Source organism: Callorhinchus milii, unplaced genomic scaffold (assembly GCF_018977255.1).
Source record: "Callorhinchus milii isolate IMCB2004 unplaced genomic scaffold, IMCB_Cmil_1.0 Scaffold15, whole genome shotgun sequence".
NCBI classification, from domain to species: domain Eukaryota; kingdom Metazoa; phylum Chordata; class Chondrichthyes; order Chimaeriformes; family Callorhinchidae; genus Callorhinchus; species Callorhinchus milii.
The window spans coordinates 14,237,642-14,525,999 of record NW_024704756.1 but is presented as its reverse complement, the minus strand read 5'-3'; the positions used below and the strand labels follow the sequence as shown (position 1 = coordinate 14,525,999).

The 288,358-nt window shown below is 43.0% G+C and overlaps 3 protein-coding genes and 1 long non-coding RNA gene across 7 annotated transcripts; 2 read left to right on the top strand and 2 right to left on the bottom strand.

Moving 5' to 3' along the window:
- Positions 1 to 129,423: 129,423 nt before the first annotated feature.
- On the bottom strand, positions 129,424 to 153,212 carry smarca1 (SWI/SNF related, matrix associated, actin dependent regulator of chromatin, subfamily a, member 1). Its single transcript, XM_042340615.1, has 24 exons — positions 153,045 to 153,212; positions 150,219 to 150,305; positions 149,945 to 150,111; positions 149,595 to 149,695; positions 148,702 to 148,802; positions 147,630 to 147,809; positions 147,035 to 147,190; positions 146,395 to 146,526; positions 145,759 to 145,827; positions 144,928 to 145,037; positions 144,067 to 144,293; positions 143,351 to 143,472; positions 142,628 to 142,780; positions 140,587 to 140,719; positions 139,187 to 139,335; positions 138,645 to 138,761; positions 137,779 to 137,889; positions 136,833 to 136,946; positions 136,187 to 136,309; positions 135,966 to 136,098; positions 135,412 to 135,530; positions 133,597 to 133,809; positions 131,142 to 131,252; positions 129,424 to 130,168 (listed from the first exon to the last, which is right to left on the bottom strand). The coding sequence occupies exons 1-24, from the start codon at positions 153,135 to 153,137 to the stop codon at positions 130,097 to 130,099; spliced, it is 3,093 nt and encodes a 1,030-aa protein (XP_042196549.1). The 5' UTR covers positions 153,138 to 153,212; the 3' UTR covers positions 129,424 to 130,096.
- A 4,457-nt stretch (positions 153,213 to 157,669) lies between these two features.
- Positions 157,670 to 208,913, top strand: gab3 (GRB2 associated binding protein 3). 2 transcript variants are annotated; one of them, XM_007893516.2, is made up of 10 exons: positions 157,670 to 158,098; positions 190,949 to 191,249; positions 202,114 to 202,342; positions 202,940 to 203,406; positions 204,756 to 204,841; positions 205,166 to 205,430; positions 205,777 to 205,867; positions 206,650 to 206,752; positions 207,147 to 207,260; positions 207,939 to 208,913. In XM_007893516.2, exons 1-10 carry the CDS (start codon positions 158,027 to 158,029, stop codon positions 208,077 to 208,079), a joined length of 1,869 nt encoding a protein of 622 aa, XP_007891707.1. In that variant the 5' UTR covers positions 157,670 to 158,026; the 3' UTR covers positions 208,080 to 208,913. The 2 variants fall into 2 exon arrangements, with proteins under 2 accessions (XP_007891707.1, XP_007891705.1); XM_007893514.2 differs by having other exon boundaries at positions 206,647 to 206,752.
- A 16,154-nt stretch (positions 208,914 to 225,067) lies between these two features.
- arhgef9a (Cdc42 guanine nucleotide exchange factor (GEF) 9a) lies at positions 225,068 to 265,915 on the bottom strand. 3 transcript variants are annotated; one of them, XM_042340877.1, is made up of 11 exons: positions 265,746 to 265,780; positions 265,574 to 265,632; positions 257,974 to 258,153; positions 249,710 to 249,901; positions 248,958 to 249,137; positions 245,869 to 246,101; positions 243,314 to 243,443; positions 242,429 to 242,560; positions 234,354 to 234,597; positions 230,735 to 230,803; positions 225,068 to 226,634 (listed from the first exon to the last, which is right to left on the bottom strand). In XM_042340877.1, the coding sequence occupies exons 3-11, from the start codon at positions 258,097 to 258,099 to the stop codon at positions 226,453 to 226,455; spliced, it is 1,488 nt and encodes a 495-aa protein (XP_042196811.1). In that variant the 5' UTR covers positions 258,100 to 258,153; positions 265,574 to 265,632; positions 265,746 to 265,780; the 3' UTR covers positions 225,068 to 226,452. The 3 variants fall into 3 exon arrangements, with proteins under 3 accessions (XP_042196811.1, XP_042196810.1, XP_042196812.1); XM_042340876.1 differs by lacking the exon at positions 265,574 to 265,632 and having other exon boundaries at positions 265,746 to 265,915; XM_042340878.1 differs by lacking the exons at positions 225,068 to 226,634; positions 230,735 to 230,803; positions 234,354 to 234,597; positions 265,574 to 265,632 and adding an exon at positions 242,231 to 242,312 and having other exon boundaries at positions 265,746 to 265,915.
- On the top strand, positions 247,183 to 248,443 carry LOC103178661. Its single transcript, XR_487882.1, has 3 exons — positions 247,183 to 247,227; positions 247,644 to 247,968; positions 248,353 to 248,443. It is a non-coding gene; the product is annotated as an uncharacterized LOC103178661 (long non-coding RNA).
- Positions 265,916 to 288,358: the final 22,443 nt, after the last annotated feature.

Here is a 288,358-nt window from a genome sequence, read left to right as displayed (position 1 = left end):
ATTATTATCAATGGGTAAACAATTCACCCCACTTGGCTCTTGATACGCCAGATCGCTAATGGGTAACACACCCCAAACTCCACAACCGGCAGAAAGGTTACCAGTGGCAGATTTTGATTAAATTCCAGCAGACCCAAACATTGCGTGTAATCCACCGAAAGTGGTGACCTGTGACCCAGAAGTTGGCCATTTTGTTTTGGCCCAGGAAGCCAGCTCGTCAGCGCAGGAAGTCAAGTATGACACAGCCCACGGCAGAGCCATGCGCTAAGTGAGACGGTGCTTTATCACAGCTCTGTCAGTCGGGCGGTTCTCCTGTAATGCGCTGAATCAAATGCAAGGCTTAATTTATACCCTACCGAAAAGATCGTCTCAGAGCACACCCTCCCGCTGGCGGTTTTATTATTGGTACGAAAGGATTTGGTCGATTTAGCAGCGCGATTGCAAGAGTCTACTTCAACGCTCAAACTTTAAGCTGAGTATTCGCTGAAGCGGGGGAAGTGGCTGAGGTTGATCAGCCTGTGAGGCTGAATCCACTGGAACTGGTGATAAAGGACAGGAAAAAAAGAGCCTCTGAATAGAAATACTTAAAATACAAAATATATGTGAGCTCAGTGGCACGCATCACACTCACTCGTAGAATTACCTTCTCATTAGTGAAAGATGAACTCAAGGAGAGGGAAACAAAGCTCACGGAACTGTGACGTCCTTGAAAACTGTACGAGCTGTAGGGACTCAGATCCTGAGCTGAGAAGAGCATTTAGTTCACGCTGACTGGCTGGCTGGCTCTGGTTGACTGGCTGGATGTATGTTCCGTTTGCGTCTGCAGTACGGCAGTGCTATTTTAATTCAGATCTCCTGTCTACAGGGTAAAATTTCACTGAGAGACTATTACACAGCTCCCGGCCGGCTGGACAGCCGAGGCTCAGTTTAGTGCCCATCCATGGGTCAAACCCACTCTGGGCCAAACGCACCATTTCCCCTCTCGTCGCCCGAGAAAGAGGAGCGAGACATAGCGCAGTTTACATGGTGTCTCAGCCCAGCGACTGCACCGCGCCAGTGATTACAGATCTGCTTTCTTACCGTTTCCTGAAGCCGGGGTTCGGATTTCTAACAGAAAATGGCTTCCCTTACTGCGTGGCTACACGTCATCGACAACATTCGCAACACTCCTGTGAGCCAGCAATGGGAATCGCACAGGTTGGGGTTATTGAAAACATCGCAATTAGCTGCCGTGATGGGCTGAAATGCAATGCTGGTGACTGGCCTTTGACAGCCAGTGACAAGGTAAATTAATTTTAAAAAATAGGACTTAGGAAGCAGGTTTGCAAGATCACTTCAGCCCATACGATCTCATCCTTCCAGAACTCCCACCCTGCCCACCATCCTCCCAGCTCAGCCTCGACCTGTGTTTTTAATGAGATCATCGTTCTATGACCAGTAGTTGTGCTATAATTGCTTTGAAGCAATGCAACAAAAGCCCATATGCACTTTTGCAGCTCTCAGTGATCTAACTATACGCAGTGTGCCTTAAAATACCTTTGTTTTTCCATCTCTCGTCATCTACGCAATATCTGCAAGGGTCTGGCTCCTGATTCGATCAGATGACCCAAGATATTTAATAATAATAATAATCCTTGCATTTGATATAGCGCCTTATCACGTCTTCGAGACGTCTCAAAGCACTTCACAGATTATAATGTAAATTGAATTGATTGTTTATTTGTGGGCGAAACACGGCAGCCAATTGTGCACAGCAGCGTCCCACAAGCAGTCGTGGATTGAAGTGACCAATTTTATTGTTGTTTTTTTTTCTCTTGAGCGTTTACTACCAGGGGTGTGGAGTAACGAAACTTGGCCAAGGTTTCGCCCCCTTACCTGGGAATCGAACCCAGATCTCTCGCTTGCGAGGCGAGTGCTCTCACCACTGAGCTACAAGACTCCTGTAATTGGCTGCCCTCCACCCCTCCTGATTCCGACCCCCGGCTCGCGTCCAAATCCCTGATGGTCCAGCGCCTTGGGACATCTTCCCGACGTGAAAGGCGTTAGCTATACAAATTTAATTTGTCGTTGTGTAAAATAAAACTGTTTATGAACAGAGCACTCTTAAAATCCCGGAGAGTATATAAGGGAGAGGTTGGCGAGAGCCAAGGCTTTGTGCCAAAGTGTGCGTTGGGGAAATAGAAACTTTACGGATCCAACTAATCCATCAAAGCTACTGGACCGAATAAAATGGGGAAGTGTGAGTTCACAGCACGAGTTCAACATTCTGCTACATTTTTCTGTTCAACCGATTCTCAGTCGCAAATGCAGATTGCAATACAATTATTTTAATTTGAAGGGGTCCACCGCTGTGGCGAGGAGATATTTTCCAAGTTATCCAAGCGATTCGGGTTCAAACCAGCACGTAGAACGCGAGGAGCAATGTCCTAAAATGTTCTTATTGAAACAATATCCCTCACATTACCAGGCTTTTTATTCCGCAGCCTTCGAGTGGTTTGACACTTGAAAATAATAACTGATACTTGAAAATAATGGCAGGATTTGTTACAATAACCTAGCGTTCGGCACTACAGTTGACAGCTCCAGTTGATTACAATGTATTTAATAAATCAAGGACCTTATTAACAGATTCGGAGTACAAAACTCACAGCGCACAGTTCAGAGAGGTTTGTTTCGCTTTTTGCCCCCAAGTCTGCTGCTTCGCCAAGCTTCAATCGATCACTCGCTTCGCAGCTGTTCACGGGACGTTGCTGTGGACAAATTGGCTGCTGCGTTCACCTACAAAATACACAGTCCCTACGCTTTGCAGGAAATCCCGTGCAGCGCTTTGAGACGTCTAGGTCACGTGATAAAATTGGATATCAAATGCACAGATTGTTATTATTGACCTGCTCCCCTAACGCTTATTGGGGAGAGTGTCCGATACCTCGCACTTTTGTGCATCTCAAAGTACATCCTCGTGTTAATTCGGGAGCTACGATATCCTCTGGAGCTCTTTGCCACCCAAACCGCATCTCAAGATCAAATTATACGTTGCCCTGCTCTTCCACGATGATGTCTGCACATTTTGCATCACTGCAGGGCTATTTTCTTACCCGGAATCAAAATCCACAATTAAATGTGCGCCTTTTAATTAACGTGTTCACTGGCAGTAATTACCAGTGCATCAAATTGTGCCAAATCGCCAAGAGGAGGAACTATTGTTTTAGCCAGTGCCCCAATTCCCTCTCCTCAGCATCACACCCAACATGACTGCATCTCCACTGACTGGTTCTCTCAATTCCTGCTCTCAACGTGGGCATTGACTTGAGCCAGCGCCAAGCACAGGCTGCTTGCTTTCCTCCTTGCCCAATCTCCTCCCAACTCCTCAGCCATCCCGCCCCCAAGCAAAAACCCCATTCCCTACACCTTCCCTCCGAGTTGGGATACATGAGATCCGTTTCATACCGCACTGGAAACAAACAGGACAAAAATGTGCCTGCTCATAATATTAATAATCCTTGCATTTGATATAGCAATATTATGATATTGCATCGATGAGACGTTTCAAAGCGCTTCGCAGAACATACTGTAAAGTGAATTGACTGAGTATTTTGAGGGGGAGAAACTTCAAAACTGGAGGCGTCTTCAGTTCCAGGTGCTCTGTGTATTGAAAGTGGTTTAGTGACGATTTGTCCACTTGTGGGTGAGTCCAAAATGAGGAGATGTTAAATATAAGATAACCCGCCGTAGACCTGAAAGGGAGTTTAGCGCCTTGGGACGTTCTCCCGACGTGAAAGGCACCATAGAAACATAATTTTGTGGTTGTTGCTGGAGGAGGAAGGACTTTACCGGAGAATGTGGAAGTCAGAAGCTGTTTGTCTCACAACAGACTGTCAGTGTTTTTTTTAAATTGAGTAACAATACTTAAGTAAAGTTTCAAGATCCTCGAAACATTTAAACAGTGTTATTGATTACAAATGTGGACAAACGGCTTCAAAAGACAAGACGTGAAAAGGCAGAATAAATTTGGAACCGTCTGTAGCATCCTGAAAGTTGCACTGCATATTATAAAATTGTTACTTTGAGTGATGGATCTATATGTGAAGGAATATTGATTGGAATCACTGACAAACGACTTCGACAGAGCAGCACAAAAGAGCAGCAGGAAACGTGAAATGAAAGCTTTACTGCTGGGACCTATTTCCCTCGGAGTCAAAGACGGGAATTTCTGAAAGGAGGGCTCACAGCACGAGGAAAGTGACTGATGCGGGGAAGAACAGAGTCCCTCCGACTCGCTCCCCCTCCCTCCCCTTCTTCAAGGCCCGACTCAAGATGTACTGTCCGCGCTGAGGGGAAAAGATGGCCAAAAGTAAATTTCAACATGAGTTTTGGAGGCCTTTTGGTCAGGCAAAAGCACAAATAGAAAAGTTAATAAAGAAGAAAATGCACGATTTAAGCACATCGTTTTATAAAACTTATTTAGCAGACCTGAGGCTAATAGAATCATTGATTGAATCATTGAATTATACAGCACAGAAGGAGGCCATTCGGCCCATCGAGGGAATATTTTTTTTCTACGTCCAAATACAAAAATACAAAATTACATTTGTGAAGCGCATTTCACGTCGGGAGGACGTTCTCAGGCGCTGTATGTATCTTCGAAATGGAACAACAACAACAACAAACTTGTATTTATATAAGCATCCTTCGCTATTCAGAGATAGCATCTCTGAACTTCAGGGACTTCAGGGAATGAAGTAATTATGTTTCAGTGAACAGGCGGCTTGCTTTTTAAGAGAAAAATTACAAGGTATTCCTCATGAATATTGATGAATACCAGAAATGTGTTCCTTTCAAATATTGCTGTCAGCTACACAATCGCAATGTCACAGGACTCTGAAAAGCGCATAAATGTGCAAAATGTGTAGCACCAGAGGTTCTTGTAATGTGTAATTTGTGTAATAACATTCTATCGGAATAAACACAGGGCAAATTCGCCTTTGTTGAAGGAGATAGTTATAATCCAGTCAGATGAGCTCGGCTTGTAATTAAAATGGTTTCAATTAAAAGGACAGGCTTTAGTAAATGGGATGTGAAGTTTTTATTTACTTGTTTATAGAAAGAGGATGAGTAGTAAAGCCAACGGGTTCAATGTCTGACACAATTTTTCAATAAACAGTACTTTGAATGGACCCGACAGTTGAAGCGCCTTACGAAGATCTTACTACTGCAGTGATTAACAAGGTTCATTGTAAAAATCATTGCTAGGCTTGATCCATCTGCCACTAGTTTTTGCCAGTTGTAAGCGGACCAGAGCAGATGCAGCTTTCGACCACAATTCCTATCCTGAAGCAGCTCCAGAATAATATTGAGGTTCATAGATATTTATATATGTGTATGGTGCCCTGTAGTGTAGTGGTTAGCATGCTCGCCTCGCAAGAGAGAGGACCTGGATTTGATTCCCGGATGGGCCGAAACCTTGGGCAAGTTCGTTTACTTCACACGCCTTTGTTTATCCAGCAGTAAGTAGGAACGTGGTTGTTAGTCGATTGGCAGATGGCTTTCCGGGGGTAATAATCCCTCAAAAAAAAATGGATCACTCAATCCACGACTGTTTGTGGGAGACTGCTGCGTGCAATTGGCTGCTGCTGCTACAGGTGGAGTCCTGTAGCTCAGTGGTTAGAGCACTCGCTTTGCAAGTGAGAGACCTGAGTTCAATTCCAGGCAGAGGGCGAAACCTCGGGCAAGTTTCCTTACTCCACACAGAGCCTAATAATAATCCCTCCAAAACCCCCAAAAAATTAATAAAAATTGGTCATTTTCAATCTTCGACTGTTTGTGGGACATTGCTGTGCGCAATTGGCTGCCGCGTTCGCCCACAAATATACAGTCAATTCACTTTACAGTGTGTTCTGTGAAGCGCTTTGGGACGTCCTCCCGACGTGAAAAGCGCTATATCAAATGCAAGGATTATTACTATTATTATTATGTGCTCAAAATACGCAAGTAATTCACTTTACAATACAATCTGTGAAGCCCTTTGAGACTTCTCAACCATATGATAAAGGTGCTGTATCAAATGCAAAGATTATTACTGTTATATAGTTCTTAAAAATTCTATTCTTCAAATTCATACTGAGTTACAATCAGCATTACAACCAAAGCAACTTACATGATTTGTTTTCATGTTTATGGCCTGGGGTGGGGTGGGGTGGGGGGGGGGGGGGGGGGGGGGCGGGGAGCGTGAATGATATGCATTCAACACAATAAGTATTTTGTCTGCATTAAACATTCCTAATGCAACTGCAATGTAGATTTGTTACAACCCGTTAGTCATTTAAATACTGCGGGATAAATTTAGCAGACAGCTATATTTGTAACACTTTGGTGTAAAAACACATCTCTTTCAATTTTCTCCCCTCTGCTCTCAAAGGCAAATAACCTTTGAGAGCAGAGTAGGGGTATACACTTCACTCTTCAGTACCTGATCCAAGTAACAGCTGCTCATGTGTGGGACTAGACAGTGAGGCAGGTGCAACTGGCTGGACAATGCGTGAACGTCATCATAGATGCGTCCATTTCAGTCCAAAACAGACACCTGGTCCACAGTTTCCAGATTCACTGAATAATGATCAGATTGTACTCTAGTTGAATGTTCTTCTTCTCCGGACCAAGGAGATCAAGACAAATGATGGTGCACGGTAACAGGCCATTCAACCCAACTGGTCCATGCAAGTGTTTATACTCGACACCCATTGCTCCTAAACCCCGTCGATTCCCTTCTCCCTCATGCAAGTTTCCTTTCAAGTGCGTTGATGCTTTTTGCTTCAACCACAGCTTCCAGCAGTGAGTTCCACATTGCCTGTATGAAACACTCCTAAACTCCCTCGTAATTTTAGAGTTGGAATTCAACCAACTCCTTTTCAGGATGTACAAGATCTCATCTTTCCAGAATGCCCACCTTGTTGTCGTTCTCCCACCACCACCATCGCAGCATTAGGCTGTTTTTTTTTTAAATGAGTCCAGTGTCCTGGACTCAACCACCCTTCCTGGCATCCCTGTTCCAGTCGTTAATTACCCTCTGGATAAAGAAACATTTCCTGGTGTCTGACCTGACCTGTGACCTCTTGTCCTGCTTTTGCGGTGCAAAATGTAAGCCATCAGAGAATCCATTTCTCTGCAATTCAATAATGGTAATTGTCATCCCTGAAAAGATGGGTAGAAAAACAGAACTGTGATTTAGCTAAAACGTGTTCGCTCCCTGTACAGAGGACAAAAGTTCCTCTTTAACTTTGGAAATGTATTCCGGTGTAGATGAATATTATTAAAGCAAGCTGATGGGAAATGTCATACACGTAATGCCAGCCTAGGAACTGAACTGACACAAAGACAAATGACAAGTCCAAAATATAATGACACTGTCGTGAAAGGAAGGGTAAATGTAACCTCTCTTAATTAATGCATTTATAAAGAGCTGACTGTATAATTTGCATTGACATTAATTTGTCAGTCTTTGGTCTATTTTCTCCCTGTTAATAGTGCCCCAGGGCTTCCATCTAATACAATGTGTCCAACCAACGAAAAAAAAGGAAAATGTCACATTTGGATGGGATTCACATTATGCTGTTCATTGCTCGTATCTCCTCACCCCCCATCTCCAAATAATAATAAGGTTTGGAACGTTCCACACAAGCTAACAATATCCATTTATCTTAATGACTTACGATAGCAATGAAAATGGAAGTCGTTTGCCAACAATGTAAATGTCAAACTTCCACCCCTCCTCCCTCTTCACTCTATTTAAGAACAGAAAACGAGGGCTAATTTTAGATCATAATAATCCTTGCATTTGATGTTGCGCCTTATCACGTCGTTGAGACGTCTCAAAGCGCTTCGCAGGATATATTGTGAAGTGAACTGACTGTGTATTTTGCGGGCGAAACGTGGCAGCCAATTGTGCTGTGAACTCAGGTCAAAACCTTTGCTTCAGTAAAAGTGCCCGTGAGTCACATTTCGTGACAAAGACCTTCTTGTAGAAATGCAAATAGCTGGAGTCACGCAGCTGTTTGCCATGACGCGTCTTGGTCATGGTGCACATGTCAAAGTGATAATGTGTCTAACAGTGGTGTGTTGCGTAAGAGGGGTAATGTGTCTGTAACACAGCACAGAAACAGAATGGACGCTGGTGACATTTTCGGTGTGACAGCACGATTCATCATTTCTCAGACAACCAGCTTGCGCTACACAAATCCCCCCCCCCTTCCCCCACACACAACGTGTACGTGTTTTATTTTAACACAGTAAAAAAAATCTAAATATGCTTCGCTGTGCTGGCAAAGTGTGAAAAAGGCAATTATTGCGAAAGCTAAAAAGGTGTGCCGAATCTTGGAGGGGAAAATAGCTTCGACACTGGGAAAGACTACACAAACACTGCACAGTTTAACGCTCAGTCTAAGACACCTCTGCCGGTTTGCCCTCTAAATAGCTGATCCAGCAAGACGGGAAGGTCCCAGTTTCGATTTCTGGTTTGTGCTGAATTAGCTAAATATCAGGTGAGGAGTGGCATGGCGGGCAGTGAAACTGCCTGTCGTGTCTCAAACTATAAAGAAAGGCAATTTAGTGAGGCATCTCACTCGCTATTACTATCCAGAGCCCTCCGTGGTGAGTGCATGTGTTTGGGTCCCGGATGAGGAATGTTATTGCACTCCATTGCCCTTCAAGACACAAAGCCTCTTGCAGGAAAGGAAGGGGAGGAGGGGGAGGAAGATAAAGATGTTTTTCTTTTTGCAAAACTGCAGAACTGCTTCTAAAACTGGATCAAGTGTTTGACAATGACACTCAGCCTGTCACAGGCAGACCTTAGCATGTAATACATGCAAAACACACAGCGGTAACATTTTAAATTCTCTAGAGAATAGGTTCCTGCACAGACAAGGTTGTCACTCGCTTTATTTTTAAATAACAAAAATATGCTTAGCCCTGGAAACACTTAAAATCTTGGGAGCGGAAGCATTGTAGTTTAGCTCATTTGGGTAAAATGTAAAAGCACCACAGGTCGATTTTACATATGAATCTCCGCGCCCCATCACCCTCTCCCCCCCCTTCACTCTCCCGCCCCCCCTTCACTCTCCCCACCCCCCTCACTCTCCCCGCCCCCACTCCCATTCCTACCGACCCACTCACCCACCCACTTTGCTAACTCAGGGATCCAGCAGACTGCTCAGTCTTGAAGCATCTGCAAAATTCACGACTGGCGCCCGTGTGTGTGTGAGAACAACGGTGCCATTATCTGAGGGGTCTGTGACACTAAGGCAATTCTGCCTATTTGTACTGGAGGAACACCTGCACAAGCTTGGGTTCCTGTGCTCTTCAATGTCACTCAAACTGACTGTCATTTGTACTCATCCACATTAGCGGCATGACAGATTCCAAAGGCATCTCTATAATCACCAGGCTAATAAATGGCATGGCACAGTCAGGTGTTGATAAGCCAGATGTGCACCATTTCATTACGCTGGAAATTCTCCCGCAAATAATTTTCTATCCCTGTTCCGCACACCACATGCGCCAACCAACCTCTGTGCGATACTTTTCTATCAATCGGCCTTTTCCATTGATTCTTTCAGCTGGGACAAATCAGCGACATCAGCCCTGCATTAAGCCCAGACAACGTCCAACAGATGTCTTCAATGCAGCGCCTTTGACAGAACGCTTAACATATTTTTTAGCGCCTGTTTTTAATCAAAGGGTGAATCAAAAAGCTGGAAAAGTATGCTAAAGTAACACAAGGCATCTGAGGTGCATCTTCCCTTTGTGTTTTAGGTGGCTGGCCATTGATGTGCGTTCAAAATTTGAGAGCATAAGCATAAGATAGTCAGTCATCAAGCTTCTTCCCGCAGAGGGTAGTGAGAATATGGAACTCGCTACCAGAAACTTTGGTTGAAGCAAAAAGCATCAATGTATTTAAGAGGAAACTTGCTGCACGCATGATGGAGGACGGAATAGGAGAGGCGTGGGCTCGTGCGGAGGATGAACACCAACACGGACTAGTTGGGCTGAATGGCTTGTTTTCGTGTGAAATCAATCCATGCAAGATTGTCCCCACACTGGGGGGGAAAAAAAAGTGCTCTCGCAATACCTGGACCCAAACCATAATGGTGCGCCCTATCGCAGGGCATCTTATAACAGGACGTCCCTCCCTCTACGTTGTTATCTTCCCACAAGCTTTGCCCAAATCGCTCCCCACGTCTCAAATTACTGCGCAAAGTACCATCAATGTAATTCTCTGGGATTAAACACAAAGAATGCAGCACAAGAACAATTTTCGTCAAAAAATCCCCAACAACTGCCTCTCCCAATCACATGTATTGGGTTTCCGTGCATTGCTGCTCCCTGATTTTATACACACACTGAATAACGTGCAGAACCCAGTGGATTTATCGGTGGTGAGTATTGTATTACATTTGTTAAATTTAATTTCTTATCCGATAAAAGTGACCTCTCAAAAAGGTTAAAAAAAAGGCATTAAAAAGCAGCTGAACGAGTGAATGTGACCATCACTGGATCCCATTCAAACTAATCCATGGCTGGAAAACGCGGTCTCATTTCAATGTTAAGTCAGTTCTACATTGACAAGCCACTGCCGAACCTAGCTGGGGCTTAGCGGAACATTATTTGAACACGATCATGTTCAATAAAATCTGGATTGTGGTTTTAAATCAACTTGACAAGCGGGGTCGTGGAAGGCACTGGTGGAAGAATCCAAACCTAGGGGGCGCCACTCAGAAATTGAACTGTCAAGTCTATTTACACCTGCAATCCAGATATTTTATTGGACTACATTGTGTTCAAATAATGTTCCGGTCAATCCCACCTACTTTTGACAGCTAGGAGCGTTGGATGTGGGAACAGGAAATAGCAATCTCCACACATACTTTCAGCCACTATGCTCCCCAAACTTTGGAATTAGGTAAGCAGGGTGCATCCCTCTTGGAAGAGACAGTTTGCAGTCTATTCCACAGTGGAGTACTGTAGCTTAGTGGTTTGAGCACTTGCGGACCTGGGTTTGATTCCCGGGAAGAGCAAAACGTTGAGCAAGTTTTCCTTACTCCACACGCTTCTGTTCACCCAGCAGGAAGGAGGAACCCGGTTGTTAGTCAATTGGCGGATCACTTTTCCGGGGTAATCATCCCTTCAAAAAAAATAATAATAAAAATAATAATAATGATTTGGTTACTCAATCCATGACTGTTTGTGGGACCCTGCTGTGCGCAATTGGCTGCCGCGTTTCATCCACAAAATATGCAGTCAATTAACTTTACAGTATATTCTGTGAAGCGCTTTGAAATGTCTCGAAGAATGATAAGGTGCTATATCAAATGCAAGCTTATTATTATTATTATTCCAAATACAAGAATTTCCAACGTTTATGTGGAATGCATGGAACTCATTTGGATACTCTTAAGCACGGTGATGGATTTCTGCGTGTATCAAATACCCGGCCGATCGCATTAAATAACAAGAAGGAAATAAATGAAGTTCTGCAATTAAGATTACAGTCCAGCACATGTCGTGATATTAAAGCTTTTTCAGGAGGAGTACAAGGGAAAAAGTAACAGAAAGATTGGTCTCCCTCGGCTCTCTTGTTCCGCTGTCTCTGAAGTACATAACAATCTGTTTTAAGTATCAAACATCCTTTCCAAAGCACATTTCTCCACCTCGTTTCCCCCAACACAGCTGTATGACAGCTGCTGTTTTTCCACTGCACCCTCACTGGGGGCGAGTTTATCCACCAGTTAGAAACGAGGACTTGTGCTGGAATGTCTCTGGAGAACAAAACTGAAGAATGGCATGAAAGTTTGATGCCTGCAATGTGCCGCTTGCCTTGTTACAGTACTGACAGCAGAATTAAATGATGGCAATCGTCTATCACGGAGACTGGTGGGTTGGGTAACTAATTGGCCTTTTTTTTGTGCTGTCAGAATCCTCTCAAGCAATTTTCTTCAATTATAACTGCAAATCAACGCAGTGTCTTGCCTTCCAAAAAAATATATAACACCTCATTCGGGCAGCTTCACAACAGTACATTTCCTCAGGGCATATAATTACAACACGAAACAGCTAGCTTTCCAATACTACTACTACTAATAATAATCACTATCATCACTGCTCACACAAGTTTGAATCCACCAAATTAATACTAATCGTAAAATTATGTGCATTTGGCACTTCCTGAGCTGCGGTGCCGTCATTGCTGATATTTTGTAATTGAATAAGCCTGCATGATTATTCAACGTTGCTTGATTAACTAAATTACCTGTAGTGGGATGGGATTAAGTTACTCGACTCCGCTGAACTCGAGGCGGATTTAGATTCAAATTGAAATCGTCACAGCGCAGTTGGGCAGGATTCGTGCAATGTTTCGCTCGCCGGTGTGCGATTCTGTGACCAAGTCTGCAATTAGAGGAGAAAAGGAGGAACACAAAGATTCAGCTGATTGCCTCTGCTTCCAGGACAATGCAACAAACAAGCCTCTCTCCCCTTCCCAATCACTGCGGCCCAGACGTTGCCAGGAGTCGAGGATTAACAATTGGATCCTGCTGTTTTATGCGTTTTAAGCTACGTTTCAAAGAAAATGAACCAGCCTTCCACCCTGCAACAGGTTTAAATTGTCAACTTCACCAGAGCTAGTATTATTTTTTATTATTATTAGGCCGAGCTGCAGCAAGAAATAAACCATCGAAGGACAATCTGCAAGAAGGTGGTATATTGTTTATTATGAGAACATAAGTATTTGCGAGGGCGAAAGAAGACCCAGGTCCATCTAGTTCGCCTTCTGTTATCTTGGCAGTCGCTTGACACGTCGCATCCCAAACTGTATACTGTATTCTGAGATATTATTTTCTGGCAGAAATCTATTCTGATTTGTTCTGGAAACAAATGAGATTTTCTGCTGCCACCGTCTCCCTCGGGGAGCCTGTTCCATAAGTTTACGACACGCTCGCTGAAGTAGTGTTTCCGCGGATTCGTTCTGAACTTACCCGCTTGTATCAGCAATGCTGATTCTTGACTGACACTGGAAGTCAAGAGCCGAGAACATCTCCAATTTCACATTTGAGAAGCCCTAGGCTTGTAGCTCTTGTATTGCTCCACACTTCACTCTGTGAAACCCACAATCCCGAGGCCATGGGACTCCAGACGCCATAGTAACAATCCTATCCTGATGCCTTCGTCGAAATTGAGCTCTGTAGATTTGAATGTGGTGCAGTCCTTCAAGCCTCAACCTGTTATAGTTGCCTGCACTTTTACAGAATCGATGGAAGCGTTCTAAGATGCAAACGTTTACCACTGGGTGAGTTTTGCAAAATCCAAAACAAATTAGAAGGAAGGGAAGAGGTAAAGGAGAGACGTTTTGCTACATTACACAGCACCGGGTGGAAAATTCAAAGCGTGGCTCCTCTCTGTGGAACGAGTGCATTGTCTCCAAGCTAAAATGTGTAGGGTTCAGAGACAGAGAGAGAGAGAAACAGCATGAATAATAATAATGCTTGCATATGATAGTGTGCCTCCAAGGCTTTACTGCAAAGTGCATTGCATTTGTCAGTGAACTGTATTGGCAGACAACTTGTGCACATCAACATGCCCATAAATAACCATGAAGCAAATGACCAATTTATTTGGGGGATTATTGGCCAGGACACCAAGGGAAACTCCATTCTGTTTTCGAATAGTGCCATGGGATTTTTAATGCCCACCTGAACAGGCAGATGGGACCTCGGTTTAGCTTCTCGCCCAAAGGATGGCACCTCCGACAATGCAGAGCTCTCACCAGCACTGGATTGGAGTACCAGCCTTTGTTGTGAGTTTAAAAGAACTCATTGAAGGTTGAAAGAGATGACCGATAGCATGAGGCAGGTTAAGAGGGGGATGGAGTTATTAAATGGAATGAAAGCAGTAAGTGGCACGAATTGAGGCAATAAAACAACAATCGATATTTGTTCCCGTTAATATTCTTAAAGAAAAAAGTTGTCTGTGTAACTTTTTTTTCTAGCAAACAATCTTTATTTCATTAAATTCTAAGCTTATTTCTGGTCAGAAGTGGGGCCATAGTTATAGAATAATAATAATCATAGAATCATAGAATATTACAGCACAGAAGGAGGCCATCGTGACTGTGCGGGTGTTTGGAAGAGCTACTCAGTCCCACTCCCCGCTCTTTCCCCCTAGGCTTCCAAGTTTTTTCTTTTCAAGTAACCTCTTCCAATTCCCTTTTGAAAGTTGTTATTGAATCTGTTTCCACCAGCCTTTCAGGTAGTGCATTCCAGATTATATCAAATCCTTACATTTGATGCAGTGCCTTGCCATAGTTTCACATTTGAACACCCCTCTCTTTTCAAGTCAGAGATTCTCAAGGTGACATGTACTTGCATATGGATAGTACTTCTCTCGAGGGTGACACCAAAAAAGAGACTGAGAGCACCTGCATCCATCATTCAGAACCATTAGATATGGCAGTTTCTCCTCAAAAGAGTCTCAAAATAGACCAAGCTATGAACAACAGCACAATACACATTGCTGCCAGCTGCACAATCCATTCCTGAGCAATATTTCCATCACCCATCCCCACTACCCATCTGTTGTCTCGAAAGAATCCTTATAAAGTCTGTGATCTAATAAGGAACCAGCTTGATGGGCCAAATGCACGTTGAAATCCTGGTCAGTTTCTTTGCAGGTTACACACACAACCCACACACAAGTACGTGACCACATGAAATTAGCAGTCAGCGGGTTAAATGCAACTAACATTCAATTCACCAGACCCGTCATTCCTGATTCTTTGTGCCAATTTGCTTTATCGGTTCATTTGCAAAGAAAATGGGTTTCAAAGCATAGGGCTTCCTGCTGAGGGAGAGAACAGCCATTGATTGCTATCTGGGGAGTAAGTGGGAGCGTTTCTCATCAGGGCCATGTTGACATCATGCTCCTGCTGGTGGAAATTACGTGGCAATTTTAGAGTTTTATCCCTTTGGTTCCCTCCCTTCCTCGCCTTTTTCATTGACATCGCAAAGGAAACACTTGTATGTTTAGTCACTGATGTGTGCATATGTGGTGGTGATATATTTGTGTGTGTGGAGTGGGGGGGGGGGAGGAATCTGCATTTATTACAATCTCCCAATTAAAGGAGCCACTGTCTACTTGGAGCAGTTTTGACGAATGTTTGTTGACTGGAGCAAGGAAAGGAGCAGAGTTGCAAAGATGTGTCAGAAGCCATCGATCTGACACATTTCATTTCAACCTGTGAAGTGCCCGAGAAGAGTCGGTGAATTATTTACCACGACCGATTGTTCTGCTGCATGTTTTAAGTGTTTTAGGTTTAATTTCAGATTTGTGACACCCTTGGTTTTCCTTTTTCTAAATAAAGTCTCAAACTAGATCGGACTTAAACATAATAATAATCCTTGCATTTGACACAGAGCCTTATCTCATCGTTCAACATCATTAGACTACGTGATTCCAAATCCCCACATGGAGCTTCTGACTCAGAGACAAGAGTGCTACCACTGAGCCAGGTTGACACACAAATCACATGTTATCTTGACCCCTCAAAGTCCTTGACTTTGGTTCAAGGCTTTGGGACACGACACGTCAAGCGACTGCCAGGATGGTGGAAGGCGAACTAGATGGATCTTGGTCTTCTTTCGCCTAACAAATTCATATATTCTTAAGGAGCACACTCCAGCATATTGCCCTACTGTTATTCTGAATGAGCTGACCCAGGCAGTGATCAGCGGCAAACTGAGCTATTGTTTGGTTTTCTTACCCAATTCCCGAGCCCGAGGGGTCTAAACATGCTCAATTTCCAAGAAAGGTCAGTGAACAGCAGGGGGAAACTCATCTGATTTCACCCCCTGATGAGCCTAAGGGCACTAAAGCTAATGAGAGCATCTCTATCCCAATCTCAGGTCATATCACATTTGTCAAAAACTGGAGCTTAACCCTGGGACTTTCAGGGTATGTATATCTTAGCGTTCTGAGACTCTGCCTGGCATGGAGGGCGCTATATAAGTGCATGTTGTTGTTGTCTCTATACACATATGCACACACATCTCATACACACACACACCTCAGGTCATTCCAGGTGGGTGCTGTAGCAGCTGAATCATCGGAGGAGAGCCACGTTGGCATTTATGCTTTCAATACGTACTCTAGTTAACAATCGCAAGCAGATCTTCTGCTGATAGCAGCAGTCGCTTCAGAATCTCTGCAAAACAATCAATAGCCAATATCAATATGCATGGAAAACATTTGCGCCTGAAATTGTCTCTTACTGTCTGAATGGTTAATATCACGGAAGCCCTGGAGTCAATCTCCATATTTGAGCATACTTATATCAAGTGCCTGAAAGGGAATAGACTTACTCTGATTGAGGAATATTTGATCTCAGGCTGTTCTTCTGATGCCTTTTACAGATTTATGTGTTGTTTCTCAGCTATCTGAAATGGTGAAGAAATGAAAACACATTGCTGCGAATGTTATTTCAGCATTTCCAATTTCACTCCGGCAAAGAGAGAGATNAAAAAAAGACTCCTTGAAGCATATTCCTATAAAATCTTAACTATTTTTCCTCTGGATAGCTGAAGGCAAGACAAAAAAATGGGTCCCTCTCGTTCTAAAGTTTATCCGTGGCATTTGGAGTAATTTGTCAGATGCCGTGTCTTTCAGAGACACAGTGCTGACCCCAGGCTAAATCCTCATAAGAGCGCAGAAAGATTGACAGGGCTCAACTCGTGTTGTCTGCACTTCTCCGCTTTCTTCTGCTCAGGTCACGTCCCACTGCTCTTGCCCCATAGTAAATTGTAATTGTTTTTGTACTCAAGTATTATATCTCTCGAGGAAAGTAGGATTGATACTGTGGAAGGAAGAGACACAATGGGAGAGCGACAGGGGTACGTACAATTCTTTGGCTTTTTTTTGTTGCTTTCAAACTCGCAGTAAACTTTTGGATGCTATCAGACCGACACAGCGACTCCAGTAAAACAACTGGGAGCCACACGAAGGCATCGAGGCGGACAGATGAACTGGTTTCCTTGAGCAAGCCTCACCATGGTAACCATCACCCACAACCTCATGTTTAATTCCAACCAACATTATCTCTGAAATGGCTAAAAACTCAGCCGATCCTCTGCGTTACAAGCACTTAAACTGCAAAGTTTGAGAGTACGGTAATTAAAACGAAGTCAAATAATGCCTTAAGAAAAAACTAAAGCTTCAATTTGTCCACCGCAGTCACTTAAACCTTTGTTAACCCTGAAACCAATGTAATATTATTCTGTGACAAAATACATCTTTCTGCAATTATGACTCACAAACCTAATGGAGTTTCTGTCTATGTTCCATTGCGGACACTGGGCAGGTTTACAGAAGAGAGCTGTGTCACATTGAGGGAAAGAAGTGCAAGGCTTTTAGCATTTGGACACTGGGACTATTGAGTCTTCAATTCCAGTCTACTTAAAAAGACAGTGTTCTTCTCACATCAAAAAGAAAACACAGAAGGGTGCCTTTTATGCATAATTAAGAGCAGATTTTAACAGAGGCTTGCAAGAAATTCATCACTTCTGTCATAATTAGCTACAACTGAGAGAACTGATTCCTCAAAACAGAACAAATCTGAAACTCCAATCTGCACGCACCATCCCACAGGCCTGCACTAATCAGCGCCAGCCATCTATCACTAATCCCACCTGACAAGATGCATTAGTTCAGATCGCTTGAAACGAGGCAGGTGTGTGAAGCCCAAGTCACAAGCTTAGAATTACCATACCTGGTTTAAGATGCTGCAAGTGCAAGGCGGAAACGATCTGCGAGCTGAAAAGAACGTTGGCACATCACTTTTAATAATAGCACTAATGATAATAATCCTCGCATTTGATATGATATAGCTCCCTATCACATCGTTGAGACATTTCAAAGCGCTTCATGGAATATATTCTAAAGCAATCGTGTCCCAGTCGTGGATTGAGTGATCACATTTTTTTGAGAGAGATTATTACCCCCCCGGAAAGCGATCCGCCAATCAACTAATAACCCGGGTTCCTACTAACTGATAGGTAAATAGAGGCGTGTGGAGTAAGGAAACTTGCCGAAGGTTTCGTCCCGCCCAGGAATCGAATCCAGGTCCTCTCGCTTGCGAGACTAGCAAACTAACCACTGTGCTACGGAACTCCGACAGTACTTTTCAACAGTAAGCAGGGTTCATAGAACCGTAGAAATTTACAACACAGAACATTTGGCCCATCGTGTCTGTGCCGGCTATTTTAATGAACAATCCTTTCAATCCCACTTGTTTGCCTTTGCCCCATACCGCTCTAGTTTACTCCTTTTTTTTATATAAGGTATCTATAAAGTTCCCTTTGAAAGTGAATATGGATTCTGCCTCAACCACCCTTCCCGGCAAGACATTCCACATCTTTAGAGTCCTGTAGCTCAGTGGTTAGAGCACTCGTTTTGCAAGCGAGAGACCCAAGTTCAATTCCAGGCAGAGGGTGAAACCTTGGGCAAGTTTCCTTACTCCACACAGAGCCTAATAATAATCCCTCATAAAACCAAAAACAATAATAAATTGGTCATTTTCAATCTACGACTGTATGTGGGACATCACTGTGCGCAATTGGCTGCCCCGTTTGCCCACAAATATACAGTCAATTCACTTTACAGTGTGTTCTGTGAAGCACTTTGGGATGTCCTCCCGACATGAAAAGGGCTATATCAAATGCAAGGATTATTATTATTATTATTATTGCCTGCTTCACTTCATTTTCCCCAAATAAAAAAAACTCCTTTTGTTCATAGTTTAATTTATACACCACTGAATATATAGAAATTGCATTTTTTTTTTAAAAATGAGTAAAAAATCAATTTCGCAACACGGGTACCTGTTAAGATAAAAAATATTCTGTGCATTTGATGTAGCGCCTTTCACGGCGGGAGGACATCTCAAATCGCTTCACAGTCAATTCACTTTACAGTATATCCCTAACCCTAAGGCTCAACACTTGACAAGGCGTTATATCAAATTGAAGCATTATTATATTCATAGGATTGCCTTTAAAATATTGTCACTGTGTGTACTTAAGTGGGCGAAGACATGACCTCACAGTTTCCTACACAACCGGTCCCAACAAGCAGCACTGAGTGACAAAAGGTAACCTCGCACTCATCACTTGGACTATTAATTGAAACTGACCTCACATTATTACTTGCCTCGTCTACATTCAATCCAGCAGCTCAATGTTCCCAGGGGGAAAACAATGTGGGAATAGGAATGATTGCAGCTCACATTAATAACCTGTGTGTTAAATACAATAAGTGTCCTCATTTCTACCATACCTCAATGAGTGTTCAGGAGACTGGTAAGATCGTCTACCATCCCTGATGGTCGAGGCGATTGATAAAGCTCAGGATGGAGGTAGTTTGAAAGATGCCAGAAATGTGGGCCAATGGAAGCTGGGTGGATGATGGTGGAGCGGTGACAAACTATGACAAGAGATTGTCAGCTCATTGGAACCATTGGAGTATGGATGTGGTCTTTGGACAATGTAAACGTGCGCCCTCTGTCTCTACAGGACTTCCTCTGGCACAGTACAATACATTTTACATTTACACAGTGCCTTTCATGTCAGGACGACGTCTCAAAGCGCTTAACACTGGTGACCGGGCACTCGAGCTGAGGGTGGGAGTCAAAGGAAGGGGTGGGGGAGGGGAAAGATGACCAAAAGTGCATTCGAAGAGGCACATCTTTTGACGGAACATTTTTTTTCCCCGCCCAAGATGGAACTTAAGGGAGGGAGGGAGGGAGCCAGAAACACTCTAAACACAGGGACTGAGCTGGGGCACCTTCTCAGTCCCACTTTGAGGTGCAGAACAATAAAAATGCTTAATTAATCGCTCTTGGTGATTAGAATTCACAGTCTGTTCTCTCTATGAACGCCAGCTCAGCAGCTGGGGTTAAAACAACGCTACACATTAACACAAGCCAAATCACGGAGGCAGGAGCAGGTATAAGATTGGTCGGACTAACAGCAAGCCCCTTAATGAGCTTAATTGGCTGGTTTAGACTGACTGGAGCAAACATAGCAACAGAAATTTATAGACCTTTAGGGAGTAACAGTATTTGGATGCCACGGACCAAACAGTACTCCCAATTCTCACGACTCGTTTACACTGTGCTCCAAACAGCCTTCGAGTCGAGCTGAGAATGGTTGCCCCATTCTGTCTCTGCAGAAGTTCATTTGGGTGGTGCTTATACCAATTCGCTTTTTAAAATTTCGAAGCAAGTCTATGGCAGCCGTGGACTATAAACCCAACTGCGCTGTTGTGTGCGACTCTGAGGTTCCTCCCTTTGGGATTAATTTGCCATAATGCCCTCCAGCCATGTGCGAACAACTTCTCTCATTGGATTTTTGGATCAGTTTTGAGGCAGCAGATGCGCAACCATTGAGCACCATAGCCTCCTGTCTTTCTCACGACCCTTTCGGGTTCATTTTCCTCCTGCATTCCAGTGGCGTTCAGCGGTGTTTTTTCCGCTCCGTTTGCTCCTCTCACAATCCTGATCCGCGCACGACACCAACCCTCGGGAACTGAGGGAGCGTTTTGTTTAATTTTTTTTTAGCGCCAAAACTAAAATGCTTCTTTAGGTTTGTAAAACCTCTTTCGACTGAAATAAAACCCAGTTCAGAAGAACATAGGTGACTCAGTCTCCAAACCCAATTTTACATCGTTACCTCTTTGACTCTAAACAAGCGCGTGGAAGCAGTAAGTTTGATTAATGCCAGCGAATCCCCAAATTAGTTGTCCTACCTGCACATTTCACCAACAATGCTTGCTCTGCTCAATGGATCACCCAATGAATATCACACTTGGCTCCTTGTAGGAGAAGGCAGTGTTGTATTGCACCATTCTCAGTGACTCACCACTACTTCCACTGCAATCAGTTGAGAAGGTGTGTATAATCAGGAGTTGAACACATGTCCCATCAAATGCAAGGATTATTATTATTATTTTATTATTATTATTATTATTTTATTTTTTATTATTATTATTATTATTATTATTATTATTATTATTATTATTATTATTATTATTATTATTATTATTATTATTATCTGCTTGTTCAAGAGGATGTCCCTTAGCACTATTGGAAAACAGAAGGTTCTCCTGGTGTCCTGGACAACAATTCTCCAGATAAAATATTTGGGCGTTCCCTTCATCACCATTTGTGGTATACCACTGCGTATTAAACAGGATGTCAAGTTCACCTTAAAAATAAATCCTACAAAGCAATTTTGGATGCTTAGTTGACGTGATGAGGTGCTTTATCAAATGCAAGGATTATTATTATTATTTACTATTATTATGATGATTAGAAACACAACCTCAATGTTTCTCTCGTGTGGTTCATTCAGCAGCTCGGGAAATTTCCAAGGACAGATTTTTTAATCACCTGAAATGTTCCTGTTCAAAAAGAAAATAGTCTCCAACGTGGATCAGAAAGAATCAAAATCGGGGCGTCCACAATAAAACAATAGTGAAAGAAGTAATAAAAATAATCCTTGCATTTGATACAGCACCTTATCACGTATTTCGAGAAGTCTCAAAGTGCTTCACAGACTATACTGTAAAGTGAATTGACTGTGTATTTTTGGGGCGAAACGTACACGGACACAAACAAGTAAGGTGTTAATAAACTGGAAGGAACTGTGGGCAGCAGGAATTAAGCCATTATTTCGAGTTACCCATGTTGTAATCAATACAGCTGTATTTGCTAAAATAAGCCAATTCTGCAAAACAGTTGAAGAAAAAAAAAGTCAAAATTTAAATTAATTTCATTTTTGAGCTGTCGACGTGGAAACTTTGCTGGATTGATTTTCCAGCAAATGCCTTTTATTTATGTGTTGTTCACAGTCTAGCCTGTCAACCGTGACACAATTCACTGCACTTTAGAGACCTCAGCCAACTTTTGCTTTGAACTAAATACAAGTAACACAGTGCGGATTTATGTTTTCCACATTGTTTCAGAGTTCACAAGGGCAAAAGAATAAATTCAGTAAAAAGAGTCATCTTGTTATTAGTCTAAATGCAAGCATTCTTATCAGCGAAATCATCCACTATTCATTTAGGTATTTTCTATGGCAAAGTGTCCTCCAGGCTAATGAAAGACCCACACATAATTACTGTACGGTTTCTCAGTTCATATCGATTCGCATCCTAAAGCCACTGCCATGAATGATAAAATTCACTCGAAATTGTTGTCACAAGCTGTGCTGCGTTAAACATCAGTCCAAGTGAAAGGTACTCTTTGTTATTCCCGTTGTGCTACAGAACTCAATAAAATGATCTTTCATTACACCGTACGTTTTATTTCTTGTTGTAACCCTTTACGCTATCCCCCAGGTTCATGAATATGCTCTGTTAATGGCATTCAAGGCTGAATAACTGATATAAACAGACATTTTTCGCTTTTCTTATGACTGAATTGATGTAAATTATGCCAATTGTGCATTATCAGAGTCCTGTGTGCATTAAATCTAAGATTTCATCTCTTTGACGAGCTATTAGGAATGTACTCCAACTCAGGCGAGAAATTCTGGAGAGAAGTATGACTATGATGACAAGTCCAAGTTGTCAATTTCACTCACAAGCAAGAGGAATTCGAACCCTCCTTCCCATTGTGATTGTTGTGGAAAATTAAAACATGCACAATCAACCCAAAAGCCCTTCGACGAACGGCGAAACAAGAAGTCAATCCACCAATATCTGGGAGGTTTCATTTACACACCAAAGAACATCATGATAATTTGATGCATCACGTTGGTGAGAGGGCTTCACAGGATTTTACTGTAAAGTGCGGTGGCTGTGTATTTGCAGCCAAACACGGTGGTCGCACATATGCACACGGTAACATCCCTACAAACACCTATGAAGCGAATGACTAATTGTATCCGGGAGATTGCTGGCCAGGACACCGGGAGAAATTCCCTTCTCTTTGAGCAATTTGAGGGATCCTTTGCTTTCACCCGAAACAGGCAGATGGGACCTCGGTTTCACGTATCATCCGAATGACAGCACCATCAACAACTCAGACCCCTCTTCCTCCTCCTCTTCCAGCACTTGCACTGGAGTGTCTGCCCAGACCAGTAGCTCAAAGTCGGGGCTTGAACCCACAACCTTCTGACTCAAAGGCAATACTGAGACAGGCTGACACACCTCAAACAGCGGAGCACAATTCACCAGGTCCGAGTGTAGATTGAATGTGCTCAGAAAGGAAGAAAGAACTCAAGATTGTCTTAACACTTATCCCGAAAGCAATTGCCGACAAAGTGGAATGACTGCTTTCGTAGGAGAAAGTAACAGTCGTGTGCAAGGTTGCACAGAACAGGCGCAATTTGTCACAGAACATAGCCATTTGAAAAAGAATGCACGGTACACATTTTTACTCTTTCAAAATCACCAGGTCACGTCCAAAAGCCGCAACCACCCAATAACAAACCACCATTCCTGGGTTGCTCACTAAAAGCCGATAAGCACTCAATCATAAGCCCATTGTGGAGCACTTATGCTTAAAACAAAGTTGCGAGCAGTTCAGGGGATTGTGCGTTTTGTGCATGCGTGTGCGCGCGCGCGTGCGCTTTCAGAGGAGGTGAAAGATTGAGAAATCAGGATATATTGTTATTATCTGCAGAAAATTTCTCTCCAACCTGCAAACCGGGGCCATCGGTAATTCTCATTTTCTCAGAGTCCTCTGACAAAGGAGGTGAAAGCTTGAGAGCTTCACCCGTGCTTTACGGACTCCCTATATGCTCTGGATCCTTTTGCAGTGGGCAGTGAGAGAAGACCTTCACCCTATCAATCTCCTTTCTTCCCCCCTACCCCCCCATTCCCCCCACCAAAAAAATAAATCCAATCCCAGGTCTCGGCGGTGAACACTTTTTGAATTCACAGCAATGCTCAGTTATGCAGAGGAGATTCCTTACGGTCACATGTCGGACTTCTGCATCTGCCCTCAGTGTTGATTCTGGGATATTTATTGCAATCCACAAGCTCAACATCACGGCACAGACAAAGAAGGGCGTGGGGCCATACATATTTCATATTTGCTTTAGTGACTTTGAATATAAGTGTCTTTGGGAGAGTCAAGATCAGTGTATTGAGTGACTGCTTTAATACTTATACACCCCCCCTCACATACACATACACACACACACACACACGCACTTCCTGAGAAATAATTGTTAGCTTTCCTTCTCCATTGTTGTTGCTAGTTAATATAGATCTTCGGATACTTGTAATCTCCTGTGCTTTTGGCATTGATGGTTCGGGATTTATTTTAATTAACATTGGTCTGCCAAGAAAGGTAAAAGCAAAGGAAATGTATAATTATCCTTGTGTTTCATGCAACGCCTTTCACGTCTCAAAGCGCTTCACAGGAATTACAGTAGGGACTGTGTATTTTATAGGTGAACACAATCAATCTCTCTTGTGACGACGGCTGTTACACTTTTTGATCAGATATTCTAAACTCGCTGGCATGAAAATTTCAGGTTGATTCGAAGAGGTGAACCCAGGATTTCTCCCGCAATGCAACTCTGATGGTGCGTGTTTATAATCAGAGTCTCCCAGTCTTTGTTTCCAATCTCACCGTGGAAAGCCAGTAGTGGGCAGTTAAACGTCCCCATTGTATTATTGCTCTGAAACTCTCTCTTCTTTATATCCAGCATTCTCAATCCAACATTTATTGCACCACATTTCGCAACATCCAGTTTATAGCCCAATACGAGTTGCCATTAGGACTCTAATGTGAGCGCCAGTAGTGCAGTGAACAGCTTGATTGCTTTCAAAAACACAGGTTCCCACAGCGCTGCCATGACTGTCTTTAGCTGCATTTGCTGAAAAAGTCCTTAAAAATGTTATGGCAGGGTAAGGTTAGAGTACGGGTTTCAACTCTCGCACCTTTTGAACAGCAATCCGTTCAGACCTTCAAAATGACTCTGTCTCTTTCAACGGTGCCTCAAGAGTCAGTAAAATTCTAAATCCCCGTCTTAATCTAAGGGTTGACCCCCAACACCCCTCTGATCGATACGTACTTGGTTCTGCGTAAAGTTACACTGTTTAGATTAAAGAGCAAGACCCAAGGTTGTTGTTGGTACACAAACAAATTAAAAACTGCACTCCACGCTACAAGAATTGACATTAAAAACCTATTTCCCAGATCATTTTCTTACAACAAATCAGAGGCCATAATGCGTAGAGAATAGAAGTCGGTCAATAAATGAGAATTAACCAAGTTTTAACTGATGGAGTACTTTGAGCATCAGTCTTTTTTTTCTCAGCGTTTATAAATGATATGGCCAAGTGGCTGATTAAGCGTAAAATAGGGATCCTTGCATTTGATGCAGCATCTGATCACCTCATCGAGGCAGCTCGAAGCACTTCACAGGTTTTTCTCTCCCAATACAGATTGATTGTATAATTTGTAGCCGAACATAGTTGGTCAAACTTTAGAGACATCAAGAATGGCACATGAAGAGGCTATGTTTATAGGAGGGGATGCCTTCAAGGATCTGGAAGGGTTGGGTATTTAGGTAAATCACAAGATGACAAGAGAGGTTAGGAAGAAGAAGGCCCTTCTGACCATTCAATCTCAGCATTCCAGAATAACTCTCATTATCATCCTCCCATCACACCATCAAACTGTTGTTTTAAATGAGTCCCAACAACCTTGGCCTCAATCACCCTTCCTGGCAATCAGTTCCAGTTGTTAATTACCCTCTAGGTAAAGAAGTTATTAGTAATATTCGTATCTATGATTCCTAGCATGTCCTGAAATTGCCGTTTGAAAGTCTAAAACTACATCCTTTTGTTCTACTGTCAAAGAACATTAATGTTAGCGAATAAAAGTTTATGCGCTGTGGATCTGCTGATGTGGATGATGGGGGGGTGAGAGGGGTGGAATCTTCAATAAATGTTTTGACAGATCATTGAATCCAGCTCAACATTTACTGTTGAGGCAAATAGCGTTCAAGATGTGTAACAAGGAATCTTGAGTTCAAATGCAAAGGAGGTAACTGCGTACGGATGTCACACTTTAGGCCATACTTGAATACTATGTGAACAGACAGTTCATCTTTTGTTACTTTACAGAGAGAGTGGGAAATGTTCGGAACAGTTTGCCCAGGGTAAAGCGTGCAGAGAATGTGGGCACTTTCAAGAGCTAATTCCATATTTTTATGACAGCAAGAGAGATTGTAGAATAATGGATTCAGAATAGGGTATGATTATATTCTGAAAATGGGGCTCGGAAGACTGTCCGAAATGGTCTTTTTTAGGCTTGTAAATTCATGTGTTCACGTCAAAAAAATCACAAGATCACTTCCCTTCAGAAGATCACAAGATTAGATTGGATAAAGAAGGCCCTTCTGCCTATCTGATCTCATCCCTCCAGAACTCCCATTCTACTGCCCCTCATTACAGCACCAAGCTGCTTTTTAAATAAGTCCCAGTGTCCTGGTCTCATTCCTGGCAAATCTGTTTCGGTCATTAATTACCCAATGGCTAAAGAAAAGCTTTTTGTCCTGAAATTGCCCTAAATTGGTTTGAAAAACATAAACTATTTTGAAGTGTGGAATAACCACAAAAGCCAAGAATGATGGCATTTACTAATTCGATTACACAGGATTGGACTATGTAACAAATTGGTGCTCTAGCAACTTTCGGGAGCACATTTACAAGAAGGATTTACTCTCTCAGAGGTTAATATATTTAACAAATAACTTCCTACATGTTGAAGTGAAGATGTGCATCACACGTGACTGACACATGCGGAAACCCATCACCGTTCGTAAGAGAATCCCATGCACGCCACTTACACATGGAAATTCCTATGTCTGGAGTGCGCACTCTCTCCCTGGAAGGATGCACCCTGCTTACCTAATTCTGGAGAGGATTAGGCGCAAGTTGGGGAGAACGAAAGCTTGGGGACCCCAGAACGTGCATTGGGGCCACCACTGGAGATTGCGTAGCTAAAGCTGTGTAGCTTGAAGCAACACTAAATGAGATAAATGGCATTTTTTAATATCATAGCATCTTGTGTCACTTTATGAAATCATTTAGATGGGTGCCGTTGGAAGAAAGAACTCCTTGACCTCAATTTGAGCTGAATACTAACTCTAAAAGTATTTTTTTTCTCCGCTGCGGCATGCGCCAATCAATTCGCAAATTCATTATTGAACGTCAATCTGAATTATGGTAATAGGACTATGAATATTTACCCATTAATTGGGATAAATTAATGAAAGTTTTTTGACAAACAAGTTTCTCAGTTTATTAAGGACTGATTGGAATTGAATTTCCGCGCGATTAATTCTGCAAACAGAACCTGTCAAAATAACTCGCAGGGCTAGGAAAAAATCTTAAATCTAACAAAAGATGTTAATCAAAGGATGACATTAGCTTCTTGTCTCTCTTTGCTTTTCTCCACGGAATCAGAATTCCGTTTAATTTATTCAAAAGGTGAACCACCAATTTTAATTCCTGAGATTAACAAAGATAGTTTCTCCCAGTGTTCTGTCCTGGACAGCAATCCCCCAGATACAACAGGTATCTGAACAGGTAACACCCTTATGGCTGTCTGTGGGACATTACTCTGAGCAAATAGGCTGCTGCATTTGCTTATAAGATCCACAGTCACTACACTTTACAGGAAGTCCGATGAAGCCCTTTGAGACAATCAGACAACATGGTTAAGTGTCGGATCAAAAGCAAATGCAGAAAAAAGTTGCAACCTCCTCCTCAATTCCATTTTAAGATTCAAGATTCTGCGTGATTTTCCTTTCCCCAGTTTTTTCACATTGCCGCTCATTAAAGCTTTCACTCTCCTGTTAGACTGGGCTGGATTCAAACCTCGGCCACACAGCAAGTGCATTAACCCACCACGTCCCTCAGTCCTTCCAAAACACGAGAGCGGCAAACCGTTCGCTTCTGGGAGAGGAAAAGAAATTGCAGTAAAAGAGAGAAGTGATCTTGTTTTTCTCGTGAGAACTTACAAGATAAAACCAGTAACTTTAATACTGTGTCAGCCTCTAACCTGCTTTTCCCCTCCACATTGCTCCCTCTCTATCCATCTTTAAATCCACATTAAGAGCTACTTCTTCAACCACATCTATGGTCACCTCCCCCTTTCTTGGCCTCAAGCCTTGCTACTGTTCTTGAAATAACTGTAGTTGGCTTTGGTATTCTAGTCTGAATGTAACTCAGTCACTATTAGAAAATCCTCTTACAAATCACTACATATTCAACCAACCCCCCCCCACCCCACCTCATATAAAGCCGTAGATCTCTCCTCTATGGATGTCATCGGATGGTCAGGCAAACATTAAAATCTAAGCATTTTGCAATCGCTATTCCAAGGTTAATTCACGGCAAGCACAAGTCCTTGAAATATTGTCTGTGAACTTCAAATATTGAAGGTAGGCCCTATTTTTTAACAAGAGATCGAGGGAAATCTATTATTGCATTGCGGTTATTTAATAACTCTGTGGTATGACCATCAATAAAACCTGATCTAGATTATGTTAAAAACCATTCATTACAATCGTAAATTTAATCATCAAGCATTTCTCCTGGGTTTCTCCGTGAGCATTCTTTTCAACAACCCCTGGAGTCATCAAAGCACATCAACTAATGATGAGTTAACCTTACATTTAAAGTGGTGACTGCGTTAGGTCAAGTAAATTCATGCTCCTGTCAAAGAGTCCGCTTCTATTGTCGAGATGTACAAAGTTAGAGCAACCCAAGAGACAGCTCCACGCTGGCACAAGACTCCAACGCAGCCTGGCTCAATCAGTAGCATGCTCGCCTACGATTCAGAAGGTTGTGGGTTCAAGCCCCACGTCGGGACTTTGAACTCATACAGTCTACGTGGACACTCCGATGCAGAGCTGGGAGAGTGTGGCGTTGCCTGAGGCAGATGCGTTGTTAAGCCGAGGTTCCGTCCACCTGATGGGTTAAAGAACCCGTGGCACTGTTCAAAAAGAAAAGGGAATTTCTCTCTCCCTCCCAGCGTCCTGGCCAACAATCCCTCAAATAAAATTAGCCACGGCTGATTGCAGGACATTGCTGTGAGCAAATCGGCTGCTGCATTCGCCTACAAAATACAGTCACCACACTTTACAGTAAAATCCTTGAAATCTAATCTACCCCATTTTACCAACAGTCCCATTCCCTCATCCACCCCAACAAATCTCATCCAACAAAAATAATCTTTGACAAATTCACAGGTAGAACTAGGATTTGAGTATGGAAGAGTTCTTAAAGTCTCTAACCAGTGAGGCTACATAATTCTTCTTTAAGTATGGTTCTGCAGAGCTGAATACTTCTGGATTCTCTTTACCTCCATCGTAATAACAGAGCATTATTGTCGTCAATAGCAAACGTTAAAACTTGCCACATTTGTGTCCATGTGCCATAAATCTAAGGTGACATTGCTTTCTAATGCTGTGAAAATCATTGCCGCTATAAAGCTGTCAAAATAACAGTTCTTGTCCACTGGTTACCTTAAATAGACTGAGGCAGCTTCGACAAAAACAAGTCAGATTTTATGTACTGTGCAGTGGGAAAAAAAATCTTCTGTGAATGCTTTATTTACGCTCTCTGTTAGCCCCAGGCGAGCAAGGTGGTATTTTCTATTTTCCATTTCAGCATTAACAGACTTGTTTGTTCATTGTCCTTCCACAAACAAAGAGGATTGGTTGGGTAATAGAAGGTTCAGTCCGTCTGTCGTTGAGTTTATCCTCGATGTGTCCACCAAATCTAGGATTGCTTTTCAATTGCACCTTTAAAGGTTCTTCACTCGACAATTTTCCCTTCTTAGTCTTCCTCCACGATCCTTCTCATCTCTTGCCCGACTTGACGTTCTTCACGTGAACGTGTTGATTTGATCCACTTAGCACTGTGATTTCAAAATGATCAGTATTCAGTGTTTGTAAGCAAATTGTTCTGTCACGGGCAAAATTGCGGTGCCTCAGAAAATTACCAGAAGTTCTCATCCATTTTACATTGCTTTAAACAGATGTAAAACATGGGTTTCTTACATCGAAACTCACGCTCTCCGTCCTGTTTATCCCATTATTATTTTATCCAGAGCTTGAACTTCTTGATGATGAGTTTGAAAGAGCATTCACATTACCAGCATGGGTACCTGTCAGCACTCACCATAAAACATTGATTCCTGCCGAGTATCTGTTTTTTTACCTCTTGTTGACAGTACAGTGACATCTCGCATCATCATTAACTGCTATTACAAGCGACTTGTCAAGAAAGCCTGAACGACTTTCATGAATACAACTCTATACAAATGTTCAATTTTACAGCAAGATTAAACAGCTCGCTGCAGAGGTATATTTCCATATTAAAGTAAAATGTGTCACTTGCAATACTTTGAAACATGGTATAGATGTGTCATTAAAATCCTTCAAGGCTCTCATGACAAATTAAATGCTACGTATCAATAATCATAGTGCCTAGACTATTCATATATATCCAACTATGAGCTCATCTTTTTCCTGTAACAAGTGAAAAGAAATGATTTCCCCTTAGAATTTGTATAATAAAAGTTCTTTGATTAGTAATAACCCAGACAGTGATGTGACAGATATTACACAGTAAACCTAATATACTGATCATCCTCGAGGATTCTAACTTAAAAGCAACTTGCTAATCCACTCTAGTTCGGTCGAGTGCACTCAAATTGTCCAATCCAATGCAGGGTGATTGACCTCTTAAAAAAAAACCATTAGAAATTGCAGCACATTAGACTCTGTGAAAACTTTACATGTATGAGACCGGTAAGTGGTGTGAAACAAACAGTGCAGAATAGATTCTATTAAGATATGTTGTTCCCCAGGCAGAACACACTGCCTTTAGAGGTAAACATGAGGTGAAATTAATTCAAGTTTTGGCCCCTTAAAGAAACCTTACGCTTAACTCGTACGTAGCCCTGCTCTTGAATTCCATAGACTTCATTTTGAGCTCCATCCAGCTCGGAAAATGGAAAATGTTGCCATTGGCAATGTGGATCAGATTCTACATGAAGTGAGCTGTTAATACATTTCAGAGTAAGTGGATTGTGACTTGTTCCATTCTGTTTCACTCAATTGTTTTCCAGTACTAGTTAGGACTTACAGCATTTATACACAGGAAGCACGTTTGATGCTCACTGTAACTAAACTCTGAGAGACTGGTTTGTAGATAATGGAGATGACTGCTTCTTCTACTCCTGCATAACATTGCAGGCTGATTTGTGTTCTCTGAGGAGGTGCAGTTGTTTGATACAATTTCACAGCGTACTGCTCAACTGACAAGCAAGTACAGAGCGCTGAAAAATTGGAAAGGGGAAAAAAAAACGTTCACAAGACAAAAGAACAAACGAGAGATAACACTGGGGAGTTTGGCTCAAAACTTGAAAAATGTACTTTTCGGAATGAGGGAATTAGAGAGGTGAACTTTGGAGAATTGCTACCTGACGCTTTCACTGTCTCATCAAACCATGAGGTTATCAGTCTCGCTCGATTGGTAGCCCACTCGCTTCTGGGTTGGAAGCCTGTACGCTCCAGCCTTATTTTGGGACTTTGAGCTCAGGCTCTCGGCTGATGCTCCAATGCAGTGCTGGGGGAAGAACTGCATTGTTGGAGGTGCCGTCCTTCGGATGAGATGTGAAACAGAATTTTTCCACAGTTCTACGCCACCTTAGATTTTAAGTCAAAATGGTCTGCTCGGCTAACAATGAGATGGAGATTTGAGGTCATTCTGTTGTATCAAAGAAACGCACTTGCGACATGGCACGGAATATTTTCCCAAAGAGGCCATTAGTGGTGTCATGTTCGATTAGACCAACTTGAGCAGATTACCACTCATAACATTATCTATTTTACTGCAACAATATTAATATTACTTGGGTGTAAGGAGACCAGCGCTATTTTTAGACGGTCCCATTTGTATTTTTATGCCTTGTAATTCAATTACCCAAAGATTGGCGGTCGCCTTTGGTTAACGTGTAGAGAATTCATCAGTAATCCCATGCATTCTAATGACAAAAAGGCAAGAGGTTACCCCTAATACACCAACAGAGAACATTGCTTCTCTGCTCATACTATCTCATACAATGCGACCTCAGTCACAAATCCCATACGAGCAAATAACCTACGCTATGTTCTGTGAAATGCAGTATTATGCACCTCTAACATTGTACAGTCGCTGGCCGATTTCTCCATCAGCCACCACAGCATTCTGACCCAGAGTCAAGCTTACCAGTCCAAGCTAGCAGCAATTTGTTAAAGCTTCCCAGTTCATTTGATTCGCCATTTAAGCTGACGGCCCAAACAGCCCCACTTAATAATAATAATAATAATAATCCTTGCATTTGATATAGCGCTTTTCACGTCGAGAGGACGTCCCAAAGCGCTTCACAGAACACACTGTAAAGTGAATTGACTGTATATTTGTGGGCGAACGCGGCAGCCAATTGCGCACAGCAATGTCCCACAAACAGTCGTAGATTGAAAATGACCAATTTATTATTGTTTTTGGTTATTTATTATTAGGCGTGTGGAGTAAGGAAACTTGCCCAAGGTTTCGCCCTGCCTCGAATTGAACTCAGGTCTCTCACTTGCAAAGCGTTCCTGTAACCACTGAGCTACAGGACTCCACTCTTCTGTGGCAACGTGAGCGACTCCAAATTCACACAGGGTTAATAGTCTTGAGGGGGAGGGGAGGGGGGGAAAAGCGACACAACAATTTTTTAATTAAAAAATCGACAGGATTAACAAATGCACTTTAATAATCCCGCATTTAACCGCTTTTACTTCTACTACTCAAGGAGAACACCTAATTCGGATCTCTATTGATTCCCAATTTACACAGTGCCTTGGGACGTCCTCCCGACGTGAAAGGCGCTTTACGAATGTAATTTTGTGTTGTACGCCCTGAGAATGAACCCAACTTTGAAGGAAGGTCCATAAAGAAATAAGCAAAGGCAGCTTGGAATTTACAAAGGAAGAAAAGGTGAAGGGCGCTATGTAGATGCAAGCTGTTGTTGCTGCTGCTTTTGTTGTTGAAGTGACATTTTCGGTCTTATCCAAATCAAGAGAAGTACTATTCAGTCATCAAATACAAACATGGATGAAAACAAGTAACCGAGTTTCCAATGCGACACAAATATCTGGAGACCCGAGTTTCTCAGAGTCTTAGCCTCAATACTGAGGTGTTAAAATTTACAATCATGAAGAATTTTGGACAGTACTGTACTTAAATTCAGTTTTAAGTTGGAGGACATTTTTGAGCGGGTATCCCCTTATATTTCTTCCAGGCACTCGGAAATCCGTTGTTTTAAAATTCAGTCCTGTGCATTCACTTTCACACCTGGTTCAAACTCATTGAAGTTGCAGAGAAGTCCTCACACACTTATGAATTGGGAGGTCAAACAAGTTGGATCTTCTAACGCTTTTAATCTTACTTCACTTTGCAAGGCGAGTAAGCGGGTTAATGGTCTATAACTGGTTGGAACACGCTCTGGTGGACATGGGAAACTTTTGTGAGTTAAAGCAGCCTTTTTTTCCAATAGGCTCCAGAAAATGTCTGAAATAATTCAATCCAAAAACGTTACACAAAACTACCCATTACTCATGGCAGAGTTCACTGGTTATCATAGGAGTGAAGTGATAGTTTGGCTTTCACTGCAAAATGACGAAGATAAACTTTCAATCCTCTGATCCGCAAAATCTAAATTTCTAAGAAAATTTCTAAATCTAAGAAAGCTCCCAGGCTTGCTCATCTCAAAGGTATTAGTTGTTTGTCGTCTACCTACCCCTTCGATCGTGTCTATGGTCACCTCCCCTTCCCCTTGATGCGTTTGCCTATGTAATACAGTCACTGCACTTCACAGGGCTCTCTCCCTCTCTCCCTCCGCCTTGCCCCCTTTCTTCCACATTTTCAGATCGTGCCTAAAGACCTTTCTTTTCGATTGCGCTTATGGGCATCTAACCTTCCCCCAACTGCACCATTGTAAACCGCTTTGAGATGAGCCCCCCCCCCGCGCCCCCACCGTGTGAAAGGCGCTATATCTCTATCTATATGAATGCAGGGTGTTGTGAAAACAAAACTGAGAAGCACTTTAACCTGATAAGGCGCTATATCAAATGCAAGGATTATTATATTTTTTGATTAAATATGTTTACATATTATTGTTATTTTGACTGGTTGGATTTTGGGAGTTGTTTTGCAATGGGGGTGTGGAGCGGGGGCGGTGTGTATTTTCTGAGGCTGGGTGGAGAGGGAATTATTGATGATGTAGAAAGGACCTACTTGTGAAGGTTGCCTGGTGGGTAGAGCAAACTCGCACCGCGAAACAAAAATGCACAATCATCTGTCTTATTACACTTCCATCATTCACCTTAATGAGAGCCATCAGCTCTTCTGAAAGGAGAAATATAGAAGGGTCTCTAACTCTTTGGTTGCACTAACCCATTTCTATGTTAAAGATTGCAAAAAAAAATAAAAGCTCCACAGCTAGCTCTGCGGTGCGACCCATCAATTTTAATTTGAGGGAAACGGTAAAATTTTACATTCCGTGATTTCCTTTGGAAAACGGCACTCAGGCTCTCAGTTTCGCCTTGGTTATTTTAAGGTGTTTCAATTGCATTGGACTTAAAGTAAAATGGCTGGCTGTCAATGATTTATTTCTTTTTTTTTTGCTTTTAATCTTACTCCGGGGAAACTCTGCGGTTTCACAAATGTGAACGCTCAGGGCATCGTAATTCTGCCTCTGCAGAAATGACCCAGATACTTGCCTGCTCTCTCCCTGTGAATCATGAGCATCTTAACAAAGCTAATATCAATTGCTCTCCCAAATTCTCCCTTGGCATTTATCACAGATGATGCTCCTACTTCTCCTTTCCTCTCCTTACACACATACCAATTAATCTTCCCCCAACCCAGACGAGGATTCATGATACGCTGGAAGTCTCCAGATCCCCAAATGTCAGAACTTGGCTCAATATGGTTTGAAGATGGCATTTATCGTAAAAAAAATGCCTTCCCTGTAAAATAAAAGATCTACAGTCCAGGTTTAAGGTAATCCAACATCTGGTGTTTTGGCACACTGGCACTCTGGATATCACAGTTCTTTCGGTAATTGATAACCCTATCATCTTAATGAAGAGGGAAATCCAGCATGAAAACCTTGGGAAGGAACCCACCAACTTAAACACCAGAACTCAATCCAGGATCATTGGTGGTTTAGAAATCTTGGTTGTACGTGACACGAAAGGTGGAGAAGGTTTGACCAACAGCCTTAACGCTTAAAAAGCCACGGCCTTATTTGAATCTTTCGGGTTTGGAAGAGACTTTATTCCAACATTGGCTGCCCCGTTTCGCCCACAAAATACACAGTTGCTCCACTTTACAGTATATCCTGTGAAGCGCTTTGAGAGGTCCCCCAATGATGGGATAAGGCGCTATATCAAATGCAAGGATGATTATTATTATTGTATTATTAGCGTAAGCAAAACAGCACCACAGGTGCAAAGGAATATGTCTACCAGTCTGCAACTCTATTGCACTTTGTCAATGCAAAGCCAATTTACTTACACACAGTCTATATATATATATATATATGTGTGTGTGTATGTGTACAGGCCTGGAGCTGTGTACATCACAGCGGCAAAATATATTGGCCGCTTTTAACGTATGCCGCAAAAAAGCCACATAAAGCATCCAGTGTGTTATTCAGGTAACTCCACACCAAATGTAGGTGGGCAAGGGGCATGTCTCACTCCAATAAATGTGTGGCTCCTTTAAATCCCAGCACGTTGGGGTTTTTTTTTGACTTGTCGCCGGCTTTCAAACGGGACAGATTGCCCTTTTGTCAACAGCAATATTTAGTCTAGCCTCAGTGAGTCAGCAGTTGCCTGCACATTGTTTAACACATACATCACTGCAAAAGTCCTGACTATTTCTGATAAGAGCAAGGGAAGGGAGAAGCTGAGTTGCCAAGGAGACTGCATTCGAGAAAGAGAGAGAGAGAGAGATAGTGATAGAGAGAGAGAACAGTAAAGCGTGATGTGGAGGAGGTACACAATAAGGGAATTCAAATGCTCTCACTGGCATGTGGATGGGTTTTGGTAGGGCTGCTCATGCAAGGCGGTAGGGGTTGGGGAGGGGACAGGGAAGGTGTTTAAACGAGGGTGACTTGCTGATGCTTTGTTAACGCAACAGAAATGAAAAATATGACTTCTAAGGTTGCGATCCATGTTGTGTATGAAAAAAAAGCACCCAAGGTCACAAGCCGTATAATTAGAGATGGGACTACCGTACAGAAAGCCTAGGCCAGAGAAAGTCCAGACTTGTGACAAGTTAAAACCCCGAACTCAATGCCCCCTGGATTCTACCAGTCTGGTCTCTCTCTCTACAACAACAACAAGATTACATTTATAGAGCGCCTTTCAAGTCGGGAGGACGTCCCAAGGCGCTGGACAGTTGGGTCAGGACCCGAGCAGGGGGGAAATGGTCAGGGTGAGGGGAGGGAAGGGAGGGAGCGAGGAGAGGGTAGAGAGAGAGATAGAGAGAGAGATGTGAGCTATTGCTCACCGCACAACATACTTCTAGAGCTTGCAGTCATGCAAATATCTCTCTAGCTGTTGTTCCTCTCTTGCTTCAGGATGACGGATAGATACCGGCCTCTCACACTGCGAGCAAAGCAGACCGTCACTCCAGCTCATACAATCCAAAGGGGCCTGGAGGGGCCTGAAGTACGGAAAACAAGAGAGGTGAGAGCAGGAGTCGATTTCGGCAAGTCCCATTCATTTCCAGAGCTGTTTCCAAAGCAGCTCTCAATTCCTCAAAGAGGTCAGAAGGGTTGGCATTGACTGCTGAAATCTCTGGAGAGGCTGGTTCTCAGTCAGAGCCAGACTGCAGAATGTCGCAGACAACCTCTCCTCCACTTCACCTCTCTGTAAATACAAATTTACTCCAAAAAATGTGATTCAAATCGTAAGACTGGGGGCTGGCGACCAGTCTCATCTGCTCTAGTCGAACATGTGAGCCATATCCTGGAATTGTGTACGAGAACGTACATCCAAGTTTATGTGCCAACCCAATAAATGGTCGTTTATTTCATTGCTGTCGGTTGGACATCGCTGTGCGCAAATTCCCTGACGAGTTCACCTCGCTTTGAGACGTCCTCCAAATAATAACAACAATAATAAGTGGCGAGTTGTTGTTATTGTCCTTAACGGTTTAATAATGAATTCAAACTGTTCATATTAAACAAGCTCTTGTCTTTTGCTGTGAAGCTCATCGAGCTGAAAATATTTTCCCCCATTACTTTATCAGGCATCCACAAGCTTATCATAGCTCGACTCAAACCACTTGCTCCAGATTGCCCTCTTCCTGATGTTCACAATACTGCTGCAGCATTTCTTTTTACCTTACCTTTTGATCAGAGTAATTTATACACGCTATTTAAAACAAGTGTATCCCAGTGTCCTGGCCAACAATCCTCATTAAAATTGGCCACTCTCTTCATAATAATAATAATCCTTGCATTTGATATAGCGCTTTTCACGTCGGGAGGACGTCCCGAAGCGCTTCACAGAACACACTGTAAAGTGAATTGACTGTATATTTGTGGGCGAACGCGGCAGCCAATTGCGCACAGCAATGTCCCACAAACAGTCGTAGATTGAAAATGACCAATTTAATTATTGTTTTTGGTTTTTGGAGGGATTATTATTATTCATGTCTGTTTATGGGACTTTGGCTGCCATGTTCATCCACCAAACACACACAGTCACTCCACAGTATAGCAACCCCGGTGTGAAAGGCACCGCAGTGATTATTGTTAGTAGTATATTTGTACACCAAGAAAGCAATTGTTAACAGTGCAGTGTAAATAATAATTTGAGAAAGCCTTGCTTTTCCTTGTAATAACAGTAGGTACATACAGAAAATAATAGCTTGGAGAAATTTCCAACATTATTTAACAGGTGAGCACATTGCCACAGTGCTTGCTTTCAGATATTGCATTAGTGGCCTAGGGAAACTGAGATTATTCGATTCGATTAGATAGCGGGAGAAAACAGCTTCCAGATTCCTCATCAAACAGAAGGGTTTTCTACGTGTTAATGGCTATTCTGCGCTGTTGGATAAAGAAAGTGGAACACCCACACGTCCGAGTTAGTTCATTCGGCTACAAGAACCCGAGAATCCTCTTCCAATAACAAAAGGTTGATTATCACCTTGGCTGTGCAATCGGTAGCTTATCTTAATAAGAGTCCTTGGCTAAGTATCTTGGGGAATGCTCCATGTACAGCTATTCTGCTCACACAGATATTGAATGCAGGCTTCGGAAAACAAATTCAGTCCCTGCTGAGGTGAGGATAGCAAGGTTTATTATTTCCCCGAGAAGGATAGCCTCTCACAAAGAACTAGGCCATTGATTAAGAGAGAGAGAGAGAGTGTTGAACAAATTCTACTTCTGCAAAGCACATTTATTGGTAATTATTATCACAATGTTACACAACCACTCAATTTAAATAATCCTATTCTCAGCCACTGGCAATAGCAATCCAACAGAAAGGGAGGAATTGGCGATAGCAAATATCAGCAAGTCCAGTCTTGCACATGAGCATTTTGTTCAGGCTTTTACTATCAACATCCAATAAAGATGGGAGGTATTAATTCATTGAATCAAGAAGGGTTCTCCCCCCACCCACCCCCACCGCTTTATATGGTAGGTTTCGGCCAGCCAGATGTCTGACACGCAGAAACCCATCAGCACGGTTAAGATAGCCAAACCAGGCTGAGTGTTCCACCTACACGTAGAAATGTTCCCGTGTCTGGAATGGAACGCGCACTTTCTTCCTGGAGGGATGCACCCTGCTTACTTATTGTCAATAACATAATAATAATCCTTGTATTCGATGTAGCAGCTTGTCACATCTTCGAGACGTCTCAAAGCGCTTCACAGAATATCCTGTTAAGTGAATTGACTGTATATTTTGTGGGTGAAATGCAGCAGACAATTGCATACAGCAGGTATACCACAAATGGTCATGGATTGAGTGATCAAATTATTATTATTATTTGAAGGGATTATTATCCCCGATAGTAAGTGCAGCTTTGGATTGTCGTAGTTTCTCAATTGATTTCTGCCCACATTCCCAATAGATGTTACTGTAAATTATAGATCAGCAATCCTAATATGAGGAAGTCAGTGTGGGGATAGACCTAAAATTTTGCAGTTTATTTGAAGACTTCAAGATAAAACTCAGGCAACAAGAAAGATCGCCTGAGGTTCTGCTGTACTTCAGGGCTTCACTGCTCTGAAGTTTGGGAACATTCGAATTATAAGGATTAGCAATCTTTACCATCTTCCGATCCAGTATCTGGTACTTGCACAAGTGACAAAGATTAGGGATGATAGAAGAAAATAAGTCAAATTCACTTGAAGGTTTTTATTTGATAAAGATAGACCATTAGATGGGAAATAAATCCCCTGAAAAAGATTTTCAAGCTTAGTACTTTGGCTCGTCAGCAAGTCTGGGAAAGATGGAGAGTTAATGGTAATATTTTTTATATATTAATAAAATATATAATCTTTGATGAATCACTGAACGTTCAATACTGTACCTTTCTTCTGAACAGAACACACAGACGTGTCATGTTACATCTGAATCAACTGAGCACAGTAAGACGTAGGAGAATGTATGATATAAATTTCACTAACAGATGGAGCTTCTCTGTTCCGGTTACAGCTTCAGACGAGGAATATGACATGACTAGACACTACCCCACATGAAGCCCGCTAGATAATTGCGAGTTGTTATTGATTAACATCTATGACGCCACTCGACCTACTTTCATCCAACATAATTCTGTGGGCAAACTTCAGTGAAAAGAAGCTAAGTGAAGCTTTGCAGTATGGAGCTGCGATTGTTACCAATTACCTAAGTTGCGAGACCCATCAGGATGTGTGATATCTCATCAGCACTTAAGAGTTCACAGAGGAGCATTTCTCCCAGGCCCACGCCAGCAATCCCTCAGTTGAAATCGGCTATTCACTTCATATCCGTTAGCAGGTCGTTGCAAACTGGCTTCCACGCTCGCCTACAGAGACGATGAGGAGGTGATCAGGCGTTTTATCATACGCAAGAATTATTATTAGATCCTGACAACAGGAAAGGGTCCGAGCCACTGCTGCCTGGAAGGAATGCATCGAATTCACCACAAAAGGAAAATCCCAGTAAAATAATGGTTGTATCTCAAAGGTTGCCTGTACAATAGTGGTTGATGAGTATCCAGTAGGTACCAATTTGCTCCCGTTTGCAGCAGGCGGTTTGTAAAAATTCTGCATCTCAGGGCTTTTCAAGAGAAACTGGTGCCTGGGCTAAACGAACAATTGGGTAATTAGATTACAAATTGGCTCGTGAATGTAATGTGCAAGGTAATGGCTTTCTGACTGGGAGGCAGTGAATAATGAAGGGCTACGAGGAGGTCTGCTTAAGATCCCCCCCCCCCCCCCACCCACCCTCACCCCCGCTGTTTCAATTCTCTGCAAGTGAAAAGCAGGAGGATTTGACTGATAACCTCCGATTTGACAATCAAACCAGGCTTTGTGACCATTCGAGTGACAGCGTTTGGAAGAGTGCGATGGGATTTTCCTCGGTGTGTATTCGTATTCCTCTCAAGAGCAGCGGCAAGCGGCCAGAGGCAAGGCATCTGAAGAGAGGAAGGAAACTATTGTAAGATCAGGAGGGGTGTCAGAGGCAAAACGCCCCTTGAACTGAAGGTGATTAGATCCGATTGTTTTTACGTCGACAAATACGCCTCTCCCTTCTCAGCAAAAGCTGCTGAGCGGTGATAAACTTGCATCAAACATTATCACGCTTTTATTCTGCCACTGGTTACCACTGAAGGCAACAGCAACATCATCAACAGCAGCAACTCGCACGTATGGAGCTCCCCTCGCTCAGGGTAGCGCTCGTGTGAGACACCTCTCCCATCATAAAACGCTTCGACTGCAAAGCGTTTTGAGACCCTCCTTTTGCGAGAGGGATGCTGCGTAAATGCAAGCTGTCGCTGTCACAGCACCGGAGATGTAAAACTTTGCTACACTGCTCTCTGCCCATTCGAAGAGTGGGAGTGGGCGGTGAGGGGATTAAGAAGCGTGCTTACTCTTAAATTGAAACTAAAATTGGTGGATGATTGCATGATCTCGAAGAGGTACCTCAATACACAGGTAGGTTCCAGGGTCAGGTTTAGGTCTTTCAGTGGGAAAGAAATCACAACAGTGCCAGAGAAACCAGCTTCTCTGCTGATTGCTCAACTCCTAGGACCAGATCTCCATTATCCAGCAATTGAACGAGAACTCTTCCACACACTTTCCCCACATTTGTTAGAGCGAGAAATGCTTCAAACCTGAGTCAATCTCCAGATCAACGAGAGACGAGGTAAAGGCTTTCCTGCGACGGGCAGGCCAGCAAGACGGGGAATTTGTTTGCAAAAACTTTTAAAACGAGGATTTATGTAATGTTGCTATTATTATTATTTTTTTAAAACAACTCATCTTAGTGGGGATGGCGGGGATTCGACGATAACAACAACAACAAAAGCAAATTACATTTGGATAGAGCCTTTCAACATCAGGAGGGATCAGGAGGGGTGGAGAACAGGGAGGATAGGGGTAGTAGGAGGGTGACCGAAGGCCCGGTCGAAGAGGAGGGTCTTGAGACGGGTCCAGGATTGTAAGAGTTAAAAGTTATCCATCCCTCCTCCTCTCTCCCCCCACTCAAAACTTTCATAACAAACCTCTTCAAACTTCTTTAAGTTCTCCTCAGTGCCTCGAATTGAGCAGAATTTCTATCTATCAATAAAGTGTTGGCTTGATGTCCTATCATAGAGACAGCCCAGGAAGGCTGGATTGAATGATTGCAACACAATGTATCTGACCCAGTGAAGGACAGGATGAATGAGCCAGGTCTGGCTCTGGGCCAAACAGAACAAGGGCAATCAATACGGAACGTGTGTGTTTGTAGGAGGTGGGAATGCTTTCCAAATATTAATATAAAAAGAAGAATTCCGCGCATTTGATGCAGCGCCTTTCACATCAGGAGGACGTCTTAAAGTGCCTCACAGGATTTTGCAGTAAATTGGAGTGGCTGTATTTTGTAGGTGAACACGGCAGCCAATTTGGGCACAGAGGCATCTCACAAACAACTGTGATGTATATTACCCTAACCCGGACCGAGGCACGTGATTTCCAAAGCGCACAGACCAAAGCACATCTTTTCTAGGACTAAAATTACTTTGGTCTCCAGGAGCGAAGCAATATAGCAACTAAAGGTACCTTAAGGCAGTAGAAAGCTTCCTTTCTTCAACCACATCTTCTCAGGTCCGCTCACCCAACGGATTTGCGCTGACCTGTGAAATACCATCTTCTTTTCTTTCTTAAGTCACGTCGGCAGAGACACGCTTGGGGATTAACACTTAGGTACAATACCTTCAGCTCCCACCGCCGCAATGAAAGAACTGCAAGAGATAACAGCAGGAAATAGCTCAGAGCCAGATTCCTGCCTTGGGTTCAAGAGGTGGAGAGTTGGAAATCGTGGCTTTGTCATAAATAAGTTAAACATCTGCACGCATGGAAATCTTACACTTTCTAACCCCATCTCCATAATCCCCGTATGCGGGAAACAGCTCTTATCAAAACAGTTGATGACCCCAAAGCCACTGTGAATCCTGACTTGGTAAATGCCAGCAAGGCCCCAATGTAAGCCCAGGAGTCAGGGAGTTGTGTTTTAGTCTATTGTTAGAAACTTGAATTCTGTTACATTTCTACAAAAACATAATTGCTTTGTGGCCCAATAATAGATGCAGAAAGTGCCCCGTGTGACGGGAGGACAGGAACACAATCTTATAGCCTTGGTGAGGCCCACATAACAGAATACCAAAAATGTTCCCTGCAGAAATATGTACTGAAATAAGTAAGCAAGCAGGTCAACACTGATACCGATATTAACCTCCGAGCTTTCGTGAATGGAAATGAATTCTCAAGGAGCAAGTGTGGGTTACATATCTATGTAATCCTCGGATCTATAGACTGATCCTTCCAAGTGTAGTTGCCCTCTGTGCATGGAATGAACTAAAAAGGATACATCAGCTAATTTAATGGATAGATTTCACAATATAATTATCCCACAAACACTGATTGCAGCCACATCTTTATGAATTACGCAGAAATCTTTTGTGTTGACTTTATGGTGACGGGTCAGACCAGTGTTGAGCTGTTTTTTGTGACGATTGCTAATGAGCGAAGAGCTAGTTTCAACTGTTTCATTAAGAATGAGCCACTATCTGGATGCCATGAGCTTGCTGTGGATCAACACATGTACCAATGCAATAGTGTATCTCTTGCTAAAAGCCTCCATTTACTGGAATAATTAAACAATTGGGAGTACCCCCACGAGTGTGAATTAATGGTTGAATTTATAGAGACTATTAAAATATTTAGCCCCGATTACATTCTGATATTAGGACGTTCGAAAGCATAGTTTCGAGTTTTGAAATGATTGAGTTTTGAATCAGAAGGATCCAAAATCTGGCCCAACAATTCATCGAATGCTCTTTAAGTCTTGAACAGAGCATGAATTTTTCCCTGTACTATGCAAAATAAAACGTTGACCTTGATTCGTTCAGATGTCACCTGGGATTACTGGAAAGACCTCAATCTTTAGCACCTCAGCCTATAGATCCTGGTTCTGTTCCCCCATCCCACAGCAAGATATCAATCACATTGTCAGCTCAGTGTAAACGGGAAAAAGTTTCGGAGCTCGGGAAACCAATGACCAATGTTCCCTTTATGTTGGATGAACCCAAGGTAACTGATATCAGAATCCTCCAGGAAAATTGGTCATTCACTTCATGGCTGTTTGTGGAACATTGGCTATGTGCAAATTGGCATTTGCCTATAAAATAGAGTCATTACACTTTACAGCCAAAGCCGACGTGAAAGGCGCAACATCAAACGAAAGTGTTATTATCTTCAAAGCAAATGGTAAAGTTAGGCTTTTTATTTTAACTTATCGGCTGCAAGACAATTTTTTTCTCCCCCCCCCCCCGTCTCCCCATTCAATTGCAATTAATGTATTAGAAAATAATTTGTTTGCAACTGTAATTATTTTATCACAAAATTAATCTTTCTGGATCAAACCTGATTAATCTCTGCGAATAATATTCATCGGTTGCTTAAGTCCATTCATGCAGCACAGAGCTTCAGTGCTCTCTCTGCGATACAACAACAACAACAACAACAAGATTCCATTTATTGAGCGCCTTTCACGTCGGGAGGACGTCCCAAGGCGCTGTACAGTTGGGTCAGGACCCGAGCAGGGGGGAAATGGTCAGGGTGAGGGAGGGAAGGGAGGGAGCGAGGAGGGGGTAGAGAGTCGAGAGGGGAGCTGAAGGCACGGTCAAAGAGAAAGATTACAAACACTGGGTGCAGAAACAAGGCAAGAAAAGCACTTTCTCTGTGAAATGCTGAACCAAACGTGATTTCGTTACTTTTAAGCTGAGTTCCACTTGCCTGATATTTTCCTTAATTTGAAATTGGTTTCTCCATCAGGAAAGCAGGGAAGGTCCTAACTGGGAACAAACTGCAGGGGTGTGGCGAAAAAGGCAATCAAAGTCCCGATTAACTTAACTCATTAAAAGCTGATTAATATTAAATTGGAAAATATTTTCAATGACTGTTCTGATCTCAGTTACCTTGGGTTCGTTTTCGCCAGAACAAAAGGGCAACTTTAGTTATCCCCTCCCGCTGGCAGATAATGCCTCAGGATGAACGATTACACTGGAATTTTTAAATCTGCCAGGAGTTTAAAAGGTCATTTACTACCTGTCACTGTCAATTTCCATCTGGGTCCAGCTGGGTTGTTCAATCAGTAATATTTTCCGATGATTCGAATACGCAGCTGTATAATTATTGTTACAAACATCGACACACTTCAATGTGCATCAATATATTCTGTATAATTACGGCAGGTTGGCAGTTCAAGTACCGGCTTCTTAATGATTGCGTTTATTTTCTGAGCACTCCAATTTGCCATCAGTGCAGGGCCACAGGATACCAGGCTGCACCTTGACACGATTATACGTGCTTCTGAGCAAGACTTGGAAGGTTTTTCTCTCCACTTTGCAAAGACATCTTGGGGAGAAAGTCTGAGTACTTTGAGAGTGAGCGACACCCTTTAAGTAGATAAGCAAAATGAAAATTTACTGAGCGTATTTCACAGAACATTCACTGGAACAGAAACCTCTCCTACGCTGCAACAGGTCAACCCCTCTGAAGTGACAGGAAGTATGATGCCAAGTTACAAACGTAACTATAAGTTCAAGCAACTCTTCAATTCTAAGGTACGCTCTGTTGTCTGTTTTCCAGCTGGCACCCCATCTCTCAGCGGATCGAATTCAAGATCCTCGTCCTCACATTCAACACTATCCACGGCGTTGCCCCCACCCCTACACCTGGGACCTCCTGTAACCCCATCTCCTGACTGCTTTTTCCATTCAGTGAACACAAGTCTTGCTTCACGTCCCCCTGCCTGACCGACATCACCATCGGCAGATGAGCTTTCCACCATTTTCTCCTCCTTCAAACACTCTCGAATTACGTAAATGTAAACTGTGTTGTTGTGTGTAATCGCTCCAGGACGCTACCCTGTGTGAAGGGTGCTACGTAAATGCAAGTTGTTGTTATTAATCGCTTTCCTAATCAGTCGAGCCAGTAAAGACATGCAACAGGAATTCTAGTTCCTAACCAGCTCCAAATTATCCTGGGGCAGCACCGATGTCAATCCGTACAATTTGCTCGGTGATATTTCTGCTCAGTGAAAAGGCCTCTTGAGAGTTTTCTCCTATTAAACCTTAATTGTTGTGTTGTTGAGTTTTAATCCTGTCCTCGTGAAATAACAGGTGCCTAATAAAGTCCACTTTTACATTCGGCTGCCCGCCCAAGCACTAAAGAGAGATTAAAACGTGAAAAAAAGAAAATAGATTGCAGCTGGACAGCCTTGAGTGAGAAAAATGGCTGCAGTTTTCTTAGGACTTGAATTAACCGACATCGTTCTGTACCCAGTAATCACTTCTGCACCTCGGATATTAACGGTGCAAAGTTTCTCATCGCCCTCCCTCCCATCGAAAGACTCAATTCCTGCCTCGTGCATGTGCCGAAGGCCAGGTTTTTTGGTTATTCAGTTAACCCTTCGAACATTGTTAGGTCCAGGAAAATTCCAGTCTCCCGGGCCGGCATTTAAAGCCCGCACACCGAAAAAAATATTAATATCAGGGGAATGTGTTCACCCGGGAAATATCCACACAGCCGATTCACTTCACAGTATAATCTGTGAAGGGCTTTGAGATGTCTCAATGACCCAACAGGGCACTATATCAATGTTTCGCCCACAAAATATACAGTATGTTCTGTGAAGCGCTTTGAGGCGCCTCGAAGACGTGATAAGGCGCTATTTCGACTGCAAGGATTATTACATCAAACGCAAGGACTATTCTAATAGAGCAACCGGAATAACTGCATGCCACGAAAATAAGAGGAGGGCTTTCGAGAAAAATATCAGCAAGCGCAACACCGCTCACTGAGGATTATTTATTCATTTATGGCAATTAGAATTCAAAATTAAAACCTTGATGAAAATTGACGGCTCCTTCCTTATTCAGCCGTTTATTTCAAATGAGCTCCCGATTCAAAACAATTTTGAATTTGATTTTTGCCCAAAATGCATTTCTTAAATAATGATCTCCGCCTTGGGGGAAATTTGCAAACATGAAGGTTTAATGACTCCGAGGAACACAGAGCAAAATGCAAGTCTCCTCCCCCACCCCTCCCCTCCACCTCCTGTCTTCCTCACAGCTAACTGCTGTGCACTGACACCGTTTAAAAGCCCAGGTCCGCATTGATTGTCACAAGGGTAGCAGTGCTATTGGAGCCTGTCACAAGAGATGAAGGAGTTGTTATCTAGAGACTTGGAGCCTGACAGGAATTTGTGGAAGATCTAATATCTTCCGCTATCTCTGGCATCAAAATCATCTCCACTCCAAATGACAGAGGCTCCCGCTCATGGCTGTGCCAAACAGCCTCTCATGCCTCGTGAAAGGAGATGGTTCACCTCCCTGAACTTTGAGAGGAATAAAGAAAGAGCTGTGGAAATAAAGAGCCATTTGCTAATGGCTCTCTTAAACTGACACCTTCATCTGATGTGTTGACAGAGGCTCTGGCCACTGGGGACAATAACTTCTATGCTCAAAATTCTACGAATCAAGGGCGTTGTGATGATTCGCTTAATACTTTTAAGTAGCTGCTGCCTGTTCTGACATGGGGTATAAAGAATGTTTAGAGCTGCAGTTGAGTCAAAAAGGCATCAATGATTTTGAGAGGAATCTTGATGGGGACATAAAGGAGTAGAGGGAAATGAGAGGGGTGGGGGTTTGTGTGAAATACAGACAACGGCATGCACTAGTTGGGCGAAATGGCTTGTTCCCATGCCGTGTCACTCCACGTAACTCCATGTAACATGGTAAATCATTACAGTGCACAGGTACAGCAAAACAAATCCAGCAGGTGACCAAACAGTTCATATTGTGTTCAGTAATTACAACGACGCTTAGATTGCGCCTTTCAAGGAAGACAGTGTTTCAGAACGTTTAACTGTCATGTTTTTATAATAATAATAAAAATAATAATCCTTGCATTTGCCTTATCACGTCGTCGCGATGTCTCAAAGCGCTTCACAGAATACACTGTAAAGTGAATTGATTGTATACTTTGCGGGCGAATTTTCTGGGAAAGGTTAACTTGACCCAAAGTGAGTGTGAAGAAATAATATAATAATAATAATCCTTGCATTTGATATAGCGCTTTTTCAAGTCTTCTCAATGTCTCAAAGCGCTTCGCAGAATAGACTGTAAAGTGAATTGACTGTATATTTGTGGGTGAAACGCGGCAGCCAATTGCGCACAGCAGCGTCCCACAAATAGTCATGGATCGAAAAGGACCAATTTATCACTGTTTTATTTTTTCGAGGGATTATTATTAGGCTCTGTGTGGAGTAAGGAAACTTGCCCAAGGTTTCGCCCTGACCTGCCTGGAATTGAACCCAGGTGTCTCGCTTGCAAGGCGAGTGCTCTAACCACTGAGCTACAGCACTCCACAAAATGGCCAATGTTAATCTCTCAGCTTCCTACAGCAATCTCCAACCTCCCTTCCACCCACTTCAGCTATTTATGACACTGAAACAACACCAACTTGTTATTCATGAAGCGACTTTCATGCAGGATAGTGTCACGGGGTGGGGGAGCATTGCAGGGCAGAAGTCAGGAGCGATTAAAAAAAAATAATGGCAAAAGTATATCCACGTTCATTTTGCTCACGCACAGGTAGATACTTTCTCTACCTGCTGTTACGACTGCCAAAGTAGACCCCATTTAAGCACCACACGAGAAAGTAGGAATGTCTTGGTCTTTAGGGGTGGCCATCTGTTGTATTAGACCTCGGCCCTCCTCGCCCCCATCCCTTTCTCCCTCCGTCCCCACCCCCTTCTCCCCACCCTCCCTGCTCTTCTCTCTCTCTCTCACACACACACACACACACACATACTTGAGCTAGGTCCCACACTTTGGGCAAGGATAGATCTAGACCTGATTCAATTAAGTCCCACGTAATGGAACCGACAGTGATTAGCGTTCCAAGTAGATGTAGAATTCAGTCGAATTAACATGCCGGTCTATGCCTGGTACACGAAACGAGACCTGTGTGACATAGTCACTAGTGAATTATACATCTGTTCCTCATGAATGAAAGAAACTAATTAATTGCTCCCTACTGTGCGTTTTGTGGAAAAATATTAAAGGAATTTTAATGCCTTAAAATTTGGAATCGTTTTTTCAGTGAAAATCCTAAAATACAAGCAGCGTTTTTAAGACCTTCTGCGATGCAATACCCAACTACCACATTGATAATCCCATATCTATTGCGTAACTGAGTGAACTGCGCTTTATTTAAACGTGCGGTTTGATTGCCACACTCTGTCGGTTATGGCAATCCGGTTCACAGCAAGTTTTCTTCTACCGTGGTTCGCTTTGAACCAGTTTAGATGTTGACGATGTCCAAGCTTACGTACAAACGTTCACTTACAGATAAACAGTCGCCGACCATTAGGGAACAACTCTGCGAAGCACTTTGAGATATTTCAACGTGATGAGAGACTGACAAACCCATTAATATAGCAAGTGCGAGGATGGTTTATTTGCCCATACAACGGGAAAGGCAGGCAGAAGCAAAACGGAAGTTTTGCCGCATGGGGCTTCCTGCAATCATTTTCTTATATAGGGCCCTTCACGCAGGGCTGCATTTCTCAAGGTGATATCGTCTCCGTTAGTTATCAAAGGGTGATGTGCTGAGGAACTGGAGCGAGCAAATTCCAAACTAAAATCTCTCACATTGTAAATTCATAATCCCTGTAGTACCATGCCCAGAAGAAACATCTTCTTCCTAACAGGAATTAAGGGAAATAAGGCAGTCCTCCAATATGCTGTTTCACTAAAATGATACTGACTAATTGGCGATAATACTGACAAGGATTCAAAGCTCCTTAACTTTCTAATTACCAGCAGGGGGGAGACTAAAGAGGGGATAATTAATGCATTAAAACTGGGACAGAAATGCTCACTTTGATCTTGTCTAAACAAATCTGTTACATTCGCCCAATTCTTTTAACCGGAGGATACGGACTATAATGAGAAACAAAATGCCGAACACCTTTTGATGTGCAATAAGAAAGAACCGCAACAGGTTAGAGTGGCTTGATGTAGCCACCGAGCCTCAGAGAAGAGCTTAAATGATGGGTGAGAGGTGGATAAATGTGTTAACATAGCAACAGCACCTGGCATATTGTTGCAGCACTTTTCAAGCAGGATAATGTCTCGAAGTGCTTTGCAGAAAGGCTGCTCGTCCACAAGCAAAGCGGGGGGTGGGGGTTGAGGATATTGCCCGATGGAAAATTCGATTCAATTGGAAAAATATCATTTTTAATTTTAAAACCCAATTGATTCAAATAATTAAATTTTTCAAATAACAATCTTTATTATTTATTCACAAGACCGGTTCGGGAAACGGGTTTTTGTTTGAAAGAAAAAAAACATCCTTTTTAAAGAAATGTCACTTCTTTGACACTTTCCCTTCATTTTCACCCTAAATTCTAAACGCACCATTATATTTTCACAGGCACGTGAGATTTTCCAAAAAAAAATAGTTCTTGGAGAAGGTAAAAGATCAGGGACTGCCCTGGAACTTTCATTGGGAGGACACGGATTGAGATCATTTTATTGCTCTTAAGGAGTTGTCACACGATCCAATCCTTCAATAACATAATAATCCTTGCATTTTTGAATACACCACCTAATCAGGTCTTCGAGACATTTCAAAGCATTTCACCGAATATACTGTAAAGTGAATCGACTGTATATTTTGTGGGCGAAACGCGACAGCCAATTGCGCACAGAAGCGTCCCGCAAACAGTCGAGGATTGAGTGAACCTATTTTGGTTTATTTTATAAACTCGAAACAGGCGGGTCAAGTTCTGAGCGCAAACGTAGCTGTGCCTCCCCAGACACTGGCCAGAGCCACTTGCGGGCGGGAGGGCACAAATTTCAGTCCCTTGCTCTAAATTGCTACCCTGGGAGTTAACGCATAAAGCGCCGAGCACTCTGCTTTCTCTTTCCTTTCGACAAAAAAGTATGCACAACAGGCTTATCAAATTCTTCCCACAAATTGAGATTACGCAGCGGGCAATTGCAGAACTGTATCCGGGAGTCCTGTGTCAGCTGCAAAGATCTGTAATTACATTTGTTCATGGTGACCTCCCTTTCATACATAAACCTCCATCTCGGAATGATTGGCTTTACTTGTTAAAAGTGCTCGAGCTCCTTCCTTTTTTTCTCCTACCAGAAATGTCAAGCTAACAGACCTATAATTCCTCAAATCAGACTTCTGACCTTTTGTGTATTTAATGAGTAGTGAAAACGTTCTCCTTCTTGAATCCTTTTTTTTTAATAATGTTTCCTCGCTTGTCCTTTCACCCTCTGAATTTTCAAGGATTCTAGTTTCTTCGAAATGCGATTTCCTTATTCAAAATAGCAAAAATAATAATCCTCGCGTTTGTTACGGGACCTCGTCAATTCGTCCAACGTCTCAAAGCACTTTGCAGGATTTACCGCACGCCGTAGTGACTGTGTATTTTGTAGGTGAATGCAGTAACCAATTTGCGCACAGCGATGTCCCCACGGATAAATTTCAAAGTCCGGAAGTGAAAGTGGCGCTACCTTCAGCCATTCATATTCCGAACAGTTTCCTTCCACGTTCAAAGGTGCGATTCCGTGGCAAGGTCACAGTTGCATGTTTAATGTAACAACAACTTGAAGATAGACTTCAAGACATGACCTGAACCTCACTCACCCTTCAGATGTCTTGCCTATCCTCAATTCACTGCACAGCGCACGTGTGTGTGTGTGTGTGTGTGTGTGTGAGTGCGTGCATGTTTGTGTATGCTACAGTAAAGTTGGGAAACCAAGGATTTTGTGGAATCCCTGAAATTTTCAGGATAATTGTGAACATCCTTGGTGTTTTCATTAGTCAAACCATTTGTCATCAAGTTAAACTGCAGATAGGTAAACAACATCAAGCACAGATCAATGTACCACAAACAGTTGTGGATAAATTGGTCACTTCAATCCACGACTGTTTGTGGGGACGCTGCTGTGCGCAATTGGCTGCCGTGTTTCGCCCACAAATATACAGTCAATTCACTTTACAGCATATTCTGTGAAGCGCTTTGAGACGTCTCGAAGACGTGATAAGGCGCTGTATCAAATGCAAGGATTATTATTATATCAACTGCCTTGTTAACTTTGCAGAGGGAAAAGCGACTGGGCCATGCATTGTGTTCTTACTACAGTGTCAGTGTACTGCTGTCGTGAATCCCCGTAGCTCTTGCGGATGATCATCAGTCATACGGCATTCGGGTGGAAAAACATTCCACAGATGCTTGATCTGTGGTATGAAAGAGCTTATTTGACGGTCAATTTGTACGTGTGGCTCTTCCATACGAGAGCTGTGAGTCATTGTTGTTTCTTGCATTGATCTGTCAAATGTCTTCAGTCGGGGTATCATTTCAACCGGAGACTCAGTAGCTGCCCCACTAATCATTCACTGGAGCGTGCAGTAGGATGTCACATTTCATCTGCATTGCAGTGGTGGAATCTTGTACTGATTCACCATTGCAGCATTCAGTCTGATGTACCTTATCCTCGCGTCTTTTTTGTTTAAGCATTTCGAAATTGGCTCGCTGGCAAAGCTCAATAGCTTTTTTCCCGATTCTCACCTTGAAATGCTCGGTGCTTTGCAGCTTGTAAGAATAAGACTGGACAGGTACACCACCTTCCCTTGTCCTCCTTTTAAGCGTAATCACCCGAGGCAATCTGTCACGTTGTTCAAAGTGCGATTGTCATCTCGCTCGCTGAGAAAGGTCAGAACACTGAGCCACAGGTTATTGGTGAGGTTTGATAGCATTAAACGAAACTCACTGGTGCTCAGTGACTGGGCAAAAGTGTCTCAGGCCGATCAGGGCGAATTGGCGATAATCATAGAATTATACAGCACAGAAGGAGGCTATTCGACGCATCGTGTCAATGCCGACTCTCTGAAAAGAGCTATCCAATTCAATCCCATTGCCCCACTCTCTCCCCATAGCCCCGCAAACTTGTCCTCCCCAAATAATTATCTACTTCTCTCTTAAAAGCAGTTATCGAATCGACTTCCGCCACCCTTTCATAACATCTAAGAAGATCTTGGACAATTTAACTGAGACTGAGAAATAAAGTAGGGGAGGAAAAGCCAGAACAAGCACCCAATACCACCTGGTTGACCGGGAAAGTTTTAACAGCTATTTCGCAAGTACAGAAAACAACCCAAAGACTAATAGGCTGCTAGGCTTTACTGCCAGAGATCTGGAATACACAAAGGAGGATGCTTTACACAACTACAGAAGTTGCGTAAAGCGCTGGTCAGATCTCATCTGGAACACTGTGTTCATTTTCAGTGTTAAATCTTAGGCAAAATCTTTGAATCTTTGAAGCTGTCTAACAGTGATTGACATGATTGAAACCTGGGATGAAGGCGTACAGTTAAGACGAGAGGTTATTTAAATATTGCCTCCTGCTGAGGAGGTCAAGGGGATTATATGATTGAAGTATGCAAAATGATGAAGGAAACTGACAAGGTGGTTGGAGGATGGCACCTCTCTCTGACTGAAGCATCTAAATCAAAGGGAAATGTACCTAAAATTAGGGTTCTCAGCAGGTTACAAATTAACAAGCCAGGGCAATTCTTCCCAAGTTATAGTGGTGACAATATGGAATGCATTGCTATTCAAAAAAAAGCAGGGAGTTTCTCCCAGTATCCTGACCAACAATCCATTGAATAAAATTGGCCATTCACTTCAAAGCTGATTCTGGGAGATTGCTGTAGTCAAACCAGCTGTTGTGTTCGCCTCTATATAAATGCACAGCGACTACAATTGCAGTACATCCTATGAAGGGCTTCGAGACATCCTCCTGACGTGAAAGGCGCTATACCAAATGAAAGGATTATTGTCATTAATGATAATTATTATTATTATTAGAGAATTCAGGCAAGCTGCCCACATAAACCAATTCTCACGTGGGACAAGTAAGTGCCAAAAGTGATCAAAACATGACCACAGTAATTTGTCAGGTGAGCTGTACTCAGTGCGTTTTTCCCCCTCCCTCTTTCCAAAGAGCAATGTGAAGGCCAGAAATGTATTTTAACCAGTCTTCTATCCTATTTTAGACACACTTGAGTAAAGCGTTTATTTGATCTCTGACTCTGATAGTGACAGGTCTATTGAATGTGAAGCACTTAAGTGGAAAAAAAAGTGACATTTCCCACCCATGTTCACTGTCAGTAGAGTTGCCCTTTAACCTGAAATACTGAGTTCATCTATTCTATGGAGCAGTATTTTGACATACAGCCAGCAGCGATAGATTCAGACCACAGGTTCAAATTTCAGCCCAGATGTTTCCAATGAACCAAATGTTCCTGCCCGCAGTTTAGAAATTGAACGTCCTTAGGTTCGGCCTGGAATCTCTCTTAGGTTCCCGCAGCAGAACCTCGTTACAACAACACGCTGCATTTCGCCCACAAAATACACAGTCGATTGACTTTACAGTATCTTCTGCGAAGCGCTTTGAGACGTCTAGAAGGCGTGATAAGGCACTGTATCAAATGCAAGGATTATTGTTATTATTGTTGTTGTTATTATTCATTATAACGCGAATTGTGCTCATTATGTGACTGAGGTGTTGATGGACCCCGACGCATTACTTACCCGTAAATCCAAAATGCGAGCAGAAAGACAGCCGGGCTGGCTTCAAAACTCCAGCCACTTTTGCGGTGCTAAACAAGGTCAATTTCGGAGTGCTCAGATGTCCATCGAGGTCAGTCATGCAGGAGATAACGTCTGTGGTGATCCCTGATGACCTGCAAGTGAGCCAGTTTTTTTAACACTGGTTGCGATCTTATGGACCTGCTCCCCCCCACACACACATACACATAACTATTTTATAAACAAGCCTCTACTGTACTAGTTCTTGCCTTTGCTGCTTAGCTGACAAGTTCCTTCAATAGTGAACTTCCAAAAAGGATTATTAATGATTTTAATACACAGTCTTACACCGTGCCATAAATATATTCGAGACATCACGTATCGCTCAGCTTCTTACCTCCCATTGCATATTACTGTCCAATGTCTTGATGCAAGTCTGATTTTGACCATGTCTAGTTTGTGCACGTCGAGCTTGATGGTTTACTGTGGGGGGTAATAAATGACTGCAGTTACTACTGTTAAAACCCATATATCCCACATTATGTTTGGAGCATTAAGAGCCCATAAACAGCCAGTCCTCCCCGCTCTTTATTAATTTCATTCTGCAACACAAGCAGATGAATTGCTGAAATGCAAGCCATAAGTTAGTGTGACATTTGCTGTGCAGGGATCAGGCAATCGTCTCGTTGCTCTGGGGAATTCTGATCAGATCATCAGTCAGAAGATTAGGCTGATTTGTGAATCATGGCTCAGTGACAGGCAGGCAGGCTACTGTGAGTGTTAGATGAGTGTTAATCTTCAACAGCCTAATGATTCAGAAATATCTCGCTGCATCGCGGTCTAACTCCCCGTCAGACACATCATCCCTGAACTTTATGAGACACTCGGTAAAAAGTTCCCCCCCCCCACCACCAATAAAAACGTCACCCAAGTACACGGGCTTGATATTGTGACAATTTCTAACGGGAATTATACAGTAGTAATAATAATTCTTACATTAATGTTCTTTTTATACCTGCGCCAATGGCGTTTCGCCTACAAAATACACAGTCAATTCACTTTACAATATATTCTGTGAAGCGCTTCGAAAACTTCTCAACGACGTGATAAGGTGCTCTGTCAAATGCAAGGATTATTATTATTATTAATGTTGGGGTTATTGGCTCCACACGGTGTCAAGCTACCTCTTCACTGCACACCAGCGCTTCTTGTGAAGTTGGGAACATACAGAGCGCTGCTCGGTCACAGAGGTAAGGAGGAACAAGGCCTGAAATCTTTTATTACGACTCATACAACAGTGATATAAACTTAGCTGAATGTTAGGGTGAGGAGAAGAAACACACACACACCTCCAGTGTATATATCAGAATGAAACAGCAAATGTATGCATTGGATTCAAGTACAGTCCCACGCTATGTAATTAAGATCTAGCCACCAAAGATAAAACAACTGCTGCATTTTTCTCTGTAAGATACTGACATATTTTACAAGCAGCCCCATGGGAATACTTTCAGATATTACACAAGCAGCAATTTCAAAACGTATTCAAGGAGAGACGGCAACACTCATCTTCAGGAAAGGGCAATTTCGAACGCTGAGCAGCAACGTATTAAGTAAAGTACCAATGTGGCCGGTTGGTTCTGTTAAGACTCCATTTAATTAACGCAGGCAGGACCCAATTGACACATTGCACTGGGGAGTAAATCTCACGGATTTTAATGTGGGTTTAAAAATAGCCAGCGTTAAACCGCACAAAGGAAGCGAGAAAATAATGCTCACAGCTTCATTCCAACCACGTGGGGATTTCGAATTCATATAGTCCAGGCTGATACTCCAATGCAGCGCTGGAACACAGTGTGTTGAATTGTTGCAGGTGCTGTCCTTCTGATGAGACGCTTTTGTCTGCCTCTTTAGGTGGCCATGAAAGGTTCTGTTGCACCGTTCGAAAGGGAATTTCCGCGCCAACAATCGCTGAAATAAAATTGGTCCCTCACTCCATGACTGTTTGTGGGACATCGCAATGCACCTCTCATTCCCTCTTCACGCGTGGTTTACACAACTCGCACAATTGCCCCCCAACCCCGATGTGCACACACTGTAATTTGCTCGTTTGAAAGGGCGTTTAGTTCCACGCGCTTAATCACGGAACAAATTGATCTCGACATTCCCAGCCCAAGGCAAGTATCTTTCATTGTAAGTCATCGTGCAGGTGAGCTCCCCATCTCTTGCTCTTAAGTGTCCACGCTTTCTATCTCTTCTAGGAAGCTTAAAGTCCTCGGGTCAGAGAATGAAGCATGCACTGTGTGTTACATAGCAGCAACATTAAAGCCAGGTTGCAGACAGGCATTCAAGTCCAAATTTAATTGAACCACCTTATTTGTAAAACAATGTTTTGTTGCAGCTCAACATCATTGAGATCTCGCTCCACTGTGTACCTGTGTTGTGGATTTGATTACCTTCGACCAGACTTTGAAGATCACACTATCAACGTTCGCCCCATCAGGAGCCCTGCTACAGATCATTAGTGGGAGATGATATAACCAACAGTTGCAAAGCCTTTAACTCCTGATGCAAGCTTTACACTACCTTTGCGGGTGACCTTTCCTTCCCTCGTCTTTCCAGCAGCAATAAAAAGGCCTCGGCAACACTATTGTGCAAACAGCTAGCGGTTTGCCACCCACACGCATGCACGCCCCTGGTTTCTGCCACATTTGGCCCCTTCGTTCAAAATTAATAACAGACAGAGCAGCTTTCTCAGCATGACTGCATATAATCTGGCGATACATTTCCGTAGTCGATCTAAAGAAGCATGTTAGAAAGGCACTTTGGTTGAGGTTGCAAGTTACTTCATCGTGGCAGTCACATTCATACAGTTCAGCAAACGGGTTCCCTGGCTGTGCGCTCAAACAGTACGCGCTTGGAATCAGAGAGGGTTTACAGCAATGGCCAGGAGACCATTGTCTGCAACAAACTTATCAAACAACACACAATCTCCCAGAGAATTTGCCCAGAAGTGGATCAAGCCTGGAGCAATGGAAATGGACCGGTCAACGTTGAGCAATAATAGAAAAGGCAAAATACTGCAGATGCTGGAAATCTGATATAAAAGCAGAAGTCGCTGGGAACACTCAGCAGGTCATTGAATGCCACTCAATGAGCTTTCGTCAAAGCGGTCGTAGCTCGGACGAAAGGCCATCGACAGAAACATTAACTCGCTTTCCTCTCTCCATAGATACTGCCTGACCTGCTGAGTGTTCCCAGCGACTTCTACTTTTATTATTGAGCGATATAGGTCGGATTGATACATGCCTCTATTCCCTTTCCCCTCATCTATGCATCAAGTTTCCTCTTAACTAGGTCAATTTTTTTTGCTTGCTGTGGATTTAGTGGCGTGCCTCACCATATTGATGAGTTGACCTCAAGGTTCGCACAATTTAAATCCTGGGACCTCTATTTATTCACCGCGAGGTTAAAAGGTGGCTCGTTACATTGAAGAAAGCCGTGTTATATCCGCTTCCGTTTCGAAGGATCCAACTGTTAGAACCAAACACTGTTTGCCGTTCTGCCCACGAGCAGCTCAGCGCACACACTAAACATCAAAATCAAAACGGACACTGATTTTAATGTTAAATTAGCCGGTTGTACAATCTACAAGTAATAAAAATAACAGCGTGTTTTAAGTTCCCAGTCTGAGAACATCCGACAGTGTGATTCACCTCCCGTGTAAATAAGCTCTAGGGGGTGTGAATAACAGTTACTGAAACTTCCTCCTCCAGGTAGTGTCAGGAACAGGTCTCCAGGGCAATTTGCATTGATTCAACCTAAATTTCTACTGCACTTTGATTGGCACCGAACATGTAGCTTAGACTAAAGAGTAGTTACAATACTGAACATGCACATTGCCAACAGCCACAAATAAATTTACTTTGCATTTGCCACAGCATCATTCACATCGGGAGGACCCCTCACAGCAAATTCATAGGAAATGCCGTAAAGTGCAACGCCTGTGTGTTTTGTAGATGAACCTAGCAGCCAATTTCCCCACAGCAATGTTCCACAAAATGGGTGATTCTTGCTCAGGTCACCGGGAGAAACTCCCTTCTGTTTTTCGAATAGAGTCTTTAACGTCCAACTGAACAGCCAGGGCCTCGTTTTAACGTCTCATCTGAAGGAACCCACCCCCGACAAAGCAGCACTCCCCCAGCACTGCCTTGTCGGATCAGCCGAGGCTGAGCTCAAAGTCCCGACATCAGGCTTCAACCCAGAACATTCTGACTCAGGAAGCGAGAGTGGTATCAACTGAGCCAGGCTGGCACTTTAAACCATCGGGAAATTAATTGATCTCAACAGAAAAGTCAGAGTACTCTGTGGTGAAGAAAAAAAAACACTCTCAGAGACTGGGTCCTGTTTAGGTTGAAAGGCCTTGCATTTATAAAGGTCAAAGTAAAGTATTAGGAAAGATTAGAAGAGATTAGAAAGTGTTTACAATGCATTACATTTTCTGCATACTTTATTCATCGTCATGAAGATTGGGAATAGTTGCAGTAATCTCGGGTGGGAAATAAGAGCATGATTTTGCCAGGTCACGTCTGCGGATTACCAAACCCTTACAAACACAGTATGCAGAACAGATTGACGGAACAAATTTGTCATCTCTCACCTTTTGCAGACTTTTGTATAGCTGATAATATCACCGTCAATCGCGAAGTGTAACCTTTAAAACTGATTAAGGTTGTGCTGCATTATTATGTTTTATCTTCCAAAGTGCAGCACAATAACAGATGGTGACTGCAGAAGGGATCAAAGTTTTGGCTCATTTGAAGTTTTTTTTTCTCTCTCTAGCTCTCTCACTGATACTTTTTTTTAATTCTGCAAATGCATGTTTTTTTTCCGTGGGTTTTTTTTTAACAGAACTTCTTGTTTTTTTGAACAGCTTCAGATTTGAGGGGAAAAAACACGTGTTCGTTACTTTGCTCGTCTCCTGAAGTTTCCCAACAGGTGAACTTTGCAAAAAAATATATATTTTTTACAATGTCGTACAGACAAATACGTCGAACTGCAAATCGCAACGATGTCCGGAAAGGATTGGGTAAATAAAGCCCAACAAATTCTGGTTGCAGAAACAATTGAATCACATCTGATGAAGAGATGATAAAATGTTTCAACAATGGTACAAAACTGCATGAAGTCTATTGCCTGCCAACACATTCTCACACCCGTTCGGTCCAGCGCCTTGGGACGTCCTTCCGACGTGAAAGGCGCTATACAAATGTAATCTTGTTGTTGTTGTTGTTGCATTATTATAGACTAGCTCTTGGGTTCCTGGCACAATTATGGAGGGCTGACAACAACTAACATAGCACCTTTCATGTGCGATAACTTTTCAACGTGCTTTGCAAAGAGAGTGTGCACCAGGGAACAGGATGGGAAGGAGGAGTGAGTTGACGCATGTTGAACAAAGGTGGTCAAAGAGATAAGATTTCAAGATGAGTTTTTGAGAGGTTGTGGGGTGAAGGACATTCGGAGACCGGAGCAGGAAAGGATGCCTGCCAGAGATATGTGCATGAGCTGGGAAAAGGATAGTGACCAAAGTTGTAGAAACTTTCATGGAACAGCTCAAAAGATAACCATTTCGACAACTGACTGCATCCCTGCAATGTTGCACAGTTTGTGCTTGTCCAACACCGTGCTCTAAATAGCTTCGGACTGCATTAAGTCCAAGAACGAAAGATTTGTTTTTGTCCAGCTCGCTAAACGACCCTACAGCGTTGTGACACGAGAGAGGTAAAGACTTTGCCAAAGGCTAGCGTTGATCATGCGACAATTACGGCAACCTGCCTCGAGAATTCCCCACTTTCCTGACACGTTTTGCCTCCCGTTTGGGCCCATTCAGAAAGGAGGCGATTATAAAGCGATGCTTCTAAATGAGAGAGAGAACGTCTCATAGAAAGAAAAAGGTGGACGGGCATAATTACAGTCAATCTTCCTCGACACTTATAGGTTTGGTCTTCACGGTGCTGAAAATAACACACCATTTGTCAGCTCGCTGGCCTAACTCCCTTTATATTGTGACAAATTAGGAGTGGGAAGAAATGTGTGGGATGAATGGTCTGTCTCTATTCGCAGCTGAATGAAAGGAGTTCATTGAAAATTATTCACCATTCCCAGTGTTCATTTGACAAGATTGCACCATATTAATGTTACCTCCTGATCTGGATGTTGAAGAAATGGGAACCCTCTATTTTCAGGCCCTGACCCTAAATTGTCGCATTTCTGGTCCATTATACTCAAGGAAGCTGATTCTATCTCGAATATTGCAGCACCTGACAGAGAAAGCATTATATCCACAGAGCACTCTGCGTCAGGCATGTCACTCAGCTAATGGAAATCTTCTAAAATTGATGGTCTTTTGCTGCACTCCCTCATTTTGGAAAGACATCAAGAATATTGAGCTGTCTGAGAGAGCTGTGAGGTATGGCTCAAACACTGAAAGTTTCCCACTTCTCCCCCCCTGTTGAGAAATATGTGAATGAATCATCAAACTCACCTGCAATCACCACAGCAATCGGTGTGAATCAGCTGATTATCACCTTTCAGGAATATCTTAGTACGAGCGAGCTCACGAGCAAATGTACCTTGCTAGTGTTTTCTTCCTGTGTTGGAGAGGTGTCAGCCTGGCTCAGTCGGTAGATCTCTCATCTCAAGAGTCAGGAGGTTGTGGGTTCAAGCTCCCACAAAGGGACCTTGAGTTCATAATCTGGGTTGATGCTCCAATGAGGTGCTGGAGACTTCATCCCTCAAATGAGACGTTAAGCTGGGGGTCGGGGTGGGTGAGTGCGGAGTGGGGGGGGAAGCAGAGAGATCGAAAGCACGGTCGAAGAGGAGGGTCTTGAAGATGGGTCTTGAAGGTGACAAGGGAGCTGGCGAGATGGAGGACTGCGGGATGGAGTTCCAGAGGGTGGGGTGCAGAGTGGCGGAAGGTCCGCCCGCCGATAGTGGGGCAAGCAAGGCGGGGAACATGAAGCAGGCCAGAGCCCGCTGAGCGGAGAGAGCGAGCAGGTTGATAGCGACTTTTTTTAGATTCCAGATCGGGAAAAGATTGATAGTGCCCAGTGTTCGTTTGCCCGTCTTCTGGAGCTTTCTGATCGATCGAAAGTCAAGAAATAATGATTGAGGTTTCTGGTAATGACCTTCCTCTTACTTGCAAGAAAGCCACAAGGACAAGTTTACAAGGACATTGAGAAACCCGTGTTCCTGTATTCTAACAAGTAACATGCTTTGCTGCAGGCGTGCTCAATGAAAAAACAATAAATAATAATATAGCTACATGCAAGTTCTACATAAATGTTCTTTAAAATAACTCACTTCTCCCCTCTTTAGATGTGGTCTCTCTACACAGAGCTCCTCCGACCTGAGCTATATTTTTTATTCCTATAATAATAATCTTTGCATTTGATACAGCGCCTTAGCACATTGTTGAAACGTCTCAAAGCGCTTCACAGAATATACTGTAAAGTGAATTGACTGTATATTTTGTGGGCGAAACACAGCAGCCAATTGCGCACAGCAGCGTCCCACAGTGTCATGGATCGAGTGAACAAATAGTTACAGCTATATTTTTTTTAATGAGAGTAAAGGGAGTAGGGAAATGCAGTGTACGATCACGAACCATATTTTTCTGCAAATTGATCCGAAATTTATTATAATAATCCTTGCATTTGATATAGCCCTTTACCAGCATCAAAACATCTTCAATGCAATTTTTTCCTGCAAAACCATGGCGACCAGGTATTCTGTGGGCGAACACGGCAGCCGATTTGCGCACAGCAATGTCCGACAAACAGTTATGAAGTGAATGGCCAATTTGACTGGTGGTTACGGTTAGCCAGGAACACCTGGAGAGAGAAGCTCCCTTCTCTTTCGAGTAGCATCGTGGGAGACCTTCAACATCCACCTTGAACCGACAGGCGGGACTTTGATGGATGTTTCATCTGTAGGATAGCACCTTCTAAAGCGCAGTCTTCCTCCAGCATTGCCCTGGAGTGTCAGCCTAGACTTATGACCTGTTAGCACGCTGCCCGAACCACTAAGCAGGAGGTAAAAAAAAAGAGAACGTTACTAATCAGTGTGTGTTTGTGTGCCTGCAGTTGCCATCTCCCCAGGCGCGATTGTTCCACAACAGGGGAGGTGGACATAAATTGACTTTGCAATTACTGGCTGCAACTTCCATAATAATAATAATAATAATAATTCTGCTGCATTTTCCGCTTTGCTGCGGCTGGATTTAAACCCATGTTGCCAGTTCTGAAGCAGACCGTTAATACACAATCCACCGCACTCTCAGTCGACTCCCAGGGTACGTTCAGCTGTATTTTAGAATTTATTTCATTCTAAAGAGCAGGTCCAGCATTCTCCAATCTTACATCAATCCCGCGTTAGATTACAGAGCGGGTTGAGAGGTAGATCACCTGTGGTGCTGCAGATAGGATTGCAATCCAATTCCTCCCAAAATGCCATCCTTATCAGTATATAAGTATATATTTTGTAAACTTATCACGCTATTGTACTCGTCTAATAAGCAGCTGAACGGGTAGTTTCCCCTGAAATGGAGCATTTAGCTTGACCGAAAGATGTGCTTCGAGACGTCTCAATGACATGATAAGGCATTATATCAAATGTAAGGATTATCACCATTATTATCTCCCTTTGAACCAGCTACTTGTTGGCTTGCTGTACATTTCCTTAAGCCCCAGCTGATTGCAACCTTTCGGATAAACCTTTAATGACAAGAATTTATTTTGCAGTCAGAGGCTGATAATGTTTTCTGCTGCGTCGTGCAGAGATATTTGGAAGAAATTGCGAGGATACTATACCCTGAGCCAGCACCATTGAAACCACCGACTTGGCATCAATAACATGAGGGTCGCAAATCACATCTACTGTCCTGAACGCTGGGACTCTGCAGGAATGTACGCACACTGGGAACTAATTTGCGGTATTTCTTATTTGGATTCCAGTTTAAGTGGGAATAGAAATAAGATAATTCCAAATTGGACAGCTGAATGCACCAGATACCAGGAAGTTTCTCATTACGCAGAGAATAATCAACGATTGGAACAGGTTTCCAGGAATAGTGGTACCGGCCATGACACTAGACTCATTTAAAAAGCAGCGTGATGAGGATTGAGTGGTCCACGGTGTCAAAGGCGGCGGAGAGATCGAGGAGGGCGAGGAGGCAGAGAGAGCCTTGGTCATACATGGTCAGGATGTCGTTTGTGACCTTGACCAGAGCAGTTTCCATGGTGTGGGCAGCACAGAAACCCGATTTGAGAGGTTCATGGAGGGAGTGAGAGGAGAGGAAAGAGCGAAGCTGGGAGGCAACTGCTCTCTCAAGGACAGACATTTTCCCATAGAATCATAATCAGGGGAATGATCAGCTTGTGTCAAACGCTGCCTTAAGTGCACGTGGCATTTTATCAAGAGGTAATAACAGACTGTTTGTGAAGTTGGTTATTAAAAATCAGTGAAATATTTCATTATTTCAAAAAAAAATTCAAAAGCCAACTGTCTCTTTCGATCTGATAAAAGCACTGACTCGGAATTAATTGCTGGGGCCCTATTTTTTCTCTCTTTTAGAAACAAATCTCCTTGCCTGAATCATTTTAATGAATAATAAATCCACGGTCTTCTATTTTCAAGATCGACTCTGTTTCAATATGTATCAGTGTATTAATGTTTTAGAAGCGTCTTACCTTACCTGGAGATGTGTGTGTGGGATGGGTTGGGGGGAGAGGGGGTGGGTGGTGTGTGTTGGGGTGGTGAGATCTTGGCTTTTAAAAGGGAACAACCATTTTTGGCTTCTGTATATCACTTTGTTTTTACCCAATGTACTTTCATTGGAATACGTCCGATTACTGAGCCATCAAAGCATTGGCTTCATAATTGTGAAATTACTGAAAACCTCTAACGAAACCACCAGAATCAGCTTCAAACCTACAGCCCTTGTGATGTAGATCAATGGCAAATGAGACTCAGCTCTCTAAGTCATATTTATTAGCCAAGTCATCCCAATTACACAGAGAAAATTACTTTGAGAAAGCCATTAATAGATATCTAAAGATCCCAATAAATTTCGGTTTTGGTGTTGGGTAAAGTCATTATTTTTTTTATTCGGAAATACGATTTCCTATTCGCAAATTAATTGGGTTGTAAATGTTGGTAAACGTAAGGCAGTTATTTTTGTTTGACCCCGCTTGGAAGATGTGTTTGAAATCAACTTTACAATATATTCTGTGAAGCGCTTTGAGATGTCTCAACGACAAGTGGGGAATCTATTTAGCGTTGCTTTCCTTTGGGTTCATTCCTAAGAGAGAAAGGAGAAAATTTGTAGAAATGAAACATGTTTATCGTTTGGCCATCACACCCAGGTCAGGGAGATCAATCAAGTCCTGCTACATTACTTTGACAACATCCATAATTCCCAGTCACAGAAGAGCACACTCTGGGACACTAAAGTGACTTGTTTTTTTTATTTCCCATGTGGCCTATCCTTACAGGTTTTCTTGGCACCATTATCAAATCAGTGTCAATTGTGTGAAATTAAAGGGCAGTTTCATGGAGTGGATCTCATCCACTGGGACTTGGACCGCAGACAACCCAAACTCCATTCACTTAAAAGAACCGAGACCTTGCCCCAGCCAACGAAAGCTGATCAAATCCACGTCAGAGCCATCTGAACCAAATTATTGTATAAATCAGTGTTGAAGCCACATTTGGTCGCTCTTCCTTCAAAGAGATGCTGACACATTGGAGATTGGTTCACAAGGGAAGCAAGAAGGCTAACTCTGGGATAAAGAACTGTAAATTAAGAGGAAATGATTAAAGCACTGAATTTGTATTTATTGGTGTAACGAAAATTGAGGAGCGACACGGTCCAAATCTTATAAAATGTTAAGCAAGGATGTATGTATACCCTGAATATAGACTGAGAGGCAAACTAGAGGACAGGGGTCTAAAATCAGCGAATGTCAAGTGAGATTAGAGACAAAGACAATTAGTTTTCCCATCGAACAGTTGACACACTTGGAAGTAACTCTCAGCAAAAACAATCGATAACGTGTTGGTTTAAGTCCTCCAAAAAGGAACTCAATAAATAATTTGGTGGGAAAAGATTGGAGAGGTTATATCAAAAGTTAATGGAATACCCCACGGGGCACGATTGTTAGTTCGCTCCTGGAGTCAAGGGAATGCAGAAAGTGAAGAGCAATAGGTTAGGATGTGGATAAATGTTCTGGAATTTTTTTTAATCTAAATTACGTTTGGGATCGTGAAGTACTTTTGCAGACGTCCACGATATGGGAATGTGGAAAGAACAGGTTTGATGGGTCAATTGGCCTTTTCTCATTTCATTGCGTCCCGTAACTGGGACACAATGCTCAGTAGAAATCAGAGGGTTTGGGTGGGGGGGGGGGGGGGGCGGTGGGTGTGGATGTGGATGAAAGGAAAAGAATGCTTTACCTCAGCTTGAATAACTATCGCCATCTCACATTCCTTTCCAGTTGCTTTTTATCTATATAAAAAAATAAAGTTCATGGCATTCTGCGTGAAACCTCTAAGACCAAATCATAATGGTCTTTAAGTGCTTTCTCTGCAGTACTTTCCTCCCCCATAAATGTCGCATTGTATTTTTATGGGATCAATCAAGGCGGATCTTACACCACAGAATTCACAGGAATCCCTGGGATTTGGTGTCTCAATCAGTCCACAGTCCGACCTTTCGCTGGAAGGGAACAGGAGACACCCTGTGGAGGTGTTTCCTGGTGAAGTTTAATGTTCTCTCAGGTTTTCCTGACTGAAAAGGTTTTTCTTTTGGTTTTAATCCAAATGCCATTTGAGTCACAGCACGCACTCCTCAAACACTAGGATGGGGTCGATAACACGTCAATTTCTATTGGGATTCCTCAATAAGGAATCCTAACACCCGCCCCTCCCCCCCCCCCCCACCACTACCACCCTGTGAAGAGCTCAAAAGATGTTCCCTTCCGTGAAGGCTGCTGTATAACAATAATACCAATAATAACCCTGAGTTTGATAAGCGCAGTGCCTTATCACGTCGATGAGACATCTCAAAGCGTTTAACAGAATGTACCGCAAAGTGTAGCGACTGTGTATTTTTGTGGGCCAAACGCGGCAGCTAATTGTGCACAGCGGTGTGTCCCACAAAGAGTCGTGAATTTTAGTGACCAAATTATTATTATTATTTTGTGGTAGGGGTGGGGGGGACGGATTATTATTATCTGCACAAACGCAAGACTGTTGTTGCTTTAGGTCACGCCACGGCGACCAACAATAACTCAGCTCTCGCGCGGCATCTACCAGGCGGCGAGACATTCTGCCTCCTTAAGAAATTCATCAGAAAACATGGCATAATAAGCGGCAATGTCCGTATTCATAAGCTGACGTGTGGGGGGGGGGGGTTCCGGGCACACAACTTCCATTGCGGATTCTAATTAAAACGGTCATAATATTCTGCGAGGGGTGATTAGCAATTTCATTACTCATGTGATTCATATTTCAATTATCAGAAACAGCAATTTACGTCTGGGATACTGGGCTTTTAATAGCAGGCTGCGGCATGCAGCTCCAGGACCCACTCAAAGATGTGTTTAAGATTCCAGGGGGAACCGCACACATACACTTTACCTTTCAGGGCAGTAATGCGCACGTACCAAAGACAGTCGCAACCCGGCAACCTTTCAACCGTTCACAGAACAACCATACGTTATGGCTTTGGTTAAGTGCACTGGCAACACAATGCTGCAGCTTTTAGCAAGTTTCATTAAGCGGTGAGTATTAGGGCCTCTAAGTGGGCTTTTTGCCCAATTAGATAATGCCTTTTGAGGTATTCTGGAGGGAGCACAAGGCTCGGTGGGCTGTCACATGGTGAGGTGGGGGGGACGCGGGGGAGGAGGGAAGTCATACGAAAAGGTTACATCTCAGTGATGGCTGTAGCCTTTATTAATGAGCTGTTTATTGATAGACTCAGTGAGAATGGAACTACAAAGGAACAAGCTAGAACGTCATGAAACAGTCAGACCAAGAACTGAAAGCGGTTGCATTTTAAGCAAAGAAATTGAGGTCTGTTTATTACCACCATCGGGAGGGAAGACAGTTGCATATGAAAAAGATGAAGGGTGAAACGTCTATTTATATTCAGCGATTTGACGTAATTCAATCCTTAAAGCTGAAAACATTACAGCAAAAGGTCACGCGGATAAACCGCGACTTGGGAATAAGATTCAAGGCAATGATACCATTTGTGTGCTTTCTACAAGTTTACAGTCACTACACTTTACAGAAATTTCTGTGAAAGTGCTTTGAGACATTTTTATCCTCCATCCCTAGCCCTACACTCACTCCATCTGGTCATTTTAGAAATTAGTAAGGAACGACAGCCATAGTTTCAATGACTTTGCTCTGTAATCACCTCACATCTATTGTCTGCGAATGGACAATAAAGTGCAGTGCTTGAGCAGGACAGGAGAATCCATTGTATAAGCACAAAAAAACAATCAGCACCTCTAATAGGGGATTTGTTATGAAGGACACAGGTAATCTGAATCTAAATTGATTCACTCTGTGTATGAGTTTTGTCAAATAAATCCAAGAGGCACGTTTCAAGTCAATACGGATTTCCAATTTGGTTTGGATCTCATCGCTAATGCCATTTATACGGCATAAAGTAGCTGTAATGCCGATCGTACCAGCAGCGAACCCGCGAGTCTCTCGTATTCAAGTGGCCTTTAATTGAAGTTATCAAATCATTCTTGTGCCGCAATTGCTAACTCAAACCTGTTTGAAAAACGGACCAAATTGGAGAAAAAGGGGAAGCTGCATGCACACGTCTCGCTTGTCTGTTAAGCGGTTTCAAAACTGGAAGCAACAATAAAATTACATTTGTGTAGCGCCTTTCACGTCGGGAGGACGTCCCGAGGCGTTGGTCAGTCAGTGTTTTGGACCCGAGCTGGGGGTCGGGATTGGGGAGGGAAGGAGGGTGATCGAAAGCACGGTCGAAGAGGAGGGTCTTGAGATGGGTCTTGAAGGAGGCGAGGGAGGGGGGGTGAGGCGGAGGGACTGCGGGGTGCAGTTCCAGATGGCGGGGGCAGAGTGGCTGAAGGGCCCGCCCGCCAATGGTGGGGAAGGGCGAGGCGGGGGACGTGAAACAATACACGATTCACAAAGAAGCTGAAGACTATTGATCCTTTTCACTTAAGATATGTGCGCGCACAGCCTCACGAGCAGGAGTTTTATTAAGGTATGTAACAACAACCGATCCATACAATTTGATACTGGCAGTTGCAGTCAACAACTGTTTCTGTGTGCTTGCATAATGCAGCCGATTAATCATTCTGATGTTCTACCTAATCCATTGACTAGTAGTGTCTTGCATTTTAACAGAGCTTTTATTGTCAAGGTCATTCATCATTCCCGCCGTGTTGAAAAGTAGCAGTCGACGTTCGAAGCAGTGCCAAGCACTGAGCATTGGGTGTTCCTTCCTAATCGCTATGCAGAAGCGACAAAGAGAAAATCAGATCACTTAATAGCAAATCTCATCTCGGATCAATAAGTTTCCAGAGAAGCTAATTGGCTGGAGAGCTGCAGTTCAAGCCGGTTGTTTTATCGTCTCAACCTAGCTTTTCAGGCATTCATTTACACCTTGGCTTTTACAATTGATACTAAAATTGTAACAAAACAGCCAGGCTTTGATGGCATAATTAGCATCAGCGTGATTTGTTTCTGTGATATTTTTTCCCAAACTAAGGCCAGGTCATTTCACAGCATGGATCTACTTGTAAAACAGCAGTATAAAAACACCCAGTGCAATTGCAATGTAAATCCTCCCTCCCTCCCTCCCTCTGCTGTTGCTGACACAGTGCCGCAATGTATCCTAAATAATAATAATAATCCTCGCGTTTGATATAGCGCGTTTCACGTCTTCTAGACGTCCCAAAGCGCTTCGCAGAATATACTGTAAAGTGAATTGACTGCATATTTGTGGGCGAACGCGGCGGCCAATTGCGCACAGCAATGTCCCACAAACAGTCGTAGATTGAAAATGACCAATTTATTATTGTTTTTGGTTTTGGAGGGATTATGGAGTAAGGAAACTTGCCCAAGGTTTCGCCCTCTGCCTGGAATTGAACTCAGGTCTCTCGCTTGCAAAGCGAGTGCTCTAACCTCTGAGCTTCTCAAACCTACTATCCCCCTACTTACCTGCCCGTACCCTCCGTTCCTCTGGCTCCGGTCTGCTCCCCCTCCAAGCTCCCTCCCTTCCCTCCCCTCACCCTGACCATTTCCCCAATGCTCGGGTCCCGAACCAACTGTCCAGTGCCTTGGGACGTCCTCCCGATGTGAAAGGCGCTCTATAAATGGAATCTTGTTGTTGTTGTACAGGACTCCAAATACAAGCACAAAGAAACATTGGACAGCATCAATGCCCAACTCCACACACGTGCCTAGACCATTTGACTGCTTCCAAATTGTGTGCACAGACAATGCAACTTCAGTCCATCACAAGCATTAATTTTCCAGTACTAGTGAATGGCACAAAACTTTCTGTGGTGTATTCACAATGAGTTTCTTCTTGTGTCCTGACCAACGATCCTCTAGATTCACTCCATGGCTGTTTGTAGGAACTTGCTGGTGCACATGGCTGCGTATTCGATAACGGTTAAAATGAAGGAAGCAAACTATAACTTTAAGAGGACGAATGGTACAGAAAGCCAATGCTTTCAGCCCCGAAAACCTGCATTCAATGTTGCCCAGGTAGATGGGCTATGTTGCAACCACTAATTCAAACACTGTCAGTGCAATCTAACCATTAGTGACATCTTTCCTAGCAAAAAGATGCTGGCTTCTACATTTTTACTATCTCTCTAGACTCCGCTCAACACTTGATTATCTGATTTTGGACCATTTTCCCCACCAATGTTTCCCCTCTGTGGTGTCCTCTCTCCTTTCCTCCCCGGCCAATAAGAGTCCAAATTCCTCTTTGCTTTTCTTGGGCTGGGGGTGGGGGGGGCTGCGCTCTCAAGACACAATGATTTCCGAGCTCGCTGGCTGGCACGCAGCCAAAATTCAGATATTCCTTCTCCATCCTTCACCTCTACAATCCTCCCTCAGATCATCCCTGTCACGTCGCTCTCTCCAAGGCCCAGAATGAATTTGTGCGATGAGACCCATGTTCTTTTCTCTGCATTGTAGCTGCCACTCCCTGCACAAACCCTGACCCTCATACTGAACACAGTTCCCTGCGCTCAGATGGGAGGACAGGAAATCGAGTTCCCAAGTTGCTCAATATTCCCTAACCATTATTGAAGTGTAAATGACTGGCTAATGCCACTAAAATTAACATCAATGTATTCCGCGCTGCTACACAGATTTTCTCGTGGCTTGCAAGCATAGGAGATTTCACCTTATTTCCTTCCTGTAGACATTAAGCAGCAGAAACACACTGATGCAACAGGCGGAATAAGTGGAAAGAGAAATCAGACAATCCGAATATCTCCTGCCGAAAGAAAACAAAACCGATTGAATCATTCATAAATATTTTTCATTAAGAAAGGGAAGGATAGGGCAATAAACAAAAACCTTGCTCATTACTGCAACGAGCCAAAGGGCTCAGCGCTGCTATTTGAAGTGTAAGCAGGGCAGCAATAATGCAGGGTTTTGTCTCCCTTCAAAAGACAGCGCACGTTAACCTTAATCACTGAACCTCGTTGAAACAACGGGATGATCCGTTAATCACCCTGTCAGTTTCAAGTCTTGGAACGTCCGAAAGTCGAATTAAGTGTGCTCCATTGGCTGCCGCGTTTCGCCCACAGAATACACGGTCAACCCGCTTTACAATGTATTCGGTGAAGCGCTTTGAGGCGTCTCAACGACGTGATAAGGCGTTATATCAAATGCAAGAAGTATTACTATTACCAAATCTACGTTCACTGAATTAATTAGACTATGACCGCCCGCTCACAAACAAACAGACAAACGCAAGTCAACTTTGAAGCTTCATGTCAGAAGAACACAGAACAGTTTGATAAGACATGCGCTGGTTTTAATTTTTCTCTCTTTTTAAAAAAGAACGAACCGGAGACAACACTAAAAAGTTTATCTCCGATCCATCTCTCTCGATCTCTCTCTCTCTCTCTCTGAGTATCAGTCGACAGGACAGAGGAAGATAATCTCATTAGAATGGCACATCATGTTAACAAATCCTTTTGTTTTGTTCTATATGTAAAAGATGTACTGTTGCCATCAACTGGGGCTGAATTGGAAGGAATCAATATCCCCCAGTGATTTCTTGCCTGTGTCCAGGCAAGTTGAGGTTGAACAGTTTCATTGAAAATAGAATTGCCAAGTGTTTCTGATGATATTCCAGCCACAATTTTGTTGGATTAAGCTCCTCTCTATGATCAATCTTTAATGCATCCACGGTAACAAGATTACATTTCATAAATATCAAAAGCTGTAAATGTCCTTTCCACTCCAAAGATCAAGCTGCCTAGATTTAGTGAAACTTGCTTCAGAACCAATATCTTTAACACTTTGTAGTAGAGATTCCACCTTAATCTAGATTTGCTTGAATTTCTCATCAAGAAGTCTGACGAATTCTTAAATATAATCTTCATTTCTGAAGCCAGTTTTTCTCGAGGTTCTTTTAAGAACGATAAAAAAAGAAGGCTTCAACATTCAGGCTGAACACAACAGTTTGGCAAATTTGAAATGCTAAGAAAATAGAGTAAATATTGCTGAAAGTACGTTGAAAGTTTTTATTTTTGTTCAATATTTTGTTTAAAAAACCACAATTTCCCCGATCTTTTCCCATCTCTCCTGAGGTATGGTTTCAGCACCTTGCCTACAAGATATTATTGACGTGCAAGTCTAGAATATAGGTAAAAGCTCCCTCATGAGCTGTGAAAGAGTGGGCGTACGTGCATACCAACCACAAATAGATGGTGTTTGTTTAATCTTTTAAAGTCTTGCAGCAAAGGTTGACCGAATAAATTTGACATTCTAGTATGAGCATTGAAGGCAAAACAAAAAAATACACCTGCAGTAAATAATGAACACTGCATACTTGTGGGAATTCTAGTCTTTGAAGCTACTGTATCTTAAAACACATTTCAATTGCTATGTTCGCCACTTTATTCCAGAGCCCAACATGCAACCTTCCTGTACTCTTTATACACCAGGAATCAAAACGCACCTCGTAATAATTTCAATGGGTCAACTATAAAGGCAATGCTCAAAATTGTACTTCTACAATAGCAAGCATCCCAGTGAAAGGAAGCCCATGGGTAGATAATGACAATCTAGATACCAACTGGTCCCAAAAGTACTTGCAAGTCATTGGAACTGTGCCCAAGTGCCTATTATTCATGTGTGAGCCACGAGTAATCCATGAGTACTGAAGGCTTATTGGGCATCACATTATCCTTGATGATAAAGTATTTTTTGTTAGGTAAGGGTATCAAGGGATATGGGGCAAGGGCGGGTAATTGGAGTTGAGGGGCAGATCAGCCTTGATCTTATAGAATAGCGGAACAGGCTCGAGGGGCTGAAGGACCTACTCCTGTTCCTATGATCATACAATTTGTATGGGGAGATTACTAGATAGCAGAGCCTTGGACTGGCTTTCCCAAGCCTCGCCTGAGAGCCCAGAGGAGACCCAATCATTCAGTGTTCGGTCATTCGGAAGTTGTGGAGATTGAAAGACAAATCACACGAGAACTGCGATCGATATCCTCAAAAAACACATTGGTCCAGAAGCTTGACTGTCTAGTATTTACAAGAGTGAATATTAATGATCAAAATGTATAGGCAAATATTGGTTAATCCCATTATTTGCTTTCTTTTTTCTTGAAATTGTACTCCCTCTAATTAATTGAGAACTTTCAGTATAACTCTTCCCTAAGCTTTATCTTTTTGGAATTGTCATGGCCAGACATACAGTAATTTACTCATTATCTCTGGTCCAATATCAATCAATGCATTCCCCTCTGTAACCGCAACAATCATATACTGTGCTGTAATGAAGTCATCCACTGCCAGGGGTGATAGCTTGACTGCTTTACTCTTATCTGGGTAGATAATGTGTTTCTTTTAGCTTAAACCTGACCCATGATATCAGCAAGAACCTGTTTCCAGAGCACGTGGCATCGTCTTAGTAAAAACAGATATTCTCTCTTGCTCAACTAGAAACTCGCACAGGCTGTTATTCACGATACTGGTGCGTGCACCAAGGAGTGGTATTATCAGGAGATCTCTTAGCTAAATTACTTGTCAAATTAAGCCTCTGGTAATTCCCAGGAAGCAACGTCTGCTGCAGGGTGAAGATTAATCTTAACAGCTAAGCAAACAATGTCCAACTTATCACCACACTTCACAGGCCGAGCAAAACAACCAATTTTACCCGTACACCACCACCAAAATACCTAAGCTTTATTTGGTAGTCAAACAAAGTTGTTTAAATGCAATGTTTCTATCTGCAGTTTTACTTACACTGCCTCACCTGTGTCTGCACTTTTATGAAGATTGTTTAAAGCATTCCAACTCCTTGTGTTTCATTCCCCCCCCCCTTTCAGGTCGATGCTAGTGGTAGCCATTAGATGTTCAATGGTGTTTTTTCTACATGGCCATCAGAGAAGAAAGACAGGCTTAGGGGTGGGGGTTTCTTAGGGAGGATCTGCAGAATGAATGGAAGAGACTAGCCTCCCTCTCTCTCAATCTCAGTTGACAAAATAACCATTTTATTTAAAACACGAAGGGAAGCACGAAAACAACTCTGTGCATCTCAATGCCTTCATTATATGCCCTTGGTCTTGAGATGTTAAGTTATTTGGAAATGTATTGCTTGTTGGCATCCCATCAGTCAATATCACATCTCTGCTGTTTAGTTGTGGTATCGCTTTTACCCTCAACAGAAAGGGAGAGAACTCTATATTGCTTTCTAGATGTTCATCTGCTGTGTATCAGCCCAAGGGTTTAATGAAGTACACGTGTCTGACAAGGAGATATCAGATGTACACCATGTAGGAAGGGAAGCTGATAGATATTCATACAATACCTGCTCGCTTCTCTTACCTCATTAACACTTTTGTCCCAAGGTCATAATCTGACAGTTAGTGATCTGCTTTTATGAAAGTGACAGATTTCATTACCCGCTGTGGTTAACGTAATTGTCTTCCCTTTTATTACATTCAAAAACCCACGGATTGAAATAATGAGAATCTTCAAACTGACAGTACAAACCTCAGATTGTATGAAGGCGAGTACTTGAAATGTGGAGGGGTGGGGGAGAAGAAATAATTGCATTTACTTGGTTATTCACTTCACAAATGTTTGTGGGACATTGCTCAGCATAAATTCGCTGCCATGTTCACCTACAAAATATACAGTCACTACACTTTGCAGTAATTCCTGTGAAGCACTTTGAGCTTCACAGTTAAACTCCTGACTTGAACGGAGCTACATCAAATGCAAGTTTCATTCATTTCTCATTATAATATCATATTTAAGACGTGCCTTAAAAATACAATCTAAAATTACTTCTACTTCCATTTTCTCCACTATCACACGTTTCTTCTCAACAGAAAATACTCTCAATAGGAACTGATCTGTCCTCAGTTAGTTGTAAATGCAACGTTGTCTGAGTTGAAGCTAGTTTGGCTTGGGCAATGTTTTATTCAGGCTTTCATCTGCTTTTGCTCTCTGTCTATTCTTTGGGATATCGCTGGATCTCGCTGTAACCTGGAACATTACAGCACTGAAACAATCCATTCGACCCAACTAGTTAGCCATTGCCAGTGTTTGTACTTCCCACAAGTCCCCATCTCTCATATTCTCCTGGCTTATACCCATCTATTGGCTCCCTCCTCATGCATTCGTAAAGTTTTCTGTTAACTGCATTGACGCCCACCAGAAGCATGTAGGCTAGAAATTTCAGAGACCGCAGTGAAGGTGGAGGAGGAAAATACGTCCGTTAGATGTGTTTAATTGTCAATCAAATATATTTACTTAAGTGACCATCTTTCCCTTCACTTATTCTGTTACACATACTTTTGGACTGAACATCGAGGAAACAGTGAATGTTACTGGATGTCTATAGCCACACCTGTCTGATGGCAGCTAATTTATTGCATCCACTAATCATTAGCAAAATCTATGTATAATATTTCACATGGACGTAAGGCTGGGGTAATAAATCAGCATGTGTGACCTTGCATCAGTCAAGCTGATGTATGACATTTCCTATAATGGCATAACAGATATTCTTTAACTCAAATGGGTGACAATCTGATTGTCTCCAACCTCCTATCCATCTCTAGGAGGACCTGGCCTTCTATGAGAGACATTTTCCTTGCAGTTAACCTCCTGCTTGGTTTTCTACCATTGCTCCCAGTTCAGTTTTAAGCGCAACTCATACTCAAAATACACAGTGACGACACTTTTAAGTAACTGCTTTGACCCACTCTGAGACATCCTCCCAACTTAAGAGGCACAATATCCAATGCAAGGATTATTCTATTCTATATCTGGGCACCAACAACTTTAAAGCATACAGTGATACTCAAAGTCAACTGGATTTTACAGCCAAACAAAGACCCCCTGATCCATTCTGAAGCCATGTTAGGAAATGAAAACCACAGTTGCCTCACCGTTATAAATAAAAATCCTTGCATTTGATACAGTACTTTATCACGTCTTCGAGACGTCTCAAAGCTCTTCACAGAATATACTGTAAAGTTAAATGACTGTACATTTTGTGGGCAATTGTATGTATTGTACTGTATTATCCAAATGAGATTTTATGACTGGAACTATGGTGCAGGTGGAATAGAAGGTAATCATCAAATATTACTGAAATGCAGAAAATCAGCTTCATGGCATCTTGCCCATTCTTATGAATTATTCCATTCACTTATTGCAGTAGCAAACATTATGCTATCTTTTTGGGGTGGGTAGGTATAGGATGAATTTTTACTCTTGCATTTGATATCCAGTTAATGGAATTGCTTGGATTTCAGAGCAGAAATTATTGCACCCCTAAATTATATTTTTGAAACCATTTCTTAATCATATCACTTCCTTGTCATCATTGCAAAGGTTCAACATTTCCGAGGTATTCCCAGAACAGGTGTGATGGGCTGAATGGCCTCCTCCTGCTCCTGTGTTCCAATCATTGTCGTTTGTGTCTTTCCTCTGCTTAGTTTTCAATAACTTTCTGGACATCTGAAACTTTGACAATTATGTATGATTTTTAACCGGGGTGGTCATTGTGCAGATTTAATGAATATAGCTTATGGCGTAGAGTAATTCAGTCTTATTTTGCCCAATCTCATTTTAAGTACCCTGTTATGTATTTCATCCATTTATCAAAGAATCACACTGAGTTGACCAGATTATAGTTTCCTCTTTCAAGCTTTCTCTTCATAATTCATTATGCCACTTTAGTTGCAGCAAATAATCATCAGTCATGTGGAATATTCTGCTGTTATTTTAACATTTAGTACATTTAGTAGCCTCAGGGGCTAAGTATTGCCTTTAAAGCGAAAGAAATATTACTCTCTAGCTGTTGTCCTTATTACTCAAAATAGACCCATGAAACACTCAACAATCCATATGACGAAGCTACGTTCTGTAAAATGAGTTTGAGATAAATGTTAATTCACAGTAATCTGATCTTCCAGCCCAGCTTCAGTGACAGTTCCCACTGCTAAATGGAACTGCATCTTTCTGCTGTCTGAGTTCTTAAGATGATTTGCAAAGAGCCGTACTAAATGCCCAGCTAGATTTCTCATTCATCGACGTCCGTCTCTCATCTCAGAAGATGAGAGATGTTTCCAAACAACATTTGACACTTGAAACGATGCAACACATTTTGTGAGTGTTAAGTTTTTCCCTGGTGCAATCCAGATCGCTAATTTGTGGGATATTGAACAGTGTACATGATCTGTGGTTAGCCAGAGAGTGAACACAGTGGAAAGGAATGGTCCCTATTGATTAGGCCAAGGTCATTCAGATAAAGAAAACTACAGCATTTGGTTTAATTAAGTTTCAATATATTAATATGTAGTTTCTTGTTTCTTAGTAACCATCCTGACATGTTGGATTATTGATCAATCTGGGTACGTGGCTTTCTGTCCACACATTTGAATACAATAGCATTTAAACAGATCTCTCCTAATGTAAAAACACAGACCGATACCTGGGTAGTAGAGATATTCCTATGGTGAATGGGCAGCAGAATGGAATTAAAAGATCTGTCAATTTTATATTTGGGACATCGTTGGCCAAGACAGCGGGAGAAACTGCCTTCTTTATTCAGATAGCCCCGTGGGATTTTTAACGTCCACCTGAACAGGCAGACGGGAACCTCGGTTTAAACATCTCGAGCGAAAGACGACACCTCCTACAATGCAGCGCTTCCCTAAGCCCCACAATGGAGAGTCAGCCTGAACTATAAGCTCAAAGCACTATTTTGGGGCTTGAACCCAGAACCTTCAGAGAAGAGAGTGCTGCCAGCTGACCCAGGCTTTCATTATGGAAGTCCATTGAAAGCAATACTTCCAGTTCTAACCCTTGAATTAAATAGCCTGGATCGACATAGGTATTGCACATAGACCATACGCCACTGCAATAACTTTCACTCTCATTCAGTATTCAAATCTATGGTTTCGATTTTCCTCTGTCTCATTGCTTTCAATGTAGCCTCACACCAGGTTCACTGCTCTGGTAGATACAGACAAGCCTTGAATAAGATCAGGTCCAATCTGCCAAAGGACATTTGCCCCAAAGCAACGCAATTCAATCAATGCAGGACATTAGAGAAGGGGACATATTTTACTGTGAAAGAGAACGTAATCACATGACCCACTTAACATCGGTGAGATTGATGGAAGAGTAAGAAATAAGTGCAATTTGTAATATAATTAAGCTCTTAAAAGCAGGCCAATGGAAAATTACCCCCTATAAATCAGAGGACAAATATTTAATGCTTCAGTGTGAGCCACAGAAAATCAATAAAGACACCAATTACACTGGAAGATGACCAGTTTCAATGTAAAGAGGGAAGAAAGGGAAATTTCTACATCATTCGGGTCCTTTGGGATTTATTTGTGCATAGCACCATGAATGAGGTAATGATTTTTGTTAGGTATATTGTCCTCACTAATCAGTTCTTTATATAAATTACTTTCAGGCCCTCTGTTTGGTTGCCAGGATGAGAGACAGTCCAATTTTAACATAAAGCTTGCTTGCCAAAAGCCACTATGAGCCAGTAATGCAAACCAACTTCAACTCTAATTACCCAAAGAAATTAATTTCAGTGTCCTGAAAGCTTGTGCAGTTAATGTCTGCTTTTAAAGATGATTTTATACGGTGCATCAGACAGCCCAACCAATAAGTTTACCATCTCTTTTGTGTTCAACCACATAACTCACGAAAACGTTGGTAAACAATGTACTGATAGGAATGGTTATATAAAGCGATACTAAATAATTATGCTGGAATGCATAGCTAATTTTCTCTCAACTCGTTGTTTTAGTGCAACATTATGCTCTGTGATTAAGCCAATTATGGGCAGGATGTCCATCACTTCTCCTGTCTGACTATCTCGCACATACTTGCTTTACTCCAGAGTCTTTGGAATTGAAAGACATTAGTGCCGTCAGAATTAGCAGCAATAGCGACGGTTATATAAAATCACTGGCGAGATTAAAAAGGTTCGGAACTAGTCCCAGCACGAGTTCTAAAACAATAACACGCACATTAACGTAGCTGGCTGTCTTGCACATGCATGTAGGAAGGAAACAGTGGACGTCCACTGCCAGTGGTCAAGCCTTCAGCCATTCTGCTCCAACTCTCATTTGCAGGGTCTCTCTGCCTTTACCCTTCTTTCCCAATCTGCAAAAATCTGCCTCAAGACCTCCCTCTTTGGCTACCTTCTCCCCCCCCCCCCACCGCTCACATCCATCCAGTGCTTCCAGTCAGTTGTGTGAAGTGGTTTGGGATGTCCTACTGAAGAGAAAGATGTTGCTTGATTGTAAATTGTGATTGGTACCTATCGTTTTGGACAGTGGCATCGATGGAATTGCTCACGTTGTCACTCCCTTTAAGAAGAGTGATAATGCCTCTTTTAGGAGCACTGACAAAGAATGAAGGCTTTTGTGGTTTTTTTCCCCCTCTCTCACAAGGTAGAATCCATGACTGAGCCCACCACGCTGCATACAAATTCAAATTGAGATTTATCTGTGAATTAAGGGTGCAATAGTAAATTCCTGGGAGCGGATTTTCTTTTTGTGTGCAAACTATACAAAGCTGCAATATACAATCAAATCTAACTCATAGTTATTGGTCATAATTCTGGATTAAAAATGCTTTTTTTATATTTTAACAAAAAGGTACTTGACTACCGCAAACACTTTGAGCCTTAAAATATATAGTACGTAACAATAATGGATCTAAATTTACTGGCACGCTTAATTTTTTTTAACCTTGTATATTTCACACCAGTCTGCACCAAATCTACCCTGGTGAAATATAATGCCATTGAAATCAATAAAGAGCATGCAGTGTACCCATGTCAGAATTCCTATCAGGTTTGTTGTTTCAGAAAGCAATCAGAATCAAATAAAAAAAAAATGCACATTCATTATGAAAAGTCTCGGATATTGGATTTTTTTTCTCTCTTTGCTATGAATACAAACCAATTCAATCTGCTCCATCTTGATGGCTGAATAAGCTTTTTGATGCTTGAATTTGACTGAGATTAGCTGAATCAGAAGCGTGTATATTACGGATCAGGTCTTGAGAGATGGATTTTCTCATTGATACAGAAAAGTAGTGAAATCCAATTTTGATCGTCGCTATGTATCATTGAGCCCGAGATCCTGTCAGCAGTACCATCATTACGTAACCTATGTAGATATGTCAAAAGGTTCAATTTGTTTGCACCACCCATAACATAATAGCCATGACACAGGGTCTCTGTTGACGGTTCCCACCAACAGAATTGTATATAATCACTTTCAGAGAAACCATTGCTTGTAGCTACTAAGTACTTGCAATGAGATATTATTATAACTTGCTCGCACACTCTACAGAAAATAGCAGGTTGAGGAAAACCAGATTCTAAGATCACCTTGCCCCGTTTGTGATGTATACGAACTCTGGCTTGCACGGCAGAAATTTCCAATACAATGATTGCTTCGCCTCCAAACAACAAGGCGGTAAGAAAAATAGAGTTGGGCAATCAGACCAAAAAAAAAAGCAATCGATACCTTGTGATGTGCAACTGGTTTGACATGAAACTATCGTGGTTTTGATCAGGATTACACTAAACTTGCGTTTATATAGCACCCGTCATGTGGGGCAGCGTCTCAGAACGTTTAAGACAACAAGAGGAAGCTTCAGCGCGTCACAAATTTTCACTGAATTCGTACACTGAATTCGGAGCATAGAATAAAAGGAACGAAAGCATATTTTTAACCCCCCCCCAAAAAATTAGGCTTGTCAAAGACACTACCCAGTGACAGTTTAATTTGGGCAAACCGTTTGACAACACTAGGAACTGGATAGAAGGGAAGAACATTCACTTTTTGCGCTGGGGAACTTTGTATTTAAGCGTAGAAATTACAAGTGAACAGGGAATTGTTTGTTGCATTAAAATTCTACTGTTGAATCAGGTCCCATCACTTCCTTTGTCAACCGCGGCAACGAAACAGACTGTGACATTTCAACACGTTGATACCTTAAAGGTGTTACCTTAAAGTGAGTAACCCAACAGTGACGAGCTTCATTGTATCCGAGTTGTTGTGCTGTAATTTATTGGCCGGGTTTGGAGGAGGAGGGGAATGAATTCCAATTTCAATGTTCTCCCCAAGGCAAAACTCTGATATAAATGCAACCAGCGTCATGAATTTTTAATTTGGTGCTGCCCATATGAGGCTGCAGTTCAGTTCTCTGACCCTAATTACATGCAGCGTTGATGGATGCCCCAGCACAAGAGACAATACCGTGGCAAAGTGAAGGGATTTGAAAAGATAGCTGCAGGTGGATGGAATAGTGCAGTGAAATAGCGCAGACAAAGCAGGACGGGAGATAAAAATAATCCTGGCCTTTCGCATCGGGAGAGCATCTCAAAGTGCTTCACAGGATTTTACTGTAGCGTGAAGCGACTCTGTATTTTGCAGGCAAACGGAATATCATTTAGATAAGTTCAGTTGTCGGAGCCTGTAAACTTTAAATTCTCTTGAGTTCGACGTCCGGAGAAGTGTGTGGGCAGGGAGGTATCCTTCCCAGTCCATCAGGGCACCAACAACAACGCCAAGTGCATTTATGTAGCGCTTTTCACATCGGGAAGATGTCCCACTGGACACAGAAGGGTTTGCACCCGAGTTGGGGGTTAGAATCAAGAGGGATGGAGGGTAAGGGAAGCAAGGCATTCAGACACATGTGGCATTTACAGCCCCAAAGGTTGTTCCACTGTGAACACTGTGCTCTGCCCAGCGAGATGAACAAATCAGGTGCAAACCCATCACAGTCAAAGGACTAGGACAATGCAGCACTCCCCAAGTATGGCACTGGAGCGTCAGCCCGAACTACTGAGATCAAAAGGCCCAACCTGGGGTTTGAACCCACAACCTGACTCGAAGGCGAAAGTGCATTCAACTGAGCCAGGTTCAGACTAAGAGTTACTGCTCCTCCTTCACCATCTGCTTTCTTCCATCACTTTACAGTATCACAACTTACTTGTGCAACATCCTGCAGGTACCACTAACAATTTCCTTCCAAGCTTGGGTTGCACAACCGGGAAACCCGGTGATTAAAACCATTTTAGAGAAGATGTTTGCACTTGTGGGGGAGACCAAAACCAGGGGCCATAAATATAAAATAGTCACCAGTAAATCAAATAGGGAAGTTAGAAGAAACTTCTTTACCCAGAGAGTGGTGGAAATGTGGAACTTGCTGCCACAAGGAGTAGTTGAGGCGAATAGCAAAGATGCATTTAAGGAGAAGTTAGATAAGTACATGAGGGAGAAAGGAATAGAAGGTTATGCTGATAGGCTTAGTTGAGGAAGGGCAGAAGGTGGCTCATGTGGAGCATAAATGCCAGTATAGCACAGTTGGGCCGAATGACCTGTTCCTGTGCAATATACTCTATGTAATTCTATGTAATTTTCTGCCCGTCCCTTCAGGGAACCCAAAAAAAAACTCACTGCAAAAGAAAAACGTGTTTCAATCAACTAAAATTCCTGTATCTGTTTTAAAAACATGATTGCATTTGGCAACGGTGGCGATTCAGTCCTAAGTAACGGTTTCTCAACTGGAGCACTAAATTGATATTGATTTATTGATACGAGAGACACGTTCTTCCATCAGTGCTCCTAACTGTACTAAACGGCACAAAGGCAGGTTTTCCTGACTCCTAACCTTCTCTCGACTGTGTGGAAGTCAAAACCTCTCTGATCTCTAGACTCTTTCTACCAGTCAACATCAATTGACTTGGCATCACCCAAGTTTTGCAAGGAAGGAAGGAAGGGCTGTTAAACGGTGTTAAAAGGCTGCAGTTAGAGATAAAAAAAAGCCTTGGTTGCAATTGATTTGTATTGAACAATAGATGAAAAGACTGAATCAGACCAAATGGAGACTTAAGTCTGTCAGGGATTTTTTTTAAAGTGAACTGTGGCAAAATCATGGGAACAATGACGTTTCATTAACTTGTGTGAAACTGTATGTAGTTACTGCTCCATACTTTTAGACAACTTACCAGACTGGGTTTTCCCTGCATTGCAGAGTTGCTGAGTCTTCAATAACTCTTTAAAAAACCTCCAGGGTGGTCGGCTCGGGAACCTTTTAAATGGTCGCATAACCTTGTCTAAGTTGGTGGTATCTCAGTAAAACTGCATTCATGTTACATTCTGCCCTTGTTCAACGTGAAAAAAAATGGCATCAAACCAGTGCAAACCACACACCAGAACTGACCAAAAACTGCTACAAAGCTTCAATGCTAACAAGTGGTTAACAACGTGATTATAAAAAAGGTTTGGTTATGCAGTTCGGTGAACCTGCAGAGTGTAAGATAGTCTTGAATGCACTCAAAAAATGCATTTGGGACAATGTAACACGAGACTTGGCGTTGCGGAATAACTGAGGCTTGTGTGAGAGAGGTATTGGTCAGATGTGAGACTTAACCATCAGTAGATGATGATGATAATAAATATAATCATTACGTTGCATCTCTCAGCTCCAATGTGACCATCATGTTGAAGAGGAGAGACGGGAAAGGTTTATTATCATATCTAGAGGAGGACAAGTGCAAAGGAATTGTATGCCAGTGCATTCTGTCATTTGTAGGTTAGTCATATGCCGCCATTGCTCAGTGCATCAGATAAGCAGATTTAGTTAATTAATGAGATACTCCCATTGATCCCAAGCATAAAACTGAGACTCCACTGACAGTTGAAGGATTGCTGCAAAAGTGTCCTCCTCCTGAAATAGGTGTGAGATTCAGATTTGAACTGACGGTGATTGAAGATGGATAATCAGGGCTTCAAAGTAGATAATCTCAGGTGGTTTCTGAATCTCTGGGCAGTTGTAGTTTGGATCTTTTCCAAGGGAGTGTGTTTGAATATCAGATTACATCACATGTTCTTCTGATGGATCAGTGGGCAAGTTCACTGTCCCAAGTTTTACTGAGTTAGCTAAAGATCTTTCTCCTCAGGGAGGAGAAATAATTCAGAGCTCCTACTGCTGTTTAGACTCACAAATGGAAAATAGCTTCTTGAGTGGGGTAACAGAGGCTTCCTGGGACTTGTAGCTCTAAGTCAATGCAAGCCAATCCATTCATAAGAAGGAACTTTCTTAATCCCATTGAAAATCTCACACACTTTAATATCTTCCATGATTCCAAATCAAACCCAAATTGAAAAACGTTTCACAGTTCTGCAACACCTTAAACACCTTAAGGCAGAATCAATCAACCTCCCGTGAATAGAATTGGCCTGTTTTAATAAGTACGGGCAGGATCACTTCTTCTGAAAGGAAATGTGACGTGGGAATTCTGTAGGTCATCTCCTTGGGGAAAATGATCAGCTTGCTGAACATCATTTGCAAATCAATAATGAATGAGTAATTAAAATTCAATGGACGGTTTCCGTCAATAAAGCTATTGGAAAATATGCAGTAGGACAGCTGGAGAATTAGTTAAGCAAATTTCAATGTGCTTTGCATTCTGCAGTGCGAAAAGGCCTATCTTTTTTTTTAAAACCTCTGAAAATCAATGTACATGGTTGCAACAGGTTTTCGGATTTAAAATTTATATCCATTGTAAAACGTTCAAACTCCTTCAAAAGGAAGATTTGTATGGCAAAAAAACACATGTTCAGAGGCACGTTTGGCTCCTTCCCTTTAGTTAGTTACATACTCTCAGACAAATAAATAAGATAAATTGTAAAAAAAAGAGTTCTGAATGCAAATTAACTTTTAACTGTTCCTTGAGACTGTGAACAAATAATTTGATTTCAGGTAGTTTGATTGTTTTTTTTTTAAAAAAGTAAGAGGGCCATCATTGTTCTTGTAAGTTATTAAAAACAGATGGCGATTGTGAATATATATTGCAATAATAATATAATTTATGTCTGCAAAATAAAACATTCCCATGAAAGTTTTGCTGCCTAATTGAGAGATGGGATCAGGTCATGATCAGAAAGAACTCAGCTCTTCCAGAATAAAGCAGCTGAAATTGTCCTCGTAAAACAGCAGCAAGCTCCTTTCAAAACTATTCAGAATGCAACCAAACTTTGCCAGAATAATTTGGTCATTTTTGGTTCCGCAAACTAGATGTGAATCGATACCCTGGTCTCATTGATACAAGCTTATCTTCTCTGGCTCTGAGTACTTGTGATGATGTTACGTGTTTTGAGATGCATGATGCGAAGTTGATTGGGACATCCTCCCGAAGTGAAAGGCGCTATATAAATGTAATGTTGTTGATGATGATTTGCAAGGAAGGTCTGTCTTTCAGTGTAAAGTGCTGCACTATACTATCATATAGCAAATGCAGCATTAATATCCATTTTAAAAGCATCAAAAATCGAGAGAAAAACACATCTGAGGTGGCTAGACTTGCTCCTTCCACAATGCCTTGTGATGTGGGAAGTAAAGCAGACAGCGGCAATCACCGATAAAAGTTACCAGCTACGTCTGCGTTTTTTTAAAGAAAAAGAGAGATCAGCTTATAGCAGTGCTTGGTGAGTTCGCATTTACATCAGGCTCTCTACTTATTGAAAAAGAATTACAAACAGACAAAATATTGCAGGCCATCTTCACCTTAGCATTATTCTTCCTGCTTCCCGGGCACTCAGTAAGTGATGTGCATTCACACCTCGCAGGCATGACCTAGCATTGTGATTCATTGCGGGGAGGGGTGGGGGAAACAAAGGGATAGCAAAGGCTGGCATTATGCATTCCATCAAACAAATGTGTTGTGTGGGGGAAGGAACATTGGAGATATTAAACCTTGACAGTAGAGAGCTTTAATACTGAAACCAAGTCACACAAGGAAGAAAAATGTTTGATTCTTCAGCACCAAATTTGATTTGGTGCAAAAAAATTCAATAAAATGATATTAAAGATAATTGTGGAATAGTCATACACAGGTTGGTATATTAAGAATGTGGCAACATCAAAGACTTTGTAGTAACGGATTGTCCACGCCAGGAGACTGAAGCATACAGGTTTAATCACAGAGGCAAGCAGATAGGAACAACCTTTCTTACACAGTGCATTTTTGACATGATGTATTATTGATCTCAAAGCCAATCTGACAACCATGCCAGTCAAAGAAAAAGTTTATTTGATGGCATTAAATAAACATGTTCCCAGAACGGTCTGGTCAATCTGTCTTTTACAGATTACACCTGCCAAAATGTCTATCAACCCGATCAATATATTAAATTCAAAGAACCTACAGATCAATACAGAGCGACTCACAGAGCTGGAGATGTGCAGAGCTCACAGTTCCCAGCTTCGCTGGTTGCTAAGATTAAAGTTTAGAACCAATCATTTGGCGTAAATAATATCAACTGAACTTTGTAAAAAAAAACTTTGCCACTGAATATTAATAGATTTTGTATTAATTTTCATCCTTTTTAACAAACCTGCCAAACATTCTGGCAATGGAAGGGGAAGCAGAGGAAGCCAAGCTAAATGTATGCTTGATAATTAAATATTGACTGGAAAAAGCATATTAGACAAGACTAACGTCACTTCACAGTGAGTGCTAGGCAATGATTCTATGTTCTGAGTAATCACTATTCTCCCGGTAGAGATTAACCTTGGTCCCTCCTCACAGATGGATGTTTAACAAGACAGCACGCTCTCATTGGGTCCAAATGCATTCCAATCGGAATTGTTGGCCTGTCAAACACACAGTCACTACACTTTAGAGTAAATCTTGTGAAGCGCCTTGAGACGATTCAATCACAGGAGAAGACGCAATATCAAAACGCAAAGATTAGCATTCATTATTGTGAACAGTTGGAATAATGTACAATCATTTTCCCCGAAATTCAGAAAGCAACTTCACCTCAACTTCGAAATGCTATCCTGCGTGAACGGCGCTATATAAATGCAAGTTGTTGCTGTTGTTGATCTGACTGTAGGAGACAGGGGAGTATAGTTTGATCTTCTACTGCGTACACATTTGTCTGTAGTCCCCTAATTGGTGGAGGCTCTCTGAGAATCGTAGCTCAGTTTCCAATTGCTTTCTCCAAATGCTCTGTACGATTGTTGCATTGACCTCCTCGGAACTATGCTCCCTGTGGAATGAAAAGGTCGGACAAATGGTATTCAAGCCCTTCGTCTGGATTTGATAAATCCTCATCCACTATGATGATCACAAAAGGGTCACAGCACTTCAGTTGAATGTAAATGCAGCTCTTTTGTTTTTTCTTGAACATCCTTAAATCTGCTCGCTCAGAAACAAATGTGCTGGAAGTGTCACGTGCAAGGAAGATGCAGCTTCAGTTTGCGCTGTTCATAGAAACCAACAGGGCTTCTTTTTCTCTTTAGAATACACAAGGTATGAATCAATATCTCAACAGCGGTTTTCTCGAACATTGCCCTCATTATTGCACCTACCGTGCAACAGAAAAGGTTGACAAACAAAACCTAAACACAGTGCTAGGATGCTTGGAGTCTCAACACACAGTGGCCTGCGACCGGCCTCATAAACGTAATCATGGCCTTTTACCCTTTGTGGAAACATCATTTGTTGATTTTTATCCCGCACACAAAGCAAGTCGTATCGATTTGATTCCAAATGCTTCTGCATTAAGCTATTGAAATAAATGTTCAAAAGGACTCTTTGTTTAAAAAAAAAGACAACTAATTCATTGTTTGGTTCCCGCCTCAGTCGTTCCTTTGACCTTTCCAAGTTATTTCTCTCATTTTCCAATTCATGTAATTTACACTGGCGGGCAGAACTGCGGATCAAATCAATAATAAACAGAACAAGCCCTGGAACTCCTCTCGGCATTTAGCGATGGTTTCAGGTTACGCAACTAAAAGCCAGTCGCCTTTTTATGACCGAGAAGGGTGAAATTAATGATTGCTGTACACCGTTTCCAATGGCCATCAGTGGCCATCAGTTTAGCCGCAGTGTTGATAGATTTGGAAGTTAGTTTAGCTCAAGGAAAAGAGGGCACTGTTAACAGATGCAAACTGATGTAACTGAACACTAAGACACCGCCGCAGTACCAAAGAGCAGAGTGATTTATGAATCGCACAACACTAAACATCTAAGTGCCCCAATGTAGCTGAGGTTACTGGATGGTTAATGTCTAAATTGAAGCCCAAGAGAAGAAGGCATTTATCATCAACAAAGCCACTATTAATTCGAGGTCACGGCTTTCAGCCTGAAGAATACCCTTTCAACGTTATAGCTGTTGATGAACGAGGTGCTGTGAGGAGGTATCCATTGTGACAGCTTAACACAGCAAGACAGCTTCATCATCTATGTTCTGTCCTTTTCCTCAACACCTGAAGGACCTTGAAGAAAAGTTGGGAGATTCACATATGGTTTCGCCCTTATGGGCCAGTTAGGCTAACCAGTCTCTGTGTTGATGCAGAGGAACACATCGATGCAGAAACCACAAGCTGAGGTATCGGGTCTGTGAGTGACCCTACGCGACGTGAGATCACACCCAGAACGCCCGCGACTTGCATCGACCTTGATATGATCAAACTCATGTGAACCAAACTTTAAGAGTTTCGCAAAAGTTCTCAGGTCGCGTGAGTTTACCTTCTAACAGCTAATGAGTCGTCAGCAAGGCGATCGGCTCCAAGAAACCGACTGACAATCAGACCTGAAGAGTGGAGGTCTCCAAGCGCATTCAGGTGTGCAAGCTCGGAGCTCTAACCAAGTACACGGTGGGACAGAGTCGAAGGGATAACATAGGACCTTCACACCTCTCTAAAGCAGATCGATTCGCTTACACATTTGTCAACGGCCATTGCAAATAATCTGAAATATCATGTAACATGGGATAGTCAGGAGAGTTGGACTAAGAAGTCCTGGGGACCAGGTCAGTGCAGAACCCTGGTTTGTCTGGTTAAACCAATGAAACTTTCATTTTGCCGATAGATTCAAATCATGGTCCTCCCAGGTCAGGGCACTTGCCTTGTGGTTACCCAGTTCCCCATGACAGCAATCAATAGGAATTTCTGCTACTCAGGTGTGCAGAGCATCTTCCAATGTGTCCACTCTTCAACGGTGAAGACAACTCTTTTTATCTGCCTGCAGCCGACTGACTGAATCCAGCCACATTACTATTCCCCCAAAAAGGAGAGCTTGGAGAGATAAAGCAGAGGCCGCGCTTATTTTTTAACATAAATACATGAGCGGGTAAGGTTACAAAAAAGAGTAACAAAGCTGATTCTGAACAGGTAGTTAGCAAAGCATTTAAAAGCATCCAGCCAGTCATTACAGAAAAGGCCATTACCATTTTCTATGGTTATTAAGCATAACGGAGACTTTGCAGCCTGCGGAAGTGACCTTCAGACTTTCATTTGCATGGCCATTATAAACTGCAGATTGCTGCGTCTATTACTGTGCTTTTTTTTTACACAGCGGAAAATACCGTACCATCGTGACAAAATCATGAACACCACCGGTGAAATACAAATGAATCGGGCACGGAAAACGATTTTAGTGCATTTGTGGAAGCAAAATTAGTTTCACATCCAAAACGGAAACAGCTTCTGGCAGCTTTCATTTTGGAAGCTAAGATTTGGCTGAATTTCACCGCTGACTTCCTTTGGCTCATCGCACTCGTCTGCAAATCCCTTCACTATCCGCCGGCACCTCTTTATCTTTCTACTTGCTCCCTACTCAACACCCGCTGCCTCTGCTCGCCTGGCTTCTGGCCTGCTCCTCGTCCCATGCTTTCAGCCACCGTGCTCCGAAGCTTTGGAAGTTTCCGTCGTGTGTAAACCCGGGGGTTGGAGTACAAGCAGCTCTTTCTGGCTGCAGCATTGCCGCAGGTTTCCCTGTTAACCAGGTAAGAAACGTGTGTGACATTTCTCGTTGGCCTACAGTTCATCTTTAAACGGTAGCAGCCAGACAAGAATCCAGACCCTGGACACCGAGTCTGGATCGATTTTCGCACTCTAATTAACAAACCCGACTGGAATCCAGCCCTCCTCCAGGGCATGAATTCAAGACTGGGTTCGTACATCTACTTCACAGGGACGAGCAACAGATAATTGAGGGCATCACAAGATGATAGAACTGTATAATTGAGCTAGAACGCAACTTCCCACTGAGTTAGCATTATTCCAACAAACATCCATCGATAGCAGATCACACAGTACCAGAGTGGGACTGTCAATGCAACAACATTCCCCCAATTTGTACACATACTCATTTTATTTGCTATCACAGCTGGACGAATTTAATGATCTTTCACAAGATACGACTGTTTTGTAGACAAAATCATTTTTTTTTATATACATGTATTAAGAAGGGAGCAAAATTGATGAAGCAAGCGGAGAAATTCAGTGTAGTAACTTATACAGTCTATTTTGTGAAGTGCTTTGAGACGTCTAGAAGACGTGAAAAGCACTATATCAAATGCAAGGATTATTAGTAGTAGTACAGTTGAATAAAAAGCAGCGTTAAATTCGGTGTTAACAGTGAAGAAACATGGAAACACAACTAAATCGTGACTTCTTGCAAGAAAAAGAATTCGAACCGCAGAAAAATCTCATTTCCAAACAAGGAACACATGAACGGGGTTTTGTGAAACAAGCCTTTGACAGATTCAGACTTGTTAGTGGAAGTATAAAATGCATCGCAAAGCAAATCTCATCAGTCACAAGAGATGACAAATTGCAATTTACGCTACGTGACTAATCCATAATCTCCGCGCAACTAATTATGTTTCTTTTCGGCCACACACTTGGAGCAACAGCAACTTTTTGAAACCAGAAGACATTACATCGTTCATCATTCAGAAAAACACATTAATCTTTACTAGATCTTTACTAAGATCCAGACTTGCAACATCGTGGAACTTTTCGAAAAAGAGAATCCAAAAGTGCAAGTCTCGTCATTTCCCTTCTTGTCTTTTATACATTTGGAGCAGGGTGCAAACTCCCTGGACTCCTGAGCCAAGTCTGATTAGTGATTTTCCACTGTCTCAGTCAGATGTCTCTCAGTTCCTCTGAGCATCTCTACAGCCAACCCACACAAGCAACATCAGAACCTCATGATCATGGAATCGGCAGAACTGAAGCTTCACGTAGGAATACTTAACACCATTGCCATCCATCTGTTTATCCCCAAGTCTACACCGATTGCATTGCATCAAAACACCGATGCAGCTTTGCAGAACTACTTCTGAATGGAGGCATTAAATCACGTTAGCTATACAGTATATGTCAGGCCCTTGAACTCACAGTCCAGGATGTTCTCCACCGCAGTGCTGTTGAGGAGCGATACATATCTGAGGTGCCGTTCTTTGGATGAGGCGTTAAAGCAAGGTCTTGTCTACCCGCTCGGGTGGACGTTAACGATCCTGTGGCACGATTAGAAAATAGAAGGGTGTTACTCGCAGTGTCCAGATCAACAATTCCCTGGATGTTGCTGTGAACAAACTGGCTGACGGGTTTGCCTGTAAATACAGTAAAATCCTGTGAAGTGCTTTGAGTTGCCTTGACGACATGAGGCACAATATCCAAAACAAGGATTATTATCATGTCCATTTCCTTCTGCCTAATTACACCTTAGCTGATACCTGAATATATTTCTGCTGGACTTTGAATGAGATTAACAGTTTCCATTGTATGGATTTATAGATTGTCTATCTATGGCTGATTACAAATTGAAGCTTGCTTTATCGGTATTTAATTGCTGCTTCATGCATCAATAGTTTTATTCTGAATTGGGATTCTTTCTCACCCAAAGTTTCCACTCTGAGATTTGCTTCTGTTCTTGTAATTCATGTTCAGTTTTATCACCATAGGGCTTCTGTGTGCTTTTTTTTTATCCAAAGCCAGTCAATTAATACTTCAGTGTATTAATTTGTATTCAAATATAATTAGAATACTGTAATAATATGTAAATTTGACTACATTTGCATAATTATGCTTATTAATTTTGGAGTGAAAAGTAATTGCCCTGGGGTGTAAAATTATTTTGCGAAATATAAAATCACGACTTTTTTCTGTAGTTAAAATTTGTAACCCTCACTATTCAGATCTGGTAGGCATTTCCAAAAGGTAAGAGACTTTGGGGGGTTGCTGGCATAATAAGGCCATCTGGTTAAAAGTTCAGCATTCTGTAGTTCACCGCGTGTAAAGTTTATGATGTACTTTTATTAGAAACCGTTAAGAGTTGTTTTATGCTTCATATCTGCTGTCCATTCTTACTGGTGGTTTTTCTACATATCTATCCTGACCTATTCACTCGGGGAAGTGTTTACAGATGTGGGAAACCCATCACTCAGGCATCAAAGGTTTTCTGCAGAGTAAGTGGTCAAACTATGGAAAGACATGCAAGACAGATACTGTGTGGATCATAGGCCTGGCTCAGTTGATAGACCATAGAGTCTGAAGGTTGTGGGTCCCAGCACTTTGCAGGATATACTGACAAAGACTGCAGTTTGTAGGTGAATGCGTCAGGCCATTTGTAACCCCCCACAACAGCCATGGAACGAGTGACCAGTTTTGTTTGGTGGAAAATTGGCCCAGGACACCTACTGCAGTCCACTTTACTGCCCGATAGGAAGGACAATCATAAGAAAGGGAGTGTCGGCTGTGTGAGGGAAGGAACCAGACAGCAGACGTCTAGAAAACGTGACAAGCGCTATATCAAATGCAAGGATTATTATTATTATTATTGTTACACACGTTTATTCATGGCTTTGCGGGTATCTTGTGTGAACTCCTAATCTTGCCCCCCTCCCTTACCTCCTTCAAGATCCGTCTCAAGACTCTCCTCTTCAACCGTGCCTTCAGTCACCCTCTTCCCCACCCCCCACCCGCCCTCCACCCTCCACAATCCCGACCCCAGCTCGGGTCCACAGCGCCTCGGGACATCCTCCCGATGTGAAAGATGCTATGCAGATGTAATTTTGTTTTTGTTGACCGCAATCATTATCTGCTTTTTTTTTGGCGGTTTCATAGCACCAAGCTGATTTAAAGCCCAGGCACTTCAGTAAATGTTTCTACTTCATTTTTTTTAATCTCCCAACCCAACGCACCCCCATCCAAACCATCCCCCTCATCCACACACATCACAGTGTTGAGCAAAACAAAAAGGATTAAAATTCCACCAAACAATAAGTAGATTTCGCCCACAAAATGTACAGTCAATTCACTTTACAGTATATCCTGTGAAGCGCTTTGAGACGTATCAAATACCCAGGATGATTATTATTATTATTATGATTATAGATTTCAATTATAAGGAATTGAATGGGAAGAAAGAATGTAATAAATGGAGAATAACATTCACTTCTTGAGTCACGGGATTCCATTTGTTTTGTTCGGTTTTTTTTTTAAACAGAGCGTTGCTGCTGACGGGAGGACACTGCAAGAAAGGAGCAATGAGAAAAATCAATCCCGAAATGATTTATTGTCACCTGGGAGGTCCGAACAAAGCACTACACATTCATCACCCGGACAGCACCTTAATAGAGACAAATATAAAGCCCTGTATTTGTCTAACCAACGTCGACTAAAAAACGTACCAATAAAAGGTCCTCAGCAAATGGAAGCTTTCTTAGAAACCAAAATTGCCCACTATAAAATGCTTCCACCAATGTCACCGTCACACATTAGTGACCTAAGATTCTGTGTTCGCGGCTATGCCTTTGAGGGAATCACACGAGCGCCACCCCATCTTTACCTCCTGAAACATTGCCGAACAGGACACCTGCTTATTTACTCCATCCAACCCTTGGGGGGTGGGCTTTCAGTCATTCTCCCCAACTTGCCCCATTCCCTCCCCACTTTCAAAGCCCACCTCAAAGACTCGTCCGTTTGGCTGCTCTTTCAATCATCTTTCCTTCACTAACCCTCCTCGCACCTCTTGCGCCCAGCTGTGTGCAGCATTTGAGATGTCCTCTCAACATGAGAAACGTTAATTGTCTTTTATAACATGGCGACAACAACCACAACGACTTGCATTGATATAGCACCCTTCATGCGGATTGTCTCTCCGAGTGCTTAACAGCGTGGCTTGATGCTGAGCTGGAAAGGATGGGGTGGGGAAGTGACCGAAAGCACGGTCAAAGAGGAACACTATTCAGTGTGATTTGAAGATGGGCAGAGAGAGCACAAGATGGAGAGATGGATGCAAGGAGTTCCAGAGATTCGGGGCAAACTAGCTGAAAAAGTATCCGCAACTGATGGACTATGATCATCCAGTATCCGTCCTACCAGAGCTGAGTTGCAGACTCACAAATTTCCCCGTGTGGAAGGACGACCTCAAGGTGAATGCGAGAATGGCAGTCACAGGCTCTTAGAGAACGAAGAATTAAAGGCCATTTCGCACCATCCAATATAGCAGTGACTCAGCCACAAGCCATTTATTTACGATGAACTCAAACACTGATGTCTTTCATAAACGTTTCTGCCTGCAGGTCATATTGGCTTAATTGAGTCGGCTTGGTTCTGTTGGCAGCACTCTCACCTCTGGGTCAGGGACACTTGAGCCCTGCACCAAGACTAGAGCTCATAATCCAGGCTGTTGCTCCGCGTGATCACAAGATTGGTTCAGATGAACACGGCCTTTTGGCCCATCTGATCTCATCCCTGTAGAACACTGATCTGTGCATTTGTAGGCGAACAGCATCCGCCCATCACAGCATCAATTTCTGCAAGTGCTTTGAGTAGTTTAACTATGTGAAAGGCGGTGTATAAATGGAAATTGTCGTCAAGCGATCTGGCCTAAATTCTGCTTTATTGCTCCGCCTAGCTGTCATAACTCCACAACCTTAACTCCATAACCCTTCTCTTATGAAGAGTTCCCAATTGTTATTCAATTTCATTTCTGGCCAACGTTCAACTCAGATCTGTCAGTGTTAACACTCAACTGTCAATATTTTATGATTTGCTAAAGCCCTGTATTTTATTGAGGTCTCCCATTATGATCACTGGATTTAAGAATATGTCTATATAGCTGGAATAGAATGGTTGGTGGATGAGTAAATCGACTTTGTAAGGCAATTTATACAGACGATTTTTCATCTGAGTGCACAGTGAGTGGGAAGAAGTCTTCAATGTGAATCTCTCGAATAATGGTTCCTTTATGTGCTAAACTATTGATGGCACCTTTCTCTAATTGCCATGCCAGTAAGTGTGGGGGGGGGGGGGGAAACGATGCGCAAGAAAGAAACAAGGTCAGGTTTAGTCGTTTCAGAAGAGAGAGACTGAACATTTGGTTTAAACGCAACAAATGGGGAAAAATTCCACTTAGGTCTAGATTTACTTTTTGCAGCAAATTGTTAAATTCAGTTTTAAAAAGCACTTACAGAAAAAACCAGCACCAAAGTTGAAGCTGGTTTGCTGTTACTTTAGGACTCAGACACACAGCTATATTATTACTGAGTTGCTTCTTAGCAATCATAGTTATACAATTTTAATGAATAACAAAAAGCCATACTTTAATTAGTATTTGTAGAACACAAAAATCTAATATTTCCTCCAAAACTTTTGGTGGATTCTTTGAAATTAAATATTGGATTGAAAAAAAAGTACTTAAAAGTTCTGGTAATGACAAGGCCTCTGAATGCATCATTGCGAAAGTTAAACAATTTAGGTCTGAACTTGATTACTTCCATTTGTCAGGTTACAACTTCAAGTGACGTATCTTGTTGTCTCACTTCTATCCAATTTGTACATTAAAGCAATGCCTCCCAGCAATAGCACTTGCTGTATATGGTATACGCTGTGACCAAAACTTGGCCAAGCATATGAGCTTCCATTCGCCATATCCGTGGATCACTAAGCAAAACAGAAAATTTACTCCTTTTATTTCCATTTTAATTTCTCGCAACAAAACTGCCTTCATTTACTCAGTCGCATCTGGAAATCTATTTGCATGTTAATTAGCATATATTGTATATGAATTAGATTGCGATATTTTTTGATGCGCTTCGCTGACTTTTGCATACGGCAAGCGACGTCTACTTAACTGGATGCCAAATTATGCTTTTTTTTAATATGAAAATAATTCAATCGCAGTCAATCCGGTAGGCAAGAGCTTGCACCTCAGGATAAGATCCTGCACACACGCGCACATATACGCTACACACTCGCATACAATCACCCACACACACACAATCAATCACAATCTCTGAGATAGAATGGGTTTAGAGTTTCAAAAGGCAATTTCAGGACATGCGTCAGGAAACATCTTTACCCAGAGGGTAATTAATGACTGGAACAGGTTACCAGGAACGATCGTTAAGGCCAGGTTGCTGGGACTCGTTTTAAAAAAAATAAAGCAGCTTGGGAGGAATGGTAAGGTGGGTGTTCTTGGAAGGATGAGATCAGAAGGGTCAGCCAAACAAATCTTGTGATATTATGCGCATTCCTAAGTTTTATTGATCACTCCTGAATCTTAGTACAGGGACACTCCTCATGCAGGCAGGGGGAGCTGTTGTAGACATTAACTTTACAAAACCTTGCTGCGTAAAAATAGTTCTCGTTTCATCCATTGGGACGTCAGCTGCTGGATGGTTTTCAGCTCGGAAAGATCAGAAACACTCATTTATTTATTTTTTCTGGGATTTGCCGTGCATTGGCGAGGAATCCTGAAAATGTTGAAATACAATGATCTGTTTCAACATCACAATGTAAGGGATAACTCTCCCCATCATTCAGAGAGTGTTGGCTGTTTGATGCCGGGAGCAGAGGCAATATGGCCCAATTTATTGCTTAATAAGTCAGAGGGAATTAAAAACACAGAGGGAGCAGCGAACATAACAATTCAGAAAGGTTTCCACAACGCAGTCTGTTTGGGAGTCTGCTTTTGCAGCGCTGTGCCGAAGAGTGCTGGTCAATAAGAGCTCTGGGACGTTACTCTGCGTGAGGCGGCCTCATATAAATGCAAGTTCCTGTTGCCGTCGTCGTAAGGGAAGAGCAGAGAAGAAGCACTGAGTTCGGATCAATGAGAAGATACGAGTCGAGTTGTTACGGTTCTGCGTTAAGGAACATCTCGAATTCCGTTCGTTGACGACAGCGTCCAGTTGAGACAGCGTTCCGGGGAGTGGCATTGAAACGCCGTGCGCCGTGACTGAACATTTGGCAACGGCAAATTTGCCGGGGCGTCCAGCCGTTTCACCGCAGTTTGGCACGCCGTTGCTTCGGAGTACGTCACAGTGCAGATGTGGTGAGCCACCAGCCACGGAGGGGAGCCCGGCCCTCTTACCGACCGCCACCCCCTACCCGTTTTCGAACCGGCACTCGTCAACCCCAATGCGAGTGATCACGGAGGATCCATTACGGTTCGTTACAACAGCGCGTGGCGATGATATCCGCGGGACTTGGTTTGCATTAATGCACTCAAAACGGCCACCCCAGGAACACTTGGCCAAGGGCACAATGAAGCGTCATTTGGATCTTCTCGAAAGTGGACTATTTCCAGCCAAGAGCCGCTGACGGCACATTAAAGATAACTGCGAAGCCCGCATCAACGCAATCTGCAAAATGTTGCAATTCACAAAATAACCCAATCCATTCGAACTAATGAAACTCTGCCACAATAGATTTGCATCAGAGATGATATGAATAAAAAGGCCATTTCCAGGGCCTTTATTGCTGTCAGACTATTACGGTTTACTGGAACAAAATGATTCCCGACTGCAAAAAAAAAAACGGCTGAGAAATACGAAATAGAGGGAGGGCGGGTTAAATGAAACGTCACTTGCAGAGTTCTGCCAGCACCTAGAATAGAAAAAAAAACGTGTCCTGGGAAAGCTATAAATCCTTCCAGGAATCTCGAACCGATCAGTCGCATAACGTTTCAGTCTCACGGTTTGTCCTGTAGAGAATATGGCACACTCTACAAGCTCTATACACCAAAGTGACTGTCCACACTGTCTCACGGTAAAGTGACAAGTTACCAAGCCTCAATGGTGCTGGTTATATCGATACCCAAGGCTTTCAACGACACGTACACATACCCCTGCCTCCCAGACTTTGTTACATTACATAGAACTGTGCAATGGAACAGTGACCGCACGGCTTGGCTCAGGTACACACAGTACAGTAACTGCATAGACCGCCTCAGCTACACACAGTGACTGCACAGTTGTGTTCTCATCTGCATACAATGACTGTACAGAGAGAGAGAGAGAAAAAAAATGATAATTCTACACATGCGGATAATCTCCAAACGTGAGAAAAAGTGTCGCGTTCCCATGGGCAGAATAGGTTATCATTGTAGGTGCGACTTGTCATCAGGACTCATCTGAAGTGAGGATGCTGAAAGCAGTACAGACACGCATTTTAAGACTCGTTACATGTAATAAAGCCGTATTGTATGTATAACACGGTTAGAGCAACCCAATGGCATTCGAGATAGCCTTACATCTGTCTTCTCCTGCACAAATCTTGACAGATCCCACGAGATGTTTACTCTTCGTGCGTGTGATTGATAATACACTTCGACAGACTGGGCTGACATCACCCCCTGGGGGTAAGTGGGGGTGGGGAGGGCAAAGAACACCAGAAGATTAAACAAAAGCAGAGAAACCCTGACCAAGAGAACAACAACGTGGAACCATACATCAAGACTGATTAAAAACTAATTGTTGATTACACCGCTACATCTCATTGCTAATCCAGGTCGTCCATTGGAGAAAGAAGTTCGGGTCAGGAGCATGGGTCTACGTTGAGTACATCAATTCACACCGGTTGTGTGAGTGGTTTGGAACATTAGTGAGACAGAGACTTTAGATAAGCTCAAGAAGCTGAATAGTGATAAATCTCCCAGAACAGACGAACTGTGCCCTTGGGTACTTAGAGAGACAAGGGAGGAGATTTGCAAGGCACAGCGAGGGTTATTTGGAGTGCGTCAGTGAACACTGGGGAGACTCTGACAGAGCGGAAACGAGTGAATGTTTTTTCCTGGATTCAAGAAGGATGAGAAATAACCTGGCAGCCACAGACCCATATGGCCTGACCTCAGCACTTGGAAAATTCTGATTAATTAAATCAATAATCGGAAGCAAAAAAAAAAATGATTATGAAGATAATCGCAGAAATGACAGGCTTCAAAAGAACTAGCGATTGGCTGCCCCAACCTCAAAGCCACTTTGGAGGCAACGCCACAGCAAATTTGATTGCGGGAAGTTGGTGAAATGCACCTCGACCTTGCAAAAGATTTCTGATAAAGTACCTCATGAACGACTCCTTTACAAACTCGCACCAAGCAAGCATTTCTCCACATTGTAGCGAGACGCACAGTCTGCCAATGATGTTTGTGTCAAATAATAATAATAATAATAACAACAGTATTTCTGATAGAGACTTATCAGGTCATTGAGACTTCTCAAAGCGCTTCACAGAATTTACTGTAACGTGAATTGACTGTATATTTTTGTGGGTGAAACGCGGCAGCCAGTTACGTACAGCAGTGCCCCTAATGCGCACAACTATGCCTAGTAACCTAGGGATATAGAAACTCTTGTCAAACTTCAAATAAATTCTCAGTGTGGGTTTTTCTGCTGCTTTCCTCCCCCTTCCCCCCTCTTATAGTTTTAAGCCTGAACTTTTAAAATAAGACTTTTACAAATCAATAAAAATGTCATATAATCATTTTGTTTCAGACATCTTGCGGAATAAAAATGCTCCCATCACCTTTAAATGAATACACTCACCAACATATTTGTTCTCAGCCCCTAATAGATTCTAATGCAATGAACTTTTCATTACCGTGGGATTTGGTCTGAATTACTGAGAGCTTTTATCAGAATTTGGCATTAAATATACATAACAATATTTTATGAATATTTCTTAATTTGATTCGACCCCAGTGCTTCAAGAGAACAGCAACAAAGATGAGAGAAATCATCTAAAAATAAATGCAAATAGAGATCTCAGGGATATTCAGAAGCACAGGGCAGGCCTACCAACGCATAGCTAATTTCCTTCCATTTGAAAAGCAAAACCGCAATTTGGCTATAGACAAAAACATATTTTAATCCATTTCTAATGGGTTAGCGGTTTATTAAATTGTCCTGTAAAATTTCCTCCCCAAGCTGGGAATGATGGAAAATCTATTTTATTTCTCAATATGGATTAAGAATACATTTTGAACTCGCATTGAACGCCGTGTAAAATAAGATTTTTTTTTATATAAACACACATGGTACTCAGGCTTGGCGCAAAATGTTCAGTTTACAGTCGTACAGTCGCTGACCTCATAGGGTCAGCCTGGCTTAGCCGGTAACACTCGCGCACTCAGAATTAAAAGGTTGTGGGTTCAAGCTCCACGACAGAGCAAAATTCGGGGTGCTCTGAAATACGACGTAAATGTAGACCCAGTTGCCCTCCAAGGGCAAAAAAAAATTCCTAAAAAAAGAGAAGCCAGTTGCACAGAGACTTTGTAGATTAATACATTCCCCCCTCCGCCAAATCATAATGAGGCAAAAGTGCCCTTCATCTGAAAATCCAAGACAGCCCCGATAAACTTTTTTTTCCCCCGCTCTCCAATGACAACCAAAGGATCCCAATTAAATAAAAGACTAGAATAGCAGAGTGCTCAGCCGGCCACTCATGTCAAACTTCCAGTTTTTATTTCTAACACCGCAATGAAACCGCTTTATAGCAAAATGGCATTTGTCACCTCCAAATGTAATTATAAAGTTCATTTTGCTATATAAAGGGCCACCTGAAAGACTAACTGCATTGAGACTTATTAAACTTTTCATTACACAGGCAGTTTCATTACAACAGAGTTCATTATAAAAGATTTTCAGAGCACAGTGACTCCGAATCTTAATGAACAGGATAGACAGGTTGCTAGTGAAGGGAATGAGAGTGAGTTTAAAAAAAACAGATCATTGAGGAAGGAAACTGAATAAGAATCTCCTCAACAGATAACAAGAAGCTGCTGCTCAAGTAGGCAAAGCCAGTTACTGAATTTTTCTCACAATTGCCTCAACATTGCGACTTCTTCATGTCTTCTACACAAGCGAGATAAGGTTCCTGTTTCAGTATCTTGTGATATCCATTAAGGAAATCCACCTCTTCCCTCTAGCTTCTCAACATAAACGAGATGTGTAACACATTAACCTATTTAAATGCTTTTGATTACGTGAATGGAACCACTCCACAAAGCAAAATAGAATGGATGGAAACCTCAGCTTCCAGCACTTTGGTAAATCTTCCAGGAATCTGTTGAATCCCATGAGTTTCCTGTATACCCAAAGGAGATTGACCAGGATGGTACCAGGAATGAGGCACTTCAGTTATCAGGAGATGTTAGAAAAGCGAGGATTATTGTCCTTGGAGCAGAGAAGGTTAAGAGGAGACTTAATAGAAGTTTTCAAAATTATGAGGAGATTCGATAGGGTGAACAAAGAGAAACTATTTCCACTTTTGGGTGGGTCGGTAACCCGAGGACACCGATTTAAAATAGTTGTTAAAAGAAACAGGGGAGGTGAGGAAGAATTTGTTCACACAGCGAGTTGTTCGGATCTGGAATGCATTGCCTGAAAGGGGAGATGGAAGCCGATTCGATGATAATTTAAGAGAGAAGTAGACAATTACTGGGGGTGGACAAGTTGCAGAGCTATGAGGAGAGAACGGGGGAATGGGATTGATTTGGACAGCTCTTTTCAAAGAGGCAGCACAGACACGATGGGCCAAATAGCCTCCTTCTGTGCTGTATAATTCTAGGATTCTAAACCCGTGACGGTAACACCAGAGTTTTTTTTTTTGACAATTGCGTCCCGTCTTCAATATGTAAGTGGGCATTTTTAATTTTAAGTGCGTGTGCCAAAATAACTTAAAACCTCCGAAGTTAAATCTCGGAGGATAGACATTAAGTATTGTTGGAATTGAGAAAAATGAAAGCAGTGACACAGATACCACTGTCACAATTAGGCTGATGAATGCAGATATCTGGAGGGCCTGTTTGCAAGTCAATTATGTAGATTATATTCCAGAATAAAAACAGATGGCAGTCCCATGCAACCGAGTCAATCAAGGTGAAACATCGATGCCGTCTTGTACAAAACTTTGTCCAATACGGTGAGAGACGGACGCAGCGCGCCTCACATTTGGCGGATTTGATTAGAACCCAAAGCGCAGAATTAATTTTTTTTTTTAAAAATGCTTTGCATTTACATTGCATTTGCAGTAAGCTCTGCCATTTTTCATTTTGAGGCTGAATATTGATTTTTCAATAAAGCCTCCTGGTTTTGATTAACATAAGCGATTTCAAAGAGAGCGTCTATTGTGTTGAATTCGATGCGAAACTGCCGGTTTGCCCACCTCCATCACCGCTCTGTTATTACCATTAATTGTTTGCATTGTGTTAAAGTGCAAGAGACAATAAAAAGCAGCTGTGATGAGCTGTAAAGCAATGCAATAATAAACTTCTTCCATCGCTGCTCGATGTGCTTTCACGGTAGGAGCGCAATAAAACGCCACGATCGCAGATGAGATCTTTGTTATTTCGTGGGCTCCATTGTCTGACAACGCTTTGTCTAAGGAGGCAAAAATAAAGTTTACCTAGAAAAGTGATGGTTTTGATTAATGTCACATTTGAGAGCCAATTAACACAGCTGAAAGCAAGACCATTTCCCTTTGTCTAATTGCTTTGCACCAACTAGGCACTAATATATTCATTAAGTTTAATTATAAATGAGAAGTGCAGTTTTTTTAATATAAGGGGTTTTCAGATAGAAAAAGAGTTCATTATCAGGTGGCACTTTGCTATCGATGCTAATGAGCTCAGAGCTGTGGGAGAAATGAGGAAATCTAGTTTGTTTTCGGACTTGTCAGTCAAATCTCCTTTATTTCTACTTCCACCCACCCCATAATTAAATTGAGATCCTGTTTTCATTACACATTTAAAACAACAAAATAGATTAGGAACCAAAAGCTGCAGATGATCTCTCTTTCTCGCTCGCTCAACCCCCTCTTAAGATGTACCTGTCCAAAGACTGACACAAGTATTATATGCACATCACAAAGGATAATTTCATGTGAGAGTCTTACACTATTTGCCCAGGCGAATAAAGGCCATTTATATAAATAATCCTTGCATTTGATACAACGCCTTATCACGTCTTTGAGACGTCTCAAAGCGCTTCACAGACCATTTACAGGGTCGCTGCAGCGCTCAGATGATTGCCTTGTAATAATAATAGTAATTGTTGCATTTGATATAGCACTTTTCACATCTTCTAGACGTCTCAAAGCGCTTCACAGAATATGCTGTAAAGTGAATTGACTGTATATTTGTGGGCGAAACGCAGCAGCCAATTGCACACAGCAATGTCCCGCAAACAGTCTTAGCGATCCTTACATTTGATAGCTCCTTTCATATCGGGAGGACATCTCAAAGTGCTTCACAGGCTATACCGTGAAGTGCAGCGACTGGATTCTGTAGGTGAACGCAGCAGCCAAGTTGCCCACAAGAGCATTGTCACAGCACAGCTTCAGTAATAGTGCCAGGAGGTAAATGAGGGCATAGCACCGAAGGAGGCAAATACTGCATAGGCAAAGACTCCAAAAAGGTGCACCAAATCATTTTGTAGCAGAAGTGTTCAGTCAAATTGGATATGTTTCTCCTCCACCCCGAGCTCCCTTCCCCAGACACCCAGAAAGCCAATAAATAAAGTTGCAACGCAGGTGGATTGCACAGCACCAATAATCAGTCTTACTTCCTTCTTCTCTGAACCTCTCCAATGGCTCAATGTCCTTCTCTGGAAGACAGGAAGCCTGCAATTCCAACCACTTCATTTACAGATGCTCCGAGACGCTACCCTGCACAAAGGGTGCTGTCCAAATGCAAGTTCTTGTTGCAGTTCCAAATGTGGCCTCCTCGCTCGTTATCTATACAAGTTTAGAATAGTTTTATAGACAAATGCACTCAATATTCCAAACTGGTGTTGGATTATCCTTCCCTCCTCCCCACCTCCCCATTAAATACACATTGAAGGAGAACTTCAACAAAGTCAGTAATCACAGATATCTTCCCTCCTCCACCTCTCTCAACGCGGACCTTCATTACATGCACAGACACTGCCATTTTTCTCAGTTCCCGTTACCTTGCATTTATCAACATTAAAATCCATCTGCCAATCCTTGGTCCATCTGCTCAATCGGTCCACATCTTTGGGCATGCTATTTATCCTCCTTATAAACATTCACACGCCTGCATAGTTTGGCTTCTGCATAAAATGTGTGTAGCCCTTTGCCTTCTTCCCAATTTTAAATGCCCTTTTAAAAATCTCTTGCTTTGGTCAACACATCTCAATTCTCTCACTACTCTGCGCTCCCATCAACATCGTAAAGCTCTTCGGGGTCACTCATTCTATGTGAAAAGCACTGTGTAAGTGAGAGATGTTTTATTGCAAGACCTACTTATTTCCAAGACATATATTGATACTGTGATCAACAGAGGGCCCAGATGTCAGTGGTTACTCCAGTAAATCCCGTGAAGCTCTTCAAGGCGCCCTCCCAATGTAGAGACGCTGTATCAAAATTAAGCATCATGCGATGCTTGAGGGTACGATTACTTATTGAAAATAAACCTTTGAGTACCACCAACATCGACACGCTTCAAAGCTACGGCTGCAAAGTACATTAATTCCGTTGAAGTAACCAGGGCTTGGTTTTCCCCTTCAGAAGCAAGCATTCTGCTTCTGACTTTGACCGCACTGCTTCACACTCACTGTAACCTGAAGGGCAATTCTTCAGCATTAATATTCAATGATCCATCTTCAAACAGGTCAGATACACTGATGCCAAAGAGGAGACTGTGGTCTTCGAAACTCAAGCAAAGTCCAATTTTTTTTTTTAAAAAAGTTAGATTTTAATTTGTGAGAAATACATTTACATGTGTGAAGAAGCTTTAGTTTATCGAACCTTTGAAATGTTTTAGTTTTTAAATCAACTTTGACATTCGAGTTACCTTTCCCCCCACGGGCTGGAATCTTACTACCCACATTGTCTCTCTATGTGATATATATTTATTTTTATGTTTCCTTTGTCCAATGGTTGGTTGCAAGCAACCCCATGTGAAAGGTGCATGGAGAGTCGCAGAGCAGTTCTTAGTGGGCTCACAGAACAATTCAGTGCTAAATTGTCAATCTCACTCAGAGAGAGAGGACAGAACAGCTGGAAATAGAAAATGTCACAACGAATCAATAAGAGAGTGTGCTCCGAGATTAGGGCTGATATACAATGTTTGGGTGAGAGTAAGCTTTACTCTGTGTTTTATCGGGCTGGGGGTGCCTGATGCTGCCGAAAATGGAAACTGGTTTCATTTCTGACCTCCAACAAACAGTCTCTCCTCTGGAGTTTGTGTGAAAAAATGTTTTTACAGGAAAAAATTTAAATCTTCACATTTAATACAGATCCTTTCATGTCCACAGGACGTCTTAAAGAGACGTCTTAAAGAGCTTCATACCGTAAACTGAAGAGACTGTACTTTGTGGGCAAACTAAGTGTACAAAAAGCACTTCAATCTGATCTGAGTGAAGGGAGTTCTTTTTTTATATTAAAAAAAAGCTTGAAGTGTCTATTGATACTGAAATAATTCATTCTGCGATTCATTGACATTACTGCATCTATTACATTCAGAACAAATACACCCTATGTATATTAGACTTAAACACCCTCTAAGATAAACCAAGTCTCAAAATAAACCACTGTCTATTTAAACATTGATTTAGTCTTTCATTCTGCTTACTCTGAGTTAAAGGACTACATTCAGGGTGCCCCATTGGCCAACATGCTGAAATTGTACTTTGATTTTCCACATTTATATTATAATAATGTTATATTATGTTATGTTATATTCCCATTTGGTTTTCTATAACCCGCCTCGCATTTCATACAACGCTTTGGCACATCTCACCGATGTGATAGATATACTGTGTTCGCATGTACTGTAAAGTGGATTGACTATTTTGTGGGCAAAACCCAGCAGCCAGTTGTACACAGCAATATTCCACAAACAGCCATGGAGTGAGTGGTCAATTATATCCATGTGTGTGTATGTGTGTGTATACACATATATATATTTAAACACACACACGTGCAAAAAAACAAATAGCATTTTCTCAAGTTACGCAACGTGACCAAATGTATAGAAGTTCAAAAGTGATGCAGGCCACTCGTATCTAATACTTTGTATCCTGTAAATTCAATGTCTAAGATATAAGAACCTTGATGGTTCTAATCCAAACCAACTAACACCTTCAGATTTATTTGAGAAGTTTAACATCACTGTATTGCCTGATGAATGCATTATTAATCTATCATTGCTAACAAGTCTGCAAACTTTTTCAGCATGGTTATAATGAGAAATTCACTGTCCATCAGTGACAAGTGTTAATAGTTGTTTTAAGAGTTCAATCACATTTCAGTTAATTACAGCCTTGAGTTGGTAATAATTCAGATTAAACAATTAAGGTTCTGGAATCCAATAGTCTAAACACATCAGAGACATTGCAGTCAGCGGAAAGTCAAACTTGGGCTGGATTTGAATCCAGTATCCAGAGGTGATCGGTACAAGCCAATGCCCACTCGTTTCCTGCAATGCTACGTTCTATTTCAATGCATAATGGACTCATTTCATTGGCAAATAATTATTTGGTTTGCCCGTGAAATACAGTCACTCCACTTTACATTATTAACCCGGGAAGCCCTTTGCGACGTCCCCCTGACGTGAAATGCCGTATACCAAATGTAATTTAAGGAATATATTTTAAACAAGGCTTGCAAAAAAAGAAACTGGCTGTAAACCAATGACTAGAGGAAATTTCAGAAAAATTAGACAGGAAACTGATAATTGTCTGCACAAACAATTATTTGCCTTCTGCATTTTGCCCTCAAATATACATTCAATTCAACTTACAGTATATTCTGTGAAGCACTTTGAAACGTCTAGAAGATGTGAAAAGCGCTATATCAAATACAAGGATTATTATTATCTGTGAGAAAAATAATTCTGTTTGATTGCTCTATGTAGGATTCAGTTTTGTCCTATTGCTGTAGTCAGCAGCAAAACAATTACATTATTTTTTCCAAAGGCTTGAGTTCCTATTTTACCTTCAGAAATTTATATTTGCCAGCGCCATAACTAAAAACTGATAATTAAAATGCACAACAATTTTAAAAAAAATATGCTGCCATTTTCTCAAACAGCTTTTTTTGCTAGACATTTATAAAATTCTCTGTGAGGAATCAAACACTTTTATGTTCTGTTGTCACAGGTTCTTGGGTTCCAATGACCTAATTTGATTTTCACTCAAGTGTTTTTTTTCCAAACTATTCAATCCGCATTTAAATGTCACCAAACAAACACACACACACACACACACACACACACATTCATCAATCTGACTCAAAAAGGTGCAATGTAAATGCTAGCAGGAAATTAAGTCACAAGCCTAAAAAAAATATATTTTGAAATCTCTGTGATCGGTAAACGTAACAAACGGTGTCTTGACAAATTCAATTAAAGCAATGTTATATCATTCCCAGCAGCATCATTGATAGAGGCAGAGAGTGATATTGAATTTGAATTATTCATCTGGTATATTGATTCTGCAATGAGCTTCTTTCTCCCTCACCAAGAGCGGCAACAACAATTATCAAAATAGTTTAGCAATAATAAACATAATGAAATATAATGAAACAATCTCGCAGAATGCAATTTAATACCCTTAAATTTTTTTTTTTAACATTCACTGTAGGCGGAAGACATTTGTATAATCAATACACATTTTTATTAAGGAGTATTTTACATCTCCCTATTATGGTTGATGTGCGTCAAATTACTTTTTTCCATATACATAAATGTTTTTATGCATTCAATGGGTAGAATGGGAATGGAATATGCATTATGAAAATCATATTTGAGCATTGAGCTCACAAGGCATGCTCTCTCCTGAGATGAGACATTTATCTAAGCTTTCTCTGTAATATTCCACCTATTCAGTTATGTATAATGTCTGCAAAGCCACAACTGCTTAATTTGTATTTAAATCTTAACGATGGAAAAGAAGCTTAGCAAAGCTTCCCCCCCCCCCCCCCCCCACCCCACCGCCCTTCCATTTCAACCCAGCCAAACACAAAAAAAAATTTAACATCAGAGGGAGGTGGGTGGTGGGGAGTGGGGGTGTGTGTGGGGAGAAAGGACAACTGAACGCAAGAGAAAATAGTCCAATTTCAAACAGAATAATTCAACACCTCATTACATTTTTTTAATGGCAATTCTAGACCAAAGTACGACCGCTTCATAAAGATGGTCCTTCACTTCTAGGTCAGACTTGCATCGAACCTACTGGGGCGAGGGACATAGAACGTATTAGTTATTTTCAACTCCGTGTTCTGTGCCTGTCCAAGTGCAGTAGTGCTGAAATTTGACATGGAAGCAGCCTGACTAAAGGATGCCAGCCAGACTGGCAATTTCTTCCTTCCCTTTAGAATTCTCTCTCCTTGTTTTGACCTTGCAAAAGATCATCAGTATGTGCCTGTAGTGTTCTGGGAATTATAATTAAACTATCGCAATTTATTAAAACCGCTTCCCATTTCTGGTGCATTTTAAAACAAAGCTTGCTCTTAAGATCACACAAAAGGTCTGGATAAAGAAGGCCCATTTGATCTTATCTTTCCAGATATCCAACCCTACTGCCCATAATTTTGACATTAATTAGACAATTTTAAACAGAAAACTTAGAGACATACAGGTGGCTTGTACCAAAATGTTAATTGCTCTTCTGAAGGTCGGTTTGAGGCACATTAATAATCCCTGCACTTGATATAACAGATTTCACGACAGGAGGATGTCTCAAAGTGCTTCACAGGATTTCATGCGAAGCGTAGTGACTGTGCATTTTGTGTATCGTGTCAGGTTTAAGTTGCATTCGTCTAAGATTCTTGTGGTTACATTTTTTTCCCCGCTCCCACGCTGGATTGTTTCACTTAACCTGCACAAGGAGAGTTCCAAATTTCTCATTGCACAACAGCATCAAACATCACCCTAATTACCACAAAACACTCATAGTAGAGGCTGACACGATGATGATAAGGCGCCATATCGAATGCGATGATTATTGTTATAGTAATGGCTTGGGACAACATTCAGTGGTATTTTGGAGACCTGTAGCTCAGTGGTTAGAGCACTCGCTTTGCAAGCGAGACACCTGGGTTCATTTCCAGGCAGAGGGCGAAACCTTGGGCAAGTTTCGTTACTCCACACAGAGCCTAATAATAATCCCTCCAAAACAATAATAAATTGGTTATTTTCGATCCACGACTGTTTGTGGGACGCTGCTGTGCGCAATTGGCTGCCGCATTTCGCCCACAAATATACAGTCAATTCACTTTACAGTCTATTCTGTGAAGCGCTTTGAGACGTCGAGAAGACATGATAAGGCGCTCTACAAATGCAAGGATTATTATTATTATTATCTCACTCAGTGTGTAATTATACCAATATTAAAAGGTGGACAACATAACTGATATTTTTTAAAACGTCGATTCGAGTGCATGAGGAGTGTTCCTTGGGAATACGTACAAATACACCCCTTGTAACACAGCAAGGTTTTCTTGCCACCGTGAGCTTTCATACTGTCAGGCAATTTGCCTCAGCCTCCCACTGCAAGCAATAATCAATTCACGTTCAAACCCAATCGAGACTGAAATTCGCCACATTCACTTGGAAATAAAAGGGATCATCTCCCCTGGAACGAAATTGAACCAAGGATTTGCGAGTGAGTAAACTGACCGTCCCTCCCATTTCTTAAGAAAAAAATGGCTTGAGCAATACCTTGATACAAATAGGTTCTTCTAGTTTCTCTCTCTATCCTCTCTGTGTTAAAGGTTTCATAGCTCGAGGGGAACATCCCAATCTATACTGCACAAATAGGTGGTGAAGTCATACACGTTGAAGCAATGCATTATGCATCAGACAGCTCAGACTAAAGACAGCAACTGTAAGCTTTAAGTTTGGCCAAGACAGATGTACTGTACTTTTTTTTCAAAAACCTATAAAAATGTTATGTGTAAAAATATTTACAATTTTTTTTACAACATAATAAATAAGTTATATAACGCATTTTAAATATATATTTTTTCACCCCCAAGGTTTTGGGTTCTGCCTCTCACACGGAGAGCAATTTGAAGGCAGAAATGGGTGAGGACTTGGCAATTTTAAGTCTCCTGGGACTCAACCAAATGTGTCCTGGTCCGATCTTATATCACCTAAGCTACACCGGCAGATTTCCACCATTGACATCTGAGACAATGGAAAATTAAATGCTTTTGGGAGCGTAGTCTTTGGGTTAGAGCTCGACAGAACATAGCAATACACTAACAGAAAATCAAGAGTCAGTAAGTCTCCAGCTCCCTCTTTACAATGTAACTGTCAAAAGTCCAACAGCTACACTTGTAAATAAACCCATGATTAAGGACAATGATTATTGTTTCTAAAGTCATTCACAAGTTCACTTCAAAGTCATCATCACCACCGAATTTTGCACTTATTGCCACTGACAGAACAGCAAGTGAAATAATGAGTGAGTTAATGGAATTTATTATCGGTTACTGGGAATTGTATCGGACTATGTCGTCTTAATCCATACGAGCAGCCTTGGATTCAGTGTAATGCAAAGGCTCCTTTCAATCATACTCTCCAGCCCTTAGTCAACAGGAGCAAGTTGGGTATTAATACCGGTCAGTTTGTACCTGGCCAAAGTAGGGGCAGGAAAATACATTTGCATTTGGGAAACACGGTTTATATTTGCAAAGATATAAGTTTCATAGACGGAACAGAAATGAAGCTGGGAGGCTTAGAAAGGATTTCATCCAAAACAATGCCATTTAGGCAGAAGATTTCTAAAGCACGACAGTTTGCCCAAATCTATGCTCGCTAATGCTGATCTATCGCTAATAAAGAACCAATTACTGCCATTTATCTTCTTAGCGGTTCTCACAGCTCGGCTATCCTCTATCAAATGCTTGGCTATCCTCTATCATCAGCGTTTCTGAATGTCGGCTGTCCTGCAGTTCAGCTGTTGCCAGACTTGGGAAAGTTGAAGGCATTTCTCTCTAGCTTTATAGGCATTATAAAATGCATATTAATCAAAATAGATTGTCAGCAATATTTCCGAACACTTACTTCTCCAGAACAATTGATTACTTGCAAAATACTGGCACGTACAAGTCGGCAGTTAGGTGCGGAAATAAATCTGAATTTGGGAGCAGGTTATCTGAAGTTTTTTTTAATATAAAATAAACGTTGCAAGATGTTCAGGTCTCCTTAAAATAGCTGAAGCTTAAATAGTCGTACGTTTGACGAAGAGAGAGTATGGAACAAGAAACCCCTTTCTCTCCCCAAATATGCCCTTCACCCTACCCACCAGGTGTCCTGAGGAACAGTTCTGCTCAGCTAAAACTTTTTCCCATTCCAACTCAGTGCTTGCAATGCTCATTGGTTTGGCAGGAGATGAATACTTCTGTCAAAGTAGGATTTTCACACCGCATGGACACCCAAAGTACATGATTGTCCAGCACCTGGCAACAATAGAGGGGCATCTAACGCAATGCCCATGTCCTCGCTCCTACCTCTGTCCACCCAGGTTAACTGTTCGAGGCGTTAAGTGGAATGTCACATTATGAGAACAGGGCATTTAACCCAACTGATCCATGTTAGTGTTTGCTCTCCACACGCGCCTCCACTTCTCATAATCCCCTCTATTCCCTTCTGCCTAAGGTATGCATTGAATTCCATCCTAAAAATACATGATCCTTTTTTGCTTCAACCACAGCTTCCATCGATAAGCTCCACGTTCTCACCACCCTCTGTGTAAAGAAGGTTCTCCTAAGACTCCCTTTTAGATCTGCTACCCACTGGCCTACATTTATGCCCCCTCCTTTGGGCTTGCTGTTTAATTACCTTTTGCGTCAAGAAATCAGATGGACCTCCCTGAAACACTCCTAGGTTTCCATTCATCGCTTGCATTTGGGGCTCTGCCTTAACTCAGTTCATATTAAGACCTCAATGTGAATTAAAAAAAACACAGAACAAGTTGCGAATGAAATGCCATCTGGTGGATTGGTTTCCTTGCCAGACAGTCCAATGAAATCGATGAGGCAGTCAGACACGGTTATTACGAGAGCGGTGAAAGCTATGCAGATGCCTGTCAAATATGAATAAACCAATAAATTAAAAATTACACACCTCTGTCTGGGAAAGGTTCAGCAATAAATCACCCCGTGCTGCCGTTGCAAAAAATAAAATAAATAAAATCAACCACATGCAACACGCCAAAAAAACACTTTTACACAGTCAGTACTCTACATCCAATTTAATACATTGTAATCCATACATTTTATGAACTGTTCATTGCTTGGCATTTATTTGTGGTTAACGTATTAGAGCCTTTTACTCATAGTAAAATGATGGCAAAACCTTTGTATTGATATTAATACAGCATGCATCAATAAAGAGGTTGGGTTTATTATTCAGTCCAACTCAATAGGGATTAAGTTTGCAATGAGAAATTCCAGGGCAGGGGAAAGATTTGCAGTCAACTGCTTCATTTGATGCGTACATAATGGCTTAGAGCAAATGTAATTACTAAAGTGAGAGGAAATGTAATATTATTGAGGTTTACAGAGTGTTGGAATCAAACCTCACACAGCCATCTCTAAACCCATGTGCATTCCTGGAATTGCACAGCTAACAGTTTTGGAAAATCCAGTTACATTTCAGCTCAAGATTTATCATTACGTTCCAAGGCAACCTCAGCGCTGAGCAATGGTGTGTTGAGTGTGCATATCATTGAGGGCAAAAGTTGCACCCTTGGGAACAGCTAAGCAAAGACATTAAGAGGCTGTTCGCTTGACTGTAAATATAAAAATCCTTGTTTCGATATAGCGCCCACACAATACAGTCAACCCACTTTACAGTATTTTCTGGTGAAGCGCTTTGAAACGTCTTAATGACGTCATAAGGCGTTATATCCAATGTAAGAATTGGTAAGTTTATTCCAATAATATATCCTTTTACTTTCTGTGATGGTGGGAAGAGGCCAGGTTATTGACAGCACGATGATGTAAGCCACGTGATTATATAAGCCAGAGTTTACTATCAGGAGTTCTCTGTATATTCTGTGGAATCAATAATATTTCATTTTGAACACAGTGTTCAGTTATGTGAGGCGGTTGCAGATGGATTATGAAAAAAGATTCTTTCAAAATTAGTCAGTTAATAAAGCCGGAATTCATACTTCACATTTCAAAGCAAAACAACAAAAAAAAATGTTTCTTTCTATAATGGGGATTTAACAACATTTGGAGTCGTCCATTAAAGTGCACTATTAACTTTCTGGTGGGTTATATCAAAACAATGTGCATCAGGAAGATTAAAGATTTAATAATACCACAGATTTATTTTATTTACTCCTACCTCGTGGAAAAAAAAAGTTAGCAATTTAATTCCAATATTGTTTCCCTCCCCCACCACCCCAGAGATAACTGTGGTTACCTCAGCAACTTGGAAGTTGGAGCAAGGAGGAAAGCAAGACCGGAATACAAACTCCTCGCTTAAGCATAGAGGGAAGCAGGTGAACTGGAGCTGATGTGGTGCTGAATTAAAGTCTCTCACTAGCAAAAGTATTAGTGTTGGCAATCAAATCCTTCTGTGGCAACTCTGGGATGCAAGGAAGAAAGGAACAGTAGAAAAATACCATTTCACCCCACATGACGATAATTTCGGAAGCATCAAGTCAATGGAGCAAGAGGACACAGGTTTAGATTTGACAAAAGGGCAGTTTCAAGATGGGAACGTTTTCTTTACCCGGAGCGTAAAGACTGGAACAGGCTGTTAGGAAGCTATTAATCCCACCAGGTAATCTTCTGTGGTGGTGTCACATCAGTACCTTCCAGACTCCCTAAAATAAGGTTCTTTTTCCCCCCACTCCCATAAAAAAAATTACCATTTCAAAATTACCATTTCGATGCTTCAATCGGAAAATGATCAGATTGGAGCAAATTAGAGAGAAAAAACAAACTGAATATTTTCGGAGGATGAGGCAAACGTTTGACAATCAAATATTGATGCGCAAAGTCTACGTTGGACTTTCAAGCAGAAGAAAAATTATAAGATTGTTCCATGCAGCACTAACTGCGTAAAAGAACAAGAACAACATTTGCATTCAATTTGCTTCATGCAGGGGGAGCATCCCAAAGCCGCCCACTTGCCACATCAAGCAAACTTTTATCTCACACAATCATTGTTGCGGCCTCACCAAATAAATAGGCTACTTTCCCCCGGTGTAGGAGAAGGCTGAACTACTTCTCTAAAATGGGCTGGTTCTAATATCAGGTTTTGCTCCTGGCATTATAGAGCGATGTGACTGGCTTGATTTTATACAATTTGATCCACAGCAAATTGAATTAAAGCCTTCCCCTCAGAAAAAAAGTCACCCAATTTCTGCTCATTCACATACAGAGAGTACTGGGTTTCTGCTCTTTAATGTTATTAACAGTAAAAACCTTGTCGCAAGTTCAACTCTTTAACATTAAAATTAATAATTATTTATATCCAAATGCTTCCAATTATTTATATCCCAGTCCCTTCGCCTCGCCCCCCTCCCTTGCCTCCTTCAAGGCCCCATCTCAAGACCCTCCTCTTCGACGACACCTTGGGTCACCCTCTTCCCCATCTAAATAGTTGTAGCTTTTTTTCAATAAATAATCCTGGTTTTGAAATGTTTAGCAATTTAAATAGTTTAAGATTACATGCCCGCTTGTCAATGACCAATCAGTTTGCTTCAAGGTTAGCATTTTCCACTGTGTTTCCTCTTGTCCAATTTTGCCTTTCAGCCTCCTTGCCTTTTTTTTTAATAGTGATGAAGGTTTTAAGTTAGAAATAACAGCTCATGACATAGAATGCTATAGCACTCAAATAGTTTATTCAACCTAGATTATTCTCCGCAACCATACCTTCCTATTCCCTTCTCCCTCCTTTAGATTGAAGACTTTGGACCTTTAAACAAGTGCCTGGACTTTGCTATCTTCAAAGTGTTAATAATTTTGCAGTTCCGGTGCAGAGAACAAGAGCGTGCCCAGGACGTGGAATCACAGTCACTTTGCTTCTTACTGAAATTCCTGGATGAAACAATCTGCATCATGTCCTATTTTCTGGGGCAGTCAGTTTTTGACAGGAACCTCATTACTAACCAAATTACTGTGTGGACAGGGAATAATCTCTTGCATCTCACATTGGGTGTGCATGAAACAAAAACAAACAACTAATTTGCCAAGCTCCGTTTTCAGCTGACTTAAACCATCAGTGGCAAAAACGCAGGGGATGGGAACTTAAAAATAACCTATATAACAACAAACCTGCAGGAAATACCGCTGCAATTGCTTTCACTTGACGTAAATTGAACCTGGCACCATCATTGGCCAGTATCAACTGCCCTTCCTGGGAAATGGCGTCAGGCACAGTGGGATTGAGTAACTGGGCTACAATTAAAATCAACCCAAGTCCATCATTACAATTTGATTAAAGTCACAGTGGAGCTGAATTCATATTTGGTATTAACCTCACTGCAATCATGACACGAACAGCAATGGTTCGAGTTCAGGAATATGTTCATTCAGCAGTATTTATGCAATCCACGGCAATATCCCTTAATCCCACTGAACTCAAAGGGAACTATTTAAATTCTGACTATAATATTTCACCTACAAAATAGTTACTGCACTTTACAGCATATTGTGTCAAGTGGTTTGAGGCATCCTCCCAATATGAAACGTACCATACCAAATGCAAGGATTATTTTTATATATTATTAATTATTTACATCCCAAAGTTTCCAAGTATTTATATCCCAGCCCCTTCGCCTTGTTCCCTCCTTCGCCTCCTTTAAGGAGCGTCTCAAGGCCCTCTGCTTCGACCGTGCCTTCGGTCACCCTCCTAACCCTGCCCTCCCTGACCTCTACCCCTCCTGATCCCAACCCCTAGCTCGGGTCATAATCCTCGACTGTCCAGTGTTTTGGGACATCCTTCCGACACGAAAGGCGCTTTACAAATGTAATTTGTGGTTGTCTCCGGCTATATTGAGGAACCAGAAGAGAACCAACCACATACACACATTTTCCACTGTATGCTTATCAGAACAGACCAGATGAAAGTTGTCTCGATCCCCATCCACATTACCGCACTGACGAGTTCACAGTTCCTCCCTTCAGCAAGACAAGCTCCAGCAGGGCGACGGCAAACATTGCTTTTTAATCACCCATTACTCAGACAGATATCTTGCCGTTCCTGCTACCATTTTGTGCTGACGGACAAAGGGAAACAGTGGCCCCAGGGTAGAAAGTGCGGTCGGTGGATATTTTAAAAACATACATATCAATAAAAATGCCATCGCACACAAATAAAAATCAGCAGTATGTTCATTACAACCCACAGGCAAAATAAACCACTGGACACATGCTTTCCTCATCGCGTTTTGCTTGCAAAATATACAGTCAATTCACTTTGTGAAGCGCTTTGAGACGTCTCGAAGATAAGGCGCAAGGATAAATGCAATAAATGCAAGGATTATTATTATTAGCGAAGTGACTTTGCATCCACCCGATAGTCAAACATTTGACAGACCAAAGTGAGGTCACATTACAATCCATTTTAACCAAAGTTAATAAGCAAACTGCTTTGAAGAGTCAGCGGGCAAGTAAAACCAAGGGAGAGAGGCTTTTTTTTAAGCCTGTCTGCTTTCCCCACTTGCATCTGAAGAGGATAGCTGTAAGGCTAATCCTAATTCACTGAAAATACGTGAGCTGAGGCGTTAGATCAAAAAACAATCTTCAGAAAATCCTTAGTGAAAGGTTTGGAGGACAAACCAGACTAACGTTGCTGCAATGCACCTGCTAATCAGAGAGAGAAATAAAAAAAAAAACAACTTGCATTTAAACAACACCCTTAAAGCGCTTAACAGTGGCGGAGCTTGACGGCAAGATGTCGATTGATTGACGGATAAAAAAAAATAACTCTGGAATTATTTCGCTCTATCCTTCGCCAGCCTGCAATCTGAAGACTGCCAAAGAGTGGGGGGGAGTAAGGTGAACGGATTGAGGCAGAGAATTCCAGAGCTTTGTCTGTCAATCAAATGGTCCATTGGCTGGAAACGTCTACCAGGTTTTCGCTCCCAAGGTTCTACACACAACCCAATTATATTTTCCCACAGCTATAGCTATGCTCTCGTCACAAAGGCAATTTTGAAGCGGCCATACATAAAGTTAAGACTCCAATTACGTAATTTTCGTGGATGAGAGCAAAATCATCTGGGGAAAAGGCCTATCTTCCACAGTAAATACTCTCGATGCTAATCAGGAAGAAAAGGCAATGTGCTTTTCAGATATATATTATGAAATCGATCATTTATTTTTAAAGATGCACATACGCATTAATATGCATTAAAGCATACAAACTGCATACAAAACTCAATAGCTGCACTGAAATCATCAGTAGATTTCTATCAGCCCTCGCTCTCTGTGCCGGGTATCAAGTAAGATAGGTGCTGAGTTTCACAACTCTCTGACAGGTGAGACAATATACCAGGAGCCACATGCAAAAGTCTGCAATGGTCTTGCACTGAGGTTGTGGCACTTTGTCTCCCTTGCCAAACTGCACCCAGGGTTGTGCAGGATGTACCAAATACACAGCCACTACACTCTATGACGATGCGATAAGACGTGGTTTCTATTGCAATGATAACTAATAATAATTATTATTATTACTACAACCTTTGCCTCTTCCGTGCTTTCAAACATGGAAACACTTAGAAAGCCCTAAAGAATCTGTATCTGCTCTCATTCTATGAATAAAATTTGCACAGTGTTCCATTGCTGATTTTTAATTAAAAAAAGTTAACGTCAAGCACATTGTAGATTGCCAAGTCTTATCATATTTTAATTGTGCATCCTCAAGTTTCTGCTACACAAGGGCTGATTTTCACTCTGATAAGTTGTCTCGCCATCGTTACTGCAGCCTTTTTTTTGTTTCATACTGTTCTGTGTGTAAGTAACCTCTTCCTGGTTCATATAGAGAATAAGTATCTACCGTTGTAAGGGCCTATTTATCAAGCTACTGCATTATCCTTTTCATTGTCACAAACATTATCCTATTTTGTGTTACGGAGCCTCAGGTGCTAATATGTGAAGTATTACCAGATTTTGATGAGAACATCATTTAAATCCTAAACCAACAGATGTGTACACAACCCGGGTACCACATAGATGTATCGAGGCTCGTAAGAGAGGATTAATGATCATTTCCGTCCAATGGTTCCCAGCAGCAAAAGGACAGATATGAATATAATAATACTCACGCTTGATATAGCACTCGATCACGTTGTTGATACGCCTCAAAGTGCTTCACAGGACACACTGTAAAGTGGATTGACTATGGATTTTGCGGGTGAAATATGCAGCAGAACCCAAACATGAGCTCAGACCCCCAAATTAGATCAACTCAGCAAAACTTGGTCATGTCGAAATGCGACTTGGATTTTACTGAAAAACTTTAAACAGTAGGTAGTCACAGCAGACGTGCGAAAGAATGCATTGGACAGCTTTTTCTAAAATAAAATTTGCATTAAACCATTTGCATCCTCGAGATTTTGTCTTAATAAAAGTGCAAATACAAATTTGGTTTTACATTTAGCTTGTCCAATTATTTTCCCACCTCCGGTAATACATATTCATTCTCCTGGTCTGGGACGTGGGTGGGGGGGGGGGAGGTTGGTTCCCAGGGTGCTTGTTGCCCCCCAATTAGCCCTTGCATGCGTCTTGGACGTGAGACAATCTTTCAGTGTTGAATATACCACTCCAGTTCATTCAGTAGGTTTGAGGTATGTAATTATATACACGAGAGGAATTTCATTCCAAAAGCAATTTGCTTAATAGATAATTGGGTTGAAAAACGCAACTTGCTTGCAAGAGGAGTTATCTTTACAATATAGTGCAAGGAAGAGCAATTATTTTCCAGATAAATACAACAACACATCCAACTTCCTTGACTGTAAATTTTTGGAGGGGCTGAATGAATCTCACAATTAGCAGCCAATTCATTTTGGGAACAGCTTTGACACTTTGGATAAACTATACGTTTTCCTCATATTTTCCCAAAGCAAGTCATAAATCAAGAGCTTTCAAAGGTTTTCCAGCTGCTTTGGTGATGCATCTGCTTCATTGTTTTACGTAAACTCATGACAGGATCTTTGGCCGCATTTTTAAATCACTAATGAATCTTCACCGTGCTACAATTCATCGAGGGAAGATTAAGTGCGTGCATATTTTCCTATAATGCCACAAAATTCCGATAATAATGGTATTTAAATGTAAATGACCATCTTAAATGTTAATTTCAGTTGCATCCAGGGAGGTGTCATTTGACATTTCAGAAAAGAAACTCACATTCCCCGTCCTGATAGTTTACAAATTAACATTATTCGAGCTTGTTAATAGGGTTGGGGAAGATAGCATATTCATCTGTTCCATTTCTCCCTAGAACGCACTTTGTATCAGGTCACCCAATGAGAAAGTTTAGCCATTTCTTACATCTAATAGATCCACCTGCTCTCTTGGAGTCTGGGATACCATCATTCTCACATCAGGGCATCAAAACCAGCAAGACATTGCAAATGCAGAGTTGAGTATCCTCAATTGGGACACAAGTCCAATATACACTGATGAATGCCAACCAACCAAATGTGACTGTCCTCCAAATGAGTCTTTTGCAGATCAGAGATTTTGACAAGCATAAAAGTCAAGCAGCTCTCAGGAAAAAGCCCAATTTCCACCTTATCTTACCTTGCCCTATCGGTCGAACCAGAATGTTCAACCATTTCCTTCCTTAGGTCTTCCCATGGGTACTTGCACACATTAAATAGAAGTTTTATGTTTTTTTAAAAAATCAAGTTTCTGGGGTGAACACTCTCCGTTGAAAATACTTTCCACTCCCGAGATGTTATTTTCCTTCAAGTAATTCCGCTGACTGAATTAGTTCTTTGAGAGACGTCTCTAGAGAGTGCCTAGAGAGGTAAACTGTAGTTGAGGAGCCAGGGGTTTGAATTTCCCCAGGGCAGAGTATAGACAAGTTATTGCCAATTGTGCCAGCTGCAAACCCACTGCCACATACAATTGAGTTTTCCTCTCTTGAGTGGTCTAATGTAGCTCATTACAGAGAAGATTTTTGTTACCCATTTAATCTTGGTTAACCTTTTCACTCACAAAAATATACAGTCAATTCACTTTACAGTACATACAGTGAAGCACTTTGAGACATCTCAAAGATGTGATAATACACAAACGCAAGATTATTATCATTATTATGTTGTTATTGCTCAAAAGTCAGTAATAACATTAGACGTGGGGCAACTTCAGCTTGTATTGTTTTTAAAAAAATTAACACCAAACATTTGTTCAAAATGTGAACTTTTTTACATTTTCTTCTCCGTTTGCCATTAGAGACAGTGACCAGCCATCCCCTGAAAATTTACTTGCGTTTGTAAAAGAAAAAGTCAACCTGGTTTCTGGTAAGTGGATAGAGGGCAATAGGAAAGATAGGAACAGTTAAAAAATCGCCAAGTTCTCAAAGGCTCTAATGTTGCACGAAAGCCATATTTAGTCTCATATAACCTTTTGGGTTATGGGTTTGAATGAGCAACTTAGGTGGAAAGCAAAAAAATATGTAAATGGGTGAATTGCTTTTCTCCCCTCTCCTACGTTCTTTTCAACCAACCTTTCAAATTCAAAATATGAACCACCTCAACAGGTCTGGAAAATAAAAATGTCAGGCTGTTTATGTCGGCGATCAAGCAGATAGCAACTCAAGTGTGGACGCGGTGAATTGTAAAATAGCACACAAAAAGTCATCAGATCGAGATGACTTTTATATATTTAAAGCGTACGTGGCCCCACATAATTTCAATTGATGAAACGTGAATAGCCATCCTTAAAGATGATTCGACAGAAGCCAGCTCTGGCAGAAGGAAGGTTGGGTCAGACAAGATATTAGAAAGGTCCTCAGAATGTTCTTATCTGAACTTGGCCCTAAAATGGTTGAAAACCAAAGTCAACACAGGTCCCAGATCCCAGACTGCCCACATTAAGCTACCATCACATATATGCAGCACTGAGCAAGAGCAGCCAAGAGCACCGTTAATGCTAAATAAAACATGAAGTGAATGCAGGATACAAGTTCAATTTTAAATCCAAAATCTGCTGCAGGACTATAAGTATTTTGTGTTTAAGCCCCAGACCCACAGCCTTGTGACACTTTGCCATTTCTATATTTAAAATAAAAAATGCAGCTTCTGAAAAACTCACTCAATTTGCAGGCACCTCCAGGATTCAGCCACAGTTCTGGATCTTCCGCGATTTTATAACTTTGAGTTCTGGGAGCTGAGGGAATAAAACTATCAGAGGTTTTCTCCAATTGGCTTTGCAAAAGTGCAGTGACTGTATTGGGCAGTAATTACAGATGGTGCCTGACACTTGAATGTTGTCCAATCTTTGATCGGATTCTTTGCTAAGTTGCTTGATGTGTGCGCAGCAAAGCTTTGGATGCAACTCACACCAATCACGCTCATCTTGCAAGGATTACTATATTATTATCTTCCCTGCAACCATGTTCACCCACCCGCCACCATTTTCCTTAACTTTGGTCAAATGACTTCACAAGAATGCCAAGCAACAAAGACATCCTTGCAACCCCTTGATCAATGGATTGCTCAATGAATCACTTGCTAAGCAGAAACAAGCCTTAGGTTTCCACCATGATTGAAACTGCTTCATGGTCAACAATGGCACTTAATCAATGGATAAAGATCAATGGATAAAGGGGCCTATTATTTCTTAATTATAAAAAGGAGCTGCATTAGTTAGCTGGTATCCCCCCACAGTTATATGCTCAAATACCTCATCATGGTTTTGATATTCTGATACGCAAACTTGTTTCAACATTGTTTTAGCAGCAGAGCCAGAGCTCATTAAAAATCCTTGCATTTGTTGATTGTCTCTGTCTTTGAAAGGTACATTTAAATTGGGTTCCATTCCATTAACTTCAGTACTCATTGCAATTCCTTTTTTTTAAAAAAATTTTTTCCCTCCAGCATCCTAAATATCTCCTTCTTATTGTTCGGCTATATTCAGAAACCTTCGTCTATTGTGTCACTTCCACAGAAACTGTATAGTTTAGTAAATAGCTACTATCCATCTCAGTCACAGCAGCCATCGCCTGCACTCTCTCTTTCTCTTATCCCTCAAATAAATGACAGGACTTGCATCTTATGTGACGTTCTTTTGTTCTAATTCCCCTATGCCTTCCATGGCAGAGCCACACATCTCCAAAGTTGAAACAAGCACAAAACAAAGCACGTGTCTACTTCGACTCGAACGCGCGAGAAATCATCAACATGGAATGTACCACTCTCTAAAATTGGTGCAGTAAAGATTTCTATTCTCTCCCTCGATGTGAACTTCTGGGAGTTACGTATAACCAGTTACTAACTAACTGGAGAGGGAGGAATACGATAGTTAAGAAAAGTAGCATCTAATGCTTTGGCAATGGTAAGTTTCTGTATAAATCATGTGCGGTCTGAAGTCACACACTGAAACCTGGTTTATCTGAAGTTGTTGAAACTGGTCCTGAATTACATTTACTTGGTGGAGTGAGAAGGGAATAGACTCAAGTTGTAATTGAACAATAGATGGGATCTCTTGTCAGCACCTCGCTCAGGCCATCGTGGCCTGCCTCTAAACAACATGGTCTCTTGGAGAGAAACATACAGATATAGAGATGTGCTGTAACATTAGTCGTTAAAAGCCACAACTTGGTGATTGAACATCAGTTAGTGAAAAAGCCACAGGGAATCCTACTTCCATATCAAGTCTCAGTGCAGAAAGTCACAAGCAAAGCTTTTTACACATCAAATTTGCTGAACCGTTTTCTGAATTCCAAGATTACTTACCCAGAGCTGCATTTAATTGCAGCAACTCAATAGACTGTGTCGAGATGTGGCTTAGGAAAATGCACCTCAGGAATCCAAACCGACCCTAATTGCATAGCAGCTCATGTTCTCCCACTTCAATCTCTTTCAGCTGTCTCATTCAAGGTAATGTTGGTCCATCAGGATTGAAAGCAAGCAATCTATTGTCACTTTCTGATATGTTTAACTCCTTACCCCCACTGCCCAGGACAAGCGACGATCAAATAACTGAAGGCATAAATGAACAGAACAAGTCAATAACTAGTGAGGAAGATTAATCGGTGAACCACCCACCTCAGTAAAAGGTGGCGAGTTTTTAAAGTGACTCAACACATTTGTGTCCAGGGAAGGGCGACTGGTATATCCTGGGCAACCAGTTTCCCGTCATGTGACATGCCAACCCCCACCCCATATTCCTTATGAAGGACAGCCGTCAAGAAATACCGCAATTTAGACCCCGTGTGGCCTGAAAAAAAAATCTGATAGATTGGGGATTCTTAAGGAATCTCAGTCCTCGCTTACCACACCTGAAAACTTAGCAGTTCTACAAAGTCTCCATCTGTCCAGTGTCAGACTATCACTGCGCTTGACAGGCAGTGGAGAAAACATCTCTCTAAGTGATTGCTGTAGGGTCCGGAGGGCCGAATGAGGGTAGCCTCGCGAATGCCAGGGTTCAGGGTCTGTGAAGATCAAAGAGATGTAGCTTGGTTGTCAGTTCTCTGCCAGATTATGACTTGAGCAGCATCGCGGATCTGCTGGCACTTACACCAGACTTCACAGGTTATGTCAGGGATATAAGAGCAGGTTCAATGTCGCTTCGATATTCTACATCAACCAAAGAGTGTGCACAGAATACCAGTGACAAGGGTTCACACATCACTTCCCCTGTCTGTACAGCTATCCCAGACAGTGTCACGGCCTGAAACCCTTTGCCTTGCGCACAGAGATTTACATGTACTGTCTACCATCACTCCCTGAACCGGGTTGATGGAGCATGTTGTCTATGGAAACTCCAGATTCATTCAACGATGACCCTGCTCAATTCCTCCAAGTCTCTCTGTGTTCCTAGCAGCCACTGCAGACACGTTCACAGACTTGTGCTGCCACTATCCCCTCTAGCTATAGCTATATAGAGCGTGGCTTAAAAATAGCATTGCTTATAAAATCGCTTCCAACTCTTATCCCCCTTCACAAAAACAAGTTGCTCGTTACTTCTTCCTATACCAGGGCACCCTTCAAGTCTCCCAAATCGGACTCTGTATATATTGCATTGTCTTCCAATTACTCTAACATTTTGAATGCCAGTCTACGCAGATTGGTTATGCCAATTATCCCATTTGATAGCTCAGAAATAACACGTGTCCAGCCTGAAGTGATATATGCTTTCCAATCATTGGGAGTTTAAGACAACAGTCTTTCTTCTTTAGCATTTACTTTTCGCCCACAAAATATACAGTTAATTCACTTTACAGTATATTCTGTGAAGCGCTTTGAGACGTCTCGAAAACGTGATAAGGTGCCGTATCAAATGCAAGGATTATTATTATTATTTATTAATTTGCAACCTATCTTCAGCAACAACAACAACACAAGATTCCATTTATTGAGCGCCTTTCACGTCGGGAGGACGTCCCAAGGCGCTGGAGGACGTCCCAAGGCAAACAAGAGAGCTCCCGGCTCAGATACTTGGAGCTCACACAGCACTAGCTGTGTATATACATATATATATATACACCCCACCCCCCCTCCCTGGCAGGGCCAAGTAGCACTTTGAACCTCCTTTCATTATGAGATCGACTTCTGTCACGAAATAGTCAACACTGCGGCAAATGCACACATGTGCACAGGAGCTTGACAAAGCTTTCAGCACCCATGTCAGTTGGGAGTGCTTCTCCTCCAATCATTATCCCATTGTGCTTTGAGACATCCTCACACCGTCAAAGGCATCATATAAATGTAAATTACATTGCCTTGTTTATTGTGTTTTTCTCCTCTGCCTCCCCCCGTCCTTTCTTTTGAACCATCACTAACAGAATCGTAACCGTCCACAGCACAGAAAGAGCTTTGCAGTCAAACATCTTTCGGGTGAGATGTTAAACTGAACTCTCATCTGTTGCCCGTTCAGGGTGGACGTTAAAGGAAAGGGAGTTTCTCCCAATCTCCTGGCTATAAATCACCTATAGTCAGTCAGAATTACTTTCTTTTGCGGGGTGGAGGGGGTGTTGGAGGGAGGAGATAGAGGTTTGCTAACTTGTTCCATCACTGTTAAAACTCTAGATTAGTTGGGACTGAAGAATGACGGAAAAGGTGAGGAGCGACTTGCCTGTGAGAGTATGAAAAAAGTGTAACACGTTCGATATTTGCAGCGCAGGTTTTTCGCGCTACAGTCCACCAGCAAACAGCAGAAATTCAGTGAAACCTTTTTGTCCAGTATTAGTGCTCCCTCTAGTGACTGCAGCAAACACTTACCATTCAAGCTTTAGTGAGAAATTCAAAGGTACTCAAAGCTAGCGAGACAGATAACGAACAAAGAGATCATTTTGCAGCAATACACAAACCAATCTTATGGGTGTTGAATATGAAGAGCACGCAAATCTTTGCATCTCCTACGTCAAGAAAAGTAACATTCAGCCTACATGCATGATAAAGCAATCAACATCCTAGCAAATTTATATATATATATAAATATAAATATATATATATATATATAGAAGCTACCTATCGTCTCTCATGCTCCAGGCATATGATGGAAGTTACAATTGTCATTTGGTAATGGATCCGCGTATCAATAAATGTCAGAATAATACAACGCACCACAGTATAATATAGAATATAAAAAGTTGTGAATGTCATTCTCTTCTGACGTCAACCACTTGTGGCAGGGGCTGGATTTACTGTCGCAGGACCTCAAGGGATAAATCGCGTTACTGATCATCGGAGCCTTGCAACTCATAGACTTTGCTATAATAATAATGATCCTTACGCTTGACAAGGGTCCGCTTCACATTGGGAGGGCATCTCAAAGCGCTTCACAGGATTTACTCTAAAGTGTAGTGACTGTGTGTTTTGTAGGCAGTGCGACCTCCTTGTTCTGTGAAAGATTATTGTCACCTCTTAAGCGGTAAGACCTAGCATACGTCACCTTTCACTAGAAGCCTGCACTGCCTAGTAAGTGCTCTAAATAGCTGGACAGAACATTCCAGCGCCTTGGGATGCCCTCCCGACGCGAAAGGCACTGCACATAATTGCAATTTGTTGTCGTTGTTGTTGCCCTGGACCTTAACAAGTGGCTGAGGGGCAGAATCAGCTCCACAGTCGGTGAAGCACAACAGTGAGCTTCGCTGCAGATACGGGCAAGCCAAGAAGTGTTTGACAAAAACACTTGATCTCAATAGACCTTCGGAAATAAACATCGGTATCCGCCATTCACAGGTTCAAGTTCTGTGACAACCTTCCAAAGCTGAAGAAATTGCCCAGAGACTAGATGCAAAATGAAGGGTTTACACACGCTCATATTTATTGCCTACAAGCTCGATAATGAAGGCACTTCAATTTAAACATAATCCTCTTGATAGATATTCTAACAAAAGGAGAGCTCTTTAAAGTTCTAGTAAATGGGGATCAAGTTTCCACATTGAAGGCTAAATTCCAGGCTTTCCGTTCCTATTAAAGCTTTTGTGAGACGCAGGCACACATTTCGACAGACAACATTTTGTCGCGAGGCTGCACTTTGATATTTCTAACTCCCCCAAGTTGGCACACGTTTTATCGTCACACCGAACGCGTGCGCGAAATCATTACAATAATCCTTGCATTTGACACGGTGGCTCAATTACATTGTCGAAACTTCTCGATGCAATTCACAGGACTTACTCCAAAGAGTAGTAATTGCGTACTTGTCGGCAAACATGGCAGCCAATTTGCACGCGGGAAGTTCCTACAAAACAGCCACAAACTGATTGTTGGCCAAGACACTGGAGGAAATTCCATTCTTTTTTTCCCCCCGACTGTGCCATGGAACCTCTAACATCCAATGGAACAGACCATTCTTTTTGCCAATTTGCCCTCTGCTCTCCCCAAGTCCGCATAATAATGTTAATAATAATAAACCTTGCATTTGATATAGCACCTTATCACATCGCTGAGACATCTCAAAGTGTCTCACAGAATATGGTGTAAAGTGTAGTGACTGTGTATTTTGTGGGCTAAAAGGGGCTGCCAATTGTGCACAGCAGTGTCCCACAAACAGTCGTGGATTGAATGACCAAATATTTGGGTGGGGGGGGGGGGGGTGGGGGAAGAGATTATTATTTATTACCCCCGGAAAGCGATCCGCCAATCGACTAACAACTTACAGTCAGAGTAGTGTCAGTTCAAACCGATGAGCTATTTCACACGCTGAGCCATATGTTGAGCATTTTCCGTTGGTTTCCTGATTTGTACGTTTCAGCTTAGAATGATGTGCCCTGTACGCTGCAACTTTAATATCATTTGCCTGTCACCCATCTTCTTTACGAGTATCATACACAATTGACTTTTATGAAATGTTCCGTGTGGCGTTATACGTGTCGCGAACACCCCGGGATCGAAGGACTGCATTAAATTTCCAACGTTGCCAGGATTCTCGCGACATATTGATGCCAATTGTGATTGATAAGCAGTTTTTTTTTCATAAAAAAAAATCCCGCAAGGAAAAAAAAACCCAGAATAACTCAACATCCCATTGATCGGCTCATAATTTATAAAAACTGAATTGTTTCGAAGCAACATCTCATAACCATTCACTCCCGTTGAGTGACATAAAGAATGTCAATAAATGCAAACTTCATCTTGGCGGATTCAAATCGCATTACCCTGCTGGAAACTACTTTTTGAGTTGTTTTTTTTTTGAGTTTATTAAGATATTTACATTTAGATTTAGCGTCTACGCGAAGGGAAGATTGGAGGGGGCGGGGGTGGGGGGTGAAAAACCGCAGCACTCCGCGAAAATGGTTGCTGCGCGGTCTGAGCATAGAAGACCTGTGTGACTTCCCACCTCCACCGGACGGTGACAAGTGTTCGACAGTATTCTAATGCACATTGCTACACTGAACCTCACCGGGTCTCTCACCCGATCATCTGTCTGGCAGTATTTGCCATCGCCTTCTTTTCATCGGGGCTCAGCGTCTGCTTCAACTTGGATCAATATCGATTCCTGAGCCAAGATGATTGCTTTGCAAGTTGACCTGACAAAAGCATTGGATCGAAGAGCAGCACTTTTTAACCGTAGCACATTTAACTACTGCAAATTGCCTTGCTCTTGCTCCAAGATGCCATCGGAGAAGTCTAAATACTGCACTCCTGAGCTGTTAGATGCAGTTTAGTTCCTTTTACCCTCTACCCACAGCATCGAGGTAGTCAGTGCTGAGTAAAGAGGTGACGTCTTCCCTAGAACACCTTGTCCTAGGATTAAATTCACCTCCGGTCCAAAAGGAGGTCTGCTCTTGACAAAGAATGATCACCCCGGAGCGAGTTTGACAGACATTGATTGTGCTGAGTGTTCTTGGTAGGCTGAAGCCTTTAGCTTTGAGTTAGGATTGACCTGCAAGTTAACTTTTTTTTTCCGCAAGGTGGCTTCCACCCAATTACCAAAGGAAACCTTTGAGCTTCCAGTCATGGAGGCAGTGCAGCCTTCCATTGCATAGATCAATTACTGTCTCATGGTTTTCTCCCTTCATCCCCTCTCAACTCCCACCCTCAGCGCCAGAGCTTTGGGACTTCCTCCCGACATGAAGGCTCCAATCTATGTGTGTATTGTATAACTGTATCGTAAATTTCTCACACCAAAGTACGGCGAGTGTCTTAAGAGTTGCTTATCACTTGGTTGTTGGCTATGTACGTAGAGATTCTGAAATAAACTTCAACAGCACTTTTGGCAAGTCAAGCTGCCAATCTTTTATAGACCTTCGGACATTTAAAATAACACGTACATTAATATAAACGCGTTTGCCTGCACCTCGCTCTCTGCAAGATGATAAATACGTACATGGCACAGTCCATAATGCAGCTCAAGGATTTATTTTGCTTCAAAGCAATCCGAGTAGTTCAGCTCCAAACTCAGCCAGTAAAGGCAAGTGAAGCAGGCAAGTAACAGAACTGTTTGTTATCTGGGGAAGAGTGGGTGGAGGGGGTGGGTTGGGTGGTGAGGTTGGTGAGGAGGGGGAGAGAGGGAGGCAATCTACAGATAAAATGGCTCAGGGATCTGCTAAAAACTTACTCATCCCGTTATACAGATTTTCAGCTTAATTACACCTCACATATAAAACTGGGTGGCTCCGTTTTTTTAAAAAAAAACGACCGACATGTAAATAAATGCATGCAGAGATAAAAACATCAATTACTGAAAACACAAGAGATATTACCGTACGAAATGTTGAAAGACAGTACACAAAACATCGGAATGGAACAGTCAAAGGAAACATTTCTTTCCAGCAACCTAGCACCTCCATCTTTAAAGTGTGACAATTCTTCTGCACGTATAAAAGTCTCAAAAGCTAAATCGTGGAAGGTTTATTATACTGCATCACACCAACTATTTTGTTAACTGATATACAAGTGGGAGAGAGGAGAGAGACTAAAAGGGTCGGGGGGGAGGGGGTGTGTTGTTGAGAAAGAGAGAAAGCAATTGAGAGAAATATAGTGTGAACAGCTGGAATCCCAGGCTGGGCTAGAGATTCAAGTCTTCATCTTTTTCCAGTCTTTTCGTCCAGATGTTTCTGGAGCTGCATCTGCTCTCCTCTTCTGTACCTAGTAAGTGACGAGCAAAATCAAGTTAAAGATGGAAATTGGTCAACCGTCTAAAAATATCCCCATAAAACAAAAAATTACTCGTGCAAACCAGAATTATTATTATTAATCTCAAGCCGAATTTTAACTTGCATCGTGTGAAAGATATTGATCTTGAATACACTGGCATTCTCAATGCAATATGAAATATTAATTGCAATGAATAAATATACCAGTGCTGAAATTTGCCAGTGCAGATGTATATCATTTTCAGTAACACTCCTCGTGTCTGCATCCCTTTAAGAAGTATTTAACTTTCTTAAAAAATGATGATCGATGTTAAAATCCACGGTTGTTTCTTGCGTATACATTTCCTTTTCAAACGGCGAAGGCTGATGATAAAGAACAGTGCCTTGGAGAGTTGCTGAGCCAGATGGCGTGTGGGTAGCGGAATTAACATCAGCAGCAAGTCATTAACACAAGGTGCTTCAGCTGAACAGCAGGAGTGCTTCCCCCTCACAGAGTTTGTTACTGCAAAAGGAGAGGCACACAGGCCTTGCTGCAGAGAGCAGGGCTCAAGGTGACTGTCAACAAAGTGCCTTTCAAACATTTGGGGCCCATTTCTCAAAACTAAAAGCTCAAGGGAGAGCGGACGGGGTAACTCTCCTGTAATGCCTTGAGACGGGGGCTATCCCATTAACATGCATCTTCAGAGTGCGTTGGTTTAACTCAGAACACCACATGTCTCGAAGCATAATTTGGAGTTCCATTTATATCCCACAGGAGTGTATTTAAAACAGCAGACAGTAATGTTCAATCTCATTTACTACCCTGAAAACAATGCCATTCTCATTAACTATCTTCAAACCAATCCAATCTCTTTCCTTTTACTTTTAATATGCACCCTCTTTATTCTTGTTTAATCATATCGTTCTCTCCCATCCCTCCCTCCCTCCCTCCATGTTCCTTCAGAGAAAGCTGAATTCTTAAATACCGTTCCAGCTTTAGGCCCTCGTCGCTTCTTCTCAGCTCGTTCCTTCTCCTCGATTTCTGAGTTCTCTTTCTCGATCAGCGATATCAAGGTGTTGCACCGCCTCTGGAGTTCCTGACGCAAAACAAAACGAGAAGTGAAGCTTCATTCATCAGTGACAGCATGCCAGACAGCAACTTCTGAAAGCAGACAAATTTGAAGGAGCGAGTCTGTTTGGCACGAGATAGTAATAACTCACAGGTCCCTACGATTGGCAAAAAGCAATGGAGTTGTCGCACCAATTGATTCTCCAATTACATCCGGTGTTTCCCATCACTGCACCAACCCAAGACTATTCCTTACGGCTAAACCTCTGCCAGCCAAACAGACCCCCAAATAAAATTGGTCACTCACTCACTTGGTCACTATTGCCAAAAGGATTTTTTTTCTAATTGACGCAAAGGAAGAGATTCTGTTGGCTGGTTGAACCACGAGACAATCCCATAAGAGTGAGGGATCTCTGCTGACCCATGTAGTTCTTCACCTTGTGAGATCTAAGCTGATTTTCCCACTTGGCTTCCCCCAGATACCGAGTTGCCAATTTCACCCAAGTCATTAGTCAGGTGCAGCCCAGAGTGGATATCCAGCCAACAGATGGCTTTCACCTCCACTGAACCTGAATGCCCTTCTCTCCCACAGCCAAAAACTGCCCAAAGTCACTCACTCAATTGAACAGATTTTCTAGAGATATTCGTGGCTACAAAGTGAAAGCAAGAATCGAAGGCAACATAAATTGCCAGAATCTGTTAAGATTTGACAAGTGTTTACATAACTTAATAGGAATTAAACCCAAATGAAACATAAAATAGAAAATCACAATGACAGATGTAGAAGATGAATAAACCAAATTTATCCAGGATCTTATGAAAGCTTTGAGATGATCAGAGATTGAGCTTCTGGCACCTAAAGTCGAACCTAGTACAGATTGAGATATTCTCTCTAAGGGCCCTTTGAAATCATAGAAACTAACAGCACAGAAGGTGGCTATTCAGCTCATCATATCTGTTCTGGCTCTTTTAAGCTGTGATCCTTTCAGTCCCATTTGCCTGTCCTTTCCTCATATCCCTGCAGTTTACTGTTTTTCAGAGAGAGAAATACAGTAAATCCCTGGTTTAGCAGGTGCCGGGTATCTGGAATGTGGACCTAGCCCAAAACAGATTTGTTTATTTATTTTTAATTCCACGAGCCAGGATTTGTCTACTCTTCCGCCATCACACTCTCTTAGCGCTCGCCCCGCCTCACCGAGCTTGCTGGCCTTCAGTGGAACTTGCGAGCAGAAAACAGCTCATATTTCGCCCACTAGTCACTTCAGTTTGCAGTATATTCTGTGAAGCACTTTTGAGCCACAGTAAGGCGTTTTATCAAATGCAAGGATTATTATTATTATTATCTGCTATCTTCTGCTCGCGGGATTCAAAGAATTACAATGCATTCCAGGTTTACCAGCAATGCACTCTAAGTAAAATAAACTGAGTATCTTAAGATCCGTAGAGTAAAACTACCTATTAAGTAGCATCAATCTGCAATCGCAATCAAGTTATGCCTAACCTCAAACAACTTGATGGACAATAGATGTCTGAAATATGCTTCAATATTCAGCATTAACATTTTGTAAACATGACAAGCATGGCAAATCAGTCCCATCGGATAAGTTGAATGTTGTCCTTATGTAACAAGTCTTAATCCAATAAATAGTCTGCTTTGATGGCCTGCAGTAAATTTGGCACAAATCTATAACTTATTCTACAGCTGCCATCCAATTTCATCAGGCTTCAAAACAAGTCAATATGTAAACAGATTAATAGGTTTCCCCAAAAGGAACGTGAAACTTCAATACAAGATTAATGTTGTGTTTAAAATCACATCAAGCATGTCAAAGCTACAGTTCTCAAATTGGCTACTTTGCAATTGTACCTAATGTTTGGTTTTACAATAACAATTTACATTCACAAGGCGCCTTTCCCGTCAGGAGGATGTCACAAAGTATTTGAAACAACTGACAGGGATTCCAAGCTGGTGTGGGGATTGGGGGAAGGGAGGGGAAAGGCGCTGAAGAAGGGAGGGGAAAGAAAGGTGGAAAGCCGCTGAGAAAGGGTGGCTGAAAGTACAGTCAAAGAGGTTCGTAAGAAGTGTTATGAAAGTTAAGAGGGAAGGGGCAAGACGGGGGGGGATGGGGGGGGCTTTGGGATGGTTGTTTTGCCCCTCAGTAGTGAGTTGGGGATTTTGGTTACCGTCAAGTCAGTTGAAGAGTCAGTCCTGAGGTAGCCACAAAGTGAGGTTCCATTATACACATATAATATAATACATATAAAAATTCAGCTAAAATCAAGTCTCCTCCACAAGAAAAGTTTGGTTCAAAAACGTTAAACCAGACGGCTCACTAATTCAGAAGCATTCTCATGATAAATCATTTGCGTACCATCGCGGTCCTGGATTTGATAAACCAGTCAAACCTAAACTGGGGTGCATTGCGGACGCACTGTCTCAGCTCCTCGTACACGTTTTCTTTATCGAAGCCCATTTTGTGCAGCATACAGATCAGAAAGCGATCCTCCTCTTCTGTGTAGTTCTTCCCCTTGTTAGTTCCATACTGGATTCGCAGCTGATGGAAGGGAGCTTTGTACCTCGCCATCTAAAGAGCAGTGAGAGAAGGGCACAGACAGGTAAGAGGGCTCAGAGAAGGTAAGAAACCACAGTTGGCGAATGAGCACAAGTCTGTTTGAGAGTCGGGTTGTCAGATTGCAAATAACAATCCAGAAATACTGTGAAATACTGAAAAGCATAACACGGAAAAAACACTGCAGATTGTTATTATTATGCTTGCTCTGTATCTACCACACTCTGGATGGGGCTTGAAACTGAGGCCCCGTCTGCCCTTTCAGGGTGGACATCAATGAACCCGTGGCAATATTCAGAAAAAGTGAGAGAGAAATAAAATCCTTCCCAGCTCGCTTCGCTTCATAGCTCTGTTTAGGACAATTTAACTACCACACTTGCTTATTGAACAGAGTCACCACACTTTAGATAGTCCAGTAATGCGCTTTGTGACGTTTTCACAACACGATAAGGTGACATATCAAAGATTATTATATTTTTAGCGCAAAGAGGGCAATTCTTTACAATTTTTAACTATTCAGACAATTAATTATTTCCAAAAATGGGCTGCATCCATTCGATTGGTGGTATTAAAAATGAAATATTCAGTTACCAAGACCTAACCGGGATGATAAAGAACCGCATTTTCTTTTACTCAAGATGTGTATTTTAATTAACAGAATTAAAACCAGTCGAGATAATCAGTCACTCAAATAAATTGCTTAATCCAAGGAGCAGGTCACCTGAGCTTATAAAGATCTGATAAACTGAAGCTTTTTTATGCATTGCAGTAAACCCTCTCTAAAAATCTTCCTTTGGGAACTATACAAAAATGATGCACAGCAATATTGCTGCATTAATGGAACAAAATTAATGAACATTCTTTTGAGGTCAGTGCATTAAATACAATATTCAATGATTGCTGAAGTGGGTCCAGAACAGCACTTAATCAGAAAAATAGTTGAGGAAAAATTACATTAAAACAAACAGTAAGAGAATGGAATGCGAGTAGATAGCTCTCATGGGGTGGAGGACAACCATCAGCAAAGACACAGCAAGCTTATAATTCCACTTCCTCGTCTTTATTCCCATCTCTCTTAATACCTGCACATCCCAGGGATCTAACTCCCCTTCAAACATTTCCGATTCCGCATCTAGAGCACCCTTTGGCAGCATGTGCCCTCTGCTCTTCGCAGCAAAAGGAAGACTTTTGAAGGCAAGAGACATGGCTGTGGGCAGTGAAGAGGAATAAAAGGAATTACAGTGAACTTCTGATAACTCAACCCTGGCTTAACTTGTAACTACCGCTTAAGTTACCATGCTGTCAACATCTCGGCCGCATATATTTAAGTATTTATGCACGTGCCTAACTCGCCACTCAGGATAACTCGTCACTGAGCCCTTTTCCCGCGGAGTGACGAGTTATCAGGAGATAACAAGTCGCTAACGTCATTTTGTTTTGGGCCAGCAACTAACAGGGACAATCTGTCTCATTCAGTTGATTAAACCAGCAGTTGCATTAACAATGCACACACACAGGTGTTGGTACAGTGGAACACTTACCCTACCAACACCTGTGTGTGTGCATTGTTAATGCTTATGAACTAAGCCAAACATTCTTAATCGAGGAATAAATCACCTTTGCGTCTAAAGCTTTCTTGATGCTAATCCGCCGTTGGATCCTGGACTCCCCGCGCTCAATCTGGGCCATGATCTTCTCGATGTCTTGCAGTTCATTGCAACGCTCCCAGAACACAGCTGCAACAAACAATTGGGTACAAATGCTCTCAGTACTACAACAACTCATCTTCACCCCTTTTCAACGGGGAAGGGTGGGGGGGGGGGGGGGGAGAGTAGAGAAAAGTTAAGAGAAGACTTTAGTTTTAATTTTAGTTTTAACTGTTCGTGGGACACTGCTGTACGCAATCGGCTGCCACATTTCACCCACAAAATACACAGTCACTTCACTTTACAGTATGTTCTGTGAAGCTCTTTGAGACGTCTCAAAGATGTGATAAGGCGTTTATCAAATGCAAGGATTATTATTACCATCATCTAGAAAGGGGGGGGGGGGGAATCTGTGAAATTATTAAAAGTTAACCTAAAAAGTTCAAAGATAACTTTTTTCAGCTCGAGTTTCACTAAGTATAATAACATGTACTGCGCCCCAAACAGAACAGAAACCAAGTTCACCCGAATACTCGATAACCTCTTCGGGGGACTTCCCCTCCACTTCCCGGGCAATGTTGTCAATGTCATCCCGACCGTATTTCTCGTTGGCTTTGATAAACTGGTTGAAGTCCCGTTTGTTCCAAGTCGTGAAGCCCTGGTAACGAACATTCAGGTAAGAAGTGTAGAAATCTTTTGAGGTGCTGAACAGATGAATAAAAATCGGCGTGCGTTTGAACGCTTACCTGTGTAAGAAGCTTCTCTTTCTCTTCACTCTCCTTCTGGTTCAGGGGCTGAGCGTCATCAATCTTCCTCTGCTCTTCCTTTTGCACCTGTGCCGAGTTATGCAATTCAGGATTCCTGGGGACCTGCAACCAAGAGAACAGAAAGCCACATGTGACTTTAATTGCGACTTCTTTCCATACTCCTCGTTACCACAGGAGACGGGCTGGGATTCGCTGATTTTTAAACGGTTGACAATATTTTAAGATAAAAAAAAGCTTTTGATGCACGCTTCATAATAATCCTAATGTTTGATATGGTACATATAACATCAAGGATGTCTCAAAGAGCTTTCTGTAAAGTATAGCGATTTTGTAGGCGAATGCAGTAGCCAATTTGCGTACAGCAACATCCCTCAAACAGTCATGAAGCGTATAAACAATTTTATCGAGGTGGAGGGGTGGCGGGCGGGGAGGGGGGGGGGCAATGTTGACTAGGGCACCAGGGGAAACCCTCTTCCCTTCTCGAAAAGTGCTGGACACAGGATTTTGAACGTCCATCTGAACAAGTCAAACAACCGCTAGCGAATCATACAGGGCAAAACACATCTATGCCTGAAGAAAAATCATGTGGACTTCAAGATCAAGGTTAACGGAGGCTGTACAATACCTTGTATCCTATACTTTTTCTGTACGAGAGAATTTCTTTCTCCAGCAATTCGAATAGCCGAGGTGGAAAGAACTGGAAATCTTGAATACTTGGCTGTTTCGGAGGGCGAGGCGCCTGGGGTAGAATAGAGGAAACAAATGCAAAATAAAAAAATCACAAAGTTAAGGAAAGTTCTTAGAATTTTCCCCTTATTTTTAAAGATTTTTTTTGCTCTGACGATCCCATGAACGAAGAAAAAAACAAAGATTTCCCCAGAATGATTCTCAAGGTTTTTCCATTGTTAAAGCGCCAGAGCGGATCTGATGGAAGCACATAAAATTCCAAATGGGAATGAAAAAGAATCAACCCAGAAAAAACACTTTGACACACCAAGGCAGCAGGAGACGAAGCGAAGAAATTTACGAGTGTAAAGAGCAATTTCAGCAGACAGCAGGAAATATTTCTTCACAGAGAGAGCAATTAAAGACTCGGACTCCTGGTTCGGGGTCAGACACCGCCATGCTACCCAGCATGAAGGATGCTACATAAATGCAAGTTGTTGTTGTTGTAAAGGGTTTCCAGGAAGGGTGGCAGAGGTCAGGACAGTGGACCCATTTGGGAAACAGCTTAACGCTGTTAATGGGCCGGAAGTGTGGAGAAGAGATCAAACAACTGAGGGCCTTCTTCGGCCAAACTTCTCCTCGCGACCTCGTGAAGCGTGGCGTAAATCTGAATTGAGTGCAGATTACGAGGGAGCTCGGATCAGGAGACCACCGTAGAGGAGTCAGACATTTCACACCAGCTTTCTCTCCACGGCGCTCGCTCTCAGCTTGGCCGGTTTAAATGCAGCATTTGAAGGCAGTTTAAACGATCAAGCGAAGTAATTTTAAATTCAGTGTACTAAATCTTTCCCCCGAGAAGGATTACCGAAATGCTTTTGTAAACAGGGTATTACACACTGCTTTACCTTGGGGGCTCTAGGCTCACTGACACGTAAAGCTTCTCGGAAATATGCATCAACTGCATAATTGGCTTTTCGTTCTCGTTTGGGTGGCTCGATCCACTCAGTCAGACCGATCTGTTTAAATGAAAAAAAGGTGGGGAAAAAGAAAACATATGTTTGCTTTAATATCGTGCATTTTAAATGCCACCACAGTCACCAGATTCGTCAATGATACTTGCTATACTTCACCGAATTCTGCACAGAGCAATTTGTTTTGAGACTTTTAATTCCTGCTGAAGTAATTACCTTTGAGACAGGAACGTATTGAGCAAAAACGGTTCAGGTTCTGATGTCGAGTGTACAAGAAAGCGTGCATAAATACACTTCAGAAACTTACGTCTTCTAGGCACACATTTTACTGTGTTTACCTGTGTTCTAGATCAGTTTTTCTCCAGAATCTCGTTAAACTAAGATTTAAATGATAGGGTTACCACCAAAGGGATCAATATGTTGTCCAACCTTTGAGGTGCAGCAATCTTATACTTAATATACTTACTGCAGCAATTTTACTGAAATACCCAAGCTGTTTATCCTGCAGAAGGAGACCATTCAACCCATCCTGCTTCCCTTTACCACTTCATTATTCGCCTATGTTTCCTCCTCTTTTCCACCTTGGTGGTGGCTCTAGGCTGAACTAGCAACTTCTGTAAAGCTACTTTCAGCCAGCATCAAATTATCCTTCGACAAGTTTGTGCATCAGAAACACCGCTACTCTCTGTAGCCGTGGTTCCCATTCCCCCACTGGCAGGACAAAGCCAAGGGAAGTCCGCGGAACATTTAAAGACTCTCAAAATGAGCGTCTCAAGTGCCCCCTTAAAAGAAGCCGTTACCTTCTGCTTTCCTCTATAATCTTCACCTTCAAAACTATATAAACTTTCCGTTTCCATGGTGAAGGATCGAAGGGAAGTTTCACCGAGCGTTTGCAAACGTTCTTTCATTTCGGCGGTCTGTAACAGAAACACGTTCAGACTCAGTACAAAATCCCTTGGGTCGAGCCATAGCACCTTTCATGATCTAAATCTTAGAGGAGCAGAGTCAGATGGTTTTAGATGAAAGAGAACAAAGAAAAGGCAAGGGGTAGGGGGAGAGCAGTTGCGGAAGAGTGCAATTCAGAGTTTGGGTCAGTCGTATTATGAAGCACGATCCATTGAGAATCTACGCACAGGGACACGAGAAATAATCAATAATAATAATGTGGGGGGAGGGGGGGGGAGAAGAGAGAAAGGTGCAGGGGATGGTGGGAGGCGCAACAGGTAAGGCGGACAGGGCTGAAGGTGACTGGAGCAACAGCCAAAGAGGTTATAATTGTAATTTATTAACAACAAAATATTAAGAGACCTCGGAGTAAGGTCCAACATGACTGAGGTTATACCTTCTTTTCGCCTCTCTCAAGAATAGTGGTAATGTCCTCGTCGGTCAGTTCACTGTCTTTGGTGGCAAAGACATGCGTGGCCCCGTGGCGAATCATTTGCAGCATCTCGTCCTTGCCTAGCTTGTTGGTTTGCTGGTCGATTAATCTCCCTGACAAAACCCCCAAAAAATAGAGACAGCCCATCCAGATCAAGCTTCAAAAAAACAGACTCGACGGTGCTCTATTTGGCATTCTCTCGGCGATTTTTCCACATTAAAATACTTTTAGAATGAAATAACGTGTAAGCTAACATGACTGTAAACGATAAAAGGCTTGCCGGAACAAGTGTGTGTTGGATGGTTGGGGGTGGGGGGGGGGGGGTGGAGCTTGGAAGTTCATACATCAAGACTTCATTGTAGCTCAAATTTAATTGCAGCGACAGAACCAAAAGCATTGCCCATGTCCTCGCTTGGCATGCAAAGCATTTTGTGGCCTGTAACTGTAGAGAAAGCAGAGCAGTGCCAGAGAACTTCCATATGGCACAAATGAGAAACCACCACAGCTACTAATTGCAAACTCGGAGCCTGGAGCACGATCTGAGCCGTAGAGGGGGAAAATTCCACCTGGGTCTAGATTTACGCAGTATTTCAAAGCGTCCAGAGTTTAGCAAAATTCTTAAAACACCGCCTCAATTTTGAAAGCAGTTTATTTTAAGAAACAAAGTCTTCAGAGTTAAGGCTGAACCCAACAATTTGCTAAATTCTGGCCGGACTCTCTCAAGTAATAATAATCCTTGCATTTGATATAGCGCTCTCCACGTCTTCTAGTCGTCTCAAAGCGCTTCACAGAATATACTCTAAAGTTGTATATTTGTGGGCGAAACGCAGCAGCCAATTGCACACAGCAGAGTCGCATAAACAGCGGGAATTGAAGTGACCAATTTATTATTGTTTTTTTTCTTGAGGGATTATTATCAGGCGTGTGGAGTAAGGAAACTTGCCCAAGGTTTCGCCCCCTGCCGGGAATCAAACCCAGGTCGCTCACTTGCAAGGCGTGAGCTCTAACCACTGAGCTACAGGACTCCACAATGCTACATAAATAGAACACATTTAAAATCACGGCAGCATTTCTCCCTCAAAGATTTAAGGGCGTAATGTATGCGAAATGCAAAGTGCGGTAAGGTATTTAATTATGTATAGCAACCAGTTGGCAGCCAATATGTATACAGTAGAAGGCTCAGTGCAGATTTTACTTTGTAACAAAATGTGTGGGTGATATGGTCTCCTTTTTTATTTAAAATCAACATCAAATTAACTTTACTATTGGATTTAAGAATCCATAAAAACTTCTATTGCTCCAAGTTAGTTTTCCGATACATTAATGGCTAATTTAGTAATATGTCCTAAAGGCTTTGTCCATACCTTGCTGAATGACAATGGAATCAAGTCTCAGCTTCATCTCAGCCCTCTCCACGATTCTCTCCTCCACTGTGTTATCGGTCAGGAGGCGAAACACTCGGACGGTTTTCGTCTGGCCAATGCGATGCGCTCGGTCCTGAAAGAATGCGTCATCATTTTCACATCGCGTCTTTCTTTTCCCATGGGAGATCTTATTTACGTACAAATCCCGCATCCTGCCCGAAGCTTTCGTCCACAGTCGCCAAGCTGAAAACAGTCTTTAGTCAACTTTTGGCTCAGTTGGTAGCACTCTTGCTCTCCCCCATTTCCAGCCCACATCAGATAGTTGTGGGTTCAAGCCCCCATGTTGGAACTTTGATCTCACAGGTCTAGGCTGAGTCTCCAAAAAATATACTATAACACCAATGGAGAGCCCTCCCGTAGTTGGAAGAATGCAGGGCAAACAAATTCCATGAAAAAAGGCAGGAAGAGACAAACTAAAATGAACATAAAATAACATGGGTAACCACGGTGCACCCCCACAAAAAGGGCTTAAAATAGGATAAAAGGTTTGTCAAATGGAAAAGAGGAACTTGATTGGTGCAGCGATTTAAACACTCACTAGTCTTGGGTTTGGATTCTGCTCGGAATAGTCCTTCTCAGCTATAAAGGCTCAAGTCAAATGCTAAGTCCCACCAGGGACGATTCTATAACACGATACTGCCTGTAAATCACAACTGGCAGTCCCACACAGCGCTCTGCAAGAGTCAATTTCAGAGGGCTTTAAGTCTGCCTCACCTGACTCAACGATGGCTCATTATCTTAACAAATGAAGTATTTAAAACCTTCAAAATACTTTTACTGGTTGGAAGTCATGGCAGGAACACTGTAAAGCCCCTTGGGAGTTGAATGCAGGCGAGTACTTAACAAGAACACAACTCATTTGCCCCGGTACAAATGGATCTTATTTATCAGAACACAGTAAAGTTCAACAGAACTTTTACTCCCACCTCAATTGCCAATTAAGTTTCTGCATTGGCCAATAAATATAGATTGTGTATGCATAAAGGAGATTGTTTAATCTTCACAATTTCTTTTGTTACACAGCCATCGCTTTCATGAGCTATGGTTCATAAAATTATCCCATTTCAGTTTCAAGCCAAAAATGCTCTTTAGTTTAATTGAATAAAGAGCATAAAACAGACTGCACTGAGATTTTATTTTGGTCTTATACATGCAGAACTCCATCACCATGCTTAAATATATCCGAACCAGACAGAATTCCATGAATATATGCCACCTCCAAATGGAAAGTTCCCCATGCCTGTCATGGAAAATATGGAGGGATGCACCCTGCTTGCCCCAATTCCGGAGTGTTAGAGGCAGGTTAGCAAACTTGGGGACTGTATTGTGTGACTGGGGTAACTACTGGAGTGTTACCAGCTAAAACCGCACAGCTTGCCCATTGAAAACGTTGTCTGGCAAGTTTCCTGCTAAAGCTGGCAACTGCCAAGGTCAATTTCCCCATTATGTGCTATTTAAAGGAACACTATCTTATTGGTGATAAGATATTTAGATCAAAGCAGGTCTAATTTGAAATGAAATAATAAAACAATAATCTTTGCATTTAATACAGCACTATATACCTTCTCAGAGCCCTTCGCAGGTGACTGCCATCTAGTGTGGTGACTTGGGTATACATTTGTAGGGAATATGGCCACAGTAAAATCCAACAAACAGCCAACTAATATCTCCGGAGGAGGTTTGGCCAGGACGAGTAATCTGGTTGCAAGATCAAGTAAACTACTGAAATGTGTTTTTTTTTAAATCGATAAAGGTCATTCCAAAGAGTCTACTTTCCTTATGGACTAAAAGGTTACCCTAGAAACATAGAAATTTACGGGACAAAAAGCCAATCAGCCCATCGTGTTTTGTCCTGGCTACTTCAAAGGACAATCCCTCCTGGCGTGTTTACCTGGCCTTTCCACAAACACAGATTTATAAATGCCAGGCCTGCCATGCTACTCCAAATTCAAACAGGGTTGGATGGTGCTGCTTTGCCTACCATAGCTTGCAAGTCAACTTGCGGGTTCCAATCTGAATCGTACAGAATGACCACGTCCGCAGTCGCCAGATTGATGCCCAGGCCACCGGCTCTCGTGCTCAACATGAAGATGAACTTGGAACTGTTCGGGGCATTAAAGGTATCGATTGCTCGCTGTGGAAACAAGACAAAAATGCAGTATTCGTTCAGTTAATGTTCTTCGTAATCAAACTTGCCTACCTGTTGCTATCCCTTTTACGCCTTGTGGTAATAATAACCCTTGTATTTGGTATAGGATCTTTCTCATCAAAAAGACATCTCAAAGCATTTCACAGGATTTTACTGTAAAGTACAGCAACTGCATATTTTGCACACAGAACCTCCCAAAAACAGATTTTTTTATCTGCATCCCGCCACCAACCACATTGAGCTCTAGAACATGAAATGCATATATATTGTATTTCTCAAACCTTGCAGTTTTAAAAGTAGGTCCAAAATCAATTCTAAATATACTTATATAAGAGCCTAACATATAAAGTACTGATATACTTATAAAATAGTACTGAATCAATATCATACACATTTACAGAATGAATGCATGTGTTGCACGCCTCGGAGAAGAGATGCAAACACAGAATGGGGTCATCCAGACAGGGGTTCCTGAAGAAAGAGAACAAGCTCATTCTGCCCCTGCATTGCTGGACAAACGGCAAATCCAAAGGAACAAGCTGCAGTTCAAATCACCTCTCTTTGTTCGTGTTGTGTCTGTCCATCAAGACGACAGTAGTCATAGCCACGCCACATGCAGTAGTCTTCCAGTATGTCAAGTAAACGCGTCATCTGGCTGAATATTAGCACTCTGGAATCTTTAACACAAACAGTGACAGTGAGACCACTACCGAACGGTCCAATTCTCCGAAGACATTTGCTCAAACGCACAAAGACGGCGACTGTTTGTTGGATAGCTCCCCTGACACAACATCAATGATCTTTCACAAAATACTCTTTTGAGGCTTTGGGCAGTGTTCTGAAGGCGAACACCAGCACTCTCCACTGTAAAGCCGACTGGTCGATAAATTTCACTGCATTTATCAACCAAAAATGTTCCCATCCAGCACAATTTGTGAGGTTGAGTCACTGACTCCACAGGAGAATTAATTCCATCCAATAACTTTCACAGCAGTGGCTCAGAGAAGCAAATTCACCCACACGGACTAGAAAGGGAAAGCTCTACCTCTCAGTGGGGGGGGGGTGGTTAAAAAGTGGCATTTGTAACAGAAGCCGCCAACCGAAACTCCTGACGGTTTCCAGATGTGTGCTTCGACCCCCCCCTCCCCTACCCAACCCACCTCACCCCACCCCTTCCCCAAACCACCCCGATGGGCAGGAACTCTGATCTGGATCAATCTGCTTCCACATTACGTCAGTAAACATAAGCGGCATCTGAACACCCCACCCACCTTGCTCCCTTAGTTTAGGCAGCAGTTTATCCAGGACCACCATCTTGCCGCAGTTGGCCACCAGGTGGGTGTCTGTGGTGTAAGGTGGGCCGGGTTCAGCCCCGTCAAACAGGTACGGGTGGTTACAGCACTTGCGCAACTGCATCAAGATGTTCAACAGCCGCATCTTGTCCATTTTACCGGCAGAGTTTAGAATATCGATATCCTTCATCAAAATCCTCGTGTACCTGTAACCATTCGGTGTTGAAATCAGAAATTTACAACAGATTGCATTCATGCAGCACCCTTCACATAGGGTAATGTCTCAGAGCGCTTTACGGTGACGGTGGAGGGTTGGAGGGGGGGGGGGGCGTGGAGGGTCAACGCCGAAGAGGAAGTGATCATAGGCACAGTTAAAGAGGTAGGTTTTAAGGCAGGACTACTCATCTCACTAGCCCTGGTTGTCTTGTTTGCTAGGTAAAAATAATAATCCTTGTATTGATAGTTGTGTCTTTCACGTCGAGACAACATTTTTTGAACAGCTTCACAGGATATATATACTGCAACCTGCATTTTGCAGGCGCAACCAAATTTGTGCACGGTAAATGTCACGCAAACAGCCAGGAAGTGAACGACCAATTCAATAAGCACTTTCACTTTACTCATCCCTTTCAATTCAGCAAGCGCTTCTAGAAAGCACTCTTTAAGGGAGAGACGTAAAATTCTTAAAATAATTTATATTGGAAGCAACTTCTCCAGGTCAAGTTTTTAATCTGCCACACGACATGTAGCAGGATTTCCTCTCAACATCCTGCTGCTAGACATCATTGTATCCCGCCAAGCATTCATTACCCACAGGTGAGTGAGTGGCTGGTTGCTTACCACTCTCTCTGCATTTTACTGAGGCCGACGTAAATCTTGGTTTCTTTTTTAGGAAGCAAACTTTTTTCAACCTCTGCTTTTATCCGACGTAGCAAGAATGGACGAAGAACCTTGAAGACGGGAGTGAGAAATAAAAGTACGGGGGAAGTGGGGGGATAAGAATGATAAAAGGTTAAAATCAGATTCCGGGTCACTTACTCCTTTTGGCATAATATTCAACAGTTATAACAGGTTTATTCTAGGCTTCTCTGAACAGAATGGCCAGTCAGGTACGTACTCTACCGGCCAAATTAGCTTGAAACAGATTAAAAACACGTCTCCAAACCCGCATTTAATGTAACCTTTTGACAGTCCCCCCTAAATTACTAAGTTTGTGCGTTATATCCAGTCTGAGACAAGCTATCTGCCATCTCTGCACATAGGGCAGATAAAAAAGCACAATTACGGATTTTTGCTCACATTCATGCTCAAGGTCTCAATACCATTCAACCTTCTTCAGCGATGAATGCATCTAAGGTTTCATAAATCTCCCCGAGTAGCTTTTTAGCACTTTTGTTAATACGAAAAAAGGAAGATTGTGGCATTTCCATCTCTTTATTACTAACACTTTCACTTCATTATGCTGGTACTTTGCACATCAATCCACCTCTTCCTCTGACACCCGATTTGCCTGACCTCTCACAGTGCCTCAGCGCTCACAATTTTATATTGAGTTGCAATTTAAGTGTTTTCTTTGTGAGACGATTTAATCTCGCATAATTTTCTCCTGACTTGAGACCCAAATCGAAATACTCAACTTCCTTTGGACATGGTTGTAACGCAGCAACTTACAGCGTGTAAACGTTCCACCAGTTGCTGATCACCAAGACAGTTGTTAGTGTCAAACCAGGAATCAAAATCCTGTAAAGAAACAAGAGATCGATTAATACTGTTATTAAAATATTAGAAGAGCCACGTACTTGACGTCCCTTCACAATGTTGCTGGTCTGAGCGTTAACAAGAACATTAAATAATAATTGCATTAACGTCCCTTTCGTTTGACGCAGTGCCTTGTCACGTCGACAGAACTTCTCAAAGTGCAACACACAATTTTCTGTAAGTGTAGTGACTGTATTTGTAGGCTGGGTAACTGCCGAAACAAGCAGTGTAGGGGGAGCCCGGCTGGACACCACCTGGAGAAGGTGGCTTAGGAACCCAAGTAACTTGCGTCCAAGAGGTCTGAACACACCAGGTCCTCATCAGAGGGCTCCCTCGCCCGACTTTCATTCAATGTTAAAATGCAAAATTCCTTGGATTGAGTCAAGGTGGATCGAAAGCCACGTGATGCGGACAGTATAACCCACTGCACGTTGCTACACAGCTGCCCGACCACATCGTTGCTGACCCAGCGTCACACCGACCGCAACAAAGGAACTTCAATCAAAACTCCCCAACAATAGCCTGCAACAGAAATGATAGCCAACTTACATCAGCAGAATTAAACACGTCAGGCAGCAGGAAGTTGAGCAAAGCCCACAGTTCGTGAAGGTTATTTTGCAAAGGCGTTCCCGTCAGCAGCAAACGGTTTGTTGATTTAAACTCCCGAACAATTTCTGACAGCTGAGGGGGTTGAGTGGGGGTGCGGGGGAGAGAGGAAGAGAAAATAGTTGGAAGTAAGTAACTGAGAGGAAAAGCACACTTTAAAGAAATAAATAAAAAATTGTATATTCTCTTTAATCCACACCCGCACTGGTCACTAGTTAAATGGCACGGCAATTGACAGACTCGAACCCAACACTTACGCACGTTATGACACCTCAGCCCTTCACAGGGGCCTGCCTTTCTCTTCGCCTTCCCACCTCTATGCCTTCCCTCACCCCTACACCACCCCTCCCCCATGCTCGGGCCCCGACACCTGACTGTTCAGCACTTTGGGACGTCCTCCTGACGTGAAAGGCGCTCTGTAAATGTAATTTTTGTTGTTGTTGTTGCCCAGGTAAAGGCCATTCCTGCACATTAGCATGGAAGCAGCAGGGCACAAGTTAGCAGAGAATATTGTGAGTAAGGTGGGTAGGTATTCTAGGATGAGATCAGATGAGCTGAATCTCTCTCAGTGAGAAGCTCTCACCTTGGACTTCTCATTCTTGATCCTGTGCGCTTCGTCAATCACCAGGTACCTCCAGTTAAACTTTTTGAACACAGATTTTTCCTTAATGACCATTTCGTACGATGTGACACAGACGTCCCAATCTCCAGGCATCATAACGTCCCGAATAAAGGCAGCCTGAAATTCAACAGAAAGGTTTTTTTAATGGCAAAAATATAACTAATCATCATGAACTCTTTTCTCCTGAGAATGTCATTTCCGAAATCGATGCAACCATCTTGTTTCATTAACGCAACCAAAAAGGAATTGCCCTTTATCAATAAAGGTGATCACCATTCAGTGAGAGCATTATTGTTTTCACCAACCAGTATATCTACTAACCTTTGGTGAGTGTGCATTTGTAATGGGATTTTCCATTAGAATCATACAACACACACACAAAAAATACTTAGTAACAAGCTGAGAATAAGACCAAACAACGCAAATTGCTGCTCTAACCTGCAAATACGAGGAACAGAAAAGATAACCCTGTGATGTACAGAGAGAAAGATAATCTCACCCCCAACGATACGTGATTGAATCTTGAGCAAGATATTCTTGAAAGAAATTTCCTTACCCTTTGATCTTTGTCTCCAATGAGGCAGACTGCACGGAGAGACGGAACCCAGCGCTTGAACTCATTTATCCAATTGTGCAATGTGGATTTGGGTACCAACACCATATGTGGCCCGGGAATATTCCTGAAATGCTTCAGATAGCCCAGCAATGCAATTGTTTGCAATGTTTTACCAAGACCCTAAATAATTTGAACACACATACAAAAAAATGCTGTATTAAAAAAATAAACTTATGGATGAATTTATTATATAGGATTTCTGAAAAATAATTTCACACTGATACTATACGTTCATTTGGCAAGCTTTGAGGAACATCAGAAGAGCCATTAACGATGCAAATAACTAAAGCTTTTAATTTTTCGGACTATCGCTGCATGAATGTGGAATACATCAGAGCTCTCACTCATTAGTCACATTACTTGCAGCGATTGATTTACCTCATTAAGTAATTTTCCTAAATAACTATTTTTTCGGTTCCCCAAGGGTTCAGCGCACTTACTTAAAGAATAGCTGAGCTATGCAGGTCCCAGATTCAATCCCTGGTTTGTGCTGAGTTAGCAGACCTCAGTGAGGAGCTACAATTAGCCTCATCTGCCCCAGGTAATGGAAGGGGGAGAATAACACTAATGCCAGCCAAGGTTCGTACTCCTGATCCCTGCTGGAGAAGGTACATGTATGAACCCTGGTCAAAGAGATGATCGGGCACAGCTGTGACACCTCCAACCTTGGCATCAAGGCACGTACATAAATCATGGTCAACAACGACAACTTGTACCTATAGAGTACCCTCCACATAGGTGAACGTCTCAGAGCGCTTAAAAGTGGTCACTTAAGTAAGGAGCCCTGTGGGTTGAGGATGGGGGAAAAGTGCAGAGGAGAAGGATTGCTCCAGCCTCCATAGACACTTGTGATCTTGAATTCCCATCCAGTTGAGCAAAAAATCCTTCAAGCCAACAAGCTAACGTGACATTTGAGATCCAAAGCAGCACACAAAAGCTTTTAAGTCAACATTTTAAACCAAGTAAGAAAATAAACTAAATTAAAATCTTATTCCACTGGGTTTCTCCTCACCATTTCATCAGCGAGAATGCCATTGATGCCATTTTCGTACAGGGAGATCAGCCAGTTCACACCTCTGACTTGGTAGTCTCGAAGAGTTCCTGTTTTTACATCTTGAATAGGAAAGGGAGAAAGCGGGGAAAAGAGGTAAGATTTTAATCCACTTCAAGTAAATCAACAAATCCAGTCCAAGTTCTGAACCAAATGCAAAAAGCAATCAAGTTTGAGATTAGCGTTTTGAATGAGATTTTTTTTAAAAAAATTGAAAGGTGGGAGTTAAAAATGAAACTTGTTTATGATACAATCTTAAATGGCAAAATGCTGAAGCTAACGATGACAACATGGACCACAGCTCGCAAGGATCTTACAGTTAAATACTTTACAGCAATGGAAATGTGGCTAGAGCATGACAATAAGCCAAACCAGCACCAAAGGCTTTACTGGTTAAAGGCACGCCTGGCTCAGCACCAGAATTGCAGGTTCAAATCCTGACATAACCAGTTGGGGACAATAATTGGCTTTGGTTATATGGATCAGTGAACTGTGGGGTGGGGTTTAAAAGACTTTAATCCTTTCAGTCCAGCTGAAAGGAAGCCCGTGCCCAATCACTTTGAGTCACAGAAATCAGCAAATGGGCCAAGCGAAACAAAAGTGACAGAACAGCTTCTGTTAAATTCTTAGCGTTTGCAAGGATTCAAATAAATATATTGAAATCCTAAACTGACGAAGCGCAGGTATAAAACCTAGATATAATTTTCTAGAGCCTAAACGTGTGAAAATAATCTAAAGTCAGATGTCGTTTTAAAACATAATTCACTTTCTTTTGATATCTGACAACAGGAGCAACTATCCGTACGCGAGTAAATTAATGAGCATCCCCCGGTTACTATCACGGACAAACTTACAAGACGGCGACTCTTCAAATCGAACACAAACATTTGATGTCTTTTTGCTTTCGGACAAGAGCTCCTCATCCTCCTCCTGTTCGGTGCGTCGATGGCGGTTACTTAAGACCAAAAGAAAGTTCAGAGAGGTTGGCATTCCAGCAATATATGCACATACACATCTTTGAAGTAAGTTGCAATACAGTGGATTCTTAAACTCAACAAATGCCATTCAACAGATAGTCAAAGACAGAGACAGAGATAACACAAAATACAAATTCAACTTGAACGAGTCTGTTGACGATGCCATAGCGCCTCCAAACAAACAGTTAGCAAACTCCCCAAACACCATAGAGCAAAGTGGATCTTACTCCCCAGCAGAAAGCAGAGTCTGCTTCTCGTCCTGTTTCGTTCTCGGTCGTCCCAGTTTCAATTTCAGTGGGGACGACGGAGATTTCTGAGCGGCCGGTTGTATAAAATGTGCAAAGAGCTCGGTCTGCTTTAAAAGGAACTCAAATCTTTTGGTACGGTCCATTTTCTATCAGGAGAAGAGCAAAAACGATTTTTTTAAAAAAACAATAATAATAAATGCCGTTGAGAGTTAAAACAGACAGATGCCAGAATCATTAGCCAATGGTTCCCTACCATTTTTTCCTCGTATTCAGAATCCACTTCATTTCCAAGTATTGAAGCTTTCGGTGGAAGTTTGAGTTGCAGAGGCATAACAAAGCCCTGAAAATTAAAAAAATCAGAAATTAATATCTGGCGTGCTCGATTTCTAAAGTGCCATTTTCTTCCTTTGACATTACAGCCAGGTTAAGATCACTGAAGTGTTAGTGTTGTTTTAAAAAAAAGACAATCACTCACCTCTTATCAAAATTTACCAGAAGTGTTGTGTTTCACAACGACTTTTAGACCGGAGCTTCAGCTATCTGGCTATCCTAAAGAGCAGCCAACTACCTACAAACCCACAGTCACTACACTAGACAGCAATGACCTGTCAAGCACTTTGAGTCGTATTGATGGTATAAGCCATATATTACAAGTGAGGATTAAATATTATTATTATTACTGACATTTTCTGGCGTCTCTGCCATTCTCGCACAGGGATAAATTCCACCTCTGTCCAAATTTATACTTATTTACGTGGCATTCCACAGTCCAGAATTTAACAAACTGTCGAATTGTCTTAACTCTTCTATGCGTCCGTTTATCTTAAAAGAACTTAAGAGAAAAAAAAATTAATTCTGTAAATCCTTTTAAAGAAAAAAAAGGAATTTGCCAAATTCTGCGCGCACTAAAAATGCTGCTTCAGAGCGTAAAACTAGACCCAGGTGAAGTTTCTCTCCTGTGCTGAGCAACGCCTCGTCCGGCTTTGTCTGGCTGCCGTGCACTTTTCTCGCCACTCGGTGTCACCGTTTTCATTTGCTTTGCCATCGTTCTTCATCCTCGAAATGGCAATTTTCACCCTTTGTGTTTCTGCACGAATTTACAACCTGCGCACTGTGCCGCATCCCGGACCAGTGCTAACCAGCCAGTTCGGATAAACCAGCCTTTGGGCCATTTTAGTCGAGAGAAGAAGGCAGGAGGCGAGAGGAAGAAACAAACAGATATTTTGTCGCTTGAGGCTACTGTTTTCCTTTTGATTCTCACTTGGCAATTTTGAGTGTCTTTTTGAAAAAAGTGTAAAATCCTCCTTTTCCTTCCTAGTTCTTTCTCCCCGTCTTCCCCCTCCCGAGCCCCCCAAAAACTCAAGGCGGACAGATGACTTGCTCTAAGGTCACTTTCGATGCTGTTGCTGTCAGGCGAGACACTGAACAATGGTTGTGATACAACTCCCCCACTTGCCCGTTAAGAGAGGCAACAGACCCACCGCCCATCCTGGGCTTCCTCAGGCACGAAGGTCACCAAACGGCTCTGGTGGTTGCTCTCCGTCCTCACATTAACCAAAGTCTGCGCAGTAACTAAAGCCTTATCGCCCCGAAGACCTTCCTGCCAAAAATACACCAATAATAATAATACTTTTGCATAGTATAGCGTCTTGGCACTTCGAAACATCTCAAAGATCTCCACAGAAGTTACTGTAAAGTGTTGCGACTGTGTGTTTGTTTGCAAACCAATTTACTTGCACAGAGACTATAAAAATACGGACCGGCCCCCAGCCCCCCAACTCCCATCAATTATTTTCTGTGCTGATCCGATTCTGTACCATCCCATCCCCACCTCCTCTCTCGACGTTCTGTACAAGCAATTGGAATCGAAGGAATCAGTTTGGATGGAGGAGCAAATAGTTTGACTAATATTATGGCTTCTGACCGTGTCATAGATTTGGGGGGGGGGGGGTTATTGCGGGGAGGTGGGGGGGGGGGGTGGAAGAAAATATAATCATTTCTGAATAAATTGAACATTTCCAGGTCATAGAGTGGTTCAAGAAGAGCCTTGAAACCGAGTTGTAGCAAAGATCTGATCATCACTAGGTGCGAGAGGTAAAAAAAAAATCTGACAGTGACGGATTATTACTGTTGCTATTCAAACTCCATCATTTCAGCAAACAGGGTTCAGCGCCTTGGGACGTCCTGCCGACGTGAAAGGCGCTTTGCAAATGTCACTCCGTTGTTGTTCAGACCCGAGCGAAAGGCAACGATACCATAAAGTTCATACGCTGATCACAAACGGACACAAACTCGAGTCAACCAAGTGACGAAACACCCACAAGGGACCGAGACCGATGGCAGAGGGCGGCACAGCGGCAGGTACGGCCTGGCGTTTTGGGTGGGGGTGGGAAACAAAGAGAGCAAGATATACAGGGTCCCAAATTCTGGTGGGGTTGGGGGGGGGGGAAGAGGGCAAGTGAAAGGAGGAGGGGCAAGTGAGTGAGTGGGGGGGACTCATGGGGGGGGTAGCTGCGTGTGTGGATAGGCTCTGTGTGTCTGTTGTTTGTGTTGGGGGGGTGTATGTGTGTGTGGGGGGCTGTGTGTATGTCTGTGTTGAGGGAGGGCTGTGGTTAGGTCTCTGCTGGGTGGGGGCTATGGTAAGGTCTGTGTTGGGGGGGGGGGAGGGCTGTGTATAGGCCTGTGTTGGGGAGGGGGGGTTTGCTGTGTGTATGTATGTGTGTGTATGTGGGGGGGGGGGGGCTGTGTATGTGGGGGGGGGGTTGGTGTGTGTGTGTGTTCAGTGTGTGGGGGTGGCTGTGTGTGTGTGTGTGTGTGTGTGGGTGGCTGTGTGTGTGTGTGTGTGTGTGTGTGGGGGTGGCTGTGTGTGTGTGTGTGTGTGTGGGTGGCTGTGTGTGTGTGGTGTGGGGGGGGGGGGGGGTGCTGTGTGTGTGTGGGGGGGGGGCTGTGTGGTGTGTGGGGGGGGTTGGCTGTGTGTGTGTGTGGGGGGGGGGTGCTGTGTGTGTGTGGGGGGGGTTGGCTGTGTGTGTGTGGGGGGGGCTGTGTGTGTATGTGTGTGTGGGGGGGGGGGGGCACTCACCACATCCTGTTGCTGCTGCTGTTGTGGTGCTGGTGGTGGTGGTGGAGGCGGTGGCTGTTGGCCTGACGTTGTGGGCTTCTCCTCATCAGCCATAACGGCCCGACCCGGGGAGGGCCTCGTTGTTATTATTATGATTATTACTGTTCCTCTCCCCCCCCCCCGGACCCCCAAGTCAGTCAGTCAGTGTGTGTGTGTGTGTATGTGTGTGTGGGGGGGGGGGGGGGGGTCTGTTCATTGGTCACTGCTCTGGTTAAGGGGCTCCGTTGGTCGGTTAGTGTCTCCCGCCTCTCACACACACACACACACCAGGCCGGGGGGGGAGAGGGAGGGGCGGGGTCTTGGGATCTCGCGAGACTGCGTGACGCGACGCAACGTGACGCGGCGCGACGCCCGGCCAATCGGCGGACGCCAATGCGGCGCTGCCAGTCTGTGACGATTGACCGACTGCGCATGTGCGCTGCGCCCCCGGAGACTGGCAAACTCCTCTGAGCATCTGCTTGTCTGTCACTGTGGCCCCGCCCCCCCCCCCCCCCCCCCCCCACACACACACATATTGTATATCTGTACAATATTATTATATGATATTATTATATTGTAATAATAATGAATAATAATAACAACAACAACTTGCATTTGATACAGCGCCTTATCAGGGTCTCGCAGCACTTCGCAGAATTACACGGTAAAGTGTAGTGACTGTGTATTTCTGCGGGCAAAACGCGGCCGGCCGGCCGGCGGCGCGCACACACAACGGCGCCCCGCAACCGGGCGTGTATTCCCGGACGGGGTTAAAGATTGGTCAAGTTTCCTTCCTCCAAACGCCTCTGTTTACCCGGTTGTTAGCCGATTGGCGGATGGCTTTCCGGGTGGGGTGGGGTGGGGTGGGGGGGGGGGGGATGGGGGTGGGGGTGGGGGGGGGGAAGAATTCCTTCAAAAATACAAATAGAACAATTTTCTCACTCGATCGGCGACTCGGTTTGTGGGACGCTGCTGTGTGCGATCGGCTGCCGCGTTTCAGCCGCTAATCATTACAGTCACTTCACTTCACAGTATATTCTGCGAAGCGCTTTGAGGCGTCTCGAAGACGAAGAAGATAAGGCGCTCTACCAAACGCGAGGATAATGTATTGTTATCTATTACCGAGTGACCAAACAACAACCGCTTTCATTTGTGAAGCGCCCTTCACACATGGGGCAGCGTTTTGGAGCCCTTGAACCCCATCATCAGCGGACGAGCTTTGAGCCATTTTGCCCCCTTTCTCCAGAACTACATCCTGGAGTCCCGCCACCTCACCCACTTCCCTCCCTACTTTTAAAACCCACCTTTGGCACCACCTCTTTAACCGTGCAATTAGCCATCTTCCCCCACACCCTCCTCTGAGCCCCACCCAGTCAGCTGTGTGAAGCACTTTGAATAGTCCTGACGAAGTGACAGCAGCTAAATAAATGAAGATCGTGTTGCACTGCACAGCACTATTACGTTTTATATGTTACTCATCTACGCGAGACAAAGGACAAAGATGCATACCAGCCAATGGACCATCAGCACCAGAAATTCCTTTCCTCTCTGTAATACTAGAATAACCAGAAACAGATTAGAGGTGGCACAAGGGCAGACAATTTGATAGCTCCAACAGTTTATACGGTTCAAACTTTGAGAAACTTTGGAACATTTTCTCCCCTTTGACCCGTTCCGTGGAGTCCTGTAGCTCAGCGGTTAGAGCACTCGCCTCACAAGCAAGAGACCAAGGGCGAAACCGTGGGCAAGTTTCTTTACTCCACACGCCTGATAATAATTCCTCAAGGTAAAAAAGAACAATAATAATTTGGTCACTTCAATCCACAACTGTTTGTGGGACACTGCCGTACGCGTTTTCGCCCACAAAGATGCAGTCAATTCACTTTACAGTGCGTTCTGTGAAGCGCTTTGGGACGTCCTCCCGACATGAGAAGCGCTATATCAAATGCAAGGATTATTATTATTATTATTACTATTTACAGTCTATTCTGTGAAGCGCTTCGAGACGTCGCGAAGACGTGAGAAAAAGCACTATATCGGATTCAAGGATTATTATTACTATTATTATTCAATGCCCAGAAAAGAGCTTCTCTGATGTCGAATAAACTGTGTCGTCAACTTACCCTCAAACATCCTCCAAACACACGTGTTTATATGAAGTGAGTTTCAGTCGAATGTTGTGAAGTTTTGAGGTTATAATCACAAAGTATGATATCATGAAATGCTTATGAGGTCACGTGTGATATCATGCAACTCCCAAGATTCTGTTGCCGTATTGAACCACCTGCCCTTTGCCATACACTGGGCTCAGTCCCTCCAGGCCGAATAATAATAATAATAATAATAATAATAATAAATAACCCTTGCATTTGATATAGCGCCTTTCACGTCGGGAGGATGCCTCAAAGCGCTTAAAGATTTTTTTTTAAAAAAAAGCTGCATTCTGTACAAGTCAACAAACCAACCGCTGTCGTCTCCCTTCACTGGAGAGCGTACAGTTAATTCTGCATTCCGCGTCCTGGGCATTTTGGCGCTCAGCAAAACTGGGGGAAACATACCAGATTAAGAGTAATAATTGCAGTGCACCGGGTCACCAGTGGCTGCACAAACGGTGCTCTCCGAGTCAGACAGGACGCGTATAGATCAATGCAAGAGGGGATAGCCCGAGAATTTTTTTTTGGGGGGGCTGGGGTGGGGTGGGGGGGGGAGTCAACCAGGTGTCTGACACACGGGGAAACCTATCACCGCGCTTAAGAGAATCCAAACCAAGCGGAGAATTCCACGCGTCCCCACCTACACACGGAAATTCCGCAGATGGAATGGAAACCAGACTCTCTTCCCTTTTGGCAGCGTGAAATGTTTTTTTTCCCCTGGGAATGTGTTGGGTGCGTTTGGGTCGAAGGTCCACGAGGTGGCACCAATGGGTCATTTCTTCAGCAAAAGCACTGAAGAACGCACTTAATGTTTTGTTGTTGTTGTTGTTGTGTGTGTGTGTGTGTGTGTTGGGGGGGGTGGGGTGTAGGGTGGTGGGGTGGGGGGGATAAGGGGGTGGGGGCTGGTTGTCATTAAATAACTTGACAAGTCTTTAATGAATGTTAATACGGTTTTCGTTGGGGATCTTTTAAAAAAAAATTAAAGAGAAAATTCCTCACTTTATTCAGCGCAGTCTGGTAACCGTGTTCGTTGCAATAAATCTCCGGTTATACCCGGTTCGTCTGTGTTTATTTGTGTGTTAAATATTACAGACAGAAAATAAAGGCCTAATTCCTTTGGATAAATACACAGTGTTTTGATCTCTACAGAAATGGACCGTGGACTTGTCTTATTTTTTAAATGAACGCTCAACACTATGGGTTGCCACCTCTGGAGATCTGAAGTGCGGGTCAAGAAAAAAAAATACTGCTTTCTAATATATTGTTGTAGTGATGTCCCCAAGTTCTATACGTTCGTGAATTGTACTGGAGGGAGCTTTAACCTTGAGGTTTATTTTAAGCACTCTGAAACACCCCCTGCTTTGAGGGTGACTGATAAATGCAAGTTGTTGTTGTTGTTACACTAGCTTGCTCACAACCGAAACAGTAATATCCACAATAACTACACTTCTCGATATACAGGTCCGGATGATATGCACTCGCAATCCTAATTTCTCAAGGGAAAATAAATGGCAAAGTAGCGCTAGGGATGGGCTGCAGGTCAATCAACATATGAAAGGGAAAGATAGGTTCACGCTCAGGGTGTGATCGTTCATTGGAACTCGGGTTCTTGTTAAGTTACACCCAACACAAATGCTGTGAATTAACATTTAAACAAATAGATAATAAAAATAGTCCCAGACTGCTTAGTCACCGTATCCTAATTCTTTGCACGTGTTTGATATTCTAATACTATTTGATCTCGTTGACCTGTGTGCGGACGGATTGCACGTGCGAGCAATCTCTTTCAGAATGTCATCACTCGGCTCTCCTTTTTAATATCTCCCTTGATTTGGTCTTTCGTTTCATCTGCCTGCGGGATCTTCAATCCTTCTGCTCTCGTCCTACTTGAAATTGAAGACTCGATGGACAAGTGCAACACCGCAAGCGCTGAAACACATTGTCCAGGGCATTCGACGCGTTCATTCCCAGCTCTGTGCCGAATGACATTATCTTCGCTGAGGTCGTGCAGGGGAACGCGTGCACTCAAAAATCAGCCGAGGTGCCCGCAATTGTGACTGAACCGCTTCCATTCTGGAGTAGCAGCTTGTCTGGCTCACAAACGAGACCTTGGAGGTTTAGAAGCGTCCCAGCCAGACACCCGCACACAAGGACGCCCAAACCTGAAGAAACCCAATAACAATCCTCGGCTTTGGCGGTAGTGCCCTCGTGGCGTCTCCGAGACGTCTCAAAGCCCTTGGCGGGACCCGCCGTGAAGCGAATGGGCTGGAGGTTTGGCGTGCGGTGTGCGGTGGGGTGTGGGGTGGGGTGGAGTGGTGGGGGGAACGGGAACGGGTGCGAAACTTACACAGTAAGATATTCCGCCTCCTGCCCTGTTCGTACCCGGGGAGGCGGTGGGGGCGGGGGGGGGGGGGGGGGGGGGTTGTGTGTGTGAAAAGAAATGATGATAGGAGCTGCATGTTTCTTTATTCAGCGTCATTAGACGATGTGACTGCATTGGCCAACTCCAGCTTAAATGGGTGGGAGAAACTTGGTGTCTGTTGAGTTGCTCACAGTGCTTCCTCCTGTGGACACACACACACACACACAGAGAGAGAGACACACAAGACAAGGCATTGCAATTGCAATTGCATTGCAACTCGTGTGTGGTTAACACACACTCCTGGTGATGGATTTTACACAGGATCCAACTGAGTGACAAGGAGAGAGAGAGAGAGACATTATAGCAGCATCTGTAACCCACCCCCTTAAAAAAGTGAGGGGTGTTTTTTTTTGGGGGGGGGTATTTGCCTCTCCTTTGCACTGGGACACATGAGTGCAGAAGACATCGTATTCACTGGCTGGCTCATCAAATCACCCCCAGAAAAGAAATTAAAGCGCTATGTAAGTACAACGCACTGAACGCCTTTGCAAACCCCCACTGCCCCCTCTCACGTTTAAAGGGACGAGAGGAGGGACCGACTGTGGTATGTGTTGTGCTGCAAACGGTCAGTGTTCACACAACACAACACCACACAACACACACTGCACAACACACACTGCACAACACACACTGCACACAACACACACTGCACACTACACAACACACACCACACAACACACACTGCACACTACACAACACACACTACACAACACACACTGCACACTACACAACACACACTACACAACACACACTGCACAACACACTGCACACTACACAACACCACACACCACACAACACACACTGCACACTACACAACACACACTACACAACACCACACACACTACACAACACACACTGCACACAACACAACACACACTACACAACACAACACTACACACAACACAACACTACACACAACACAACACCACACACACACAGCACTACACAACAGACACTACACAACACACACTGCACACAACACAACACACACAACACAACACTACACACAACACTACACAACACCACACACACACATAACACTACACACACACAGCACTACACAACACCACACACACAACACAGCACTACACAACACCACACACACAACACAGCACTACACAACACAACACACACACATAACACATACACAACACACAGCACTACACCCACACACAACACATACACACACACAACACACACACACAACACACGCACAGCCTTGACCTGCACTTCTGCCCACAACGCACTGAGCGTTAAAGCGCATTTTCCCCTTTGGTAACGAAACCTGTGCCTCTGATTGTTATGTGATGTTGTATTTGTTGAGAGGAGAGTCAGTGCCTGGAATCATTGCACTGCACTTTCTCTTTTTTTTTGCTTAATTATTAACTTCCTCTCTCCCCCCCCTCTCCCCCTCTCTCACCCCCCTCTCCCCCCCTCTCTCACCCCCTCTCCCCCTCTCTCACCCCCTCTCCCCCTCTCTCACCCCCCTCCCCTCTCTCACCCCCCCCAAAAAATACCCCCCAAAGAGTTTCTTATTTCGTTCCGACAAATGGTCATCTGTTGCAAATGTTAATTGTATTCCATTTTGCTGAGAAATGCTGGTGTTGTTATGAATATATGCTGTGGAAACTCACACACACACACACACACACACACACATGTATACACATACACACTTACGCACACACACAAACATACACACACACGTGTATACACTCAAACACTTACACACACACACATACATACACAAACACACACACACGTATACACACAAACACTTACACACACACATGTATACACACAAACACTTACACACACACATAAACAAACACACACATGTATACACACAAACACTTACACACACAGACATACATACATACACAAACACACACACACACAAACATTACAACAAACACTTACACACACACACATATACATACACAAACACACACACACACACACACATGTATACACACAAACACTTACACACACACACACACAAACACACACACATGTATACACACAAACACACACACACATACACAAACACACACACACATGTATACACACAAACACACACACACACAAACATACACACACACACATATACATACACAAACACACAGACACACGTATACATACACACACATATACACGTATACACACACACACACAAACATACACAAACATATACACAAACACACACATATATATACACAAACACATATACACACAGACACACACACGTATACACACAAACACACCTATATATACACACAAACACACACATATGCACATTAACACACTAACACACACCCACACAGTGGTTCACGCGCTGTAATAACCAACCGTTTGGCTGATTCTCTCTGAGAAATGAGGGCGTTTTCAAAACATCAGCGGCGGATCGGGAAACAGAGCCATAATAATGTTATTGGAACAGCAAATCCCACAGAGTATAACCAGTGAGAGGGCGTCACTGAGTAACGTTACACTGCGCTGTAAACAGCAGCTCAGTCAGTCATCTCACTAGCCAGCCAGTCATCTCACTAGCCAGTCAGTCATCTCACTAGCCAGTCAGTCATCTCACTAGCCAGTCAGTCATCTCACTAGTCAGTCAGTCATCTCACTAGCCAGTCAGTCATCTCACTAGCCAGTCAGTCATCTCACTAGCCAGTCAGTCATCTCACGATCCAGTCAGTCATCTCACTAGCCAGTCAGTCATCTCACTAGCCAGTCAGTCATCTCACTAGCCAGTCAGTCATCTCACTAGCCAGTCAGTCATCTCACTAGCCAGTCAGTCATCTCACTAGCCAGTCAGTCATCTCACTAGCCAGTCAGTCATCTCACTAGCCAGTCAGTCATCTCACTAGCCAGTCAGTCATCTCACTAGCCAGTCAGTCATCTCACTAGCCAGTCAGTCATCTCACGAACCAGTCAGTCATCTCACGAGCCAGTCAGTCATCTCACTAGCCAGCCAGTCATCTCACTAGCCAGTCAGTCATCTCACTAGCCAGTCAGTCATCTCACTAGCCAGTCAGTCATCTCACTAGCCAGTCAGTCATCTCACTAGCCAGTCAGTCATCTCACTAGCCAGTCAGTCATCTCACTAGCCAGTCAATCATCTCACTAGCCAGTCAGTCAGTCAGTGAGTACATGAGTGGGTGAGTGAGTGAGTAAATGAGTGAGTGAGTGAGTAATGAGTGAGTGATTAATGAGTGAGTGATTAATGAGTGAGTGAGTAATGAGTGAGTGAGTGAGTACATGAGTGAGTAAGTGAGTGAGTGAGTGAGTACATGAGTGAGTGAGTGAGTCAGTTAGTGAGTGAGTCAGTTAGTGAGTGAGTGAGTGAGTGAATTAGTCAGTTAGTGAGTGAGTGAGTGAGTGAGTGAGTGAATGAGTCAGTTAGTGAGTGACTGAGTGAGTCAGTGAGTGACTGAGTGAGTCAGTGAGTGACTGAGTGAGTCAGTGACTGAGTGACAAAACTGGACTGACCTCAAACAGGCACAACAACAAAACTGCAGCCAACAACAACAACAACACACACACACACACACACAGACCAAACCCTCACTCAACATTTCGGTCCCATGTCAGCAGTTAGCGGTGACAACAGGACTTTTGCTTGAAATGGGCAAATGCAGTGGACACACTGCGTTTGCCAAAACGCCTCCCCTTTGAAAAGGCAAGAGCGAGAAGCAACCATTTCACTCCCTGACACACCGCGTGAAGGCTCTTGTAAATAAAGGGAAGTGTATCATTTGGTCTGGCAGGGACTCTGGCCGTTATTGCTATTGTTATTGCTCACGATTTCCTTCCCAGATAGACTCGACGAGCCGGTTGAGTTGTTGTGCTGCATGGTTTGACGCTATCTGTAAGAAACAGTCACCACGAGTTGCAGAGTGTGGACACACACGCACAACATAGCCTCCCCACAAAATTGGCGTTATTGAAACGGTTATTGTTTATTGCAGAGTGATTGAAGGGTTATTATTAGTAATGACACGGTAGTAATAAGTATGTCAACATTGACACATTACGCCCTGCCCCGTCGTTAAAGGCTCAATACAACAACTTAACGGATCAGAAGTTACTTAAGCATTTTAAATTGTTTATGTAAACTGTAAGCTGCAGATCCTGTTTTTTTTAAAAAAAATGATACTGAAGGAATTGAATCCTTCCATTCAGTTGATGTAACCATCATTCTGAAAGCCGCAGACTTTAAGTGGCCATGATATGTGTCCTATCCATCATATTGGCAAAGGTCGTTTAACCACACTAAGGTTTTGGATAGCGCCATATTACTCCATTGCTGAGAGCAGCGAAAGTTTTGCACAACAGCACAAAGTTTTCAACTCTGTATTACACAGTAAACTTTGGGGCTTTTGTGAGCGGTGGGGAATGGGGAAAGTTTCATTGAAACCAGGCCGGACGGGCTGTCTGTCTCTGTGCTGTCCTTGGGAGACTGTCAGCTCCGGTCAAAGATATAGTCGTTATGGGCAAATTGATTTAAAAAAATGCACGAAAATAGCATTCAGACCACATCAACCATTTTAGCTTTGCCCACAAATGCTTATCTGAACAATGCAATGAAACAAACACACTGACCAGACAGGCATCCTCACAGCAATAACCATATTTAATTTATTAACTTTTTAGTACTATATAAAAAAGTTATGTTTATTATAATACATTGCATTTTTGGTCTGGTGTGTGCGTATATATATATATAGTGTAAATATCTAGTATTTATTATTCTCCTTTTCAGATAATTATCTAATTCTCTCTTAAAAGATCATATGGATTCCGTCTTAACCACCGTTCTGGTTAGACCATCCCAAGTCCTAATAACTCTATGTGTAAAAAATATTTTTTCTAAACTTTTCCTTTGCTTTTTTATTAATCACCTTAAATCCTGTGTCTTTAGTTACCAGCTCACTGACCAGTGGATATGATTTCTCACTGCTTACATCAAACATATTTTCAATTTCTGGTCTTGATACTACAACACCAGCAAAAATAACTTGCATTTGTATAGGGTCCTTCTTGCAGGGCAGCATCTTAGTGCTACATCTATTAAGTTTACAATATCATGTAATAAGTAGACACCAAGTGCCCAGTCTTTCTTAAATGCAGAATTACTTCCCTGTGGGACTAACAGTTACTGTATGGCTACGTCTTAGATCAGTTTAACTTTGAAGGCCCTGCACTTTTGATTGATCAACAAAAGCTTGTTAGCCGAATATTATTTGTATAGATCACAGGGTTACTAATCAAACAGACATACTTGACTGATTTCTTAGTCAGCCTGAGAAGCAGGCGACTCACCCACATAATTCAAAGCTAATTCCTATACCGTACAAGTGAAGAATAATTGTAATAATAATAATAATAATAATCCTTGCATTTGATATAGCACCTTATTATATCTTCGAGACTCTCAAGGCACTCCGCATAATATACAGTATTTGTAAGTGACTTGACCTCAAAGATCGTATCTTTGCAGTCAATTCACTTTACAAGGAAAGTGTATTCCTTGTAAATTTTGTGGGCAAAAAACGGCCACAAAATTGTACAGGGCAAGAAATGGGTCTGAAATGCGACATTCGGAATAGGAGTCGCAAATAGACGGCAAGCGCGAGAGAGGCTAAAACCGGAGGAATTCCTCTCCGCTTTGTTTCCTTGTCGGGAGCTGACCTCTCTCAGAGTGGGACTCCTGTTATGAACGTCATGTTTTAGATCTCAGCTTAGAGAAAGCCAACACTCAGCCTTGCCAGCAGCATTTCGGAACATTAACACGATGCACAGCAATTCAGACACACAGGTAATCATCTCATCATCCGCCACTGGGAGCAAAATCCAGCCACTGCCTTTTACATGTTGTCCAGCCAGACAACTTAAGCAGACAACAATAATCCTTCAGATAAATTGATCATTCACTGCATGAGTGCTGTTGGGCTGTTGCATCTACTCACAAACAACGCAGTCACTCCACTCGATCGGAGTTCTTGTAGAGGTCTTTGAGACATTGACGTCATAGGCGTCATATCAAATGTAAGGATTATTATTGTCAATTTTATAAACTGTGTAAAAACAACGTTCAGATGGGGAAACAATACTTTATTGGTTTACCAAAAAGGCCGTATTTCTTTCTAGAACGGGCGGTGACATTTCATCGGCGAGTTTTGTTTCAGATTTTTAGAGCCTTGCAATAGCTTTAGCGCCTTATCATGTCGTTGAGGTGTCTACACTGTAAAGTGGATTGATTTTTTGGGTGAAACACAATTTACATTTAACTATGTTAGATAACAAAAAAACATGTGGGCTTATTCCACTGCGATAAAGAATTAATGTTGACAACATCATAATTGGAACTCTCTGTTCCTCCTTGGTTAATTCCATATTCAGGCAGTTGAAGATGGAAATATAAGTCTAGCCCTCTAACCACAATCTATTTTCCTTGTTCATCCAAGTATGATTATGCCAAAGTGTTCACATTCTTTGTTATTTGTGGATTCATGGGGCAAGATTCACGTGTAGGTTCTGTGACTCATTGGTAAAAGCAGTGCTGTATGCAATCAAATTGCTAAATGTGCATTTCAGGACACCAGCCCAAGGCTGCAGATGAGATGACCCACATGATACAGTGGGTAAAGTACAGTACTAAACCGCTCTCGTGCTCGTAATTTATCCTGTTTTGAGTTGACTGTACGGAAAAATGTTTTTATTAGAAAGGGTACAAAGCTCGCCTTGCATGTGCTGATACAGAGATTATCAGAGCCTCTCAGCACAGTCAAAGGCCTTTCAGTCCAATACGCCCGGACTGGCTCTCTGTAACAACTGTTTAAGGCCACTCACTTGTTTCTCCCGTTTTGTATTGTTCCTTTACACGTTTGTCTAATTGCCTGTTAAAAGCAGAATGTACAATGGCAAATATTAGCGATTTCTGTACTCTACGGTTCCTGAACATAACAATAATCCTTGCATTTGATATAGTGTCTTGTCGAACCGTCTCAAAGCCCTTCACAGGCTTTACCTCAAAGTGTAGAGACTGTGTAATTATAAATGAACGCAGCAGGGAACTTGCGACACTTTTATCTGGGGTGGGTGGGGGGCTGTTGTTCAGGACGCCAGGAGAATCTCTTTTAAGTAGTGACGGTGTGATTATTGACATCCATCTGAACAGGCAGTGGTTTCACTCGAGAGAGGGTTGAGCGTCACCAGCTGAGCCAGACTGATATCTGTGAATGTGTCATACATAACAACAATAATAATATTATTCTTACCAAATATCCTGTGCCTAGTTGTTACATGTATTCGCAGTTGTCTGTGACTGTTCACTGATCTACTTAAAATCCAGAGCAGAGCAGAGAGAGAGAAAAAAAAATCACATTTATGTTAAAAAAAACTTTTATTTACTGGAAATAAAATGGAAAACAAATTCCCGTGTGGGACAGATTGTGATATCTCACATTTAGCAATGATACGGTTGACACCATTCAGTAAAGATTGCAACTAATTCCGTCCTGTCTGCTGCGGATCGTATTGCACTGAAGATATTCCTTCCCATTGATTTACCTCAACCTTTTAAACTGTCGCAAACATTATTGTTTTTTTTTCAAAAATAAGACATTTTCCTTTAGGTTAGCGCGTAAGGCGATAAAGTAGACTCGGGAGTGGGATCTGTGCGGCCTTTGGATCAGAAGGCAAACCTCGAAATAAAAGGCTATAATTCCACTCACTCCCATTTTTTTCTAATTGCAAAGGACACTTGTCGGCAACAACAACAACAACTTGGATTTATATAGCGCTCTCCACGCCGGGCGGCGTCTGAACGATGCACAACGATGTTTCCACATGCGTCAGACGCCCGACTGACACCCACCCAAAACATTTTTTTTCCAATTCCAGCTCTGCGAAAAGCGATCCGAAAGAATTCTTAACGCTCCTTTGTTGGTGGCGAATTTTTGTTGCCTTTTTTAAAAAAATGCGTAACTCGCGCAAGATGCGCGAATGCGAAGCAGAACTGGCTTCCAACCCCCCCCCCCCCCCCCTCCACCCCACCCGAATCCCAAGCTCCCCAAAGAGACCACAATGAGGCAATGATTTGGTCAGGAAATGATCTGTAACTACCACACCAGACGCTGCCCACAGGCCAAAGCCGAGTTGTCATTGTAATAAGCGCGGGTTGCTTTTATCGATTTGGTTCCCACTCAGAAACGGTCGCCTTAAAAGTTCGCAAGGGGCCCATCTCGGACTCCAGCAGGCGCACAGACCGCAGGACAAGAGGACATTAGGTTTAGAATCGCCCAGGGCATTTTCAAGGGAGTCATCAGGACGTTTTTCTTTTTCTCAGAGGGTAAATAACAGTTACGAAAGGGTTGCCAGGAAGGGTGGTGGAGGTCAGGACACTGGGGCTCATTTTAAAAACAGCTTGATGCTGTGCTGGGGTGATGGTAGGGGCGGGTGATCTGGACGGATGAGATCAGATGGGCCAAAGGCCTTTCTTCATCAAAACAGATTAATCTTGTGATGTGATCTTGTGATGTCGCAAGAACATGTAAGGGATTTTTTTTTTGTAATGCTATGAAAGGTTAGGCTGAGAGCTCAAAGTCCTGACACGGTTTCTGTCAACGTAAGGAGGTTGTTTCATGTCATCGCTGTCTTCCGCTTCTTCGTTCCTTTGCCGCCGAGAGCCAGGACATTTTCAAATCAGACAATCGCGTGGTTGTGTGACAATGAAAATAAATAGATATTATTTACGAGGAAGGAGATTTTTTTTTTGCACTTTGCTGTGGGTTGCTTGGCCTCCAAATCCGGCCCATCATCGTCTTCGTGTTCTTGAGGGCAGGGAACGAAACATAACGTTTCGGAGCTTAGCCTTTGCAATAGAGGAGACTTGGGACGTCCTCCTGATGTGAAAGACGCTCTACAGATGCGGTTGTGTATTGTACTGTGTACTGGGAGCTGAGGAGGCACCATTGTCTCTACGCCAAATCCCTTTGCCAGACACCGCCAGAGAGTTGATTGCTGGAAAATCTTAGTACTGTATCAGGTTCCCAGTCCATTTTCTCAGCCAGAAAATAATACGTGTTGGGGTGGGTGGTGTCAGCCTGGTTTTGTTGGAAGCTCACTCACCTCTGAGTCAGAAGCTTGTGGGTTCAAGACTCAGTTGAGACTTTGAACATGTACCTCGTGCGGGCTGACATTCCAGTGCCGTGCCGGGGTTGTGCCTCAGTGGATGAGATGTTAAAACAACGTTAAAACAAGCCAATAGTCCCTCAAGTTAACGTTGGTCATTCACTCGCGACTTTGCTGTGCGTAAATTGGCTGTCGCAATTTGCCTGCACAGGACACGGTTATTACGCTTTACAGCGAATCCTTTGCAGCGAAGTGCCTTGAAACAATGCGAAAGACACCATTTGAAATGCAAGGCTTACAAGGACAGAAAGGGGAGGATTTCATAAAATTAGTTTGCAAAAAAAAAGGAAGAAAAGAGCGGAAGCATTTTAAATTGTGGCTCAACAATACTGACAGCATGAAGGGTTTCACCGACGACAGTGCCTTCCATTTCCACGGGTCGTGAAAGGTCTTCATGAATCACTTTCACGAGTTATGGGGCTTTGGTATTCATGATAGAACAATAACCTGTCGCTAGTGTGTGATCTCTTCATAAGGTTTACGCTACTTCCCTGATGCATGATGTGCAATCAAACGGAATATCAGTGTGGTGCGGATCACATGGTATAACAGCGTTCGCAGTCCGAATCACGCAATTCAGCTTTTAGTGATTTCCATCCCGTTCCGTTTCAAATCAAGGACTGGATCCACGTAAGAATAACGGGGAACACGATTCAATCCAGTGGCAGTTCTCAGTACTCGGAATGATGTGTGATAAGCTGTCTTGAAGCTTAGCTGCTACTGTTGATATAGTTACCTGCACCACTCAGTATGCCTGGCAAGTACTCACCCCCGTTGATCCATTCTTCTCTGTGTCTTTGTTTTCACTTATCGAAGGAAGCCCAGAGAGAAAAAAAAAGATTATTTTTTATTAACCTTCTCAAGGACACAACACAATCTTGCCTCACTTGATCCTGAACGATGGAAGTGGTACAAAAGTTCATTCGTTTCTTAACCCGTTTCCCCCCCCCCCCAACCCCCTCCCCCCCCATAAAAAAAATAGAATAATAATCCTTGTATTCGGTATAGAACCTTACGCCTTTCTCCCCCGAATACTTCACGGGATTTTACTGTAAAGTGTAGTGACTGTGTATTTTTTAGGTGAACTCGCCAGTCAATTTGCATACAGTGATGATCCTGCAAAGAGCCAATCACGTTTTATCTGTGGGGACGGAGGACTGGGATGTTGACCCGATAGAGCGGGAAAAACCTCCCTTTTCTTTTCCGTGAAAGATTCTTAACGCCCACTTGTGCGGGCAGACGTTAACAGGCCATCGATGCAACCCGTTTGGATTCCAAACCATACGGTTCCTTTAAAGCTGCTTGTGTTGCAGAGCTCGAATGAGACTTCAGGTTAGAATAAATCGAAAAGAAAAAAACTCTTTCCCCCCCCCATTAACTGAAGCGACACAGAATAATTTGCTAATACTTGGCCGGGTGCCTTAAGCTTTAAGAGCCTAACAGGTCACAAATACCTGAAATATTTGGAAAGTACAGAGCATTGTGATTCAAAGATGGCCTTTCATTGATAGGAACCTAAAGAAGGCAATTGCAATTTCTCCAAACAACAAGTGGATATCAGAAGCATTGGCGGACACTTGTGGTTAGATTTAAAGGTTGTTTTTTAAATCTTGTTTTCTCTTCCCTTTAAAAACATTTTGAAGATTTCAAACCTTTCAAATTGGTTTTTTTTTTGCCAGCTTCGGGCCAAACAATTAGCAGTTGGAGCTGCACCGCGGTTCAAAAAAAATGTTGCCCTATTACTCCATGCTTGTGACTTTATTGTGTTTGATCACCATAGCATTTCGTGATCAAAGGCTTGAGTTTGTTTTTAATAAATAATGGCATTCACTGCAACCGAGCCACAATTTTCCAAAAGGTATATTTAAGACATTTTTTCCCCCCCTTGACTTTGGTTCAGAATTATGAGCCAATACGTTGTGGTTGGGGGTGAGGGTGGGGGGGGGGGGGGGGGGTGGAGGGTGGGGGGTGGGTGGGGATCCGTCAGGTATTTCAGATTTATTTTAAAATAATAGGCTTTTCATACTCAGTCAAATCATTCATGTCGTTTTTGAAGTTGGTTAATAAACAGTTTTCACTTTTCAAAAGGAAGTTCTTTCTGCGGGCAGCACTCTGCACCAATTTACAAGCCCTGAACCTTTGATTCTTGCAGTGCTTTACGTTTTAGATTATAACTTTGTCGCTGTGATTTGTAAATTAATATTTACTCTGCCCTCTGCTCCATTGATTCCCCACTGCTTCTGCTGCTCAGGTTTACTTTTGCCTCTCCTCCCACTGTTCCATGGATAGGACTAGTCACTTCTCCATAGTTCACTTCAGTGCAGCTGCACGGGCTTTTAATGACAATAATCCTTCCATTCGACATAGCCTCTTTCACATCAAAACGCCTCAAAGTGCTTCATAGTAATTACTGTAAAGTGACTGTATTGTAAACGAACATGGCGGCAAATTTGTGCACAGCAAATGTTCCCGCAATCAGCCAGGAGGTGAATGAACCAATTTAACTGGATCTTTAATGTCCACCTGAACTGGCAGATGGGAACATTTTGTCGTCTGCAAGGGGGAAAATTAACGGACCCATTTTCCCTTGTTACATCTCAATGAGTGTGGCAAGTGCACACACCCAAGCTGATGGCCAGATATTTTGCAGCCGCTCTTCTAAAGTTCCCCAAAACTGTGCTAATACGTAGAATAGTGCGCAGCGCACATTTTTGTTTTCATTTCCCAGATTATGTCGATAAAGCCTTTCTGAGTGCAGTTTCACAATGTGTTTTTGTCTTTACGGCCCGTTTTGTCAGATGGGAATTGAATTTGGAGCTTGTGCTATGTTGTGTTACCCCTGTAACACCTATCAGCCCTCCCAGATTGACCTGGATTCAGACACAGGTCCCGGAGATGAAACAACAGGCAGTGCATCACCCAGTTTCTTCTTTCCTCACCGCTCACTTCAGAGCAAGGAGATCATCATCCCATATGTTTGGATAGCTTTCAACCCATAGTCCCCAAACGACAAAGAGGGTCTCGTAGGTTTCTCATACACTGCATCATTCCAGGCCTCATCAGAGGAGACCTTCATCCCATCTGCTTGGGCTGGATTTGAACCAGATCAGAACAATAAGAAGATAGTCTCCTAATATGCAACTCCCAACCACCCACCCTCGCTCTCTCCCTCTCTCCCAACCTTAAAAATACATCTGATTGGGATGAGAACAGAATGAGGCTTGCACATTGCAACATGACATTACGTTCCAAGAAACAGCAATCAACCGAGAACAGCGTGTTTTTTGTCACTGAAATTCTTGTTATTTTCCGTAGAAAGTCCTTTTAATAAATCATTCTCATACTACACTGTTCCAGTTTTTTTTAAAAAAAACAAAACAAAAATAAGATATGGTTCAAATAGATTAGGAACGAGGTTCCCCAATTCTCTACTGATTCCGTAAAACCTAGTTCCCTTTGCATCGTGTTTTTTCGGTGGTCAGAACTATTTTTTTTCCTTCTCTCTCTCGCTCTCTCTCTTCTTCTCGTTAACCCAAAAGGAGCATTTCTTAAAAATTAAATAAAATGAAGGATTACGGTTGCTTGAGATGCTAAATTTGTAATATTTTTTTAAAAAAAATAACAAAAGGAGAACGGTCAAAACGTTACACAACCAGTGCTTGCTGTATCCGCAACCCCCTCCTCACCTCAACTGCTCCCCCGCCCACCCCACCCCAACCCCCATAGACTGCAAACTGCTGGCCAACTTTCTGGCAGTTTAAAAGATGTGTTTTTTTTTTGCGCGCGCGTGTGTTTGTGTGTGTGTGCTGCGGCTTGCAATTTCCAGTAAATCATGAGGAACTCCTAAAAACAGTTTTAGTTAGAAGGGGGCTGTTCCTACAGCATTTGACTTGAAGAAATATGCCACCTGTCTTCTGAAAGGAAGTTGCATTTGGAAGAAGCAGCTGGCAATTAGAAATGAAAAAAAAGACATCAGGCTAATAATCACAACGTAATAAATATTTCAAACCTTTGGCAGTTTTCCCCCCACTCTCCCCCTCCCCCAAACCCCCGCCCAACCTTCTAACACCCCCTATTGCAATACCCAGTTATTTCAAGGGATTTGCGTAACATAGGGTTAACCTCACCAATAGAGCTACGCCAAAAAACAAAACAAATGCAGCAGATGATAAGAGGAAAGAAATAGTTTTTTTTTTCCCCTTCCGCCTTGCACTAAAAGGAATTCAAAAACGTGTTTTTTTTCTCTCTCTCTCTCTCCCTTATTTTTTTTTTTGCTTTTCAACGAGCACAGGGCAAGTGTCCGATTCTCGGAACAGCTTTTCAAACTCCAGGACATGCATTGTGTGTCGGCCTGGCTCAGCGGTAGCATTTTCGCCTCCGAGCCAGAAGGTTGTACTTTCAAGCCCCCCCCACCACGTCAGGACTTGGAATCAAGTCGTCTGAACTGACGCTCCAATGCAGTGCTTGGGGTTGCGCATGTTGCATTGTCGGAGGCTCCATCCTCCGAATGAGACGTCAAACCGAGGCCCCTTCTGCCTGTTCAGGTGCAGAAAAGGACACGTGCATCCTTCGTTCGCCTACCAAACCCACAGCCACAGTCACCTACACTTTACGGTCACATTCCCGCGAAGAGCTTTCGGGCGTCCTCCCAACGTGAAAGGAGCTGTATCAAACTGCCGGGATTATCATCGTATTGTCTTGGTCATTGTCAGCTTTTTCTGGCTTCCAAGTCAGAAACACTGCTCGTAAACAAAAGGTTCCAGTTTTGACGATCTGTTCAGATCGTCAAAACTGTTGTTTGGGAGTTTTAACTAAAGTGGGATTTCTATTGCTGTCCTGAACTGACTGCCGTTCTGCGACCGACTTGGAAGGTTTTCCGTGGCAAAAAACTGTTGCTGTGCGAAGCTGTTTATGCCAAACACAGTTGAACTTGGGCTCCCCTACTGGCTTAGGTACTGAGCTTGCAGCCCAGCGTGAAGCCGAGTCATACACAACAGAGAGGTCCCAAGTTTGACCTCTCGTCTCTGCTGAGTTAGTTGGTCTTGACCAGAGACGCACCAAGTGTTTGCCAGTTGGGCTCAGCGCAGAAGGATAGGGAAAGGGCAAAGGAGAGTACCCGGCTCTGCCAGTCGCTATCCAGTGACCTCTGAGCATTTGTTCAGATATCCGGTTAGGATAGCGTTTGGAAATGGCTGTGAAGATTCCCTCCCCTTGTGGTCAAACACCCGCAACTCAGTGGAGAAAACGAACCTTCTGATCTCACTTGCATCTTATTCATTTCAAGTCCACGTCCTCTCGTTCTGCCCTCACAGTTTAAGTCAACTAGCCAGCACGTCATTTATGCCACTGAGTATTTTAAGGACCAGAATAATGTCTCCTCATTCGATCTCCTTTCATTCCAAGACGGACGTTGAAGGAGGCAAGGGAGGGGGCGAGGAGAAGGGATTCTTGGATGAAGTTCCAAAGGAGGGGGGCAGAAAGGGTAAAGGCCCAGCCTCCGATGGTGGGGCGAGCAGGGCGGTGGGGGGGGGCATGAAGCAGGCCAGTGCCCGCCGATCAGAGGGAGCGGGCAGGTTGGCATGGCTTCAGTGCGTCTCAGAGACAGGGAAGAACAAGACTGTGGAGGACTTTGAAGGAGAGGACGGGGAATTTCCAGCAACTGGAAACAGGCACTTGTAGCCAGGTGAAATGCAGCATTTTTTTAAAAAAAGAATAGTCATTAAAAAAAAGTTTTAACAAAATAATTGCATTGGCCACATCCAGCAGATCCTAGCTGAAGGAGAGGGGCTGAGAGGTAGAGGCACTCAGAAAACACATCGCTGTTCATGGCAAAAGATAACAGCTGACAGACAGAAAGGCAGTGGGTGTATTATCACAGAAGGGAGTTGCTGGATTTGCAAGTGTTCAGAGAGACTCCAGCAGGAGAGAGGCCATGGAAAGCAGGAAACCTCTCAGAGGGATGACTAATATGGAAGAGTCTTTATTAAGAAACATGATTTTATCAGCTGGTAACAGAATTCCCTCCCCCCCCCCCCCCCCCCACCACCGCCTCCCACCCCCCTCCTGATTAAAAAAAAATCTGAACATCTTCTCGTTCATTGCCAGCTGCTAACACTCTTAATTATCATATTTGGAAGACAGTTTTTTTTAATGTATATAAGTAGATTTAAAAATAGATATATTTTGCTCCGACATTACTGAGTGTCCGCGGGAGGAATTAGATTGGATTTTCGGCTCATTTGCAAAGTTTGGTGCTCGGATTATTAACTCTGGATATGCTGGATTCCATCGAATTCTTGCTCGATGGGAGAGAGAGAGAGAAAAAAATTCTAACACTGCACTGAAGTCTATAACTGATCTTTTCAAATATGAGACTAGGTGGAATTTCGGTTGCTTGTGTGATGTATGGAGTTCTGTAGCTCAGTGGTTACAGCACTCGCTTTGCAAGCGAGAGACCTGAGTTCAATTCCAGACAGGGCGAAACCTTGGGCAAGTTTCCTTACGTCACACAGAGCCTAATAATAATCCCTCCAAAACAAAACAATAATAAATTGCTCATTTTCAATCCATGACTGTTTGTGGGGACGCTGCTGTGTGCAATTGGCTGCCGCGTTCGCCCACAAATATACAGTCAATTCACTTTACAGTATATTCTGTGAAGCGCTTTGAAAACGTCTGGAAGACGTGAAAAGCGCTGTATCAAATGCAAGGATTATTATTATTATTATTTATTTTTTTTTCCTTGGCCTCTTCCCAGTGTGTTTCTAACAGTGAACTACAGCAGTCAATGTTTAATTCATATTCTATCCAGTGTTCTGGTGGTTTAGACTGAATCCTAAGAGGTGACTGTCATGGGTTGGCTGTCATTGGCACAGGGTTGGCACTTTTGTGAAAGTGAACCCGCACTTTTACGAAGCCAGGTTTAATTGTTAACGCACCTTCGAAACATTAACATGGATAGTTAGTTCTCTGTAAATGTAAGCTCGCACTTAGAAATACTTGCTTCTTAGAGGGTAATTAGGACCATGGCATTGGCGGAGGTTTGCCAACAGATTTACTCGCTGCCTCTAACGTGGGAGATGGTGCGGGGAAAAATACAATGGTTATATAAAATATCAAAGCAAAAAAAAAAACCTGAGATGAATAAAAAAAATCGGTCACTTCAATCCACGCCTGTTTGTGGGGTACCTCTGTGCGCGATTGGCTGCCCCGTTTCTCCCACAAAATACACAGTCAATCCACTTTACAATACGTTCTATAAAGAGCTTTGAAACATCTCAGCTACGTACGTGATAAGGGGCTCTATGAAATACCAGGATTATTATTATTAGCGCTACAGTAAGCCCCGAAATACATTTTTGATAAAGTGTCCATAAATAATACGTCAATGTAACCATTGTGCGATTTTAAAATCTTGCACAGTCGAACCCGCAATCCTTCATGGATTCCATGCTGGATCCCATTTCATGTGGTTATGGCCCTATCTGATTGCTTTAGCTGCAAGCTTTGCATTCTGCGAGGGGTGTTTTTGCAGTGTTCACTTCCCTCTCCCACCAGCTCTAATTTGGAAAGGAGCTCGAGGAAGAGAACAGCAGCCGAGAGACGCAGGGAAGCAATCATAAAGAGCCCACATGAGCCAAAGTCACAAAACACCCACCCAGCTTTGAATTGTAAATTGGACATTTAACCTCTTGCACTGCGATTCCTAAAGTAGGTCATGCAGGACATTGCAAATCGGCATTGAGCCAAGACGGCCATGCTGGGCTGAAATTCAGTCAACAAGCCAGGCTTGGCTGTAAGGTACAATCTGTAAATGCTGTAAACCACATGCTTGCTCTTTGCCCAAGCTATTCTATAGACTGGGAGAATCTGGCTTTCCATGCGACATCTACTTTTCCATTGCTCGGTTACAATGAGATATCTCATGACAAGCTATTGCAACAAAGAATTTGCCGCAGCTTATGAACAGACCATAATAACCCCATCTCCCACATACAACCACCCCCCACCACCCCCCCACCCCTCCCCATGGATCCCTCAGGGATATCGTAGATGCGACTTTGAAAGAAAACTCTCAACGCAGCTGGCTCTCCAGCAAGGCAACTTCATTTCATAGTGCAAGCACTGTATACATACACTGTAAAAAGGTGCTGTTGTTTGGATGAGACGTCAAACCAAAATCCTGTCTGCCTATACAGGTAGCCATGGTTCAAACATGCCTGTTTGTGGGTCACTGCTGAGCGCAAATTTGTCTGAATTTGTCTACAAAAGCACACTTTACAGTAAATCCAGTGAAGCGTTTTGAGGCATCCTCTGGATGTGCACGGCAAGATATCAAATACCATGATTATTATTATTAATCACAATAAACCTCCTTAAACATTATTTTTACAGCAAAGTGACGATACATCAGGTTCGTCCTCTGATTACCAAACCATCCTTTCAACAATGTTTACACCAGGTACACCCAGAGGACTATTGTGCTTTGCATATACTTTGTGCTTTCGTGAACCAACCTCTATTCAAATCAAGACTGCTGCACGACACCATCCCCACATGACTGTGCCGTCCAAAGGCGCTGTTTTGAATATCCCCTGAATAAGCCTTAATCCAATTCAAATCACAAAATAGGATTGACTGGGCGATATGGTGATTCAGCAATAATAATCCATCGCCTCTGGCACCTGCATTAAAACCAACCCGGACCGGTCAGAGGCAAAGCTCCTAGGTTAGTCGGTTGCAAGGGTCACTAAGTGAAATTGATTTGGACAGTGGGGATTGAAAGTGCATTTAGTTCAGAAAAATGGAGTCGGAGATGATTCTTCCACCCTGGGCAAATGCCTCGGTAGATAAAGTGCAAACATTAAAATAATTGGGGTAGTGTAAATTGGGGGCCTGTACAAACAAGCAACGCATTGCATTTTGTTGTTGCGGCATTCACGTCGCAAAGACATCCCAAGGCTTTTACACCCGAGCTGTGGGTTGGGATCAGAGAGGGGTGGAAAGCAAGAGGGGGTGGAGGAGGGAAGATGACCGAAGGCACGGTCCAAGGTCTTGAGAGGGACCTTGAAGGAGCAGACATCCAGACATTTCTCCTCTCAGGTTAGGACAGGGTTACAAGGCTGTGAATGAAACACAGAATTAGGACATACTTAAACCGCAGAAGTGAGCAATGAGAAAACATCAGTACAGGCACGAGGTTTGAGGTTACATTCTGTAATGTGTGATCAGATCAGATTATTGTTACAGTAAGTATTTATTTTGTTGACCTTCTAACGAAGTGGTAAGTTATTCAGCTTTATGTTCAGGTCACTGTCAGCTGTTTGACATAAGACTCATCTTACAAAGTCACCTTCCCTTACAGCTTAACTGTAAATTAACATAGCATACGATTTTCCCCTTGACAGTCTTATTGCGCCATACATCACTGCTGCCCTGAGAGGTTAGACATGGAATTGCTGTGTGTAAAGTCCAGTTAAGGATTGTTGGTAAACAGAAACGAAAACAAGCAAACGTATAGCAGACGGCCACAACAGTACAGCACATTCACTGAGAAACAGAGACGAGATGAGGCCAAACTGCAGGGCCAGAGCGCAGATTTGCACAACCAAAGTATATAATTAGTATCTCAGTTGGGATGGTAATAAGTTGAACACAGTTAAGTATTTTTCTTAAAAATGTTGCTGCCTGTTCCCTAGCAATGCATCACAAAGAAAACTCATGCTTCATTAAGCAGTAACCAGCGAAGAAGCTTTAAGGTAATGCTTTCCCAACCATTAAATTCTATTTCTGGGAACATTTTTAAGAGACAGATGGGGAGAAATTCCACCTAGATCTATTGCACAATTTTCTTAGGATTTTTAGTGTCCAGAAATTAGAAACATTTGTAAATACAGCCTCAATTCTGAAGCCAGATTTCTGGAAGTATTTCTCTCCCGCTTTTAACAACTACAGAAAACCTGCTCAAAAGGTTGAGACTAAATTCAACAATTTGCCGAATTCGGGATTTAAAGGGACGGAATGATGGGATAATCTTAACTATAGAACTAAATTAAAAGTTAAGAGTGAAATCAGAGAACATTGGTGATCACAAAAATTTGTGGAAAAGCAGAATTCGCTGCCTGGGAAATGATTCGTAGATGTTGGGTCAATGGAAATATTGAAACGGGAGGTCGATAAAATTATTAGTAATAATGATCCTCACATTCGGTGCAGCGCATTTCACGTTGGGAGCATGTCTTAAAACGCTTCACAGGGTTTATTGCAAAGTGGAGTGAAAGGGCAGGGAAATGGGATTAAGCTGCAGATCAGCCATGATGTTTTAAGTATGTATGTGTGTTTTAAGACGGTTTTAAAATACGGTAAATCGAGACCCAAGGCAGAATTTCTCTTCTAATATGTAATTGGAACACACATACACACAACACACACACACACACACACTGAGTGGGGGAACTGAGGCAACTTTGCAGTTAGTCAAGAGCAGCGTAGGAACAACAGACAATCTACGGAAGGGCAAGGGAGTTGTTGGAAGTCTTGGCGTTGGGGATAAAAGCCCTGAACTGGGCTGGTATTCCTTTGAGAGACACTGGCAAATCAGCAGAGGAAGTCTGCCAGCTGCTAAAGATTACTCATTCAGGGGTTAAAGTGACAGCAAAGCAGCCAGTGCGCTGTACAGCTGTAAGCTGTTTCCAGATCCTTGCTGTGACTGTTAACTGTTTTCATTGCTGAAAACCGAGCAAAGTGAATCCAAGGCAATTCTATCTGCCCTTCGGATGAGACATTAAACCGAGGTCCCATCTGCCTGTTCAGGTGGACGTTAAGGATCTCGGGGCACTTATCGAAAAGAGAAGGGAGTTCTCTCTCCTGGTTTCCTGGCCAAAGAATCCCCCAAATAAAATTGATCACTCGCTCCATGGCTGTTTGTGGGACATTTGCTGTGTTAAATTGGCTGCCGCGTTTCGCCCACAAAATACACAGTGAATCCACTTCACAGTATATTCTGTGAGGGCTTCGAGATGTCTCAATGATGCGTTAAAGCTCTATATCAAATGCAAGGATTATTTATTATTATTAGCAATGATAATAATATGAATTATTATTGGACTGAGACCTGCTCCCCTTTCCCAGTGCAGGGTTCCGTCGCCACCAGGGTCTGTGCGGCTCTGGCAAAGTTTGAGCAATAAAAAGTCGTTGCAATGATAGCCTTTCCTCTACTGTGAAAGTTTGCTTCGGAAAATATTCAATCTAAATTCAACGCTGACAGCCATAAACCAGTCAGACACTATTATCAGGAACTGGAAGGGGTTGAGCACGATGCAAGCTATTTAACACACGAGGGACAAACTAAGGACAGAGAGGCCAAAAGCTCAGCATTAAAGGAGGATCGGGAAAGAGAGGACTGATTAAGCACGGAGTGTAATTATAAGTAAATGAATTCTAATTAAAAACACTGTGAACAGGAACTCAGAGGAAACAAGAGAATTAAAATAAGTGTGTGTGTGGTGGGGAGATCTAAAATCAAATTGAAAAACATTAGGAAAATCATGTCACTTAAAAAAAGAAAGTATAATCACTATAGCTTTTTATTCTAAAAGCCTCTAAGTGTATTTTTGCATCTGTGGTCAGGTTATAAGAAGAACGTACTAATCGAGGAACGTGGCTTATATGTACTACTATACATCAGATATAAGCACCTCTATGGAAACCACCAGCTTCGACACGTGTAAAGAACCCAAACCATTAGCTTTGAGAGTTCTTTTGTGCTCGCTAGCACATTCTGCCACAGCGTAGCTGGTTAAAGCCCACATAAGGTTTCAGCCTTTCTGATGTAAGGCATTAGCAAATCTGCAGAGCATCAGGTGCAACAGACCACAGTCCCTATTGTCGTTTCCCCGTTCCCCTACCCGCACTGTAGACAACCTAGAGAGAGAGAAGGTTGCTCACTAATAGCTACAGCATCCCTGGTGATGATGAGCTGTGCCAGTCTTTCCATAGCCCAGGAGTTTTAAACTTACACCCGCAAGGAAGCAGTTACAAAAACAGCACAAACCTCTCCTTGATCAGGGAGTCGCAAAAACCTGGGTCAGCCTGACTGAGTTGGTAGCACTCTCGCCTTTTGAGTCAGAAGGTTGTGGTTTAAGTCAGGGACTTTGAAGTCACATAGTCTGGGGCCAGCACTTGTGTATTGTTTTGTCAGATGAGACATTGAACCGAGGTCCCGTCTGTACCTATTCAGACGGACTTTAAAGATCCTCTGACGCTATTTGAAAATAGAAGGGAGTTTCTCCTGGTGTCCCTATTCAAGTTAGGGAGAGGGGGAACGAGAGACAGGTCCTGAAGACAAAGAGAGAGGGCAAGACGGAATTTTAGAGGGAGGGAGCTCCAGAGGTTAGGAGAGTCCAGAGAGGGTGGGGGATGCAAGGCAAACCCAAGTTGGCTGAGGACGTGAGCGGAGGAATTAAGTAGGAGAAGGTCGGAGCGATAAGCAGGCCTCAAGGAGTGGATGGGTTTATAGGCGAGGATGAGGACCTTGAAATTAAAATTATAAACCTCATTACTGATGGGTTGTTACTGTTGAGACCATCCGGATCTTGGTGGTTTGTTCAAAAACCTTTCAATACACGATCGAGTCAAACATTCAAAACTTCAGCTAATCTACTTTAGGCAATTGCAGGTTTACTCTCAATTGCCCAATTTCGTCTTTGCCTTTTAACCACGACGTCAAAAAAAGGGGAAGAGACAGGGCGAGGGGAGGAAAATCAGCAGTGAATATCACCATCCTCGAGTGTACAGCTCCTTACGCATGAGGAGGACATCTCGAAGCACTTCACAGGATGTAGTGTAAAGTGTAATGACTGTGTATTTTGTAGGCCAGTGTGCGCTTATAATGGGAGTCAATTTTCCAAGAAGGAAAGTGTAACTGGCTTCAATGTCCTAATCTTGCTTCCAAGCCTAGCTGTCCCTAACTAGTCAACAACAGCCAAGTATCAATACGGGTTCAAGTTGCTTCGGTTTGATTTAAATCCAGGGTCAGACGTTCCTATGGTGTCCTCACTGAAGTGTGTAGCTGTTCGGTACTTTGATGGACGGACAACTGTCTCCAACATACAGCCTTCTGAAATTCAATCATTCTTCTTTGATCTTGCTTTCCAGTGAAATTAGGACCGTTAGTGGTTAGAGCCTCTGATGAAATTTGTGGTTGTTGAGCGAAAAAAACAGATTGGCAAATAATTCTGATAGAAACATCCAGGCAGGCAGAACTACAGTGCCATTGCATCAAAGAAAGGGGAAGACGATTAAAAAAAAATTGCCTTTATATCCTATTTAAACCGTATTTTTGCAAGAAAAACGTTCCCTCTGGAAAGGGGCCATTTGATAAGCAATTACTTGTTTCTTCGCCACCCTGCTCTCTAACCTTCCACCCTTATGTTCTTATCTCTAAGTGCTGACTTGACGGCATTGCAATTCCATGAATACCCTCCGTAACCTTACATGTGGGTAGGCATTCTTCATCTGCATTTCAAAGCAGTGCGTGGAGGAGGGAGCGGGGGGTGGGGGTGTCTTTCAGTTATGGAGCCACCACAGCAGAACTCAATCCTGTTATCATCCGATATCCACACATTACGGGTTTTGCATTGTGCAGCACTGACAAGAAACTAAAAAAATCTACAGTGCAGAAAGAGGACATTTGGCCCATTGAGCTCACAGACCAATGCTGTCATCATAATAATGATGATAATAATCTTGCATTTGATATAGCGCCTTATCATGCCGTTGAGACGTCTCAAAGCGCTTCGCAGAATATACTGTAAAGTGTTGCGACTGTGTGTTTTGTGGGCGAAATTCAGTCCCACCACCCTCTTACCCCCATATCCCTACCAGCCTCTCTCTTTCATATGCAGAAGAATCAGACTGATTTCCACCTTTCTAGTACACAGATGACTGAGGCTAACCACAGAACCCCCACTGTTATCTGAAAAGGTTAGGCTTTAAACATAGACCTAGATTTATTTGAATGTATAGTTAGAGTATAACAGCACCGAGCACCGATGATTAAAGTTACTGGTACTTTAATACTGTGACAAATGAGTTTCAAAACCATAATGTTGATGTCAGTTACAATGAACTAAGTTAAAATTACAAGGAAATTCACACTAATAACGATTTATTAGTGAGCTTTATGGCTAGTCAAAGGAGTGACATGTCTTTTGTGGGAATAGGACTCTTGATTTTGTCTGGTATCCAGTGTTAGCTTTAAGCGCTCACAAGCCAGGTGTAGCACAGAGCTTGGTGGAGAAAGCCTGGTCGGCAGAAGTTTCCCTTCCTTGTAGTCTCCTGGCAGAGGTTTAGCTCCTTTCTTAGTCATTAGTTTCATTATGCAGTGTGCACTCAACACGCACAGCACCGAAAAATGAAAGTGGCCTAACTAACGACAATTCTCAAAGTAAATCTCTTGCGTCCCTTTTGAATGGGTGGGACTTCCAGCACGGTCAGTTTGTGTATACACCAAACACATAGACACACACAAACTGGATATAAGTTTCAGTGCAAGGCAGGGAGTTGTGCTAATCTCTGATAGGACTAAAATAAGCATTCGATTCCTAAATAAAATGTTACCAGTGTTTCAAAGGGGAAAGTAGAGGAATGGGCTTAGAGCGGCAGTTAGTACAAGCACAGGCTAAATGGCCTCCTTCCATGCTGTAAATTGTAAACGTTAATAAAAACAATCATCCTTCCGTTTGATACAGCGCCTCATCGGGTCGCTGAGACATCTCAGAGCGCTTCACAGAATATACCGGAAAGTGAATTGACCGTGTATTCTGCGGGCGAAATTTTATGATAAATGACTCGAGAAGCGAGTGACGTTAATCCCGAAAAATTGTCTAAAACTGATGGTTTTTGATCACCAACTGCAGTGAGTCACCAGGCGTTGACGTCAGCAGGACATGAGTGCAGAAGAGCGGCGGCTATCAAGAAATATTATCTATTTTACTGCACCGCAAAGTACAACAAGCTTTAATGCCAAACCCACCCCCCCCACAACCCTCCATTTCCTCGCACTCGGCAAATAACACGAGGAAAACTGCGATTGTGACGAGGCTTCAAAGAGATCTATTCAGCCGTCTACGCTTCAGCGTTCGGGAATTATTTATTCATTTTGGTTGTCAGAGCTGATCGTTTTTTCCCCACTTCCTTCAGCAACCGTAAAACTTCACAGTCGTTGTGAGGTCTCGTTTTAATGCGCAATAATTGACACGGACATCAGTCATTACTGTATTACTTAGAAGTAGCATTGTTAAATTTGATCATTGTTTGGTGTTTTCCCTTACAGTTCCTGGTATGCAAATCAAAACTACACGAGCATCTACACAAACAAGTTAGGTGGCTATCGTGACAGATCCACTTTGCCCAATCTCCTGTTTGTTTTCCTTTTTATCCAAGAACCCTTGGCCTTTCAAAGCCGCTGGAGATACGGACTTGTAAACTCAGAACAGGATGACCTGCCTTTGACCCTTTAGGTTTCCAAAAGGTTATGTAAGGATAAGGTTTGCCAAGACATTAAATATCTCTGGAATTTACACTATTATTCTGAGTCTGAAGTCATAAAACATTGTTTTATTCAAACTGCAGCTGCTGGAAACGTAGATAATAATATAATGATAATCCTTGCATTTGTATCAGCACCTTATCACGTCTTCGAGACATCATTTGCACGTAAACATTCAAGGCAGCATGCTTTTAATCAGGGGGGGAATGTTGCAGTAAGTTACAGCACCTGGCAAGCTAACAGATTCGGGAGAATTGATGTTTTCAGAACCTTTGTGGACCATTGGCCTCTGGATTTTAAGTTTTCCAAACAAAAGCATGCCTTTCGCGGAAAGTTTGTTGGCCTGAACTCAAAAGACATTTCCTAGAAGAGGATGATACACTGTAAAGGCTTAAAATGTCAAGCGGAGCAATAGACCCCTAACAGTCCTAGCACAGGATCAGATGTCTATCTGGCTCAGTTGGTACCACCCTCTCGCCTCGGAGTCACAAAGCTGTGGCTTCAAGCGCACATCGGAACTCAGTGCAGTGCTTAAGCTAAGCATCGTCAGAGGCGACATCATTCAGATGGGGCATTAAACCCAAGGCCTGTTCTGTTGGACGTTAAAGATCTAGTGATACTGCACCAAAAGAGAAGGGCGTTTCTCCTGGCCGACAATCCCCCAAATAAAATTGGACACTCACTCACTCCATGGCTATTTGTGGGATATTGCTGTACACAAATAGGCTGCCTCGTTCTATCAAAAAAATATTTGAGGTCTCCTCCGAAGGAAAGTACCTTTGACCTGAATGACAGTGTTAACCCTGTTAATAGAGAGCTACGGGAGTCCTGTAGCTCGTGGTTAGACCACTCGCTCGCCAGCGAGAGACCTGGGTTCGATTCCAGGCAAGGAGAAACCTTGGGCAAGTTTCCTTACTCTGCTTGCCTGATAATAATCCCTCAAGAAAAAAAAGCAATAATAATTTGGTCACTCAATCTACAACTGTTTGTGGGACACTGCTGTGCGCAATTGGCTGCCGCATTTCGCCCACAATTCAGTCAATTCAATTTGTAGTATGTTCTGTGAAGCGCTTTGAGACGGCTAGAAAACATGATAAGGCGCTATATCAAAATGCAAGGCTTATTATTATTATTATTATTAAAACCAAGGCCTGTTCAGTTGGACATAAAAGATCTAGTGATACTGCACGAAAAGAGAAGGGAGTTTCTCCTGGTGCCCGGCCAACATTCCCCCAAATAAAATTGGACACTCACTCACTCCATGGCTGTTTGTAGGATATTGCTGTACACAAATAGGCTGCGAGAGACCTGAATTCAATTCAAGGCAGAGGGCGAAACCTTGGACAAGTTTCCTTACTCCACACGCCTAATAATAATAATCCCTCCAAAACCAAAAACAATAATAAATTGGTCATTTTCAATCTACGATTGTTTTTGGGACATTGCTGTGCGCAATTGGCTGCCGCGTTCGCCCACAAATATACAGTCAATTCACTTTACAGTGTGTTCTGTGAAGCGCTTTGGGACGTCCTCCCGACGTGAAAAGCGCTATATCAAATGCAAGGATTATTATTATTATTATTATTATAAAGCAGCCGAGAAATTGAAGAGTTGGAAGCCTTTCGGATTGATTTTATTGTTTGAAGTAAAAGGTGTGACCCTGTCATAGATATATAAATATGGTACAAATGCTAAACAGGAAGCCTAAAAATCTTCATGCAAATCAAACTAGTCTCGCTATTGCAGCAAAGGTGGAAAGTTAGGGTGGGGGTGTGGTGGGGGGGGAGGTAAGGCTTGTAGACAAAAAGGCATTGGGCTACTTGTATCCATTGCACACACAAAGCAGAAGGAGCTCACACGGTCCCTGATTGAAACACACACCACACAGACACCAAAAAAGAACTCTTCCTTCTCAAAGCAGTAAACGAATCGAGAAGCATGGCAACCCAAATCCAATTCCCCTGTCTACCAGCTCGGAAATCAGAGCTTGAACAATCTCAGATCAGCTGCGTCAGCTCTGAACGGTTGGTAGCACTCTCGCCCCCAGGGTTCAAGCCACCACATCAGGTCTTTGAGCTCACAGGCCCCAGTTTGGGCGATAGTACTTCAGGTGAGATTTTAAACTAATCCCCTCCCCCACCTTTACCAGTTCAGATGGGTGTTGAAGATCCTGTGATACTATTCAAAAGAAGAAGTGGATTTTCTGCCAACAGTGTCCTGGCCAACAGACTTCCCCAGAGATAACAACAGAATTACATTTGTAAAGCGCCTTTCATGTCAGGAGGACGTCCCAAAGCGCTAGATAATCAGTGTTTCGAACCCAAGCTGGGGGGGGGGGGGGTTCAGGATCGGGATCGGGAGGTTGGAGGGCGAGTCGGGGGAATAAATGGGTCTTTCACCTTGTGGTCCTTTGTGGGAAAATATTGAGCACCAAATCGACTGCCTACAAAAGTAGTCACTGCAATTAAGAGAATTACTTGTGAAGCGTCAAAAGGCTGTGTATCAGACAGAAAAAAGCCAAACGCGGCACCTTTCAAGTCTACAACCTTGTCAACCGATCCATCAGGAGCTTCTAGGTCAGCAAAGTGTTAGTTTCTTTGAAACTTCCGTGATTATTTATGATAAATATTGCTGTCAACTTCCTGTTAGAGGATATTGTTAACCAGAAATAAAACCATAATGAGTTTCTTCAAAGATAACTTGTGTAGATACTAAAGAAACGCGCAGGGGGTTCTGACGTGGGCATTTTGTTGGAACAATGAGTCTGGCAGTGGGGCTGAGTTCAATTCTCGGAAAAAAATCAAATGGACTTTGTTAACAATGGAATGCAAAGAAGAATTCTTGCATTTGATATAGCGCCTTGTCACATCTTCTAGACGTCTCAAAGCGCTTCACAGAACGTACTGTAAAGTGAATTGACTGTATTGTTGTGGGCAAAACACGGCAGCCACTTACGCACAACAGTGTCCCACAAAGAGTTGTGGATTTTGTTTTGAGGCGTTATTATCCCCAGAAAAGCGATCCGCCAATCGACTAACTTACTGCTACTGCTAGGTAAACAGAGGCATTTGGAGCAAGGGAACTTGCCCAACATTTCGCTCTGCTCAGGAATTGAACCCAGGTCTTCTCGCTTTTGAGGTGAGAGCTCTAACCACGAAGAAAGAAAGGCTGCTGATTGACCGACCGACTTACTGTAAACATGTACGGAGGCTTATTTTTAGTTGGCAGAGTCACAATAGATTGTGCCACAGATAGACAGCAGAGCATCCAACAGAGGTATGTATATTGGTTAACTGCATTACAGCTATACATGTGAAAATGATCATAACGTCTCCACAATCTCATAAATACAATATATACTAATGCAATACAATACACATGTAATGCGAGGCCTTATAACCTCATCAGAATGTCTTAAAAGACTCCACAGGATTTTACTGACGCTGTATTTGTAGGCAAATTTGGCAGCTGATTTGTGCTATAGCAACGTCTCACAAACAATGAAGTAAACAAACAATTTTATCGGGGGAGGGGGGGTTTGTTGGCCAGGACATGGCGATTAAATAGCAATTGGGACATTGACGGTCATATCCTTATTGTACTGCCTTCGTACCGATTGTGAAATTAAATCTCCACGAGAAATTTCACACAATTTCCTCAATGTGCGTAGATATAAAAACACAATAGTTGGGGTTGGGAATTGCAACACATGATGGGTTGAATAGCACAGGTAGTTTTTAACCCATCACACATCACATTTTTCCACCCTGTAATCAGAGCCCTATTTGCCGATTTTCGTACTGGATATGAAGTCAACTTAAATCCACAGAGAGTCAAAGGTAAGGCTGTGGCTCCAGGATTCTGATCCATCAATGTAACCTCAGTTCCCTCTGAGCATGTTCCTCCTCCCCGCTATGCTGTTTTAGCTGGTTAGACTCCAGCAGTTAACCAAAGCACACTCTGGGGTCCCCAAGCCTTGGTTCTTGCCAACCTGCGTCTAACACCTTCCGAATTAGGTAAGCAGGATGCTTCCCTCCAGGGAGAAAGTGTGCATCCTCCCGATGTGAAAGGCACCATACAAATGTAATGTTGTTGTTGTTGTTGTGGTGGTTGCATACCATTCCAACAATCTATCGCCGGGATTTCCATGTGTATGTGGGATACGTGGAAATCTCAGCTTGGTTAGGACACTCTTAAGAGTGATGATCTGTTTCCGTGTCAGACAGCCGGCTGGCACCCTTACCCCCCCAAAAAAATCCCCGTCCAACAGCTAAGAATATCTCAGAATATAGAAAAGTTCACATTTTACCCACTCGTTCCTCACTTTTCATGTGTTTACAGATGGGCCTATGTTCCTTTTCTTGCTATCTGATATTATAACGGTATCCATTTACAATCCCATCAATCTCGTAGCTTTGGGCACCAACGTCGGAGAATCCTAGTGGGTAAATAATAAATGTGATCATTGGACTACTAAAGGTAGCTTATTGTTTTATCTTTCAACTGTTGATAAAGCGCACAGGCTTTCAACAGAGGAAAACAGTGTAGCAACAAACAAAATACGGTAGAAAGAAGTGCTATCCATGGCAAATAGTTTGTACGTATGGACATACACTCTCACTCACAACGTACCTTTCTGAAATAAATTTCTGTGCATTTCATGGGGTGAAACTTGCGACGTTTCACAACTGATTCAGTGCGCTAATTATCCCGGCAAATATGCTACGAAATGTCATACGTTTCACACCCGCGTTTCATTGATCTCCTGCAATAATCGTCTGCACTGACTGCACATTGGAAGGAAACAGAAGGTTTGTGGAGAAACTGATGTTTTGCAATAATGTTTTAGGACTGCAACAATTTTAAATTCCCTTAATTATTTATGGCGAGAGGCAGCCTTCTCCCATCCACTCTAAAATAGGACAAGTAAGTACAGTAACAGATAAAAGGATGGGGCTGAACCATATGTTACTCTCGATAAATAATTGATTACCTCTCACCCATAACTGATGTGGAGGAATAGCACTGCAGCGCACAGAACACTGACAGGCTTTTTTTAAATTTCGGCTTAAAAAGGACACAAAATTGAAGGAAATTCACAAGGTATTGAATTCAGAGCAAACAGAGGATGGTACGAGTACATTTCAAATGCAAGTTTTGCTTTGTTATATTTTTTTACTACCGGCTGCAGACCTTCAAGATTCATTTTACGATCAAATCCTGGGTGGGATTTTATTTTTACTCTGCCTCCATTAAAGGACTTGTTATGACCGTAATATAACCATAGTCATGGTCGAGATGAGCGTGTTAACCTTGCAGAGTCATTGTGCTTAGCTTCAGTCACTTGATGCTAAAGAGTTCAGCTCAGAACATTTCATGATTACTTATCCATCTGTGTATAATCCTAAGTGAAGGGTCCTATACCAATATGAGTTGTTGTTTTGTTGCTGTGAGTACCATGACATCACTGCATGCTCGTCAGTAATCAATCCACTTCCCCGGAGACTGTAAGGCCATTTTGCCTGTATATTTAGTCCCATAAAATCGACACAGATGTCAGCGTGTATTGACAGCACTGTGCCTGTTTTTGTATCAGTGCGATGGAGCTAGCAAACATTTCACAACACCTTGAGCCCGTTGCACCAAGTGGTCACATTTATTGTTCAAGACGATGTGGGGATGAAAGCCCTTTTAAAAGAAAAAGACGCAGCTTAGCACAGTGCTGACACCCTCCGAAGGATGCCTGTGTGTTTGTACGTGTGTGAGTGTGTGTGTGATACACGTACACAGTATATTAATAATCATTATAAATTTGGTCACTCAATCCACTGCTGTTTGTGGGACACTGCTGTGCGCAATTCGATGCCACGTGTCGCCCACAAAAGTACCCAGCCAATCTGCTGTACACTATGTTCTGTGAAGCGCTTTGAGACGTCTCAACGGCGTGATGATTCAGCGTTGTGTCAAATGCAGACGCAAGGATTATTGTGCTTATTCACACGTGGTCGGAAAGTCTGGTGTTCACATTCCCCTGGTGGTTACGTGTGGGACGAAAAGTTAATTTCAAAACGAAACTGCTGCTGGAAGATGCCGACGGCGCGAGATTCAGAGCAAAATGGTCGCGAGACTCTGAAAGAGAAACAAGTCATTGGTTTGGGTGTTGGCTTTTATCAGAAATGATCCAAACTGTTTCTGTAAAGACTCACACCCAAAACTGCGGTTTTCTGCATTTCTGTGCCCTCCGTGGTTTTGTTTCTGGACCCACGCCTGCGCTCGTCACTTTTCTTTTCCCTCACGATCAGTTGCGATGCAACTGCAATACGGCGATGGCAACGTTCCTCAAAGCACAGCAGTCCACACGTTAGCTTTTGAATGGAGACCCGACACAAAGGTCCCAATCAACGGCCTCCGCTCGCCCACACCAGCAAGCACTTGGAACTGAAACGTTCAGCTTCCTTGTCCGGTCGTTTCCTCTGAAAGCAGCAGAATCGCCAGCCCGCAGAACATGTTTCTTTTTAAAAAAAAACACTTATTTGTGGCACATCCATTAGCGACAGAGGAACTGTCACCAGGTTAGAGATCTCGCTCTGGAACCTTGGGGTCTGCTTCTCCTATTTGAGCACTTACCAACCTTCTACACTGCGATTCCACTTCCTTTCCCAGCCCCGACGGCAAAGCTTAATGTTTAGGGCTACCTCGCCACAATGGCCAATTTGCTCGTCGTACAAAGGCTCCCGATCAATAACAAACAGAACAAATCACAATTGTACAGCGCCTTTCACGTCCCGAGGACGTCCTCCCAATATATGGACTTCAGGGTGTAAATTGCACGCTGTTTGCTAACACTATTGTTTGTTCTGTGCTTAGAAATGGGCCGAGGCTTGAGTCTAGCACAGACAGAGAGAAGGGATCTCTTACATCAAGTGGCTCAAAAGACCCCAAAATTCCATCTAGTCTTGGTGAGCTCCGTCTCAAATATTGAGGCCAAAAAAAAACCTTCGCTGACTCGCTGGCTAAGACCAGGCCGGAATTTCTGGCCTCAGAAGTCCTGTGTATGTCACGGCACGTTACTGACAAGAAGCACCGTGATCAGTAGCAGTGAGAAACAGAGCAGCAAGGCTGAATAAAAGCACCCAGAGGAACTCACTATAGGATCATAAAACAAGCGGATTCCCCAAAGTGATCTTCAGTCAAACTGTGAGCATTGCTTTCAGGTTCTATGACTTCAGTCCAACGCATTCATTATTCACGATGTGCTTCATCATTTAGTCAGATCTAGAAACCTGTGGTAAGCCATTAAACACAGTGTTTTTTTGAAGCCTGTCATCGCACAAGCTCAGGGAGGGGAGGGTTTTGAAAGTTGCCTTGTACGATTCTAGAATTTCTACAGCGCAGGTTACAGAAACAACACACACTCTCCGACTGGAAATCTCCGCTCTAATACCGAACCCTCATCATTGATCTGTTGTGATATATCTAGTGTTCCCGAGGCCTGAAATTCTACCTCATCTTAGCCCGTAAGACCATTTTTTTGCTACAAAATTCAAGGTAGAGCAGAGTTGTGGAAAATTCAGATCCCTTGCTCTTTTCTCAAACCCTTTAATATTATTTTTGGCCCCTCCAAGTAAATGTCGCGATCCAATTTCCTTTTAGATGCCATTATGTACATGGCTTTGATATCCATTAGTGGGTCTAGGTCGAGTGTTTCCACGTTCTCTGTTTTAAACATGTTTTCTTCTAACCGCTCTGGGATTTTTTGTGTGATAATACTTACTGTATGCCTTTCTCTTTTTTTACTCTTTACTGTGACAGAGATTTTGTTTCCAAAAACTCTTATTAGCTCCAGTGTGTGACGTAGAATAAATAACGCAAGCTATTAACAATAAGAATCTGCAGGTTGATATCTTCTCGTGCTTTCTCATTAATAATCATTTCTCATTATTTATCCCCCACTTTCTGAAGAGTGCCATAGGATCCCTGGTTTAATAGAAACAATAATAATCCTTGCATTTAGCGCCTCGGGACGTCCTCTCAACGCTATACAAATCTAATTTTGTTGTTGTTGTTGCATTTGATATAACGCCTTTCATGCCAAAAGTATATCTTAAAGCGCTTCACAGGATTTACCGTGAAGTGTATTTAACGACTGGGTGATTTGTGGGCAAATGCAGCAGCCCAATTTGCGCACAGCAACGTCGCACAAACAGCCATGAGGTGAATGACCAATTGTTGGCCAGGACACCAGGAGAAACTCCCCTCTCTTTTCAAATAGTGCCACAAGGTGTTTAACGTCCACCTGAACAGGCAGACAGGACCTCGGTTTACCGTCTCCTCCGAAAGATGGCAGCTCCGACACTGTAGGACAGCCCAGCTCTGCGCATTGGACCGTCAGCTTAAGACCATATGAGTTCCAAGTTGCTGACATGGGGCTTGAACTCACAACCTCTTGACCCAGAGGCAGGAGAGATTCTGGCTGAGCCCGGCTGACACATTATATTGAAAGCCTGTGCAATTTGGGCTTGTGCGCCGATGGCTTAGAACTGACAATATTGTCTTTCCCCAGGCCTGGAGGAAACGGTGGTTTGTGCTACGCAGTGGGCGTTTGAGTGGGAACCCGGATGTCCTGGAATACTACAAAAACCACCATTCCAAGAAACCCCTGCGCATGATCAACCTGAACCAGTGTGAGAACATCGAGGCCGGGATCAAGCTCAGCAAAAAGCAATTCCAAAACAATTACATTTTCGACGTCCAAACACCAGCTCGCACTTTCTACCTGGTGGCTAAAACCGAGGAGGAAATGAACAGATGGGTGCAACACATCAGTCTGATCTGTGGGTTCAGCTCCAGCGATGATGGAACAGGTATGAATAATAATAATAATAAATAATATTATAATTCTTGCATTTGAATTAGCACCTTATATCATCGTCGAGACGTCTCAAAGCGTTTCGCAGAATGTACTGTAATGTGAATTGACTGTATATTTTGTGGGTGAAACACAGCAGCCAATTGCACACAGCAGCGTCCCACAAACAGTTGTGGATCGAGTGACCAAATTCTTTCCTTATTTTTTTGAAGGGATTATTATCTGCCAATCGACTAACGACTGGGTTCCTACTTACTGCTAGGTAAACAGGTAAACAATGTTTCGTCCCATCTGGGACCAGACTCCTGGTGAGGAATAGGGATTTACGACCACCTTATACCGTCAAAAGGGAATCAATATCCCTACAAGCAGTAAACGTGTTGTTGATGAAGTAACTTGAGGGTTGAAATTCCACCCAATTCTAAATGTTCCCTTTTTTCCCTTAAAATGTCGTAGCGTCCAGAATTTGCCAAACTTAAATACATCAGAAAAAACGGCTGAAAGTGCAGCCAGAAATCAACGATTTGCCAAATTCCAGACCCTCTGAAATGCCAAGAAAAGAGAGAAATCCAGACTCTGGTGGAAATTGTCCCCATCGATGAACCTTTCCCAACCAATGCCATTGACCCTGGCTATGCACCCAACTCTGATACTGGGTGTTATGCTTTAAAATAACTGAAAAAAGATATTTACGCAACCCATTCCGGTCGCGGAAGCATTGAGTACAAGTCCGAGAGGACTTCTGCAAATTACTACCGAAGCAGCAAGTTTGATGTGTGGTCAAAACCACCTCCTCAAGTCTAACTCATTCTATGATAGCCCCTCTCGATTCCAATTAATACTGCGCTTTTCACTTCATTGGCAATGTATTTCTCCCGTAAAAAAATATACGGTCACTCTCCACGTTACAATATATCCTGTGAAGCGCTTTGAGGCGATCTCCTGATGTGAAAGGTGCTCTACCAAACGTAAGGATCGTTATTATTATTAAATATTATGATGGAATATTCATCCAAAATACAATTGAGGTATAGAGCCTTTCAGTATGTCCTAAAGTAGGGGAGGGGGGAGGGAATGAAGCCTTTTCGATTCACTTCTCTGAAATTCCTCGCAGTCTGAAACATTAGAGAATTGCACCAACTTGCCACATGAGGCGAAGAGGCACCAAGGTAGAATAACCTGCAGGTTTATTCACGTTACTCTTATTTGTAATGTAATAATCCTGGCATTCGATATAGCTCTGTTACATCGAAACACTTCGCTGCAGAATTTTTCTGTAAAGCATAACAACTCTGCCACAAAGAACTAAGCCTAGTGACAATGGATCTGGAGTCCTGTAGCTCAGTGGTTAGAGCACTCGGTTCCTGGGCAGGGCGAAAGGTTGGGCAAGTTTCCTTACTCCACACGTCTCTGTTTACCCTGCGGCAAGTAGCAACCCTGTAGCTCAGTGGTTAGAGCACTCACTTTGCAAGTGAGACACCTGGGTTCAATTCCAGGCAGAGGGCGAAACCTTGGGCGAGTTTCGTTACTCCACACAGAGCCTAATAATAATCACTTCGAAACCAAAAACAATAATAAATTGGTCATTTTCAATCCACACCTGTTTGTGGGACCCTGCTGTGCGCAATTGGCTGCCGCGTTTCGCCCACAAAATATACAGTCAATTCACTTTACAGTATATTCCGTGAAGCGTTTTTGAGACGTTTCGAAGAGTGATAAGGCGCTATATCAAATGCAAGGATTATTACTATTATTATTATCGGAATGTGCAGATATCACCTTTTGCAACACGTAGGAATCGGGGGAAACCAATTCAGAAGAATGAACGTCTCCTGAAGGGATTAATCACAGACACATCAAGTTTATTTTCTCTCCCCAACTCCCCTTTGCGATCCCTTCGTTTCGTTGCTGGGTGGTGTGGGTGTACATTACATCATGATCCTTCACAGCATCTCATTCCCACGCAGTGAGAGCAATGATGTCCTCTAGCTAATTTCAATGCTAAAAATATTGCCCTGTATTTTCAGCTGGTTTCTGGCCAACTGACTCCCACAAAGAAGAGCTTTTGTTTTTCTCCCCCTCACACACGCACACACGCAACAATAAAATCACTATTAAGGAGGCTTCATAGCAATCCAAAACAAGAAGCTAAATTGTTAAACAGCACAACTCTGATCCGTGCTACGTATTGTTAGCCACTGAGCAAGAAATAATAACTACAAGTGTTTTTTTAAATTATAATTAAATAAATTAAATGCAGATTTTTTTCAATAGTGGCCCTGAATCTGCAAAACTCAGTTAAAATTATATTATTTATGATTTGTTTTTTTTAAAATCGGTCAATTGTTGAGGTTGAATCATCCATCAACCGTTTGCTCAGCACCCCCAAATTCACCTAGTCTTAGCCCGTAGAACCGTTTCATCTTAAAAATTAAAGCTGGAACGGTGTGAGAAACTCTACGTTTGGAAACCAGATTACAGGATTCTTAACAATAGCCAGTTTCTAAATTAAAACTGACTCTTCAGAATTTTCCACAATTCTGCACGATCTTAACATTTTAAGGCAAAAAAATGGTCTGGCAGGTTAAGCGGTGGAATTTCACACCTTCAGAGTGTCAGTCAACAATCTTCCAGATCAGTTGGTCACTCACTTCACGGCTGTGCTTTGGGACCTTTATAATAATAATAATTTGGTCACTTGAATCCTCGACTGTTTGTGGGACGCTGCTGTGCGCAATTGGCTGTTGCGTTTCGCCCACAAACTATACAGTCAACTCCCTTTACGGTATATTCTGTGAAGCGCTTTGAGACGTCTCGAAGACATGATCAGGCGCTATATCAAATGCAAGGATTATTATTATTATTGTTGTTAATACGGAAGAAGTTGCATTTTGCCTGGAGCGCGCGCAGTCACCTCACTTGACCGCTTTTTCCTTGCGAAGGAGGTCTCGAGAGTCGCGAATTGTACATCGGACAGAGGACAGCATTGAAATAACATTTCTCACTGTCAGTCTCTGTACGCACAGTGTGCCTCAGCTGTCTGAAATGATGCCCCCTTCACAGCAGGAAAGCTCGACAAGCTGCTCGGAGCTTGCTGGTTGTCCGTGGAGCAGAAATAGAATTTTGGTTGATGAAATCAACCGGTATTCGCTGTGACAGGGCTGCTTAATGGGGGGGTGAGGACGGGTGGTGGGAGAGAAAAATCACGGGAGAATTGTCGAGCAATCGTGATGGAGCCCCTAAATGGTGCGAACACCATCTTAGGGACCACAAACAATGACAACTTGTGTGTATACAGCGGTTTCCGCGCAGGATAGCGTCCAGGAGCACACACCCACCTCAGCCTAAACACCGCGGGTGTGAAAGGGTCAGGTTCTCTGATCACAGGTGGGTCTACACTTCAAGCTCCTGGCAGGAGCCGGCATTTTAAAAGAGGATAAATATTGCAACACACATGTGAAAAAAAATACTCAGGTGTTATTCTACCAATGCTGAAACAAAGCAGCTTCAAATGGTTATACGATAGATCCAGAAGTACAGAGGCAGACCAGTTCTGTACTACTAATTTTGTGGAGCACAGTAAAATGCACTTAGAAAATTGGATGCAATTCTGATCGCATCGAACATCGCTGTCTTAAAAATAAATGCAAAGTAATGCATCATGGTTACTTTACGAGTATTCCTTTGCCGTGTGAGCAGATAGCCTTCGGCGACTTGGATCATTTTCATCTGAGAGAAGCAGACAAGGTTCCTATACTTAAAATACAAAGGGAACTAGACAACGTGCTGGTTGGGAAGTTCTATCTACTAAACCAGGAACAAAGAACAGTGCTGGATCAATGTCAGATCAGGAAGCTAAAGGCGAAACACAAGGTTTAAAAAAAAGCATTGTGCAAAAGCAGGCACGATACTTAGCAGAACAAACTACCAGGCTGTACAGTGAATTCAAGAAGGGTTCAGAAAAAAAGTGTCTGCACATAGTATAATGCAGCCAGAAAGGACAAGCTGTTCATTTAGAGGTGGTGATTATTATGGATTGCAAGTGTAACATGGCTCCAATTCTCACTCAAACTCCTCTTGCTATTTCAAAAGGTTTAAGTATGCGCTAAGAAGAAAACCTTTTGGCAAATGCCTACATATTTAGTAGATAGACTAGCGATTACAAGTCAACCAATTGACAGAGATGGTGGAGGTTAATGGATTACACAAACTCACGTTTAAAATGTGCTGTTTTTCTATTCAATGATACGATCTGTCAAATCATTGCTCCAACGCTGGTAATAGTAAGGATGGCAAACACGTTTTATGCAGTGCAGGAAACGCAACAAGAGTATGTTTGCATTTGACATGGCGCCTTACCACGTCTCAAAGCGCTTCACAGAATATACTGTCAAGTGTAGTTTTACGCTGCGCTTTGTGTAGAGATTTACCCCCGTTGCGAGCAGCATGTGTGCAATTCAGTTCTAGCCCCTCTACTAAAACGGGAGCTTTAAAAAGAAAGTTGAGAACCTTTAGCTTGTCCTAACTTCTGCGAGTACAGATATCCAATACGGAATATTAGTTAAACACACTCCAGCAAACGCAGGTTTACAAAAAGCCAAGATTCCTGAATCGGCTAAAAGGGTATTTTTTTTTGCTTCTGTGTGAAAGATACAACACGGTAGTCAATTATACCGAGTTTCTCTGCTGGGACGGACGGTGGAGGGAGGTAGTTGAGGGAGGGAAGGAGAGGTCGTGCTGCCTTTGCTTAATGTTTAATAATCACGTGTGACGTGACATTGGAAATGAGAGGCTCATCGAGGGCAGAGAGCAGATTGGCGGCTGGCACTTGTTCAGTGCTTGCAGGGTTTGTGCGTCTTCATCCGCCGGGCCAGATGGTGGCATCGCAGGAGTTCCCTTGCCTCAGTGCCAGGGCAGGGGAGCGAATGCTCTTCGGGGTCACGGAAAGGGAGAGACCCTGCGGTGAGTCAAGCCGCTGAGAGACTGCCAACAAACCTGGAAGAAGGACTGAGTCGCGCACGAGGAAACACAAGGATTATTGAATGTCATTCGGCTCCAACAAACGTTTAGTCCCACGCGCTGCTTATCTTTCCCCTCGTACATTTCGAGGGCTTAAGACATCCCTTTCCGATCTCTATCGCGGCCCGGAGAGGGAGTAGCAGCAGTTGCTGACCGTGAGTCCGTGCTCCTTGCGTTGATGCGGCAACCTGGTCACAAAACATCTCCAAGCACTTCACGGATTTTACTGCCAAGTGTGTTTGACTGGATATTTTGTAGGCGAACGTCCCACAAACAGCCACGACGTGAGTGAATCATTTTATCTTGACCAGCACACAAGGAGAAACTCCCTTTGCTTTTCGAATAGTGCCGTGGGATCTTTAAGAGCAGTTACAGACGGTTTAACGTCTCATCCTAAGGAACATACAGTTCCAGGGACTCTTCTTGGAGCAAGACCCCGTCACAATTCTTGAAATTTGAATTAAAATGACTGCTGAGAAAGCAGCATGTGATGCACTTTGCTGCAGTACAGATTAGCAGCCAACCCTATTCCCCTGACAAATGTGGTTCCATAAGCAAATGGTTACATCTGATACTAGATCAAAGCTCAGATAGTCTCAGAGGACTGACCCACGCCGGAGTTCGAGAGGATGGATTTCTCTATATTAAATAAACAAGAATAGAATGGTTAGGGGAAAAAAAATAAGGTTTAATGTCATATATATATATATATAAATATAGAGATATCTCTCTCTATATATAAACCCATTAAATTGTTTGTGTTGGTATCCTCTTCAAAGCATCTGGAGATTCCGTTAAGCTGAACAAAAGATATTTCTAGTGTAGTGTGCGATTTCCCTTGTGGCTCAAGGAAAACCAGGTTAAGCGCTATTAAGAGTCATTATCCTGGGTGCCATTATAAATTCAACGTTGTTGTTTTTCTTGCGTGGAGCATCAAAAGGGACGCTTTTCTAAAAACAGAGCACGGTCCCTTTACTCCAGCCAATTCCACTTCAGTGAGTGGCACAAAGGCAGTAATCTAGGTTCGCTGTGATCAAGAAACCAACAAACATTCCCCTCCAGTCCGCAGCACTGCTCGAGTAACGCTCTGACATCAGTAGGTCATTGATCCATCATCGGGGTCGCCTGGCGCTCAATAAATAGATTATCTCGTCTGTTAAGAGCCTCGGATCACATAGCTAAAGCATTATCGGTTCGATACGGCCGTGCACTAAAAAGCTAAATGCTTCACGAATGGCTTACATTTTAAACACATTTGCCTTCGAAGACTGCAGAGGTCATTCCTGACCCTGCTCGTGCTGACATGGTGAGTTAAGCAGCCTTTTCTGGGCATTTTGTTCGAATGAAAGAAAAAAAAACAGAGGTACCCGGAAATCCATTTTGAATTATATTGTTCTAATATTATTTAATAAGGATATATTAAAATAATATAGGTAGGCACTTCCTCACCTCTTCCTCATCTTACTCCCCACTCCACCACCTCCCCTCGGCTGGCTCCAGCCTCCTGTTTGTCCCTCTTCCACTCTCCATCATCGACGGCTGTGCTTTCAGCCACTTGGCCCCGATTCTCAGGAGCTCTCTCCATCAATCCCTAAGCCTTGTCCCCTCGTGCCCAGTTTCAGATCACCCCTGAAGACCTGCCTCTTCGACTGTGCCTACGGTCACCTCCTCCCTCCCCCCGCAGCTCCAAGTCAGGCTCCGCCACTGTTAGGTGCTCAGAGACGGGAGCTATATAAACTCAAGAAGTGATTATGTAACAACATCTTGCATTTAATATATTTGTGGCAGTTGCAGAGCGAAGTGCGTAGATTGTGTGAAAAGAAACATAGGACTAAAAATGGCATTTAAACGGGAAATTTGGTTTCAAAGCTACCAGCGGGTCTTCTAGGAACGCAGAGCAACTAGCAACAAAACTAGGGACTAGAGGAGGGATTTGTTTTTTGTTACACAGACCCACTTTTAACCAAAGTATATCCTTACTAATAATTACCATCGAGAGATAGAATTTGCATTGGAAAATATGGACATTTAAATGGTCCTAAACTGAGAATATTCAACGACAAAGCAAACATCAAGGAGGTAAATTGGGGTGTGTTTCAACTTTGCTCCGACCACCTGCTGACCACTTGGCTTGCAGGGAGGTGACAGCGAGATGCCCATAACACCAACACTGTCCAATCAACCATTGTGGTCAAAATCTGACTGGCAATTGGGCGTTTGAGTGTGAAGCAAAGAGAAAAGCAACTGATTCCCCTTTTAGCTGCCATCAGCAAGTGTAGATTGTCACTGTACCACCAAGATGTCCGTCGACCCATCATATTTATACTGATGTTCTCCACATGAGTCCCTGGTTTTATCCCACTCTCCTACTTGGTCCTCATATCCTTCAGACACTGCGTTGCTTCTGGTAAATTATCACACCAGGTCGCAGATTTTACAGCAATAATGCAGCAGAGAGAGTGAATCTCTTTCTACGTCATCACGAAAGGGAATGGGTTAAAGCCAATGTCCATCACAACAGCGTCACCAAAAGACCACTTTACTTTTGCAAACAATTAAGTTTTGCCAGCCAAAATGTTGGTGAAAATGGTGTCGCTTTAAAATGGACAAAAAAAAAACATAGGCGACTGTTTTCAAAAGGCATTTCTTACAACACGAATTCCGCAATAAATGGACGGAACTCTTTAAAGTCTTTTTAAGCTTTCAGTGCAGGACCTGATGTGCTTTGAATGTTTGATGCCCAATTATATTCACAATAGCCTAGGTTCATTCCGTGATCTGATTGCCAGAAAATAAAGTCAAGGGCTTAGGTACATGTTGTGCGTTGGGCCCAATCTATTCCTGCTGGGAAGAAGCAGGATTTGACGTTGACCTCCCCTTTTTGTGCTCATTTAATATGAAGTACACTTCGCTGCGGGGGAAGTAGTCTGCTTCAAAATTGTCCTTCCTATCCTGGAAGGGAAACCCACGTGAAATGGGCAGGTTTCATGTCTGTGTCCAGAGAGCATCCAGCTGAGCCCAGTGCTAACTGGGAGGTCAGGATTCAGTCCAGGAGCACACTGCTTTGAGCCAGTTGTCTTATCCATGAGCTCACATTCTGAAGATGAAAGAGCAGCGTGCCTAGGATTCAAAGGATAGATACGCAACACAGCAGCAGCTAGAAGCCACCGTTTGAAATCTACTGCCCATCATGTTAGCTTAGCTTCACACACTGCACGTCTAAGTGATGCGGTTCCACCTGCAAATTATTTTCAAAACCGTGTACGTTAAAGCCAATGCATCTAAACACTTCCACAACCTGGGACTGAATGAAGGAGGAGCTTGCTTCTGCTCTATGCCTGGTGTATTGTATTTGACGGAGATAATAAATAATAATTCTGGCATTTGATATAGCACCTTAGACGTCTCAAACCTCTTCACAGAATATACTCTAAAGTGATCGTCTGTATATGTTGGGAGCGAGAGCACTGGTTAATAAGGGACCAAGCACTCCGGGATGTTATCTAACATGAACAGGGCTATGTGTAATGTGAGTTGTTGTTTTGCTGTTTAGGTCATTTGATTTTTTTTGAAAAACAGACTATCAACTTCACGTGATTTGCAAATCAATAGGTGTCCACACAGGTCTAAGGCTCTGTGTGTGTATATATTATATATAAAGAAAATTTTGCTCTCACATTCTATTGTAAGCTCCCTCCCATTACAAAGGGAAAAGAGGTTTAAGAGAGTTAACTGAACGTGTATTGACCTTGGATTTATATATATATATATATAGATATATATTGATATAGATATATATTGATATAGATACATATATTGACAATTGACCAGTATTTTCCTGCAGAAGTAAAGTATTTCAGGATCAAAAAAAAAAGCCACATCGAACTTCAGAAAGCAAAGGAAAGGGCAATTTAATTTTTTTTTTAAAAAATGCCCAGTCAAGAAAATAATAGTTAAAAGCAGCCTCGGGCTCATTCGGTGTACGTTGCACGGCTCAAAGTTGTTAAAAATATACATTTTCATTAACGTGTGTTCAAGTTGGTCTGCCTGCAGAATTTACACATCCACCCTCACGAAAATCATTGACCTTGCTTTGATTGTTCAACCTCCGGTTGGATTGCAATCATTAGTCTGAAGTTTCAAAGTTATCTCACGGCTTTTCTTCTTGTCTTGAAAAATAAAAGGAATAAAAATCCTTTAAAATAAAGCGCACAATTATAAGCGGTGTATAAATATTTGATGGCTCTGCCAGGATTGCATGTGGAAGACATTGATGAATAATGATCTGATTACTCAAGCTCCAGATTTTCCTTCAGTAGATCTGCACTGCAGGGAATCTCACTGCAGCTTAAAGGAAGGTCAACAAAGGGCGTTGTTATATCAGAACCCAGTATTTTAAAGCATCTCGACAGCTTTATTTCCTCCTTTCCCCCCACTTTCCTATGCCTCGCTTGGAGCTTGCACCTTTCCTTCAACCCCAGCAGTCGGGGGGGCTGAGTGACCACACACCACCCCCGCCCCATAAAATAATTGGTCACGCAATCCACGTCTGTTTGCAGGACACTGCTGTCCGCAGTTGGTTGCCGAGTTTCTCCCACAAAATACATCGTCAATCCACTTTACATTATATTCTGTGAAACGCTTTGAGACGTCGCAATGACGTGCTTAGGCGCTATATCAAATTCAAGGATTATTATTATTATTACTATTATTAATATTATTAGTTCTCTCTCAGGCACTGGCGCAATACAGTATAACCTTACACAAGTCAACATTATTACAGTTTAGAAATTCTGAGTGGAAAGGGGAGGAAAATGGAAGAGAAAGGTCGTACACGCGAGATTTCATGAACGCACCCGAATTTGTGCCCCTTTGATTGTGCACCCGAAACATGGCAGCCTATACGCACCATCCAATTGGTCTTGTCCTAGGGAATGAGTTGGCTATTTCCCAGTTGGAATATTGTTCGGCAGTATTGCATTCCATCAGGAGAGAGGAAAAAGGGGAGGCCATCTCACCCAGAGAGCGCACCTTCTGTCACTCGGTGGGGGACTGTGGGGCGATTTTAATCCGTTTGGAGTTCGTACTGGCCTGACAGCAGGACAAAACACACGTGTTAGAAAAACCCGAAGAGGTTTTCCGATGTAAATAAATAGTGTTTTGTCTCAGTTAGGTTTTAAAACTTATCCCAGCGTTAAGAGTGTCGCTCATCTGACACATTCACTGAACAGGTGCAGTGAGCAGCAAACACACTGTATACACACACACAGAGAGAATCACGTTAGCAAATTTAGCTTTAGTGCCATCAGGTGGGTTGCAATGCAAATAGCAGCAATCTGGGCTCACTGTGTAGAGGAATCTATCGCCCACATATCGCTAAAGACTCAGCACTCACAGCAGTACTGAACGTGAACCAGCAGGACGACAGAAGTCAAATCAGATCTAGATAGCAAAACCCGCAATGTGTGTTATCGCGTGAGATAATCAAAGGGGTTAAGCTGGCTGAATATTTCCACCAGTCAATTAGGAAACATTTTCACACAGAAAGATTTTGACTGCAACATATACAGTCAATTCACTTTACAGTGTGTCCTGTGCAGCGCTTTGAGACGTCTCGAAGACGTGATAAGGCGCTGGATTAAATGCGAGGGTAATTATTATGAACGGCCTGCTTCTGTGCTGTAAGATTCTCTGAGTTGGTCAGAATTGCCTTTGAGGTGAACTTGACACACGAGGCTGAGTGGGGGGAACAGCATTCGACTGAATTCAGTTTGGGTTCATTTGATCTCCTGCTCCGGTTATGTTCGTACGCAATATAACGCAAAGTGTTTCCTTTTCAGATTCCCTAGGGAGCTCCTCGCCCACCACCTCCTCATCCCTCCAACCATCTCCGGCCGTCTCAACCCACACGTCTCAGTCCACGAGCCGAGACACCTTCCCCCTCATGCAGGACTCCGCCACCGAAGCAGACTCCGGAAGAAGCGAGTCTGACTCCACCCTGTCGGCCGGGATGCCTCTGGATTACCTGATTTTATCCCAGTGCGAGACAAAGTCGGTCGATATATTCAGGTAGAAACTGAAAAGGTTCGATAACAAAAACGGTTGGGGTGGGGAATGGGACAAGTCCAGTGAATCGATCTCCAGTGGAAGGAATAAGAAAGAGGCACCTTTGCTGGACAACGATTAACCCTTCATCGTATTCAGTCGAATGCTCTTCGTACATTTAGTACACTACTCAATTCCAATCTTTCAGTGGTCTTATTCACTTTTCTAATTGGCGTATAATGTCATCCCCAACGTCCACCCACCCACCCACCCACACAATTGCTCTTTGAAATCTTCATTTAATTATTCCATCTGTTCATTTACTAGAAGCTGTGGAAATGCAATCACAAAACCGTATGCAATTGATAATGATTCACTATTAGTCATTGAGCCCTAAAGCGCACGTTATCACAGGACAGAACTTAATAATTGCACCAGAGAAGAGAAAATAAAATAATTGTCTGTAGTGAATGTAACATACACAAGAGAGGTACAGCTGAGGAAGGCAATTTGGCCCACTTAACACCAAATGGAGAATGATCGGTCAACTAAAGTAACAAGACGTTACCGATAGCAAGACAGTAGCTTTCCCTCTCTCAATAAACCAACCTTCTTTTGCAGAAGCAACAGCTGTTCTCCCTGGGACCAATCGCTTGGTCAGTCACTCGAGTTGATAGGACCTGAAGATGCTCAGGACAATCTACAGTTCTTAAGCAAGAGCAGCCCTCCAATACAAAGTACTTGCAACGGACCATTGTACAAGAACATCCAGGACCCACAAGTGGTCATCCTGCCCGGGCAAGATCCGAGTGGGCCTCCTTCGGCTTCCTCGTCTCCTCTCTCAGCGTATTCGTTCTCGCAGATCTTCAACTTTGACAAGAATCACAGCGCCTTGCCTTTTGGAGTGACGGAGCTTCACATTTTATCCAACACCCCGCCCCCCCGGCCACCGAAGCCGGGGCAGTTGACGGAGCGGGAAAGGACGCACGTGGTGCTCCAAAACGACGACGGTGCCTACGCCGTAAACCCAGCCCCGATCCCCAAGAGAGTCCCACTTTCGAGCTTGGAGAAAACAAGAAGTTGGAAAGGTAACCTCGCATTGAGTTGGACGCCTCGCTCAAGGGTCTAATCTTTACTGATGTCCAGATCAGCGGCAGCTTGGTTTGAGTGGATAGCGCTCTGGCTCGGAAGTTTTTGAGTTCAAATTCCACACGCGCACGCACGCACACACACACACACACACACACACAGACGCGGCCACACATACTGCATTGTCAGAGGTGCCATCCTTTCAGATGAGATGACAAACCACAGTCCCTTCTGCCTGGCCATGTTGGATGTTAAACGTCTCATGGCATTATTTCGAAGCGAGCAGGGAATTATCCTCATTCTCTGGCTATTCCTGAAGCGCAAATCAGTGGAAAAAACAGAGGAGATGGAGGGGGTTTAAAAACTTGGTGTTGCCTTTGAGCTCCTGCTAGTATACTTCACTGTCACTGACGGCTTGTGAACGTGGAAGACAGTTTGCAGCAGTGCTGTTACGGGGGTGGAACGGATCGAAATATTGGGCTTTCAAAAAAATGTTTTATGCCAAGGTTGTTTAGAAGCAGCGAGCCTTAAATAAATTCATTAAAACCCACTCACCTCGCGTGGGTTTTAATTTGATGACTTGTCCCCCGCTCTGTATAGACTACAGACCAAATGTAAAACCGCAGATATTCTAAAGCTTTACTGCATTATCTTTTGACGTGGAGCAAACGTACGTTAAAAGGGAAGCGTATGTAAGATATTGAGTTGCCCAATGATGAGTACAGTCACACTTCAGAGCTTTGGTCAAATCTTTTGAGCCTGAAGCCTGATCAAGATTGAGATCGATAGATTTCTTATTGCAAAAGGGATTAAGGGATATGGGGATAAGGCAGGGTTAGGTTATTAGCTGGAGTTAGACTAGAAGATCAGCCATGATTGAATGGCGGGGTAGGCTCGAAGGGCCGAATGGCCTCCTCCTGCTCCTACGTGTTATGTTATCTGTGAGAGGGATCTATTTGTTGTGCTTTGTGATCTTTTTGCAATGAAAGCAATTTTGTTTTTCAGTATTCTAACTCTTTGTGAAGCCTTATGAGATGGGTGGGTGGGTTGCGGAGGAAGGGGGTTGGGGGGAAAGAGAGGGGAGGCGGGGCAAAGAGACCTTATTTAATACAACGGCAGGGTACAAGCAAAGTTAACGTCATATAATGGCTCTATAGATATAGAGAACCCCCCCCCCTCCCACACACACACATATACACACCGTGCACACCACACACGCACACCCACACACACAAAATAGTTCAAAGCCTAAGCAAGATTCAAACCCAGGTAAAGTTCCATTGGCTTTAGGGGCATTTCCTTTTATTTTTCAGGGGGTGTATTAACATAACAAACTCTTGCGTTTCAGATACTAAAGACTCCAGCTTTAAGGCACTGTCTGATTTCCAACGCAGCTCCACCAAGCCAGCGGAGGAGGGTTTTGATCTAAATTTGGTGAGTTTATAGAGTTGGAAAGTAGGATTCCTGCAAAAAGTGACACAGAGAGGACAGTTCACCCAACACCTCTTGTGTCACACGTGATGTCAGTCGGTTTCCTGGGAGTTTCACAGGAATAATCAGTTGTAATTGTACAATTCCTGTGCTTCACAGCAGTTCATGTGTGAGGATTGTACTCCACAGGGCTCTCTCACTGTACAAATCAGCTGCTGCGCATACCAACAAATACACAGTCACTGTACTTTGCAGTAGAGTCCTGCAAAGCACTTTGAGACGTCCTTGCAACGTGAAAGATTGATTATTATTATTATTTCTTTAAAGCAGATGGTAACCCCAGGTCCAAATTACAGCACCACGGACAGCACTGATGACAGCTACGTCCCAATGAACCCTGGATCCTCTCCAGTGATGCCCACAGCTGACTGCACAGCAGATGGCTACATCCCCATGAGCCCAGCCTCTACCACCCTGGTCTTTCCTCCAGTCATTACGGACAATCTGCCGGCTGTCAGCCCAATGCCTACACTCCCCACAGACTTGGCACCTCCTCCGGTCAACCGAAACCTCAAACCTCGCATCAGGAAAAGTAAGGAAGTCCATCGAGACGGATGATAAACTGTTCCAAAAAGGGGTTACAATAGGGTTGAATTTGCGGCATTGTTCAACTTGGGTGAATCTCACCAATGGATCACAGCTAGAGGGACAGTATTGCGACCGGATTCAGCGCACCCAGGGCTGGGAGGAGGGGTGGGGGTGGGTGGTTGGGAGGGTGGAGGGGGGTTGGAGGGGAATAGAAAGCCCAATCATTGTTTAACGACACCTACAGGACAGTCCACAGGCAAGCATCACGCTGAATAAAGTGGAAAGGGTTTGCAAATCATTTTTGTGCTGTGATTGTTCCTCGTGCCAACGGCTTGTGGTTTCAATTACAGTGAAGCCACCGCCTTTGGACTTGAGGAGTCTCTCAGCCATCAGGGAGCACTACAACAATTCCTGCGTCAGCCGGACCTGGAGTATGCCATTGTAAGTAACGCCTCTCACTGCACGTTACATAAGCGACTGCGCTAGTACAGTATTGGGTGCTGTACGTGAGTGAATGCAAGGAGAGTACGAACAAGGGAAATTCTAGATAATAAGTAAAACTAAATAACCCTGGCGTTTGACGTAGCGCCTTTCACGTCAGGTGGGGGACGTCTCAAATCGCTCCACAGAATTCACCTTAAAATGCCGCCCACAAAAAATCCACGCTCCACAGTAAAATCCTTCGAAACAACAACAGCAACAAGATTCCATATATAAAGCGCCTTTCACGTCAGGAGGACGTCCCAAGGCGCTGCACAGTTGGGTCATGACCCGAGCAGGGGGGAAATGGTCAGGGTGAGGGAAGGGAAGGGAGGGAGCGAGGAGGGGGAAGAGAGTCGAGAGGGGAGCTGAAGGCTCGGTCAAAGAGAAAGGTTTTGAGACCGGCCTTGAAGGAGGAGAGGGAGGAAGCAAGGCGAAGGCACTGGGGGATAGAGTTCCAGAGCCTGGGGGCTGAGAGGCTGAAGGCCCGACCACCGATGGTAGGGCGATTGGGGCGGGGGACGTGGAGCAGACCGGAGCCGGAAGAACAGAGGGTACGCTTGCGAGACGTTCTCACGACGCGAACGGCGCTGTAACGGACGCACGGATTGCGATGAACCTTTCCGCGAGAAAGTGTTTTGCAAAGGGCACGCGCAAACGTCACGTCCCAATGTGGGTAGTGCTGTCGAGTTTACTCGCTGCCTCGCTGAGAGCTTTTCGTGCTTCCTTCAAACTTTCAGCAGATGGAGCACCGCCAACTGCATCATACCAGAAGGTCACTGTAGTTCAGCCAGGAGCTTTTATAGCACAACGGATGGAGAGAATGAGGACAACTACATTCCAATGGTAAAGACACACACACGCACTCACACACAGCCCCCCCCCCACCACACACACACCACACACACCCACACACACACACCACCCCCCACCCACCCACACACACACACACATTCACACACATACACTCTCACACACCGCACGCCTCCCACCACCACACACAACACAGACAAACAGACATACACACACGCGCACACACGTACACGCACAGAGAGCCGCACAAAGTTTAGTTCTGTGACGGCAGGAAAGACAACAAAATCACCCAACTCCCCCATTCCCGACATGCTGGAGTGGTTATGGCTTCAGCAGTAAGAGAAACCAAATGAACACATAAAAATTAGGAGGCTATCAACAAAATGACTCATGATTTGCGCTTTAATTCTTAACCTTTTCTCCCCAGGAACGGGCCAACTCCATGTGCAACGGCAACATCAACACTCTGTGGTCAAGAAAATCTGATCTCGACTATCTAGCCTTAGATTTCAATGCAACATCTCCCTCTCCTGTTCAGAAGGTATTTGTCTTCGCATCTCACGTCCCAAAGTTTACCCGGCGTTTCAGAGTAGCATTCGTTTCAGTAATAAAGCGATCAGAAACAGACCCACGCACATCTGTGACACGCCTGAGCAAATAAACAAGCGGATGGAATCTTTTAAAAGGGAAGTGAAAACCAGAGTGAAGAAATTAAGCTTAGAAAGGAAATAACGGGGGGGGAATTTTTTTAAAAATGAGACTGTGGGATTTTAAAATGAGAAACTAATGGCCGGGGGGAGACGGAGGGGCAGAAAGAGGAAAAGTACACCTCATTTTAGCAAAATGACGTCTTACTTTGGGAGGCGGGGGAAAGAAAGAAGAAAAAAATCACCTGAAATTTGAATTGAAGGGAAATGAGTTCATCTAAATCTTCCACTGACCAANACAACAACAACAACAACAACAACAAAAACACCACCGCATTCATTTCATTTTAACTCCAGGTTTTAAATGTCAGCTGTTCCGATCCAACCGACAAACCAAAGCTACTGCCCGAATGATAATACTGCTCCAGAATGTAACCGGGAACCAAGGGAGATAGATAGGTGCAGCGTTCACTCATGCTTTCTGCGTTTGGATATGGAAACGGGCAAAACTCAATCACAGAGCCATTGACTGATTTTCCTAATGTGTTGCCCTTTCTTTCCCTCCTGCACAGAAGCCCTTCCTTGCATCCATGCTGGAAGAGAGGGTAGACTACGTCCAGGTGGACGAACAGAAGACTCAGGCATTGCAAAACACTAAGCAGGAGTGGACTGACGTTAGGCAATCCTGCAACCTGTCCAAAAGTTTGAAGTGAGTGACTGTGAGTCCCCTTCTCCAGGAATTTTGGGTTGTTTTATATATACCAGCAGTGCACTGCACTAAGCCTCTAATCCGGATCAATGTGGTTGCAGAAAGTCCAGACCGTTGAAGTTTATTTAAAAACTTTTTAATATTAAAAAAAACTTTTTCCAACCAAAAGGCGAAACAATGAAAAAAAACACCGGCACATCCGATGAAAATTTGGCAGCTTATTCATCTTGAAACGTCGAGGCAGAGAGACGGAGACGCAGACTAGGTGCGCAAATACACTTCCGTCTGCCCTTCCCACTCGCCGCATCAATTTATTCCGAAGATCTCCCAACGTCTGATAGGACGTTCCAGCGTTCTGGAAAAGTCAAGCTGTTAGTCGGTTGCTGAAGGAACACTTTGGTGAACAGCAAGATGGCTTGGCCTCAGGTACATGAGCAGGGAGAGTGGTGTTGGTACTGACATTATGACAAAGCATCGGGATCAGGAAAGACAGCAAGCGGGAAATACCTCCATCCAGGTCCTAGGTCGGAGAGCATCCAACTCCAGCTTCGCACACGCCTGCCACTTTACCGTTCCCAACGCTCGGCTTTGCTGTGTCCCCTCGGGATGAAGAGGGATTTGAAGAGCTCTAGAGATCTTGTGCTTCTGCTGGACAGATCCACAAGCTTTGCAAACTTTATTCGCCATCCAATACCAATTTCTGCCTCACTGCAATATCTCTTTCCATGGTGGAAACACCATTACCGTTATAGCATTACTTTACCGTGAAACTCGTTTGTCAGATTATGTACAAGTTGTTGCTTCCAGGTCAATACCCCTTCTGCCCCCACCAACCCCCTCCCCTACTCCCACCAACCCCACCTCCACACCCCCCCAAGGGAATCTGAAAAGATCATCTCAGGGATACAAGTACCGGTGACCAGCTTCAGTGACTTTCTCAGGAAATGGACAGGTGATCGACGACGAGAAGCAGTCATTTTGACTATCTCAAAACCATCCCAAACATAAACCCGTTAACAAACCAACAAAAGAAAAATTCAGCCTCTGTCGCAACAGCAGCATAAAAAAAATTAGCTCGAGTGCAGAACGAAAATTGGCCCATTGTGCACCGATCACAAAGGGAAGATTGGTTTCTTTTTAAAACCACTATAGTGAAATAACTCTTAAGAAGCCTGAAATAACCTAATCTATTCATAGAATTATACAGCACAGAAGGAGGCCATTCGGTCCATCGTGTCTGTGGAGGTTCTTTGAAAAGAGCTATCCAAATCAATCTCACTCCCCGCACTCTCCCCGTAGCCCGGCAAACTTGTCCTCCCTAAATAATTATCTAAGCAATGGTACCCTTGATTCCCTGATGGCACCATGAGCTATATATGCCTCCGACACTTTTCCCACTGCACCTTATGGATCACTCTCATCTACAAGTCTACTAGTACAGAGACTGCAAACAGCGACTTCAGTCTCGCAGCTTAAAAGTGACTTCAGAAGAGAATGCAAAAACAAAAAAATGCAGGTGACAATTCTATAGAAATGAACATCTGGGGAGAAGGGGGTAATATTTCTCAGCACTTGATCTTCTTGCTTTACACTTTTAGTGTCAAAATAATTCTGAATGTTTTTTTTTGTCTGCATTAATATTCGACTGTGCAATGTTCCAGTCTAGACCAGAGGTAAGATGAGCAAAAAGCTTTATTCACCTGATGAAGAACCCACTTCCATACTGATGAACGAGAAGGCAGATTAATTTATGAGTTATGTACACTGGAATCATATTTATTTGAATGTCAAATTGTATCTAATTTTACAATCCCCTGAACTGCATTAAATACACTTCTCCCCAATGATTTTAATTGCACTCACTGTATAAAAACAGAACATTAAAAAGGTCAATATTTAAAGCAATAGCTTTCAGGAAAGACTCCATGACATTAAAGTATTAAACAGAATTAACAAAAAACATTTTCTATTCTTTCTTCACATCTAACGCACATTCGTCTTCCAATTTGCAGCTTCCAATTGCTGGTTAGAAGAATAACAGCTCACACTTGAGTTCTAGTAAAACCGAGATCCCTCGCCCAACAGTCAAGCGCAGAAAAGGCTAGCATGCAAGTCAGCTTCAAAATAACAATCCTTACGGATTTAACCCCGATAGTCTTATTCTTGTGAATGAGTTTCAATCGCATTCCAGGCACATGTACAGTAAACGCAATCGTCCGAGCACAAGCTGTCCCCAATCACATGAAGACCCGACCCTTTCTGATAGCGAGCCAAATGTTAGCAGGAGCAGCACTCTAAAATCCCCGCCCACCCACCCAGCTTTTCTCTCATGGCATCGCCAATCTTCAAAGGACAAGCACACAAGATAACCTTTTGGCACTAAAGAAGATAGGATGCTGTTTAACTCATAGAAGCCACAACTCACCATCCATCAACACTCATTGCTGTCTCTGGCCATATGGCAATAAGGATACCATTTAACATTGGTCTTGGGCTCAGGCTTTGGACTGAAAGTGACAATAATTGTCACTCGGAGTAATGGATGAGTTAATAGCACAATACAAATGGTCGCAACGCGACCATTTTTACGTGTTCTGCTTTTCTTTTTAAAGGGTCCTTCTGTTTTGTTCCTATCGATCCTGGCAATGAATTCAAACTGCGTCCCTATTGCAAAAGTAATCTCACTATCACCAAAGGGAAATTTAAGATCCTCAGTGATCAGCAGTTGACAAAGCTCTTTGCTGCAAAAGTAAATATTGTTAATATAGGCTCAAATAAGTTTTTTTTTAATAAATTAAAACCCATTTTAAAAAATCAGGGTGCGTCACAAACACGATCCAAAGACTGAAACCGCAGATTAGGAATAAAAAGGATTGCAGTTCAGGATCGCTCTGTCATCTGCTCGCTTGATGTAAATATTTGTATATACGGATCTGTAAAAGTATTTCGGTGAAAATAAACTGTTTGTGTTCATGTTAAACATCTCTGTGGCTTGTGGGTTTCAAAGTTATTTTAATGGTGAGAGCCACCAGCGAGTTCTGAGATATCAGATAAAGTAATGGTTCCCAAATTCCACCCAGTCTGGAAACCCCATTTGAGGATCGCCCAGGACTTTGGGAAAATTCTTCAGTCTTAATTAATTTGGGGAAAAAAAGATGCTGCCTAAACCATCCAAAAGAAAACGCAAGTTATTTTGCAAGCTGTACTTCTTTGGCAGTGTTTTAAACAGTTGCATTTCGGAGAACATATACAAAGTGATTTTACAGTAATGGGGTTGGTTACGGGGCAGAGCAGTGGACAAACTGCGAGCCCTTTCACCACGTGTGTGTATGACGAGGAATGCTAGTGCGTGCTTTGTCCTTCGAATTAAAACGAAAGAGGTCAATTGGAAAACCACATTGTGGGTACGTGCGCCACAGAAGTTGCATCGTCTGTTTGTTTAGTGCTGACCGTAACTTGGCCTTTTCTCAGCTTTCCAGTAACTCAACCAGGTCAAATCCCCTCCCGCCCTACCCCAAACATAGTAACACTGCAGTAAAGTCAACCTGTAACCTCCGTGCTGCCTTCATCTTGTCTACAACAGGCCTGCAGCCACTTATTTACTCTCTGTTCCCTGCATTTGCTTTTCTCTCTAAATGCTTCAAGTGATACTTCATCAATTACTGGGTGTGAAATTATACCATTTGTAAATGGTAATAATAAATAAATAATCCGTGCATTTGATATAGCACTTTTCAAGTCTTCTGGAATTCTCAAAGCGCTTCACAGAATATCCTGTAAAGTGAATTGACTGTATATTTGTGGGCGAAGCGCGGCAGCCAATTGCGCACAGCAATGTCCCACAAACAGTCATGGATTGAAGTGACCAATTTACAATTGTTTTTTTTTCTTGAGGGATTATTATCAGGCGTGTGCAGTAAGGAAACTTGCCCAAGTTTTCGCCCCCTGCCGGGAATCGAACCCAGGTCTCTCGCTTGCGAGGCGGGTGCTCTAACCACTGAGCTATTGCAGATCCTGTTGGATCAGGCGTCTCAAAATACCTTACCTTTTGCCATGCAGATTGATGATGTCCACGGTATTGATGTGGCAGAGGGATTGAGGCAGGGAGGTCCAGAGGTTAGGGGTATAATGACAAAAGGCTTGACCCATCCCTAAACATAGTATTACGAACGAAGATTGCCCCAAACCCATCTCAAGAGGACGAGTCACTGTTGGTCAGTTACTTTGAGAAGTACACTTTGTTTCTAATTATCCAATTAATGATTTACCTGATTCAGAGCTTCATTATTATCTCATTACATTTCACTTTAGGCAGATTTCTCGAGTGAATAAATGTATCACTACCTTTGAAACGGCAAACTACATAAATAACCATTATCCACGAACACACTTGTAAAGTCAAATAACTCAGATCTGTTTGTAGGACCCAACCTGTGTTTGATCCATTGATATTGTCTTGGAAATTATTCTCTTTAATTTCATTGAATGGATCTGAATTGCCTCCCACAAGCTCCTTTCCCCCTTTGTCCTTCCTTTGGCAATGCATTTGCTTCACGCATTTAGCTGTCTGTCTCTTTTGAAAGATTCCACGTAATTGATGGTAATTAAAATAACCAATAATTAGTACTCTGTCGCCTTATTTGCTCAAATCATTCACATCAATTTCCTCCCTTTGTCCCTGCAGTCTATACCAATTTGCACACATGGCCTCTCATCTCAAATTAAATCCAACTTTCAATAACTTTCAGGCTCTTCGTAATAACGTGCCACCTCCTTCCAATTTATCCCTTGTTCTGAGCAAACCCAGTGCACAAAACCTAAGGACAATTTTTCACTATGGTCATTAGATTCATACAAACCCACAACTTTACGATAGTCCGTTTAAAGTTTAATAGTAATCCTGGCATTTGAGATAGCGCCTTATCACGTCTACGAGACATCTCAAAGCGCTTCACAGAATAAACTGTAAAGTGAATCGACTGTATGTGTTGTGGACAAAATATTGCAGCACTTGAAGATGGGGATGTGGTATGCTGCATTTTGCACACAAAATATACAACTCTTTCCAATTACAATACCGCTCACAGCTCCTGTCTAATTAAATATGAGTCAAGCCTACACACTGTTCACACTTCCATAAACCTTCCTGATTTTTGTGAAACTATTCTCTCTATGCTATCCTTCGCACGAAAGGTTAGAGCCAATTATCCCACTGAGTTTCACACTGCCACATTAGAACCTAACGTAACCAAGACGTCACTGCCTTTTTTTCTATCACTCGAATTTCCTTTTACAGTATTTCTTGTGTGTCAGTCGGTAGCATGTTCTCCTCCGAGTCAGAAAGATGTGGGTTCTTGAACTTGGAACCGATGATAATAATAATCCTTGCATTTGAAATGGTGCCTTAAAATAGCAGTGAGACGTCTCAAAGCGATTCCCAGGACATAATGTCAAGTGGATTGCCTGTGTATTTTGTGGGCGAAATGTGGCAGCCAGTTTGCGCACAGCAAAGTCCCCCAAAACAGCCATGGCATGAATGACCAATTTTATTAGGGGGATTTTTTGACCAAGACACCGAGAGAGAGAGAAACTCCCTTCTCTTTTCCAATAGTGTCATGGGATCTTTAGCGTCCATCTGAACAGGCAGAGGGGACCTTGATTTAACGTCTCATCCTACCTGCTCCGGTGAGCGTTAAAGATCCCATAGTACTATTCGAAAAGAGAATGGGAGTGTCTCCTGGGACATCGCTGTGCGCAAATTGGCTCGTGTGTTTGCCCGCAAAATATCCAATCATTCCCCTTCACAGTAAATCCAGTGAAGCATCTTGTGACGTCCTGCTGACGTGAAAGGCACCATATCAAATGCAAGGATTATTATTAATTATTATTATTACCTCCAATTGTCCTTGTTCTATGTAATTTATCCACAGTTGTCATAGGCTCTGCCCGAACTCCCTTCGACTCACCACAGAGAAGGGTTGGTGGAGGATGAAGTGTGGGGCGTGTCATTCTCCAAACAGAGGGAGGTCACCAAGAGGGCAAATGCAGTTTGATGGGGGCAAATTATGGGGGGGAAAGAGGAAAATTGGTCCCGAACAAAATAACCCATTGAGAAGTAAAGATTTTGTGCGTGAGATGACTCTATACAAATGATTTACATTGCCAAATATCAAGAGAACAAAATGCAGACACACGGCCCTTTTTTTTTGATGGCCAAAGATTATTTTACACTTGTCATAAAAGAAGTGGAGAGCTGTAATTATCTATGATTTCTTGGACATGGGACAGGAACCCAATTGTTGGGCCTGAAAGCAGTAATCAGAGGGTTTGTTAACAGCTCATTTTCTTCCTGACATTCAAAGCTTTTTGTTTGTAAAATGTTGCATCAAAGCTCCATGAAGCGAATCGCAGTTCATCATTGTTTTTCAAGGGGACAGATTTAACATTTCTAGAATTGCTTTGGGATCTCAATTGAGCCTGCAAGCAATTTTCTTTTGTTTTGTTTATGGTCAGCGAGTGTCAAGTCGGCGATTCACTTCACGGCTGTTTGTGGTGCATTGCTGCTGCGTGCGTTGGGTTTCGAACACAGTCACGACAGTAAAAGAATGTGAAGCGCTTTGAGATGTTTCGACAGCAGACTCAAGGATTATTATTAGAGATTGGTTTCAAGGCGTTCCCCCCCAAAAGTAGAAAAGGTGCAGAAATAATTGGCGTACTGTATTTTGTCAAGACACTGGTTATTTCTTTACGTCCTTACCTTTTGGTTAAAAAAAAACCCTGGGTGTCATTACTGAGCAACCGTTGATGTACCAATTGAACAGTAATGTCACGTGTGCTATTTCCCCACATGCCAAGTTGCTCAGGTCTGGAATGATGCCAAGGAAAGGTGCAAAGCTTTCCCTCACTGACACTGAGACACTGCCTTTCAGACACTGCCTCGCAGTGAGGAGATACAGAAGCATGATTCACTCGGGCCTCTCTCAATTACCTTATGCCCTGGGAAAAAAGCTGCCATTCTGACCTCTCGGCTTGGGAACTGGGCACGGTGACTGGAGAGTCTCAGATGGGAAGTCAATTAAATAGTCTGAATCACAGAAGATCGAGGCAAAGACACTGGATTCAGTTAAGAATCCGGCTGATGCTGTAATGTGAAGTATTACAGGTTGGGTGTTCTCAAAATATTGAGATGAAGTGGGTCAAAGGGTTTCTTTCACCTGAACCTCTCTTACTATCTTGTGACTCTATTCAATGATGTATATTATGTGCATTGTATATATGTTTTTCCTGTGTAATAATAATAATCCTTGCATTTGGTGCGACCGACTGAGCCAGGCTCATTTATGATGACAGACAGAGATTAGGTTTGTCAACATTAAATGTCACTCGTGAATGTTGTTCTCATAAAAATTGTAAATCGAATTCCTGGTGACTGACAGGGAAAATAAAATGGTTTTATTCCAATAAACTATTTATTGTACACCCACCAGAGGTTATTCATTCGAGTGTCACGCCCACTTCAAATCTGTTTGCGTAAATTCCGTACACGTTTGCAACATTATTCTGTCTTTAAATCCCACCTTAACACGTACTTCTTCAACCGCACTTACAGCCACCTCCGCCCACCCCCTTCTCTCTTAGTCAGTGTCCAACCACACAACTGTGAAATGCTCTGACATGTTACCTTAGGTGAAAGAAGTTATATAAATGCAAATTGTTGAAATCAGAATTCATCCCAAGTCAACACCTTGCTACTCTGACATGCTGATAAAGGTGACACCAGACAGTTTGAAGCAGGCGCTATTTCACAAGCAAACTTTCTGCAAGAATCCTGGTTCACACGCCACTTCCTCATGAAGATATCTGGACTCCAGCATTGTCATTCTTCCTTTCTCCCTTCTCTTCCAAACCCCCTCGCCCCCCCCCCACCCTCCACCCACCCACCCTCCTCCCATTTCCGAAGTGTAACGTGACCTGTGATCCCCCTGCAAAAGTTTAGCCGCAGAAATCTGGCTCACAAATAAGCCAGCTATTTATTTGTCGCAAGCCAAAATTCCATGCAGAATTTTACAAGACGACAACACCAAACAAACTGACGGCTTGCCAAAAGGACTAGCCTTGGTCAGAACAAAATGCCACGAGGACAAAGTGTGCCCACTGGTGGTGACACGATGCTATTGTACAAGGTGCAATTGTAAAAGGGGGTGGGGGGTGGGGGAGAAAAAGTCAAATCTAATAGTCAAATCGAATGTTGAACATTTCCCCCATGAAGTAATGGTCTGAATTAAAAATGCGGGGGAGTGGGTGGGGTGAAGAAAATTTAGCCAGTAACATAAATCGCAATGACTTCATTTTATTAGACGGGGCTCTCCTGTTCCATCTCTTTGTATGAAGAGCTATTTCATTCCCTTGATGAAAGCGTGATGCGTATTTGCGGAAACCCATCGCCATGCTTCAGGGTATCCAAATCAGAGTGTGAGTTCCACATACATCTGTATGGCAACTATGCACAGAAATGTCTCTGCATCTGCAATGCAATATCCTCTATCTCCCTGGAGGTTTGCAACCACGCTTACATAATTCCAGAGAGTATAAGATGTAGGTTGGTGAAGCCTATGCCTTAGGGCCTCCAGAATGTGCGTTGGGATAAATTCTGGAGTTTAACTAGCTAAACACTCAGTTCTTTAACACTGACTTTCATTTAGGATTGCTGCAGTTCCAGCATGGGTCACCATCGCAGTGAATTAGCGTTTCCGAATGGTAGAAAAGTTAGAAGGAGGTCAACGCACAGAGTTAACAAGGCAAGGAGTTATCCCGCGGAAAACGGCCAGGAATTTGCGGATAACTGGCTGCAAATATACAAATCAAATAAAACAAGTTCCTACATTTAGACAGTAAAGCCGCCCACACCAATCACCTGGGGTGTGTGGGAAAAAAATTGAAAGGAATTAGAATTAATTGCAGTTTGCCCGCAACAGTAGGTTAAGTTAAAAAAAAAGCGATCTCCTCAAATGCCTCCCACATTCACGATGAGCTTTTCTTACTCCCTCTTCAGCCAGTCAGAGATTAAATGCGGAGTCTCGCTTCTCAATAGCTTCTCTTGCTTCATTTTGTTTCACATTTAATTGGCATGCGGTCAGAATCCCATCACTCTGGCCTTGTAACACCAGTCAATCACAGTAACAACATATTCCCGGGACGGTGTGAATATTTGCAGAGGTGCTATATATATTGGCCGATTCAAACGCTGTCTTTTTGTACCTGGCGAAAAACCAGACATCACCTCTGCGCACAATCAATGCGATGGAGTTTCAGTCCGACTTGACGTGAATCATTTCAAACTCAGGCAAACGGGTGTAGCGTCTCATTCAGAGGACTGCACCTCCAACAGTGCCATACCCCACTACCCGCCCACCCCCAGCACTGCAATGGAGCATCAGCTTAGACTATGTGATTCCAAGTCTCTGTCGACTTTCACACATCGTGTTTATGAAAGGCACTTAAAGGCTCGGGTTTAGTAGCAAAGTCACGTAACGATATACTGTACTAAATAGCTCAAAGCATTTATTGTACACATCATGATTTCAATACAAGTACAAAACTATAACAAAAATATTGCTTGGCCACAAACATTAGAATATACACACAAGTGCCATTAAAACAAAAGACATTCCCCCCAACCCACCCCTCCCACCTCTGGGAAAACAAAAGGATTCCTAGAACTAATGAAACCGTAAAAGGAAAATGAGTCACTGGGAAAAGAAAAGAAAATACCAAAGGCATTTGTGTCGGTTAAATACTGAAAAGCACTTAAGCAACAATATTTGCAACATAAAACCAGGTCATAATAATAATAATCCTTGCATTTGATATAGTGCTTTTCACATCTTCTAGACGTCTCAAAGCGCTTCACAGAATATACTGTAAAGTGAATTGACCGTATATTTGTGGGCGAAACACGGCAGCCAATTGGGCACAGCAGTGTCCCACAAACAGTTGTGGATTGAAGTGACCAATTTATTATTGTTTTTTTCTGGAGGGATTATTATTAGGCGTGTGGAGTAAGGAAACTTGCCCAAGGTTTCGCCTGCTGGGAATCGAACCCAGGTCTCTCGCTTGCGAGGCGAGTGCTCTAACCGCTGAGCTACAGGAATCCACGTACCTGATGAAAAGAGGTATAGAGAGTTTCAAGAGTGTTTTTTCACCAAGTGTAGCTTGGAGCGAAACCAAAGGGCAACCAGAGACAAGAAAATGATTTCCCTTTTTTTTTCTTTCAAGGGCAATGTCTGATTTAAAAAGGAGAGATTTTCCACTCCGTGACGATCTTGTACCCCACACATCCTCAGTGCTGGTTGCTGCACCCCTTGGCTCTTGTTACAGTTGGCATTGTTTTTCATTACCCTCATTGTAAATTGAAGGATCGGTAAAGTCAACAACGGTAAAGTCTCTGTCTCTTCTTAAGGTTTCTTCTGTCATGGGTGTCGTTTCCGATAGTTGCTGCCTGAAAGCTTGTCAAACTGTTTAAAACAATAAAATAACCTCTATCCTGTCAGCCAAATAGAAACTAGCCTGCGTCCATTAGTAAGACCTAGTCATTTCTTCTCAGATTACTGTAGTTCCAGGACACTGTATATGTAAGATCTTATGGAAATTGTAATATTAAAACAAGAGATTTATTACAGCGTAACCTTATGAAAAAGCGAATGTTAGTACTGTATGACATTTTTCAAAATGCATTGCTTTCAATTGTCAATCCCAGGCCATTGTGGGCCCCGCACTGAACGAGATTAGTATTTTAAGAGAGAGCCTCATATATATTATATATATATATATTAAAAATTTTGATGTGGGAGAGAGCCCAGTTTTACTCAGTCTCAGTGCAAGTGAAAAGCATTTTTCAATTTCATAAGCAATGACAAAGCTTAAAATAAACCTTTGAAAATCAGCTGGTACCTTTTTTAATTACAGGACAGTCTTTTTAATGCATGTAGAAACAACATTGACAAACAGTCACAAAAGTTACAAAATTCTTATGTCTAAAGTCAATAAACAAAATATAAAGAACATTTTTTTTATTCCTTTTTCCGACATTACAGCACCAAGCTCACGTGTAGACTAGTGTGACTATACATGATGTGTTTTCTCTTCACATGTAATCTGAGGCATGCTTGAGGCATGTCTTAAACCAAAAGTATCCCCTCTTTCTGAAGAGAGACTGCAATAAGAACCCTGTACTGCAATTGGAGATCATCTGTAAGTCCTAGCCTCAGTTATCATCAGCCAAGTCAATTTTATTAATAGGATTTTTTTTTAATAATCATTTTTACTTTGGTCAGGACCTGCAAAAAAAACAAAAACTGCAATTTGACATCTATTCGGGTTGGTCCTTAAGTCGTTTTTTCCGAAGCAGGCAATTGTTCACTGTTGTATCAGGAAATAATAAAAACAAAATAGGTTTTCTTCCTGTAAAAGTCATTTCGCTCCATGCTTCTTAACCAAGTTAACTGATCAGACCTCGTCAAAGGAACACGAGTTAGGCCATTCAGTTCCCTCGAGCCTGTTCCGCCGTTCTGTAAGATCATGGCTGAAGTTCATGTACCTCAAGTCCAATTCCAACCCCCCCCACCCCCACCTCCTCCACCCCACCTTGCCCCATATCACTTGATACCCTTACCTAACAAAAATCTCTCCACCTCAGACTTGTGGAAGAAAGCACGACGTCTCCAAAACAATGCACAGGACCTAACGTCTTGAGGGTGGTGCCTTAGGGACAATGGCTATAACAGAACAGGTCGCTTGAACGTGTCAATTGAAAAGCACGGCCCAGTTAATGACAACTGCAAACGGGTATATTATTCTGTAATAAAGCATTACAAAAGAAGCAGAGAGTGACACCAATCCGAGAAAGTAACACTGGTCACAGGTTTTTGCAGCAATGGGAGCAAATGGGACCATCTCTGGACACGCACTGCCCCTCTGATAACTGGCAGCGCTGCAGTTTGGCAAAAGCAGGAATCGATAGCGCTGTCTGTTATCAGTCATTAAAGAAGGGTCTTTTCCTCCACACCCATGTTACCCTTCTAAAGGTAAATGGCCCGAGCAATAGATGGCTATTTAAATGCTTTCAAAGGTGCTTCTTATCTAACCTATAAGACACTGGTTGTCGAAGAATGGGCCACACCCTCCCTCCGATGTACTGACCCTAGTTTTCCCTTTCTCTCCGCCATCGCTCGAGTACTGAAATTCCCCGTCAGGGAAACTCTTTTCACCAGTCCTACAGAACTCAACACCGCCATCAATGGCCAATCTGCTCCAGCAAAGCTCTAACCCTGAAGTCTGCGCTGTTCACTCAGAACCCAACCTGTCCCAGTTGATTGCTGATCTTCCTCTGCCTACATTGATACGGCCAACCCTGAATTGTTCCAAACCATGTTTTGATTTTTAAAAAGTCAAGAACGTTCCAATAATCCCCGTCCCACTCCCCCCCGCGCCCCCGCCCCCCACAAAAAAAATTACTTTCAAAATAAAATCCCAACCTATTGGGTTTAATAAGAATCTAATATGAGCCTTCCGATTCCGAGTTTATCATTACTATTCTGGAACCTTCAAGTCATAAGTGCAGGCTCTTTTGAGGTCAGACAGGACTACAGGGAGTGTGCTTCCCCGTTGTGCTGTAGAGAACGGAGCTTATGTGTTGAGGATACCTTGGCGAAGACCATTTAAATGCAATAGACATAGAATGTTTAAGACTTGTAATTTCAAGTTTACAACCCAACATTCCACCTGGCACCATCGATATCTACACCCAGCTGTGATACATACACACATTAGATTTGAGAAAGCCCTGTTGCTTGTACAAATAACCATTTATCGCATTCTCTGGAGTTTATTTGGTCGGGACACTGTTTGCAAATCAAATTTTAATACCCTTTGATTTCGGAAAGACTCGTGCGCAGAATAACGAATGCTATTTAAGACGTTTCAGAGAGAAATATTGTATATTTCCAATCATTCCGCTGATAAATTGACAGGGCTGGTGTTTTTGTGAACAGGAAACTGTGGAAATCTTACTTCGTCAAGCGTGGCACACCATTTTAATAAAAAGTTCGACAAGAAGTATAACCGAAAATGCTAAACCACTGTAAAATTGCACAATCCTTCCTGGCTGGCAGATTTAAGCTTTGTGATTACTAATTTAATTTTGGGGGTAACTCATTGGCAAATCAATTGCTGTGTTTAACTTCCAGATGTGGCTGTTTTACCCCAAGTTCCAGTTCTGACATAGATTATATATTAGGAGTTGAGTTACAAGAGTGACGATTTTTGCTTTAGACTTGCAGATTCTGCAAGCTATTAAGGTGAAAGAGCAATGACTGTAGACATATCTACTTCGATAGAAGAATTACAAGTATATGTATGTGTCAACTAGAAAATATTGGAGTTAATCACAATGGAGTTAAGTCAAATGATGGTGCTTTGCAGATTTTATTTACGTGTGGGGGAAATACTCAAATTTTTATTCAATTTTATTCTACACAAACGAATCCACAATCGACATGAATCTACATTCAAGAGAGAATTCTTCTCACAATGTGAAAATATTTATCTACAAACACAAACTTAAAATGAATCGAAAGGCTATTTTGCACTGACTGATTTACGGTCCTGGGCATTTCTGCGGTGTGCAGTTGAGTGCTGGTCGGCTATTGTTAAAAAAAACTGCATCGCAATCTGCCAATGTCACCTCTGCAATATAATTTAGGGATGTTAAAATGTATCTAAATTGTGGGCAATCAACACCTTGTATAGTCTGATTAATTTTGCCATGCTACGCTTTCACTTTGTAACAAGAAGTCGAGATTTCTTTTTTTGGTGGTGGGGGGGGGGGGGGGGGGTCGTGGGGATGTGGGGAGGAAAGGGGAAGAAATATGGTATGTGTCGTGAGAACTTTCACTTACCGCATTTCTCTTCCCACCCTCCCCCTTCTCCACCAATGTCTTTTGTGACCGATGTCATCTCGTTCCACAAACATTGTCTGCGAGTGCTGTTCTTGTGTTGCAAAAAGCATTGGTGAAACCATGCACAACTTACAACGGCATCGGGCATGCAACTGTCCTTCAATTTCAAATAACAGCAGTTTTACAAGATAAACCCAACAGTGAGGAGAGACCGTGAAAATAATCCCCCTTTCACAACCGACTCCTACGGTTACCAATAAATGAAAATCTGAGCAAAATGTTGATCTATTCACAAGCTCAAGCTGAATGAGAACGTTTCCTTAAAGGCGCTACTCTTACTGGCGGACTGATGTGACACGACCGGCTTCAATGGGACTCTTGCGTCAGTCAACTGAGCATACGCTGCATTCACGTTACGTTCTGGAACTGGGAACCGAATTCCTATCATGAACGAGGGTCTCTTTTGGGCAAGCTCATCAGTGACAGGAGAATCCCATCCATTTCCTGTCAAAACAGAAGAGGTTGCTTCTCTCCTGTCTACGCAATCGACATTGCTGTTTTTTAAGACTTTAGTTGCCAGTGCAAGGAGATGGTTTTTCTAAGAGGGTAATACCATCTCTCATACTAAGCGTTTATATTTGTAATTACAGATCATTTACAATCCCAATAGCTGTTACTAAATAGCCTTGAGCACAGTGTTCTAAACAGAGGTGCCTCTACGCAATCACTTTAATTTGGTTTGTTTGGACATTAAAGATTCTGCTGCCCCGTTATCAGGATTTCTTGTTTAAGTCTACGAAATTATCACTACATTAAAACTGTAGCTCTCCTGCCTGAGTTTGCCGACTGTGGAAGGACACTTCCTAACGTTTTTATTCCCCAAACATCCTTTTTTTCTTTGCAAAGCTATTTCCCGGGGCTTTCTAGTTAGTTTATACACCAATGCTTCAGGCACGATGGGCTGAATGGCCTCCTTCTGTGCTGTAAGATTCTACGATTCACATATTCAGTCCGTCTACCTTTAATGCACACTGGCAGTTGTCAGAATTCATTGTGAACAGACCTGCACTGACCTACTGAGATACCGATTGCAATATCTTTGATCTCGAGACTGTTCCTGTGTAAAGAGTATAAATTAAGAGACTGTCTACCTTAGTTCCAATATGTACTGGAAGGTGGAATCAGTCTCTGAGCACGGTATTTGAAGTGCTTTTTTTTTTAAACAAGAGTACACAGGTGTTATTGAGAGCAAGCTGCATAAAATCACGGAGACTTTGTACATGGAGTAGTGTGCCCCAGTGCATGGCCTCCCACATGCGTACAATGCGGAGAGGTTACACGGAGTACGGTGACATAACCTGTCCCTGTATGACCCGAGGGAAACTGAGTAACACAAGACGAAATGAGAAGCGGCTACCACTCACCCGTGCAACCCAACTTTTGCTCCAATTTAATGACACGATCAGGCAAAATTGAGCGATTGCATTCGTGATATGACTGATACTATAATCTGGTTTATACCGGAGCCAGTTAATACTGCATGTCTGCAACGATTCCATTATTTACCTGGAGCCCATTTAATTCAAGGTGGGGTTTTTTTTGGGGGGGGGGCGGCGGGGAGGGGGGGGGACGACTACCCTTATAAAGAGCCCAGGTTACATGGTTTCATTTGCAGTGAGATTTAGGTCTCGGAGACGGTAATTCGATTTCGGTTTGTGCTGTCACAACCATTGCCAGCCAAATTAGGGGCAAACTCCCCTCACTTAGATAGGCCTATCTAACATTATCCTACTCCTTCTCTGAGTAGCGAATATACAAATTAAAGGTACACTAAATTGGCTTGTAAATACCATCAGCAACTCATTATAAACCTACTGCATCCCATATATGTTTGGGACAAGACGTAGGGTTCCTACTAGCCATAGTAGCAGTGCTGGCTGGCTCAGTGCTAGAACTCTCTTGCCTTTGGACTGGTAAGCTAAAGGTTCAAACCTCGCCTCAAGGGTTTCGGACCTGTTAATACTATCATCCCAGTCTGACATTAAGAGCACTGCGCTGAAGTACAGGGTGCCATACTTTGAACGAGAACCTAAATCAGGAGCTCATCCATGTGGACACTGCTGCAGATCCCTGTAGTGCTTATTGCAAAGAGCAAGAGCCAGCAAGATCAGTGCTCTGACCAATATTCTCCTGAGAAACCTCCTACCCCATTACCCCAGGCCAGCGACAAATGGATGCCTTTAACGTGAATGCGTAGGCACTATCAGGGTCATCCTGTGCAGTCACTGACTGTGTGCTGTATGAAAAATGCCATGACTCCAGGTCTGCCCAGATTCGGATCACAGCAGCACCAAGCCTTGGTGTTTCTGCTTCCCCCTTTGTGTGGGCTGCGCACACATTTTTGCTGGCATGTGTTACACCATCAATCACCAACAGCAAACCTCAGTTTCGCGTTAGTTCTAACTGCTGGCTGGCCACTTCCAGTTATGGTGACGAGCCAGACAGGTGCTTGAAAAACCCCAGACAAACTGGATTGGCTCTAGGAACTACGTACCAGTCAGTCAATCACTACTAGGTTTGCGTGGCACATATTCCTGGCATTTTACCTGAGCGTAGAGCACGATTAATGGTTGACCACAACTATGAAAGAATGCGTTAAACAAAGTAGGGTAGTTTTCACTACAACAACAGTTTGGATACAAGGGAAAACAGAGGGGTGCATCAATAAACTCTCTAAATGAATAGCGTTAATATATACCTGATGGACCCCAGCTTCAGTTTTGAGAAAATACATTTCGGATTAAATCTTAGCTAACTTGGTATAAACAGCATTGAATGAGATTTTGTCAATCAGTGGTGGGTAGCCTCATGTTAGCTAAGTGTCTGTGTACTAAATGGTATAACTAACTAGGTTTTCTTTTGCCGACTTTACGCCTGTGGCTATTTTTTTTGGCACTAGTTCAATAAATATTTAATTATTTAGATTACTATCAGAAAATAATATTTAGCTATGAGTATTGGAAAAGTAGCTCTGTAAGGTTCTATAAAAAAAGTTCACTGTTATTTCAAAAGTTTGGCGACGGTTTGACTAAATTTGGAGAAACGACGTCCGATTTTGCAGGCACGAGGCAAAACAACCGGCTACATCATTTTTGTGGCACCAGACATTTTTTTTTTGCAGGAGAATATTTAAAGACATCTTAGCTCTTTAACCTGTCTCGGCTTTCCCCCGTCCTGCTGTGCACTGAGCTGCATCATCCGCAGTCATTACCAGGTCAGAGAGCCAGTCACCTCGCTTCCAGACACGCTGAAATTAAGCAACACTTCAATCCGTTCCAACGCCCGACAGCAATTAACTGGTGAGACACCAGAATGTCCGGGGTGAGGGGGGGGAGGCTACAAAAAGAAACCATCACAGTGCCAACACGACCAACACGGGTTAAAGAGTCAGATCAAGATTCGATCTGTGATTTGTTTTTGAGCCTTAATAACCAATTAAGTACGTTAACTGCAAGGAATGTGCATTAAAAACAATGAAAGTTAATAAACAGTTCATTTCCCCTGTTTCAAACAATAGTCATTATGTATTCATCGTGTTGAATTATTCTGTCGCAAGGTCTTTTAGCTAGATACTGAGATAGAGCATAGAAATTTACGTTATGGAGACAAAAATATTGTGGGGAGTGGGGGTGGGGGTGTTTCCTCTGTCCTTTTAACCCTTGCTTTGCCGAATAATCAGAATCTCCATAATGTTTGTGCAACGGATGGCTGTAAGTGATGAATCAGGAGTCATTGCGCGCATAATGGTGAGCATCCATCAGCCCACTGATCTCCAAAGCCTCCTTCGCCCTGCCCTCCACACACCGCATCTTCACGTCAGCACATGGATACATAATAAACCATCGGACTTGCACGTCGGCGATGCTTAAAACCTGTGCAGCTAGCTTCTGTGTCAGAACTCATCGAGCGGTAAAACATTTGCACCCAAACAGTACAGATGTAAGTAACAATGAAACCTTCATAAAAACCAGAAGCGAGAAATATACATAGCAGCTGCAACGAGTGCACTGGAAAGCAATCTTAAGCATCAGCAGAAATGAAACAGCGAGATGAAGGTGTGAATTTTTCAACTTCAGTTTTCCTTGAATCTTGATCTTCCATCGTAAAACGTCTCGTTTTTTTTTAACCAAACAGTGGAACCCACGTAAGAAATAATCAGCTAAAACGTCTGAACCAAGGCTCAGCTGAATGCCAGGTAGGGGAGGAGGGTGGGAAGGAAAGGGAGTCAGAAAATCGTTCAGGTCGACTCGACTTAAACGTCTGTGGATAATCTATTTCCCCCAACATTGTTGGTCCTTGTGTGTGTTCAAATTGTCAACAGCAACTACCAAGGGTTAGGTCCTTCCACCACAACACAGCCTGTTACTTCTTGAATGGCGTTAACCTGCTAAAGTTCTGCCAGAAGGGAGATTGGCTTCGTTTGGGTTCCGTTAGTTCGTACATGGACTGATGGGGTATGCCATCAGCGAGCATGAAGTTTCTCTGTTGCAAAGGATCAGGAGGCGCTGGATATGAAGGAGGCATCGACCTGGTGTAGTTCACTCCTGAAATCAATAATAATAATAATAATAATAAAAATAATCCTTGCATTTGATATATCGCCTTTTCACCTCGCTGAGACGTCTCAAAGCGCTTCATTCAACACACTGCAAAGTGAATCGACTGCGTATTTTATTTTTGTAAGCGAAACACAGCAGCCAATTGCGCACAGCGGTGTCCCACAAACACTTGTGGATTGAGTGACCGCTTTTTCTTTCTTGGAAGGGTTAATACCCCCTGAAAGCGACCCACCAATCGACCAACAACCGGCTGCCTAAATTTGAAAATAGAGCACGGCCAATGTCGCACAGTGTCCTGGACTGTTTCAGGAACGTCACACGCACGCAAGTCTTGGTGAATAAATGAATACGCAGAGAAAGCTGCAGCGGTACACAACGGGAACAACAAAAAGCATTTAGATAGCGCCCTTCGCACAGGATAACATACGCGACAGGAACAAGGAGCTCTAGACCTTTTAGGTCTTAGTATTTGCCAGGAAATGTTATTTCACTTAGTTTACCTGCCAACAGTTTCTAGCCTCGCTGTGTCAGAGGTCAGAACGATGAAGAAAGCAGGCAAAGAAAATGCTATCTGTAAACTTAACCTGTGCATTTTGAAGAACAAGATGAGCTCCTACTTTTGGGTATTCTCCTGGGCGATTAAATCAATCAGAACTGGTTAATTTTGGCTGATTTAAGAACTCAGCCTGTTCTCTCTCTCTCTCTCTCTCTTTTTCTCTCTCTTCCTGTAGTGCTGGCTCCCTGTGGGATATTGCGTTGGACGAAATAACTGGCACAAACTCTCATTTGCAATGCGGGCTGGGGGTGAAACATCTGTTAGCTTCAAGCTGTTGTCGAGAGAATGCCACAAGGCCCCAATTTCTCAAAACGGTCCCTATCTTTACATCTCGTGGAAATAAAAACATAACGTGGACACAAACACAAACTAAAATAGGGCTGTGCGTACGATTGCTTTAGAGATCAAGCCCTTGTGCATTTAAGCATCAATTATTTTTTATTTTAAGATTAGCCTGTTGGGAATTACTTTACATGATGGATCAGGCTTCCGCAGAGAGAAACAGGGAGGCTGATTTTCTGGCAAAGTGCTTTACACATAACTCCCTCTAAGCCAGGCAGACTGTGAGAGACAAAGACGGGAACAGACCAGCACCACTCACTTTGCTCCAGCTTTTGACCTTCAGCTAAGGGAGAAAATTTGACTGAGCTTCCGAACCACTCCAAACAACAAGCCTGCAAATCCCTGAATCCACAGACACTCGTAGAACCAGAGGACACGGCCTGCGACGGCAAGGGAGGCTAAATTCAAGGCAAATCTGCGGAAACGCTATTTCAGCGAGCGAGCGGTAAATCGATGGGAGCAAAGTTCCCTCAGGAGACAGTGGAACCAGAAAGTGTTGATTCTTTCAAACGCAAATGAGATAAGATTTCTTTCAGGAAATAATATTTTGGGATACAGTATATGGGTAGTTCAGGCTGTGACAGGAATGGGAGAAGGCGAGCTGGGGGGACCTTGGCCTTTTTTCATCTGGCATTTCCTATGTTCCCAACCACACCAACGACATCTTGCATTTTTTTATATAACGTCCTTCGTGTAGGAGAATGTCTCGGAGAGCCTACCACAAGCATTCAAATCGTTACTGAATGTGTTAAAATGCATGAGTTATCGCCAGCCATGGTAAACACTTAATTGCAGGGATTAAGCCTGACGTGAGTGATATAACTTACGTTTGCAAGCAAAGGTATTTTTCAGCCCCTATCATGGCTGGCAGGGTTATCAGGCTGCTGAAAGATTTATCGCACGTTATCTTTGTTTTAATCTTTTAAGCAAACACTCAGAAGAAGCTTAAGGAAAAGGCCGGTCTGTGATTGATTTGTGAATAGACTAACCACAACAGAGCGGTCAAATGGTCTTATTCCAAGGAAAGCCTCCACCACCTTTGTGGTGCCCCTACTTACTCCTCACTTAATAATAACCCTTGCAATTGATACAGTGCCTTTCAAGTCTGGAGGGTGTCTTGATGCGCTTCACAGGAGATACTGTCAAGTGTAGTGACTGTGTTTTGTAGGCGAACAAATTACGTAAGGAAACCCACATATAATGCAACGTGGAACACTTGACCCCCAGCAATTGGCAACTCGCTTGCATAGAAGGTCAATGCTCTCTCACCTCCGGTTGTGAACACAGTTGGGCATTTGTCGAACCCCGGCATCGGTTTCTTGGCAGACTGGTGAGCCATTGGTTTGCGCCTATCGGAGACCGCACAGCACCAAAGAAAAGAAGCAGCTTTGAAACAATGTATGGCTCTTGCCTGGGATTTTATTGAGGGAGGGTTAAAATCCAGTCATCTTCTGGCTCCAGGGTGAGACAGCATCTTCAATTTGCGGTAGTCTCGTGATGACGTTCGCATCGGATTGCTTTACATTTTATGAATCGAACACGATTAATAGGGGTCGTGTGTCAGTAATATCTCATTTGCTGGGAGGACAGTGGGTCTGCCTGAGCCCCGGGTGGAAAGCGAGTCCATTTAATCATTGGCAGACACATCAATGGAGTACGCTTTCAATCTACGAGGGCTGTCCCCGTCAGTCTATGGATGGGGTCAGGGTATTTTACGGGAGAAGAGCAATTGAGTGGCTGGCAGGCAGAGAGTGACATTAATGTTTCAAACGCTTGACAGTTCCCGAGTAGCTTAATGAGAATATAGTTTTGGCTTTTGACATCAAAACGTTGAGTATTGTGAAGCAGCTAAAGAACTGACTGAAGAAACCAGAATTTCTGCAGTGGATGCAGTTGATCCTGTCTATCGACTAATGCAACATCAATGGACAGCAATTTCTAAATGAATACTTTGCTCCCAAACTATGATATCACAAAAGAGTCACAAGGCCACGAGATTGGTTTGGATAAAGAAGGCCCTTTAGACCATTTTATTCCAATCCTCCAGAACAACTGACCCCCTACTGGCTTCCCATCATCTCAACTGTTTGTGGAAAATGCTGATATCTGTCCTGAAATTGCCATTTACAGCTCCAAACCTGTGTCCTCCCCCAGCACCAACCCTCCACTCCCACGGGCTCAGATTCCTTAATATAATAATAAATAATAATAATCCTTGCCTTTGATATAGCGCCTTATCACATCAACTATCAAGAATATCATTATTTAACAACTCAAATTTAAGTTATTGAAGAATCCCATTAAGAAACAGCGCAAATCAGTCCCCGTTTAATGCATTGTGACCTTTTCTTTTAATATAACCCATTTGATAAAGAAAATCTTTAATTTCCTGCTTCGAATCGCTGACCTCTCACACTCAAAGAGCCAAGAAATCACATGATATTCGAGGAGCATTGTTCATCAATCAAAGCAACACCATATTGAGGGGGTGGGGGTTGGGGGTTGGAAAGGTGGTTCGGTATAAAATAACCACAGCAGTAAATTTCCTGAAAACATTTGCGTCATGAAACTGAGCACAGGAATTAATCCCCCTCCCATACACGGCACCCACAATACCGGTAAATGCACAACTTGAAGTGTTGCAGATTTTGTTAGGTGATCAGACACACTCGGACGATTTCATGCCACTAGTTTCCCTTCAACCTGTGCATGCGGAAACCTGGGCGACGGGATGCTAATTTACGCAGTCTCGACAGCATCCAGCATTCAAGTGTGCCTCCACATCACGAGTCCCACGTGGTGTGTGGGCAGAAAGGTTCAACCCGTGTCACTTTCCCAACCTACCACAGCCTTCAAAGTGCATCGCTGTTTAGCGTGGAACAAGGAGAGAGATGTTGGTGATCTGTGTACGGGTGTACTCGCGCGCGGGTCTGTTTGTGGACCTGTGTGTGTGCACACGTTTGCATCTGTGTCTGTACCCATTTGCGCGTGTGTGTGTGTTTGTTTCTGCAAGTGCATGCGTGTGTGTGTGTCCCTGGGTAAGGGAGGATAAACCAGACCAGGTGCCTGTTTCTTGGCCCTCTTCAGTACCCTTTACTTATATGCCAATCACAGAGAACGATAGAAAAGAATTGGACGCTCTAACATTCAAGAAAAGAAAAACACACACACACACGATAAGCCTCACCTTTTTGTTTGCTGACTTTCCTGACAGTCATTGCTGCTTGTCTCTTCTGGTACTCCGAGATTTCAAACCCTGAAATTCACAACAGGAAAGAGAGCGGTGATTAAGCAGACAAGGAAAGATTTATTTTCCACATTAGAATACGCATTACAACACTGATTTGTGACATCAGCATTTGGGGGAATGATTAATATCAATAATAATCCTTGCATTTGATACAGCGCCTTTTCATGTCTTCGACACGTCTCTAAGAGCTTCACAGAATACACTGTAAAGTGAGTTGACTATATATTTTGTTGGCAGCCAATTGCGCACAGCTGTGCCCCACAAACAGTTCGTGGATTGAAGTTGATCACCATTAAGGGGAAGAATAAAAGCAACATTTTGATGTTACAGTCCACACGAGCCAGCATTTAAAGATGAGTATATTTAAGATGAAATCGAAACTGCATTTAAGAGGAAATTAGGATCAACATTTGAAGAGGAACAGTATGAAAGAGGATGGGAAAGGAACGGGGGAATGATATTAAGAGTGCAGCAGTTAGCGCCAATGGAGGAGTTGGCACCAGGCTTGGCTTGAAGGGCCAAATAGCTCAGAAGGGCTGTCATTTTGGTGACTCTATAATCGCAGGCAGCTTTGTAGCCTGAACTTTGCGTTCGACGGAAACTGCACCAAAACTAGTTGTATCCTTGCCTTTAATTCTCAATTCCCATTTGTCCTTCAACCCGGACCGGATTCAAACCTCGTTCTCGGGGGAGAACCGGTTTGAAGCACCAAAGGGGAAGTGTTTTATTGCAACGTCGCCGACATTAACATTAACCCTGACAAAGCGAAACCCTCTGCAAGACAGAAAATGATTCCGCTTGCGTTAATTTCAACATGAGTCACAAAAAAAATAGGGTTGTCGCCAATGCTAATGTCATCTACCTAAGCGGCGAGGTCAAGTAATATTGATGCACTTTTCCGCGGATAGAGGTCGTATCATTTTGACACTGAAAGTGTGAAAGAAATGGCATGTTATACAGACTAGAGTGTGATACACAGTAAAACCTGCGACGCGCTTTCAGACGTCCTCCTGACGTGAAAGGAGCTATAACAAACACAAGGATTATTATTAATTCCCCCGTAAACTCAAAGGGCTGAAAGGCCTCCTCCTTGTTCTCCCTATGCTAACAGAACTTTTGTTTTTGTTTCGTCTTGGGCCAGGAGTAGACACAGCCCTTTTTAAAAAATTTCCCACACGATGCAAGGCATTCTTCCTCCCGGGGGCAACGGTTTAATTCCCAAAAGCGAAAAGTTGGGAATCCATTTAAATTAAATCAGTGATGTGCACCTCACTGCCTCAATAAACTGCGCTTGGCAATTCTAAAACAAAATAAAACTAACTGCACCGTGGGACTGGGGTTACGGTTTAGTATCACTGTCACCAGCTCTAGAAACAGCACGATTAGAATTGTGCCGAATCGCTCTCGATAGTTAACTTGAAGGATAAAACTCGCAACTTGCTCCCAAACCAGTTAGTTCCTCCCCAACTTTGTCTTCATCTGTCGCAGCACTGAACTACTGCAGCCGCCGTTCCACTCCATCAGGTTATAATAATAATAATCCTTGCAATTGATATAGCGCCTTATCACGTTTTCGAGACGTCTCAAACCGCTTCATAGAATATACTGTAAAGTGACTTAACTGAAAACGTTGTGGGCGATGATTATTTGGTACTGACAAACATGCCAAGTTGTTCGTAAACTTTGCTGAGGCAATGTTTTAATGCATTAGCAGAATGATTTACCCCTCCTCTCTCTCTCTCTCTCTCTCTCTCTCTCATTCACACTCTCCTCTCATGATACTGACAGCAAGTGCTGAGAACTTTGTATTGACATTTGAGAAAACATAAATTGTCAAAGTTAGACGATGGCAACGACTGAAGCCTTTCCTTGCATCCCAAGTCAAATCATTGCCTATCTCAGTGTAAGGCAGGCAGTCTGATGGTATTTTTCCAATAAACGATCAGGTTCAGGTCAACTTTCAGCCAGATTCCAGATTGCCACATCCGACCACTGTGCAGCCTCTGCTCCTAAGCATTGAATGGTGTGTTTCAAACAGCGGAGATTGCCGCATTTCATCTGAGGGAAGCAGTGTTAGATTGCTGGCAACTGTAAAGGCAGACACAAAGTGATTTTGGGTGCTTACTGTGGATCTAATAAAAATATGAATCAGTCTGTTGTTTTTCTTTGCAGCCTATTATTCTCCATTTTGGCATCCATTCCTTCACATATAATGTCCTTGTAGTGGGAATCCTATCAAGGCGCTTTGTATAATAGCGGTGATAAAACCAAAGTGCAATAAAAAATAGATTATTGAAGCGGGAAAGGCAAGAGATGCATTGCATTTGTATTTTTCTACAGCAGCAACCCAGCGATAGAAATTTAAGACAATCACTTGAGACCATGAACCACTTCATATCACAGGAGAACAAAGTATCAGAAGGTTTAGCTTAAGACAAGGTTACATGGCTCATTGAGGCAGTTTACTACAGAAAACCATTTACAATCTACACTATTGATAATAAGCCTTCATTCGATACAATGCCGTATTGTAGCCATATCACAGGATTTAGTACTGACAAACAAAGCAATTCACAGGATTTTACTGTAAAGTGTAGTGACTGTGTATTCAGCAATGTCCCACAAACAGCCATGAAATAACTGACTACTTTATTTAATCTAGAGGATTGTTGGTCAGGACATTGGGGAAAGTGCTTTAAGCACTCTGAGATGTTACGTGAAGGATGCTATATAAAGGCAAGCTGTTGTTGATATCTGATTCAGTCCAGTTATAGGGGATGAGCACACATACTGGATTTGCACTATACACCTGCACGGCTCAACCTAGAATCGATCAAAATTCAAGCACTGATTTCATGGCACAAATGTTGGCATTCGCATGCAACATTGGCCGTCCTTTCTCCTTTTCTCACTGGCACAGTCCTGCTGCCATTGCGTGTGTGTGTGTGATGTGTGTGTGTGTGTGTGGGAAGGATTTACTTGGCACTGGTTAGCATTACAATGCAGCCTCAACCATCCACGTGAATAACCAGAACTCTCACCAAGGCCACACTGCCCTCCTGAGCACTGTGCATCACAACAGCTCATTGGCATCAATTGCTCAATGCACCGCTGAGCAGGTGGATAACCTTAAAATGTCGAACAATATACGCTTAAATGCTCTGTTTCATACAATGCGTCACCACGATCAAGTGCAACAGCGCGAACACGACTCAAATGGTGCTGTTCCACCACAACACAGGAAAATCCACGCAACGTAAACATTGCTGTTCATCTGAGAGTAGACGACAGAGAGTAATCCCATCTTGGAATTCCGGACTCTAAGTTTCCCTCTCGCAATTTGTGGTGAACCCCTCAATTGGATTCCTGATTGCAATCTAAACCTTCCCCAATTTAGCACCAACTATATATCCCTCAGTGACCTGAATGGGGCTAATCTGCACATCTTGAACAAAGTGTGAAGTCGTGGAATTTCTTAATTAAGAAACCGCAAAGAATCAACTCCAGTATCGATACATGGATATGGATCATTTGCAAAACAACAAAAATATCTGACCTATCTTTTCGTCTTCCTGAACCATTCTCCTTTCTTCTCGAGTTGCTCGCAGCCACCTCTGTTTCTCCTCCGGCTTCTTGACACAGAATAAGTGCACTTCCTCTGTTTCCTTGTTCCTAAGTTTGAAGGCATTCTTGGCACTGATATTAAAATCGTCGTCTTTCCCATCCTCGATTTCCATTAGCTCATACCTGTCCATATCGAGCCTGCATTTGTAGTAAAGGATATCCCTTCGTATTAAATCCTGGAAGAAACAAAAACCAAACAGAAATCACGGATTGCACCGGGTCACGGATCCGCTGCCTGATTACTATAAAAATGATTTTAGGGAGCGCTCGTCTCGCAAGTGAGAGACCTGGGTTCAATTCCCGGCAGGTCAGAGCGAAACTTTGGGCAAGTTTTCTTACTCCACACACCTGATAATAATCCCTCAAGAAGTAAAAAAAACAAGAATAAAATTGATTATTTCCAATCCACGACTGTTTGTGGGACGCTGCTGTGCGCAATCGGCTGCCACGTCTGGCCCACAAATACACGGCCAATTCACTTTACAGTCTATTCTGTGAAGCGCTTTGAGACGTCTAGAAGACGTGATAACGTGCTATATCAAATGCAAGGCTTATTATTATTATTTGCTGTCGTCTTTGATGTTGGCTTGTAAAGGTCTGTTAAGGCATCAAAACCACCATCACGCTCCCTTTGCAGTGCCATCTGATTGTTACTTGTTGCATTATTGCCTTGGCACGAGGAAAGCTAACGGCTGTTTGCAAGTTGTTAGCGTCAAACTAACCGCGAGATCAGCCATTTACTGTGACGCTGAATAATGCAACGTCCCTGTTCCAATAGATTAGACGCTGTGGAATGTGCGCCATTATTTTGTGTCGCGTTTCGCTTGGGCAGAGCAGCCACTGTTCGGGGTGTGAGGACCCCCGAGGTCTCCTAAGGCTTTTCTCATACATTTTGCACATTGCTGCCCCTCCCTAACAGTCCCTCAGCCTCACGATAGAGCGCAGTCTAAGTGGAATCACTGAAGTGGATCTGCAGAAGTGGCACTATGTGGAATGGCTGGCTGCCACGCAGGCAAGATGCAAAACAGTAATTGCCGTTGAGTTTGGGAGCTGGTCAGCATTAATCACGACGGCAAAACTTGCGCTCAAACGTGGAGAAGTCCCTTTAGCGCTACTAGTGAAGGAGCGGGGAGGAGGGGGAGATCGGGGGGAGGAGAAGGGGCGAGAGGGGGAAGAGAAGCAACGTTAAAATTGAAAAAAAAACTCAACCAAACAACTTTAACAGCACTTTAACGCATTACAGAGCTGCAGTGTTCTGAAGGACTAAGCTCAACTCATTATCAATTCCACTTCACTGCTGCGAATACAGTGCAATTTACTCTCAAAGGCAGGATTTAGCTATATATACACATACATATGTAAACCTCAAATCTACTCTCTGACTGTTAGTATACTGATCATCAGTCTATGTGTCTCTCTCCCTGATTTCTCCCCCCGCTCCTTTTGCCTTTGGTTGAGTTCTAAGTGAATTGCGCTATTTAAATACAAGTCATTGTTGTCTCAAAGTTCTCCCCTGGGATTTACTGTAAAAATGATCATCAAATCATCGACCCCCGTATCAACAAACAGTTCTAAAGTATCACCTACTAAAGTAATGCCCTACTCCTAGCTTCAGGAATTGTTAGCTCTGAAATCAAAACTCTTGGAAAGTGTCACGAGGATTGGAATAATAACGATAAAATACATGAATAATAACTCTTACATCTGATACGCACCTGCGATGATGAGAATACCTCAAAGCACTCTTTGTAACGTTTCTGCGAAGTGGAGTGACTGTGTATTTGCAGCCAAACGTGACAGCTGAATATCAATCCAGCTGAATGTTTGCATTAAGATATCCAACATTTCCAATAAATTTAACAAACCCTCGGTGGTGATTTAAACTGTGAGTTGGCAGTATTGGAGTCTTCTGTTTGCTTACAAATGCGCGATCCCTCCACTTGACAGCAATTACCAGGGGAGTGTTGGATATGTTCCGATGTAACAAGCCCTACATCAAATGTAAGGGATTATCTATTATTAAATATGATTCCGTAGCTCCCTTCCATCGCTCTGTGCAAACAAATTCATTTGTAGAATCACTAAATGCAGGTTTACAAAGCTCGGCAAGAATGTTCTGATTGTATGTAGATGCCAAGGCATCAAGCGGACATCTGCAGAGCTTCCTGAGCAATGGCTTTCATATCATCACCTTGCAGACAGAATAAATGGCCTGACCTTTTAAGCAATGCTCAATTATTCCAGTCTGGAACCAGTACAGAACCAGCCAGCTTAATAGGACTGTTGACGAGAGATCCTGCTCAAAAGAATGACAAATTTATTTCCTATATTTTGTTTTGACGGCAAAAATTGGAAAAAAAATTGCGTTTCTAAACAGACACGGCACAAGGATACCAGATGAATCATTGGCTGAGGATCCATTTTCTTTCTGAGCCCTGTGTCTTTCTGTGACCTCATACACGCTTGACTATGCAAACTCATTGCTTGTCGGCCTCCCCAACTCCTCCCCCGTAGACTGCAGATCATCCAGAACTCTACAGGCCGTGTCCTCTCCCGCACCAGGCTCCGTGAGCCTATCACCCCCATCCTCGCCCGACTCCACTGGCTTCCCATCTCAAAGAGGATACAGTTAATAATAATACTACTACTACTACTACTAATAATAACAGATCCTGGTCCTCACCTTCAAAGCCCTCCATGGTCTTGCTCCCCCCTACTTCTGCGACCTCCTAAATCCCTCCCGTCCTGCTCACTTCCTCCGCTCAGCGGGCTCCGGCTTGCTTCACGTCCCCCGCCTCACTTATACTATAGGCGTGTGGGCCTTCTGCCACTCTGCCCCCACCCTCTGGAACTTCATCCCGCAGTCCCTCCGCCTCGCCCCCTCCCTCGCCTCCTTCAATACTCATGTCAAGACCCTCCTCTTCAGCTGTGCTTTCAATCTCTCTGCTTCCCCCCCTTGCCCTTCCCCAATCCCGATCCCGACCGGCAGCATGGGTCCAAAACTCTGTCTGCACGGCACCTTCGGTCATGCTTCCGGCGTGAAAGGCGCTAAACAAATGTAATTTTCTTGTTGTTGTTGGTCTGCTATTCATCCCCTTTTCTGTTGAGGTGTCAGCTGTCTCCTCACACTCTCCTAAATCCATAATCCCAGGAATTCCATTCTCTCACTCTCTGCAATACATCTGTCTTGCGATTGAGCCTTAGGACACTGGTGCCTTAGAATTGCAGCAAATTTCTCTTTCCCCACCTCCCAACTCCCCGTGTGCCTGCCTTAGATTCCACAGTGCGTTAATCCTCTAACAGCTCACCAAGCTCTAGATCACAGAACACAAATAATAACAGTAATTTCTCTGAAGCACCTTTTAACCCGGCTCGACGACACGATCAGGCTCTGTATCAAATACAGGGATCATTCTATAATATTGTACAACCATCACGCAATTCTACCTTAATTCACCGTAGCAACTCAAAGCCTTATTTCTCTGAAAATGTTACTTGACTTTCCTTTCCCTTACACCGTGAGGTGTTAGCTTACAGAGCACACAAGCATGGACATACACGGAGATGGGCAGGAGTGAGTCATTCGCAGATGCTCACAAAAGTAAAAGTGCCAACTACCCATGACACAGGTTGAATCACAATTTCAGACCCTTCCTGTCCTTTAGCCGTTCCTGATTTGCATTTCAGCAGATGGATCGAAGCAAAAGAAAGATGCATTCCACCTGGATGATGCATCGTTTCATTTGTTTTGACACCAGCCTCTGGAAGTATGTCAAAATTCTTCTGGGCATTTGCTGTATACTCCACCGCTCCTCAATCTAGAGGGCTCGCTCCCCTTGTAAACCAGGCAATGATACAGTGTCAGCAAATAGTAAATTCCAAGGAGAGCGGCTTGATTTGTACTGACTTAATCCAAATTGAAATCAGACCGGAGGGTATTGAGGTCGCTCCTCGTAATTCAAGCGCTGATTATGAAGATGTATCTTCGATCGCTATGAATCATAGCAGTGATCAGCAAATTATTGGACGGGGATAAAGACTTGAAAAAAAAAACCCTACGATCAATGAAACCAAGAGATAATTGCGGTGTGCAGAGAACAGAGTGTTAAAGTTATTTAATTCAGGCACTTGTGCTCATAGTCCAGTATATATTCAGGGCTCTTTCTCTCCACTCCCGCCCCCACTCCCCCCTCCTTCTGTGTATGAGTATTTGCCTTGTGTAATATCACCCATTACTTCTTTGTCAGGCACGCCTAAAATAATACCAACAATAACAATATTAATAATAATCCTTGCATTTAATACAGCATCTTTCATCATCTGGAGCCACTGAAAATTACAGCACAGAAGGCCATTTGGCCCATCATATCTGTGCCGACTCTCTTAGACCCGTTTACCTGCTTTTATCCCATTTTCAGATATTTATCCAGTTCTTTTCTGAAAGCAAATATAGATTTGGTCTCAGAGCCAGCTGCCTTGCTCACATAGAGCAAATGACAGCAGCAAAACTAATTGCTGACCCGCTAATTTCCCAATAAATCGGAATGTGCTTTCTCAAACATCTAGGCAATAATGACAGGTTTTGCTTTGAACAGGGTTGGAGGGGGTGGTGGGGGGGGGGAAACTAAGGCATCGACTCTGCATGTCAGAGTTTGCTGCTCTGCACAAACTTGTCTATCTACTTTTATTCAAACAGTGTAGAAAATGCAACTGGAATATTATGGACAGTCAATTCACTTTAGAGTATATACTGTGAAGCGCTTCGAGATGTCTCAACGGCGTGATATATCAAATGCAAGGATTATTATTATGAAAGAGTCCAGTCAAAAATTAGTCAAGCGATGCAGGACACGTTTTTTTCCCTGATATATCTGATCAAAGCAGAACTGCACGGTATTGCTTGTAGTTCACAATTGAAGGGAGGGGAAGTTCAGAACAAATCTACAGAAACGCTATTTCGGAGAGTGAACAGTAAACCTGTGGAACAGGCTCCCCAGGGAGATGGTTGAAGCAGGAAGTGTTGATTCCTTCAAACACAGATTATACAGTTTTCTTTTAAGAAATAACTTTATGGGATACAGTACATAGTTGGTTCAGGACGTATGTGTACGTGACTGCCAGGAAGGTGGGAAGGAGAACCAGATGGACCTTGGTCTGTTGTTGTCTAGCATTTCTCATAATATAATAATAATAATTTCTTATGTTCTTATAAGACGCCATACTCTTGTTATGTTCTGAGATAAGCTGATCTTTACGAAATTGCTTTTAATAATGCAAATTTCCTGCATCCCAACAGCTCATGGCATCAGAAAGGAATGCAAAAAAAGGTGGGCCCAGGGAATTGTGGTGACAACTTCCAATGCCACTCAGTACATTAGTCAGGAGGAGGCGTGAGCCAAATTGGGCAAGTCAGCCAGGTGTCAACACACTCAGCTCCAGTCATTCTGTCCCACCCTAGAAGTGGGGGTGGAGGGGTGGGCCAGGGGAAACACCTCAAAACACTTCAATAAAGATACAAAGATTGCCACCTAATGGTACAATCAAGCACTGGCAAATTTTATCCAGGTGAGCAATCTGGGTTAAAAAACAAAAACATTGTTCAAAGATACTGCATCGTTTTTTTTATATAAACGGCTGGGAGGAAACGCTATCAACACTTATCAAGAAAGATTGGGCAGGTTGGAGCTTTTCTTTCCAGATTGTGTTTTAAGATTATGAAAGAATTCAATGTGGTGGACGTTGACGGGCTGTTTCGATTTGTTGGGGAGTCCTACAATGCGTGAATGTAAGATGCCTCCAAAGGTAGTGAGATAGAATTCTAGGAAATTGATCTGACATTTCAACCAACGTTCAACTGTAGTTCCATTCTGCAAATGGCATTTCCATGGTACCCGTAGTAGAGTGATCCTTGTATCTGTGTATCCAATCAACTATCTCCCTCGCTTATCAGTCTAACCTTCAATCCCACTCTTAATGAGATATTTTCCAGTGGTTTCCTTTTCCAAAGGAATGAAATTAACAAGGCGTTCATCTATGCCGTTTATTCGCTAGTCTGCAGAAAAATGATTTCATCTCTGGTACCACTTGCAGCCTCCCCAATTTGTATTCATGTCTTCTAGTTCTGCACTCGCAGTTTAAGTTCATTAACATGCACTCGTCTACTTTATTCACATCTCTCGGTAATTTAAAGAACTGACTCATGCCACTTCACAATCCATTTTCCTCCAAACAAAAGGTAAACTTCAAGTCTGTGAGGCCCTCTCTACCTTTGACACTTCTTTCCAAGGTATCAATAACCCTTTTTTTTAATATAAAAGGCAGGGTGGCCCCAAAACTACACATCACGTCGCAAATGTTGCCCGGCCCACAATGACGCAGAGATAAAATAACTTGTTTCAACCCAAAAAAAAGCCGTGAAATATTTCCAAAATTTGATTTGCCTTTGATGAAGCATTTTCAGCGAATGGTCAGTAATTAGCCGAAAATCGCAGGGGAGTGGACCGGAGTGAGTGTGTATTTTGCAGGCAAACACGGCTTGCTGCCAGCAACATCCCACGAGCGGATTGACCAATGTGAGAAGGGAGGGCACAGCTTTTAGTCAAGTGTTGGTATCTAAACGGCCGCAGGCACTTCCACTTAGACAGAACTCCCCTTAGCATTAGTCCATTGCCTCAGCCGGACTTTTGTGAAATGATACAAGAAGTTGAGCTATTTTTACTCTCTTCGAGACGTGTAGTTTCCAGGATATCAAACTTGACAGATGAGTGGCAGCCTCCCTATGAGGGGAGACAGATGTCACCACACAGTGGATCTTAAAAACCTTCCTTTTTTTTAACGTTTCCATATTATTCTTGCAAAACTGTACTTAAAAACTGCAGCAACACATCATCCCGAGTCGACACAAGGAAGGAAGGGAACCCTGGCTGGAAAAAATGGATACGTGTGAAATGCTCATGAAGATGTCATTTCAAGAAATATCTGGGACTGATCCAAGCAAAAAAATGCCAATGCAATCAATCACCTTCCATTTACTCCTACATTCCTGATGTAGACTTGAACATTACGGATCTAGAAAGCCTGCACCCCACGCAATGCAAAGCCATGAAACCTCCGTCAATTATTGTGCATCTGCAGTCTGTGAGTAATGCAATCTATTGCATCGGTTCACCTCGACAGACCCAGACACGTTAAGGATTCTGCACTCTGTCGTCACCAACTTCTGCAGCTTTAACTGCGGTCTGGCCAACGTTTTTCTACCCGGTGGTTATGTACCTCAGCGCAAATTCCATTCCGCTCTCTAGTGCCACCTCAACAAGGGAACGTTAATGGAAGCTTTTTGCCGTTCAATTCCCAGGTTGCAATAAAATGGAAGCAATAAAATGTAGCTAGATTTTATTTTGTCTACTGAGTTGGTGCCAGGTGTGTACAGCAGCTGCAGAGAGTACAAGAGGATGAACCAAGGCTTATGGATCATATCCTACGAGTAGCAAACTTGAGTAATCATGAATAAGAAAGTAACCGCTTGCGTGCAAGAACATTCTCAATACTAAAGTCAATGAAACGCGGGGGGTGGGAAGGCTAGGGAATAGGGGGAAACTACTACTCCTCGACCCCCGCCAGTACGTACGTGAATTAACCCTCAATGGAGGTACTTTGCAATGTTTGAGTGGGGCTATAACATGCAATGATTCTCAAACAACATCACTGATGTGTTACGTACTGTAATTGCTTTATTCTTTGCTCACAATAATCCAATCACAAACCCACGCCCTGGTCCTCCTCCCCCAGGATCCTTTTATACTCCTTGCTTCTATTTCATTGGCTCTTTCTTAATTGTCTTTTATTTCTTAAAGAGTTGTCCCGTGTAAGAGAAACACGGCATTCCCGCTGACTTGGGAGGAAAGTGGAAATAAGAGGTTTCGTTCTCAGTCACTGGCGTTTTCAGACGACTCACTGACGGAAAAATATCACGTGCAGAGGAGAAGCCGTTGGCTGAAGCTTGCTTACCTTTTTACACATCACCAACTGATGATCAAACAGGAAGAACATCCTCTGCTGATTCCGTCCGTAAGGCTGATAAATCCACGTCATCTCCCCGGAGTAAATCAACTCTGAGCTGCGGTCCAAGACGTCATCGCCCTTCAAAGTAAAGGATAAAAAAGCATTGAATTAAAAAAGGAAGTGGATCGAAAACACCATCGGGCATGGGGGCAAGAGTTAGAAGACGGGATGAATAAAAACGCACACAACAGACCGACCGAATGGCCTCGTTTCTGTGCTGGGGAAAGTGTCACGAAAACTGGTTTAGTCAGTCACACATAAAAGCACCACCAACACACACACACACACAGACACACACGCACTTTCTGCAGGCATAACCGGATGAACTGTGAACCCATCATGTCTACTTATATTTCCTAAATAGTCTGCGATATTGTATTGACTTAGTCTATTAGTGACATCAAGTGGCAGAAATCAATACTGCACCAACCTTCGTTTTTTACTCTATCGATAAACCATCCCTTTGGGAACCTTTTGATTCCTTCTACGGTGACCCCTCATTAATGGAGGAGAAGTACTGTGTCCGGCGTACTACAGTGCGAAGATGCTCAAGACGCATTGCGCGTCAGACGCGAGTGGGCTTCTCCCTGTCAGTGTTCTGCAACACTTGTGGCTTGAAACGTCGTCAGCTGACAAACAGCGCGATTATGGCAAGAGCTTAGAGCAGCTTGAACTGTTCCCATGGCAATGATATCCCAGTGATGGAGATGTTACTTTCCCCGATCGTGAAAGGCGCTGTATCAAGTGCAAGGATTATTAGAGGCATTATATTACACAATGGCATCGTGCACGTCAAATTAAACATTCCACCCGCGGTAAAAGCTGCCGTACCTCCCAGTCGAGGACAGAAGCTTGCCACTGGGCAATCTTGTCGATATTCTCCAACCTCCTTTTGCGTTCATTGATTTGTTGCGTCACATTCCTCATGACTGCCAGAGCAGCAGCAACATATCGATAGTCGCTGGAACAAGAGAAAGAAAAAGCTTTGCTCGCACTTCCTAAACCGCTCAATGGAAAATGGGAAAGGACAACACTCTCCACCTCTTCTTTCTCCCCCACTTTTAACAACTGGAAGGATTGGCACAAGAGAGAAATTGGTATGATTGATTGGGCACAGATTGCACTTAGCACTTCAGGAGACGGGAGTGAATAATGGAAATAAAATTAAAAGGGGGAGGTTAATAAGGAAACACTGGGTGCTCATGACCCAAAACCTGAGGGTGCTTAGCACTGCAGGAGTGAGGCACCTCTGTTCATTTCAAATGAAACTTTGACCCCCAATCCCCCACCCACCCCCCCCCCCCCCCCAAAGCAAAACACAACCAAGCTGCTGGTTTCAGATCAAAATTGACGCATCGTTTCAGCCCAAAGTTGAACAATCTTGAAATTTGAACAGTTCCTTCCTCCCTCTCTCCCCCCACGTAACCCCCCCAACCACCCCCCGAGGATTTGTGGGCTGGGGTGCTTGTCTCTGGGCTTCGCTAACAGGTAGCCTGAGCAGGAATCTGCAATGGTCCTACCTGCCTCCAGGTGGAACCATTTTGATTGCAACTTACAATATCCACTGCTTTGCAACTGCCCTGAGCAAATCGCAGCTGCTATTTTGCACATAATCATTGAACCTGTTGGAATGACTCCATGAGCAAAAGCTGTAGTCATGAAAAGAGAGAACTCAGAGGTAGGCAAATGCAGAGGTAGGCAAATTGAGCAAATGGGTTGGAATAAGTAAACCCGTTTCAATTCTTTATTGACCAGAGAGTGATGGAATTCTTTCAGGTACGCAGAAGTACTCGGTTCAGGACCCTGAAGGCCGTTTTTCGGGCAGACTTTTGCATTCATTGATTTGTTGCGCTATACTTCTTTACACAGAGGGTAATTAACAGCTGCAATGGGTTACCAGGACGAGTGTTTGAGCCAGAACACCAGACTTATTTAAGAAGCAGCTCAGTGATGGGATGGGGTTAGGGTGAGAGTTCTGGATGGATGAGATCAAATCAGTCGAAGGGCCTCCTTCATCCAAACCCCTCATGATCTAAACATCTGAAGGAATAAATGAGACAATGTCCTTGCCAAAATATGGGAACAGCGAGGTCTATTATGCGCTTTGTGTCAGCACGTGTATGCAGAGGGAATAACAGGTAACACAAATTATGTAATTAACAACCACTGAAAAGGAGCGTTACGAGTTATATAATTAATAAAGCCTTTTGATTTTTTTCTAATTCAATAATTAAGTACACCTGCAATTCCCTCTGTGCACATGTTTACACACGGCATATAATGCAGCTGTGTTTATACACTATCGTCCCCACTGTTACAGAGGTGGACCACAGATTGCAATTAACCCCTACGTTTCCAGAATCCTTCGGGGGCTGACCATTTGCGGCCCACATACATTGCGACACTGACACAAATATCAGTCCATTAAAACACCTCAATAAATAATTCATAAAAGGATAATAACTCTTAGCACATTCAGATGTAGGGGAAACAGCATTCTTATAATATTAACAAAAACTCACCGAAACAATTACAAACGTACCAAATTTTAAAATAAACTTTTAAAGAAACCTCCTGTTTTCTCTTCCTCCCTATTTATTCTCTGTCCCTTTTTCTAAATACAACTGAACTTTATTTTTCATAGAATCATAGAATTATGCAGCACAGAAGGAGGCCATTTGGCCCATTGTGTCTGTGCCGGCTCTTTGAAAAGAGCTATCCGCTTCAATCCCACTCCCCCGCTATTTCCCCATAGCCCTGCAAACCTGTCCTCCCCAAATAATTTTCTCCCTCCACCCCACCCACCCATCCTTTTATTCACTGCTGGATGCTGCAAAGTTGTGGATAACGCCGGGAGCAATGAGAAGAGGAAAGGAATGTCAAAATTCAAGAGGAAACTAAAAGGGAGCAAAAACAGAGGCAACAAAACACACCTCTCTGCCATAAATAACCTAACGCATGAACTCAAGCCAGACAATGAGAAATAACGATATTTTGAACCAGTTGAGATTATAATCTGGGTTTGCATTCTGCTTCATGTAGAGGGGATGATCGCTGCCTCGTCAGAAGAGCCAAAATTCTCATGACTTGCTAAACCCGGGTTCCTTACACCTGTTCGGGCGAACGTTCAAGATCCTGTGACGCTACTCGATAAAAGAAAATCTCCTGATGTCCCAGTCAACAACTGGCCAAATAAAATCGTTCTGTTAATAGCTTCTCATGAGATGCTGCTGCTTACAAATCGCCAGTCATATTTGCCAACAAATACACTTGACGGCAATTGGTGAAGCCTCAGGTCAGATGGAGGAATCCTTATTCTCGCTGTTATTCTACGAGTGTCGCCGTTTTCACGAATGGAGCCCCAGGAAATCGCTTGCAGTTCTTACCTGTGTTCCTGCGCCGTGTACTTGAGTAACTCTGCGAGCTGCAGTGGGTATTTGCAGATCTTTTGCACCGGGGTGAGCAGGAAACCATCAATGGCGATGTCGATCATCTGCTGCAGGAGCCGGCAGGCCTCAAAGAAGTGTTGATACCTGCCGTCCTTCATCAGCTTGGAGAGTTCCATGCAAGCGTCCAGATGGTTGTTACAGTACTCGGAGTAGATCCAAAATCCATCTTGCTACAAATAAAGCCAACAAATACGCGTCAGGCGCGCGGGCGTGTACAATCCGACAATCAAACCTGCTGCGGAACGAAAGCTCGCGCGAGATGGACTAGGCAGGAGGGCCACAAGTAAAACAAATACTTCATCAGGGTAAAAATCAGAGCAACCGCAACTCGCTCTTTATGCCTCATCTTTATATGTTCTCCGGCCCGGTCCTGACGGAAAAGGTTCTCGTTACTGCTCCAGAAGACAAGACATCGGCTCTGAGCACAAATGAAGGGAAAATGCTCCAGGGCTAAGGAATTCAATTTCAGTCTGCATCCCGATCCTGTAAATGCCAGGAATCACTGGAATTTTAGTTGCACATTTACGTGCAGGTAAAATATTGTGCAGTTAATTCTGCTGTTCGCAGTACATTGCGAAGAATAGGCAGACTGTGGCTTGAGGTGAGTCTACCAGGAATGGCTGTAATAGCGCTTACACATTAAGACTAGCCTGCAAATCGACAAGATATCCTTCCAGCAATAAAGCATTTTCATCACTTTCACCGGTTTACAAGTCTTTTTACGTCGACTATAAGTAACTGAACACTCGGCAAACTTTTTTTTCCAGACTTTTTTTTGAGACCGAGGCCCTAAAAATGTGGATTTCGCGATTCGAGATGTACACGATTCCTGTTTTTATAACAGAGTTGACAAAGAGCCAACCTCCCACCTCCCGGTAGATGTGCGTAGGGCAATGTTAGTACCTAATTACTTACCTGAGCTGCTTACATCAGTGACAAGCAGCATTCACTCGTAAGCACGATTTACATTGTATTTAATAATAATAATAATAATAATAATAATAATATTAATTCTGGTGTAATTTCTTGAGATGAGGGCGGGGAGGGAGGTCAGTATAGAAAACTGATTTCAGCATGTGACTTTTCAACCAATTATATTTGGAATTTAGCCTCAGGAAGCCCTTCGCTGGTTGCTTGGCTACGGTGCTCATTCAACAAGCAAAGATCTCATAAGTCAGGAGTAGCAAATTCGGAGATAGGCGATCAAGGTTTTTCCTGTCAAGGAGAAATCCCACATTGTACCAATCAGCTGTCAGGTTGGTTCGGGGGTTTCGAAACACCTTGTCGTGTAACCAGGTGAGGAATGTGACATGCTCAAGAAGGTACAAGATCCCATTCATCGCCACTTTGCTCGGCTATCATTGTGCATCCATGACACTTCACTAAATACAGTAGGCGAACCTTTCACCCATGTGAAGAGCTGTAGGAATGGCTAATAAACGGCCGATTGTGAGCTGGCAGTAAAGAGGACAGGAACAGGAGGAGGAGGTTATTCAGGGCATCCCACCCTGAATAGCAGAGCAGGGCTTTTGATTCCAGCCGACGTCCATAGAAGTGTAATTTGTTATTGCTGTTAACACTGTCATTGTCTTCAACGGTGAGGGTTGCACCATCGCCAGTGTAGCACGATGACACTGTTTTCTGGCTGCAACACGGGTTACGTAAAGCTGCATTAATGTGAGACTTGTGATTTTTTTTCCCTTTCTCTTTAGTTCTCTGCCTATTTCCGAACGGATATCTTGGGAAATTGAAAGCAGCTGGAGCTGTGCAGAGACACAGGCCTGGTATTTAAACGTAGAGGATTCTATTTTTAGTCGCGACCCACAGAAGCGCGCCTGACATGTATGTGTGCGCAAAATTAAGCACTGATATTTCAGGTGACATTTGGAGAAATGTTGCAGTGAAAGAAGCAGACCCGCAAGCTTGAGTTGCAGAAACACTGACAGATGATCGGAGGCTCAATTTGTTTTGAACAGCTGCCCTTCATCTGCATTTGAAGCATTATATCGTCGGCATCTGAAGTGGCCAATAATGGAGGTACCATTTCGTGAGCTTCCCATATACCACGTCCACCTGTCCTATTTGTTCATTATTAATAGTGCAATTGTCTTTACCAAAGGGAACAGCTAATTCTGAGCCGCTAGTTAGGAGCTTAGGAACAGGAGATGGCTATTCAGCACATCCCACCAGTTTATTAAATCGTGACAAGAGCTTTTAATCCCATTTCCTTGCCTTTTCTCCGCTCAATACTCCTGCTTCCCCGAGTAACTATCAATCTCCCTTTCAAACACTGCGATTGATTCTGTCTCTTCAGCCTTCTGGGACAGTGTGTTCCACATTCTCGCAACCTTCCGTGCGAAGCAATACTCTCTGATCTCACCACTAGGCTCCACTTTTAAGATTTACGTCTTCTTGTCTTAGATCCCTCTACCTTAGGGAGGAGTCGTTCACCAACAGTAGCTAGATACAAGATGTGGGAGGCAACTTGCCAATTCCCTTCACTGATTGAAGCACACAGGTAATACTCATAATAATAATAATAATCTTTGCATTTGATATAGAGCCTTATCACGTCTTCGAGACGTCTCAAAGCGCTTCACAAAATATACTGTCAAGCGAATTGACTGTATATTTTGTGGGTGAAACCCGGCAGACAATTGTGCACAGAAGCGTCCCACAAACAGTTGTGGATTCAATGACCACATTTTTTTTGAGGGTTTGTTATCCCCGGAAAAGCGATCCTCCAATCGACTAACATCCGGGTTCCAATTTACCGCTAGGTAAACAGAGGCGTGTGGAGTTAGGAAGTTTGCCTAAGCTTTTGTCCTGGCGGGGAATCGAACCCGGATCCTCTCATTTGTGAAGCGAGCCCTCTAACCAATACGCTACAGGACTTCTGTATCCCTTTAATTCAACACAAAAAGCAGCTCAGTGTTTTTTTTCTCTCTCTCTCCTGCAACAGGATCGACACGTGTCAGCACAACATTCATACACAGAAATGGTAACCCGTTGGTATTGTCACGTACGTGTTCTAAGAAGCAAGGTCCGATCTCACTCAGGTGGGGATCCTCCTTGTTGTACTGCTTCTCCAAGTCTCTGACGAAGCCCATCTGAAACCTGTAGATGTCCTCGATATTTCCAAAGATGACTCGGAGTTGCTCATCGCTGAACATGTCTCTGCGTTTCCTGCATTGCCTTAGGTACCCCTGAAGTGGGAGAGATGCATTTACTCGCCTGCGGTAAATGTCACTTTGATACGGCAGCATACACCGCACAACAGTATTAAATTATTCACTAACAGGAAGTCAAGAGATTCGGTCTGAGGCAAAACTATCCTTCCCATTCAGATGGCAGCACAGGAAAAATTCATCTGCCTGGTTCCAAAACATTTCAATGGACTCCTTGAGACAAAAATATGGGTGAAGAGCGGTTAAACATTAAATGCCAAATGCTGCATGTTAAAACTTTATATTTATAGATTGTATTTTGGCGCGGAGCTAGTTTCTAGGTTTTCATTTTCGCAGAGGTTTATTTCTGTGCTTCCTTGCCCCACATAGATTCGGCCGGTTTGTGTGCACCTATGAGCCCAATCGAGTCACAATTAAACAGTCCTCAGCTTCCTGAAGAGATTCTGCAGAGAAACAGTGAACGTTTCGAAGAACAAAAGTGCACAGTGATTTCCGAAATAAAAAAAAATCATTTAAGAACTTTTCCACGTCATTCTGAACAAGTAATTCGAGGGGTGTCAGACTGTGGATATGGATAGGGTCACTTTTACCTCACAGATGTCTTTCAGGTGTTTGATGTAGTGTCGTTCTGTACTCATAATTTCATTGATGACGTTTGCTCTCATCTGATCTCTGTTCTGTATACTCCTGCCAAGGCACAGGCAGTCGGAGTTTGGGTCCAGATGTCCATTCTGGACCTCACTACTGGCTTCATCTACTGTGTCTTCCTGGTTCACCCAGAGCTACCATTGAGCAAACACAAACGGAGAAAGAATAAGTAACTTGGCTGTCAAGAATGTGTCTCAATCCTCCGAAGGATACAGAACTTCATTTACACAACTTCAGGAATAAAACTCCCTCCCACGCCACAACCAAGGGACAGTAGCGCCCAGTTTTAGCATGATTGATAGATAAATTCCATAAAATCCCAACCAGCATTATTGCGAGATGTGATTGTCGGTCACTTCTTCCACACTCACTGCATTTGCAAGGCAGCTCAAATCAACCCCCCCCAAGTTGACTTTTCAAGCACTAAAAACAAATTGACTTCAAAATAATAATAATCCTTGCATTTGATACAGCGCCTTATTACGCCTTCAAGATGTCTCAAAGCGCTTCACAGAATATACTGTGAAGTGAATTGAATGTAATATTTTGTGGGCGAAAGGGTAATTTGGGGTAAAATCCAAACAGGTATTTGGAGACCTTGTCAACCAAATTGAGATGAGTGGCTATGATTCAGTAAGGTAGACACATTGAATGAGACATTGCACGCAGTAAGTTTCATATTATGTAGGAATTCCCTTCCTCCGACTAGGATATTCATTTGCAAATGCAATATTTATCCACTGTGAATATTAAATATGAAATATTCCTTAATGTGCAAATGTAATATTCACACATTAAAGGAAGAGCTCAGCAATAAACAATAAAAGGTCATCCCTCCACATGATATTTCTCACCATCAATCGTAACCAATGCCAAGCTGCAAATGAATGGGCGCCAATTCAGCTCGATGAGCCAAGTCAACATATTTCCCACTGTTAGGCGAGACAAGGCGTGAAGGTTGGTGGGATTGGATTGGGGTAGTCAACATCATAGAAGAGCGCAATCCATCGTCTACACTAGTGGCGGCCAATCTTTTTCGATGGCCAACAAAATAATCACAGAAATAGCAACATAGCATAGATTTATGCCATAAATCAAGAAATGTTCAATCAAGAAACATTTATTTTGTTGGCCCACCAAAGAGATTGGCCACCACTGGTCTACATAAAAATGGGCTTTTCCAGTCAAGTTCACTGGATGGTTGCTGGAAGTTCGCCAAGGAACACTGGATAAGCAGAGATGCCAAGCCTTGTCGCTTTCTCAGCATGTGCAGTTCTCAAATGGCTTTGAGTGGGTGGCAAAAGGAACCTAAAAGTGGGATGAGACCGCGGAGCTTGGAAACCCTCTCTAGATTTTTGTTTTATTTTTATTTTTATTTTTCCAAAGATCATCCAGCAAATACGTTAAGTAAGACATAAGGGCATGATCAAACCTCTCAGGTAGTAGCACTGATGCCCCACGCATCTTATATTTTCGCTTCTGTAAAAGCTGTCATTAATAATGAATGACCTCCGGGCTTTCGGGATGACTTTCAGAGGATGTTTTTTTTTTGCTGAATGTACAGTAGGGTGAGGGAACCGAACACGTGACGTAACTGTGACGCACAGTCATGCAAACGAGAAGATCCTTCGACTGACCGTAGGCCAAGTATTCCTTTCCTCAAGGACCAGGTTATTTAACTGTCTTGTTAAATGAAGCAAGGCAGCAGCGTGGTGAATGGAGCCCAATTCAATTAAGACGTGCGCAAGGAGAAACTCACCTGTTCGGTTGAGCTTGCTCCGCAAATCGTGTTGGAATGTCGTGGGTGAATGGCCTCCTTGTGTGCTGTGAGACCCTAAAGCCATCTGACCCCTCAAGCCTACTCCGAGACCCATAAGAAATGACTCAGCTCATCTCCTCCTTCTCCTGAGTAACAATCTGCACATGACTTGCTCATTGCCAACTCTACACAACAGTCTTCCCTCTCAGCACAGCTCAACAGAAATCAAGTTAGTCATCGGAGTATTCTTCCTCCTAGTCTGTGCTCATCCTGCATCTTCCAACAGAGATACATCCAGATCATGTTTTCTTAGAAGATGTCAATCGACACAGCAGAGGAATACCACTGGAGATCATGGGGATAGGTCCAAACTGAGGCAACAGTAAGTTCTATTGTAAGTCACCTGGCACAGTTAATACATGCATGTGTTATTCCTCTGTTTATTCACACTTGAGAGAACAGCTGAGAGCAAATTGTTCAAAGGTACCTTGCTTGTCCATTGAGCTTAATTGAAGATAACGATAATAATGCCATTGTGCTGTGATGTCCTGCAGCCAGACATAGGCAACACCGCACATAAACCACAAACTGAACCACACAACTGCACTCATGCACGAACCTCGATCGGTTTATTTCAGGCCAGTCGCAAAGTCCTTGGAGGAAGAATACAAAAGGAAGGAAAAATCTTTGGCTCTTTTGTTTTCTTAAAAATAATAATCGAAAAAATATCGGGGTTTTGCAACAAAGACTAATAAACTGCAATTGAGATACCTCTGTTTACAGTTCCTGTTTATCTGTTAATGAAACGAAAATAATGTCCCTCGAGACACCAATAAGTTCCACGTGGGAAGTTAGCCCAGCATTTACAGCTGCTAACGTTTACTACAGTGGTGTGCTTTGTGACCGAGGTCCAAGAAGGCAGTAAATAGTGATATTTAGCACATCACATACTGCATTTTGCATCCCCATGTGGTGAACCAATGATTTTTGTCCCTCGGGTGAACACCTGCACCCAATTGCATCTGCTCCAATGTGTAAACTGTGTGTGTGTGTGTGTTGGGGGGGGTGGGGCTGGACTTTACATTAGGTTTCAACTACTGTATTTCACGGTAACATTCACCAAAAGAACGCACAGTCACTGCACTTTTCAGCAATTCCTGTGAAGCGCTTTGTGAATTCTTCCCAATGTGAAAGGCGCCACATCAAATCCCACGATTATTACGATTATAACAGATTTTGTAACCAGATGAAAAATTAAATCAAATGGAAAACTCTAGATGATTCACTACCACCTCAGGGTCCAATCAGTGATCAAACGAAGATGACAACACCTTGCATTTATATTTATGTAGCGCACTTCAAGCAGGATAGCGTCCCAGAGCGCTTATATGTTTTTCTTCATTAAAAAATTGGGTCCAGCATGCAGCACAGTGACACTGGGGACGAGCACAATACGCAACACTCTCCATCCCACACACAAGCTTTGTTGACCTGACCACATGAGGGAGGATAGCAAGCAGATGCAAGGTGGGAAGACAATTTGGCAGACTGTTTACCGTGGGGGCATGTCGTGAATCTTGAAGTGACAACTGTATTGGCCATAAGCTTTTAGCAACTCGTGACCAGCTTAGCCTGCGGCCAGTTCAGCTCCAAGGAAACCACCCCCCCGCCCCCCCCCCTCCCCACCCCGTCTCCACCCAGGAGGATAGCTGCTAATTATCACCGAGGAGGAACTATTCTTAGCATCTAATGACACCGACTGCTAAAATGAGTTGCTTGTTTGTCGGGGAATGACTTTAAGAAGAGCTTCTTTCGGAGCTTTCTTTGCACGAGTAACATTCAATTATCTGCACTTTTTATTTATCCGTCGGCAGATTACAGTCTTTTTTTTCAGTCCTGCAACACGGCTGCCTTGTAATTTATCAGGTTCGGAGTTGGAGAGAGAATCTTCCGCGAGTCTAAATTTCCTACGGCTCTAAAAATAATAACCAATTTAGTTTTACAAAGGAGACGGTGCCTCATTTAAGAGAAGGAAATGCCTAGATGTAACAAATGAAATATATATGATAAGAGTACTGTGTCCAAATTTAGCGATCTGTTCACGCCCCTGCGATTTCACCCAAGGAAGTGCTTACGCTCTTGGGAATTAAACTGTCTAAACAAGTCGCAGAGTGCGTTACCTAGTTTTTATTTGTTCACAGTGCCAGTCAGAGGAGTTGAGTTCCAATTGCAGTTTATCTGCATTTTAGACATAGCAAGGAAATCAACCGCATAACACACACCTGCGATCAAATACACTGGGACACACACGGCTGTAACATTCACTGATGTACCACAACATCTGAGTATTCATAGAAAAAGAATCGTAAACATCCTCCCGACAACACTGCTCTACTTTGCACCTCTCTTGTTAATGGAGCAGTTATCGTTGCGTAAAGAAAGCTCTTTCCTATTAAGCATCCTTCACATGATGACCAACTTGTTGTGTAGCTCCCATAATGGACTGCAATGTTCGGCACATCTAATGCAGATTCATTTTGTTTTCACTCTTTCTTCCCTGCGCGAAGTAACCGAGGGTAAATTTTTTATCATATCACTACAATGAGATAGCCGAATAGCCACACCGTGGGGTAAGGATGTCATTCGCTCACTTTGGATCACACAGACCCAAGCATGTGGGCTCCAATGGAGTCATCACACACTCTCAACACCTTTGGTCGATTCTTAACTGCAAGCTCTCGTTCTATCGTGCTAACATCAGCCGAGCTTAGCAGAACATAGCAACGCATGTACACCCAATCAGCCTGTACTCCGGCACTAATAGCAAGCTTGCCAAACTGTCTGCAACTTAATTTATTTCCACTCTCTGATCAGCAGAGTATCTCTGCTTCGTAATACCGCACAACATTTTAAGTGACAAAATGATTGTGGTATTTTGTCACTCAGAGATACGTTTTGCCTGTCCACTGTGAGTTTCTTAAATATGTGCAGCACTTCAAGGAGAAACAGAACTCGAGGTACTTTGAAGGAATAATGGTGCCTGCCTTTCATGTTGATTTCCATCTTTCAGGGAACAAAACAAAAGTTTTATAAAGTAATTCTTGAAGGTAAAATCCGATCCATTCCCTTTCCCCATCCGTGTGTGTACACGGTTACTACCACGTGTTCGCAAAGCCCTAAAATCCACCCAGTCTTGGGCTGTGGGACCATCTAGAAGTAACATTTCAGAATGGTGAAAAATCCTAAAACTTAATATTAAGTTGGAAGCCAGTTTTGCGCAGGTCATCCAAATTAAAGGTTTAATTTCAGAACTGCTCATAATTCTGCGCCATCTTAAAGCACAAGACAAAGCTAAGACTAGGTAGAATTTCAGATCTTTCTTGTTGCACTTGACGACTGGACAAATAGTTGAGCCCTTACTACACCAACAAAACTGGCACAAGTCGCGTCTGTGCTTGCGCTTGCAACTACTGTAAAGTAAAACCCAATTTATTGCACAAACCATCACAGCAAAACTAAATTACTAGACACAACATTGTTTCATTCTTGAGCTCTTATTTCTATGCCTTGCAGTGACCTTGCACTTGGGAACTAATCTGAGTTAAAGTCTGTATGTGGTCTATTTAGCAAGAAAAATGCAGTGAACAGTCTAACACGCTGTGGTGCATGTTAATGTTATTGAAGTGGCAAGTGCTGACATAATTATATTGGTTTCTTGATATTGCCAGTGACAAGCACATTGCTCCAAGTATAATTTAGGTGCTAAAGTGAGATGGATTGAAAGCTGGCTTAGGACATTCACCAGCACAGTTGTGCAAGTCTCTGGGTCCCTAATCAGTCCTACTATTACTTAGAGCAGCAATCTCTCAGGTTTCTTAGAAGAGAGCAATTCTTGAGGCATTACAAAAGAGAGGGAGTTTCTCCCAGCGCCCTGGCCAAGAATTCTCCAGGTAAATTGGTCAATTATTTCATTGCTGTTTGGAGGTCATGCAAATCAGCAGCGTTCCTCCACGAATACCGTCACCACACCTGACGGCAATGACATGGAAAAAACTTCGAGAGGCGTCAACAGTAATATTATTCCTATAATATTCTTTAGCAGCACTCAACACAAATCAAACCAGCTGTTTCCACCCCACCCCTGAGCTTCCCCTCGGGACGACTAGCCCTCAACTATATTGTGAGATGGAACGTGGAGAAACGGTGATCCTAACATAACGGTGAGAATTACATTTTTTTTTGGGTGGTTTGGGGGGAAATGATCAACACTCCTTTCCCATTCGTTCTTTGCGGAGTTAAGGTAACCCAAATCAGGACGGGTGAAACACACAATCGCCTCAGTCCGTCCGCATGACTTTTCCAGCTCAGGATCACTTCGGATCAAGCTTTCATCTCGGCTTGATCCAACCTCGCAGTCAGTCTGCAGTCAGTCTCATCTCATCCAGTGTTAAATGAAATCAATGTAGCATTTGCCAAGCCTGCCCTTTTTGCACCGGGCCTTCTAGCTGGAGGTATCTGTTCCCTTCGAGTTGAGCCAAGTAAACAGCCCTCGCTGTAAACAAAGCTGGAGACACGTCTCCCCAAAGTGTCACCGTGGGCTTCTCTTGTGAGGACAAGTGAATTGTTTGGATATGACTCAGCCCTTTAGGGACCAACGTCCTTTGATGTTGTTTCTTTGATCTCCTTTTCCTTTCTTTCTAACCAGAGGGAGTGCTATTTTAGCGAAAATAATAGCACATCTTCTAATTTTTTTTTAAAAAATGTCAAAACCACTTTACTCATCTTTATTCTCCTGGGGCTCAGTTCTGGAATAATATTATGGAAATGTTTAAAGTCTTGTGTATGTGTGCACGAGGCATACAAATTTTAAAAAGTTGGTAAGTTAAGTGTCATTGGTATTCCTGTGCTGTAGCTTATTAGGTTCTTTAGAATTGAATTTATCTGAGGGAAGGTGATATTTTTTAAGGCTTGTGATAAGCTGAATGTTCGGTTTCATGCGGCAAATCAAACTTGCTCGCTGATTTACCATCAATATTTGAGTTAAACCAGCAGATGAGCCAACTGATGATACTGACTGACAGGAAAAATAACACATACCTCTGCCTCGCCCCGGCTCTCTCCACTTTTAAAGCCAGCCTTAAGCTCTTTCTTTTCAACCGCGCTCTTGGTCACCTTACCTCCCCAACCCCCCCACCCCCCCCCCCCACACACACACACACACCCTTCTCAGCTGCCCCCACCCCTTGGGCTTTGCAAAGCACATTGAGGCATCCTCTCAACATGAAAGTCATCGCATAAATGTAAACTGTTGTTGTATTCTTGCTCAAGCATCACCTCAGATCAAATTTTTAACCTAGAACTGCTTCACTCTCAGCAGAACCCAATGAAAGGGACACCTACCTCAGCAGAAGCAGAAGTCAAGTCCAAACCCCAAGTGCCTGACTTTACTTCAGATGTAATTTCTATCACCCTGATAGGTTCTGGAAGTCAGAACAAGGGAAGCAAAGTCCTCACCCATTCCTCACCCATTCAGCTTCCCACTTGTCGGTCACCCATCCTGTGCAATCTATTTAAGATCCAACACTCCTCGTGCTGAATGATTGGGCTTAGCTGGAATCTAAGAGGTATCCCCTGGCTCTCACACCGCTGAAGGGTTTTCTCCAGAGCTTTCTCCAGTAACACACACAGACTCACTTGAAGAAAAGAATTTGAATTTTAGACTTGGCAGGTACAAATCTTTCTTTCAACAGCCCTGAATTAATTATAATAATAAATAATAATCAACCAATGCGTTCGATATAGTCTCTTGTAATGTCATCAAAACATCTCAAAGGGACCTCATAGTAAGCTGCAAAGTATGTCCTTGCAAATGATTAATTTAAGATAGTGCTTTCATCCCCCAAAACTCTGGAAGACTCTTTCATAGATATCCTTCCGGCTTCCCTATTTTCAGGTCTTGCCTGAAGACCTTCCTCTTTGACCGTGCCTGCTTAAACATAAGTACTTGATAACTTTTAAACATAAGCTTTTCCGGGGGTAATAAAACCCTTCAAAAAAAATTATAATTTTGTCACCCAATCCACGACTGTTAGTGGGAAACTGCTGTGCGCAATTGGCTGCTGCGTTTCGCCCACAGAATATACAGACAATTCACTTTACAGTATATCCTATGAAGCACTTTGAGACGTCTTGGAGCTATATCAAATGCAAGGATGGTAATGATGATGATGATTATTATTATTATTATTATAATAATTATTATAAGCGCCCAATGTTTCTTCAGATTTACGCCACCATCAAGAAGGTGGACCTTATTGCATTTTGGTTGCACTCTTGCTGCTAAGATGCTTAAGTCCCCGAAACGTCTCGAGAGCATTGCTTAGTTAGGGCAATGAATACTGATTGAAACAAACAAGAGATTTTTTTTTTAATCCCGCTTCAACTTACCCTTACAAAACTGGCGGGAAACCAGCCTTCTTCATCGTCGATCTGTCCCCACCACCAATCCTTGTTAGAAGCATCAAGGACTTTGATGACGTCCCCGGCTTTAAATGCCAACTCACGGTCGGCCATTGTGACGTGATCCCATGCTGCCTCAGCACTGACAATGTAACCACCAGTGATCAGCTGGAAACAAACACACAGGGGAAGAAAAACACAAGCAATAAACAAGATTAAAAAGTTATTGTCGTACAGCGACAAAAGCTACCACATCACAATCTGACTTTGACAAAAGGCAAAACACTGCAGATGCTGGAGATCCAAAATAAAAACAGAAGTGGCCGGGAACGCTCAGCAGGTCAGGCAGCGTCTATTGAGAGAGAAAAGTGAGTTAACGTTTCAGGCCGATGACCTTTCGTCTGAACCGTTAACTCACTAACCTCTCTCTCTGCAGATGCTGCCTGACCCAGCGAGTTACGCTCTACTTGACGCTTGACTGACAAAATCATTCTGTCACCTCAGTTCTTTTGGGAGAGAAGCTCGGGCAAATGACAATGTGAACTGCAAACAACAGAGGAAGAAATAAATAGTACCAAAAGTTATTTTGCAAAGAAAAAACTAAATGTAGCTGATCCACTCAACACACAATCTCAAATTCCGTTACGTGGAGAAGTAGGATTAAGGAATCAAAGCTAGAGATGTGGGAATATAACTCTAATTGGAGCAATTATCTGCATAACTCTGGGGATCCCAAGCCTTGGCTCTTGCCAACCTGCCCCTAATACTTTCCAGGATTAGGTAAGCAGAATGCGTCCCTCCGGGGAGAGAGGGCGCATTCCATTCCAACAATCTTATCTCTGGGATTGCCGTGTGTAGGTGGGATGCATGAAATTCTCAGTTTGGTTTGGATACTCTTAAGCGCGGTGATGGGTTTCAAGACACTCGGCTGACCAAATGAAAAGAGCAGATTGGGCTATAACTTTCAGTCCAATATGGTGAGTGCAGGAAGCCCTAAGTAAAGGAGAAAAAGATGACAGGATCAATAAACCAGGATGTTCATCCCTATCACCCCATCAATGCCAAACCTACATCACGTTCACCTTCCCATCACCAGACAGGAATTGATCCAATTTAATATATGGTCGATTGCAAAAATCAAGGATTCGGAAGCTTTCAATTTTGAAAATTATCCCTCAATTCATCTTGGAGCTCCCATAACTTACTAGTTAGTATGGCCCTCCTACTCTGTTGGATCTCCCCATGTACACATCGAACCTGCACCACATTACTCACTAGTCTATTTATCCATCATAATACCGTAGATTGAATTGAAACAACCTCCCTCCCTAACTCACAGACCTAAAACCTAGAATTGTCCTGGTCAGCTTTTGTCCAATTCAACCCTACTCCAACTCTCTGCTCCGCTCAATCACTCTCTCTCTCGCTCCAAAGACAACAGCTCCGGAGGAGAACAGCGCGGAGAGAATAGGTTTTTCCTCTAGATTACTTGACCACTGAAAACAACCTATTCTGAGTGCACTTAGCACAGAGCACCACTTTGTGCTCATAGGGTTGACAGTGATGGAGGGCTTTTTTTTATAACCCTTTCAGATCCAGTAGCAGCAGCAAGTCTTCTGGTATATAAATCCTTGGAGTTCTCAACTTATTTCATAGATCAGCGGTTATTCTTCATATTATCTCAAGAAGCTACCAATTGACTCAAAAGACCAAAAGGCTCCACATTTCTGATGCCAGTGTTCACGACAAGCCGCGACTAGGGAATTCGAGGCAGCTTACTGCATTGGTGCAGCCCTGGCCTGTATTTCCTCTCTGTTGGACATCATTTATCTTCTTCCACGCTTCACAGTTGCCACGTTTCACCCACAAACTATACAGTCAATTCACTTTACAGTATGTTCTGTGAAGCTCGTTGAAACATCTCAGCAACATGATAAGTTGCTATATCAAATGCAAGGATTATTATTACTTTCATTAAGGTACATGTGTTAATCAGCTGTTCGCCAATTGAAATCAACTTGGAACAGCAATTACAATAACAACAACAACAACAAAATTAAATTTGTGCAGTGCCTTTCACAAATCAAACCCTACAGTGTAAAACGTAGCATAAAGCAGACAACTCTTGGGTTAACACTGGTGGACACACACTGTGCAGCTGTAACTCTCCATTGCTCTTTCTCACCTTTGTGTAACTTTCCCTTATCTTTTGGCCCAGTTTTTCCTGTAAGCCAATGAATGGCAAAATATAAATCAGCAAAATATAAATCAATGAAAGGAAAATGGGGTCGAGCGTGTGTAAAGAAACCGTCTCTCAGAGTGACATCAATCATGATTGGAGGAAGATGCACTGAGGATAACTGGAAAAGAACAGCAGAATTAAACTGTTGTCTTCCAAGATATACGATGGTATTGAGGTTGGACCAGCACTGATGAAGTGTTTTAGTTCTGGCATCCCTGACACCTGCCTGCTGAAGGAGGGGTAGGTGACCTAACTGGACAAGCAGTGGGAAGCAGACGAGTCTGTGCTCTCAATGGCAAGCTATACGGTTTCAACTGGTTAAAATCCAGGCGTACGCCCACGCAAACTGTTGGATCCCCCCAAGCCTTTGCGCTCACGAACCTGCCTCCTAACACTCTCCAGAATTTGGTAAGGTGCATTCCTCTGGGGGAAGGGAGTTTTGGGAGCTCACAGGAATTTCAATGTGCAGGTGCCTTACATATGTAGACCTCTCAGTCCGGTTTGTATACTCTTAAGCATTCAGGTAATAATAATAATCCTTGCCATTTGATATGGCGCCTTATCATGTCTTCGAGACGTCTCAAAGCTCCTCACAGGATATCCTGTAAAGTGAGTAGTGTATTTTGGGGGCAAAACATGGCAGCCAATTGCGCACAGCAATGCTTGGCTTAATATACAAAGCACTTCTCCATTCCCTGTTACGGAACTTCACTTAGAGAAAAGAGAAATTAAATTTCTGTAACATTCTTGTTCAATAAAGATGCTTTCGGTTTTAATTAACATTTTTTTTTAAACAGTCACCTTCCAATTTTGTTTGCGGGCTAAGAAAGCTTTGACAATCTAACGGCAATTCTCCAAAGCCGTTAATACTTTGCTGTGTTGAGCAAGCATCGATGTAAAGTTTCTCCTGATTATTGGCTGACATGACATGAGTGCTTGGTTGTGAGCATAAGCCAATCCCGACAGGAACAGATATTAGGCTTGAGACTGAGCTGCAATGTCATGACGGTCTTGCCATTGAGTCTTGAGATGGAAGACGAGGTGGCTTTGAGTTGGGCAGCCTGAGCATGCGGAGAGATTCCTGCTTACTGATCAGAACTGGACAGCAATTCAGGAAATACAGGAGTAAACTTGCACCCTTTGTTCTTTTTACCCGATCCCTCCCTTCGAAGCAGACAATCCGCTACCAAGCAGGTCACCTTGGAGCAAGCTCATTCTATTCACTATATCGAGTCATAGCAATGACCAAAGGCGTGTAAAACGAGAGTTCACAGTGGTTAACAAGGACTCGCAAGCTGCGACAAGGAACTCCTTCCAGTAACTGGAAAACACGTCACACAAATACGCGGTTATTCCACTCGGATGTGATCTGCTTTCAAACAGATGTTCCTGGGGTCTGTGTGATATATTTCCTGCCATGGAAAGGAGACACCATTTGCTACTCGAGGGCGCGTATTACTGAGAAATCCATCTTGAAATTGCTGTATTTACAACCCTTGTGTGTAACTAATCTTCCCTGCCGTGCCCCAGGTTTGCAGACAATGCAGGGTATTTTTGATTCAAGTGGGCCCTTCCTTGCTTCCCACAGTCCTTAACCACGATGACCAATGCTCACATTCCCACCTTCAGAAATACTCATCTGCTGATTGTTTGACTGAATGAATCAGCCCCCCTAAAAAACCTCCTTGATCGGTATCCGTCAGTGTTTACCTGATGGAAATGTCACTCTATAAGCAGTTCAATTCATCTCATTATAAACATGCCTTTAAGTGCACTGCAGTTACACTTCATACAAGTGGGCACCCCTGACTAATGCTAACAAGAACTGCGGTGAAATTAGATAACATGTGTAGTCAGAGAATGATCAGAAGATCACGAGAGTGGGTTTGGGTGCACAAAGGACCTCCGATCTGATCCTTCCAGAATATCCGCTCTGCCTTCTTTCCTTTTTATTAGCAAGCTATTGCTCGAACTAGCTCTGTTCCGACCAACACTTTCTGGTAACCTTTTTCAGCCACTGATCACCGTATGCGCAAAAAAATCCTTCCCTGCTCTATCCTAAACTTGCCCTTCGCAATCCTGAATCTCTGACCTCTCCTGCGCTGCCCACAAATGTATTGTTCTGGTTTACTTTCCTAAGAAGATTACATAAAACCTTTGTGCTTTTTGCAGGAACGAATACTGAATGCAGGAGGTTGAGACTCAAGAGTGACGCACAGTAACAAAATATGGATCCATCTCTATGGTTCCGATTTCTTTGCAAACTCATGACACAAAATCCTCTGCTCTCGTCGAACACGTGATCACTGAGAACTGAACTCAGAGGCAAACTAAATATGGAGGTGCAAGATTCGCCCCTCGTACAACATCAGGTGAAGCAAGTCGCAAAGAATTTAAGGATGGACTATTAAATCCGACGCATAGGTAGCCTAAGAATGCCATCGCAAGAAATGAAGTGCAGACTTACAACAGCTTCTAGACCTGAAGGGTTTCCCTCCAGCATTGCCGTGGAATTGTCAGTAGCTTCAGATCATGCTGAGAAAATGTTATTACTGGAACAAAAAAAAACCCAAATAATTTGATTGGAGTTTTCTTCCAGTTTTTGTTTTGAAAAAGAGAAGCTTGCATTCAAAACCTACGGTTCATTTGGTCAACCCTTTCTCAAACGCTGCAACGTGTAAAATTATCAATTGTGTCAGACGTTGCCTCAAAAGGGAGTGGGGGGAGGGGAGGGGGGGGGAGAGAGGAGGAAGCAATAGCATTCCTTGTATTTTCAGACCGTTTCTAAAGATTGTCATTTTTTTCTGAACAAAGCAAATGTTGGCACAGAGACACAGGCCTACGACAGAGACACGCCAAAGGGTTAATTGGTCGTGTTAAATGTTTCAGATCTCACGTCTAGAAGCTTAGAAGTTACGAGTCGTACCTGTGGTCCCTTGCTCAAAATCGCCCACCCTTGGTTGGGTAAATTTCATCAGTTCAACGGCAGCTCAATGGGGGGAGGACTAAAGCGGGTGGGTGGGGAGGGGGGGGGAGATAGGGGGGTCTCAGCTCAGACAAGGACGAGAATTATCCTCCCAGCCTCCTGTCACAACACAGCTTTGATATCAGATGAAGAATTTGGCAGGCCAGACCAATGTACTAACCACGTGAAACAGGATAGGCAGATGTGCGCAGTTTACAACAACAACTTAGATTTATATAACGACAACAAAATTACATTCGTATAGCACCTTTCACGTCAGGAGGTCTTCCCAAGGCACTGGACATACATGTAGACCCCTTCATGCGGGGTAGTGTCTCGGAGCAGTTTATAAGGGGACAAGAGCGGGGGCTGGAGGTGGCATAAGGGCATTCCACATTCACATTAATAGGTGCATCAACAGGTTTTTTTTTTTGGGGGGGGGGGATAATGGTTTTCTTTTGCAACCCTCCCAACCCCCTTTTTTTTCTCTTTCAACCAAATAGGAGACAAATGCAATAAAACCAGATTGTTACAATTTCTTCCAATGATGCAGTATTTTGCTATACAATACACATTGCTATTTCCAAACCCACCCTCTCTCTACTGCCCACTTTCAAATAAATCGCTTGGATGTCCTCAGCCTGTGTGTGTGTGAGTGTGTGAGTGAGTGTGTGTGTGTGTGTGTGTGTGCCAGCTGTCATGGAGATAGGAATGTTACATAAATACCTAATTTCTTATATAAAAAAAATTAATTTCCCATTTGGTTTGGTGAAAAATCCTAGCTTGGCAGATGTCTCTGGGCAGCTAATGCGAGACTATATGTTTGCTTGCCCTGTCCTCTTTTTTTTCATCCTCTCTCTCTCTCTCTCTCTGAGTGCACCTGTGAATTTTATTTGGCTAAAATATTCCTTCCCTGAAACGATGCACACACCCACACAACCTGCACTAACTGCCCACATGCCCATGGCTTAATGTCTCATCTGAACAAGAGGCGTAATGGGAGAGAAGGAAGGGAGGGAGGGAGGAGAGGATGCTAGGGTTGCACTTTGGAGTCTTGCATTGCCTCTCTCCCTCTCTCTGTCTCTCTATCTCTCTCTCTCTCCTCAATAAACTGCAGCTCCTGTGAGTCACGACTCAATCTCCCCCTTCCTCCCCCGAGTGGATGGTATTTTTAAAACAAGTGTCAGGTTCCCTCAGATGCAGAGATCCAGCAAAAAAAAAAAACCCTTGCAGGTGAAATGTACATGTAGTGCCTACGAGATGGGGAGAGGTGGAGAGAGATCCAACACAGAAATTGGGTGGGAGGGGGGGGAGAGGGAAACCTGGGTCCAATCTGACATTTCCTTACTCGATTTCAACACTTAACACACACACACACAAGAGGGGATTTAATGTTCTCAGGATCCAAGGCAACGAGATTGCCAAAGTCCAATTTGCAGCCAAGAAAACATTAAAAATGGCTGCAAGTGAAATGCATATCATTATAAATTTCCAGGCAGAATAATTTGGGTCCAAGACACATGAGAAACAAGGTCCAAGGGGTACCTGAGCTGTCTCTCTCTCTCTCTCTCTCTCCTATTTCCTTACCCCCCCCACCACTCCCATCTCTCTCTCTCTCTCTCCCCCACACACACACACACACAAAAAACCTCTGATGTGCAAAGCAAATCCTTTCTGTGTGACAGAAATAGCAACAATTGGAAATACTTTGATTAACACTGCGACCAGAGAGGTTTGCCTTGGAGCTAGACTTTAATCTGCGATGGGTATAATATTAACTATCTCAGGCCTGAAACAACCCTCTCCCTCCCTCTCTCTCTCTCTCTCTCTCCATCTATCTATCTCTCTTACATCCACTCACACTATACCAGCACAAAGTCAGCATTTTTTTAAAAAAAAACTTCTTTCTTTCTTGAAAAAAAACCTTCCTCACCCCCCCCCCCCCCACACACACACACAACCCCCACCCCCCAAAAAAACCCACACACACATTGTCAATCACACACAACTTGTTAATTACATACATGTCCTGCATCAGTCTTCCTTTGTCAGAATGAGATGGGCTCCTTCCACCACATGAGGTTTTGCTTAATCTCTTTTTTTTTAGAAATTAAACCAAATGAAATGAAATTTGGAAGCAAAGGAAATAACAGGGCACACGATCTTTCCTGACAAGACAAGAATAAAACGTATCCATTTCCATGGTCTTTTAAAAGGGGACCGTCCAGAACAACAGGGAATACATCCCTCCCCTCCACACACACACACACACACACATAGGATGCAAGTGAGGAACGTTATCAATTTGTTTTACACACATATATGTATATATATATATATATACATATAAACACAAAGCATCTCCTCTCGGGAATAATCACCTTCGATTTAATGTTCTTTTCGTGCGTAAATGCAACGGTTCATAATCCACTTAAAAAAACTGGTACAGACACAGAGAGAGTGAGAGGAGAGGAGAGAGAGAGAGAGAGAGACACACAACACACACCACACACCACACACAGCAATACACTGATCATCAACGTAATTGCTTACTGGAAATCTCTGCAGCGAACGAACCAGCTCCCCTGAAGCTAGAATACGCCACATATGGGCTCTCGAACGAATACGAATGCATCTCAAGAACTCTCGACTTGCGGGCAAAGTGATGAGTGTGAAATTATAATGATGGTGATGATGATGATGATGCTGATGCTGATGCTGATGATGGGTGATGCTGGTGCTGGTGCTGGTGCTGATGCTGATGATGGCGATGGGGATTATTCGCGATTCGGATTATTTCGATTAAAACACAAGGACCACGAGCGAATAGAAGAGAGAAGAAGAAGAAAAAGACAACACACACACACACACACACACAAGAAAGAGATAGAGAGAGAGAGAGAGAGAGAGAAATGAAGTAGATCATATACCAACGTCATTCACATCACTGCAGGGCCATATTGTGAAGCTGTTCTCTCTCCCCCTTTCCAAACCCCCCAACCACCACCACCACTCTCTTGGACACACACACACACACACAGAGAGAGAGAGAGGAGAGAGAGAGAGAGAGAGATAGAGAGAGAGAGAAAGAGAGGAGAGGAGAGGAGAGGAGAGGGATATGTTGTACCCCCCCCCCCAAAAAAAAAAAAACCAAACCAATCGCTCAAGGAGCATCCATTAACGTGTGCCAAGCAAGAACATCAGGATCACATTCACCAGCACCAACACCACGATGATGGCAAACACGACAATGGTCTGTATATCCAAGGTCATGGTGCAATGCAGGAGGCTGTAGTACTCTGGATGCGGATCTGGCAACCTCTGGGAGGACAACCTGGGCTCTGAGCTGAAATTGTCCAATAAATCCACCATGCCAGATGAGATGCTCTCCTTTTTTTTTGCCTTCTCTCTCTCCCTCCTCTCTCTCTCTCTCACTCCCTCTCTCCTCTCTCTCTCTCTCGGGTTATTGTTATTTCTCTCTTTTGTTGTTGTTGTTGTTGTTCAGTCCATCGCAATAAAGGAAAACACACACACACACACACAACACTCACTCACTCACTCACTCACACAACGCAACGCAACGCAACGTCGGGGGCTCTCAAGGGCTTAAGATTCCTTGCGTTCGGCTCTGATCAAAACCGTGTGGGTAAAGAGCCAGAAGAGAAGACCCGAGTGAGTGGGGGGGGGGGGGGGGGAGGATAAAGGGAAAGGAAAAGGAAGGAGGGAGGGAGGGAGGGAAGGGATGGAGGGAAGAAGGAGAGAGAGAGAGAGAGAGGATCCTTCAAAATACATTGCTTGGGAAATAGCAGCATCTCATCCTCATGTCACTAGTGGTGTGCAATGCAAACCAACTGAGCTGAGCTGAGTGGAGAGGGGCTGGGCTGGAGCAGGGGGGGGGGCTGGGGGGGGGGGGGGGCTGGAGCTAATCTTCCAGTGGCCAAGGCAAGGATACAGCTGCCAATCATCTATCAAAAAGCAAATGGCATGCAATACTCAGGCATCACAGAGCATCCCTCTTTTCCTTCCTTCCTTCCTCCCTTCCTCTCTCCCTCCCTCCCACTCCCACTGCCTCCTCAGATAATACCAGAGGGGTGGGGTGGGGGGAAGGGGGAGAAGGGGAAATGGGAATGTTTAATATTGTGATGGGGAGTGGGAGAGAGGGAGGGAATGGGGGGGGGAAAAATGCAAAATATCTTTGCAGGCTGACAGGTGGAATATTTCACTTGTTGTTGTTTTTGGCTTCTCTTTCAGAATGCAAAACAAATCTCTCCCCCCCCCCCCCCCCCCTCACTCACCCCACCTCCCTCCCTCCCTTCCATCACCAGAACATTAACCCTTTTTGGGAGAATGACTGTCTCCTGTGACAATATAATATAATGTCAGGGCATTAACCCTCTTGAGTCCTAGAAAATGTCACCGGTCTTTTTTCTTGCTTTAAAGGTGCGAGACTGGCATTCGAAGTGGAACGAATGCACAAAAGAATTGATTACTGGCTAAGTTGTCTCCACTTTGCAAAGAATAAAAAGTCCACCTGCGGTGGGTCAAAGCCACGGTGCAGTTTGTGTTCAGCCTTAAGGCTGGAAATGAAAAATAATACTCATTTAGATTCATTCCAAACAGAATATAATTATGTTTTATAATACATATATATAGAGAGAGAGCGAGAGATGTAAGAACTGCAGTACCGCAAATCTAGCCCACAAACATACAGTCAATTCACTTTAAAGTATATTCTGTGAAACGCTTTGAGACGTCTCGAAGACGTGATAAGGCACTAAATCCAATGCAAAGATCATTATTATATTATTTATATTACACCTCAGAGATAGAAAGATTGAAAGATAGAAAGATTGATCAAATACTCATATCCTGGTTTAGTACACAGCCAATTTCTACACGCAATGTCCCACAAACAGCCATGTAGTTAATGACCAATTTTCTCTGGGGGATTGTTGGCTTGGACACTGGGAGAAACTTCTTTCACTTCGAGTAGTAACATGGGATCTTTGGCATCCACCTGAACGGGTTTAACATTTCACCTGATGAAGGACGGCACCTCACCGAGCATTGCATTGGAGTGTCTGTAATTCTAGATTGTCAGCTCAAAGGCGCAATGTTGGGCGTGAACCCACAACTTGCTGACTCAGAGGCGAGAGTGTTACCAACTGAGCCGGGCTGACACTGGAAGGTACACGTGTGGATGTCAGATGAGCAGGGGATTGGGCTGAAATGAGCTGCCCCTCCATAACCCAACACCAACACAACACTTATATAGCCTGGCTCTGAGCTGGGGGTGGGTGTGGCGGGGTGAGGTGGCCGTAAGCATGGTCGAACAGGAAAGTTTTCAGGCGGGACTTGAAAGAGGGGAGAGACGGGGCAAGACGGAGGGGTTGAGGGAGAGTGTTTCAGAGTTTTGGGGGCGTAGTGGCTGAAAGCACGACCTCCGATGGTGAGGCGGAGGGTGCGAGGGACGAGCTGGAGGTCGGTGCCAGTCCAACGAAGGCGCCGGGTGGTGGATTGGGGAGTGAGGAGTTCGGAGAGGTAGGGAGGTGCCAGTGAGTGAATGGATTTGAGCACGAGAGTGAGGATCTTGAAGTCGATGGGGTGTTGGGGTCAATACTCCCTGCCAAGGCTTATACACCAATAGAGCCCATTCACATCATGTAACCTAGGGTGACCCGCCCTTTGGATCCATATTCCAGACAAAGAGGAAAAGGGGTCAAATGCATTCAGGAGACGATGAGGTGAAGAGGAAGACATTTGGAAGGAAAATGGCAGAGGAAACAAAATAGGGGGAAAAAAACAAATTCTATTACAGTTAAAGTTGATGCCGGAGTTTGCACCCATGTTTAAAGGTTGGAGTCCATGTCCGATGTTATGGCGATGCCAAGATATTGATCCAGTGCATGAGGTTCGGTTAATGCTGAATTGTAATGGGACTTTGGAAATCTTAGCCATGGTGCTATGCTACCAATTTCAAATGTTTTTTTTTTAACCAACAAAAAACTTTACGCCGCATTTGGCAAGTTTTGCTGAAAATATTAAGTTCAAAATAATTGCTTTAACTCCTGTTATCGTATTCGTATCAATGTACGCATTTGGCGGTGTTATAGTGTCATGCGAGACCAAATAAAATTAAGTTTTATCACTTCACTACACTGAAAAATGCTTCGGATCAGCTAAAATACATATATACGCTGTAAAACTAAAGTGTAAACCCATTATCTGAAACCTTTGGCTGCACGACTGCCTCTGTTAATTACTGCAACACTCTGGGTACGTAAAGGTTTTTGTTCAGAAGGGTTGATGCACTTCCATGCTTATCAAGGTGACGGATTGCAGTGCAATACTGAGGAATGGAACTCTTTTCCATTCTTTCCATTGGGTGTTGTTATCGAGCGTTGCCAGATAAACTAAAAGGCAAAAATTAAATGCAAAATGAAGCTAAGATCCCTCAACTCTGGCCAATAATGGACCACCCCAACTTTGGAAGACCAACAACCGACTAATGTATTCATGTGGCTTTTCACACTTTGGTTCGCAGGGTGACAAGACCCATGTGAGAAGAATCCTGCTTCTGAGAACCAACCCCTCCACATCCAGCTGACAAGCCAGGCAACATGTCTGTCATCAGCCGTCTCTGTACTGTGGCCACACCTAAGCTCAGGGAACGGAGACCGAAACCACCGCAACACAGAGGATCGACTCGCTATCGACAGAGGGGAGCTCGATCAGTGCAGCTGATAATCTACATCTTTACCCAAATTGAGGTGTAAAGCTTCTGGCGAAAATGTGTTAAAATGCAATCTTAGACTTTCATTGGCAGCTGTTGAAGCTTCAATCTCCCAATGATAATAATAATAATAATCCTTTTATTTTATATCGCCTTCTGTGACATCGCTGATACGTGCTTCGTAGAATATATTGTAAAGTGAATAGTTGACTGTGTATTTTGTGAGCGAAATGCGACAGGAATTAATAGCTGAACCATGGGATTGTAATCTCCTCCAACACATCTAGTTTTCACTGCGAGGTTGGAGATTCCAATTCTGACAAGTCTGATTCAACATGTACATTTGGACAGCAGATTACAGTAGCATCAGCACACAGTTCTTAAGTTATTCTCTCTTGTGGTTAAAGATTCAGTTCCAAAACTGGCTGATGCTTAAATCCAGTATCTTACATTGTGAGGAGTTACATCAGTTTTTGGCCAGTTTGCTTGGCATCATTGCTCAGGTTAAGGGGAACATTGAAATTATCCAAACTCTGTCCACTGTGGCCGTTCAGTCACCAGTTGTATTTCAGACCAAAAGCTAAGCGGTCTGCGGAGATTATCATCGGCAAAGAGAACGTCAACATTTTCCACAGCTCAAACGTAATCAGCAGAAGCTGATGATCCAACCACTGTTATTTCTAAAACGTTATTAGCATCTGAATTGCAATGACATTACAGTGGTGGAAAACATCAAAACAGCCACCGGGAATTCGCAACAATTACGTCAGAGCGAATCCCGCAAGAGTAAGCGAGAGTTGATGGGATTTTAAATTCATTTACGTTTCCTGTGCAGCGTTTACAGGTGAAGTTTAAATGTCGTATAAAACGCTGGAAAAAAATTACGATTGGGTGTTTTGGGGTAAAACAAACAAGCTGCATATAATAATAATAATAACCCATTCATTTGATATAGTGCCATATTAGGTCGTTGAGACATCTCAATATGCAGAGAGACTATACATATTGTATTTAATTATATATATTAATACACAAATATAAAATGTACATATATGTATATATTCGTGTAGAATTAGGCCAATATTTTATAGCGTATCTCAATATAATACAGCATGACAAATGCCGTTCTTCACAACAACAAAAAGTGCCTGCATGTTTTGGATTAAGAGCAGTACTGCGTCACAAATCTGCACATCAAAAAACATGAGCATGACAGTGCAGGCTGCATAAGGAAGACCCCTATTGAGTTTCCGCGGCTGCATATTTCAGATCCACAAAGGACACATCTCCTCCCAAGTCTTTTAGCATTCCAATTCTATTCCAATTAGCTTCCACAACCAAACCTTACATCAAAAAAAATCCTTTGTTACCTCCTGTCTTTCTCCCCCCACCCCCCCCATTACACTCCTGAACAATGTGAATTGATTATGATTTGAAATTAATTTGTTGATTTGGCTCATGCTAACCTTTACACGTTTGTATCGATGGCCTATCATTTTCAAGGTTGTTTTTTTTTGCTGTATTGAATGCGCAGGAATTGTGTATAAATTGGGAGGGTGAGGTGGGAGGTTGCAGGATCTTAACAGACAAATCTTTGGCAAAGTTCTGTGTATATCACTGTTGTATTTATAGGCGAACGCTTCTCACAGGAGTCTTTAGCCTGCCAGCCCACTCCCTGAATAACAGACAGAAAAGCAGGCAAAACGATCTCGGAGCCACAGATTTTAGACAGAGGACAATTTGGTAAAGGCTTCAATGGGTAGTTTCCATGTGTAGCCCATTTCGCCCGCAAAATAACACACAACACAGTCACATCGCTTTACAGTACACTACGTGAAGTGCTTTGTGACATTTTAACAACGTGGTAAGGCACTATATTAAATGTAAAGATTACTACTACTTCTGGACAAACGCATTGCAATCCTGTCTGTGCCGCCTGACCTCACAAGCTCCACATAAACAAACCCAGGTTTCTGCATCGGCAGCGACAGAAGAGCTTACATTTCTTAAGCACCTATAATGGCCAACTGCCACAGCGTAATCGTTGACTCATCGAGTGACTATTTTGTTTAAAGGGTTCCCTTTATTTTATTTTATTCCCGTCATTTTGCGCTCAGCAAAGTCCCGCAGATGGGCCATGGGATGAACGAGCAATTCATCTGGAAGATTATGGTCCAGCTCGTCGAGAAAGAAACTCCCTTTCTGTTTCCAACAGCGCCGTGGGTTCCTTAATCACCCTCGACTGTGAGCTCAAGCATTGAACCCACAACCTCCTGAGCTCGGAGGCGAGAGATTGCTACCAACTGAGCCAAGATGACATGTGCACATTTTCAAAAAGCAGGGGCTGCACATAGAATGACATTCGAATGTCAGCGCCTACTCTCGAGTGCAGCTCCACACACAGCAGCGGTACAGGTTTTGCCCCAACCCACTACACGTCTCTAAGTGAAATCACAATGGAAATAATGGGCAACAGTGTTCTCGGTAGAATTAAACAGTTCAGTTAACCCTTTTCTGTATTTTTCCTCCAAGTTCAAGGACGGTTGAGGTTTGTGTTTTTTTGGCCAAAGCCTGAACCGAGTAGTTAGAATCCCGGGAAACGGCTTGGTGAAGTGATGAGAAGATGGTAGGGTGGGTGTTCTGGAGAGATGCGATCATACAGGCCAAAGCACCACTGTCTGGCAAGCTTCCTGCTGTTTGTCTATCTGGGACCAGTTGAGGCTTTGGCTGTCAGGGTTAAAAGCAGGGAAGAACTCCTTTCCAAGTGACTCACCTGCCCCTCCCAAGACCTGCCAATGAGCCAGGGTGCCTGGTCGGTTGTCAACAGTGTCCCTGTACTACTGCAAGCCCACCTGGCTCAGGAACTGGCCTATCGAGTAAAAATAATAATCATGGTAATAATCCTTGCATTTGATACAGTGCCTTATCATGTCGTTGAGGCGTCTCAAAGCGCTTCACAGAATATATTGTCGAGTGGATTGACTGCGTGTTTTGTGGGTGAAATATTGATGGTTGACGCTATACTGTAGTATACTATGGACTTGATTCTGACATTCCGTTGCCAGCTCTGCTCCAAGGAGACCATGCTTAATGACCCCGTTATCCAGGAGTTTATTCACTGGTTGGTCGTTTGACTTGGGCATTTCCCAGTGTTACGGCTGTGGCCTCGCGCTCCGGGTGGTGTTTAACAACTGGTTAAATGTTAAAAGAAAGTACCAATGCCGGTGGAGTTCAGCGAGCCCCTTGTCAAACTCGGCTACAAGTCACAAAAAACAAGGTGTCAGTGGCATTCTCTCACCATTCGACATTCGAGCTGGAGGGGGATGCGTGCAGTTGCGATGGTGGGAGGGTTGAACCCGAGGAGAGGAAATCAGAGAAAATAAGCTCGATTAAAAAAAAACATGCGTGGGAAGACATGAGGGAATCGAGCACCGGTTCAGCGATAGAACACGACCCGAGACGGATCATGCACGGAACGATCAGTCAACCCCCAATCCTCTTGACTCCTTCGAAATCTGCTCAGGACACCAAAATGCAATAGGTGGCATTGATTTGGGTGGGGAGAGAAGTGGGGTGGTGATGGTGATGATGGTGGCGGTGGTTGGGTGGGGTGGGGTGGGTGCAATAATAAAAGAAGAGCAGAAGCAGAGAAGTTTCCAAAGAAACAGACCTGCTTTATCAAAACAAGGAAAATTGAAAGGAGTGGGCTGAATAAATTGTTCATCACTGGTGAGATCAGGCTTTTTGTGCATTATCTGTAAGATTGAGTCATCCTTCCGGACATACTCTGCAACACAAGTGCAAACTCCTACAGCTTTCACTTCCAGCGCTAGACAATGCCATGTATGTCACACCACACTGAGAAAACATACTTCAGGCAACATGATGCGACCAAACTAGATGCTCTGGCAATTATTGGAAGCCAACTTTCTGTCTTTCTTTCTGTGGGGGTGTGGGGGGGGTTGGGGAATAAAGGTTTGCAAAAGAAAATTAAAATGCGACTGAAATTCGTTCCCTATTCCAAATGACGCTGTACTGTGGCAAAAACGCATCCTGGGCTATTCAAGTCAGCTGCCCTATTTTAATAATAATAATCCTTGCATTTGATACAACGCCTTATCACGTCGTCGAGACGTCTCAAAGCGCTTCACAGGATACACTGTAAAGTGGAGTGACTGTGTGTGGTGTGGGTGAAACGCAGCAGTGTCCCAACAACAGTCGAGGATTGAGTGACCAAATTATTATTATTTTGTTTGAAGGGATTATTACCCCCGGAAAAGCAATCCGCCAATCAACTAACAACTGGGTCCTCCCGCGTGTGAGGTGAGTGAGCTAACCACTACGCATTTTGTACCCGTTGTTCAAATAAAATACATGATACAGCATTCAATGAGTAGAACAGACACGTGTCTGTATTGATGTGCATTGCCGAGCTAATGGAGAAGAGCACAAAGGCAGACAAAGTGATGCTCAGCTCTTAATGAGCACCTGTTGTACCAGAGTATTACTGTGAGGACAACTCGACCATTGAAGAGGGCACAGCCCTGGGGAACCTTATATCTGGATCAAGGGACCTGTGCCATGAGACGAAGTTCTGGAAATTGGTCACACTGGGGAAGAGAAGGCTCAGCAAAATACTGAAGTATTCAGTAGCTTAAAGAGCACTAAATCAGGACAAAGTCAAGAAACATATATACAGTGTGTAGACACATGCACACAACACACAAACAAACAGTTAATTTGCCCACAAAATACACAGTCAATTCACTTTATATTCTATGAAGCGCTTTGAGATGTGCTAAGGCGCTTCGTCAAATGCAAGGATTCGTATTATTATATTTACACACACACATGTATACACACGCACACAAACATTTACACAGGCACATATACACAGACACAAGCGCACATATACTTAGAGAGGCACATACCAATACAAATTCATACATTCACACGCATACACCCACACACGTACATGCTCAGACACTCGCAAACAAACTGCACAAAAATGGATAAAAGTTCTTGCCTTTACTTCTGCCTGCACGTTTCAGGATGAACTTTAAAAGCTGGGGGGAAAAAAAACCCTTCAGTTAACTGGACTCCTGTCTCAAAGGGCTGGAGAGTCCATTTGCCGAAACGAAAAAAAATTTCACATCCAAAAGGAAATCATCAACCATTGCGTAACGGAGCACTTGGGTTGGCTAGGGAGGGCGCTTGGAATAATAAAATACAGCAATATCTATTTTTACACCTGTTTAAATAGTATCTGTCTCTACACATTAGGAAACATGACCCTGGTGTTTTAATTCAACCTCTCTGATACATCCATTTGGTGCTCCTTGACATCACTATTAACACTACAACCACGAGAGTATTGTTCAAAACCTATGTTCGCTTAAGAAAATGTCCATCAAAAAGCAGGAAAATGTCAATTATTCCCATTAGTTAGGGAAAATGGCTGTCACAGTAAGACTTTGCGCGGTAGCAGAACGGAATTAGATTCAGCAAGCGAGTCATTAACAGAGGGTCCTTCACCAATCTCGTCATTTGAAGTGTGTATGTTAATTTGGCTTCTCTGCTGCAGTCTACATTGCTCATCACCAGTTCTAACTGTTTATGCAAAAAGGTTCCGAGAATCAACATGAATAGATCCAAAAAATGAGGAGGTTAAAAAATTAATCAGAATGCCTTTGATATGTTTCTTTTAAACAGGGATATTAATGAGGAAATCTTTTATTTCGAGAAATCTACAGGCAATCCCTTCTTGGGCAAAATCAAGGTCACAGGAACTGGCACAGGATGAAGGCGCGTTTTAATCTTTTATCCAATAAAACTAAGTAGGACAGAATCTAAAGCTCGACTGCAAGCGAAGGGGCAGAATGGGAGAAGATGGCCAACTCAGCTCCAATAATTTATGGCTCAGTTGGTAGAACTTCTGCCTGCGAGTCAGAAGGTTGTGGGTTCAAGCTCCACTTCGGGACTTTGAACTGACATGATCAACGATTCCCCAGATAACAAACAGAAATCGGTCATTCGTTTCATGGTTGTTTGTGGGACGCTGCTGCGTGCAAATTGGCTGCTGGTTTCATCTGCAAACGTAGTCCTTTACAATAAACCCTGTGATGGCTGATTTATAATTTGCAATACCGTGCCTACATACCACCCATGGTACTTTATCTAGAGAGGATAACAATAAGATCATACTTTAATTGAGCTAAAAGTAACTTCAAAATCTATCAGCGTGTTTACACCATAGGAGCAGGGATATGGTTTTAGCGTAATGTTTTGACTGCTATTTATTTTAAATAACATTCGTTTTCAAAATCTTTCTTATGAGCGTAACATCACGGAAATCATGGAAATCCACACTGAAATTCTCTGCCCGAGGCTCAAATCGTGTGCAATTACTGTACGCAAAAATAGAACTCCATAAAATGGCCCCGTGGAACGGAACGGTCCTGAAAACTGGGCTGAGATTTTTAAACTTCTGATTAAATAAACATCCGTCGTCGAGAGGGAAGGGGTGGGTTGCAACGAGCAAGAACTGTTTTGGTCGCATCCCAGGGCAAAACGCTCTTGTTTTTCCCTCTTCTCTGGAGAGCTCCTCTAGTTACTGCAGTCCTCCTCATTAAATAATTTTGCTTTGCATAGACATTTCCTGATTTCCTGCCACTTTTCGGTGGCGCGATCTCCGCCAGCCAATGGAGACGCTGCCTAAGTTAACAAGGGCACAGGGGGAATCCCATGTGAGAGGCTCTCTGGGGAGCTGGATGGCCCACTCTTTATCCACAAGCACAGTGTTTGCAACACAACATTGACACCACCACTTATCACCACCCCTTCCACCCCACCAGCGTACACACACAAACACACAACCATCCACACACTCACACACACACACACACACACAATTCCCAAGAAGTCAACAGCTTCACTTCGATAGTTGCATGAAATATTAAGGTGTCCAAATTGTCCTCTCGGAGAGCTGGGCAGGTGGGGGTTAATTAACCCTCTTGAAATAGGCATCTAAGTCTGTGCGGTCTGCAGTTGAGTAAACACTCACAAAGTGGCTTCATGCTGTGGTACATCAGACACCTAGGCACCAATTTGACTGATGCAACAAAAATAAAGTCAGAGGATTTAACACATTGCTACCAGTCTATATTTTAGTCACTAAAAGGTTCCTGGGCCGTGTAAACTTGAAGCAACGGTTACCCACTGTAGATTTAGAGGCACATTTGTGGGGTGTGCTAATGGGTTAATCTTAGCACAGTGTACTGGTTATATAATCAACACATTTCATCTGCTTCTTAGATGTTAGCACAATGCACTGCAGCTGCGGAAAATGTCATAGCACCTGATACATTTACAAAGATGAATATACGATTTGGTTATATCTAACCCAGATCTACGTTACGGTTCTACCAATCTGTATATGTGTTGCCGTTTCCGATCAAGAATTAAGCACATTCACTACTTGCAATAATTTTACTAATTACAACATTCCCTGTAGGCTTGTACTTTAGACAGATATAATCAAATCTAAAGTAAATCTTCACTCACCAGTTCCAGGTACCCGAGCAATGGAACATCCTGAAGACATTCACAATGATGGGGCTCATCAATGTCTGGAGGACAACTGATGGCATTTTATCACTTGGATCAGTTTCACTGCTGACTGAAGATTATTTTAGATTCAATGGTTGCTATTTTTAGCTGCGAAATTGACAGGGCTTGCAGGCTTGCACTTCTTTCAATTGTTTTTGGTTTGAATCCACAGAAGTGCGCAGAGAGAGAGAGAGAGCGAGAGAGAGAAAGCGAAGTGTGCGTGGCGATCGTAGAGGAAGCCACGGACAGTCAGACTCCTTCGCTACAGACCGATTCCGGCCTATAACACACGGGTGGACCTGTGGATCCGCAGGATTCCAGGTAGGAGGTATGCTTTTTGGTTTCGGTCGCTGACTGAGTGGCTTCCAATGCAAGATGCGCGGATACAGAAGCCCCCCACCCCCCACTCCCCGCTCCCCGCCCCCCTTACTAGGTATTTGAAGTATCTGAGCAACTGCTGGTAAAGCTCGCCAAAAGCGTTGTCCGTTGACCTGCCAATTTCACATGCACAGAGGTTTGACAGTGTCGCGGGGTGATCCGACCACCTGGAAACACTAAAGCTGTGGCTGTTTGTACGGTGCTACCCGTTGGAACGCAGAGTGCGATTTTTAATGGACCCAAATCGCCGCGTTAACGACACGTGGCTCAACTCCGACACGAGCTTCACACCCGGCAGCTTGGGGGCAGAATGATACGTCCTCCTGTTATAAAATAACAGGTCCAGTGCCGCTGACTGCGGGACGAAGGTTATCGCGTTCTAAACGTGCAGTGAAAACAGTCGAGCCTGATTCCCTCCGAAGCTGTTCTTTCAACCCAGTCAATGCGCCCGGAGGAAATCGGCCATTTGGTTAGCATGCGAAAAGCCGCCCCGCGTCTTGATGCAAGCCTGCTCTCGGCATCTGTGCACGGTGAATATGGATGCCCTGATTGGCAATCCCTCCCCCCCCTTGTAGCCCTGCTTGAGATGTAATGAGCTCAGACGTCCTGAGCTCCTCATGTTATAACAGAGCTCCACCGTATCAGGTGCAAATAAATGACTCGAGAGGGCCCAATGCACTTTTCCACGCATCACATCTGATCCTGTGTTGCTTTGCAGCTATTTAATCCCTGTGTTTTTCTCACTATCGCGTAATAGGAAAAAGCTACAAGTAGGATTCTGTGGTCAAATGAAAGAAAAGCTGTAGATCAGAGAGATTTCATTGCAGTGAAACAAACTGTATATACGTTAGAAAAGAACATCATTAGGGGAGCTTTTACGGATGTAGGATAATCATAGGCAGCAGGTGACATTAAGGAACACTCTGGGATGGTTGAACAATTACTGCCTTCACTGCGAGGTTTCTAGCCTCTCAATCAGGCTTTTTAGTACTGTATGATGAAAGCTGGCAAGTGTGTTATGGTAAAACATCGAGAGTTGAAATTCAGGAGCAGGTGAAGTAGAATTTGCTGTACACTTTATATAAGCGTAAAAACTGATTTAAGACCTTCTATTGAAAGCAATTCCAGACGAGTACTGTATTAAAAAAATGCAACAACGCCCACCGCCCCCTCACCCAGAATGTTATGCTAAAGGGTGTGCGTAAGAGATCTTGTCAGTGTAGAGAGAAAATAATCCGTGTAAAAAGTTGTTCTGCGCAAACCACAGATGCATGCGGTTTGATGCCGATCGGGGTAAAATTAATTTGTGTGAGAGCGACCAAGGAACAGATGGCTACTTCAAATGAAACAATCATCTAGGAAAGAGATCGGGGGTTATTGTGGATAAACTGATAAATCACCCACCCAGCAAAGGGATAGAACACAAATCAAAAGGAGGCTATGGTGTATAAAATACAGTGGGGAATTTTGGAAACTAAATCCTAGGATATTTTTACTGTTGAGCTGAACCGAGGACAATAACCAAGTTATGAGGTCTTAATTAGCTACTTAATGTGATGCTGTGATGGGAAGATGGTAGGGTGGGTATTCTGGAGAGATTAGATCAAATGGCCTTCTGCATCCGAACCAGTCTTGTGGTCTTAAAAATAATAATCCTTGCATTTGGTACAGCTGCCTTAGCACATCGTCAAAACTTCCCAAAGCGCTTCAAATGATTTTACTGTAAAATGTAGTGGCTGTGTATCTGTCGGCAAATGCAGCGGCCAACAAAGGGGAAGGTTTTAGATCAGTGGTCATGCGTTAAATATGGGGAATGCTGAAAGTAAGAAAAAAGTATGGTTGAGAACCATCAAAACGGTCTGTTAGGCCTAAACTTGCTTAAAAATTCCTATGTTTTTCCATTGCCTTTCTAGGCACATTACACTCTTTTGAGCAGGATTGATGCCATTTTTAATCTGTCTCGATAACAGATTCTCAAAATCCCAAACAAAAATGTTTGCTGTAAAAACAAATCTTCGCCACAACCAAGCCACGAATCAGGCTTAGTGTCACACAAGCCACTTTGAATAATCAGATCAATGTCAAAACTCGTAAACACCAAAGCGGGGAATAAAAGTTTGCTGAAAGGGAAGAGACACATCACTTAATATGTATATCTTCAATCTTCTGTTGGTGCGTTGACGTTGGTGTTTAAGTACAGATCAAGTGGTTTCATACTGGGGTATTACCTGCAGTTGAATTATGTAATTACCGAACATTTTATTTCCGGTTAGAAGGAAAAACTGTTTGGTTGATGCATTTTCACATCATCCTGCCTTCCTCCTGGGTCAACCAAAGAGTTCCATTGACCACCTGTCAGGTAATATGTGTTGCCTAGATCTTCTCATCCTCCCGTTTCTCATCACTTCCGTGCAAAATGAAGATGAGTAAATGGAGAGGGAGGAAAAAATAGATAACACAACACAATGTTTGTACAATTTACATTCGTATCGCGCCTTTCGCATCCGACGGACGTCCCAAAGCGTTTCAATAAGAAATAATGGGAGGAAGGCACGGAGAAGGAAGTTTCATGGTCTCTGTAACTTTGTGGTGAAGAACAAGATCCTCGGATGCATAAATTGAACGGGGTTAGGGACTGGTCAGAAGCCCCACGCTAAAATAAGTGCATGATCATGAAATGTACTTCAAGCCTGTTTGAGATTTTAAGCGCAGTTAATCCCCAAGTCTTAGAGGAAGAAGCCAGCGAGGCTGATTTCTCCTTGTTTGGAATAAATTACTGGCTCTCGAACGAAGAGTTTTCTTACCTTATTGACGAGACGTTGCTCGGCACCAGGATTCAGACATCTGCTGGAGCCGACACTGAGGCCTTTGTCTCTGCTAGTGCTTTTGTGGATTCTTAACATCTCCGATCCCACAATGACATCATCTGGGAAGGTAAAAACGGCAACACTGCAATGCCATTCAGCGACCAGAATCATCAACCTGACGCACTCTTACGTACCTTAGTGTAACTCTAATTTCTCCTACGTAGATGTTCGCCGGGAGTGGGATAAGTATAATAATCCTTGCATTGTATATAGCGTCTTTACCACGTCATCGAGATGTCTCAAAGCGCTTCACAGGATATATGTAAAGTAGATTGACTGTGTATTTTGTGAACGAAACACAGCAGCCAGTTTGCACGCAGCAATGTCCCAAAAACGGCCACGGAGTGAGTGACCGATTTCATTTGGGGGATTTGTTGGCCAGTAAAAAATGTCACTTTTCAAATAGCGCCATAGGATCTTTAATGTCCACCTGAACAGGCAGACGGGACCTCAGTTTAACATCGCATATATATATATATATATATATAGCAGTGTAGGTACTGTATATAAAAAAGGGTATAATAATGACTTCTCTGATGATTAACTGGTTAACAATGTCTGCTTATTTCTGTGAGCTACACAAGCTCCACACACTCAATCAGTAAATTACAACCTGGCATTTTGTAAAGACTTAATTGCACGACATTTATACACAGTTACACAGACTTTTGCAATTCAGCTTCAGTCTGAAAGGAGCCCTTGCTGCAGCATGCCCTTGACATTTCCGTTTGCCCATGCTCTTCACCCCGGTCTCAGACTGCTGATTCTGAAACATTCAGTCTTAGACGTGTTGTCTCACACCAGGCTCCTACAATAATAATAATATCCTTGCATTTGATAGAGCGCTTTTCACGTCTTCTCGACGTCTCAAAGCGCTTCACAGAATGTACTGTAAAGTGAATTGACCGTATATTTGTGGGCGAAACGCAGCAGCCAATTGCGCACAGCAGCGTCCTACAAACAGTCGTGGATTGAAATGGCCAATTTATTATTGTCCTATCACCTAGCTCCGAGAATTGTGCCTCTCTAACAGCCATTGGATGCAAGGATTATTCTGATTTTTATTTGGTTGGGTTGGAGGGACATGGAGTTGAAATGGGAGTGTATCCAACTACTTTGACTTGCTTTAGCGTTGTTTGAAATATGTGAACTGTACTGCATTTCTAATTAACCCAGGACAATTTGTTTCGAGAACATTTTGTTAAATTACACATTTTGTTTGAACACACCCAGGAAACAAACACCATTTCCCAGCTCCACAGGCAAGATATCGACTCGCACCGTGCATGTCCTTGCAACACTACCCCTTACCGTTGAGAATGAAACCCACAGGAGCTTTCCTATCGTACAACGTGTAAGTTCCGCAAACGGAAGAAAACACAAGACCAGAAGCAGTGAAAGGCAAATCAAAGAAGAAAATGCGATGGGGACGTGCAGTGGGCCTGTGTTAGCCAAGTGAAGAGGGCAAGCAGGTGGAGTGGGGGTCGGAGAAAATCTCACTCACACACACACACACACACACAGACGAGTAGAGAAATCATTGGGTGCTTCACACCTTCTGAGCTTGGTTGAAGCTTCTTTTAGGATAACATGTGAACTGTGCTACTAACTTGTGACACTGACTCTTAAGCATCTGTGCCTTTTATCACGTGCACCTCTGAATGAGAACACATTCACTCCTTGCGTTCAATTACAATAATAAACTTGAATGGAAGTTGACATAGAAATGAAAGTATACTCCAGTGCAGTTTGGAACAAGAAACAGTAAAAATCAGAAGAGTAATCCTTTCATTTCACGTAGCCCCAATAAACGTCAAAACATCTCAAAGCACTTCGAAGTGACTCCTAGAAAGTGTAGTGACTGTGTATCGGTGAAGTGTGCCTACAAAATGAAGGGGAGTTCGTTGGCAGAGGTTGAGATGTAAAAGAATTTGGTTCTGATCATTGATCTTTCACTGAAAGCAAATTATATTTTTGGTTGCATTTCAAAAGCATTCTAACCTTGTGGAGGCTGAGGTGTGGATACATAGGGGATGGCTGGATATTTTGCAGTTCTTATCAGATTGTCTTTAGGATCAGAGAGGACATCCATGTATACTTTTGCCCCAAGGTATCAGTCAAATCAATGATGGACTTCTTAGATTGTGCAAGCGGCCAGTGATTAGACAGTAGAGATCACAATTGTTTTACACACAAATACAGATCGTATCCTGACAATGCGGTGACTCATTAGCGATTTGAATCAAAGCACTGGGCTTTTAGCAGGAAAGATTGACTTTGTGATTGATTGAGCAAAAGATCTGTCGCTGTAGCGAACAAACAAAGCAATCTATTATCATCAGTATTCCCCAAATCCTTATGTTATCATGATTGAAGTGACATTTCAGGGGCCAATGGTGCAGTCAGAACAGATGGCAGAGAAAGTGAAAAAGCAGAGAAAAATCACTAGTTCTGCTGAAAGCAATGCTAACGGGGGACGCCATTCTCCTAGCATTGCCTACAAAATACACAGTCACTACTGGGTCAGAGAGTCAAAGCTTTAAACCTCAGGACGGGGCTTGAGCTCATAATAATAATCCTTGCATTTGATATAGTGCCTTATCACGTCATTGAGACATCTCAAAGTGCTTCACAGAATATATTGTGTAGTGGATTGGCTGTGTATTTTGTGGGCGAAACGCGGCAGCCAATTGCATACAGCAGTGTCCCACAAACAGTCGTTGATTGAGAGACCCAGTTTGTTTTTTGAGGGACTATTAACCCCGGAAAGCGATCCGTCAGTCGACCAACAAACGGGTAAGCAGAGACACATGGAGTCAGGAAATTTGCCAAAGGCTTTGTCCTGGTCGGGAATCGAGCCCGGGTCCTCTCGCTTGCGAGGTGAGTGGGCTAACCATTACACTGCAGGACTCCACATAGACCAGATTGGCATCGCAAGCCCAGTGCCAGGGGAAGTGTTGCTTTGCCACTGGTGCCGGCCTTCAGCTGAGACGTTACACCAAGATCCCATCATTCAAAGGCCAAAGGGAGCTTCCTCGGCCAACATTCTCCAGATGAATTGTCCATTCGTATGATAATAATGGCTGCTTTGCGGGAACCGAGCTGCGCGCAGTGGCTGCCACGTTTACCTGCAAAAATAGTTGCTACATTTGACAATAATTACCTACGCAACTCTGAGACATTTCAAGTCGATACAGCGCCATAAAAATACAAATTCATTCTTCTTTCCATCGGGCAGGTCGACCTCAAATAATAAACAAGAACAATGACAATAATAATTCCCCTTACATTTGAATTAGCGCCTTTCCCATTAGGAGGACGTTTCAAAGCGCTTTGCAGGATTTACTGCGAAGTTGCGGTGACTGTAGGCAAGCGCCCACCTCCTGCGAGAGAGATATTGAATAACAAAGAGAAAGGATATCCTGCCCTGAATCAGTTAAACTCTTACAGCAGCTGTAATAGCTTGCAGCAGGAGTCCAACTGATGTCATGTTGCTTCTAAAAATAGCTGCTGTCAGCATCATGTGTGAAAATAGTTCCATTGTCAATGCCTTTGATAGCGTGCCAGGGAAAAATATGGCTTTATGTTTCAGTGGTGGGTCATCATCACCTGCGGTATCAGCTGTTAGAAAAGAGCCTCAAATTATAATGACACTTACATTTGTTAGACCCAGAAAGGTGAATGGGCGATTAACAAATTAACATTGGCAATGATGAAGTGGAGGGCATTCAGGCAAAGCTGTCAGTCTGATCAGAACTTGTGTTGGAAAATACAGACAACCGTTGGAAAATGAGAATCAAGAGTACGTCAGTGTTGAGGAGAAAATTGGGATGGTGGGGGGGGGAGGGAAATAAAAATAAACTCCACCCTATTTTTATGATACCACAAAGGACAAAAACAATTTTGAATGATTCTCTTGGGATTTAACCTTTTTTTTAACCCTTCAAAAACCAGGGTCAGAGCTCATCCGGGCCGTCGGTTTGATGTGTGTATATAAACCACAGCACAGAAAGCTGAGGTGCAGAGAGGACAGTTCAGATTCTGGGCACAAAGTTGAAGGGATGGGTTTCAGCAACAACCCAGGTTTGTGGTGAGCACTCTGTCTCTGTATTACAAGGGGTTGAGAGAGAAAGTAAAACACACGGGGTTTCATAACAGACTCCACGTAATAATCGGCACATCGAAGCGATTACAGAAAATGAATGTTTCAACATGTATATATGTATGTACGAAAAGAAACCACAAGAGATGAGTGCTATTTTATCCTAATACGTACGTACATATGTACGTATGTACAAACGTACGTATATATTAGGATGAAATAGCACTCATCTCCGTTTTTTTTTCATGGATTTGCAGCGATTTAATACGTTTGGAAGAATTTCCATCCAACAGCTAAATAACCTACCTTAGTGCTCTAGAGTACTCTTCACCCTATTCCGTCGAGGTCATTTTTATTCTGATTGTTAAAAATAGCAATCTCTTCACTACTTCTTTATAATGAGATTCCCCAATCCATTACAGAGATGCGGCGTACAGAATGCTATTTTTAGGACTCAGTGTAAAACGGGCAGATAAAAACCAAAGAAATGATTTGTGAAAAGAAATGATCATTCGCGATCCCAAGTCCTATCAGCAATGTAAACGTTCGGGTCATGAATTCAATCTTCTGTCTAAAAAGTTCCACTTAATTTTTCCTTTTGTTGCTTTTGAAGGGAGTGTGACGCGGGGGGGGGGGGGGGGGGGGGGAGTGGGGTGGGGGGTGCTGGTGGCACTCCCACTCTGTGATCACTCATTCACAAGATCACAAGATTGGTTTGGTTGAAGAAGGCCGTTCAGTCTATCTGATATCATTCCTCCAGAACACCCACCCACCCTCCCGTTCCCTCCCCTCCCCCATCACAGCATCAAGCTGCTTTTCAAATGAGCCTCTAGCCTCTATCACCTTTCCTGACAATCTGTTCCAGTCATTGATTATACTCTGAGTATAAGATCTCAAAATAGCCCCCATCAGGCCTGTAAAGCTCACTCTCCCAGTTGGCATATTTAGGCATTGCTTACTTCCTGACTGGCTAAGATGGATCTCTGTTTCCACTTGTTGGTAAGTCCAAAACGAGGAGATATAAATATAAGATAGACAGTTGCACCTCTAAAAAGAAAGTTTAGGAGGAATCTTTGAACCCTTGCATTTGATCCTGTACCTATACCACTGAGGTGTGTCAAAGGGCTTCAGTTAATTGCTGTCAAGTGTAGCAACTGTGTATATTTGTAAGCAAACATTACAGCAACCAGGACTGGCCTGGACACCGGGAGAAACTGTCATGGGATCTTTAATGTCCACCTCAACAGGCATCTCCGCCGATGCAGCGTATCCCCGTTAAGGCAATGGAGTGCCAGTCGAGTCAATCAAGATAAGCCTCGACAATTGCCTGAGTATCTGTGTATGTTATCCTCAGGAATCCCAGAGACCTGGCCATATATTACCATTCAGTTCCAAATAGGTGCGTTGGGGCCTTCTGACACACTGGAGATTAATACCTGGGGACATCATTGCTGGTCTCCCATCATTCATCATCTTTATCTTGCCTACATGCTGGTCTAGCAAGCTCGATTTGCATCCTAAACTGATACCACTTGACAACATAGGCAAAGCGCACCTGTAGAGGTTCACGGTGCAAATGAACAGATTATATATATCTATATATATATAAAAGAATAACTCCCAGGGGTGGTGTCAGCTTTGCACTGAAGCCCAATCTGTCACGCCTGGAGAGAGAGAGAGCTTTGTGAGTATGTTATCATTCCTGTGCAAGAGAGAAGGGAGAAAAGAGAAACAGATGCACACCCCTCCTCGCCCACCTTATTTTCCGTTTGCTTTCCTTTTTTGTTAAAGAAAATGACACCTTCATTTCTCCCTGTATCTCCAGCGCAGATGGCAAGCATTGCACTGCCTTCTTGGATTGGTGGGAGGGAAGCCAGAAGCTGGGTGGGATAATGTGAACACAGATGGACAGAAGGACCTCCTGTGCCAACCCAAACCCAAAGTGATTCATATCATTGAAAATCATGCAAATAAAACCCGAGGTTTATCACAATCAAAATGTCTGCACCCTTTCTTCCCAGCCTTCAAACCGTGCCTTAAGACCTATCTCTTCAGCCGCACTTTCAGCCATCTTCCCTCTACCCCTCTCGCACTAACCCCCCCCCCCCCCCCCGGTCCTCGGCTGTGTGAAGCCCTCGGGATATATCCTCAGGATGAGACATCCTCGGGATGTGATTGTAGGCCACTATTATCCCCCGAACAGGATCAGAAAGCCCATTCCTGCGCTCACTCCAAAATAATCCAGCATTCCCCCAGATAAAATTGATCATTCATTTCGTGACCGTTTGAGGGGCAATTGCTGTACCTGAATTGGCTGTTCCTTTGTCCAAAAAATACAGTCCCTACACTTTGCAATAAAATGCTGCAAAGTGTGTTTTGAGACCTTTCTATGACGTGATAAGGCGCTGTATCAAATGCAAGGATTATTGTTATTGTTATTAATAATATATTATTTAAGAGGGATGTTCTGTGGGATTTTCAGCCGGGTTTGGGTCATGCCATTAAACTGATGTCGTGGGGTGGAGTGGTTCAGGGCACATTTTAAGGCCATTACTTTTCTTAAATAAAGAACTCTAGGGGTTCAGAAATACTGCAATTTCCGCCCCATTATTTCTGAACGCAGAATCAGAACTGAAGTTTGGTTCGTAAATGGTTTGCAAGACACAGCAAACCTCTAAGCACAAATTCTCCCCAGCAAGTGATCTGCCTGTGACTACAGAGCAGTGATTCAGAACAGAATTAACCTTTACAACCACAATCTTGTCGGCAAATAATGGCTGCGGAGATAAAGGGTGGGGGGGGGAGAGGTATACTGCCCCTTCCTTTAAATGGTAAGAGTGTTTTGGAAACACTTGTAAAACACATCTTCACCTAACTGACTTTACTTATGAGCCGACTTACAGTAAAACACATCACCATTAAAATCTTGAGTTTCTGTGAAATGCATGCACATCCAATCAATTGCATACCCAATCCTTTCCTCCCCTCAGTGACTTATTTCCGTCTCCTAATTCCGTGTTCTAAAATAGTCTCTCCTCAAGCTAGCCATGTGCCTAAGTGTACCATTAAAACAAGAGTTTTAATCCGCAATTGAGGCACGATTTCAAATGGGAAAACATAGCGTGTTAAGTCTGCGTAACAGCCTCCAGTCTAACCAGACCAAAATAGTATTTGTGGATCATTTACGCTGTCTTCACCCACCCACGGCACTCAGCATGTAATAAGCATGGCTTGGTCATTCACTCCACGGCTGTTTGTGGGACATTACTTGCGCAACTGCCTGCCACCCCCAAAATACAGTCAGTCCTCTTTACAGTAAATCCTGTGAAGCGCTTTGAGACGTCTCGACGGAGCGATAAGGCACTGCATCAAATGCAAGCATTATTATTATTGTATCAGTCCAGTGCAGCTTCTGTCATGCAAAACAGTTCTACGGGGATAATTCCGCTCCTTTTAAACTGTTCAGCTGTTAATGTCT

Excerpts from the sequence above, each read along its gene's own strand:
- smarca1 (XM_042340615.1), bottom strand. The coding sequence starts at position 153,137 with ATGGCTGATGAGGAGAAGCCCACAACGTCAGGCCAACAGCCACCGCCT. Across the intron at positions 142,781-143,350 it reads CACAACACGAACAAAGAGAG|CGAGCAATCGATACCTTTAA; the intron begins GTGATTTGAACT and ends TTGTTTCCACAG. Across the intron at positions 136,947-137,778 it reads GTGAGCCTAGAGCCCCCAAG|GCGCCTCGCCCTCCGAAACA; the intron begins GTAAAGCAGTGT and ends ATTCTACCCCAG.
- gab3 (XM_007893514.2), top strand. The coding sequence starts at position 158,027 with ATGAGTGCAGAAGACATCGTATTCACTGGCTGGCTCATCAAATCACCC. Across the intron at positions 205,431-205,776 it reads CAAACCTCGCATCAGGAAAA|TGAAGCCACCGCCTTTGGAC; the intron begins GTAAGGAAGTCC and ends TTTCAATTACAG. Across the intron at positions 205,868-206,646 it reads CGGACCTGGAGTATGCCATT|CAGATGGAGCACCGCCAACT; the intron begins GTAAGTAACGCC and ends TCAAACTTTCAG.
- arhgef9a (XM_042340876.1), bottom strand. The coding sequence starts at position 265,799 with ATGTGGCGTATTCTAGCTTCAGGGGAGCTGGTTCGTTCGCTGCAGAGA. Across the intron at positions 249,138-249,709 it reads ACCTGAAAGACATCTGTGAG|GGGTACCTAAGGCAATGCAG; the intron begins GTAAAAGTGACC and ends CTCCCACTTCAG. Across the intron at positions 234,598-242,428 it reads AGTTGGTGATGTGTAAAAAG|GATTTAATACGAAGGGATAT; the intron begins GTAAGCAAGCTT and ends TGTTTCTTCCAG.